Genomic DNA, 288,358 nt, shown 5'->3' with positions numbered 1-288,358 from the left:
GTACAGTACGACAGATAGACATCACTCCTCTAGGTTAAGCAAGAATTGCAGTGAAGCTATCTTCAGGAGGTGAAGGTTAAAATAAATACATGGGACTAGGAAGATAAGGCAACATAATGCCTTACTAGATATACTAAATACCTTTCAGGACATAGGCATGGGCAAGGACTTCATGTCCAAAACACCAAAAGCAATGGCAACAAAAGCCAAAATTGACAAATGGGATCTAATTAAACTAAAGAGCTTCTGCACAGCAAAAGAAATTACCATCAGAGTGAACAGGCAACCTACAAAATGGGAGAAAATTTTCGCAACCTACTCATCTGACAAAGGGCTAATATCCAGAATCTACAATGAACTCAAACAAATTTACAAGAAAAAAACAAACAACCCCATCAAAAAGTGGGCGAAGGACATGAACAGACACTTCTCAAAAGAAGACATTTATGCAGCCAAAAAACACATGAAAAAATGCTCATCATCACTAGCCATCAGAGAAATGCAAATCAAAACCACTATGAGATACCATCTCACACCAGTTAGAATGGCAATCATTAAAAAGTCAGGAAACAACAGGTGCTGGAGAGGATGTGGAGAAATAGGAACACTTTTACACTGTTGGTGGGACTGTAAACTAGTTCAACCATTGTGGAAGTCAGTGTGGCGATTCCTCAGGGATCTAGAACTAGAAATACCATTTGACCCAGCCATCCCATTACTGGGTATATACCCAAAGGACTATAAATCATGCTGCTATAAAGACACATGCACACGTATGTTTATTGTGGCATTATTCACAATAGCAAAGACTTGGAACCAACCCAAATGTCCAAGAATGATAGACTGGATTAAGAAAATGTGGCACATATACACCATGGAATACTATGCAGCCATAAAAAATGATGAGTTCATGTCCTTTGTAGGGACATGGATGAAATTGGAAATCATCATTCTCAGTAAACTATCGCAAGAACAAAAAACCAAACACCGCATATTCTCACTCATAGGTGGGAATTCAACAATGAGATCACATGGACACAGGAAGGGGAATATCACACTCTGGGGACTGTGGTGGGGTGGGGGGAGGGGGAAGGGATAGCATTGGGAGATATACCTAATGCTAGATGAGGAGTTAGTGGGTGCAGCACACCAGCATGACACATGTATACATATGTAACTAACCTGCACAATGTGCACATGTACCCTAAAACTTAAAGTATAATAAAAAAAAGATTAAAAAAAATAAAAAATAAAAAAAATAAAAAAAAAGAGGTTTTCTAGGATAAGAATTTCTGACCAAATATAGATAAGCTTCATGACAAGGAAAGAAAACAGAGAAATGAGGCCCATGTGGATGGGAGAAGGCATGGAGAGAGTTCCATTTGGTAAAATGAGGAGATTTGAACTTAGGAAGCAAAATTGCCTTTGGTTAGTTTAGAAGACTTTGAGTATGGGTAAGGTAGGTCAAATGAGCTGCAATAGAAGTGAGTGTACATGATTTATTTCTCTATTTTGTTTTATGATATGTATCCAGGATTTAGATCAGTGTGTGGCATGTGAGAAGCACTAAATATTTGTTAAAAGAGGAGATCAATTAATAAAGATGGATATATAAAGAGTACAATGAGCTATGAAAATGAAAGTCATTTGCTATCCAAACACCTAGTAGAGTGTCTGAGCATATATTATACTTAATATGGGTGGTTTTAATAACTAATATTTCATAATTTTGGCTAAAATTAGCCCTGTGACAATTGAAGCTCAGAGTTATCCATGAATATTTTGGAATATTTTTCAAAGAAGGGAAATATGTAAGGTTAATAAAAGCAGTACAGTTATAAGAACGATATTTTAACTTTGTTAAAAATTTCTCGGCCAGGCGCGGTGGCTCACGCCTGTAATCCCAGCACTTTGGGAGGCCGAGGCGGGTGGATCACGAGGTCAGGAGATCGAGACCATCTTGGCTAACACGGTGAAACCCCGTCTCTACTAAAAATACAAAAAAAAAAAAAAAAAAAATAAGCCGGGCGTGGTGGCGGGTGCCTGTAGTCCCAGCTACTTGGGAGGCTGAGGCAGGAGAATGGCGTGAACCCAGGAGGCGGAGCTTGCAGTGAGCCGAGATCGCGCCACTGCACTCCAGCCTGGGTGACAGAGCGAGACTCTGTCTCAAAAAAAAAAAAAAAAAAAAAAAAAAAAAAATTCTCACTTCCCATCTGTTCATATTATATTTCAGTGCTTTAGGGAAAAAACCTCTTTGACCTGAAGTTCAGAGCTAATACTCAAGTTAAAATAAAAGCTGTTCAGTACGAATCATAATGATGAAGGAGTAGAGAAGTTAGAGAACTATATTCTTGTGATTTAGTCACTTAACTAACTGTATTTTAAATGAAAGGAGGTTTTTTAAAGCAACTAAATATGAAAAAAAAAAACGTTTTGGGGGTGGTGGCTTCCATAAAAGTATAATCTAGTGAGCTGTGCCTATATTCCAGGCCCCTATTCTCAGTGGACTCCTGCGCCTTAATGTGCTTTCTGAGACATTTTTAAGTTCCCTTCTAGTGTTCTGGATCTGTGATTACAGACAAAATGGTATGAGCAAGTCTTCTCGTGTCCTGACTTGGACCCTTCAGGGTACTCTGGAAACCTCTACCTCACACCAGACTCTCTCTGCTTGTGGAGGTGACTAGATGTCCCTGGAAGTTCTGGGATCCAGAAATTGGTTTTTCCTGAAACATTGTAGTCAGGCTGGTTCCAGAAGTGTAGCTTAGCGGCAAACTGCTCCTGTTTTTCAATGTGGTACTTCTTTCCAAGTATTGCACATACGAATTTGTGGTGATATAAATTGTTTTTATAGGCAAGGGGCCCTATTTACTAGTATCTCTCTTATCTCTTCTAACCTGAAAGAAGAAAAATAAAAGGTAAAAGAATAGGAAAATGGTAAAGTGACAATATCTGAAAACAGATTTAACAATAATGAAATATTAGCAGTCCTATTATAAATTTACCTTACTATAAATGTAATTCTACTAAGGTAGAATTTAGGGGTAAAACTGCTGCATTTAAAATTCAGGTAATTAGATTAAAACAAAAATGAGGCATTTGAAGAGCCAAAACTAGGTTACATTTGGAAGCAATTAGAAAAAATCTGTTTAGACTGAGGGCAGAAAACATAGTTTCTCTGTATTTCCAAAGTACAGAACATTTGCTAGGTAAGAGTGGCTATGCTCTAGAAAATAAACAAATGTATGTTTGCAACCAATATTTATTGAACTAGGAGTACATAAAGGTTACTTAATAAGGCATCATGCCATGACTAAATGATTCTAGTGCTGTTAAATATTGCCTTGCACTTATTAAACATGTGATAAATATTTGTAACCTAAATGGAGCTTGTCTTCTGTTGGATTTTTATATTAATAATGCGTTAGATTTCTGTAAGAAGAAGATAGTAAATTCAAAGGTGTATGTGACAGTTCGAAGCACAAAAAGGAAACACAAGAAGGAAGATTTTTTGCACTAAGGCATTTATAATGTAATGTCATAGCATTGGGAATTGACCTTGTACTCCTTAAAATAATCCAATTAAGAGTTTTCAACTTTGAATGTGTCAATATGCAAATAGCATTTGGAAAATTATATATGAAACACGGAATCAAAGCAAATGTGAATTCTTCTGTGGAGAGGATCCAAACGTTGAAACTTTCCTCAAAGCCTTCTATGTAGTAGGTCCTAAGAAATATTTAGATTATGTTTTATATATACATTTCCCACATTTAGGGTTGCTTTATATTTTTGAAAACATTATAAATATTATAATTATTCCATGAAAATTCTGAGTAAAAACATTTTTATATAAAATATTGCCTTTAGCTTTCATAAGGCTAAAGACCGGATCGAGTTCTAATTCATATTTTCTTGTTTATATGTTATCTACAACTGGGAGAACTAAATATTTTGTGTGATAGGAGAGTTTCTAGAGCTTATCCTTCTGAATTAAATAGAAATATTGTAACTCTCAATTCAAAATATAAAAAAAAATGTAAGTGTTGGGGTATTGGCTTGACAGAAGATCATAATATGATTTTAGTATTATTTTTTCTCTGACAAAATGTAGCATTTACTGACACAATGGGAATATATTTAGTTTGGCTATGGGAGTAGTTAACATGGAGATATATTTAATTGAATAGGGTAGATTCTAAGTTTTCTTGAAGACTAGATTCACACTATTCACCATAATATATATTAAATTTAAAATATTCACTCATTAATAATTACATTTCTTCTTAGTAGATATTTCTTTTCTGGGAGATAGTGACTTCTGAGCCTTTCCACGGAAAATATAATTTTATGTTAAGCCTTGTGTGCTTAGGTATATTTGAAAATATGCTGAGTAGATTTAAATTTCAAGTTATTTTATAAAAATCTGGAAAATGCACAAATTTTACAGGATGGCCCGCTTCAGAGTAACTCTTATGTTTACAAATTGTGATATGATTATAAACAAACAAGACTGCATAAAAGTGATTTTTTGAAGAGTAGGAAAACACATATTCTACATCTTTGGAGGGTAGATTTTAAGTATTCTTCATCCGCTGAGTCAAAGTATTTATAACTGAATAGTCTCCCTTCTGTTCGTTTATTACTTTGGTTTAAACTGTTTTCAGGATGAAGGATATTGGAACCGAGGTTGATGATTTAAATTGGCAATTCCATGTTGACATTTGCCTACTAGCTCAATTCCACCACCAAAATGATTCACTGTTGTTTCTATAATAAATAATATAATTCTTATGAAAAAGATTGATTAAATTGATTTTCTTTTACTCTAACCACAAACATTGCTTCTACGTACTTTGTGCATTTTTAATTTTTATTATAATTTTATGCCTTTTAAATGGAGCTTCTGCCTAGGAAGAGTTAGCTCCTGGGATCTCTCCTGCTTATCTCATTTGCCTCCTTTTCTCTGAAATTGCACATGAAACATGCTCCAAAACACTCCCACTGAGACATATGAATTACCTGTCTACTTGTGGCTGGGAAAACTCACAGGGAAATGCACAATGAAGCTAAAACTCATGTTTTGCCAAAAATAAAAATTGGACAAATAGCAGGAATCCAGTAGTTTATTATACAAAAATATATATTTGGGTATGAATTTCATTAAACTAAATGAAACAATCCTTTCTGGATATATGATGCTATGGCTTGTTGCATTTAACATAGACAAATATTTAAGTAGTCCTTTTTCTTTTTTAAGTTTCTGTTTCTAATGGTAAAACGTTTCTTCAGAAGGTGAGGATACTTTTTCTAATCAGTGAGACAATGAAGATATAATCACTCCCGCACACCCAACTATCTCCTAAAAAACATGTTTATTATATAGACATATCAGATAAAAACACAGATGGTTTCTAAACTCTGCTTACTGCTTCCATGATATCATTCTTTTGATAGTTTGCTACTGATTTCCATATGTTCTCTTCTTTCTTATTCCAGAGATGATCTTTGGGGTCTAGTCAACAAAACCTTTTGAGGGAATAAAACTCCCTTGCTTGTTTTGTAAAAGAATAAAATCCTCTTCCCAAAATATATCTGAAGATAGCATCACTGTTAGTAGAGTCAAGATGAAATCAATTATTTAGAAAATAAACCAGTATTTTCCAAAGGGGGTGTATAAGATGATCCATTCAAGTTTATAACATGTAACAAAGGTGGTTTCATATTTATATTTTATTATTTTTAATTTTCTATTTTTTACACATTTTATAATATTTATACAAAATTATCATAGAAAAATACATAGAGGAAATACTGCTTTAAAGTGGTCAAAGATATTCCCCTAGAGCCTGACCACTTAGGTCTAAATCCTCCCTCCATCCCTTACTAAGTAAGGCAGTTTGGCAAAGTTACTTTTCTGTGCCTTATTTTTAAAGTAAGAATGGTAATAGTACCTGTAATTGCTTCATGGATAATGCAATGATTAAATGAGTTAATACTTATAAAGTATTAACTTATAAAGTAAATACTTACAACATTATATGGCTTGTTTAGCTAGTGTTAAATTATTATTACATATAACTTATAAATAAGTAGAGGCACATATATTGAGAATGTATATATTTAAAAACTTGTTAAAATAGCACACAATCAAAATATAAAAATCCTTAAAATATATGCATTTCTAATCCAGGAATACTAAGATGTCATGAAAATAGGTCTTAAAAGTAATGGCAATTTTCTAAATTGGTGGATAAGAAAACCCACAAGGTGATGCATAAAAAGGTCCTGTGATGAAAATGTTCTTCTTGCTGAAGCATATCACGACAAAAGCATTTCAATTGCTTAGAAAGACACACATAGGTTTGTTTCTGGCCAATAAATTTTTGTGAGATCTTGGACAAATTAGTTCAGCAATCTGAGAATCACTTTCTCATCTAATAAATTGCAATAGCAATATTTATTTTATAGAGTTAAATAATTTATTACATGTAAAATGCTGAGTGTATTGCTTGCCACAAAATCAATGCTAAATAAAAGAATCAGTTTAATTTCCTATCTCCAGTCACAGCATCTTAAATTCCTGTATTCCTTATATAATACAAATTTTTATTGGTGGAAATTCTGTTTATATGCTTTATTTTGAAATATTTATTAGCTAATCAGTTTATCTAAAGCATTCTACAAGCATAGAATAAGTACGTTGATGAGGGCATGGAGTAACTTAGAATGGAAGTATCAGTGTTTCTCATGGGCATTCTGAGCTTCAGCAAATTTCGTTTGTGTTGGCGGGCCTTACGAGGCTCAACTATGTCCTCTTAGTTCCATTAGTATCTCATGGGAGTTGTCAATGAGACTGTTTGACTGACATGCTTCCTTAGCTCAACTGTGACACCAACCGTTCCACTAACTGTCATGCTACACAACATAAAGGCAAGGAGAATGTCTAGGCCTATTTCCAACCTCTAAGAGTGAACTGGGAAGGGGGAAATTATACCTTCTCACTCCTAATCACACTGAACTTTGATCCATTTATGCCCTAAATCATATGGGATATTTCTGTATACTTGCTGGCTTTAGAAATCTCCAGAGCAGGACCAGGGACCAGTTTTATACTGTATAAAAGTATATTCCCTCCAGGTAAGACACTGATGTCCACATCAAGCTTTCCAAGAGAAAACAGCCCTTACCTAGAATGTTCTCAAAACTGTCACCTTCTCTACCCTACTGTCTCCTGTAGGTAAAGGCAATACTATACCAGTTGGGTTTCTCTTGAGCTTAGAAGCCTACTGGGCATCTCTCATCAATATCTGAGCCCCCTTGGAACATAGCATATGAGAATTTAATATTTTTTCTCAGTGACATGCTGTCAACCAAAATCTCAGGATGATTTGGCAATCTAGACGAATACATACACATATACATACATGTACTTTAATATGAAATTTACACCACTAGGGAGCCACATATGGCCTGGAGGAAAGGTCAGGGGACACAGAAAAAGAATAAGAAAATATTGACACATCACACTCCGGGGACTGTTGTGGGGGGGAGGGGGGAGGGATAGCATTAGGAGATATACCTAATGTTAAATGATGAGGTAATGGGTGCAGCACACCAACATGGCCCATGTATACATATGTAACAAACCTGCACATTGTGCACATGTACCCTAAAACTTAAAGTGTAATAATAGTAAAATTAAAAAAAAGAAAATATTGACACATGCTAAAATAAACTTCTTAAAATATATTTTTCCTACATTTGGCTTATAATACAATAGAGAATTCAAAAACATCAAGTTATTTATTCCTTATGAGATATTGATTTTGGCAGGGAGTTTGTTGCAGCAATTCAAAGATTAATGAGCTCTGATGTGGGCATATTGGGCTTAGGATGCTTCTGGGCAGCTGGGTGGCTGGACAACAATACATGGTCTACAGCTGGATCTGTGGATCTGGGTTCATGGGGAAGTTTGCAATAGTGATAATCATGCAGGTGAACAGGAAAGCCTTAAGTGGGAACGAGATCACAAAAAGAGTGTGCATGAAGTGATTAAAGGGTGAAGAACCCAAACTGGGACACTTCATCATTTAAAGAAGTGCAAAGAAAAAAGGAGCCTGCTGAGGAGCCTAAATGTGAGTGGCTGCAATATTATGAGTTATCACAGAATCATAAAGGAGGGTGTTTTAGTAGGTAGGAAGTAAATACTCGTGTCACAATCCCCAGAGTAAACATAATTGTACAGACTATATTGAAACGAGGACCAGGGAGTAATTTTTAATTTGGTAATACAGGGTTTCAAAAAAATAATGTTGAAGGAATCTATAGAGGAATGATTTAAGAATAAAGGGATGTAAAAATGTGGATACCAACATGTATAGATGCTGTTTATAACATTTGGGGACCTGGGACATTTATTAAGAATTATCTCTTAATCAAAGGCTTTACAGCAATATGCTTATATGCTAAAATATTTTTTCCATCTTTAGGCCCAAGTTCATTATTCGCTGCATCCTCAGCTCATTTTCTTGCTATCTTACTAATGCATTAGGTAGCTTAGATGAAGAAAGTGGTTCAGTAGCTTTGAGTAATATGATGAGAACTATTAGGCAAAATTGGAGCATGATTATTCTGAAGAAAAAAAGCCTGTGTTCACACATCATTTCATACATGGTCAAGAACATAGTTGATGATCAAGAAAAGTGTTGAGCTGATTCTGGGAGAAATGTGTTTTCAAAACCAAACCATCATATCTACTAAGGGCTAATATTGTATATTATTAATTATGTAGGTGAAGTCAGGGACATTTTTATTAACATGTTTTTTTTAAGCGAACCAAGACTTACACTTTACACATAAACTTTTTCATATCAACCTATGAGTGAAGTATAGTTTAGATTTTAGAGATGCAATGCCTTTAAAAAAAGACTTGGGTGGAGCCAAGATGGCCGAATAGGAACAGCTCCGGTCTACAGCTCCAAGCATGAGCGACGCAGAAGATGGGTGATTTCTGCATTTCCATCTGAGGTACCGGGTTCATCTCACTAGGGAGTGCCAGACAGTGGGTGCAGGACAGTGGGTGCAGTGTACCTTGCGCCAGCCAAAGCAGGGTGAGGCATTGCCTCACTTCGGAAGTGCAAGGGTTCAGGGAGTTCCCTTTACTAGTCAAAGAAAGGGGTGACAGACACCTGGAAAATCGGGTCACTCCCACCATAATAGGGCGCTTTTCCAAGGTGCTTAGAAAACGGCACACCAGGAGATTATATCCCGCACATGGCTGGGAGGGTCCTACTCCCACGGAGTCTCACCGATTGCTAGCACAGCAGTCTGAGATCAAACTGCAAGGTGGCAGCGAGGCTGGGGGAGGGGCGTGCACCATTGCCCAGGCTTGATTAGGTAAACAAAGCAGCTGGGAAGCTAGAACCGGGTGGAGCCCACCACAACTCAAGGAGGCCTGCCTGCCTCTATAGGCTCCACCTCTGGGGGCAGGGCACAGACAAACAAAAAGACAGCAGTAACCTCTGCAGACTTAAATGTCCCTGTCTGACAGCTTTGAAGAGAGTAGTGGTTCTCCCAGCACTCAGCTGGAGATCTGAGAATGGGCAGACTGCCTCCTCAAGTGGGTCCCTGACCCCCGAGCAGCCTAACTGGGAGGCACCCCCCAGCAGGGGCAGACTGACAACTCACACGGCCGGGTACTCCTCTGAGACAAAACTTCCAGAGGAACGATCAGGCAGCAGCATTTGTGGGTCACCAAAATCCGCTGTTCTACAGCCACCACTGTTCTGCAGTCACTGCTGCTGACACCCAGGCAAAAAGCGTCTGGAGTGGACCTCTAGCAAACTCCAACAGACCTGCAGCTGAGGGTCCTGTCTGTTAGAAGGAAAACTAACAAACAGAAAGGACATCCACACCAAAACCCATCTGTACATCACCATAATCAAAAACCAAAAGTAGGTAAAACCACAAAGATGGGGAAAAAACAGAGCAGAAAAACTAGAAACTCTAAAAAGCAGATCACCTCTCCTCCTCCGAAGGAACGCAGCTCCTCACCAGCAACGGAACAAAGCTGGATGGAGAATGACTTTGACGAGTTGAGTGTAGAAGGCTTCAGACGATCAAACAACTCCGAGCTACAGGAGGAAATTCAAACCAATAGCAAAGAAGTTAGAAACCTTGAAAAAAAGTTAGACGAATGGATAACTAGAATAACCAATGCAGAGAAGTCCTTAAAGGAGCTGACGGAGCTGAAAGCCAAGGCTCGAGAACTACGTGAAGACTGCAGAAGCCTCAGGAGCCGATGCGATCAACTGGAAGAAAGGTTATCAGTGATGGAAGACGAAATGAATGAAATGAAGCAAGAAAGAAAGTTTAGAGAAAAAAGAATAAAAAGGAATGAACAAAGCCTCCAAGAAATATGGGACTATGTGAAAAGACCAAATCTACGTCTGATTGGTGTACCTGAAAGTGATGGGGAGAATGGAACCAAGTTGGAAAACACTCTGCAGGATATTATCCAGGAGAACTTCCCCAATCTAGCAAGGCAGGCCAACATTCAGATTCAGGAAATACAGAGAACGCCACAAAGATACTCCTCGAGAAGAGCAACTCCAAGACACGTAACTGTCAGATTCACCAAAGTTGAAATGAAGGAAAAAATGTTAAGGGCAGCCAGAGAGAAAGGTCGGGTTACCCACAAAGGGAAGTCAATCAGACTAACAGTGGATCTCTTGGCAGAAACTCTGCAAGCCAGAAGAGAGTGCGGGCCAACATTCAACATTCTTAAAGAAAAGAATTTTCAACCCAGAATTTCATATCCAGCCAAACTAAGCTTCATAAGTGAAGGAGAAATAAAATGCTTTACAGACAAGCAAATGCTGAGAGATTTTGTCACCACCAGGCCTGCCCTAAAAGGGCTCCTGAAGGAAGCACTCAACATAGAAAGGAACAACCAGTACCAGCCACTGCAAAAACATGCCAAAATGTAGACCATCAAGACTAGGAAGAAACTGCATCAACTAACAAGCAAAATAACTAGCTAACATCATAATGACAGGACCAAATTCACACATAACAATATTACCTTTAAATGTAAATGGGCTAAATGCTCCAATTAAAAGACACAGACTGGCAAATTGGATAAAGAGTCAAGACCCATCAGTGTGCTGTATTCAGGAAATCCATCTCACAGGCAGAGACACACATAGGCTCAAAATAAAGGGATGGAGGAAGATCTACCAAGCAAATGGAAAACAAAAAAAGGCAGGGGTTGCAATCCTAGTCTCTGATAAAACAGACTTTAAACCAACAAAGATCAAAAGAGACAAAGAAGGCCACTGCATAATGGTAAAGGGATCAATTCAACAAGAAGAGCTAACTGTCCTAAATATATATGCACCCAATACAGGAGCACCCAGATTCATAAAGCAAGTCCTTAGTGACCTACAAAGAGACTTAGACTCCCACACAATAATAATGGGAGACTTTAACACCCCACTGTCAACATTAGACAGATCAATGAGACAGAAAGTTAATAAGAATACCCAGGAATTGAACTCAGCTCTGCACCAAGTGGACCTGATAGACATCTACAGAACTCTCCACCCCAATTCAACAGAATATACATTCTTATCAGCACCACACCACACCTATTCCAAAATTGACCACATAGTTGCAAGTAAAGCACTCCACAGCAAATGTAAAAGAATACAAATTATAACAAACTGTCTCTCAGAGCACAGTGCAATCAAACTAGAACTCAAGATTAAGAATCTCACCCAAAACCGATCAACTACATGGAAACTGAACAACCTGCTCCTGAATGACCGCTGGGTACATAACGAAATGAAGGCAGAAATAAAGATGTTCTTTGAAACCAATGAGAACAAAGACACAAGAGTCTCTGGGACACATTCAAAGCAGTGTGCAGAGGGAAATTTATAGCACTAAATGCCCACAAGAGAAAGCAGGAAAGATCCAAAATTGACACCCTAACATCACAATTAAAAGAACTAGAAAAGCAAGAGCAAACACATTCAAAAGCTAGCAGAAGGCAAGTAAGAAATAAAATCAGAGCAGAACTGAAGGAAATAGAGACACAAAAAACCTTCAAAAAATTAATGAATACAGGAGCTGGTTTTTTGAAAAGATCAACAAAATTGATAGACTGCTAGCAAGACTAATAAAGAAGAAAAGAGAGAAGAATCAAATAGATGTAATAAAAAATGATAAAGGGGATATCACCACCGATCCCACAGAAATACAAACTACCATCAGAGAATACTACAAACACCTCTATGCAAATAAACTAGAAAATCTAGAAGAAATGGATAAATTCCTGGACACATACATCCTTCCAAGACTAAGCCAGGAAGAAGTTGAATCTCTGAATAGACCAATAACAGGCTTTGAAATTGAGGCAATAATCAATAGCTTACCAACCAAAAAAAGTCCAGGACCAGATGGACTCACAGTCAAATTCTACCACAGGTACAAGGAGGAACTGGTACCATTCCTTCTGAAACTATTCCAATCAATAGAAAAAGAGGGAATCCTCCCTAACTCATTTTATGAGGCCAGCATCATTCTGATACCAAAGCCTGGCAGAGACACAACCAAAAAAGAGAGTTTTAGACCAATATCCCTGATGAACATTGATGCAAAAATCCTCAATAAAATACTGGCAAACTGAATCCAGCAGCACATCAAAAACCTTATCCACCATGATCAAGTGGGCTTCATCCCTGGGATTCAAGGCTGGTTCAACATTTGCAAATCAATAAATGTAATCCAGCATATAAACAGAACCAAAGACAAAAACCACATGATTATCTCAATAGATGCAGAAATGGCCTTTGACAAAATTCAACAACACTTCATGCTAAAAACTCTCAATAAATTAGGTATTGATGGGACGTATCTCAAAATAATAAGAGCTATCTATGACAAACCCATAGCCAATATCATACTGAATGGGCAAAAACTGGAAGCATTCCCTTTGAAAACTGGCACAAGAAAGGGATGCCCTCTCTCACCACCCCTATTCAACACAGTGTTGGAAGTTCTGGCCAGGGCAATTAGGCAGGAGAAGGAAATAAAGGGTATTCACTTAGGAAAAGAGGATGTCAAATTGTCCCTGTTTGCAGATGACATGATTGCATATCTAGAAAACCCCATTGTCTCAGCCCAAAATCTCCTTAAGCTGATAAGCAACTTCAGCAAAGTCTCAGGATACAAAATCAATGTACAAAAATCACAAGCATTCTTATACACCAATAACAGACAAACAGAGAGCCAAATCATGAGTGAACTGCCATTCACAATTGCTTCAAAGAGAATAAAATACCTGGGAATCCAACTTACAAGGGATGTGAAGGACCTCTTCAAGGAGAACTACAAACCACTGCTCAATGAAATAAAAGAGGATACAAACAAATGGAGGAACATTCCATGCTCATGGGTAGGAAGAATCAATATCATGAAAATGGCCATACTGCCCAAGGTAATTTACAGATTGAATGCCATCCCCATCTAGCCACCAATGACTTTCTTCACAGAATTGGAAAAAACTACTTTAAAGTTCATATGGAACCAAAAAAGAGCCCACATTGCCAAGTCAATCCTAAGCCAAAAGAACAAAGCTGGAGGCATCACGCTACCTGACTTCACACCATACTACAAGGCTACAGTAACCAAAACAGCATGGTACTGGTACCAAAACAGAGATATAGATCAATGGAACAGAACAGAGCCCTCAGAAATAAAGCCGGATATCTACAACTATCTGATCTTTGACAAACCTGACAAAAACAAGCAATGGGGAAAGGATTCCCTATTTAATAAATAGTGCTGGGAAAACTGGCTAGCCATATATAGAAAGCTGAAACTGGATCCCTTCCTTACATCTTATACAAAAATTAATTCAAGATTGATTAAAGACTTAAACGTTAGACCTAAAACCATAAAAACCCTAGAAGAAAACCTAGGCGATACCATTCAGGACATAGGCATGGGCAAGGACTTCATGTCTAAAACACCAAAAGCAATGGCAACAAAAGCCAAAATTGACAAATGGGATCTAATTAAACTAAAGAGCTTCTGCACAGGAAAAGAAACCACTACCAGATTGAACAGGCAATCTACAAAATGGGAGAAAATTTTCGCAACCTACTCATCTGACAAAGGGCTAATATCCAGAATCTACAATGAACTCAAACAAATTTACAAGAAAAAAACAAACAACCCCATCAAAAAGTGGGTGAAGGATATGAACAGACACTTCTCAAAAGAAGACATTTATGCAGCCAAAAAACACATGAAAAAATGCTCATCATCACTGGCCATCAGAGAAATGCAAATCAAAACCACTATGAGATACCATCTCACACCAGTTAGAATGGCAATCATTAAAAAGTCAGGAAACAACAGGTGCTGGAGAGGATGTGGAGAAATAGGAACACTTTTACACTGTTGGTGGGACTGTAAACTAGTTCAACCATTGTGGAAGTCAGTGTGGCGATTCCTCAGGGATCTAGAACTATAAATCCCAGCCATCCCATTACTAGGTGTATACCCAAAGGATTATAAATCATGCTGCTATAAAGACACATGCACACGTATGTTTATTGCGGCACTATTCACAATAGCAAAGACTTGGAACCAACCCAAATGTCCAACAACGATAGACTGGATTAAGAAAATGTGGCACATATACACCATGGAATACTATGCAGTCATAAAAAATGATGAGTTCATGTCCTTTGTAGGGACATGGATGAAGCTGGAAACCATCATTCTCAGCAAACTATTGCAAGGACAAAAAATCAAATGCCGCATGTTCTCACTCATAGGTGGGAATTGAACAATGAGAACACATGGACACAGGAAGGGGAACATCACACTCCGGGGCCTGTTGTGGGGTAGGGGGAGGGGCGAGGGATAGCATTAGGAGATATACCTAATGTTAAATGATGAGTTAATGGATGCAGCACACAAACATGGCACATGTACACATATGTAACAAACCTGCACATTGTGCACATGTACCCTAAAACTTAAAGTGTAATAATAATAAAAAAATTTAAAAGAAGGACTTTTTGTGTAAGAGATATCCAGTAAAAATAAGAAAAACACTTAAATATCTATACACATCTGTGAGTGGTGATAACATATTAACAATCATAATTATTCATTTAAAACTCAGGTTAAATCAAATTTTTCTCACTGTTAGTTAGCTAAGAACATGGAAGAAAGGCCAAAGGATATAGAAATACTTAGGCATCTCAAAGCCAGGAGGGTGAAAATTAAAGGACTTAGAGAAATAAGGGGTATGCTAGAAAGAGATAAGATTGCCTTCTGTGCTAAGCAGAGGAGTGCTTGCTTACATTCACCATCAAAATTTTAAGCCCCAGGCAATTCAGTCAATATATAAACTGAGTGCTGCAATTGAAAGTATATTAGTAACACAAAGGAGTGTCATTTAACAACCTATTTTCTGGATTGGATAATTTCTGAGCAAAGAATTAAGAGAATAACATTGATATAGAATAAAAGACATGATATAACAAGTAACAATCCCATAATACCATTTTAAGCATCTTTTGATTCCAAAAGAGAATGCACACACTCATGTAACTGTTAGAGGTACTCATTCAGTTATGATAATCCATCGACTGTGGTCACGAATGAATAAGCCCATGTAGGAGATGGAGATTGTGCTGTTCTTGAAGGTATAGCTTCACTTAAGACAGGATTTTCCTCCTCATTCTTCCTTATACATTTTTATATTATTCATGTCATTATCTCATTTTCTATTATGATATGGTCAGTATGCACCGACTCATCACGTGCCCCTAGACAGTTATTCTGCAAACTTTTTATATTGCTGAAATGGTCAAGGCTTTACAAACTGAAAGAGAAGGAGCCATTACTCCTTTCCTTGTATGAACTATGCACCTTTCATTACATAGAGACCTATAGATTCTCCATCACATAGCAAACGGGACGTCAGGAGATTTGCAGGTTTGGCTGGTTTTGCAAATGCTACTTGGTTCAGTTTGAAACAATCTCGCTCCCACCTGTTAAGATTTATGTTTTTTAAAAGTCCCTCTCAAGCCTACACAAATCTATTTCTTAAGTTAGAATTATCTTGGCTTCAATCAATAAGAGAACTCTATAACACAGTGCTGTTTAGAAGAGTATTAAATTTAGCTAAGTATTGGCCACTCTATAACACTTATTTCTTAACATTCAGATATTACAACATTGAGGACACTCTTCTCTTGGAAACTAGGAAAATGTCAGTGGTATGCTGCAGTCCCAAATTTCAGTTAGGACTCTCAGTGTGTCCCATTTAGTCTTCTTTAGTGTTTAGCCTTTTCTCTGATATTGGTTAGTAGTAATATGCATACTTAAATTATTTTAGTAGTAAGAGAACAAGCTGCTTGAAAGCAAGTGCAATTTTAATTTATTATGTTTATTACAATGTCTAGTTCAGAATCTTTTATAAATTTAAAATTAAATTAATTGTAGATGACAAGATTTCCAGAATTCAAATTTTTCTAGGATTATTTTTAACATAATTATTACCAGAAAATAATATCATTTTATTAGGAACAATTCATAGCTTTTTCATTATTCAGAATAGCGTTGAGGAAGAGAACTTATCTCAGAACCAATATATTCTTAAGAGAAAGCTGCATTCATATTGACAGGCCTCTCAATATCTAATATGTAAAAAAGAGAACTAGTACAAAATTTCAGTATTTTACATGAGACTTTACTATATGTAATATCGAGAAAATTCCAATTCCAAATGAGCTTTTATGGAAAATAAGTGTGGATTTAACAGACAGTGAAGGCTCTATGAAGAAATTCGTGATGCAGCTTTAGAAATTCACCAGCAGTAAATCACTGGAACTGGTTGAGTGCTCTATGATGAGGTGTGGAGAAAATACAGTGTGAAATAGCAGAGATATTGACAAGGATATAACTTAAAAGCAATAAGCACTTGATGATTGGAAAGTTTCCCATTCTCAAAAGGAGACTAGAAATCGCAGAAAAGTAGGCCACCGAGTTTAAATTAAGAAATGGAGTAGATAATCTAGTAAACTGACAATTCCTATAAAGTACAGTAATGTGCTGCGTAACAGTGTTTTGGTCAATGACAGATCACATATACAAAGGTGGTCCTGTAAGATAAATGGGGCTGAAAAATGTTATTGACTAGTGACAATATAGCCATTATGACATCACATTGAAACACATTACTCTCATGTTTGTGGTGATTCTGGTGTAAACAAACCTACGGTTCTGCCAGTTTTATAAAGGTGTAATACATACAATTAATTATATACAATACATGGTAATCATAATAGTCAACTATGTTACTGGTTTGTTTACCATACTATACTTTTATCATTATTTTAGAGTGCACTTCTTGTACTCACTAAAAAAAATTAACAGTAAAACAGCCGTAGTCAGGTCGTTTCAGAGGTATTCCAGAAGAAGGTTTCATTATCACAGAAGATGATAGCTCCATACTTGTTATTGTCCCTGGAGGCCTTCCAGTAGAACATGAGGTGGTGGAAGACAGTGATATTGATGTTTCTGACTTTATGTAGGCCTAGACTAGTGTGTGTGTATGTTTGTTGTTAACAAAAACGTCAAAAGAGTAAAAAATAAAACATTTAAAAATATTGTAAAAGTGTATAGGATAAGGATACAGAGAAAAAATGCTTTTGTGCAGCTATAAAATGTGTTTGTGTTTTAAGCTGTTACTACAAGAGTTAAAGAGTTAAAAAATCAAAAGTTTATAAGCAAAACTATTTACAATAAGCTAAGATTAATTTATTATTGAAAAAAGTAAACTTTTTTATGACTTTAGTGTAGCCCAAGTATGTAGTGTTAATAAAGCCTACAGTAGAGTACTTAACGTCACAAGCCTTCATATTCACTCACCACTCACTCACTGACTACCCAGAGCTACATCCAGCCCTGCAAGCTTCATTTCTGGTAAGTGCTCTAAAACATGGCTCAGGTATACCTTGCTTTTATCTTTATACTTCATTTTTACTGTATCATTCCTATGCATAGATAGTTTATGTTTATAAATACTTACCATTGTGTTACAATTGCCTACTTATTTTTTTTTTGAGGCAGAGTCTCACTCTGTCACTGAGGCTGGAGTGCAGTGACACCGTGTCAGCTCACTGCAACGTCCGTCTCCTAGGTTCAAGCAATTCTCCTGCCTCAGCCTCCCAAGTGTAGCTGGGATTACAAGCACCCACCGTGATGTCTGGCTAGTTTTTATATTTTTAGTAGAGACAGTGTTTCACCATGTTGGCCAGGCTGGTCTCGAACTCCTGACCTAAGGTGATCCACCCACCTCGGCCTCCCAAAGTGCTGGTATTACAGGAGTGAGCCACCATGGCAGGCTGCCTACAATATTCTGTATGGCAACACGCTGTGCAGATTTGTAGCCTAGGAGCAATAGGCTACACCATATTGCCTAGGTGTAGGCTATACCATTTAATCTGTGCTGATATGGTCTATGATGTATGATGTTGTACAGTGATGAAATGTCCTAAAGAAATATTTCTCAGATCATATGACCAGTCATGGTGATCGTTGTTCTGATAGATTTACCTGTAGAAGTACCACTACCATCAACAATGTACAGACGTTCCCCAACTGATGATGATTCCATTTAGAATTTTTTTACTTTAGGGTGGTGTGATAGTGATATGCATACAGTAGACAGTCATATGATACTCCTCTGCCATGCTGGGCAGCTCCCAGTCAGCCACTTGATCACAAGGATAAATTACTGGTAATCTACAGTGTACTGTGTTGCCAGATAATTTTGTTCAACTATGGACTAATGTAGTATTTGGAGTATATTAAATTTAGGCTAGGTTAAGCTATGATGTTTGATAGTTTAGGGGTGTTAAATACTTGTTCAACTTTTAATGGATTTATTGTGACATGATTCCATCATAAGTTGAGGAGCATCTGTATTACATTACAGTACTTTCTGGGTTGTAACATGTCCTCAAGCACCGTATTTTTTTTTAATGACCAAAACTACTCCAAAAAGTAAAAAGAGTAATTATTTCTCCCATCATATGTTCAAAGAAATTGGGCTCAGTGAACTTATCTGAATTTATTTCTGAAACCACATGATCAGTATGAGAAAAAAATAATTAAAAAAGAACTTCTGATTCTTCATTAAGTATTCTCTCCATAGAGATGAATCTACATGCTCCTTTACCTCATGGTGCAAATTTTCAAGCTGATTGACTGGGTTAAAAAAGGAGTCTAAGGCTATGAAACAATGTGGGGTTTTACCCCCGTGAAGCTATAATTGATGTGCTTGGGGACTGCACCTCAGTCCTGACTTCATTATTAAAATTCTCAACAAGGTACATTGATGCACTTTAATGAAATGAATATTTTTTCTGTTGAAATAGAGGGTAGGAGAGAAAGATCAAAAGTGTTAGTAGAAGTTAAAAAAAATCTAGGATAAATTTAGTGTATGAGAGCTGGAGCAGCAACAGATTCCCATATTGTGTCTGAATTTATGAGCTCCTAAAAGTGTGAAAAAGGCTTAGAAACTTCATAGATACCTCAATGCCCATGATCCACCCACTTTAGGGTGTGATTTGAAAAGCAAATAGTGTGTTGATGGCATTAAAAAAGGTATAAAAGACATTTTAATGACAGTGTAATCAAAGATTATACACCAGCTGTCACAACCAAGGCAACCATAGTAATTGGGGGTGACCAGAAGGCTTTCTAAAATAAGCTTCTTTTAAAGATTCATTTAAAACTGTCACCAAGGGACTGTTGACATTTTAATTTTTTTCTTTAGATTGGGAGTTATTTTATTTCTTTTTATCTTTTCTTTGTAGAGCATTATAGCTCGATGCATTATCAGTGTACTCTATAGTGAGTGATCAGATACAGATGCAAAGAAAAAAGGAAAATATTTGCAGAATAAACATTTTCATTATAATTAAGTCCATTTTGAAGGCAGACACTGAAATAATTTATTAATATGACAGTTTGCCTTAAATATTACAATAGAGGTAGTGTGTGCCTTCAACGTGAATATTTGTGTCATTAGTTTTGGTTTGCAACTTTTCTTGATACTTTGGGCCAATAATTATATGACCACAAAGCAAGTACTAGAATTTGTATCATTGTAATAATTCATAATGATGCTTTTTATGGTTTTCTCAATAAATTTGCCTAAAAATAAATTTGTATCATTGTAATAATTAATTCATAATGATGCTTTCTATGATTTTCTCAATAATTTTGCCTAAAAATAAGTTACCAATATACTTAATCTAAAAATTTATTATGCTGCTTTAAGCATTTGCATTTTGAATCTTTTCTCAAATCTTCACTGAAATTCCACAATAATAATTTTTCATTACGTTAGTAAATTACTTTGTATTTTACAAAATGTTTTCTACATATTTTGCTTTTGTTTTTCACAACAGCACAATAAGCAAGTGAGGACAAGCACTAATTAGCAGCCACATTTTATGGATGTGAAAATTGAGACTGATTTCAGATTAGATAATGAAGAAAAACGTGTATCTGAGACTTAACTGGTAATACAGCAATATTTGGTATTGTCAGTTTGTTAGGTTTAAGCCATTTTAATATGGAAGTAGTGGTACCTCATTGTGACTTTAATTTGCATTTCCCTAATGACTGATGAGTTGGAGTATCTTTTCAGCTACTTATTTACTATCTGTATATCTTCTTTGCTGAAGTATCTGTTTAAATCTTTTGTCCGTTTTTAAATTAGGTTGCTTTCTTACTGTTGAGTTTAGAGAGTTCCTTATGTAGCCTGCATACAAGTATTTTTGTGGGATATATAATTTGCACACATTTTCTCCCTGTGTGCAGCTTATCTTTTCAACTGATCAGAGGAACTTTTACAGAAGTTTTTAATTTTAATTAAAGCCTATTTGTCATCTTATGGATTGTGCTTTTAGTATTGCATTTAAAGAAAAAATTGTTTAATCCAGGGTTACAAAGATTTTTTTCTATGTTTTCTTTTACTATTTTTATCAATTTACACTTTAGATTCAAGTATATAACCCATTTTGAGGTATTTGTGAATAAAGTATGAGGTGTGGTTTGAGATTGATTTTTTATATACTGTTCAATATTTCAAGCACCATTTGTTGAAAAAGGTTTTTTTCTATTAAATTGGCTTTGTTTATTTTTGCAAAGCTCAAATGAGTGCATTTCTGTGTGTCTATTCTGAACTAACTTACATTCCATTTATTTAATGTGCTCATCCTTTCACCAACATCACACTGCTGGGATTACAGTAATTTTATATTAATTATTGAAATCAGGTAGTGTGGATTTTTCAACTTTGTTCTTTGTCAAAAAGGTTTAAAATATTCTGGTTTCTTTGTCTTTCAATGTATTTTAAAAATCAGCTTATTATCTAGAAAGATTATTGCTGAGATTTTCACTCAAATCAATCAATATAAGAGAAACAATATCATAACAATGTTGTTATCTTCACATCTACATACATAGTATACTTTTCTAGTGATTTAAGGTTTTGAATTTCTTCATGCATGTTTTGTAGTTTTGAGAATATAGATCTTGCACATATTTTGCCAGAATTATGCCTAAGTAGTTCTTGTTTTTTACAGCCCTTCCTTTTTTTTCTTATAATTTTGGTGAGATTTTACATTTTAATCAGTCAGCCTTTCTCTTATGGTAAAGCTGCTTGAAAGCTGTCAGAGGTCATGTTTCCTAACTGACTGAGGAAGCATAAAGCTGCTTTTCAGAGAAAAGCAGAGTAGAGAGAGATTAAGAGAAGCAGAACACAAGGAAAGATTAAGAAAATGTGTTAGTCTTGGAAGCACACAAGTCAATAAGGATCCATGACCAAAACACAGAGTTATTTACATTTGTTTTACAAAAATGTCACTTCTTGCTGAGCTATTTTGTCATCTACTGGAAAAAAAAAACAGTGGCATCCCATAGAAAGTATTCGCTTAAATATGCGTTTAGAACATGAAGCAGTCATTTTTCTCCAGTTCAGGCCTAGTACACCATGATCTCTAACATTGCACCTTAAGATTATGAAGCTTTCTTAGCCACTAAGGGACAGATATCACGAAGATACCAATGACCTTTTCTCTTGATCATTCTATCTAAAGAAGAAAGTTCCAAATAGCAATAATTGTAGAATGTAGTATAATATTTATGTGGGAAAGAAAACTCTCCATCTTTTATAACCATGCATTTATAAATGTAGGGATTGTATTTATATGATGTGTGTCTATAGCACTCTATTATAGCTCCCTGTAATATGTATATCCACACAATTGTTTCAAAGTTTGGATGAACAATAATAAATGTCAATACCTCGAGTCACTCCCAAGTTATGTTATTCCACCCACACTCACTCTACTTCAAAGAGATTGGAGCTGGATCCTAGACTTTTCTGTATCTTAAATTGAGTGTGACTAGGAGTAGATAAATTTCTAAACGAAAGAAAGCCCTACAGACTCTATCTTAAGTGTGGTTATCTGTTCATAGTTTAATGAGGAAATTATTTTTAGAAAATGTTGTTTATACTATAAATTATCGAATTCCATGAAGTATGATCTAGATTCCAAATATCAATGATAAAGGATTATATTTAAAAAGGAATGGAAAACTTGCTACAACCTTATAAATACTGGGCAACAAATGCAAGCAATGCAACTATGGATAAGTCAAACATTGTTTTCATTTCATATGATTCAATGGGAAGAACACATTACGTGAGATATAGTTTTGCCTATAAAAAATATTGACTAATCAAACATTTGGATAAAAATATTAGTTTACAGGAAATACAGCAAGGAGAGGTGCTTGCTAAATGACACCATAAGGATCCAATCAGCTAAATCTAGATTGTGAAAAATTCTATGCCCCAAAGACCAATTTATGTTTTTTACAAATAAATGGTATAAAAAAGTATAGAAGTATAAACTTCTAAAAGACTAAAAGTGACTTAAGAAACATCAATCAAATTCTTGGTCAACCTTTCCAGATCTTCATTTGAACAATCCTATCATAAAAGTACATGTTTGAGATCACTGTTGAAGTAACAAATAACATTAGGAGATTATTGTTAATTTGGTTTTGTGTGCTTATGTTATTGGAGTAATATTTTTAAAAAGTTCTCACTATTACAAATGCATACTGAAGCATTTATAGATGAAATAATATATATTTAATATTTACTTTATAGTACTCAGAAACAACCACACTAATAACCAACAAATATTGGGAAGACAACAAATGAAACAAGCCTATACAAATGTTGTAACTAATTGCATAGGCTAGATACCAGACACGCGTGAGTTTAATGTAGCAATCTCTCTCTTTTTGTGTATTTTTTAAAAATTCCTATGATAAATAAAAATTAATACAGAAAAAAGATCTAACAACACAGGAAAATATTGAAACTAAACACATATGTTAAAAAAATAGATTTTCAAGTCCATGAATAGTGTAACTAACCCCATGTAAAAAGTAACTTTATAAAACATTATACTTTATAAAAATATGTTTGTGAATATGGAACTACATATATTAAAATGATTTTCTCTGATACAATCACTTTGTGTTTCTATATATTTTAGAACTTTCATAACTTGAATGCATTTTATAATTGGAAAACATTTAAAATTATTTACAACTATATTAGTCAGTTATCCATTTTTACTTAGTCTTTGGGGAAGCATGCAATTCTTTGATTCCTGGGCTTTAAAATGGCCTACAATGATCTTCCTACCTTTGTCAAATCACCGTGGATAACATGTAACATCTTAACATGTTTATAACAAATTGAATTTGTATCAATTTAAATTATAACATTCTTATTCCTTACAATGCAGTCTACACTCATTTTAGGACACATTTATGTTGTTGTTGTTTTATACTTGGGTTGGGAATACATTACTCTCATAAACTTAAAGCTTCTCAAGTTGGGTATGATAAAAAATGAGCAAGAATTTATTATTATGACTAATTATTCTGTACCTAGATGCTAAATGAACCTTTTTTAGTTGTCTCAAACTTGGCTGAGGCCTGGGTCTGAAACAAAGGTTGTCAATTTATTATACATTCTAGGAAAAGTTGCCAAGGTCTCATTTGTGCAAAATGTATTAAGAGGGAACTGAAAAAACTGCACTTTGCTTCTAAGCATAATTTAAACTCCTACGAGGGGGAAACAGGTAGAGAAACCTCAAGAGTGAGAAATTCTTTGCACGGAGTTGTCTGAATGATGTGCATTTTCTCTCCTTTCCTTACCATTTACAGAGTGTTGGTGCTTTTCAAGAAGAGAGACCCTTTCCTTTTCCTTGTCCGAATATTGGATGAAGTCGAGAAATATTGGAGCCTCAGGGCTCTAAAAAGCAGAACATGGCAGGAGTCTGACCTGTATTTGCTGTAGTTTCTGGGGATTGGATTGCTGCTTGGCTCTCAACTAGAAACACCTCCAGAGATCCCTGAGTTTTCTGAAAGCAGATCATGCAGAGAGCACTCCAGGGGTTCAGGTAGAGGATTCCTGCATACCAGAGTGGACACTGGGAAGGAAATTGTGCTTACTCACCTTTGGCTAGTGTAGTAGGTTGAATAGGGCCACTCATCCAACTGTTTCTGTTCCCAAATGCATGCCAGAATGTGACTATTTGGAAATAAGTCTTTGCCGACCTAATTAGCTAGGGTGAGGTGATACTAGATTAGGGTGGTTCTAAATCCAATTACTAGTTGATGTGGTTTGGCTGTGCCCCTACGCAACTCTCACCTTTAATTGTATAATAATAATCCCCACGTGTTAAGGGTGGGACCAGGTGGAGGCAATTGAATCATGGGGGCAGTTTCCCCCAGCTATTCTCATGATAGTGAATGAGTTCTCACGAGATCTGATGGTTTTACAAGGCCCTTCCCCCTTTGCTTGGCATTCATTCTCTTTCCTGCTGCCCTGTGAAGTGGTGCCTTCTGCCGTGACAGTAAGTTTCCTGGGGCTTCTCCAACCATGTGAAACTATGAGTCAATTAAACCTTTTTTCTTTATAAGTTACCCAGTCTTGGGTATTTCTTCATAGCACTTTGAAAACAGACTAATACACCAGTGTTCTAGTAAGAGGAGAGTACACAGAGAAACTCACATAGAGGAAGGCCATGTGAAAATGGTAGCAGAGACTGGAATCATGCTACCACAAACCAAGGAATGCCCGGGAACACCAAAAGCTGGAAGAGGCAAGGAACACCAAGGATTTCAAGCAACCACCAGACGCTAGGAGAAATTGGGTAGGGATACCATCGGGATGGTTTCTCCCTGAGAGCCTCCAGAAAGAACCAGTTTCCTGACACCTTGATTTCACACTTCTGTCCTCCTAAACTGTGGGAGAATGGCAGTTCTAGGATATTAGCACAGCTAGAGTAATGAAACTTTATCATTCATATCAAATATTTTGTGAGAGTAAATGCCTTACAATAGCTTAAGCAGCCCTCAAAATCTGTCACCTAACTGTGTCTCTGACACTCTGGAGAAGCAAATTTGCAGTGTCTGGTATTTTAATGCTCTGTGATAGCCGCGAGGAGGGTGTTTTGAGATAGGTCGAGATCAGGCTGAGATCACTATTTTCCGTGATTGAGAAAGCTCCCATGGGACACTTGACTAAATGTTGACTTTGTGGTCAGTTTACTGCTCCTGACTTGAGGGCCATCCCCTCTTTCTGCTTTTTCCCCTACTTGTGCTGAGCTGGTACTCCCCATAATGCTATTTCTTCTGCACTGTATTCAGAACAATGCCGAGATGTAAAACAAATTACCCTTTTGGGAAAGTTGTTATAAAGAGAGATTAGTACACAGCCTTAACAACTCACCTGAATACACAACTGGAGGGTTGCTTTTAATGAGTACAATCTTTAAAAAGTCCTGTGAATGCTATGAAAATGTAGCATATAATTACTGTGTGTTTTGTTGTGCCCATATGTATAAGCTAGTGGATCTATTTATTATTGGGATAATTCTTGAACTTGGGATAATTCTCAGACTGCCCATAATATCCTCCTGTCTCTGTGTACTGTGGTGTGTGTGTTTCTGCAAACAGATGAAAAACACATAGATTTTCTAAGGCGTTTATTTTATACAGCAAACATCAGGGGAGACTCAGGAGTGTTTACCATAAGTCTTATACTGGTTGTAACTATAAAAGACTTTATAATTTGGAAAGAGCTTGCGTTAATATCTAACCTCATTATTTTTCTTATTTCTGTTAATGTCCATATCTGGTTGCAGTTACTATTATGAATATCTACATACAGTGGCTTGAATATTATAGGTCATTATACATTCCATTGAAATATTGTGAAATGGTTTTGTCAAGCCCCAAAACAATAAAATGAATGAGTTCATAAATTCTGTTTTTCTTTTTAAATTTTATTTTTAGATATTCCAAGTTAAGCTAGTGTAGAAATCCACAAGATGATCAAGAGTTGTATAGCTAGAGCATATATCAATGAAGTTCTGAAAACTTAGGAACAGTTCTTTCATACAGCTAACTTATGATAACATTACTGGTCTTTGTGGAATAATTAAACCTCAAAGCTAAAATATTCTCATATTTTCTAGTGAATGCAGTTTCATATAACCCGATTATTAAGCTTTTTTTTTTTTTTTTTTGAGGCGGAGTCTCGCTCTGTCACCCAGGCTGGAGTGCAGTGGCGCGATTTCGGCTCACTGCAAGCTCCGCCTCCTGGGTTCACGCCATTCTCCTGCCTCAGCCTCCCGAGTAGCTGGGACTACAGGCGCCCGCCACCACGCCCGGCTAATTTTTAGTATTTTTAGTAGAGACGGGGTTTCACCGTGTTAGCCAGGATGGTCTCGATTTCCTGACCTCGTGATCCACCCGCCTCGGCCTCCCAAAGTGCTGGGATTACAGGCGTGAGCCACCGCGCCCGGCCTATTAAGCTTTTTTATCTGAACCAACTGAAAGAAAGCTCTCATCAAATAATTCTGTAAATTAGATAGATGATAAATGCAAACATTGGTTGGGGCAGACAGTCTATCAAATATAATAAACTTGTAAAATATTTGCTATATTATAAATTCATAATTCTTTCATACTTGTGAATATATATTATCCTTTCAGAATAATATTGCTAAACAAAGAGCAGGACAAAATTTCTCAACAAACATTATTTATAATTGATCTATATTAGAATGTAATACATTGACAGAAAGAAAAAAGGGAAAATACTTATGTAGACTTTCTATCGGCGGGTTGAATATCATTCCTAAAGAAATAACTAATGAATTACTGAAACCAAATTTTTCCAAAGAGAATATATTCCAATTTTATGCAAATTCAAGAAATCAAATCAGGGAAAATACAAGCCAATTCACTTTATGAGGTTTATCAGCTCATTTAATTTTAATAACTACATCTTGAAAAAAATATTAAAAAGATAAATTCGAATCCAATCTCATAGATTAACTTGTTCAAGATTTTTGGAACACTGCTAAACACAGTAGTAAAATCCAGTATTATGTATTCGTATATAGAGTTCAGTTTATATATCGTAAGAGACATACTTTGTCATGGTTCCTGAGTATACCTACATGTTGAGTGTACCATAATAACAAGGCTTTTCTACTTCCCCTACAGTGAGGAATTTCTCTAGCTGCTCACACAGGCAAATAAGTTCAAGACAACTACAGCATCACTACTGTGTAACTGCACACTCCATGGGGCAGAATATCTAGCTCTTTTTTTATTATTTTTTATTTTTTTGTTTATTTTATTTTATTTTTTTGTTAAGCAGAAATAAATTTTATTCTTTTATTATTATTATTATACTTTAAGTTTTAGGGTACATGTGCACAATGTGCAGGTTTGTTACATATGTATACATGTGCCATGCTGGTGCGCTGCGCCCACTAACTCGTCATCTAGCATTAGGAATATCTCCCAGTGCTATCCCTCCCACCTCCCACCACCCCACAACAGTCCCCAGAGTGTGATGTTCCCCTTCCTGTGTCCATGTGTTCTCATTGTTCAATTCCCACCTATGAGTGAGAATATGCGGTGTTTGGTTTTTTGTTCTGCGATAGTTTGCTGAGAATGATGATTTCCAATTTCATCCATGTCCCTACAAAGGACATGAACTCATCATTTTTCATGGCTGCATAGTATTCCATGGTGTATATGTGCCACATTTTCTTAATTCAGTCTATCATTGTTGGACATTTGGGTTGGTTCCAAGTCTTTGCTGTTGTGAATAGTGCCGCAATAAACATATGTGTGCATGTGCCTTTGTAGCAGCATGATTTATAATCCTTTGGGTATATACCCAGTAATGGGATGGCTGGGTCAAATGGTATTTCTAGTTCTAGATCCCTGAGGAATCGCCACACTGACTTCTACAAATGGTTGAACTAGTTTACAGTCCCACCAACAGTGTACAAGTGTTCCTATTTCTCCACATCCTCTGCAGCACCTGTTGTTTCCTAACTTTTTAATGAGTGCCATTCTAACTGGTGTGAGATGGTATCTCATTGTGGTTTTGATTTGCATTTCTCTGATGGCCAGTGATGGTGAGCATTTTTTCATGTGTTTTTTGGCTGCATAAATGTCTTCTTTTGAGAAGTGTCTGTTCATGTCCTTTGCCCACTTTTTGATGGGGTTGTTTTTTTTTTTCTTGTAAATTTGTTTGAGTTCATTGTAGATTCTGGATACTAGCCCTTTGTCAGATGAGTAGGTTGCGAAAATTTTCTCCCATTTTGTAGATTGCCTGTTCAGTCTGGTGGTAGTTTCTTTTCCTGTGCAGAAGTTCTTTAGTATAATTAGATCCCATTTGTCAATTTTGGTGTTTGGTTTTTTGTTCTTGCGATAGTTTACTGAGAATGATTTCCAATTTCATCCATGTCCCTGCAAAGGACATGAACTCATCATTTTTTATGGCTGCATAGTATTCCATGGTGTATATGTGCCACATTTTCTTAATCCAGTCTATTATTGTTGGACATTTGGGTTGGTTCCAAGTCTTTGCTATTGTGAATAATGCCACAATAAACATATGTGTGCATGTGTCTTTATAGCAGCATGATTTATAGTCCTTTGGGTATATACCCAGTAATGGGATGGCTGGGTGAAATGGTATTTCCAGTTCCAGATCCCTGAGGAATCACCACACTGACTTCCACAATGGTTGAACTAGTTTACAGTCCCACCAACAGTGTAAAAGTGTTCCTATTTCTCCACATCCTCTCCAGCATCTGTTGTTCCCTGACTTTTTAATGATTGCCATTCTAACTGGTGTGAGATGGTATCTCATTGTGGTTTTGATTTACATTTCTCTGATGGCCAGTGATGATGAGCATTTTTTCATGTGTTTTTTGGCTGCATAAATGTCTTCTTTTGAGAAGTGTCTGTTCATGTCCTTCACCCACTTTTTGATGGGGTTGTTTGTTTTTTTTCTTGTAAATTTGTTTGAGTTCATTGTAGATTCTGGATATTAGCCCTTTGTCAGATGAGTAGGTTGCGAAAATTTTCTCCCATTTTGTAGGTTGCCTGTTCACTCTGATGGTAGTTTCTTTTGCTGTGCAGAAGATCTTTAGTTTAATTAGATCCCATTTGTCCATTTTGGCTTTTGTTGCCATTGCTTTTGGTGTTTTAGACATGAAGTCCTTGCCCATGCCTATGTCCTGAATGGTAATGCCTAGGTTTTCTTCTAGGGTTTTTATGGTTTTAGGTCTAACGTTTAAGTCTTTAATCCATCTTGAATTGATTTTTGTATAAGGTGTAAGGAAGGGATCCTGTTTCAGCTTTCTACATATGGCTAGCCAGTTTTCCCAGCACCATTTATTAAATAGGGAATCCTTCCCCCATTGCTTGTTTTTGTCAGGTTTGTCAAAGATCAGATAGTTGTAGATATGCGGCATTATTTCTGAGGGCTCTGTTCTGTTCCATTGATCTATATCTCCGTTTTGGTACCAGTACCATGCTGTTTTGGTTACTGTAGCCTTGTAGTATAGTTTGAAGTCAGCTAGTGTGATGCCTCCAGCTTTGTTCTTTTGGCTTAGGATTGACTTGGCGATGCGGGCTCTTTTTTGGTTCCATATGAACTTTAAAGTAGTTTTTTCCAATTCTGTGAAGAAAGTCATTGGTAGCTTGATGGGGATGGCATTGAATCTATAAATTACCTTGGGCAGTATGGCCATTTTCACGATATTGATTCTTCCTACCCATGAGCATGGAATGTTCTTTCGTTTGTTTGTATCCTCTTTTATTTCATTGAGCAGTGGTTTGTAGTTCTCCTTGAAGAGGTCCTTCACGTCCCTTGTAAGTTGGATTCCAAAGTATTTTATTCTCTTTGAAGCAATTGTGAATGGCAGTTCACTCATGATTTGGCTCTCTGTTTGTCTGTTATTGGTGTATAAGAATGCTTGTGATTTTTGTACATTGATTTTGTATCCTGAGACTTTGCTGAAGTTGCTTATCAGCTTAAGGAGATTTTGGGCTGAGACAATGGGGTTTTCTAGATATACAATCATGTCATCTGCAGACAGGGACAATTTGATTTCTTCTTTTCCTAATTGAATACCCTTCATTTCCTTCTGCTGCCTAATTGCCCTGGCCAGAACTTCCAACACTATGTTGAATAGGAGTGGTGAGAGAGGGCATCCCTGTCTTGTGCCAGTTTTCAAAGGGAATGCTTCCAGCTTTTGCCCATTCAATATGATATTGGCTGTGGGTTTGTCATAGATAGCTCTTATTATTTTGAGATATGTCCCATCAATAACTAATTTATTGAGAGTTTTTAGCATGAAGGGTTGTTGAATTTTGTCAAAGGCCTTTTCTGCATCTATTGAGATAATCATGTGGTTTTTGTCTTTGGTTCTGTTTATATGCTGGATTACATTTATTGATTTGCATATATTGAACCAGCCTTGCATCCCAGGGATGAAGCCCACTTGATCATGGTGGAGAAGCTTTTTGATGTGCTGCTGGATTCAGTTTGCCAGTATTTTATTGAGGATTTTTGCATCAATGTTCATCAAGGATATTGGTCTAAAATTCTCTTCTTTGGTTGTGTCTCTGCCCGGCTTTGGTATCAGGATGATGCTGGCCTCATAAAATGAGTTAGGGAGGATTCCCTCTTTTTCTATTGATTGGAATAATTTCAGAAGGAATGGTACCAGTTCCTCCTTGTACCTCTGGTAGAATTTGGCTGTGAATCCATCTGGTCCTGGACTCTTCTTGGTTGGTAAGCTATTGATTATTGCCACAATTTCAGCTCCCATTATTGGTCTATTCAGAGATTCAACTTCTTCCTGGTTTAGTCTTGGGAGAGTGTATGTGTCGAGGAATTTATCCATTTCTTCCAGATTTTCTAGTTTATTTGTGTAGAGGTGTTTGTAGTATTCACTGATGGTAGTTTGTATTTCTGTGGGATCGGTGGTGATATCCCCTTTATCATTTTTTATTGCATCTATTTGATTCTTCTCTCTTTTCTTCCTTATTCGTCTTGCTAGTGGTCTATCAATTTTATTGATCCTTTCAAAAACCAGCTCCTGGATTCATTAATTTTTTGAAGGGTTTTTTGTGTCTCTATTTCCTTCAATTCTGCTCTGATTTTATTTCTTACTTGCCTTCTGCTAGCTTTTGAATGTGTTTGTTCTTGCTTTTCTAGTTCTTTTAATTGTGATGTTAGAGTGTCAATTTTGGATCTTTCCTGCTTTCTCCTGTGGGCATTTAGTGCTATAAATTTCCCTCTACACACTGCTTTGAATGTGTCCCAGGGATTCTGGTACGTTGTGTCTTTGTTCTCGTTGGTTTCAAAGAACATCTTTATTTCTGCCTTCATTTCGTTATGTACCCAGTGGTCATTCAGGAGCAGGTTGTTCAGTTTCCATGTAGTTGAGTGGTTTTGAGTGAGTTTCTTAATCCTGAGTTCTAGTTTGATTGCACTGTGGTCTGAGAGATAGTTTGTTATAATTTCTGTTTTTTACATTTGCTGAGGAGAGCTTTATTTCCAAGTATGTGGTCAATTTTGGAATAGGTGTGGTGTGGTGCTGAAAAAAATGTATATTCTGTTGAATTGGGGTGGAGAGTTCTGTAGATGTCTATTAGGTCCGCTTGGTGCAGAGCTGAGTTCAATTCCTGGGTATCCTTGTTAACTTTCTGTCTCGTTGATCTGTCTAATGTTGACAGTGGGGTGTTAAAGTCTCCCATTATTATTGTGTGGGAGTCTAAGTCTCTTTGTGGGTCACTCAGGACTTGCTTTATGAATCTGGGTGCTCCTGTATTGGGTACATATATATTTAGGATAGTTAGCTCTTCTTGTTGAATTGATCCCTTTACCATTAAGTAATGGCCTTCTTTGTCTCTTTTGATCTTTGTTGGTTTAAAGTCTGTTTTATCAGGGACTAGGATTGCAACCCCTGCCTTTTTTTGTTTTCCATTTGCTTGGTAGATCTTCCTCCATCCTTTTATTTTGAGCTTATGTGTGTCTGCCTGTGAGATGGATTTCCTGAATACAGCACACTGATGGGTCTTGACTCTTTATCCAATTTGCCAGTCTGTGTCTTTTAGTTGAAGCATTTAGTCCATTTACATTTAAGGTGAATATTGTTATGTGTGAATTTGATCCTGTCATTATGATGTTAACTAGTTATTTTGCTCATTAGTTGATGCAGTTTCTTCCTAGTCTCGATGGTCTTTACATTTTGGCATGATTTTGCAGTGGCTGGTACCGGTTGTTCCTTTCTATGTTTAGCGCTTCCTTCAGGAGCTCTTTTAGGGCAAGCCTGGTGGTGACAAAATCTCTCAGCATTTGCTTGTCTGTAAAGTATTTTATTTCTCCTTCACTTATGAAGCTTAGTTTGGCTGGATATGAAATTCTGGGTTGAAAATTCTTTTCTTTAAGAATGTTGAATATTGGCCCCCACTCTCTTCTGGATTGTAGGGTTTCTGCTGAGAAATCCGCTGTTAGTCTGATGGGCTTCCCTTTGAGGGTAACCCGACCTTTCTCTCTGGCTGCCCTTAACATTTTTTCCTTCATTTCAACTTTGGTGAATCTGACAATTATGTGTCTTGGAGTTGTTCTTCTCGAGGATTATCTTTGTGGCATTCTCTGTATTTCTGTATTTCCTGAATCTGAATGTTGGCCTGCCTTGCTAGATTGGGGAAGTTCTCCTGGATAATATCCTGCAGAGTGTTTTCCAACTTGGTTCCATTCTCCCTGTCACTTTCAGGTACACCAATGAGACGTAGATTTGGTCTTTTCACATAGTCCCATATTTCTTGGAGGCTTTGCTCGTTTCTTTTTATTCTTTTTTCTCTAAATTTCCCTTCTCACTTCATTTCATTCACTTCATCTTCCATCACTGATAACCTTTCTTCCAGTTGATCGCATCAGCTCCTGAGGCTTCTGCATTCTTCACGTAGTTCTCGAGCCTTAGTTTTCAGCTCCATCAGCTCCTTTAAGCACTTCTCTGTATTGGTTATTCTAGTTATACATTCTTCTAAAGTTTTTTCAAAGTTTTCATCTTCTTTGCCTTTGGTTTGAATTTCTTCCCGTAGCTCGGAGTAATTTGATCATCTGGAGCCTTCTTCTCTCAGCTCATCAAAGTCATTCTCCATCCAGCTTTGTTCCGTTTCTGGTGAGGAACTGCATTCCTTTGGAGGAGGAGAGGCGCTCTGCTTTTTAGAGTTTCCAGTTTCTCTGCTCTGTTTTTTCCCCATCTTTGTGGTTTTATCTACTTTTGGTCTTTGATGATGGTGATGTACAGATGGGTTTTTGGTGTGGATGTCCTTTCTGTTTGTTAGTTTTCCTTCTGACAGACAGGACCCTCAGCTGCAGGTCTGTTGGAGTACCTGTGTGTGAGGTGTCAGTCTGCCCCTGCTGGGGGGTGCCTCCCAGTTAGGCTGCTCAGGGGTCAGGGGTCAGGGACCCACTTGAGGAGGCAGTCTGCCCATTCTCAGATCTCCAGCTGCGTGCTGGGAGAACCACTGCTCTCTTCAAAGCTGTCAGACAGGGACATTTAAGTCTGCAGAGGTTACTGCTGTCTTTTTGTTTGTCTGTGCCCTGCCCCCAGAGGTGGAGCCTACACAGGCAGGTAGGCCTACTTGAGCTGTGGTGGGCTCCACCCAGTTCGAGCCTCCCGGCTGGCTGCTTTGTTTACCTAATCAAGCCTGGGCAATGGCGCACGCCCCTCCCCCAGCCTCGCTGCCACCTTGCAGTTTGATCTCAGACTGCTGTGCTAGCAATCAGCAAGACTCCGTGGGGGTAGAACCCTCCCAGCCAGCTACGGGATATAATCTCTTGGTGCGCTGGTTTTTTAAGCCAGTTGGAAAAGCGCAGTATTCGGTTTGGAGTGACCCGATTTTCCAAGCGCCGTCTGTCACCCCTTTCTTTGACTAGGAAAGGGAACTCCCTGACCCCTCACGCTTCCCAAGTGAGGCAATGCCTCGCCCTGCTTTGGCTCGTGCACGGTGCTTGCACCCACTGACCTGCACCCACTGTGTGGCACTCCCTAGTGAGATGAACCCGGTACCTCAGATGGAAATGCAGAAATCACCCGTCTTCTGCGTCGCTCACGCTGGGAGCTGTAGACAGGAGCTGTTCCTATTCGGCCATCTTGGCTCCTCCCTCTTATTTTAATTTTTTTACTTTCTATAAGATTTGCTGTTTTACAAAAAAAGTCCAGGCCCTTACCCTTACCCTGCACTCTTGAACTGAGATGCAAACCCACTGCTTCCTTATCATTCATCTGGACCCCTCATGTCACCCAGTGGGACTTGGGAACAAAGAGGACCAGTGGAAATATCCAAATGCTCATAATATTAGCTCTGCCTTAAGAAATAAAGTCCTTTGGCTCTGACCCAAGATTATCATGCCTTCTACCATTGTACCTGAATCAGTATCAAAACAAGTAGGGTAACTGAGGTCCTTCAAAAATCTTGATAATATAATTATATAAATCTGATATTATACAATATTATACATATACACACATATATATTTATAATTAAATATATTTTAGGAAGATAGTAACACTCTCAATTTAATAAGTTCTGTCTACACATGGCATACACTTGTAATTCTACACCATTAGAAGAATCCCCATTAAAGTCAAAAGCAAGAGGAGCACACCTGCTATCAGTACTTCTAGTCAACATTACAGTGGAGGTCCTAGCTACTGTCATTGAATAAGAAAGAAAGAAAGTGGAATGTGTAAGAACCAAGAAGAAAAATGAATTATTTTTATTTAAGATAAGGTTAAAATAAATATCCAAGACAATTGCCTGAAAAAAAATGAGAGCATACATGCAAACAACAAAAAGCGTAGTTAAAAGATATTGTCTTCAAATGTAATACCAATATAGTATATATATATTTTTTCTCTGACTTTCAATAATTTCAGTTTACTGTGTGTGTGTGTATATATATATACTGTATATATATACTGTGTATATATAGTGTATATATATATACTGCATATATATACACTATATATAGTGTATATATATGCTCTTAGATAGAATTAGATGATAATGTAAAAAATCAATTCAATTAAGATTAATCTCCGAATTTGCTGAACTTTTACTAAAAATTTATTGATTTTAAAATAAATTTTTAACATGACTCTACGATAATATGAAGATTATAGGCCAAAAAAACCTAAAGAATCCTGAAGAGGTAGTCAAGTTTGGAATTCTTCCCATAATATATCAGTATTCATTATGGAAGTGTAATGCCTAATGTTAGCATAGGGTTGTAAGACTTTGATTAGCATAGGGTTGTAAGACTTTGATCAAGAGTCAAAGGAATGGAACATGAATAAACCATTATATGGGATGCCAATATATGATGGAGATAATATTTCTAGAAAAATTTGGCAAGAACGAATCATCTAATATTTTTTCAAGCATATTTTAACATGCAATAAGTTAATCTGCAAAATATTTAGAAGGAAAAAAAAACCTATACAATCTTAAGAATTTCTTGAAGCCCACAAAATTTTTATAAAACTTAAAGAATAATGTCAATGGGTTTGATTATACTAAAATAAAATAAATTATATCAAAAGACAATTGGAGAAATAGCAAACCTCTAGCTAGGTATAATACTCCTATATAAGTTCTTTGACATGTGTATGATTATTGAAAGGAAAGGAAAAATTAAAACATTGCCTGGTGGGATTTTAAGATAGGTATATTTATACCTATTACAACTACAACAGAATGGGTTGACGAAAAAGTGACAAATATTATGGTAAGTTACTTATATTTCCTTGAAGAGGAAAAACTTTAATTATTTTCACAGTATAATACTAGACTATAAAATAATAATGTACATCATATTTCCTAAGGTAAATACATGAACAATATCTACACACATACAAAACCCTGAATATAATGATGTAGGCAGGGTAAAACAAAAAAAAATGAAAAAATATATAGCAACAAATACTAATCAAAAGAAATCTATATTGACTAAATGTGTATATACTCATAAACATAGCAACAAATTACATAAAGCAAAAATTGATAGACTAGAAAGATGGACAAATCTACAATGCACAGATGTAAATCTAGTTGTATAATTGCAGACTTTGTCTTAAATTGACAAATAGTAAGTGTACAGAAATGTAGAACAATACCCTACCAACTGCATCTAATACATTTATAGAACACTCAACACTAAATGAACAGAATGTACATTCATTTCAAGTACACATGGAACACTTCCCAAAATAGAATATCTGATAGTCATAAAACAAAGTTAATCAAATGTAACTTTGTTTAAGATTATGCAAAGTAAGTTTTCTGACTATGTTAGAATCTAACTAGAAATCAATAACAAAAAATGTTTTAACTTCCCTTTGGAGAGCAATTTGAAAATACTAAAGTAACACACCTCATTGTCAAGCAATACCACTTCTTCACATGTACTTTAGAGAAACTTCTTCATGTGCTCACAAAGGGACATCTACAAAAATGCTTCTAATAGTGTTGTTCATCCCAGTAAACAATATGGGGCATCCTGAAGGACTCTCAGTTAATCAATCAAAAAAGCAATCAATAGTACATACAAGGTTATGTAATGGAGCACTGTGAATGATGTAGAGCTACACATATTAATAAAGATTTGTTTCTAAAAATAAATTATATATAATTTATAAAAAAATTATAAAATATGATATATAAAATATATATTCATCTTTTAAAGGTAGAAGAAATTAAATAAGCCTGGAAGATAAGACAGAGGTTATCTTTTGATGTAGGGGAGAGGCAGGAGATAAGGTTGATAGAAAAGATGCACAGAACATTTCAAATATAATTTAAAGTTTTCATTTCTAACGTATAGGTGAGTGTTGGGTTCAATTATTTATTATATGCTAGAGGACAAGTATGTTATATTTAAAGTTTAAATGCAATCATAGATTTAAAATGAAAGGTCAGTGATTTATGAAAAAAATGTTAAGTTGATGCCTACCTGTAAATTTTATATTTAAATGTTTAGGATAAAAATACAGAAGCCTGGTAAAAATTAAGAAGGATTTGAATACTGGCTTGGTAATACCAAGAATCAGTGAGGTTGTAGAGCAAGGAGAATGCTTGCATATTGATCTGGGAAGAATAAAGTCATCCATTTTGGAAGCTGTCTAGCAGTTCTTAATAAAGAACACTTCTGAGTATATTTTACAGAACATTCCGTCACTGTTCTATCAGGGCTGCAGGGTTGAAAGATAAAACAGGATTCCCAATTAAATTTGAATTGTAATAACCAACAATAATATATTTTTAGTATAAGTATATCCATATATTGCGTGGAACATACATTAAAATTTTATTTGTTGTTTATCTAAAATTCAAATTTAGCTGGGAGCCTTGTATTTTTTATTTACTAAAACTGACAAACCTAATAAGGGTTTGTGTACCTTATTAAGTTAGCAGTGAGTTGAAGGCAGTGTACATTTTATTTTTGAGGCTAGTGTTTCTCAAAGTGTCATACTTGAAGCAACAGCAGCAGTAGCATCACCTAGGAATGGGTAAGAAACACAAACTCCCAGAATTCATTCCAGATTTACTAAATCAGAAACTCTGGTTCTTGTGATGTGTACTTTGTGTTTTTACTAGTCCTCTGATGCTCACTAAAGTTTTGGAAAGGTTGGTTTATTCAAACAGACTAGTAAAATGTTTAAGGTATCATTATCACTTACCTGCATCACTGTCTCAGTAGTTCATTGCATCCATATTTGCTCAGCTCCAATCCCCCTTGTAGAGAGCAACTAGAACATGCTTTTAAAAATGTCAGATGGACTTACCTGTACAAACTCTTTTAAGGCTTCATATTGCCACTGTAATACAGGTATAATGTTTGTTACACTTACAGGAATTTTCTTAGTCTGGCTTCCTGCCTCATCTTGAACCACTGTGATTTTTATGCTCCTATATTTTGCTTTTGTTTCATTCCTTCAAGTGCTAAGTTCTTGAACTCTATGCTCTTATCAACCAACAGAAAAATATAGCTCTCTCCATCTGAAACGGTTTTCCTCCCATTTACTCTCTTGTTTTCCCTTATTAACTCTAACCTATACAGCAATTTCAGCTTATAATTGACTCTTTTGGAGAGACCTCTCCAGTCCGTAACAGTCTATAATCGTACTCTTTGAAAGGTAGTCTTTGGAGGGTAATATTAAACAATATGTATACAAATGTTTAGTATTACGTTTTATTCCTTTTACTTTATTAGTAACATGTTATAGAGATTTATGTTGCAGAAAGACAGATGCACTAACATATAATTCTATCTTGATGATCAACTCTTGCTTTTACCTGATTTAATAATGACACAAATTTTCATATAAAAGAAAGTAACAAGCATTGCATTTTACATTAATTATTAACATAAGAAGAACACTTTAATGGATAAAGTGATGCAATTTATCCATACATGACTCACTATTTAACTTTGAATCATCTTCTAGAGCTTGTCAAATATCTTCCTCTGAAAAACAGTAATATCCTTGAATTCATGGACATTTTATAAAAATTAATAAGTAATGCATGCAAAACTTTTTTTGGATGTAGGCAGTAATTAAATAAAAAATTATAGAACGATTTATCAGAAAGCACAGAAATAGATTAAAATAAAATTAATTCTATACTATGTTACAAATTATCAGTGAATCTTACCCAGCATAATTTTGAGAGACTCATAGCTCTACGTATTAATATCACTACTAACCACTACAAAATAGGACATTTGACATGTCTAAATCTTAGAATATCTGCTGAAATAGTAGGCATTAACATTAAGGCATTTAATATAAAGAACCTATGAATAAGTGATAGCATCTTTTAGTTTTTAATCCTGTGCTTAAATAGACTTCACTAATATTTTCTTTAAATAAAATCTAAGCAATATGTTCTTTATTCCTTAACATATTTGTATACTCTTTTTTTCAGGGGGCTAAGAAATAGAAAAATAAATCATTTGTTTCAGTAGAATTCTGACAGCATCTTCATTATTTTACAAAAAATGTAATTTTTGCCTTTGTGTTTCAGAAATGCTACCATGCTCTAAGCAAAGTCAATGATAGATGCATAATAATTTTTACATATATATGTATAATAAATTTTAAATACACATACAAACTGTCCAGATATGAGGTTATAAAGCATATCTATCTGCTCCATCTTTAAGTGGCCACTGTATGTTAGCTATGAAGGATAGGGTCGTTAAAATAGTAATTAGATGCTGCTAGGCATGAGCATATCATCTGATTAAGTCAGGAACAGTATCACACGCTGTGTATAGCAGTGCATAGGTGCAATTTATTTAGCCTTTCCCTCAAACAGCCCACTGGCACCTACCACATGCAGGCTTTAGTTTAGATGCACTAATTATCTGATCCATCATATTGAAATTCATGGTCTTATTTGAAGAGATGATGAGAAATTATTATTTAAGGGATATCAAAGTGATGGTAATTGTGCAAAATAATCGTTAGAGTCCATGTTTTGACAAGCGTATCCTTTTCATCATTATTATCTATTTACTTCATTGAGTTTATTTTTCTCTGTCAGTAGACATGTTAATTTTATTCAAAAAGGAAACTAAAGCTTTTGTCCAAGATTTTTTCAAAATTCAAATTCAGTACTATTGATGTGTCTTTGTAGCTTTACTGTGATATATATCTATATGTGTATATATATTTTTTTTGCAGAATGAGAGCAGAATATTAAGTAGGCCTTTTTATATCTGTGGTTCTTAATTCTAAATCTGCATCAGTTGTCCTATTTTCTAAAAATCTGGAGTTAACGCTGGTATTCAAAAAAGGCAATGGCTTAGGCAAAATAATTTTTGAAAGTGCATATTAAAAATAGGAACAATAAGACATAAAAGGAAATAGCATGGTCAAAGTCCATGAACCCACAGGAAATTATATGAGCCTGCTGCACAGGAAATGAATATTCTCATTATAATTTTCAACATCAGATTAAAATGTTATTAAGAGTGTTGCATTTGTACAGAAATAAGAAATTCCAGGGATGTTTAGATTTTGAAATGCCAAATCAATTATTTTGGCCATATTATACTCTCGTAGTTTCTGGAATTGATCACAACCAGTATAATCAATTATAAAAAACAAAAGAAATACCCCTGGTGTGAGACCTTTTTTCCTATCATATCAGATGGCTATTCAAATGAACTTGTGAAAAACCTATGTTGTCAAAATAATATATCTTAAAAAATCAGTAACATAGAAGTGCAAAAATGCATTAATAGATAGAACTGTTAAGCAAATAGTACAGGACAGGACAGTTAATAATCTAAAGCATAAAGTAATCAATTCCACATTCCTATCCAAGACTTCATATTCACTGAAGTAGAAGCATAAAGGTACAGGGGAAAGGAGAGCATGGCGTAGGGTAGACAGACTTTGTCAACCAGCCTTAGGACATATCTTTCAGTGGACAAGCATAAAGTAAATTTAACCTGGACCTGAGTATGCAGTTTTTACTTATTGTTTCTCAGTCAGAAGAGTGCCACGTTTCCGGAAAACTTCCAAAGACTCTTTGAATTGCCATACATATGCTCGCTTTCACACCTTGGAGAGGATGTGAAGAGTAAACATGGAGGAACTCATTTACCTAATGTCCCATGAAGATTTCAGGCCAGATTCTATTCTCCTGATTTTAATTCATAATACAGAAGTTAGGTTATTGTAAGAAGTTCAATTTATCTACATTCAGAAGACAAGAGTGTTGTATCACATTTGAATACTTATGGAGGTAATTTAAATGATATTTCTAAGAATTGATGTCTTTGTTTGCTAAATGGGAACAGTAAGAGTAATTTCTGAATCCAATTTTGGGGAAGATTAAATGAAAAATGTTTGATAAACTAGTAAGTGAAGTATAGTTTATATTTTTTCTTTATTATATTTAGTAGTATAAGCTTGAAACTTTATGTTTCACCACAATAAAAATAATTGCCATTTTAAGAATGCCGAAGAAAAGTTACTCACAGCTTCCCCTAGATAAATTTGATATGTGTGTAGTAGGGGCAAGATGTTAAATATTCCTATATTGTTATTAAAGAAGGAAATAATTGGGGCTATTTTTCTTCCAGTTTTCTAAATATTCCTGAGGACACATAGTTACCAGAAATTTGGAGCTCCCAAATTCACAACAAAATGAGTGTTGTTAAAATAACAGTAATTCCAAGTTTGATTTTTAGTTTCTACATTTTCCCCCAAATGTGAGAGTGCTTTAAATGGGGTTCCCATGGGCTATGTGGCATGTTTCCTATGCATTGGCTCTCACCATTAATAATTTTCCCTCTCCATCTAAATCAATGCTCCTGCATGTTCCCAGAGTATAAAGAAATGGTTTCCTATACACATCAATCATAGTTTGAAATAATTTAAATGAATATATCTCATTCTACCCATATTTGCTCGGAGCTTATTCTGCTCATTATTAGAAAAATAAGGCGAAAAAAAATTACCCCTATCAAATTTTGAATGTGCATTTCTTTCTCTTAAAAATCAATAAGAAAATACATTCTGATAACTGACAAAAGAGTCTTCAGCTAGCAAGTAATAACTTAATTTCTGTATAGCTTAAGGGGGGTTGCAAAGGGAGTGTGAGAAGTTCATTATTATCCAGCAGAAAAGAGGGAGCATGCTAAGAAGAAAGCAGCATCTTTCCTACTGGGATTTCTCTTGGACTACATGATTTGCATGAAGGGCGCCACATCAAACACAGTGGGTGCCCTTTTTCAAATATTAATGTGGAGCTTGTTTTAAGTTCTCTCTTGACTTTGTGCCACCTTCTATCAAAGGAACTTAAAAGTAGGTCTTGCGGGTGGAGGATAACTTTTTCAACTGTTTTAACACTTAGTAGAATTCTTTCTGCATTTGATCAGTGTGCTTCAAATTTGTAATAATTTGATATATATGCACATTCTTCTAGAGCTTATTTTTCATTAATAGTCTTTTTATGTTTTCTTTCTGTGTGGTGGGTTTAAATATCTTCAACCAAATGGATTTAAGAGATTGACAAGTAAACGACACGCTGAAGCAATAAATACAGGCACTGATAACTACTCGAATTTATTGTGTAGGGAGGATCCCTAGTTGCTGGTATTTTAAATGAACATTTTTAGCTTTTGAGTACAGACATTTAATCTCTTTCTTGCAATATTACAACAAATCAAATTTGAAAACGGTTATGGTGATGAGTCTGTCTGGGTGCAGATGTACATAAAATAGGGTATGGGTCATGGAATAAGATTGTTAAATTGATCCACAGTAAGTAAATCTGGATTTGTCTCTGTCGTCTAAGTGGGTCAAACAGTAATTTGATCTTACTATTGCTTGTTAAATAATTTAGTGCTGCAGCAGAATAGTTCACATTCAGACATGTTTTTGATTATTAATTTCAAGAATTAAAATTTGAAATATTTATAGCTGGATGTCATTTTTTGCATCCTTCCTAAAACACAAGATTGAAATAAGATTCAAATTAGGAAAGTACATCTTGAAATTTAAAATCTACATATGAGAACTGTTATCTTTGGAAGAAGATTATTTTATAACATACTTTTATTGAAAAATAATCATTAAAATGTTATGAATTTTATGTTCTTAGTGTCCACTATAAGATGTTATCCCACCTCTTTGGTTATGCTTTCTTCCTTCACCTTTCTCCAAACAATGTTACATTAGCATTAAAAAATGGCATATTTGTCTATACTGAAAATAGGCTTATTTCTTAAATATGTACCACATTGACAGGAGAAATAAAACTCAAGTAGTAAACAAAGCTGGTCTTAGATTTTATTCATAATAATAGATAATAATTAGGTATTCTTTCTAGGGATCCTGATGATGACTTTCTAGAATAAAATCTTTCTCTGTATTCATACTATAAAGAACTTTGTAGACAATTTATTTACAGATGGTGCTTTAAAAAATGAAAATTGTGTGCTATGAACTGAACTGCCCTGCCCAAATCCATACGTTGGAACTTTAAGCCCCAATGTGATAGTAGTTGAAGAAAGGGCCTTTGTCAGGTATTTAGTTTTAGATGAAGTCATAATGGTAGGGCCCTCATGATGGAGTTAGTGCCCTTATGGAGGGAAGAGACACAGGAGAGATTGTTCTCTCTCTTTTTGCTATGCGAAGACACAGCAAGAAGGCAGACACCTACAAGCCAGGAAGAGAGCCCTCACTAGAAACTGACCTTACTGGCACCATGATCTTGGACTTCCACCATTCAGACTGTTGAGAATATATTCTGTTATTTCAAGCCACCCAATTTCTGATATTTTGTTATGACAGCCCAAGCTAATGAATATACTGCTTGAACACACGTCTACCCATAAGCAATAAAACCACATTGAATAATATACTGTTTTATACTATGTGAAATATTTTTGACACTAAATGTCTGAGATAAATTATAAAAATAAAACATTAGATTAAAAATATCAGGGTATGAGCCCTGTTTTTTCTTCAGGTAATTTTTAACAGCAGAGAGGTTTATAATCATAGTCTCATATTGCTTCTAATATTAATCATATTAAATTATAATTTACCTCCCTTGTGTCTATAAATTATCTACAATAAGTCCTAATGCATTCAGTGTTAGAACCAAATATATATTTTCTTTCAAAATACTGTATATATATTTCAATTTCCATGCTTAATGTTTTCATTTTTTTATTGAACTATATTATCTCAATGATGCCTTAAATTAAAATGTATTACAGCAAAATACTATATGTAACATGTACACTTAAAAGGATAATTTTAAACCCTTGAACATACTGTAGAAGTTGAAGGATTTAACGTTGCTAATACCTTACATCTAGCCATGTACTACTTCTCTGCTATCCCATTCCCTAGTCTTCCCTTATACCCATACAGGAAAATACTATCTTGGGTTTTGTCTTCATCATTTCCTTGCTTTTAAAAATAGAAAATAACCATAGAAGTTATTTCACCCAAAGCTATACACTTTACTTTTTCTGCTTGTTTCTGAGTTTTATAAAACTTATAGTAATGAATTTAGTTTGTGATAGTCAGATGTCCACATTCTAATCACTGCAACCTGTGAATATGTTGAAAGCATGTAATTGTATATTCATTCAATGAAGCATTCTACTTCTAAGATATATTCATGGCTTTAAACAATTCCATTGTATGAATATTCGACTGTATTAGTTCAATCTCATATTGCTATAAAGAAATACCTGAGACTGGGTAAATCATAAAGAAAAGAGGTTTAATTGGCTCACAGTTCTGCAGGCTGTACAGGAAGCCTGATGCTGGCATCTTCTTGGCTTCTGGGGAGGCCTCAAGAAGCTTACAGTCATAGTGGAAGGCACTTTACATGGTGAAAGCAGGACCACACACATTTAAATGACCAGATCTCATGAGAACTCACTCACTAGACAGTACCAAGAGGATGGTAGTAAACAATTTATGGGACATTTGTCCCCATGAGCCAATCACCTCCCACTAGGTCCCAACTTCAACACTTACAAGACAACATGAGATCTGGGTGAGCCACAGTTCTGAACCGTATCAACTACAATTTGTTATTTTATTTTCCTGTCAATGCACATTTGTGATGTTTCTAAAAACCAAAGAAGTTTTGTTATATTTTTGTTTTGTTTTTCCCATTGAGAATAATGCTGCTAAGAATATTAAGAACAACATGTATCTGATGCCAGATGCTAATTCTTAAAAAATAAATGTAGGTTATATTCATAGAACAAGCCTTTTAGGTTAATGGTTTAAAAATTTTTTAAATTTACAGTATAAAGATAATTTTTTTCTGAATTCGTTGTACCATTTTTTTCCCATTAGCTCCCAATGACCTATATCTTCCCTAATATATGTTATTAACTTTTCTATAAAGGTTATTTATATATTATGGATTCTTTAGTTATTTGTGTGAAAATATCTTCTCTCAACATATGATTTATGGTTTTGCTCATTTTAGTGCCTTTTGATGTACAAAGTATTTCATTTTAATTTCAATTTGTCAACTTTTTCTATAATATTTACATTTTATTTTTCATGTGGATAATACATGTCCCTGTGTCATTTATGGAGTGGTCTCTTCCCTCAGTAATTTCAAATACAATCTCTGTTATTCAACTTTCTATTCATGGGGCAGTTTATTTCTTTACTCTGTTTTGTTCTACTCTCCAAAACCACATTGTGTTTATTTCAATAAGGCTAAAATGAGTCTAGGTATCTGTTAGTTCAAATCTTTCTTAGGACTCTCTTCGCCATTGTTAGCTCTGTGTTGTTCCACATACTATTAAGTGGTGAAATATATATATATATATATTTAGAAATGTACAATGATTATATATGTTTAATATATTAAAATAACATAAATATTACAGTATTTACCACCCAGATTAATACACAGAATAATTCAGAATCTTTGACAAACCCCTGCATGCCTCTTCCTCAATACATTCAGGAGAGATAAAGTCTCCTGAAATTTATGTTAAACATTTTCTTATTTTTCTTTTGTATTATATTATCTTTTTTTGTATATATGTGCCCAAATAACACACTGTATATGATCTTTTAGGACTTGCTTTTTTTGCATGTGAATTATATTTGTATCATTTGCATAGTTTGGTTTGTGTTTGGGTACATAAATACATTTGATTTTTATTTACTCTTACAGGTTATAAGTGTATTAAATGATTTAACGTTTCTTATAATTTTGATCATCTATGCATATGATTATATTATTTGCAAACCAGTTTTGATTCAGTTTTTTCTGTTCTAATTCTAATATTAGTATTTATCTCCAATTTAATTTGCTAATAAGGTGCCCCACCAAAAAAAAAAATGAATATAGGTAATGACAATTTAATCGAACTTAATTTTTAAAAGAGTTTCCATAATATTTTATTATAAGTATGTGTCTAGGTGAAGTGAAAATATATTCACACAAAAACATGTACATGAATAGTCATAGAAATCAAATATTCATAGTAGCCAAAATCTGAAAACAACTCAAATGTCTGTCAGCTAATGAATGGATAAATAAATGTGCAGTTATTGGTTCTGGTAATGCTTGTACAACTTTGCAAATACACTAAAAAACATGGAGTTGTACAATTTAAATGAATGAAATATATGGAATATAAATGATATCTCAGTAAACCTGTTCCCAGAAAACAAAAACAAACATAGTAAAGAAATGCAATTAGAAAAAATACACGTAAAATATCTGAAATAAGAAAAAATTTGATTTGGATTAGGTTTTTATGTTAGTAAATGGACAATGTCCTAAAATAATACAATGTAAATAAAATTTGAAAGCACTAATAGATGAAAAAACAATTACATGAATTATATTCTTTTACTGATTAATTTTATCAAATGTTCAATAAAATAAAAAATAATCTCAAGATACTTTGCATGTGTCCAGATAATGTTTTTAGAAAGGGGTAACTGCAATCAATAACTGCAATCCTATAGTAAGCTTATAGGATCATGACACCAAAATCCAGACAAGGATGGAAGAAACTGCATCACAAATCATTCTTACAGTAATAGATACAAATGTTTGAAATTTGTAATAGATACAAATGTTTTATATCTATACAAATGTTTTATATCTATACAAATATATTTGTAACAGATACAAATGTAATAGATACAAATGTTTTGAAACAAAAATTTAGCAAATTAAAAATAGCAATGTGTAAAAACATAACAGTGTCATACTGTGAAAAATTTAGACCTATTTCTGCGTAGCAGTAACAATTGAAAATTAGAACATCATCTAATGTAATTCATAATATTGACAGAAAAAGGAGAAAAAAAGGTTTATGATAATTGCAATATATTCAAAATACTTTTGACAAAATTCAATGCCATGTCAAGATTTTAAAATGTCTTTTAGCAAAATATGAATAAAAATATTTAAAACATTTCTTTCATATCAAGAACAAGGTAAGCATGTCTGACACCTCTTGTACTCATTATTTTCTTAAGTTCTCAGCCACTGAAATTAGAAGAGGAAATAATGAATAAAATTATAAATATTTAAAATAAATTGGAAATAAATAGGCCATACTATGCAGATAATGTGGTTGTTTACATGCATAATGTAATCTAAAAATTATGAGAAGTATTGAAGTTTACTGATATAGAAAAAAGTCAATATATAAAAATTATATTTCAAAATACTGACATTATAGATATGGATAATACAATTTCATAAGAATATATATAACACAATAACAAAATATAGATACCCAGCAAAAGATGTAACGATATATATGCAAGGCTTTGAATCATATTTTCAATTGGAGATATTGAAAATGACTTAATGGAGAAGTAAATGATGTATCATCTATTCAGTAGAGAGAAATAAAATAGGGAAAAAAGGAGAAGAGATGACTTCTGGAGGAATTTCCTTGAATAGTTGAGATAAGAAAGGATCAAAAATACAAGTTGAGAGACTATTTAGGTGAGAGCAGAAGAATAGCCAAATAATTCATCCATAATAACAAGATAGGCAGATTATAAGGGTAGCATGTAGGGTGGATGGTGGGTGAGGTACTGGGTGCCTGATATTGCTTTAGTTTTCTAAATAAAAGAGGAAGGAAAATCAAGAGTGATGATGGGGAGAAGGTTTAGAGGTTTGAGAAAGAAATATAAAATAATTGTGTAAAACAGTAGAAGGAAGAATAGAATATAGAAATGGTGATTAATAGCGATGAAATTAATGTGAGTAGAAAAATGTCTTTTTTTTTTTTCCTCAAGATGCATGGTTTTAGTCTGAGAGTAGTTAGGTTGAATAAGCTAGGGTTAGAATATTCCCAAGGGGGCCAGGCATGGTGGCTAATGCCTCTAACCCCAGCACTTTGGGAGGCTGAGGCAGGTGGATCACCTGAGGTCTGGAGTTCGAGACCAGCCTGGCCAACATGGTGAAACCTCGCCTCTAATAAAAATACAAAAATTAGCCAGGTGTGGTGGCAGGCGCCTTTAACCCCAGCCACTCGGGAGGCTGAGACAGGAGAATCGCTTGAACCTGGGAGGTGGAGGTTGCAGTGAGCCAAGATCGTGCCATTACACTGCAGCCTGGGTGACAGAGCAAGCGAGATTCCATCTCAAAAACGAAACAAAAGAATTATTGCCAAGGGCATATGGAATAAGGAAAATAATATAATTGGCAGCTTAACCAAGGGAGAACAGTTGATCCTCTCAAATCCGTGTGTCCTACATCCATGACTCAACCAACTACATATCAAAAATATTTTGAAAGACATAGTTGCACCTGTACTGAACATGTACAGACATTTTTCTTTGTCATTGTTCCCAAAACAACACAGTATAACAAATTAAATGGCATTTACATTATATTAGGTATAATAAATAATCTGGGGATGATTTAAAGTATATGGAAAGATGTATGTAGGTTATATTCAAATATTATCTTATTTTATACCAGGGACTTGAGCATTCATGGACTTTGGTATTCACAAGAGGTCCTGGAACCAATTTTCTGTAGATACAGAGGGATGACTCTATATGTAGTGATGAATCGTGACAGGAAATGTAGAATGTGGGTGACGGCCAATCAGGACAGATAGTGCGGAGGCATGAATTTTAGGGAGGAGAGAGCATCACTAGTCTGAAAGGATTGTAATGAGGAGAAAGGAGGGAAGTACCTAATGTTCAGGCTGGTGGAACAGAGATAAGAAAGTGAAATTTATCCATCACTTAAGAGATATACCTAATGCTAAATGATGAGTTAATGGGTGCAGCACACCAACATAGCACATGTATACATATGTAACAAACCTGCACATTGTGCACATGTACCCTAAAACTTAAAGTATAATAATAAAAATAAAATAAAATAAAAGAAGGTTGTAAGAAGGCAGTATCCTCAGCACAGTGTGGGTTTTCTTCAGTGTATGAAGGTAAAGGAGTGATCAACGTTGGAATTATGAAGGATGTAGATTGACCCTGTGTTTCCAAAAGTATGGTGGAATTATTTTATTTCAGGAGTTGCAGAGAGGTAGGAAATTGAGTCAAAACAGGATATAAAGGTTTCCAGTGATGAGATTCCAGGAGATGGGGGATGTGCCGAGAGTCTTTGGAATACTTTACTTTGGATTTGAAAAAGAATATAGGACATAATTAAGTTAGTTATAACTGTCTTAAAACTTAGGATCATGCTTTAAAAAAATTCTGTATTGTTTTTCTTGCTAATCAGCCTTACATTTTAAAAGCAGGTTTTAAGAATATTTTGTCCAGGATTTTAGACATTCTGTATTGAGAACGTTTTTAAGTATACCTCATTTATCTCAAGAATCCTAATGAGATATTTGTTTTAAAACTATTCAATAATAATTTTGGATGCTTTATTTCTTCCAGACAGTATGTCATCTGCTGTACCTAAATTTTAATGGATATAACCACCATCTGAATACTGAACTAATGCCCAGGCAGTAGTGTACTGTTTCTGATGGAATTTATATGCTCACTGACCTACCCTTTAATAGAAAGGGATGTTCAGTGACGAGTGTCCTGAAAATGTATAGTAACAATAATGTCTTGTGGTTACAGTTTCTTTTGTTGGTTTAATTCTTTTAATTGTGTAAGTTGTTTTTTATTGTTTAGTTTGGTAAGCCAGGAGTAAAAGAGTGACACTGGAACATGACACAATAACACAGGGAACAAGGAGACTCTATTACCATCTGTTAAAAATTATTTGGTCAGGAGGCATTTTTATTAGATTTTGGTGCTTCCTGTGGCATGAGCCACCCAGATATGAGAACAGAAGTTTCAATTTTATTAATGCATGTATGGATGGATGTGAGTGTATGTATGTGAAATCTGTGCATCTATTTTGAATCTTCTCTGGATAGAATGTCCGTTTTCATGAGGTAAAAGAGATAACAGCTTACTTAGGAGTTTTATCCAAGTGGTAAGTGGAAACTTTGAAGTTTTTATAAGTCAGTATTGTCTTATTTTCTACTTCATACTGACACTTACGTGACTCCTCTTGGCTTATTTGACTTTCTACTGGAAAACACTTTCTGAAGGCTACAAACATAGGAACTTTATCCACAGCCTGAAGCTGTGGATCTTGCCCTATTTATGGCATCTAATATATTTCTATGAGCCCTTCCTCCAGAATTCCTAAGAAAAGTCACTTTTATAGTTTATTTAGCCACACATTGATTACTCAAAAGCATTTTTTTTCCTAGCCACACAATAAGTAAAACTTACACATATAATATCTCATGATGTGGGTTCGTATATTTCCAGGAGAAAAACAAATTTAGTGTAGATGGATGCATACCAAACTGTTAATAGTCATTACCTCTGAAAGAAGGAATAATCAAAAAGGAGTGAGGGGACTCTTACATTGATTTATATTGTTTGACAATTTTATATGAAACATGAATTTTATAATTAAAAACTGAAAACATAATGCTTAAAAAACCCACACTAGATTTTCCATATTGAGAAACAGATTAGGAAACTTAAGAACAGAAACATAAATATATCTGGAGAAAGTCAAGCTTGAACACAGCTGAGTCATTTTGTGGAATGAAGTTATATAAAAACAAAAGGAGAGTCAACAATTCTGCTGCCACAAGGGAAGCCCAGAAATGAATGTAAGTTTATTTCAGGTACTTTAGTCAAGAAGGTAGGACTAGTTGATACTAGGGCACCCAATGTATTGTTTTAAGACCACACACACACACACACACACACACACACACACACACACGTTCACTTATTTGATCTTTGCGTATCTCAGAATCAACACCAGAGATTGATATTCATCTGAAAGTAATGCAGTAATTAAATATTCTTTCTTTATATTATTCTTCATTTATTTATTCTTGCCTACTTATTTGGATTTAGGTCCAACTTGAAACAAAGATGAAGAGAACCATAAAACTACTTTACTGACCCATAACAAACTATCCATCTTCAATCCACATTTCCCCCAGTTTTGTCAAACTGGAACACAAAATCACCATTCTGTTTATGAACTTCATTGGCTTTCAACACAAGAACGATTGCATTATGAGGCTAATTGACCTCATGGCCATTTAGAAAAGAAGTTCGATTTACAATACCAGAAGTTTCACCTATAAAGTAATAGACAATTTTAGTTTAGAAAAAGCAATGACATGTTTTGGGCAATCTGATTCAATTCAGCCAATTTTTAAAAACATATTACTCATGTGGAACTTCAAAATTATATTGCTTTGACTCATCTTGCCTACTATAAAAGTTTGTCTTAATTTTTGTAGTGAATATCATTATAATGATAGAGAACATGTCTTAAACTTGAATATTGTCTAATATCGGTCTTTTTTTTATCTTAGGCATATCTCAAAATTATAAATACAAATTTAAAACAAATATGCTGTATTAGTAAGCTTTCTGAATTTGAGTACTTCTCATAAAAAGCTATTTCTTAATATTATGTGATTATATATCTTAAGTCTGAAAGCAAAAGGTTAAATATGACTCTGCTGATCTAGTTTCTGTATAATATTGGATATTTTCCATGTTGATAATAATCTAACTAATGAAATTACATAGAAGAAAAGAATAAACCAACCATGCCTAGCAGTCCATATTTTAAAGTATTTTTGTAAACTAGATAAAGTAATTGATACCTTTGCTGGACTAAACAGTGACACCTTTAAGAAAAGCATAAAATGTATTTAAAAGATATACTTTTTATGAACACATTTTATAAACACATTTACCTCAATGGTTGACTGAAAAATAAAATGCAAGTCCCTTTGATCTTGAAGCCTTTGATTCTTAGGATTTAGGAAAAATGCTGTGTGATTTGTAGGAAATGAAAAAATTGATTTGGGCACAGAGAGGAAAAAAAATATACCAATACAGTAAAAAAAACTGTGTGTGTATATATATATATATATATAAAACATAATAATTCATTTATTAAACATATGGCAAAATGTTACACATAAAAGTAAACATGATCATCTCTAAGTAAACTCATTTTTTTCTCTATACATTCTCCAAAATTTCTAAAATAGATTTGGGAAAATAGTGACAGTGTAAATTTGTGAAGAAAACAAAGCAACAAAGTAAATTATTTCTTTGTCAGGAATACTTTTTTCAGAATCAAATGCTATTAGTTATACATATCCTTTCACATTTGAACTACCCATTATATAATTCATCCATGCACAGTATGATATATGACATTAATTTTATTACAGAAACTAATACCTTACCTATTTAGGTCCCCTCATATTTTTTATTTGCTTCCCTTAATGCTGGCTGAAGCATGCAAAAAACTAAAATTAAATATAACTTTTTTAAAACCACAAAGTTCCCTCACTACTATCTCCATGACACTGAAGGAGGATTTTTTGTTTAATCATCTTGAATGATATCAATTCTAACACCCTAGTAGTATGTCCCCTTTACCTCAGAGTTTTGAAATATATAACATAAGATCTGTGTCACCTAGATAACTTGCAGTTACTTTTCCAATCTAGATGTATATTCTTCCAGTCTGATCCTTTCATGATTTTGCAGTTCTATGTGGAAGAGCATGATGTGGCTGCAGTTACTCTGATTCTGCTATCCCCATTGACAAGTGTAGTCATGGATTGGCTTCACTTTTTATAGAAGCAGAAGTTCTTAAGGGGGATGTTAAACAGTAATGTGACATCCATTTTGAAAAAGTAAATTGAGGCCCGATAGCCAGCGATTGTGCTGACGGCTTCCTAATTGTCTATGAATTATTGTGGTGGTACCGGAAGCTCTCATGATGAAACAAACATGTGGAGTCTAAGAATATTGTTGCTAAAAGCTCAGTCTTGATCCTACTCCTACAGCTCATCTAAAAATTCCACAAATATTAATTACTTATATTAAATCATTTTCTGCTAAATGCAACTTTATTCCAGCCAGTAAACCCGACCCAGTTAGGACAACAAAACTACATAAAGGCCTAAATGACCCCCCGCCCACCACCATTGGAAACATATACATGCATTACTGAGTGTGAAAATCATACTCATTCTAGTGTGGGGATCCCCAGTTTCCCTGAATCATCCCTTAATGTATTAAGGCTTGTAGAACTCCAATTTATTGGCTTTACTCTTCTCTTCCTTTTCTGAGTCTTCTCCCTTGGCCATTTTTTTTTTTTTCATTTTATTTTGGGTGTGGAAGGGCTGCCAGAGAGCAATACCAGAGCAGCTTTTGTTAGTTTAGCAGCTGCCTATCTGTCCATCCATCCATCCATCCATCCATCCATCCACATGGTAAATTCTAAATATGGAGGAGAGCACACCAATTCCAATTTGAAATGTTACTATACATTGCAGTCCTGTGCAATAGGTACTAGCACCAATGTGAGTCTTCATTTTAAGGAAGAATTTGAATGTATTATATTGATTTATTTCAGTAAGTTGAGTACATAAACATTTGCCAGGACTTTTTCCTATGCCCAGTATAGGGGAGTCATTAAGGTATTCTAATTTGATTAAATCTGTGCTTTAAAGAGACCACTCTTACCCTAATGTGGAGAATTGATATAAGCTGGCAAGAACAGGAGATGGTAAGACCAGTTAAAGAGGTTATTGAAGCAATTCAGGTTAGAGAGGATCAGGACTTGAATTCATACAGTGGTTGTGGCATGAAGTGAGCTAGATGAAATCCCTGGATAGTAAAGAGGTAGAACCAGTAAGACTTTAGGTGTCATGAAGGATGTGGTGGGAATAGAATTGGTGAGGGAGAAGTCAAGGATTTTATCTAAGTAACTCCCTGAACAGCAGACTATATGGGTGGAGTACCACATCTGTGCTAAGAAAACACAAGGGTAGAATAAATTTTTAATCTCTTTGAGTGCTAGATAAATGTAGCACTAATTTTAAAAAAGTTTATAATAACTTTCAAATATATTTAAAAGCAGCTAGAATAGTATAGTAGTATTGTCTTTGGTAAATAGAAAATTTATTTCATCTTTTCCTCATTATTTTTCATTGTATTAATAAATATGTATTAAAACAAATGGTGAAATATCTTTTTGCATGCTTTAGTAAATAGCATGCATTTCTAAAACTAAGGACATTTATTTTTGTATAACCATAATGCCATTTTCATACCCAATTAAATGGATAATAATTCACTAAATTTATCTATTCTGCAGAGCATTATCATAAATTAGTGATTATTTTTATTCTTAACATTTTATTGAAGTAAATCAATCATATAAAGCAATGCGTAAATTCAAATTGTATGGTTCAGTGAATTATTAGAAACTCACCTCCATAGCCAAAACTCATATCAAGAAATAGTAAATTATCACCACTTTAGATCTTTATTTTTGCCTCTGTAAATTAATACTTGCTTCTATCTTTCTAAAGATGGCCATAATCTCAACTTCTAACACAGACTAGTCCTGCTTTATATTTTGTTTTATATAAATGAAATACAGGTTATATATTCATTTATATTTTTCGTTTGATGTTATGTTCATTATATTATTCCATGTCTGTATGCAGTTTTAGGTTATTCATTGTTAGAATACACTATGCCACTGTATAAACTTTATTCATTATACTGATAATAGCCATTTGATTTGTTTCTAATGTAGGGTTATTATGAATAATGCTGCTATGAATATTCTTATTGGTATCTTATGTTATATATACATATCCATTCTTAATATGTATTTAGTAGTAGTTATATGATTGGTCACAAAATATGTATATTCCACTTTAGTTCATAGTTAAAAATAGTTTCCAACTGTTATAAACAGTTTATAACACTTTACACTCATGCCAATAGCCTATAAGAGTTCTAGTTGCTCCATGTCCTTTCCAACATGTCTGCATCTTATTTTAATCATTCTGGTTGTTGTTTATTTTTTATTTTTTTTTAAATTTTTTTTTTATTATACTTTAAGTTTTAGGGTACATGTGCACATTGTGCAGGTTAGTTACATATGTATACATGTGCCATGCTGGTGCACTGCACCCACTAACTTGTCATCTAGCATTAGGTATATCTCCCAATGCTATCCCTCCCCCCTCCCCCCACCCAACAACAGTCCCCAGAGCGTGATATTCCCCTTCCTGTGTCCATGTGATCTCATTGTTGAATTCCCACCTATGAGTGAGAATATGCGGTGTTTGGTTTTTTGTTCTTGCGATAGTTTACTGAGAATGATGATTTCCAATTTCATCCATGTCCCTACAAAGGACATGAACTCATCATTTTTTATGGCTGCATAGTATTCCATGGTGTATATGTGCCACATTTTCTTAATCCAGTCTATTATTGTTGGACATTTGGGTTGGTTCCAAGTCTTTGCTATTGTGAATAATGCCACAATAAACATATGTGTGCATGTGTCTTTATAGCAGCATGATTTATAGTCCTTTGGGTATATACCCAGTAGTGGAATGGCTGGGTGAAATGGTATTTCCAGTTCCAGATCCCTGAGGAATCGCCACACTGACTTCCACAATGGTTGAACTAGTTTACAGTCCCACCAACAGTGTAAAAGTGTTCCTATTTCTCCATATCCTCTCCAGCACCTGTTGTTTCCTGACTTTTTAATGATTGCCATTCTAACTGGTGTGAGATGGTATCTCATTGTGGTTTTGATTTACATTTCTCTGATGGCCAGTGATGATGAGCATTTTTTCATGTGTTTTTTGGCTGCATAAATGTCTTCTTTTGAGAAGTGTCTGTTCATGTCCTTCACCCACTTTTTGATGGGGTTGTTTGTTTTTTTTCTTGTAAATTTGTTTGAGTTCATTGTAGATTCTGGATATTAGCCCTTTGTCAGATGAGTAGGTTGCGAAAATTTTCTCCCATTTTGTAGGTTGCCTGTTCACTCTGATGGTAGTTTCTTTTGCTGTGCAGAAGCTCTTTAGTTTAATTAGATCCCATTTGTCAATTTTGGCTTTTGTTGCCATTGCTTTTGGTGTTTTAGACATGAAGTCCTTGCCCGTGCCTATGTCCTGAATGGTAATGCCTAGGTTTTCTTCTAGGGTTTTTATGGTTTTAGGTCTAACGTTTAAGTCTTTAATCCATCTTGAATTGATTTTTGTATAAGGTGTAAGGAAGGGATCCAGTTTCAGCTTTCTACATATGGCTAGCCAGTTTTCCCAGCACCATTTATTAAATAGGGAATCCTTTCCCCATTGCTTGTTTTTGTCAGGTTTGTCAAAGACCAGATAGTTGTAGATATGTGGCATTATTTCTGAGGGCTCTGTTCTGTTCCATTGATCTATATCTCTGTTTTGGTACCAGTACCATGCTGTTTTGGTTACTGTAGCCTTGTAGTATAGTTTGAAGTCAGCTAGTGTGATGCCTCCAGCTTTGTTCTTTTGGCTTAGGATTGACTTGGCTATGTGGGCTCTTTTTTAGTTCCATATGAACTTTAAAGTAGTTTTTTCCAATTCTGTGAAGAAAGTCATTGGTAGCTTGATGGGGATGGCATTGAATCTATAAATTACCTTGGGCAGTATGGCCATTTTCACGATATTGATTCTTCCTACCCATGAGCATGGAATATTCTTCCATTTGTTTGTATCCTCTTTTATTTCATTGAGCAGTGGTTTGTAATTCTCCTTGAAGAGGTCCTTCGCGTCCCTTGTAAGTTGGATTCCTAAGTATTTTATTCTCTTTGAAGCAACTGTGAATGGCAGTTCACTCATGATTTGGCTCTCTGTTTGTCTGTTACTGGTGTATAAGAATGCTTGTGATTTTTGTACATTGGTTTTGTATCCTGAGACTTTGCTGAAGTTGCTTATCAGCTTAAGGAGATTTTGGGCTGAGACAATGGGGTTTTCTAGATATACAATCATGTCATCTGCAAACAGGGACAATTTGACTTCCACTTTTCCTAATTGTTACCCTTTATTTCCTTCTGCTGCCTAATTGCCTTGGCCAGAACTTCCAACATTATGTTGAATAGGAGTGGTGAGAGAGGGCATCCCTGTCTTGTGCCAGTTTTCAAAGGGAATGCTTCCAGTTTTTGCCCATTCAGTATGATATTGGCTGTGGGTTTGTCAGAGATAGCTCTTATTATTTTGAGATACGTCCCATCAATACCTAATTTATTGAGAGTTTTTAGCATGAAGAGTTGTTGAATTTTGTCAAAGGCCTTTTCTGCATCTATTGAGATAATCATGTGGTTTTTGTCTTTGGTTCTGTTTATATGCTGGGTTACATTTATTGATTTGCGTATATTGAACCAGGCTTGTATCCCAGGGATGAAGCCCACTTGATCATGGTGGAGAAGCTTTTTTATGTGCTGCTGGATTTAATTTGCCAGTATTTTATTGAGGATTTTTGCATCAATGTTCATCAAGGATATTGGTCTAAAATTCTCTTTTTTGGTTGTGTCTCTGCCAGGCTTTGGTATCAGGATGATGCTGGCCTCATAAAATGAGTTAGGGAGGATTCCCTCTTTTTCTATTGATTGGAATAGTTTCAGAAGGAATGGTACCAGTTCCTCCTTGTACCTCTAGTAGAATTTGGCTGTGAATCCATCTGGTCCTGGACTCTTTTTGGTTGGTAAGCTATTGGTTATTGCCACAATTTCAGCTCCTGTTATTGGTCTATTCAGAGATTCAACTTCTTACTGGTTTAGTCTTGGGAGAGTGTATGTGTCGAGGAATTTATCCATTTCTTCTAGATTTTCTAGTTTATTTGCGTAGAGGTGTTTGTAGTATTCTCTGATGGTAGTTTGTATTTCTGTGGGATCGGTGGTGATATCCCCTTTATCATTTTTTATTGCGTCTGTTTGATTGTTCTCTCTTTTTCTTTATTAGTCTTGCTAGCGGTCTATCAATTTTGTTGATCCTTTCAAAAAACCAGCTCCTGGATTCATTAATTTTTTGAAGGGTTTTTTGTGTCTCTATTTCCCTCAGTTCTGCTCTGATTTTAGTTATTTCTTGCCTTCTGCTAGCTTTTGAATGTGTTTGCTCTTGCTTTTCTAGTTCTTTTAATTGTGATGTTAGGGTGTCAATTTTGGATCTTTCCTGCTGTCTCTTGTGGGCATTTAGTGCTATAAATTTCCCTCTACACACTGCTTTGAATGTGTCCCAGAGATTCTGGTATGTTGTTTGTTTGTTCTCACTGGTTTCAAAGAACATCTTTATTTCTGCCTTCATTTCATTATGTACCCAGTAGTCATTCAGGAGCAGGTTGTTCAGTTTCCATATAGTTGAGTGGTTTTGAGTGAGTTTCTTAATCCTGAGTTCTAGTTTGATTGCACTGTGGTCTGAGAGACAGTTTGTTATAATTTCCGTTGTTTTACATTTGCTGAGGAGAGCTTTACTTCCCAGTATGTGGTCAATTTTGGAATAGGTGTGGTGTGGTGCTGAAAAGAATGTATATTCTGTTGATTTTGGGTGGAGAGTTCTGTAGATGTCTATTAGGTCCGCTTGGTGCAGAGCTGAGTTCAATTCCTGGGTATCCTTGTTAACTTTCTGTCTCGTTGATCTGTCTAATGTTGACAGTGGGGTGTTAAAGTCTCCCGTTATTACTGTGTGGGAGTCTAAGTCTCTTTGTAGGTCACTAAGGACTTGCTTTATGAATCTGGGTGCTCCTGTATTGGGTACGTATATATTTAGGATAGTTAGCTCTTCTTGTTGAATTGATCCCTTTACCATTATGTAATGGTCTTCTTTGTCTCTTTTGATCTTTGTTGGTTTAAAGTCTGTTTTATCAGAGACTAGGATTGCAACCCCTGCCTTTTTTTGTTTTCCATTTGCTTGGTAGATCTTCCTCCATCCTTTTATTTTGAGCCTATGTGTGTCTCTGCATGTGAGATGGGTTTCCTGAATACAGCACACTGATGGGTCTTGACTCTTTATCTAATTTGCCAGTCTGTGTCTTTTAATTGGAGCATTTAGCCCATTTACATTTAAAGTTAATATTGTTAAGTGTGAATTTGATCCTGTCATTATGATGTTAGCTGGTTATTTTGCTTGTTAGTTGGTGTAGTTTCTTCCTAGCCTCGATGGTCTTTACATTTTGGCATGATTTTGCAGCAGCTGATACCGGTTGTTCCTTTCCATGTTTAGCGCTTCCTTCTGGAGCTCTTTTAGGGCAGGCCTGGTGGTGACAAAATCTCTCAGCATTTGCTTGTCTGTAAAGTATTTTATTTCTTCTTCACTTATGAAGCTTAGTTTGGCTGGATATGAAATTCTGGGTTGAAAATTCTTTTCTTTAAGAATGTTGAATATTGGTCCCCACTGTCTTCTGGCTTGTAGAGTTTCTGCCAAGAGATCAGCTGTTAGTCTGATGGGCTTCCCTTTGTGGGTAACCCGACCTTTCTCTCTGGCTGCCCTTAACATTTTTTCCTTCATTTCAACTTTGGTGAATCTGACAATTATGTGTCTTGGAGTTGTTCTTCTCGAGGAGTATCTTTGAGGCATTCTCTGTATTTCCTGAATCTGAATGTTGGCCTGCCTTGCTAGATTGGGGAAGTTCTCCTGGATAATATCCTGCAGAGTGTTTTCCAACTTGGTTCCATTCTCCCTGTCACTTTCAGGTACACCAATCAGACGTAGATTTGGTCTTTTCACATAGTCCCATATTTCTTGGAGGCTTTGCTCATTTCTTTTTATTCTTTTTTCTCTAAACTTCCCTTCTTGCTTCATTTCATTCACTTCATCTTCCATCACCGATACCCTTTCTTCCAGTTGATCACATCGGCTCCTGAGGCTTCTGCATTCTTCACGTAGTTCTCGAGCCTTGGCTTTCAGCTCCATCAGCTCCTTTAAGCACTTCTCTGTATTGGTTATTCTAGTTATACAGTCTTCTAAAGTTTTTTCAAAGTTTTCAACTTCTTTGCCTTTGATTTGAATGTCCTCCCGTAGCTCAGAGTAATTTGATCGTCTGAAGCCTTCTTCTCTCAGCTTGTCAAAGTCATTCTCCATTCAGCTTTGTTCCGTTTCTGGTGAGGAACTGCATTCCTTTGGAGGAGGAGAGGCACTCTGCTTTTTAGAGTTTCTAGTTTTTCTGTTCTGTTTCTTCCCCATCTGTGTGGTTTTATCTACTTTTGCTCTTTGATGATGGTGATGTACAGATGTGTGGTGTGGATGTCCTTTCTGTTTGTTAGTTTTCCTTCTAACAGACAGGACCCTCAGCTGCAGGTCTGTTGGAGTTCGCTAGAGGTCCACTCCAGACCCTGTTTGCCTGGGTATCTGCAGTGGTGTCTGCAAAACCACGGATTTTCGTCATCCGCGAATGCTGCTGTCTGATCATTCCTCTGGAAGTTTTGTCTCAGAGGAGTACCCGGCCGTGTGAGGTGTCAGTGTGCCCCTGCTGGGGGTGCCTCCCAGTTAGGCTGCTCGGGGGTCAGGGATCCACTTGAGGAGGCAGTCTGCCCGTTGTCAGATCTCCAGCTGCGTGCTGGGACAACCACTGCTCTCTTCAAAGCTGTCAGACAGGGACATTTAAGTCTGCAGAGGTTAGTGCTGTCTTTTTGTTTGTCCGTGCCCTGCCCCCCAGAGGTGGAGCCTATAGAGGCAGGCAGGCCTCCTTGAGCTGTGGTGGGCTCCACCCAGTTGGAGCTTCCCAGCTGCTTTGTTTACCTAATCAATCCTGGGCAATGGCGGGCGCCCCTCCCCCAGCCTTGCTGCCGCCTTGCAGTTTGATCTCAGACTGCTGTGCTAGCAATCAGCGAGACTCCGTGGGGGTAGGACCCTCTGAGCCATGTGTGGGATATAATCTTGTGGTGCGCCGTTTTTTTAAGCAGGTCGGAAAAGCACAGTATTCAGGTGGGAGTGACCCGATTTTCCAGGTGCGTCTGTCACCCCTTTCTTTGACTCGGAAAGGGAACTCCCTGACCCCTTGCGCTTCCCAAGTGAGGCAATGCCTCGCCCTGCTTCGGCTCGCGCACGGTGCGCGCACCCACTGACCTGCGCCCACTGTCTGCCACTCCCAAGTGAGATGAACCCGGTACCTCAGATGGAAATGCAGAAATCACCGGTCTTCTGTGTCGCTCACGCTGGGAGCTCTAGACCGGAGCTGTTCCTATTCGGCCATCTTGGCTCCTCTCAGGTCTGGTTGTTGTTTAGTGGCATCTAGTTTTGCTTTTAATTTGAATTTTCTTGAACTTTAACAATGGTGAGAGTCTTTTCTGCAGATTTATTGGTAATTCGGGTTGTTTAAATAAAATTCCATTTAAAAATCAGTGTTGTGATTCTTCCCCTTCATTTATTTCCCAGATGATAAAATTCAGGCCAAGAGAAGCAAAGACAGCAAAGACTGACATAAAAAAGAAACAACAAAAACAACTCTTGTTAATGATGTGGAATTAATCTGAATTCTCCAAAAACCTGCCTCTTTTGGAGGTAAGTGGGGTTCTAGGTTTGAATCTCTTTTCTGCCACTTACCTGTGTAACCTTCAGTAAGACAATGCTCAAGCCTGTTCCCTTTTCTAGGAAATGAAATTAGGAAGGAATACCCCCATAAATAGTTGAAAGAAGAAAATGCCTTTGTCTTTTTCTTATGATTAATTATTCTTTGTCTTATGTTTATGAGACTTTTATCAGCTATACATGTTGCTAATATTTTTCACCCTTTTCACTCTTTTAGCAATCATAAAAATAGGCCGGGTTTGGTGGTTCACGCCTGTAATACCAGCAGTTTGGGAGGCCAAGACGGGTGGATCATGAGGTCAGGAGTTCAAGACCAGCCTGGCCAAGATGCTGAAACCCCGTCTCTACTAAGAATGCAAAAATTAGCCAGGCGTGTTGGCACGTGCCTGTAATCACAGCTACTCAGGAGGCTGAGGCAGGAGAATTGCCTGAGCCTGGGCGGCAGAGGTTGCAGTGAGCTGAAATCATGCCATTGCACACCAGCCTGGGCAACAGAGCAAGACTCTGTCTCAGGAAAAAATAAAAACTAAAAAATTATATATATATATGTTTAATAGTATATGTAGAAAGTTTTACTTTGCTGTTTAAAATTATGATTTGGGGATATAAGGTAGACATCAAGTTATAGTTTCCATATCCAGACAACAAATTAAACATCATTTATTAAAATTGATCAGTAATTTAGTTTTCACTAACGTCCTTACATAACATTGACACCTATGAAAGTGTGGCAATGTTATTTTACCTAAAAAGTATATGTCAGTATCTGGAATGGTGGGTTACATATTAAATTAAACACTATATGCTTGCTAATAAACCATATCTGAAAAATTTGACAACATATAGAACTATTCTTCATGTAATTTCAGTCATTTATTGAACATCTACTTGATATCAAGGCTACAGACTCTAAATACCTTGCCAGAATTACCAGAATCAACCTGGAACTTCATTAAAGAGAAACAGAAACATAATTTTTATGCTGCTTTCCTCTTCCCCAGTGTCACAAATACTCCACATGTACTACAATTTTCTGCTGAAACTCCAACTACTTTTTTGAATTTTAAGAAATGAAACTGCAAATTTAGAGATAGCATAAGATATATATATATATCTTATGTATGTATATATATATATAACATACACATACAACATATATACATACATATAACATACATATATACACACATATATCTTATGTATGTGTGTGTGTATATATATATGTGCCAAATCTATGTAAGCTAAGGATTTCATAATATGAAGTTTGAAGAGTAAGAGTCTAACCAAAAGGGACATGTTTTCTTTTCCTTTTTGATACAAATAGAATAATAAATGATAGGAAGAAAGAGAGAGAAGGAGAAAGGGAGAGAGAGAGAGAAGGAGAGAGAGAAGGGTCGAAAGAGAAAGAGGGAGAAAGGGAGAAAGGGAGGCAAAGAAGGGGGGAAAGGGGGGAAGGAAACTAAGTTCTCTAGGTAGGTGAAGTGTTTTATTACAGAATGCTACTTGAGACAGTCTGCAGTCTGTTTGATAACATTGGTGAAGTTTTCAGTGCTGTGTTTAGCAAGTAAAGAAATAGACACTCAAAATCTTAGTATATATGCCCAATATGCACTCTATTAAGAAAGATTGTAATAATGGTGATATTACACAGTGTCAATACACACACATACATACACACACGCACTCAGACTGGGATGGATGGGGTAAGAATTCCAATACAATCTTTAGTGAATTGTAACATTTAACTATAATGTGGTGAGCTACAATACAGTTAAGTGGTGGCTTAATGTGAAGAGCAAGATACTTGCCATTAAAATCACTTGGATTTTAACAATAATTTCATTTTTAGGGAAAATAATTGTGATTTTACTATTTCGTACAGTTACACAAATGGTCATCGGGAAATATCTGGAGATATGGCTATGTTCATTATCTAGATTTCACTGAACCAAACATACAATTGTATATTTCAATTATGTATAATTATGTGTTAATTATAGCTCAAAAGCTGCAGGGGAAAGCAATAAACCATATCTGAAAAATTTGACAACATATAGAACTATTTTTCATGTAATTTCGGTCCTTTATTGAACATCTACTTGATATAAAGACTAGAGACACTAAATAGCTTGCCAGAATCACCACAGAAATCAGAAATAGAGTATTTCTGCCTCTATGGAGAATATAGAACTGTGCTAGCTTTCTCAAAATGTATGTCCACAAATGGTGTCAATTCCATTCCATTAATCAGTTTCTTAAAATTCTTTAGTGGGAGTAAGTCAGAGTTCTAGAGTGTCGATATTTTTGTTGTTTGGGAATGTCTGTTTGCCTTAACTGATTGCAGTATATTTCAGGACTGACTTTTTTTTAATTTCTAGAATATGAAATTTTAATTCCTAGAATATGAAAACAGTTTTTAAACAAAATCTTAATATGCACAAGAAATAAAACAAAAGATATAATTGGATTATCTATGACAGTTTTCTAGCAATATTTGAAAAATCTGGAATCTGGCTTATCTTATTCAGTGTTATTCAGCTTGCCCCAGTTCCCTCTTACCTGCTTTCAGTTATCACCCTACCATTTAAGATCACAGGTGACATAAATAGGACTTGTGTATCAATATTTTTTGTTTTAGTTTTCAAATTCAATGGCCTAAAGTTCTGCAAATATAATGTTTTTGTTCCTTCTCAGGTAACTGGAAGCCATGTATATACTTTTCTAAAAATCATACATTTGGTCATTCTTTGATTGAATTCATAATCAAATAATATGTCTAATATCTTAGATAAAGACATTTGTTAAGTGCTTAGGACTTGAAGGATAAAGAGAATTGGACCTTTATAAGCATAAAAATGTATAGTTGATTTTTTTTGGTTGATGTTACATGGTCTGTTTTATAAACAAAAATTTTAAAATGACATTTTTGAAAAAGTGGGTAGGAATAAGTAGATAATTAAATCATGCTCACTTTTTTTCCCCAGGAATTTATAATCTAGAGAGGAAAATAGGCACCTGAGCAACATTTACAGGATAATGTAACAAATGCTCAAATGCAGATATGCATAGGTAGGTCCTATGTGGACACACAAGAGAACATAGTTCTCCCTGGTAATCAAAATGGCTTCACAGAGGAGACCATGGGTACAGAATTATATTTATGAAAGCTACCTGCAATGAGTTCATGGAGTCAGATCACTAAAAAGACTCCTAAAATCTTACATAATAATCTTAAAGGCAGGTTTAATAAAATAAAGATACAGTTCTAGTTACACACATGAAAGAAGGGCAGGCAAGCATGAGAGTTGAAGAGAATTTCAGGTGTAGTTCCTCTAAGTACTTTCTTAGGACAGACTTCCTCTCTTCATTATGAATCACCAATATATGTTCAAAGGGTCATGGTTTCAGGACAGTAAAGGCAGTAATTCGCTGCAGAGCCACTTATGCCCGCTGATGGAAGCAAGCCAGGTTGTTTAACCAATTATACCAAGTGTAAGACATCAATAAGCAAACCAACCCTGAGTACCACCACTGGAGTTTCTGACTTTTAAATAGAACTGTATAAATCATTAATTGTCGCACTCATTCTTATCTTGTTTAAAAGTTAGTACGAGACTTGCAGGTGTCCCCAGAAACAACAGAGATAAGCCTAGAGTTATCCCAGTTCAGCTGAAATCTATATTTTTACCACCGCTGAAAAAAACTATGATTTTCCTCATCTATTTCTCAAAAAAGTTACATGATATGTCAGGGAATACCTTAACATCAAATTGTCACTCAAATTTACGTTTTCCTAGATTACAATAAATATGAAATTATATTTAAAGTTAATTCAAATTAATTTTAAACCATGTCTTTTAAATTCTTCCTATTAAAACTGATATAGGCTTTTAGGGGTGACAGGAAACCAAAGTAGATGACAAATTGAGTCTTAAAAGCAATTAGTATTTCAGAAATAATTTGACCATGAATGACAGGGTAGTTAGAGATGAAGTAAACTGTCAAAAAACAAATACTAAAAGCAATGTATCTATAAGTCAAATATTTTAAGTAGTCATATTACACATTGTATTAGTCATCTTTAACATTATGTTCAAAGATGATTACTAGACAAACTAAATTTAGATAATGCAACAAAAAGCATTCAAATATCGACATTTTTGAAATGGAATTTTCACTTATGTTTAATAAGGTTATTCCCTAGGACCTGAAAAATACCAATGTGTGGGTTCCATTCCAAGAGATCCTTACTGGAGCTGGAATTATGCTAGGTATTGATATCCGTTTTAATTGATTTAGAATGCCACTGAATACTGGTAATTTTAGAGTTCTCCAAACATTCTAGTATGAAGACAAGGTTAATCTCTAGTCTACATGGTGGCAAAAACCCCTTTTTGAAAACAGTAGTGTTCAAAGTTGGCTGTGATTAAGTGTGATGTAGGAAATTATAAATTCTGATACCAGGGGTTCTGCCTACACTTATGTGTAATCTCTGGAAATAGTTGGGGAAAGGAGATTCCAATAATCTGTTTTTTAAAATATTTTATAAATGATTTTGACAAACAGATGAGTACCATTGCTTTGAAATACAAATTTTTACTTAATCCTAACATCTTTTCTGTATTATTTTATTAAAATCATGAGGAATATTTATTCGTTATATAACATGGTATAACTTCTTTGACTTATTTTATTTTATTTATTATTTTTATTATTTTTTTTGAGACGGAATTTTGCTCTTGTTGACCAGGCTGGAGTGCAATGGCGCGATCTCGGCTCACTGCAACATCTGCCCCCCGAGTTCAAGCGATTCTCCTGCCTCAGCCTCCAGAGTAGCTGGAATTATAGGCGCCCACCACCATGCCCAGCTAATTTTGTATTTTTAGTAGAGAGAGGGTTTCTCCATATTGGTCAGGCTGGTCTCGAACTCCCGACCTCAGGTGATCTGTCCACCTTAGTCTCCCAAAGTGCTGGGATTACAGGCATGAGCCACCATGCCTGGCATTTCTTTGATTCTTAAATTCTATTTATATTTTTAACTTTTGTATGATTGGAGTGTACATCGTACATATCTGCATGTGATTTCTCAAGGTAATTTATCAGAAAATATAGTTTTTACTGAAGTGGGGGTTGATTAAAGCAACATGGTTGATGGGCCTCTTATATTCAGCATGCAAAGGATTTAGTAACATGCAAATTGTTTAACAGTGATGTGTAGTTAAATTTCCCAGTAAAATTGATTATGGTACCCCAACTAGAAAGCAGCAAACAACTTTCTGAGGGGTGTTTTCCCTGTCATTTGGAGATATACATTTATTAAGTTGACATAAATAGAATTTCTGAATTGCATCAATATTATGAGTGGAGAACAATAACTCAAGTGAGAGAATAATAACAGTATTTACAGAGAGGCAGGGAGCATTTGAAAGCACACTAGAAATAGACACTGCATGTAGGGGATGGGGAAGTTTGTGGTTTATGTTTAACTCTGAATGGAGTGCTGTTCCTCTCTTTTCCTCTTATTACTTTCTATTTTTTAAAATTGTCTTCATCCTATTGATACTCCTTACCATCTTAATCCATTAAAACTCACGCATCTAGAGGAAAAAGCAAATGCAAAAAATGTACAGTGGATGTGGTAACTAATAAATGATCTTGATTAATTTTTATTTGGTGGCTAGTATTAGAGTTTTATTCCTCAAAACCTACTGCTTTAAACTTGCAAAATATAAAACTGCAAAAATTACCAAGACTTTACATTCATTTGTTTTGCAAATATTAATTGCACACTAGTTTGATGATATAATGGTTTTCTGACCTTGTAAATCTACAGATATAATGTCTACATTTGAGTAATATAACACCCACATTTATTGGTGTCAGTGTATAAAACTATGTTTGTAAACGTGTGCTTATGTAGTCAAATGTGCATATGAACACTCTTTTACATTCCTGAATTTTTTTCATTATGTTTAATGATAGATCTTCATATCATACTCCAATTGCTTTAGAAGCTATATTGACATAACTTTCATGGCAGACAGGTATGAGTTATATTCATGTAAAAAGCAATCCAACACAAGTTGCAAGGAAAGAGTGATTGGACATTTATTGAATGGTTGTGTGTGCCAGGTATCAGATGTTTTAATGCACAATGCACAGAATCTCACACTATCAGTCTTTAGGCCCTGTTGGTTCTTTCTACTAAATATATCTTGATTTTTTCTTTCTCTTCATAATACCACTTGTTTTTGAATGATTTCAAGTATAAAACATTAGCTCCTTGTTGAGATACTCCAATTACTTCCAAACTGCCTTTCCTGCCAAGAAGTTTTATTTTAACATTCTACCATCAATAGTTATCTTTCCCAATCACAGATTAAATGCATTTGTCTCTTGGAATCATAAATAGTTTGTCTTTGCAATAAATGAGATATAAGATTATTAATGACTTACATGCAAGCCTCATTTACCGCAACTTTTATCAATTCTTCTCCCACTTTTCTACCCTAAATGTACCCTATGATTAAATTAGTTACAAATTCTAGCATATGGGTGCCATTGTCTGTGAAATTCTATTCAACCAACTTCCTTGTCCTTCTCTCAAAACACCAGTTACCTTTAACAACTTCGACAACAGTCCAGACTGTGAGTTACATCCTTCTCAGTGTTCCCATAGCACTGAAGACATGGCAGTCAGCACCTATAAAGACTGTTGAGTCTTGATCCAATCAACATTATTTCTTCAAAAGAGAGCACAAATTTTATATTTCTCCAATTAAGTGTATTTCTCTGAAAGATAAAGTAGATTATGATATCAAAAAATCCTTGCATGAGATTTTACTGAGAGCAATTCAAGCTATTCTTTCCAGTTTTCTATCATCATAATCATATACAAGTCTCTAAATTACTATGAACCTTACTCACCTTATCTTTAAAATCATTGTAGTGAGATAATATAATGAAATATTAATCTGTTTTTTTTTCTGATCCTCTCTTATGTGTGGCCCTGCCGCTATCCAGGAAAAAACTTCCATTTAGTCAAGGAAGATTGAGATTGGCCAATTTATCCTTATTTTGTTCTACTTCCTACATATTTGAAAGAATTTCAAAACCATGGCATAGAAAAGAATTTTAAAAGGCAACTCTTCCATTTTGTAAGAGGGGAATTATGAAATAGAGAATATGTTTTGGGGCCAAAAGCACAGAAATAAAAATTTCAGGCATAAAATTTAAAACAGAATCCTTCACAACTTTCTTGTATGCTAGAGAATACATAAGGACTACCAGAGAGGTGATAAAATGAAAGTGATACACGTTGGTAGAATTACAAAAAGAAATGACCACATAAGGCTGCTAGCTAGGGACAGATTACACTGGGAAGTTAATGGAAGGTCCTGGAATCTTGATGATCAGAGATTATGAAACAAGTGCTCAATTGCATATCTATTTACTCTGAAAGGAAGCAAGACTCTCAATATTTTACTTCCAAATCTTACAAAATTCATACCCCAAAATAACAGTTTTTGTATGTATTCTATTTCCATTATTACAACCAAGTAAAACTAAGCTTGTGAGCAAGCTTTATAAATTGCAAAGTATAAATAATTTTTATGAAGATAAAAATATTGCTTAATTTCATATTGTTCCCTTCATCTATACTATATTTCCTGAATTTATTAAAATTTTAACAAGATAACTTTTTTACCTATAATACTTTATTAACCAAGAAGAAAGGTGAAGTCAATTTAGAAGATGGCAGAGCAAAAGAGGAGACCCACTTTTGTCTCTCATCCTTAGGTGAGTAGATTCATAAGTCAGTGTTCTCTTAAAGGAGTTGTGAGGTGATAAAAGAATTATTTTATATAATTTTGGTGCTTATGCTGGTCATGGGTCCCCACTAATTAGTTTATATGCTGTTTATTTAGCAGCTATTTTGATATATAATATCAAATAATTTGATGGTATATTATAAAGTCAACTTAGAAATGTCCATACATCTTCTTTGTTCTCTGTATACCTTGCTGTGCCCTTCAATTGCAATTCTCTCTTTACCCAGGTTCCTAAACAAATATCTTAGAAGTAAAGAGGATAAAAACATTTCCTTGGCTCAAGCTAAATCGAAACATAAAGTGACATAGAAATTTGACTATTATCATTTAAAAAGATCCATCTCGATAGCCAAACAATGTCAAAACAAACAAAATCAAATTTTCTAGACTGATTAAATAAAATGGATAGTTGTCTTATGCCCACTTCTTTTTCCTATCTATGTACACAAAGCTAATTCTAAATGACAGTGTTATGTGTAATCATCTCTGCAGTCTGCATACAACTTAAAGATGCTTATGTATTCTAAGAAATCTTAGTCCCAGATGAAAAATAGAAATGCATTTTTATGTGCATGTATTTTCCATTCTAATAAGTGACAACATTTGTTTCAGTTTTGAAATGATGGTTGTCCAATAGAAACCTGTCATTTAAAATAGCAAGAAGTCTTTTTGGCAACTGTTTGCTTAATCCCTAGCTTACTCCAGAGTCAGGGGAACAGAAAAAGAAGAAATGAAGTAGATTAGTGTTTTCTACTCCATTATATGACTCTATACAATTGGCTTTTCTTTTCTATTTAGCTCTCCTTTGTCTGTCCCCAGCCATCATATTGGCCCCAAGTTGGGTATAAATGGACTGGGGAGGGAGGTGGACAGTTTCAAAGACAAAATATGACCTATTTCTTATTATTTCTTACCAGAATTGAGTATGTCATCATGACATGAAACTGTTGCATGGTTATTGTTCTTGGGCAATTGGAGCAAGATTACTCCCTTACTAAGTATTAATAGAATACTAAACACTTAAATCATGGTCATCCTATGCCTAAGTCAAATGAATTTTGCCACTGCGCAATTATTAAAGTTGTGCAATTGTTAAAGTTTTCACTTTCTAGTCTTTGGCATTCTGGTTTCTTATTTTTTTCTTGTTTAAAAATTACATTAGAATTCTTCAAATCTCAAATGCAAATGCATGATTACTCTTCCAGCATGTTTCCATTAAAGATACTTTACAGGATGATCGATGCCATATTTCTAGCCTTATTTCCCAGAAACCTTCACTTACATATTGTGCTTCATAATTGACAACTCTGCATTCTCCTGACAGACCCAAAGAGCCCCTCTCCTGGGTCATTTGATCATGAGTCTTCCTGGATAATCTCGCTATGACCTACACAACTGGAGGCATTATGAACCCTAACCCCATTTTCGAGGGTAATTATATACATATCTCCTCTCTCCTACTATCATTTTCTTATTTTATGCCTTTGTCAACTCTTGCCTGGACGGTTCTGACACCAGCTTTGTAATATGCGGAATTACCACTTGTGCTGTTGTCTCTGTGTTTCATCACTATAAGAAATTTTACTTGTTACTCCTTGATTAAAATTCTCTACAAACTACAGAAAAATTGAAGTCTTCTTAGCATGGAATGAGGTCCTCATTAATTCATGCCATATTACTTATATAGTGTCATCTCCCAAAGGCCAGACTGGAAGTCTTCTACCTCATCAATCCTGAATTACTTGTATTTACACTTCATATGTCTTGCTTACCTCTATCTTCTGCCTAGTGCCTGCTGTCTTTATATCTGCAACTTAGAATGTTCTACTAAATTATAAAAATACAAATCTATGGTAGGCACAATTCTAAGATGGTCTCCAGTGTTACTGCCCCCTGTCTTCCCACCTGTTTATTGCATGGGACTTGAGAATATGATGGATTTTACTCCTATGCTTAGGTTTTTTGATATGGCACAGGTGACTTTAAGAGAAGGAGATTATCTTCAATGGGCAGAATCTAATTAGGTGAAACTTTAAGAGGCAGGATCTTCCTGGAAAAAGAAATATACAGCATGAGAGAAACTCAACATGAGGAAGATTCTTCTTTGATAACTTTGAAACTCGAGGGGATTATATGATAAGGAATGTGAGTGGCCTCTAGAAGCTCAGAGAAGCATGAAGATGATAGTTGGTAATTAAATGGAACCTCTGTCCTATAACTAATAAGTATTGAATTTAGTCAAACCACATGAGCTTAGAAAGAAAATCTCAAACCTTACGTGAGAACACAACCTAGCCAATACATTTGTGTTACTAATGTGAGATCCTGAGCAGAGAGCCCGTTAATTTGTGACTGGATTTCTAATCTAGAAATACTATAAGATAACAAATTAGTATGTCTTAAGCCACTAAATTTATATTAGTTTTATATACAGCAATAGAAAATGAATACAAATGTGAATGTGGTTTCTCGAGACATCTCTCCATTCCAAGAGTGGCTTAAGTGTTCACTTATTGCTCTCCTTTCAATTACCACTGCAATATCATAGTAAGTTATAGTTCATTTTTCCTCACACACAAAGAAATGGGCTGTAATTCCACCTAAGTGACTTTTTATGGGGCACACAGCATTTGTAATTAACTTGAATTGAATAATTCAATGAGGAGAGAAGGTATAACAGATGTTTTATGTACCTACAGACATAGATACACATAGAAATAATTTATTTTCTGGCATTTATTTCATCAAAAAGTTTACTACTGGTAGCAGTGAGTCTACTAAATTCTAATAGAATCCTCCAATAAATGGAACCATGGCTTCCAGAATAGCTGATTCTAGGACTGGGGTAGGGAACATGCAAGAGGATCTTGAAGTAAGTTGCCAAAATAAAGGAAGTGCTAAAAACACTATTTACAATAGCAAAGACACAGAATCAATCTAGGTGCCCATCAATGGTGTACTGGATTTTAAAAATGTGGTACTTATACCCCAAGGAATACTATACAGCCATAAAAAGAATGAAATCACATACTTTGCAGCAACATGGATGCTACTGAAGGCCATTATCCTAGTTGAATTAATCCAGGAACAGAAAACCAAATATCACATGTTCTCACTTATAAGTGAGTGTTATACATGGGGTACTCATGGACATAAATATGGCAAGAATAAACACTGAGGACTTCTATCAGTGGGGGAGAGAGGGAGAGAGAAAAGGGTTGAAAAACTATGGGTACTATGCTTACTATCTGGTTGACAGGATCATTTATATCTCAAACCTTAGCATCATGCAGTACACCCATGCAACTTACCTACCTATGTACTGGTTGAATCTAAAATAAATGTCGAAATTATATAAAGCTTTAAATACAAAAAAGAGGAAGTACTACAAACAAATACGGAAAATACAAACAAAGAAATTGATGGGTATATGTCAAAGGACACAAATACCAAATTAAAGAGCTCCCAGGGGCCTAAACTGGAACAATATGAGCAACACAATATATAAAGCAGTATTAGGTTATGCTCGGATTATTAAATAAACCACCATTATATATACTGCTGTAAATAAATGATTAAATAAATACATGGAAGAGATTAGATCAATTTTTCATGCAAAATTATTCCAAATATTTTATGTAGATACTCCACACTCCAGGAGTATTATAACTCTACCCCTTAACAGGAGGCTATGTGTAGTTACTTCCTTCCAAACAATATTGTATGGAAAGGCAGAGGAAAGAACAACTTTACAGTGAAGAAACCTGACAAACATTGCCTAAGCCAGTGGATCAGTGTCAACACCGATTGTGATAAATTATATTGAAAATATCTACTTTCAATATACGTTGTGATGAAAATGACACTTTACCTCTGGTTTTCTTCCCCAAAACACGTAACCCTAGTCTATACATGAGACAAACATCAGTTAACTCCCAATGGGCAAATCTACAAAATACCTAGCCAGTTCTCCTGAAAACTGTGAAGGTCATCAAAAATAAGAAAACTGAGACACTGACACACTCAAGAGAAACTTAAGATGACTACATATAGTTGGATCCTGGGAAAGAATAAGGACATTAGGTAACACTATGAAAATCTGAATAAAGTGTAGGCTTTAAGTAAACAATAATGCATCAATGTAGGCTGATTAGTTATGACAGATTTCTGACATCGGTATTAGATGTTCATTATAGGAGGATTTGGATTTGAAAGTATGGTGATTCTCTGTACTATCTTTGTAATTTTTCTAGAAAACCAAAATTATCCCAAAATTTTAAAAAACATGTTTAAAATTGATCTGAAAATCAAAGAGGGAATAACTATCATTTAATTATACAGGAAGGCATTGTAAATAGCTAGAAGGAATTTTTCAGCATATTAGATTCAACCTGTGGATTCTTCAATGCTTACAAGCTGTGGTTTAGAGATGACAAATGGGAGTACATTTTGTGCCAGAAATTTGGAAGCAACTTTTGCCAATATTTCGTTGATGTGTATTTAAATTTAGCTCAAAACTATTTGGATCAGATATATCTTAATTTTAATGTTTGTTTTACAAATAACACGAGAACTAGGCTATCTGCTTTCTATTGATGGAAAACCATTAATTTAAATGCTAATAACAGCCTAACAAGGTTAACACTTGTAATCCTTACAGTAACTGAACAAATCAAATGCAACAAATACACAATTTAAAATGAGCTTATCCTTTAGTTTATTTTAGAATATATATGCATGACCAATTTTATTAAAACTTATTTTAAATATAATCAACACAGCAATCCCTTTGACATTGAGAGGATTAATAATAATTAATAATAATTTGTAAAAAGGAGCACCCAGTTAGCTGGATCACCAGTTATTTTGAATTGTAATCCTGTAAAAACACAATAAAATTTGTTCCAACCTTCACCTTTTAGTACATCCAATTTCTATCTGTCCTCCTGTTATCATTCTTGGAGGATCAGTTTCATCTACTACCTGTCTACTGTACATAAACTGTAATACTCTTAGAGTGATGATGAACTAAATTGATACTCAGATGTGACAGAAGTCATCTATAATGTTCTTGAAAATATCCCACACATTAAATTATAAAATAAAGAGAAGAGCTTTGTTTCTGCCCCTGAAAGCAAGGATAAAATATTATAGATAACACTGAAACTGGTAGCGGACATACATTGTCAGTAATGTTAAATGAACATTTACAGTTTTGTATAGAGGAGCAAACCTATGCCACAAAATTTCTTCTCACTCTCCCAAGGTCATTGCTGTTCTGTAATATCTATAGTTGACATTGCCATTAACCCTTCCTTTTGTCTCTAACATATTGAGGTCATTCTGTATTCCTTACTCACCTCAAATCTCATGTCTTTGTTAGTCATTAAGTGCAGGTGATTATTTTTCTTATATGTGAGAATTTAAGAGAAACTGGGGTGCCACTGCAGGGTATTTTGACGAGTGTATTCAGGAACACAGGAGTATTCTAATCTTGTCTTGGCAGAATCACCAACCTGCCCCCACATACTCTAGGATGAAAATAAACATAAAAAAAAAGGAAATAAAAGATAGTTTTATATTGTTAGCTTGGCTTTTACTAGAAATGACACTCTGGTGAACTGAGCTAAAAACGTGTTTAGGCTTAGTGCAAAAGCTACAGTTGGGGAGTATAATTATTTCTGTGCCCTTTCATTCAGGCTGATACATTTTCTTCACAGTTACTCTCTCATGCACCTCTGATACCTCACAATTATCAACTCTCAAGCAGCAGGAATTGCTAGGGAATCCGTATGAAAACCACAAACTTAACCAGACACTATGATGTTGGATAGAAGAGGCTGATCACTGGTCTGCAGGTGAAAAACATCCCACTATGCTAGAAATGGGGGGACAACTAGCTGGAGCCCTAAAGTAGAATGATGTAATAAATCCCATGCCCTCTGTACCCGGTCTCTGCATCCTTATCTCATCGTGAGAATCCACAGACACATCTTATTTCATTCAATCTCATTAAACAAAACTTCATTTTCTTTTATAAACCTTCCAATCTACAAAGAGACTCCCTACGGGGATGATGGATTCTTGTGGAAGAAATTTCTGCCTCATCTCTTGATACACTACCATGTGCTCAAAGACCTGGTATCCTGGAATCTGCATTAGATAGCACAACAGTGGTGTATGCCTAACTGCAAATTTGGAAATAAAAAGTTATGTTTTATATTAGGCAAATTCTGACAACTTCTAGCTTAATTTAGTGGGTGGGGTTTTGAGTAGGAAGAGTTGGCCTCTCCTTGACCATATTCTTAAATTTTCAGGTCATACTCCTGAATACAATCACAAAACTAATTGATGTGTTGGTAAACCTTTTCTCATTAGATCAGAGTCATTCTGTTCTATGCCCAGTAAACCTTGTCTACCTGTGGACATAGACTACTAGTTTTATGCTTGGCTATCCTGACAGTGTATGTCATTTACTTGGTAGCTTTAAACTGGGTATCCTCTTTTATTATTAATTCTTAAGTTCTATGAATTTTATTTTTTTTAATTTGTGTGTGTGTGCGTGTGTGTGTGCTCGAGGTTACATGTACAGGATGTGCAGGTTTCTTACATAGGTAAGCATATGCCATGGTGGATTGCTGCACCTATCAGCCCATCACCAAGGTACTAAGCCCAGCATGCATTAGCTCTTCTCCCTAATCCTCTTCCCACCACCAGCCTCCCCCAACAGGCACCAGTGTGTGTTGTTCTCCTCCCTGTGTCCATGTGTTCTCGTTGTTCAGCTCCCATTTATAAGTGAGAACATGCGGTGTTTGGTTTTCTGTTCCTGCGTTAGTTTGCTGAGGTTGGTGGCTTCCAGCTCCATCCATGTCCCTGCAAAGAACATGATCTTTTTCCTTTTTATGGCTGCATAGCATTCTATGGTGTATATGTACCATATTTTCTTTATCCAGTCTATCATTGACAGGCATTTGGGTTGATTCCATGTCTTTAAGATTGTGAATAGAGCTGCAGTGAACATATGTGTGCATGTATCTTTATAACAGAATGATTTATATTCCTTTGGGTATATATACAGTAATGAGATTGCTAGGTCAAATGGTATTTCTGGTTCTAAATCTTTGAGGAAGCACTACACTGTCTTCCACAATGGTTTAACTAATTTACATTCCCACCAACAGTGTAAAAGTGTTCTGATTTCTCTGAAACCTCGCCAGCATGTGTTGTTTCTTAACTTTTTAATAATTGCCATTCTGATTGGTGTGAGATGGTATCTCGTTGTGGTTTTGATTTTCATTTCTTTAATGATCAGTGATGTTAAGGTTTTCTCATATCCTTCTTGGCCACATGTATGTCCTTTTTTGAGAAGTTTCTGTTCATATCCTTTACTCACTTTTTTTTCTTGTAAATTTGTTGACGCTCCTTGCTTAAGACCTTTGTCAGATGGGTAGATTGCAAAAATTTTCTCCCATTCTTTGGTTGTCTGTCTGCTCTGATGATAGTTTCTTTTGCTGTGCAGAAGCTCTTCAGTTTAATTGGATCCCATCTGTCAATTTTGCTTTTGTTGCAATTGCTTTTAGTTATTTCTTTTATTATTATTATTATTATTATTATTATTTAAGTTTTAGGGTACATGTGTACAACGTGCAGGTTTGTTACATATATATACATGTGCCATGTTGGTGTGCTGCATCCATTAACTCGTCATTTAACATTAGGTATATCTCCTAATACTATCCCCCTTCCCCCCACCCCACAACAAGCCCCAGTGTGTGATGTTCCCCTTCCTGTGTCCATGTGTTCTCATTGTTCAATTCCCATCTATGAGTGAGAACATGCGGTGTTTGGTTTTTTGTCCTTGCGATAGTTTGCTGAGAATGATGGTTTCAAGCTTCATCCATGTCCCTACAAAGGACATGAACTCATCATTTTTTATGGCTGCATAGTATTCCATGGTGTATATGTGCCACATTTTCTTAATCCAGTCTATTATTGTTGTACATTTGGGTTGGTTCCAAGTCTTTGCTATTGTAAATAGTGCGGCAATAAACATATGTGTGCATGTGCCTTTATAGCAGCATGATTTATAATCCTTTGGGTATATACCCAGTAATGGGATGGCTGGGTCAAATGGTATTTCTAGTTCTAGACCCCTGAGGAATCGCCACACTGACTTCCACAATGGTTGAACTAGTTTACAGTCCCACCAACAGTGTAAAAGTGTTCCTATTTCTCCACATCCTTTCCAGCAACTGTTGTTTCCTGACTTCTTAATGGCTGCCATTCTAACTGGTGTGAGATGGTATCTCATTGTGGTTTTGATTTACATTTCTCTGATGGCCAGTGATGATGAGCATTTTTTCATGTGTCTGTTGGCTGCATAAATGTCTTCTTCTGAGAAGTGTCTGTTCATATCCTTCGCCCACTTGTTGATGGGGTTGGTTGTTTTTTTCTTGTAAATTTGTTTGAGTTCATTGTAGATTCTGGATATTAGCCCTTTGTCAGATGAGTAGATTGCAAAAATTTTCTCCCGTTTTGTAGGTTGCCTGTTCACTCTGATGGTAGTTTCTTTGCTGTGCAGAAGCTCTTTAGTTTAATTAGATCCCATTTGTCAATTTTGTCTTTTGTTGCCATTGCTTTTGGTGTTTTAGACATGAAGTCCTTGCCCATGCCTATGTCCTGAATGGTATTGCCTAAGTTTTCTTCTAGGGTTTTTATGGTTTTAGGTCTAACATGTAAGTCTTTAATCCATCTTGAATTGATTTTTGTATAAGGTGTAAGGAAGGGATCAAGTTTCAGCTTTCTATATATGGCTAGCCAGTTTTCCCAGCACTATTTATTAAATAGGGAATCCTTTCCCCATTTCTTGTTTTTGTCAGGTTTGTCAAAGATCAGATAGTTGTAGATATGTGGCATTATTTCTGAGGGCTCTGTTCTGTTCCATTGGTCTATATCTCTATTTTGGTACCAGTATCATGCTGTTTTGGTTACTGTAGCCTTGTAGCATGGTTTGAAGTCAGGTAGCGTGATGCCTCCAGCTTTGTTCTTTTGGCTTAGGATTGACTTGGCAATGTGGGCTCTTTTTTGGTTCCATATGAAGTTTAAAATAGTTTTTTTTTCCAATTCTGTGAAGAAAGTCATTGGTGGCTTGATGGGGATGGCACTGAATCTATAAATTACCTTGGGCAATATGGCCATTTTCATGATACTGATTCTTCCTACCCATGAGCATGGAATATTCTTCCATTTGTTTGTATCCTCTTTTATTTCATTGAGTAGTGGTTTGTAGTTCTCCTTGAAGAGGTCCTTCACATCCCTTGTAAGTTGGATTCCAAAGTATTTTATTCTCTTTGAAGCAATTGTGAATGGGAGTTCACTCATGATTTGGGTCTCTGTTTGTCTTCCTTCCTTAGCTCATATCATAAATGTTTTTATTCTCTAGGCTTCCAGTCTTTATCTTCTTCCCATGCATGCTTCAGATTTTCCGAATCAGTCATACATATGGTGTAAAAATAAGTGAATAATTGATAACAATTAAAAACAAGCCATTAACAAACTACCAACTTACCAACTATCATCTTATGTGATGAAATCTTTATTCCAAAAGTGATGCCTTTATTCCACAAGAGCCTGCTCTGAAGTACAACAGTCTGTTGGGCATTTCCAGCTGGATATCAAGTACCTCAAAAGCAACATGACCAAACTGAACTCGATACTTACATTCCTGGTTTCCCTTTTACCTTCTAATCAGTTCATCTTGCTATATCCTATGCCATATTAAATAGTTATGTCATCATCTAATCCAAAATATCAGAGCCATCATAAAATTATCCTAAAGAACATCCAACAAATAACCAGAATTAGCTAAGTTTAGCTTCTTAACCCCTTTTCTCTTGATCTACAATTTCTAAATTTAGTTCTTTATCATGATCCTAATATAAACTATATAATACTTTGTTATCTGGCTCTTTATTATACTTCTAGAGTTGAGATTCTTCACTCTTTGGTTCACCTTATATTTTTGTTAAATATATTATTTTCTGTTTTTCTAAATATGCCATATTCTCATTCATCCATGTTGCTGGAAATGCTATTTATTTTGCATAGAATATCATTCCCCGGGTCCCACTTTTTATTGCCTATCAGAGTTCAAATCATGTCACAATTTTCATAAGTGTGTCAGATTATTGTTATAGCTAGATAACTTCCCTCCAGTCTCTGACATCATGAAACAAAATATTCTCTAGTACTTTAATATTTATATTACTTTCTAATGTAGAATCTCTCCACCAAACTGTGAGAACTGTAATTCATACTGTTAATATTTTTCTTGTAAATTATATATTAATAAATGTCAAACATACTTTAAACATTAATAGACAGATTGTCTTATGCAAGCTACAATGCCCTCCAAAGTTTAATGGTGGCTACAAAAGTTGAACAAGTTAAAGTGAAGTTAAAATAAGAAGATAATATATATATAAATGGAGAAATAAATTAGTCTACTCAATAGAACACAATTACAAACTGGAATAAAATTAAAAGGACCAGTGAATATGTTGCCTTACATGGCAAAAAGGACTTTGTAGACACGATTGAATTAAGGATTTTGAGATGGTGAGATTGTCCTGGATCATTTTGGTGGACTCAATGTAAGCACAAGGTCCTTATAATGATATAGGGAAGGAGGACAGTCAGAAAATTGAAATTTGGAGATGGATATAGGACTAAGAGAGATGCATCTGTGATTTTGAAGATGGAGGAAGGTGCTATGAGCCAGTGAGTGGAGGTTGCCTCTAGATACTGGGAAAGACAAAACAAAACAAAAAAAGAACAAGAATAAAAGAACAGGCCAGATCATCCAGAAGGAATACAGACATATCAACATCTAGAAATATGTTTCAGACTTCTAACCTGCAGAAATCTAAAATAATATATTTGCATTGTTTTAAGCCATTAAGTTTGTGGTAATGTGTTACAAAAGCAATAAGAAATTAATATCTCATATGCTCCACAATGATATAAATAATATCAGAAGTATTAGTAAATTGTATAGAATTTAAGAAGTAGGCACTGATAACATTGTTAATGTGGTTCAGTATAATGTTCTGGTGAAAGGAAGAAAATAATTGAGAATGATAATTTGAGAATTTCTTATGATCACCTTCAAGAATATAAAGTCAAAAATGAAAAGAAAGTATGATCTGTAGGAAATATAAACATAGCCTATAACAAGGAGAGAGAGTCAAATAGAGTTTATTATGAAAATTTACAGGCCAAGCACAGTGGCTCATGCCTGTAATCCCAGCTCTTTGGGAGGCCTAGGCAGGTGGATCGCTTAAGTCCAGGAGTTTGAGATCAGCCTGGGTAACATGGCAGAAGACCATGTCTACAAAATTTAGATGGAAGTGGTGGTGTGCTTATGGCCGCATCTACTCGGGAGGCTGAAGTGGGAGGATCCCTTGAGCCCAGGAGGTGGAGGTTGCAGTGACCTGTGATAGTGCCACTGCACTCCAGACTGGGCGACAGAGTGAGACCCTGTCTAAAATAATAATATGAAATCAAGAAAATTCAGAAATTTGCAATTTAGCTAAGATTAAAACAGATTACATTGGACTAGAATAGTTGTATAACAAAAGTGCATGTGTGTGTATGTGTGCATGTGTGTGTGTAATTACATATGTTATCGTCCAATGCCATTTCTTGAAATATCATAGATTGTATTTCAGTGTAGCTTGGCATAAAAAGCATAAAGAACATTTAAAAAACTTGGCTTTGAAATTGTGTAGATCTCAGTTTCCTGGTACATTAAGATCTCAGTTTTTTGTACATTAAAAAGTATGTTTATACTATGCTGTGGTCTGTTAAGTCTGCAATAGTATTATGTCTAAAAAATTGTACATACCTGTTAAAAATTCTACATTGCTAAAAAATACTAATGGTCATTTGAATCTTCAGTGCATCATCTCTTTTCATTAGCGAAGAGTCCTGCCTTGATGTTGATGGTTGCTGAATGATCAGGGTAATTGTTGATGAAAGTTGGGGTGGCTGTAAACAATTTCCTAAAATAAGACAACAATTAACTTTGCTATATCAATTGACTCTTCCTTTCATGAAAGAGAAAGGTTTCTTTGAAGCATAAGATGCTGTTTGTTAGCATTTTACCCACAGAACTTCTTTCAAAATTGGGGTCAATCCTCTCAAATTTTGCTGCTGGTTTATCAACTAAGTTTATGTAATATTATATATGTTTCGTTGTCATTTGAACAGTGTTCACAGCGTCTTCACCAGGAGTTCACTCCATTTCAAGAAACCACTTTATCTGCTCATGCATAGGAAGCAACTCCTTGCCTATTCAAGTTTTATCGTAAGATTGTAGCAAATCACTCATATCTTCAGGCTCTACATCTAATTATAGTTCTTTAGCTATTTTCACTACATGGGCAGATATTTCCTACACTAAGTCTTGGACCACTCAGTCACCCATGAGGGTTGGAATATATGTTTTCCAAATTCTTGTTAATGTTGATATCTTGACCTCTTCCCAAAAACAAGGAATGTTCTTAATGGCATGTAGAGTAGCAAATCATTTCCAGAAAGTTTTCAATTTACTTTTCCCAAATCCATCAGAAGGATCACTATCTATGGAAGCTAATAGATTTACCAAATATATTTCTTAAATAATAAGACTTATAAGTTAAACATTTTTTCCTGATCCATAGGCTACAGAATGGAGGTTGTGTTATCATGCATGTGAGCAGCTCTAATTGCCTTGCACATCTCCATAAGAGATCTTCAAATGACCAGGTGCATTGTCAATGAGCAATAACATTTCAAAAGATTTTATTTTTTTTTCTGAGCAGTAGGTCTCAACATTTGGGCTTAAAATATAAAATAAAGCATGCTTTAAACAGACTTTTTACTTCCCATTTCTAGAGAATTTTTCCATTTCTTTCCATTTCTAGAGCACAGGCAGAGTGAATTCATCATGATTCCTAAAGGCCCTAGAATTTTCTGGATCATAAATGAGAATGTATTTCAGCTTAAAGTCACCAGCTGCATTAGCCCCTAAGAAGACAGTCAGCATGTACTTTGAAGCTTTGAAGCCAGGCACTGACTTCTCCTCTCTAGCTATAAAAGTCCTAGACAGCATCCTCTTCCAACAGAAGACTTTTTCATCTACATGGAAAGTATGAATTTTTAGTGTAACAACCTTTATCAGTGACCTTAGCTAGATCTTACAGGTAACTTGCTGCAGTGTTTCCATCAGCACTTGTTTCTTCACCTTGTACTTCTGTGTTATGGAGACAGCTTCTTTCCTTAAGCCTTATGCACCAATTTCTCCTAGCTTCCAACTTTTATTCTTCGGCTTACTTACCTCTCTCAGCCTTCGCAGAATTGAAGAGTGTTAGGGCCTTGCTTTGGATTAGTCTTTGGTTTATGGGAATGTGGCTTGTTTGATCTTCTAACCAGAACACTAAAACTTTCTCCATATCAGCAATAAAGTGGATTCACTTTCTTATCATACATGTGTTCACTGAAGTGGCACTTTATATTTCCTTCAAGATGTTTTTCTTCACATTCACAACTTCATTGTTTGGCAAAAGAGGCCTGGCTTTTGACCTGTCATAGCGTTCACCATACGTTCCTCACTAAGCTTAAACATTTCTAGCTTTTTATTTAAAACAAGACACACATGATTCATCCTTTTACTTGATCACTTAGAGTCTGTTGTAAGGTTCCTAATTGGCCTCAGTTCAATATTATTGTGTCTTAGGGAACAGGGAACCCTGAGGAGAGGTAGAGAGATGGGGGAATGGCTGGTCGGTGGAGCAGTCAGACAAACACATTTATTTATTACTTTGCTGTCTCATATGGACACAGTTCTTGGGTCACCAATAAAATAAAACTAGTAACCTCAAAGATTGCTGATCACAGATCACTATAATAGACATCACAATAACAAAAAATACCAATATGTTACACAGAGACACAAAGTTAACACATCTTTCTGGAAAAAAATGATTCCAATAAACCTGCTTGATACAGGGTTGCCACAAACCCTCAGTTTGTAAAAAACACAGTATCTGCAAAGCACAATAAAACATGGCGTTATTGTACTTCATAGACCAGTCTCCTCATTCATCTATTCAGAGAAAAGACGTGTTCCACTGTATACAAACTACAAAAAATCTTAACACTTTGTCTCTGTTGTTTCTATCATCTTGAAGGCAAATTTGCAAGCATGTTTGTGTTCTGAACAAAAACTGTCCCCGCGGTTTAGCCAGAGACATATGGGAGCCAGATTGTACCTGTCAAAAGTCAGTCTTGAGAAAGCATTGGTGTGGGAGAATGTATTAATGTTCTCGATTGTTAATGTTTGCTTCATGACCTTCCCATTAGCATATATGTGTGCCTCTACTTACTGGTACATTCATCCATCTCTCTAATGGCTCTGCCTCTGTAGCTGCTGTTAACACCAGTTATTCATCATTACAAGTAGAATATGTTCTATTCCTAACATGGCCTTCATTTCAACTGAATATAGTATGAAAAAGTTATACATTCAGACAAATTTCTCATGTTCATATTCTACATGGTTTAATACTACTGCAAATTTGAGATTTAGAAACATGGACTTCTTTCCCCTTTGGAGTTTGAGTGAAAAGGTCTTTTCTGAGCTAAAATGTAAAATGAGATTGAAAACAAATTTACTTCGAATGACAAGTTATTAAACGTTTAAATACATTACTATATATTTCAAATCAATACTTGCTACACTTTGATAGTATTCAAAATTTAATTCATATATTATATTTAAGTTTTATTTTTAAGAAAATATAATCAATCTTATGGAAGTTCTCTTTACACTATTGATCTGATTCTTTTTTCCATCTATTCTGTACATTTTTACTTTATTAGAATGAGGTATCTTTTTCTTACACGTAAACACTTTCATACTATTTCTCATGCTGAGAGCTTTATTATATGAAACTTTATATTCAGTTTCTTAATTATTTATGTGTGATACCTGTTTTCAACAAGTCCAAGGTGACTAATTTGAGATGCCTAAAAATACATATATTTATTTTGTTAAAACAAATACAACTGATTGATTTCAGGAAAAACTTCTTTTGGGAGTATATTAAAATAAGAATTAGTAAAAGCATATAAAAACAAAATTTGGAGAAAATGATTGCAATGTTGTTGAAATTGCAAGCAAGAAGTTAGTATCTGTAAACAAATGTGAAAGTATGAGTTTGCATGGACTTTTTTCAGATTCAAGTAATGAATGCTTATGAATGGCCTAATATTCAAAGTGTGCAAACATGATTAAAGAAATAGATTTGAAAGTTTCACTCCTGAAATTTAATTAGTCATAAGTTTATGTCCGGCCACAGCTAATTATACTCTGGATTTGAAGCATACTGAGAGCTCTGTATCATTGTATAAACGGGGATTTCGGTAAGAATTTAAATCTGAGTGGGTCAGAGGCATAATTTAATGTAACTTTGACCAGTATGTAAGGGAATCAAGTGTGTTAGTGAAGCATGGGAGCAGGACATTTTAGGTCTAAGTAACATGAAAGTTCAAGTGGCTGGTATTGCATTGTTTCTAGATCAATAATTTGCTTAGGGCAGGATCTTATTCCATTGGGTTGATACAAGGATAGTTTATAGTGTTGGGTCCAGCTTCCAGAAGGCAGATGGCAAAGTAAACTGGACTGCAGCAGACTTACAAACCATCTTTGGGAGCAGGGCATATTGAAAAAAAAAAAAATGAAGTTTACTTGCAGTAGTACGGCCAGAGTTAAGTGACCACAGAAGACCAGAAAGGCACATGCCTAGGGTTCATCTTATATATACTCAAAATCTGACCAAATCTCTATCCTCTCAGATAGTGGTCTTGCATTCCCTGATGCTGAGAGACTGAGTCTATATATTGAAGACTTCATTTCACCAGCAGGTGCAAATGTTCTACATTTCAAAGCCATCTGTGTTTTTTAAGTGATTGAGGCCAAGAGTAATCCATATTTAGTTGTTTTGACAATTTAAGGTTTATGTTATTCTTTGACTTTATCAATGTACTAATGTACATATTTTATATGCTGTACCATGTATATCTGTGAATAAAAAAAATACATGTCACTGTCGTTCAGTTGTTTTTCTTTCATTACTGCCTCCACCCAAAGGAAATTTTTAGATTTTTTGGATTACTGTCACTGCTAGGTGCCTTTTTAGGATTTGGTTTTATTAAATACTACCACATTTCATTAAATTTTAGTACCACAGAGATGCTGTATATCTATTTATGTACTGTGGTCATTTTGGAACAACAAATTATTATCTATCATTTTTCCACTCCCCTAAAAGAATCAATGTTTACCCCCTTGTGGATAAATTAGAGGTTAAAATATCATCCCAGTAGAATACATGTAATAACTTAAAATTATTAAAAAGTTAGTTTTTAAAACATTTTTCAGTTTGGTGGCTTGTATATATGGCACTTTGTTTAGCATCAACAAAATTTATTTGGAAATATACAAATATGGCAAAAATGAAAGTTAATAAATTTTATTTTATTTTTTTTCCTTCTATTCAACTCCTGTGTTCCTAAGATCTGCTGAGGTTCTTACATAAATATTCATAAGATTAATATAGACTAATAGACTAATTCTGACTCTCCAGGTTTCACCTCAGTAATTTTCCCCTCTCCTATGTCATTGATCACCACTGATTCATTTTCAGCAAAGGAACATACGGACATAGCTCCTATCTTAATGTGTTTGCCATTGACCAAGCTTCTGGTTTAGCTACTGACCCATTTGTTCCCCATCCTTGAGAGAAATCTCCTTGAGAAACAGGCCTATACTATTTCTCTCTGTCCATTCATTATTCCTATTGTCTACTAAATCCACCCCATGTTACCTTCTACATACTCCTCCACAAAGCAGGTCTTGTCAAGAATACAGATACCACTTACATTGAAAAATCCAGTGGCTGAACTTCAGTTCAAATCTTATTTGGCTTATTCTTTCCTACTTACTGGCCACTCATTCTCATTCTCCTTTGTTGGATTCTGAAATAAAGGACCAAGAGCTAAGACTTCGATGATATTATCTTCCTCATACACACTCCTAGCAAATTCATTAAATCTCCTCTGGGAGTGATATGGACTTCTTGGATATTTAATACACATAGCTTATTTAACACATCCAAAGCAAACCTGGTATTTCCTGCACCAAAATAGAAAAGCTGTTTCTACTACAAACTCCTCATTTCTATAAACAACACTTCCAACTTATCAGCCTCTCAATTCATAAAATTTGAAGTGATAATTATGAATATTTTACACTGAGTTAACATATATGAGATAATTGTCAGTGTGGTATGGTGTGGACACATCCTGACCTAGGGGTAGCTTTCATAAGACTGTAGTCCTCTCTGATTTCAAAATAAAGATTTAAGTGTAAATAAAGTTTTGGATCTAATTATTGACCACCTTTTAAGACAGTTTACTAACAAGCTTACATTAGAGTAATCTGAACATGTAAAAGAAGTGAAAAATATGTTAGTAAAATACAGGCAGAGCTCAAGGAATGACATAAACTAAGTATCTCCACATTGATAGTTATTTATATTAAGAAAAGACCAAGAAAATATTTGAAACACTTGAAACCAAGAAATGTTTCTAACTGGAAATATTTCCAAAAATTCTAACAGAATAGAAAATACAAATAATTTATATACATATGAATAGATGTTTAGCAACCAGGGAGACACAAATTAAAACACAATGATATGCCATTTTATACACACCGGATTAGTAAAACATGGATGCTTGATATTAAGTACTGACGAAGATACTGGACAGTAAAAACAACCATTAAAAAAGGAATGAATTAATGGCATTTGGAGCAACTTAGATCAGACTGGAGACTATTTTTCTTAGTGAAGTAACTCAGGAATGAAAAACCAAACATTGTATGTTTTCACTCATAAGTGAGAGCTAAGCTATGAGGATACAAAGGCATAAGAATGACACAATGAACTTTGGGGACTTGGGAAAGGGTGGGAAGGGGGTGAGGGATAAAAGACTACAAATCGAGTGCAGTGGATACTGCTGTGGTGATGGGTGCACCAAAATCTCACAAATCCCCACTAAAGAACTTACTCAGGTAACCAAATACCACCTGTTCCCCAATAATCTATGGAAATAAAAAAAATTGCAAAAAAATTTACAAAAATAAACACTGCTGAGGAGATAAGGACAATTGGTCCTGTTAGGTCACATGTTCTTTTCTGGGTAAATTGTATTTAGTCTCTTTTGTTTCATCCATGTGGATATTTATAGGAGAAGAAGCAAAAATTAAAGAATATAAAGGATAATAGGTACTTAAAAATGGTGGTTTATTACAATTCTACCATAACCTACTTTCATTATCATTCATTAGATTTGGTGTTTTTAAAACACATATTTTTATCTTTTAATTTACTAATACATTTTATTTGATTCTCATATAAGATGTAAGTTGCAATGTCGTTCACTGAGATGATACAGAATTTTTATGAGTAAAATTGCCAAAATAAGACTCCATTGTTTTATGGTTTATCAGTAATTAAACTATTTACTTTCAGGCAGAAGACAAGCACTAGAGTTAGATGTCTAAGTGTTGTATGAAAAAAATCATTTTGCAAATGTAGAATAATATCTGTTCTGTAAATGAAACCTTTGCCAATCCTATAAATGACTTTGTGTTCATTGTTAAGAATCTGTAATTTTATAACTTTACAAATTTAAAGTTTACTGGAAATCAGATTTAAAAGTGTATGTATAATTCTTATACATTCATTTCAAAATTTAATCTGACATTGTTCATTTCATATTTTGACAAGTAGTATGAATAATATCAGTATTGAAATTACCCTAGTATGACTCTTAAAATGTAATGTAAGTAAAAAATTTTAAACACAAATTTATTGACAGGAATTATAATCCTCAGTTTGGGAATTTATACTAAAAAGTATACTAAGACTTAAAATTCGTTACGGAAACAAAGCACACTTAAAAGGCAGTGCAGTGTATTGGTTAAGACATGGACCTTGGAGTTTGAATTGGAATGCTGGTTCCAGCACTAACTTTGTGACAATGGACATTTACTTAGCTTCATGTAAATTGTTTCTACAAATCTAATATGTGGTTGTTCACAGTACTTTCCTCATATAAGCTTTTTGACGATTAAATTCATCAATCATATATAAAATACTTAGAACAGTGCCTAACACCTAAGTGCCAAGTAAGTGTGTTCAATTGTTATTATTGAGCCGTTAAACAACAAAAACCTAGTAAATCATTTTGAGCAAACTATATATTTTCTCTCATTTTTCTTCTTACAGTATTCCAGCATAGAAATCAAAGTTATAAAGAAAGTAAATGACTTTCTCAAGGAATCTCAGTTAGTTGGAAACAGAGCTGCGGTGAGAACTAGGAACTCTATATATGTTACATGCTGCTAACGGTTCCTACTCAAAAAATAAATCCTACCCAAGTTAGCCAAGGCACTAAGTTCATATATAATTACAAATCTATCATTGGTCACATGCATATTCTTGGCACTGCACCTATTTTTGCCTCTCTCTTACCTTCTATTTACTATTTTAAACTCTTACAACAATACTTCAAGATAAAAATTATTAACTAAACTTGAAGAAAAGATATAAGGATGTTAAATTGTATACCTAACATTATCCAAATAATAAACCACAGAACAGGGATTCAAACCAAAGACTGTCTTTGCCTAAAATGCAATTTCTTTTCCCACTAAACTATTGTTTGTGAGTTTTATACAAAGTAGATTAAAGCAGAATATAACTTTACAGTGGTTTTTTTTTTGATACGTTAAACTCTACCGTCAAGTCCTTCCCAAACTTAATAGGTTTTAAGATAATTTGATATTTTACTTTGTTCTAGGCTATATAGTGCTAGGTCAAGAACTAGTCCATGCGGTATTCAAGGCTAGACTCCCAACTGCATAGATTCCTGTCAATTAACACTTTCCAGGAGTCTTTAGATAGTCTGACATGGCTATTGCCTGTGCAATGTACTGCAAAATTATTGAGTAAAATATTTTAAAACACAGATTATAATTTATTAAGTATTTGCTAGCTGGATGGGATGGTGAAAGAGATCGGTTTAATAGGTTGGGTTCTTCTCATTCGTGCTGGTTTATAAACTTTGCTTGTATACTTGTTTTAACCATCCATGGATGCTTAATGGCTCTTTCTATCAAGTCTACCTGAAGGTTAACCTAATGTCTATATTAGGTCAATAGATTCTGTAACATAAATCTATGCAGATGGGCTATTAAATGATATCAAAATTACTCAAGCAAGTGATAATGGTCATTTATTTTTTACTTTAATTCCTTTAGAATATGAGGAAGATCTTTAAAGTGTATATAAAAATGTTAATAAAGCTGATATCAAGGTGCTATTGCATTATTTTATCTTTTATTCCAAGTCAGAAAAAATATAGCTAATTACACCATAGGTATATAAAATATTGGAAATGAAGCTTTTCTCTTGGTGTAATAAAACTTTTAAAAAAGCAGAGTTGGCTCTCTGCACCATTTGTCTTTAATTCATGCTATACATTTATTGAGGAATACATGTGTGAATGTATGTGTGTGTGCATACATATATATATGTATATATATATATATATATATAATCATTGAACAAAGAATCCTGTTATTACAAATCACAAGTCTTGTCTCAGCCTAACAATCTGGTAATGTGGCAAGCAGATATTAAGCATTAAAATGTAGTTCTATAGAAGTACACTTATTAATACACTAAGAAAGGTAAACTAAAAAATTTCTTAAAGTTCTGTTATATGTAGGCACTATGTTATACAAATAAAGTGAAATGATTCAGACAAAACATCCACACATGGTAGGGAGAAATGAACACAAAAATTAGTGTTCTAACAGTGTTACACATGTGACGTTTTAGAAAAGATATCAGAAAGGTTTGGATATCAACTTGATGGACTAGGAAGGAAAATGGAAGACTGAAAAAAAATTCTCATTCCCTACATGATGAATTCCAAGCTAACTGACCTGGCATGCCATGTCCTTGAAAAACAGGACTATGCTTACTTCCACTTCCAGCTTCTGTCAATCCTTTGTATTAACCCTCACGTTTATATACAGAAAAATAACATGCCTGAGGTTCCATAACATACCCTCAATCTTCATACCCCTACCCTGCACATGTGTTTTCATCACGTGCTTGCATTTGCAATTTCCTTGATTGCCCCTACTCCTCACATGTTTTCTTAGAATTGTATCGCCATTTTAAGTCACTTTATTTTAGATTTTTTTTTGACCTTATTTAGTTCCCCCTACAAAGTCTGAGTGGCAGCCATTTGGCTCTTATAAAATCTAATGCATATCTGTGATTCTGTCCATGTTCCTTGTATTAAGATTCTTTGTTATCCATACTAACAAATACAGTAAATTTTTGGGACACAAAAATTACATCTTATTTTTTAATTCTAGTACCTAGCACAATTTGGGGTTATATAATATATAATACACAGGATTAGTATACCCGACAAAAGTTTCCACATGAAATTGAGATGACAGAGCCTCCAGAGTAGCTGGGATTATAGGCTCCCAACACTATGCCAGGTTAATTTTATATTTTCAGTAGAGATGGAGTTTCACCATGTTGGTCAAACTGGTCTCAAACTCCTGACCTCAAGTGATTTGCTCGCTTCAGCTTCCCCAAAGTGCTGAGACAGGTGTGAGCCACCGTACCCGGCTAAGACCTGAATTTTTAATTGTCCACTGAACAGCATCATTGCACAGATTCACAGGCATATCACTTCATCTTCAGATCTTCTACTCCATCTGAATAATGATTTCAGCTAATGCCATATTTATTTTCACTTTAACAAATATTTATTGATAAAGTAGATTTTATATTTCACTGTGCCAGACATTCAGTATTGTCCAGTAAACAAAATAGTCATAATATCTGCACTTGAGGAAATAGTCAAACTGTGTAGCCAAGAATAATGTGAATCCTCTTAGATCCCTTCTCATCATTTAACTTTCCACTCAATCACTAGGTTACTAGATCCTTTTGAATCTGCTTCTCAATATTACATCCCTCAAATTTGTCCCTTTTCTCTATTTGCACAACCACCTTGGATTGAACTCATAGACTTTTCTCACTTAAACAAGCCTCTTAATATTATTTGCTCTGTTTTGCACTCACTATATATGTTCCACCCTATTTTTTATAAACAGACTTAATCATATCTCTGTTGTGCTTAGCACCTTTATCTTGCCTTCTTCTATCCCAACAAAACACCTATTTTTCAAGGTTTCAACACGACTCTGTATGACTCAGGGGAAGAAACTCTAGTTGAGTTTCTGAGGCTGATGCTGATTGGTATATGATTATCTAAACCAATCATAGTAATCTCTTTTTCCATAGCTACTAGTTATGTTATGGATAGGCATGTGACTCAGTTCTGGCAAATGAGAGACTTTGGGTGTCTTTTGAAGGGTTTCTTGGAAAAATTTCTTACTCTTAGGAAAGATTAATGGGAAGATATGATACATCTTGATGCAATGCCTGGAACGTCTGTACCCATTTTGCTATGTGTGACCTTGAAAAATAAGCCAAAATAATTTCAGTGAATCTTAACTAATTTCCCGAAGTTTTCATCCTTGTATGCCACCTTGACTTTGCAAAATTAACATTGTGAAAGTCCAATTAGTCGGGATTTCTCATATTTGCATCTTTATACATGCCAGATAAGGCCTTCCATGATGTTCTCGTGATTTTCAACCTTAACTCTTGTACCCCCTTACTTTTTGAACTATTGTTTCAACTAAATTGGTTGAAACACCAAGACATGCATATGGTTCACCTGGGATCTTTTAGAAAGCAGATTTTGATTCAGTAGTTTTGGAGTAGGGTCTGGGGTTCTGCGTTGTAGTTTATACTATGCTGCTGATCTATGAATCAGTCTTTGAGTAAATATGTACTAGATTCCCTGTAAGTACTCTTTTTAGACCACCGGGCTTGGAGAAGACAAAACCAGCACTGAAGCTGTGCATATTATGAGGCATATTTTCTGACCCTTGTCTTGTTAATCACTTCTTTCTAAAGCACTAGTTCCTTTGAAATCAGATAAATTCTCTAGTAAAATAAAATAAATGGCCAACACATTATTAACACTCAGAATCAGAATGTGTGCATATATATATCAGAATACACACACGTGCACATGTACTTAAATGATGGTATTTCCTTCTTAATGCCATATCCTCTTATTTGCTCTGAAAGTTTCCTTTGAGTTAACTCAAAAAACTGTCTAGATTAGAAATTTGAATATGTGATAATTTTAGAAAGAACTCCTTAACAAGGAGTTCCAGAAAATGATTAAAGCTATATTAATTACTGGACACTAGTTTCCTGCAGTTAAGAACAGTCGATTACCTAGAGTAATTTAAAAAAATACCTACTGTTATTAGCATAAAACGTTGTTTTCCAAATTACTGGTAAAAATTGTCTAGATTTTATAATTTTCCTCTATTTACTAGTTTCCAGGGTTCTCGATTACACTGGAGCTAGAAAAACTTGAAATTCTGCTGATAATTGGTGTCTTCATGGTTCTGACATTTGAAACATTTAAACCACGATGAAGTTTCTTCTGTCTTTTATTTGCACTTTTCTCTTACATGAGAAAATATAATTACAGACAAAACATCAAGAAGATCATACATGGCAATTGTTATTCAAATCAAGATGTAAGTAATGCAAACAGTAGTGAATATTTAATAATTCATTTCTAGAGTAACTATAAAAGAAAAAATAACATAAAATATAATAAGAATGTTAGTATTTTTAACTGGAGACAAGAGTTCTAGGAGTCTTCCAACCTATTTATTTTCTACTTCTTTGACAAAAAGAAGAAATATTTAGTTTGATAAATTTTTCCAAACATTTGTTGACTAGGGCTTATTTTTTATAAAGAAGTCTAATTTTAGTTATAAAGAAAAATCTTTGTAGGTGAGTGTAGTTGTTTTCTCCAATTAAATTTAAATTCAAATACTACATCCTTAAGAACACAATCATGGGAGAAGTCGTTTCAGGCTTAAATTTCTGTTCAACTTTCCTGCTCACAGTATAATAAATTAACCTAGGCAAATTCTCTTTGTAAAATGTCCTTTTTACTAGAAATATCCAGAGATCTAATATTCATAATCATTTGTGAGTTTGAATATTATATTTTTTATTAAACTATGGCAAGATTGTTTTAAAATTATTATATGTAATGGGTTATAAGTGATAAAAATTGCTGGAAAAATTATTAAACTATTCAAGAAATTTAATGAATAAGATTAGATATTAAAATAATAATCATCATAGAAATAATAACTGATGTATTTACTGCATGCCAAACTATTAGAGTCCTCACATTATGTTTGGCATTTTTATTTTCTCCCTTCTATTCTATTAAACCTTACAATAAATTTACCTGGGCAATTCTTCTAAAATTCTCTTCTTCCAGAAAACATCCAGAGGTCAAATATTCATAGTTATATATGACTTTGTATAGTATGCCACCTTGGAACAAGAAGATGTATGATTTTTTGTTAATTATTATGTCCTTTCCATTATGATTCAATTATGAAATATTGGTTCCTAATTATTGTAGGACATGAATTCAAGAAATATTTGTGGCTCCTTCAAAGATAATTAACTTATACAGGGATTTAAATGAATAATGTTAACAATTAAAATAATTTTAATTTTAATAATAACAGTAATAATAAAATAATGATAATAATAGGAATGTTCATTATGTGCTGTACTAACAAGTTTGGTGTCATGACTAAACCATGTCTTTCTTCATTCTATTTGGCCACACAGCTATTTTTTTTCTCTATAATACAGGGAGTTTCATGAAGCCACAACTTTACTTAAAATGGTTAAAGGTTTAGTTTATTTCTTCAGGTTCAGGTGTCTTTTTCTCCCTTTCGTTGCTATAGAAAGAAAATTGGGCTCCATTGTGATTTTTATAGCATTTTTGTAAGACTGTTTATTTTCTTGTATTTTAAACGTCCCCAGAGGCAGCATGCTCCATATCTGTAAATTTAAATGTAGGTGTAGTTATTTAGAAATAAATAAGAAAATAAATAAAATATGTAGGATTGATGCAAGTAGATATACAGCAAAGAACAACACATTTTGATTGTTGACTAGAAAACATGGGAAATTTTGTCATCTTCAATTTACCTTGCTTCATTCTGACCAAAACTTTCTCCACACAATGATGTATAGAATGGAGATGTGGTTTGTGGAATGGTTGAGATTTTTTCCTTTTGTGTGTGTGTGTGTGTGTGTGTGTGTGCACGCGTGTTTTCTCCTGAAGCTGGATGTAAGCATAGATGCCATTCAGTTAGAACACTGACTACAAGTTGAACGCAAAGGGTCCTGACCTCAATGAAACAGTTACTTGTGGTGAGGCAGTGTCTGCAAATAACATCTGTTAGACTAAATGCCTAGTGCATGAGATGGGGAAAAGGCACCTTCACACAAAAACGTAATATCCAGATTAGGTGCCTGCTCCTTATTGAGTTTAGTAAAGAAAAGTTCTATTTGCTCTCAGCCCTCAGAATTACACAATGCATTCTCCTATCTCCAAAAATCAGCCTTGGATAGAAAAGGTACAATTTTAGAAGTGGGAAGAGTGCTAATATGTGAAAGGATTTATTTCAAATTTTTCTACACAAGGCATTTTTCTCTCAAATACTTTCAGATTCTAAGGCATTTCTTGACAATATGTATATTTTTAATTGTAATTGATCCTGATATATAAATGTTAGAACTAGAAAAATGGAAATATCTATCAAGTAATAAATTTTACTAAATCTGCCACAATGATAATGCAAAATTTAAAGTTCAGGCTGAAGACTATATTCTTCTTAAACATTTCCATCAGCTTTTAAAATATGGGAGTGCCATCAAATTATATTTGACACTGTAAGTAAAGCAAAAGGTGTACAGGGCTACTGTGTTTCATTATGTTGATATGGAAATTGAAGCTCATATAAACCAAAAGTCAGATTCAGGAGTATTTCACTCATGCAAATCTGCCTTTAGAAATCACTTCTATCTGAAGATGCAAGCAAAGATTTAAGAATAGTTATATAGGTGAAAATATACATTAATAAATTGATAGAAATTTATTGAGCACCTACTATGTCCAAGTAGTAGTGTACAGTATTTCTGGTGCTGACTGAGGTAGCATTTACAAAAAAAAAGGTTTAAAACAATAAATCTATTCAAATATTACACTCAAATGGCTTACATTCAAGTCAGAAAGATTTTAAGTCTTCAATGGTATGACTTCCAGAGGAGGGACTATGCTTATGCTAATTGCCTCCCTGGATTGCTTTCTCTTCATACTAACTTACTTATAATAACTAACATCCAATATGCAAAATAAATTCAGACTTGAACCATGACAAGAGAAAGTTATATCTCTAAGTCCACTGTTATAATATTTATCTTATTACTGTGTACTTATCTTATTACTCCAAAATTTATAAAGACTACAAGAGCAAAAACTTTAGTGGTATTGTTGACAGTTGGATTCTTACACAATGTAAAAAAGCAGGTGATCAGTATATATTAATATATGAATACAATTATAAATTAATATATAAATATGACTTTATACATTATTTCTTATTATAATTGCTTTTTGTGTGCATATGCTATTGATAATTTTTTACTATTCTTAAAGGGGAGAGGTCTGTGTCATACATATCTCTGTATTTCTTACATGCTTGTACAGTGATTTTTACATAGTAAATATTTAATATATTTTGTTCTAATTTTTTATAATCAGGGAGATCTAACAGAGTGAATTTAGGTAGGAATCTAAACTAGAAAATTACTGCAATAAACAAAAGACCATAGGCATTTGCTTACATATACCCATATTGTAAATTTAAAATTATTTCTTATGGGGTTTAAACTACATATCATCCATCCTAGTATACTTTGAATATAATGAAATGACTGAATTTCTAAATTTCTGTGGCTAAAGTAGTACCTTAGTCCCTTTACACTGCTATAATGGAATACCACAGTCTGGTTAATTTATTAAAAGAAACAGAAATTTATTTGACTCACAGTTCTGGAGGCTAGGAAGTCTAAGTGCATGACACTGGCATCTGGTGAGGGCCTTTGTACGGCATCATCTCATGACAAAAGGTAGAAAGGCAAGAGAGGGCAAGAGCAAGAGGAAACAAGACAGGGCTGAACTCATTTTTAAAACTAACCCACTCCTGCAATAACAGCATTAATCCATTCATAAGGGCAGAGCACTCTTGAGCTAATCACCTCTTATTAAGCCCCACCTACCAACATTGTTGCATTGGAAATTAAGCTTACAACACATAAATTTTGGGGCACTCTTTCAAACCATAGCAGTTAGGTAAGATAAAACTAAATTATCTGCCTATGCATTGTAATTTTTGTGTTTATCATCATGACATAATTTTTCATTTCTAATATATCAGTCTAAGGAGATATGCTTTACATCCTGGCAAAAACTAGATGACACTGTTCCTGCACTGATAGTCATAATATTTTGTTTTTGATATCTAGTGACTCAAAGCCTAAATTTCTATGCTTCTCTTATCCTCTTTTACAGTGGAAAACAGGTGATTCTTCCATGTTTATACATAATGCCTAGCTAGTGCTCTGAATTGAGGATAAAGACACTAGTTCAACTCCCCTTTTTTGTGATCTATTGCACTTAGAGGAAGCTGGTATGTTTCTATATAATCAACTCAACAGTATATGAGCCATTTATTTTACATTGGCGTGGTTTGGTAAAGCCCTAGCTTAAGTTTCTTTGCTTTTGCTTTCCTGTTTTACTTCTTTATAATTGAAAATGAACATGAGCTAAATGTGATATATACAATTCCAAATGTAGAATAAAATCAATCCATGGAGTTATAAGTAACTTTACATATTATATAGCATGCAATCAATATAGTATATTGGAAGAGTATTAATAATTTTATGTTAGACCCCATCTTCATTTTTCTCATCACATAATATCTACATTTCTTTTTGATACTTCTGTTTCTGTTTTTTCTTCATTCTCTTATATGATTCATAAGAATTTTAATCTTTTAAGATACCTCATCTTGATGTGGACAATTACTGTTGATTTTCCTGCATTTTAATAGCTCGTCTACTGTATTTGACTTGTGATTAGAAAAATATCCTTTTCTTACAGTTGGAAAACACGTGGAGTCCATGTCATTACCAACTTTGACTTAAACCTGTGTTTTTTTATAGATATCAAATAAAAGCAATATCTAGGAAAACAGTTTCTCTTTCAGAAAAAAATATAATTTTTGAGGGGTTTTAGTGATAGAAATCATTCAAATAAAAAATATAGTGTCATCCTGCTAGGAATAGTAAACCTTTACCAGAAATAAAATCTGAGTTATAAGAATCATCTAGCAACTCTCCATCATCCTGTGGCTGGGCTATAAAACATGTAGCTGCTAGAAATAAACAAGGAAACTTCTTTTCAGGACTTTGACATTTAATTCTATTTGAGGCTTGTTAAAGGTCATTCAATTTCTTTGCTTGCATTTTGCTTTCATTATCTTGCAAGCTACTTGGTGAATTAATTCATTTAATACTGTGATGATGAAAATTGATTTGTATCAGATCGTCTCATTCTGTAGATAACTTGCTAATTTCAGAAACATTTCATTGTTATTTGTAATGATGAAGAGGGGTATGGAAAAGATTTATGAGAAATAGAAGATCAAAGAAATCGGACATTCTAAAAAGACATCATTTTTCTGAATATATATTTTTAAATGACCATACTTGTATATTTTATAACAGCAAATGGGAAAAGAAAATGAGTGTGATAAAAAGCTGTTTATTAAAAATGAAGAGCAAGAACTAAAAGTTTAAACACTACCAGAAACATCATACTCAGACCCAAATAAAAATATCAGGATAGGGCTCGAGGCAAGATGGCCAAATAGGAAAAGATCCAGTCTGCAGCTCCCGGGGAGACTAATGCACAAGGCAGGTGATTTCTGCATTTCCAATTGAGGTACCCTGCTCATCTCATTGGGACTGGTTAGACAGTGGGTGCAGCCTACGGAGGATGAGCAGAAGCAGGGTGGGGTGTTGCTTCACCTGGGAAGCTCAAGGGGTCCAGAAAATCCTTCCCCTAGCCAAAGGAAGCCTTGAGGGACCCTGCCATGAGGGACAGTGCTATCTGGCCCAGATACTACACTTTTCCCTTGGTCTTTGCAACCCACAGATCAGGAGATTCCCTCGGGTATCTACACCACAAGGGCCCTGGGTTTCAAGCACAAAACTGGGAGGCTGTTTGGGCAGACAACTAGCTAGCTGTAGGAGTTTTATTTCATAATCCAGTGGCACCTGGAACCCAAGTGAAAGAGAACCATTCACTCCCCTGGAAAGGGGACAGAGGCCAGGGAGCCAAGTGGTCTTGCTCAGCAGATGCCACCCCCACGGAGCCCAGCAAGCTAAGATCCACTGGCTTGGAATTCTCTCTGCCAGCACAGCAGTCTGAAGTCCACCTGGGGCACTCCAGCTTGGTGGAGGGAGGGGCATCCACCATTACTGAGGCTTGAGTAGGTGGTTTTCCCCTCACAGTGTAAACAAAGCAACCAGGAAGTTCAAACTGGGCAGGGTTCACCACAGCTCAGCAAAGTCTATGTAGCCAGACTGCCTCTCTAGATTCCTCGTCTCTGGGCAGGGCATCTATGAAAGAAAGCATCAGCCCCAGTCAGGGGCTCATAGATAAAACTCCCATCTCCCTGGGACAGAGTACCTTGTGGAATGAGGCGGCTGTGGGCACAGCTTCAGCAGACATACACGTTCGTGCTTGCCAGCTCTGAAGAGAGCAGTAAATCTCCCAGCACAGTGCTCGAGCTCTGCTAAGGGACAGACTGCCTCCTCAAGTGGGTCCCTGACCCCTGTGCCTTCTGAGAGGGAGACATTTCCCAGGAAAGGTCCACAGACACCTCATATAGGAGAGCTCCAGCTGGCATCTGGTGGGTGCCCCTCTGGGACGAAGCTTCCAGAGGAAGGAGAAGGCAGCAATCTTTGCTGTTCTGCAGCCTTCAATGTTGATACCCAGGCAAACAGGGTCTGGAGTGAACCCCCAGCAAACTCCAGCAGACCTGCAGTAGAGGGGCCTGACTGTTAGAAGGAAAACTAACAAACAGAAAGCAATAGCATCAATATCAACAAAAAGGATGACCACCCAAAAACTCCATCCGAAGATCACCAACAGCAAACACCAAAGGTAGGTAAATCCACAAAGATGAGGAAAAAATGGTGCAAAAACGCTGAAAATTCCAAAAACCAGAATGCCTCTTCTGCTCCAAAGTATCACAACTCCTCACCAGCAAGGGAGCAAAACTGGATGGAGCATAGGATTGATGAATTGACAGAAGTAGGCTTCAGAAAGTGGGTAATAACATACTCCTCCAAGCTAAAACAGCATGTTCTAGCCCAATGCAAGGAAGCTAAGAACCTTGATAAAAGGTTAGAGGAATTGCTAACTAGAATAACCAGTTTAGAGGGGAACATAAATGACCTGATGGAGCTGAAAAACAGCACAAGAACTTCGTGAAGCATACACAAGTATCAATGGCCAAATCGATCAAGCAGAAGAAAGAATATCAGAGATTGAAGATCAACCTAATGAAATAAAGCAAGAAGACAAGATTAGAGAAAAAAGAATGAAAAGGAATGAACAAAGCCTCCAAGAATATGGGATTATGTGAAAAGACCAAACCTATGTTTGACTGGTGTACCTGAAAGTGACAGGGAGAATGGAACCAGGTTGGAAAATATTCTTCAGGATATTATCCAGGAGAACTTCCCCAACCTAGCAAGACAGGCAAACATTCAAATTCAGGAAATACAGAGAACACCACAAAGATACTTTTCGGGAAGAGCAACCCCAAGACACATTATCTTCAGATTTACCAAGGTTGAAATGAAGGAAAACATGTTAAGAGCAGCCAGAGAGAAAGGTTGGGTTACCCACAAAGGGAAGCCCATCAGACTAACAGCAGATCTCTCTGCAGTAACCCTACAAGCAAGAAGAGAGTGGGGGCTAATATTCAACATTCTTAAAGAAAATGAATTTTCAACCCAGGATTTCATATTTAGCCAAACTAAGCTATATAAATGAAGGAGAAATAAAATCCTTTACAGACAAGCAAATGCTGAGAGATTTTTGTCACCACCAGGCCTGCCTTACAAGACTCCTGAAGGAAGTGCTAAATATGGAAAGGAAAAATTGGTACCAGCACTGTAAAAACAATCCACTAGGAAGAAACTGCATCAACCAATGGGCAAAATAACCAGCTAGCATCGTAATGACAGGATCAAGCTCACACGTAACAATATTTACCTTAAATGTAAACAGGCTAAATGCCCCAATTAAAAGACACAGACTGGTAAATTGGATAGAGTCAAGACCCATGACCATGCTGCAATCAGGAGACCTATCTCACATCAAAGACATACAAATGCTCAAAATAAAGGGATGGGGGAAGATAAACCAAGCAAATGGAAAGCAAAAAAGGCAGGGTTTGCAATCCTTGTCTCTGATAAAACAGACTTTAAAGCAACAAAGATTAAAAAAGACAAAGAAGGACATTAAATAATGGTAAAGGGATCAATGCAACAAGAAGAGCTAACCATTCTAAATATATATGCACCCAATACAGAAACACACAGATTCATAAAACAAGTTCTTAGATACCTACAAAGAGACTTAGACTCCCACACAGTAATAGTGAGAGACTTAAACACCCCACTGTCAATATTAGATCACAAGACAGAAAATTAACAAGGTTATTTGGGGCTTTAACTCAGCTCCAGACCAAGTGGACCTAATAGACATCTGCAAAACTCTCCACCTCAAATCAACATTCTTCTCAGCACCACATAGCACTTATTCTAAAATCGACCACATAATTGGAAGTAAGACTCCTTAGCAAATGCAAAAGAATGGAAATCACCACAAACAGTCTCTCAGAGCACAGTGCAATCAAATTAGAACTCAAGACTAAGAGATTCAAAACCACACAACTACATGGAGACTGAACAACCTGTTCCTGAATGACTACTGGGTAAATAATGAAATTAAGGCTGAAATAAGTAAGTTCTTTGAAACCAATGAGAACAAAGACACAGCATATAAAAATCCCTGGGACACAGCAAAAGCAGTGTTTAGAAGGAAATTTATAACACTAAATGCCCACAGGAGAAAGCAGAGAAGATCTAAAATCGACACCCTAACATCACAATTAAAAGAACTAGAGAAGCAAGAGCAAACAAATTCAAAAGCTAGCAGAAGACAAGAAATAAGATCAGAGCAAAACTGAAGGACAAAGAAACACACACACACACACAAAAACCTTCAAAAAATCAATGAATCCGGGAGCTGGCTTTTTGAACAGATTAACAAAATAGATAGACTGCTAGCCAGGCTAATAAAAAAGAGATTAGAATCAAATAGTCATAATAAAAAATGATAAAGGGGAGATCACCACTGATCCCACAGAAATACAAACTACCATCAGAGAATACCATAAACATCTCTATGCAAATAAACTAGAAAATCTAGAAGGAATAAATAAATTCCTGGACCCATACACCCTCTCAAGACTAAACCAGGAAGAAGTTGAATCCCTGAATAGACCAATAACAAGTTCTGAAATTGAGGCAGTAATTAAAAGCCAACCAACCAAAAGCCCAGGACCAGATTAAATTCGGATTAACAACCGAATTTTACCAGAGGTACAAAAAGGACCTGGTACCATTCCTTCTGAAAATATTCCAAACAATAAAAAAAGACAGACTCCTCCCTAACTAATTTTATGATGCCAGCATCATCCTGATACCAAAACCTGGCAGAGACACAACAACAACAACAAAATTTCAGGCCAATATCCCTGATGAACATCAGTGTGAAAATCCTCAGTAAAATACTGGCAAACCAAATCCAGCAACACATTTAAAAGCTTATCTACCATGATCAAGTTGGCTTCACCCCTGGAATGCAAAGCTGGTTCAACATATGCAAATCAATAAACATAATCCATCACATAAACAGTACCAATGACAAAAACCACATGATTATCTCAATAGATGCAGAAAAGGCCTTCAACAAAATTCAATACCCCTTCATGCTAAAAACTCTCAATAAACTAGGTATTGATGGAACATGTCTCAAAATAATAAGATCTATTTATGGCAATCCCACAGGCAATATCATACTGAATGGGCAAAAGCTGGAAGCATTCCCTTTGAAAACTGGCACAAGACAAGGATGCCCTCTCTCACCACTCCTATTGGAACATAGTATTGGAAGTTCTGTCCAGGACAGTCAAGCAAGAGAAAGAAATAAAGTGTATTCAAACAGGAAGAGAGGAAGTCAAATTGTCTCTGTTGCAGATGATTGATTGTATACTTAGAAAACCCCATTGTCTCAGCTTCAAATCTCCTTAACCTGATAAGCAACTTCAGGAAAGTCTCAGGACACAAAATCAATGTGCAAAAATCACAAGCATTCCTATACACTAAAAATAGACAAACAACCAAATCATGAGGAAACTCCCATTCACAATTGCTACAAAGAGAATATCTAGGAATACAATTATAAAAGATGTGAAGGACTGCTTCAAGGAGAACTACAAACCACTGCTCAAGCAAATAAGAGAGGACACAAACAAACGGAAAAACATTCCATGCTCATGGATAGGAAGAATCAATATCTTGAAAATGGCCATACTGCCCAAAGTAATTTATAGATTCAATACTATCCCCATCAAGCTACCATTGACTTTTTTCACAGAATTAGAATAAAACTACTTTAAATTTCATATGGAACCCAAAAAGAGCCCATATAGCCAAGACAATCCTAAGCAAAAAGAACAAAGCTGGAGGCATCATGCTACCTGACTTCAAACTATACTACAAGGCTACAGTAACCAAAACAGCATGGTACTGGTACCAAAACAGATATATAGACTAATGGAACAGAACAGAGGCCTCAGAAATAACACCACACATCTACAGCCTTCTGATCTTTGACAAACCTGACAAAAACAAGCTATGGGGAAAGGATTCCCTATTTAATAAATGGTATTGAGAAAACTGGCCAGCCATATGGAGAACAGTGAAACTGGATGCCTTCCTTACACCTTATACAAAAACTAACTCAAGATGGATTAAATACTTAAACGTAAGACCTAAAACCATAAAAACCATAGAAGAAAACCTAGGCAATACCATTCAGGACATAGGCATGGGAAAAGACTTCATGACTAAAACACCAAAAGCAATTGCAACAAAAGCCAAAATTGACAAATGGGATCCAATGAAACTAAAGAGCTTCTGTACAGCAAAAGAAACTATCATCAGAGTGAATAGGCAACCTATAGAATGGGAGAAAAATTTTGCAATCTATCCATCTGACAAAGGGCTAATATCCAGAATCTACAAGGAACTTAAATTTACAAGAAAAAACACAAATTTCATCAAAAAGTAGGCAAAGGATATGAACAGACACTTTTCAAAAGAAGGCATTTATGTGGCCAACAAACATATGAAAAAAAGTTCATCATCACTGATCATTAGAGAAATGCAAATCAAAACCACAAAAGTACATCTCACGCCAGTTAGAATGGTGATCATTAGAAAGTCAGGAAACAACAGATGCTGGCGACGATATGGAGAAATGGGAACGCTTTTACACTGTTGGTGGAAGTGTAAATTAGTTCAACTATTGTGGAAGACAGTGTTGGGATTCCTCAGGGATCTACAAGCAGAAATACCATTTGACCCAGCAATCCCATTACTGGGTATATACCAAAAGGATTATAAATCATTCTTCTATGAAGACACATGCACACATTTATTGCAGCACTATTCACAACACGTTTATTGCAGCACTATTCACAATAGCAAAGACTTGGAATAAACCCAAATGCCCATCAGTGTTAGACTGGATAAAGAAGATGTGACACATATACATCATGGAATACTATGCAGCCATAAAAAAGAATGAATTAATGTCCTTTGCAGGGACATGGATAAAGCTGGAAACCATCATTCTCAGCAAACTAACACAGGAACAGAAAACCAAACACCACATGTTCTCACTCATAAGTGGGAGTTGAACAATGAGAACATATGGGCACAGGGAGGGAAACATCACACATGGGACCTGTCAGTGGGTGGGGGGCAAGGGGAGGGAGAGCATTAGGAGAAATACCTAATGTGGATGATGGGTTGATGGGTGCAGCAAGTCACCATGGCACATGTATATCTATGTAACAAACCTGCACATTCTGCATATTCATCTCAGAACTTAAACTATAATAATAAAAAAAAATCAGGATAGATCTAAAATATTTGTTAAAGCTGAGAGCGGCTATAGCAAACATAAAGGAGGAAAAATTATCTTTACAAACCTTATAGTTACAAAGGCAAATAAAAGAGGAGTGTAAAATTGATAAGAGAATAGAATGAGTATGATTAGATCAATTCTATTAAAACCTATGAAAGACAATAAATGATTCAATAGAAGTAATCTGCATCCTGGTTTGTTCAGTAATCCACTGGACGTCTTTGTCAAAATCTTTTGACAAGCTAATTAAAAGCAGACAGTTATGCAGCATTTGCTGTTTACCTTTGTGAAATGAATCAACTCATCTTCAAGTTTCTATATTCATATTTTTTCCACTGACCTGTCATTGTGACCTTTATGGTACAATATTATGAATAAACTGCATATTTATAATGACAGACTCAGAGTCACAATAAAAATAAAATCTCCCGAAAAGATTTTTTAACCAGTGTTTAACTCAATGACATAAGTGTTCACTGAACATTGAATTTGTCTGGGATTTTGTACAGAGTTTTAGAGGCACACAAATGAAAAGTCACTGTCCTTGAGGACCTCATGACATACCAAATATTCTAAAACCTATTGTTAGAAATTTTCAATATTATATTGCTCTTTAAATATTTCTTATGAGTTATTGGGATATATTTGTCTCAAGATATAGGATATATATTAACGGGATACATTTGTCTAAATTTGTGTTTCTTTTACAATATTAAATTCCTCATAGCAATATATATTCTCAACCAACTAACCCCAAAAAGGTTACTGAAATAAGAAAATAATTTTTTTAAAAAGGTTGATTTTGTTTTGTTGCTGCTTTTAATACACATTTTGGAATAATACTGCAGTGGTTTTATAGGATAAGCTGATGCCTTGAGGCAAATATAGTTTATATATTCCCTAGTGGCTGACAAGTGGAAACTGGAATGAACTACTCTTTATATCAATATCATCCTTCAGGATCATTTTTGCTTTAACAAACTCCTCCTACCTAAAGATTCAAAGTAGGTCAACTTTTCTTCTAGTAATCCATCTCAGACTCCAGCTCACAACTAGGCCAAGAAGCTTGACCAGGCCAGCTGTTGCCCCCATACTGCAGGTTTTGAAAAATCATATTGCAGGATTTTCAGTACTTTGGAAAAAAAATCCTGAATGAACACAGTATGAACAGAATGGGCTATCATACTCTGACTAATGTGCTAGAAAATGTTTCTTCAAGCAGATATAGGAGCATCAAAAACAACTTATTTTAAAAAATCTTTGAATACTTTAAATCTAGTGCGAATCAATGCAAATAGCATTGCTGTTAAAGTCGAGTGATGTTGCTGTGTTCTTGGCATTGATTCTTCAGTATAAATATAAAAAACAAGCCAAAATATCATTACTACAACTTCAATGTCCTTTTGTTTTGCTTTTGCTATAATAGACTACAAAATAGCACTTACTATATACCAGTCTCAATTCTAAGCACTTTACAAAGATTAACTCATTGGATTCCCCTTAAAAGCCATATGAGGCAGATACAGCTATTTCCACTTTGCAGATTAAGAAATTGAAGCATCACTAGGTGAAGTAATATGTTCAAGTTACAACTTAATAAGGGGTAGAGCTGAGGTTCCAAACTAGGCGGTTTGTCTACGTATTCTTAACTCTTAACCAAACACATTGAAGCTTTTGATGCAAGTTTATATTGAGATAACTTTGTTTTGATTTACTTTTAATCTAGTCAAAATAATAAATGCATTTAGACCTACAAAATAATAATAACTAGAAGCCTTCTGCTCACTAAAACACCCCAATTCCTACTGATGCAAAGCACCCACTTTAATTTTCTTTTTTATGTATTTTGCCTATATAATTCTAAACATAAAAAAACCATACTGTTCTTTCTTGATTTTTAAGTGCACAATATTTTCTACCTGCTGTAGAGATGAGTCTGTGCTTTTACGCCATGGACACACATGTACATTGACTCTTGCCATCTCACTAATTGTACTTTATCATTTTTCATTAAATCAGTATTCATAGTGACATCATACTATGTAAATCTTATGCCTGGTTAAAACCACAGAGATCACATATTCATTCCTGTACAACTTTTAATTTTCCCTGAAGTTGCTAATTGCCTCATTACATTTTTTACATTTCTGGGTACGTACCATTAATTCATTCCCAAGTATCCTGACAACTGTAAATTTTTTTTGCAATATATTAAAACCCACAGTTAATCTATCAAGTACTTTTATTTCCTATCTATGAAGACCTCTTTCTTGGAGTCCCGTGCCTTCCTCTAACCATCTGAACTAGAGGCCTTTCACTATGATTCTGGGCAGCTGTCTCCCATCTGGTCTAGGATTGGTCATTGTTCCTTATGGACATTTTCAGTAAATTTCCCAGTTTGCACCATCACTTTGCAGCCCAGCTTCAAGAGGATGCAGTGTTACCAAATACCCAGTCTTTCTAAGAATAATAATGTAAGCAATTAATGACAGCCTTGATTCTATCTCACATGCATATACTCCCATTCTCATAAACATAGGTTTCAAATTTCTATATTCTACCAAATAGATAATTTACATATATATTATTTAGTGTATATATATAAAGTATATATATACTTAATATATTAATACATGTATGTATATATATGTGTGTACACACACAGCCAAACCTCACATACACACACACTCACACACACATAGATTGTGTGTGTGAAGGAGAAACCGTATGATCCTGATAGACCTCTTAGTGGAGAAGATGGAGCTGACAGTCTGAGACCAAGTGGCTAGAGTTCACTGAAGACAGTAACAGAGAGAAAGGAGTTACACAGAAGTGCAAGATCAATACAAAAATCAAACATATTTCTATATACCACCAACAATTAAACAAAAATTGAGAATAGAACAATACATGCACATATCCACTCCCACCATCCTACCAATGTAATATATAATATATATATCATGCCTAATAACATATCATTTATAAAATCAAAAATATATAATACATATCTAATAACATAAAAATATAGATAAATCTAGAAGAATCATTAAAAATCAGTACGCTGAAATCTACCAAAATAAAAAAGACCTAAATAAATCGGTTAATCCTGTTGATAGGAGAGTCATTATTTTTAAGATATCAAGTCTCATAAATTGTTCAATATATTCACTATATATTCTAAATTAAAGCTTTTTTTGTTTCAGTTTTGGTAGAAATTGACAGGATGATAATAAATTTAATACAGAAATGCAAATAGTCTAGAATAGTAAAATCGTTGAAAAACAACAGTGTTGAAAGGCTAACAATACTTGATTTTAAGATTTATTATAAAGCTACAAGTAATAAAAACATAGATTTGACAAAATATAGACACAAAGTTAAATGGAACAGAATAAAGAGTACATAAATGCGCCGGGTGCAGTGGCTCACGCCTGTAATCCCAGCACTTTGGGAGGCCGAGGCGGGCGGATCACGAGGTCAGAAGATCCAGACCATCCTGGCTAACACGGTGAAACCCCGTCTTTACTAAAAACACAAAAAATTAGCCGGGCGTGGTGGCCGGGGCCTGTAGTCCCAGCTACTAGGGAGGCTGAGGCAAGAGAATGGCGTGAACCAGGGAGGCGGAGGTTGAAGTGAGCCAAGATCGTGCAACTGCACTTCAGCCTGGGCGAAAGAGAGAGACTTTGTCTCAAAAAACAAAAAACAAAACAAACAAAAAAGAGTATATAAATAAACCAACACATATATAAGCAACTAATTTTTGATAAAGCTACAAAGGTAATCAGTGGGAAGAGATAAATATTTTCAATATTTGTTGCTAGTAAATTAAAATATACATATGCAAAAATTTAACTTTTGTTCATACCTTCCACCAAATAAAATATTCAAAATAGATCACAGACCTAAAGGTTAAACATAAAAATATAAGAATTATGAAAGATAAAATAAGAGACTTATGTTAACGAATTCTTGGGAGAGACATCATAAAAGAATAAATTAATAGAATGGACCTCACAAAAAACTTTTGGTTTTGAGAAACTGTTAAGAAAACAAAAAGATAAGCCACAGGCTGGGAGAGAGTATTTGCATCATATATCTGTTAAAATAAATTTATGCGCTATATATATTGAGAATATATATGCATATTAATATTCCATATAAGACAAACAGATAAATGATATGCAAATTAATAGCTATAGGGAAATAAATAGACCTTTCAAAACACAATAATAAAACAAGCCATTCAATTAAGCAAAATTGGGAAGTGTTTTGAGCCAACAGTTAACAAAAGGACATATGGAAGGCAAATAAGCACGTGAAATAATTTTTGTCATCAGTCATTAGAAAAATGCAAATTAAAATCACAACGGTATACTCATATACTTATTATAATGTGTAAAATTTAAAAGGCTGATTATACCAAGTGTTGTCAAAGATGGGGAAAAACTTGTGCTCTTATATTCTACTGATGATAAAAAAAGTGATACAATCACTTTGAAAAACAGTTTGTCATTTTCTTAAATTGTTAAACATTTACCAGCCAAATCACTCAGCATTTCATTCCTAGATCTCTATTCAAGGGAAATGAAAGCATGTGTCCATACCAAGACTCATACATTTGTTCATAGCTGTTTAATTTATAAAATTCCAAATTTGGTAACAATTGAACTATTCATCAGTCAACGGATAAGCTGTGGTAAATTCATATGCTGGAATACTACTCAATAAAAGAATGAACTATCAACAAAGCAATAACATGGTTGAGTCTCAGAATAATTATGCTGAATGCAAAAACCCAAGTGAGAACAAATATATTTATGATTTGATTTACATAAATTTCTAGAAAATGTAAATTAATCTAGCGACAGAAAGAAAGTTAGTTATTGCCTGAATTGGGCAAGGAGTATTGAGAACAGGAAGTGAGGGGGAAAGGAATCACAGACACAAGGAACATTTTGGGTGGTCTATAAATTTACCGGACTGTGATAATGATTCTTAATTGTACAGATGTCAAAACATTTCAAATTGTACACATAGTAATAAATAAGTCAATACAAATTAAGGGAAAAAAGCCTTTGCTTTCCTGCTTTCTTGTCTTTAGAAACAATATGGCTTTTTCAATTTCTTCATTTTAGTGTGTGGTTTCTTTAAATTTTAAATTTTGTTTTTCTGTTTTGTATGGGGAGGTGAAACTGACTTCAGATAAATATGCATATATATTAAGGCATGTTTAACCAGAAGAAACATTTATTTTCAGTTTCTAGTTTATTTTATTTTAAGCTAAGCTTCCATTAAATAATAAGAATAATGTTAAATTTTATTTAGCAAAAGTTTTGAAATTACAAGGTAGTCAATTTTCATGGTCTCAGCAACAACTGGCATACTATACCCTATCTCTTAGTAAGAAATGCTGTGTAGCACAATGGAAACATTGAATGAGTAATTGCTGGCTCATAGCCTATAAATTACTTTTTACCATACCTTCAAAACTTGTGGGCATGGTAGGAGGTGGGATTATGAAAGAGTACTGTAGATTACAAAGTGTTATACAAATGAAGGTGACCCTCTTTCTCGGCCAACTGAAGAAAAGTTATGAATCAGAACTGGTTGTTATAGTCAGATTCAGGGATAACGGTCTATATAACTAATAGTACAAGGATTCCTGGAGAAAAGGCTTATTTTATAATTGTGTCCTTAGAAGATATTTGACAGAAGCAGAAAGGGGTCCTGGACATCACCTGGCCCTAACTCCTCCAGATGTACAAACAGAACAATGCTAAAATCCCGCAAGCTGTTATTTGTCTATGACACCAAGTTACACAAAATTACCAGATTCCTATCAGGAGGCTATGGACTGCTTATTCAGTCTGATTTTACTACACCCAAGACCTTTGTTATCTAGAAAGAACTTAGTGGTTAAAAATCCTAACTTTGGAACCAAACTGCCTCTGTTTGCATCCTTCCTCCTCCACTTATTAGACATACACGTACTTTAAGATGATAATATTCACACAAATTTACTTCTCTTTCTTCAGATATGTGATTGTATTGCTCTTGCCTCTGAAAGTTGGTATGACCCTGTCACATACTTTGACTGAGGAAATGTGAACAGAACATGTATCATTTCTGGGAAGAAGCTTTAAGATCTAGTGCATGATTTGTCATGTCTTTTTGCTTTTAACCAATTGACAGGGAAAGCTGGTGTCAAAATGAAAAGTTGTTCAGCTTGGGTCCCTGAGCAACAATATTGACCATCAACTCCTATAAACTCACTAACACATAGTCTTAGTAGTCTAACCTGTAGTAGTCTAAAATGCAGTCTTGGTGAGGAATGAACTTTTGTTTTGTGAAGACCCTTGAAATTTGTGTGTTTATTGTAGCTTAATCTTACTTATCCCTAACAATATTGTGTGCAACCTTAGAAAGTTGCTTAACCTGTTAGCCCCTCACTTTCCTCAGGTGTAAAATGGGAATAATAATAGCATTTTCTCCAAGGCGTTTTATGTGAATTAAATAAGAACATGTAAAGTTCTAAGAATATAAAAAACACATAGTAATTATTAGTACTAATAAATTATTATCAGTACCTCCCTGGAAAAAAATGAATAACCCAGTAATTCTTATTCATATTAAGCTACTATTTAATGAATTCTAACTATAAGCTTGTTGATAGAGTGATTATTTTCTATAAAATATAAAAAGTAATCCTCGTGACCATGTTATAAAATTTTATAAGCATTATATCAGGTACATATTTTCTATAAATGAGTACTGAGAAATGTTTGTGTGGCTTTGTTAATGACAGCAAATGTCCTCTTTCTTTTCAATTTCAGCTAATGTGTTAATTTTTACATTTTCATTAGGAGGACTTAACTGATTATCAAAACATACGAAAGTAGATTAGCGTTCTCAACACCATAAGATTTGATTTTTATATTGGTTAGGTTTATTCTGACTGCTCTAACAAATTGGCCCAAACATGTGTAATGGCTTCCATATAATAAGATTTTACTTCTTCATATAATATCAGCTGTATTTATATATCAGTGATGAATCTCTCCTGCTTATAGTCATTCATGAACCCATGTAGACACAGACTTTGTCATCTTCAAGAGTCCAGGTTCCCTTGCAGCTTGTTTCCATTGCAGCACTCTAACTGGAAACAGAGAAAAAGGCATAAAAAAGCCTACACAGGAGGTTTTATGTACCAGATTTAGAAGTCAAATACATCATTTTGCTCGTACTGTGTTAGATATGATTTAGTTAATCACACATAAAGAGAAACTTAGAACAGTTTTTTAAACAATACGCCCAGAAAAAGAGGCAAACATAAATTTTTGTGGAGCATGTAGCAGTTTCTGCATAAGTTCTTTAGATCCTGAGCTCTTCTGTAATTAACAGAAATATTCACTCAAGGTACTGCCTAATAATTTTAACATATTTATTTCAACATTTTCATCTTGTTAATGTTCCTTCACTTTTATTCATTCTCATTTTGCTCCTCACAACAACCCTCTGAAGGATAAGAGAGGTGCTATTATTATTCTCCACTTAAAGCTGAAAAGAAATTGAAATAAGGGTTAAGAGTCCCTGGGTCAAATGGAGCAGAACTACTTAATACGGAAATAAAGTGGCTCTGGTTAAAAGAAATAAAGTAAAGCTTGATTGCCAAGCCTGCAGAGAGGCCTTAGACTAGATCTTATTTTAATAAGTCTTAATTCTTAAGAACATTTTAAGATGTATATCTTTACTTCATGATAAACTTAAACTATTTATTTCTACTTTTTTCTTTAAGAAAAAAAGATTATATAAGATTGATGTGTTATACATATAAAATTACTATACTTTAAAAAATGTGTGCACATGTACAATCTGACACAGTCTTTTGTTACCCTCATCTCCAAAGGTCAACTCATCCTATGCGAATGAAATGGGAAGGGAATTGGAATTTAATGAGCAGGTGTATATGTATGAAGCAATCTGCTAGTTTTCTGCATATATTATCTCACTTAAAGAAAGCTTCAGGACAGCAATATTATCTAAATTTTACACATGTGAGCCCTGAAGCTAGAAAAATTAATGTTTCCTGTGAATCATAAAGTCAGATTGAAATGATAGAAGATTACATTTTCCTGAAATAGTGGTGGGAGAGAACTATGGGAATTATCATGGAAACTGTGAAGGTAATTTTCTAGAATAGTTATGACAGAAATGATGGGAGAAATTTACATAAATCTATACCAGTCACAGTCACAAATATCGCCCTTAGCAGAACTAAATGTTGATATTTGAAACATTTAAAAAGCTCCATTGTGTTGATGGCTTGAGAAGTCAAATGACAAAATCTCACTTTGACCTAACTCTACTATTAAAAATAAACTGTAAGAGAATGGAGAAGTTAAAGATTTCTTTTTTTAGTAACTTGTGTTTTTTACCCCTTCTAGTCCAACTGGGAGAGTCTTGTGCCAAGAAATTCATGTATCTCAAGTACACAAACTGACACCTTGGCAAAGGAATGAGTAATTCTTCAGTTAATGGGTAGAAAGCTCCTGGATGCAGAATGCCAAATAGCAGACCTAGAGTACATTCCAATTGCTTGTCTTTTATTCACATATGTTTTGAGCAATCCATTACATTTGTAAGAGAAACAACTAATCTGTGTTATTATTGTTGCTGTCACCTTGGAATTCCAAGATGAGAACCTACAATTTAGAATTCTCTTTCACTGTGGCATGTAAAAGCCATGTGATGTTGATCAAGCCATTCTCTTTTTGAGCATCAGTTTACTCACCTGATAAACTGAGAGAATAATACCTACCTTGCAAGTCAAGAACATTAGAAATATAAAAATATTAGAAACAGTTTTTAGCAAATACTAAATGCCCATCATATACTTATAGTTGATATTGTTATCTTTGAGATGATAGTGAGGATGATGACATTTGGCCTTCAAGCCAACTCTGTTAATAATACTAAGATATCTTCCCAGTGGTTATTTTCATTTTAGGCATAATAATATTTAATATTAACTTACATTGACTAAAACCTTTACATTGGGGATGACATTTTCAAACACATCATCTCATTTAATCCTCAAAATAATCTTCCTTGTGTAGAAAAGGGAGAATATAGTAGTTCCCATTTTAGAAATGAAGGGAATCTAAATACTGGTGTCTCCTGGCTAACATGACTCTTATCCAATGCTACTTCTATTGTACCTCAAGATTTCCTTGAGAAACAATTTTTAGTACTGAACACAAACATGACATTGAGCATAAAACTGATTCACCAAATTCAGTTATTTGATTCAGAAACGCAAGTCACTACTCTCTATTTATCCAAAGCAGGATACAAAATACATGTGGCACAAAAGTATCACTAAATAATTTCCCCAGATAGATTTGATGCTGAAGTGCCTTTGCTCTCACCTAGGATGACTTGAACAAAGGACCTAATGAGGCTTCTGTATCTTGGAGCCAGGAAGAAGTGAGAGCAAGCTCAGATATTGCCCTTGCCCTCAGAGAGCAAAGAGTATAATCCCAGAGAAAAATGACAGAATGACCATTTAAAAATAGAGCACAGTAAGTGCTTTGATGTGGGTACAAAGCAGGGCTAGGAAGCTGCATGACCAGCGTGCTGGCATGGGGGGTAGCAGGAATAGAATAACTGGATACCAAAGAGTCACCACCTGGTAATTAAACATGCTTTTGATGTATGGTTGGTTGGTTGATTGGTTAAATCAAAAACACACAAGAGGAGTCAGTTTTTCTATGCTACATATTCTGTAGAACAGTAGCATTCTTTATGTACAGAATAACAGATAGAGGGATACAGGCCTCTCTGAGAGACACATGATTGTACATGGCAACCTGGCCCAAACATTTTAAGAACATGGAACTGCAGAACTAGAAAATGCCTGTGATACAGACATCCTCAGAGTCTTCATGCTAACAGGCTCTCAGACCACCTGTGGAGTCTTTCTTAGGGTGACTCAAGCAGAAAGGCAGAGCCCTGGAGCACAAAGCCTTAGAAATGCTCAATACTTTAGAGTTAAGGGTGGGAAGTAATCTTCAACTTTGAAAATTAACTGATAATGACTAGGCCAAATTTTAGGGCCAAAGTCAATGATTTAGAGTTTAGGGGAGAAAATTCAGCCTGAGAAGGGGAAGCTAGAAATTCCTATGTTGGCAACAACCAGGGAAAACACTTGGCCTGGATTCATCCAGTATCTGGGTGTGTGCTTCAATTCCATGCTCCATGACTTGAGGAATAGGCATGGAATACAGAAACTGTTATGCTATCATGATTAAGTTGAATGAAAAATAAAGCCTTTTGAGCTTGTACATGGTTCATGAATCAAATGCTTGAAGTTGCAGATTAAGCAGAGAATAGAAACATCACCAAAAAGACCAGTAGATGAGAAAACACATCCATCTGATAAATAAGTCGACCTAATTTAGTAAGAATTATGATTTTTCACATTAGCCTGAGGCTACTGCTGTTTTTTTTTCTTCTAGGATCCTTATTATGTTGTTTCTTGAGGTAAAGGCCAAAGAGAAGCACCATTCCAAAGATCTGAATTCATTTTCATCAACTCTTTAATCTACATAGTAATCCTATGAGGCTTACCTCACAACAATAAAGTATTATTACTATGCTCTGCTATGAGTTTTTAACAAATACAGAAGATTTATATAGGCAAAGTGGCATCCGGTAAATGATGGCAGCAGAACTAGGTTTTTATCTTCCAGATGTTTCTAACTCCATTTCCCATGCCCTCTCTCTCCCTGCTTTTCTCTTTCCCTCTTTTCTTCTTCAATAAGTTTTTTGTACCAGTGTTTTTTCTCAATGAAAAATAATATATGCAAATTTATAGTAAAAATAAAGTATATTTTTGAAAAAAGCATTGAACACATGTAGATAGTTATTATTAATATTTTGATGTACTTCCATCACTTTACAAGAGTATATGTTGAGTATACATGTAGACTCAAGAGTACAAAAATGTCATCGTAAATGCATACAAATTTGGAAATCTGCTTTTTTAAATAATATAGTTAAAATATTGTCCATGTAATTACATATTTCAGTTTTAAGAATATTTTTATAAAAATGATATTTTCTCATTAAAATTTTATATAGCAGAACGATATAAACAAGTCAAAAAGGTCAAAAATCTCTTAAATCTTTCATCAGAAATGAACACTGTTAAGATTTTAATAAATAGCGTTTAACTTTCTATGTATATACAGAAAGTGTGTATATATAATTGTTAATGTGTGTGCGTGTGTATATATATAGACATATATATGTGTGTATATATATGTATATATGTATACATGTATATATATGTATACATCAGGTTTTATACCCTATATGCCTTTTGAGCTTCTACATTGCGCATGAATCAAATGCTTAAAGTTGTGGAAGATTAAGGAAGAGAATGGAAACGTCACCAAAAAGACCAGCAGATGAGAAAACACATTGATCAGAGAAGTAGATAAGTGAATCTAATGTAGTAAGAATTATGATTTTTCACATTAGCCTGAGGCCACTGCTCTTATTTTCCCCTAGGATCCTTGTTATGTTGTTTCTCAAAAACATGTGTATGTGTGTCTGTGTATGTGTATGAGATTATATGCATAGGATCATGTTTATTATTTTCCAAACTCTGATTTTTTTTCAACAATATAGTTTGAATATCTTCCTATATAATCATTTTAAAAAATAATTAAAGTAAGGAGAAAAAAAGACAACACATGTGAACTATTTTAATATTGAATGTAGTGGAGTGAATTTCTGGTTTTAAAGCCAGATTATATGGGATCAAATCTTGTCTCCCTGTGTGATGTTGGGTAAGCAGGTTTTCCTCTCTGTTTTTCAGGTTTCTCATGTGTAAAAGAGGGATAGTTACAGGACTAACGTCAAAGGCTTTTTGTGAAGATTAAATATGTCATTTTCTGCAAAGCTTGTAAAAGAGTACCTTGCAAGGTCATAATACTGTGAGTGCTAAATAAATGTTAGCTGCTATTATTGTCGTAATTGTTGTTTTAGTGTATGTCATGACATATAGTTGTCATATTGTTAAACAATGCTAATTAATGCCATTTAGGTGTTTACTTTTTTAATGTATACTTTACATAGTATCACAAAGAACTGTTTTTATGCCCCTCAGAAAAAATGAGATGCTAACAAATAAGTCTTTTATAAGCGACAGTCATTTGTAATAGCTGGAGAGATTCAATGTAACAAAAGGCAAAAGGCCAGGGGTAATCAATGAAGTCCGCTTTGTGTGTTTTACAAGATCCTCATGAGAAAGAAGCTTAGGCCAGTGGTGATTAGTTTCAACTCGTCTAGATTGAATTTCTGAAAGGATGTAGAAAACCCTGAATGTGGCTTTCTGACATCTCAACTTCCAACCATGTAATCCTGAAACTCTGAAAATTACCTTTTATAATAACTTTTGTAATGCTTTTAGCAATTCATGTCACGTGGATCAAACAGGGTTCTGAATATAATTTCTAACTGTGCCACTGGCCCTATCTTCTTTTTTCACAATTTATGAAAATATGACCATACGTCACACATGCACAAGTTCATAGCAAGTAAGGGAATGGTGATCAGACTGTCAACCAAAGCTTTCCTGTTCTGTAAAACGTAAGAGAACTAGAATCCAGGCCTGGGTGGGACCTATCACAATGTATTTTTGTGTCTTCTTTACTTCTTATACTTCTTTATTTCCTTGGGTAAATTCCTGCTTGTGAATTGTTGGGTAGAGGATTATGTACAATTCATGTGGTGATATAATTGTTAAGCTGTACAGAATGAACAAATTTGTATTCCCATGAACAGTTCATGGGAGAAGGACTTCCATAATGAGGCATGGGGCTAGGTTAGTGTTCCACACTTCCAATGGTACATATTCCCGCATCAGGGAGGGTTCCAAAGCCATCACCACATGGAACTCACTGTCAATATATTGGTCCAGGCCCTGATCCACTCTCACCCAAAACCTTCTCAAAAGTCTCCAAATGTGCCTCTCTGAGACCACTCTGACACCGCTTCAATTTACCCTTTCTTGTTGTTACACAACAAAAACACAGATAGTAACAATTTTACAGCAAGAAAATAATTGTCTTAAATTTTGTCCTAAGTGTTGTCTGATAAACAAAATGTCCAATTATATTATCTCTAAAAAATCCTTAAAGAAAAATAATTACCTGGGAGTAACTGGAACTTAACGCTACCTAAAAGACAACTGAAGGATGCACATTTATCATAAGGTAACACTCAAGACTGTACCTTAAATCCTGCTACACTGGTTAGTGCAGTTGTAATTATGAAAATTGCACCCTGTTTTGTTTTATTGATTAATATTTTTGGCTTAGACCCATATATGCATGCCTTTTATAATTTGTATACCAAAGCAAATTCTTCTGTGATAAAAAGTGCAATACAATATCCAAAGCTTGTGAGTTCAAATTTGTGTTTAGTCTTCTGGGAGCAATACAGTCAGTTTAAATATATACTTCAAAAGATATAGTGAAAACTATATGCATTTGGTACAAAAAAAATGATACTTAGAATCTTTTTTATTGTTTCTAAGGAGACTTTGCCTCTTGAATTTTTTTCTGGAGCACTGACTATTGTAGTAAAAGACCAGAGCCTCTCCGCTTAGAAGGAAACGTGCCTGCCCTTATCCTTTTATCTTTACATCTTCAGAGAGACAGAAGGAATAATGGTAAGGTCCAGTAAAAAACCAGTAAGGAGTGACATAAGTCTGCTGCAATGGACTTTATGTCCTGGAGTTCAAAGCAGTCTATAGCTCCCTAAAATTATTGCCTCTCTAACCAGAAATATAATTTATATTCAGGAATTAAATAAATGGTACTCATGTCAGTATATTAAGTTATTTTGCCACAGACTGCATCTCCCTCTCAAAATCTGTGACATCTGTAAACAGTTGATGTACATTAAGGGAAAATTTTTTTTTTGTTGTTTTGTTTGTTTATAAATATAAAAAATTCTATATAATTACAAGAAAAATATTGACATATAATTTAGAATTATCTAGTAATACAGCACCATTTACTATTTCCAAATCTCTCTCTCTCTCTCTCTCACACACACACACACACACACACACACACTCACTCACACCTGGTCCCAAGCCCTATCTAGTAGCTGAATACAGCCCTGCAGCAGCTTCTGACTCTGAGATAGAGTCTGAACCAAAATAGAGTAGATAAAACAGGCTGTGTGATTAGTCCCACGGCTCAGTACTGATTTAGTATCAGCACTGCACCTGTTCTGTCAGCTTTTGTGTTGTGTCACTGGTCTTTTTGCCTGTGTTGATATAACTATTTTGTATTGCCTTTTTAAACACAATTTAGGTCCCTTTTCATGAGATAATTATATTTTTCTACACCTTTAAGTTTCTGAATAAAATTCTCTTGAGGGCTTTTGTCTTTCAAACAAAATAATTATATATATAGCTATTTCTATTTCTTCAAGTAATGCCAGAACCCATGCAGTTATGGTAGATACAATACTGTGATATAATCACAACATCAAAATTGAGACATGGTTGTTTAAGAGATAAATAGAATTGTAATCTAAAACTTGCTATTATTTCCCTTAGGTGGGAGGTGCTAGAAAGCTGCAAATAAGGTATATATATTTTACTATTAGCTCTAGGCCATGCCAATAGCTGGCAATACAGTATCTGTGATCATTTTAGAGTTTATTCTTCAGATATTTTCAGTCACTAATATATGATCCTTGTAGTGATATGGCTAACATTGACCATACAGACAAGATAATACTATTGCTTTGTACAGTCATAAATTCATACCCATGATAAACATAGACTGCCAAAATTTGCCTGTCATTAAATGATTCAATTTCTTTGGCTTCTTCGTGCCTGTTCTTTTGACAAGCATGAAAATATTTGCTTGTTTTCTCTGAGGATTTTCAGTGTCTCTTTACTGATAAAATAGCCATATACTGAAATGTCACAATCAGAGTTGTTCTATGAGTTCCAAATTCATCCTTTTCCCTGTTTTTATATTAACTTTCCTCCGAAATACCTTTGAGTGCATCAAAAGTTCAGCTCAATTTTTTCAAATTTTTTCAAAATTCCATTTTTAACCTGAAAACTTGTGTTTCATCCCTTATAAATGCATCTCTGCCAGCAAAGTTTTAAATAATGTAGAGTAAATCAAATTGTTATATCACATGCAATTAAATTGATAAACAGTTCAAACTAAGTGATGTAGTACTCTCACACTACATTATAGAATTAGAAGTGGAATATACTATGACAGACAACACTATGTGGAGTAGTTGAAAGAAGGGACTCTGGGATGAATGTTGCTGATGTTGGCAGAATTTCTCTCTTTTTTTTTCTATTTCTTTTTTTTTTAATTATACTTTAAGTTTTAGGGTACATGTGCACAATGTGCACGTCAGTTACATATGTATGTGCCATGCTGGTGTGCTGCACCCATTAACTCATCATTTAGCATTAGGTATATCTCCTAATGCTATCCCTCCCCTCTCCCCCACCCCACAACAGTCCCCAGAGTATGATGTTCCCCTTCCTGTCCATGCGTTCTCATTGTTCAATTCCCATCTATGAGTGAGAACACGCGGTGTTTGGTTTTTTGTCCTTGCGATAGTTTACTGAGAATGATGATTTCCAATTTCATCCATGTCCCTACAAAGGACATGAACTCATCATTTTTTATGGCTGCATAGTATTCCATGGTGTATACGTGCCACATTTTCTTAATCCAGTCTATAATTGGTGGACATTTGGGTTGCTTCCAAGTCTTTGCTATTGTGAATAGTGCCGCAATAAACATACATGTGCATGTGTCTTTATAGCAGCAAGATTTATAGTCCTTTGGGTATATACCCAGTAATGGGATGGCTGGGTCAAATGGTATTTCCAGTTCTAGATCCCTGAGGAATCGCCACACTGACTTCCACAATGGTTGAACTAGTTTACAGTCCCACCAACAGTGTAAAAGTGTTCCTATTTCTCCACATCCTCTCCAGCATCTGTTGTTCCCTGACTTTTTAATGATTGCCATTCTAACTGGTGTGAGATGGTATCTCATTGTGGTTTTGATTTACATTTCTCTGATGGCCAGTGATGATGAGCATTTTTTCATGTGTCTTTTGGCTGCATGAATGTCTTCTTTTGAGAAGTGTCTGTTCATATCCTTTGCTCACTTTTTGATGGGGTTGTTTGTTTTTTTCTTGTAAATTTGTTTGAGTTCATTGTAGATTCTGGATATTAGGCCTTTGTCAGATGAGTAGGTTGCAAAAATTTTCTCCCATTTTGTAGGTTGCCTGTTCACTCTGATGGTAGTTTCTTTTGCTGTGCAGAAGCTCTGTAGTTTAATTAGATCCCATTGGTCAATTTTGGCTTTTGTTGCCATTGCTTTGGGTGTTTTAGATGTGAAGTCCTTGCCCATGCCTATGTCCTGAATGGTAATGCCTAGGTTTTCTTCTAGGGTTTTTATGGTTTTAGGTCTAACATGTAAGTCTTTAATCCATCTTGAATTAATTTTTGTGTAAGGTGTAAGGAAGGGATCCAGTTTCAGCTTTCTACATGTGGCTAGCAAGTTTTCCTAGCACCATTTATTAAATAGGGAATCCTTTCCCCATTGCTTGTTTTTCTCAGGTTTGTCAAAGATCAGATAGTTGTAGGTATGCGGCGTTATTTCTGAGGGCTCTGTTCTGTTCCATTGATCTATATCTCTGTTTTGGTACCAGTACCATGCTGTTTTGGTTACTGTAGCCTTGTAGTGTAGTTTGAAGTCAGGTAGCATGATGCCTCCAGCTTTGTTCTTTTGGCTTAGGATGGACTTGGCGATGCGCGCTCTTTTTTGGTTCCACATGAACTTTAAAGTAGTTTTTTCCAATTCTGTGAAGAAAGTCATTGGTAGCTTGATGAGGATGGCATTGAATCTATAAATTACCTTTGGCATTATGGCCATTTTCATGATATTGATTCTTCCTACCCATGAGCATGGAATGTTCTTCCATTTGTTTGTATCCTCTTTTATTTCCTTGAGCAGTGGTTTGTAGTTCTCCTTGAAGAGGTCCTTCACATCCCTTGTAAGTTGGATTCCAAAGTATTTTATTCTCTTTGAAGCAATTGTGAATGGGAGTTCACTCATGATTTGGCTCTCTGTTTGTCTGTTATTGGTGTATAAGAATGCTTGTGATTTTTGTACGTTGATTTTGTATCCTGAGACTTTGCTGAAGTTGCTTATCAGCTTAAGGAGATTTTGGGCTGAGATAATGGGGTTTTCCAAATATATAATCATGTCATCTGCAAACAGGGACAATTTGACTTCCTCTTTTCCTAATTGAATACCCTTTATTTCCTTCTGCTGCCTAATTGCCCTGGCCAGAACTTCCAACACTATGTTGAATAGGAGTGGTGAGAGAGGGCATCCCTGTCTTGTGCCAGTTTTCAAAGGGAATGCTTCCAGTTTTTGCCCATGCAGTATGATATTGGCTATGGGTTTGTCATGGATAGCTCTTATTATTTTGAGATATGTCCCATCAATACCTAATTTATTGAGAGTTTTTAGCATGAAGGATTGTTGAATTTTGTCAAAGGCCTTTTCTGCATCTATTGAGATAATCATGTGGTTTTTGTCTTTGGTTCTGTTTATATGCTGGATTACATTTATTGATTTGCATATATTGAACCAGCCTTGCATCCCAGGGATGAAGCCCACTTGATCATGGTGGATAAGCTTTTTGATGTGCTGCTGGATTCAGTTTGCCAGTATTTTATTGAGGATTTTTGCATCAATGTTCATCAAGGATATTGGTCTAAAATTCTCTTTTTTGGTTGTGTCTCTGCCCGGCTTTGGTATCAGGATGATGCTGGCCTCATAAAATGAGTTAGGGAGGATTCCCTCTTTTTCTATTGATTGGAATAGTTTCAGAAGGAATGGTACCAGTTCCTCCTTGTACCTCTGGTAGAATTTGGCTGTGAATCCATCTGGTCCTGGACTCTTTTTGGTTGATAAGCTATTGATTATTGCCACAATTTCAGCTCCTGTTATTGGTCTATTCAGAGATTCAACTTCTTCCTGGTTTAGTCTTGGGAGAGTGTATGTGTCGAGGAATTTATCCATTTCTTCTAGATTTTCTAGTTTATTTGCATAGAGGTGTTTGTAGTATTCTCTGATGGTAGTTTGTATTTTTGTGGGATCTGTGGGATCGGTGGTGATATCCCCTCTATCATTTTTTATTGCGTCTGTTTGATTGTTCTCTCTTTTTCTTTATTAGTCTTGCTAGTGGTCTATCAATTTTGTTGATCCTTTCAAAAAACCAGCTCCTGGATTCATTAATTTTTTGAAGGGTTTTTTGTGTCTCTATTGCCTTCAGTTCTGCTCTGATTTTAGTTATTTCTTGCCTTCTGCTAGCTTTTGAATGTGTTTGCTCTTGCTTTTCTAGTTCTTTTAATTGTGATGTTAGGGTGTCAATTTTGGATCTTTCCTGCTTTCTCTTGTGGGCATTTAGTGCTATAAATTTCCCTCTACACACCGCTTTGAATGTGTCCCAGAGATTCTGGTATGTTGTGTGTTTGTTCTCGCTGGTTTCAAAGAACATCTTTATTTCTGCCTTCATTTCATTATGTACCCAGTAGTCATTCAGGAGCAGGTTGTTCAGTTTCCATGTAGTTGAGTGGTTTTGAGTGAGTTTCTTAATCCTGAGTTCTAGTTTGATTGCACTGTGGTCTGAGAGACAGTTTGTTATAATTTCTGTTCTTTTACATTTGCTGAGGAGAGCTTTACTTCCCAGTATGTGGTCAATTTTGGAATAGGTGTGATGTGGTGCTGAAAAAAATGTATATTCTGTTGATTTGGGGTGGAGAGTACTGTAGATATCTATTAGGTCTGCTTGGTGCAGAGCTGAGTTCAATTCCTGGGTATCCTTGTTAACTTTCTGTCTCGTTGATCGGTCTAATGTTGACAGTGGGGTGTTAAAGTCTCCCATTATTATTGTGTGGGAGTCTAAGTCTCTTTGTAGGTCACTCAGGACTTGCTTTATGAATCTGGGTGCTCCTGTATCGGATACATATATATTTAGGATAGTTAGCTCTTCTTGTTGAATTGATCCCTTTACCACTATGTAATGGCATTCTTTGTCTCTTTTGATGTTGTTGGTTTAAAGTCTGTTTTATCAGAGACTAGGATTGCAACCCCTGCCTTTTTTTGTTTTCCAGTTGCTTGGTAGATCCTCCTCCATCCTTTTATTTTGAGCCTATGTGTGTCTCTGCATGTGAGATGGGTTTCCTGAATTCAGCACACTGATGGGTCTTGACTCTTTATCTAATTTGCCAGTCTGTATCTTTTAATTGGAGCATTTAGCCCATTTACATTTAAAGTGAATATTATGTGTGAATTTGATCCTGTCATTATGATGTTAGCTGGTTATTTTGCTCGTTAGTTGGTGCAGTTTCTTCCTAGTCTCGATGGTCTTTACATTTTGGCATGATTTTGCAGCAGCTGGTACCGGTTGTTCCTTTGCATGTTTAGCACTTCCTTCAGGAGCTCTTTTAGGGCAGGCCTGGTGGTGACAAAATCTCTCAGCATTTGCTTGTCTGTAAAGTATTTTATTTCTCCTTCACTTATGAAGCTTAGTTTGGCTGGATATGAAATTCTGGGTTGAAATTCTTTTCTTTAAGAATGTTGAATATTGGTCCCCACTCTCTTCTGGCTTGTAGAGTTTCTGCTGAGAGATCCGCTGTTAGTCTGATGGGTTCCCTTTGTGGGTAACCCAACCTTTCTCTCTGGCTGCCCTTAACATTTTTTCCTTCATTTCAACTTTGGTGAATCTGACAATTATGTGTCTTGGAGTTGCTCTTCTCGAGGAGTATCTTTGTGGCGTTCTCTGTATTTCCTGAATCTGAATGTTGGCCTGCCTTGCTAGATTGGGGAAGTTCTCCTGGATAATATCCTGCAGCGTGTTTTCCAGCTTGGTTCCATTCTCCCCGTCACTTTCAGGTACACCAATCAGATGTAGATTTGGTCTTTTCACATAGTCCCATATTTCTTGGAGACTTTGTTCATTTCTTTTTATTCTTTTTTCTCTAAACTTCCCTTCTTGCTTCATTTCATTCATTTCATCTTCCATCACTGATACCCTTTCTTCCAGTTGATCGCATTGGCTCCTGAGGCTTCTGCATTCTTCACGTAGTTCTCGAGCCTTGGCTTTCAGCTCCATCAGCTCCTTTAAGCACTTCTCTGTATTGGTTATTCTAGTTATACATTCGTCTAAATTTTTTTCAAAGTTTTCAACTTCTTTGCCTTTGGTTTGAGTTTCCTCCTGTAGCTCCGAGTAGTTTGATCATCTGAAGACTTCTTCTCTCAACTCGTCAAAGTCATTCTCCGTCCAGCTTTGTTCCTGTGCTGGTGAGGAACTGCGTTCCATTGGAGGAGGAGAGGCGCTCTGCTTTTTAGAGTATCCAGTTTTTCTGCTCTGTTTTTTCCCCGTCTTTGTGGTTTTATCTACTTTTGGTCTTTGATGATGGTGATGTACAGATGGGTTTTTGGTGTGGATGTCCTTTCTATTTGTTAGTTTTCCTTCTAACAGACAGGACCCTCAGCTGCAGGTCTGTTGGAGTTTGCTAGAGGTCCACTCCAGACCCTGTTTGCCTGGGTATCTGCAGCTGTGTCTGCAGAACCACGGATTTTCGTCATCCGCGAATGCTGCGGTCTGATCGTTCCTCTGGAAGTTTTGTCTCAGAGGAGTACCCGGCCGTGTGAGTTGTCAGTCTGCCCCTACTGGGGGGTGCCTCCCAGTTAGGCTGCTCGGGGGTCAGGGGTCAGGGACCCACTTGAGGAGGCAGTCTGCCCGTTCTCAGATCTCCAGCTGCATGCTGGGAGAACCACTGCTCTCTTCAAAGCTGTCAGACAGGGACATTTAAGTCTGCAGAGGTTACTGCTGTCTTTTTGTTTGTCTGTGCCTTGCCCCCAGAGGTGGAGCCTACAGAGGCAGGCAGGCCTCCTTGAGCTGTGGTGGGCTCCACCCCGTTGGAGCTTCCTGGCTGCTTTGTTTACCTAAGCAAGCCTGGGCAATGGCGGGCGCCCCTCCCCCAGCCTCGCTGCCACCTTGTAGTTTGATCTCAGACTGCTGTGCTAGCAATCAGTGAGACTCCGTGGGCACAGGACCCTCTAAGCCATGTGTGGGATATAATCTCCTGGTGTGCCGTTTCCTAAGCCTGTCGGAAAAGCGCAGTATTCAGGTGGGAGTGACCCGATTTTCCAGGTGCCATCTGTCACCCCTTTCCTTGACCAGGAAAGGGAACTCCCTGACACCTTGTGCTTCCTGAGTGAGGCAATGCCTCGCCCTGCTTCGGCTGGCACAAGGCGCGCTGCACCCACTGTCCTGCACCCACTCTCTGGCACTCCCTAGTGAGATGAATCCGGTACCTCAGATGGAAATGCAGAAATCACCCGTCTTCTGTGTCGCTCACTCTGGGAGCTGTAGACCGGAGCTGCTCCTATTCGGCCATCTTGGCTCCTCCCAGAATTTCTCTTTGCGTCTTAGTATCTCGATGATAACAACCATGCCTAACTCATATTGTATGCTAAGGATTAAATGAGTTAATATGTGTTAAGAAGAGCAATAGCTTACATGTAGAGCCATAAATTAAACTATCATTTTTAACAGTTTTCAAGACTTAAAATTACAATTTGTCTTTTCCATACTTAAAGAAAATGCAGAAGCTCTTCCTTCACTACTTCCTTTTTCTCAGAAACCTCTTTAGTAGATTGAAATGTGATGTACACTTTCCCAGACTATATACACCAAATAAGGTTCCTCTGTAACCAGACATATTACAGATTTAATTTTTAAACATTAGTATTATTGGAAAAAGCATAGTTATGATTACTGAATGTTGTTATCAGTATTAACCTCAGGTATATCATCCCAGAGAAGAGATACATTTCCTACAAAACAAGCAAAGCAAAAACAGTTGAATAGATTATGATGAACTTATGGAATTTATGGAAAGTAGAAAAGCAATCTAAAATAACAAATTTCAAATTTTTAGAAAATTGGAAGGCAAGTACGTCCAAGTTGTTGTATGATAAAAACAATAAATATAGGATAAATAAAATCACAATGCTTAGGCAAATATTTCAGAAAAAAGTTCAAGTTGAAGTTTGAAGAATGGGCAGAGTTTCACCTCTAAGTGCCTGCAAATCCAACTCATACCCAAGAAAGATATAGAAACGTATTAGTTTAAGTAACTAAAAACTTTAGAAATTGGTTTGGCTTAAGAAAAGGATTGAAAAAGCTGCTAAACACTGTCATCCAGCCCAGGTACTTTAATGTACCAATCCTGTTTTCCCTAGACCTGGCTTCATTCTAAGGGTAGCTTTACTTAAGTTCCTGACATAGTTCCCAGAATATTTCATGGCTAGATACAGCAAAAAGGAAGCATTTTTTTGTTGTTGTTATCGCATTATTCCCAACATAATGAAGAGCTTAAAATTACTCCTATGTTTCTGACTTAAGCAATTGTTTGGCTGTATTGTATTGCCAAATAGATAAAAATCATATAAGAGAAAAATTAATTCATGGGAGACAGTTCTCCATGAGTCTTCCATTTCTGTACATCCTCCGAGAAAGGCACTGATGACCCTTTCTTTTGGACTATCTTTTCAAGGATGTGTATGTAGTGAATAGGATTGGAAGATAAAATTAGTGTCTTTCTGTAGAACAAAAATCAGGTTGTACTAGATGCTTATCTCTCTCATACCCCAGTTCCAGTCCACCAGAAAGTATGTTAAATCTACCTTAGAGGCATATCCAGAGTTTAACAACTTCTTCATGTATCTATGATTGATTCTGCACCATCATCTTTTGCCTTCATTAATGAAACCAACTCTAAACTAGTTTTTCTTCTTCTACCTTACTTCGTTACCTCCATTTACGACATAAAATGAGATCGATCCTTTAAAAAACATAATTTAGGCCAGGCGCAGTGGCTCACACCTGTAATCCCAGCACTTTGGGAGGCCGAGGCAGGCAGATCACTATGTCAGGAGATCGAGACCATCCTGGCTAATACGATGAAACCCCGTCTCTACTATAAATACAAAAAAAGAAAAAAAAAATAGCCGGGCATGGTGGCGGACCCCTGTAGTCCCAGCTAACTGGAGGCTGAGGCAGGAGAATGGCGTGAACCCAGGAGGCGGAGCTTGCAGTTAGCCTGGGCAACAGAGCAAGACTCCGTCTCAACAAAAAAAAAAAAAAACAAACAAAACAAACAACAACAACAACAAAAGTCATAATTTAAATCTTTCACTCAAAACTATCCAAATGGCATGCCATTTCAATGAGCAAATTCCAAAGCCTCTATTGTGGTCTAAAAGGCCTGACATAATGGATTAGCCTCCCATTCTCATTACCTCTCTGACTTTATCTCTTACTGTTCTTCTCCCTGCTTATACAGCTCCAGCCATGCTGGCTTACATGCTCATCCTAAAATGTGCATGGCATACTTCTTAATTTAGGATATTACATTTCCTGTTTCTTCTTCCCAAGGCATCCCCCAACTATCCCTATGGCTGCCTCTCTTGCCATTTTCATGTGTTTGCTCTTAGATTACCTTTTCTCTTTTTAAAAATTGTTATATGTATTATATATATACACACACAGAGGAGAGGACCTCATTCTGTCACTCAGGCTAGAGTGCAGCGGCATGATTACAGCTCACTGGAGTCCTGGAGCCTCAACCTTCCTGGGCTCAAGCTAACTTCCCACCTCAGCCTCCCACATAGCTAGAACTACAGGTGCATGCCGCCACATCCGTGTATTACCTTTTCAATGAGGCAAACTCCTGATCATCTCATTTATACTTAAATTGTCGCTTGTCTTCCTCCTAAGCCCTTATTCTTTTTCACCTCCATTTTTTTCTCATTTCCACATTACTAGTCACTTTCTAACATCCTACCATATAATTTACGATATATAGAGAATCTTTATTCTTCTGCTATAATTTAAGGTCAAGAAATAAACAAATTTTTGTCTATTTTTAAATTGATATTTTCAACCACCTAGAACAGTGTTTTGCATGCAAAGTCAGTGCTCAATAAATATTAGGTTAATGAATTATGAATTCAACTCTTTAAAATTTTCTGTGGAAGAAGGCAATACATACTTATATACATATATAATTGCTGATTATAATTGTTCCATTTCCATGCTTTTCTTAATAGAAGTACATTTGAACAATGTTAACAATGCTCCCAGTGGGACCGAAGACTTCCTAGTAGGATTTTAGTTTTGAATATATTATTGGTCATAGCCTAGGCATATTAGGGTCCCAGACAGGAGTAGTCTTTGTTCAAAAAACGGTGTTGGGACTGATTAGCAATGCTTTCTCACTAAAGAAAGAAAATATAGGTCCCATGTGGAATTTACATTAAATGTGTCTTCAATGTTTGCTACACATTTTTGTGTTCTTCTTAGGAAAATATTTAGTAAGTTTCAGGTTACAGATTTTTATTTTTCTCTTAAATAACCTTTCCCAAATTTTGATTGTGTAATGCTATCAGAGTGTTTTATCTACTTTAACCACACAGATTCTAGCACAAATTTGGGAAGTATAATTATTTAGATCAGAAAAAGCACAAGTGACCTGATTAAGGTATTAAACATTAAGGAAATACAGAAACATGAGATCTATGTGTCATTGCCCCATTAAGATTGGATAATACAGGAACTAAACACATAGCAGTGAAGACATTAAGTTAAATGTTATTATTTTACAAAGCAGAAGTTAAATTAATGAACTTTAGAACTAATACATCATGTATGATATATGTTGTTCATGTCTTAATTGAAGAATCTTAAATCTAGGGTTCAAAAGAAGCAAGCAAATTTTTAAAAGCCTATTAACTTTATAGTATAAGTGTATACGTTTAGACACTAATGATATTAATCATATAGAATGCAATCCAAAATAATATTATCAAAACAGAATTATTGCAAATAACACAATTCTTAATTCTTGAATGTCTGAAATAAAAAAATGTTTAGAATAAAATTCTTTGTTGTTTAATTACTAAATTTTTAAGTTCTGAATGGAGAATTTCAAAATGCGCACATTAAATACATTTCATAATTGTGCTGAGGTGAGGATATTACTATTCTGGAAATTAATAACAAAAATGATACTTTAGAGAAATAATCTTTTAGAAAATAGAATAAGATTTGATGGGAAAAGAAGAGACAAGTAGAGAAATGGAGAACATAATAGAGAGTCTTAAAATGACCCATATATAGTTAACTAAATGAGTAAAGGCAATTCAATGGGAAATGGATAGTCTTTTCAATAAATGGTGCTGGAACAGTTGAACATATACACGCGAAAAAAAAGGAATCTAGTTACAGACCTTACACCTTTCACAGAAATTAATGAATTTAATTAATTTAAATTCATTAACTTAAAATGAATCATAGACCAAAATGTAAAAGATAAGGCTATAAAACTTCTATAAGATAACACAGAAAATCTAGGTCACCTTGATGATGATGTTTTAGGGACTATAAAGGCATAATCTATGGAAAAAATAAATGATAAATAGGACTTTGTTGAAATTAAAAATTTATGCTCTGTGAAAAACTCTGTCAAGAGAATGATAAAAAAAAAACCCACAAACTGGCAGAAAATATTTGTGACAGACATATCTGATAAACAACTGTCAGCCAAAATATACAAAGAACTTTTAAAACTTAATAAGAAAATGAACAACCCAATTTAAAAAATGAGTAAAATACCTAAACAAACAGCTTACCAAGGATGATATATGGATCACAAATAAGCATGTGAAAAGATATTCAATATCATACATCATTTGAGAATTAAAAATTAAAACAAGTTTCCACTACACACAGATTAGAATGGCTAAGATCCAGATCACTGACAACACCAAATCTTGACTAGGATGTGGAGCAATGGGAAGTCTCTTTAAATTGTTGATGGAACACAGCATAGTATGGTACAGCCACTTTAGTAGATAGTTTAGCAATTGCTTACCAAACTAAACACACTCTTACCATACAATCCAGTAGTTGTGCTTCTTGGTATTTACACAAATGATTTGAAAACTTACATCCCACACTAACGTGCACTTGGGTATTTATAGCCGCTTTATTCATAATTGCCAAAATTTGAAAGCCACCAAGAGGTACTTCAGTGGGTGAATGGATAAACTATGGTACATCCAAATTAATATAATATTTAGTGCTAAAAAGAAAAAAAAGTTGTCCACAATCACTGCATCAATATGTCAAATTCAAATACACACTCATTTGTATATACATAATACCTTGTTTAGATCAAAATGTTATTCTTAAAAAAATAGCTTATAACAAGAAAAATAGAAAATAAAAAATACAATTTAACAAAGCTTCATAAGAATAACTGGGAATGTCAGGCATGGTAGTACACCCTGTAGTCCCAGCTACTCAGGAGGCTGAGGAGGGAAGAAAACTTGAGCCCAGGGATTTGAGGCTTCAGTGAGCCATGATCATACCTGTGAATAGCCACTGCACTTTAGCCTGGATCTCTTTTGTGAAATCCCATTTAAAAAGAAACTGAGGAAATAAAGTTATTTCCATTTACTTCTCATCTCTAAAAACACCTTGACTACTCTGTATTATTTGGAACTCAATTTAGACAAAGTGCCTCTGTCAAGATTGTATGGTGTACTGGGAATACTATAAAAAGACAAAATTCTCTATGGTTTCAGATGCTAAACTAGCAGAGCCAGTAAAAGAGGAGAATCTGACGTAATCAAGGCTTAATCGTGTAACACAATCATTACAAGCAGTGGGATGAGGAAAGAGAGGTCATAAGGGGAAATAGGGGGGTCTAGTGAGTTTCATAGCATAGGTGCTATGCTTTGGGTATGGTTGGTTTGTTCCCACGAAATCTCCTGCTGAAATTTAATCCCCAATGTGGTGGTGTTGGAAGGTAGGGCCTAGTGGGTGGTGTTTGGGGTAAGGGGGCAGATTCTTCATGAAGAGATTAATGCCCTCCTTCATGGGCGAGTTCTTATTCAGTGTCCACAAGAGCTGTTTGTTAAAGAGTCCAGCATCTCCTCTCTCTCACTTCCTCTTTTCACCATGTGATCTCTGCCTGCACATGTTGACTCATCTTTGCTGCTACAATGAGTGGAAGCAGCTGGAGGTCCTCGCAAGATACAGATGCTCAGTACTGAGATTGTTGTGGAGGTAACATTTAAAGATAGCAGATTTTGCAATCTATCCATCTGATAAAGGGCTACTATCCAGAATCTACAAGGAACTTAAACAAATTCACAAGAAAAAAAAAAACAACCCCATAAAAAAGTGGGCAAAGAATATGAAGAGACACTTCTCAAAAGAAGTGGCCAAAAACATATGAAAAAACGCTCAGCATTACTGGTCATTAGAGAAATGCAAGTCAAAACCACAATGAGAAACCATCTCACGCCAGTTAGAATGGCGATCATTAAAAAGTCAGGAAACAACAGATGCTGGAGAGGATGTGGAGGAATAGGAATGCTTTTACACTGTTGGTGGGAGTGTAAATTAGTTCAACCATTGTGGAAGACAGTGTCAAGATTCCTCAAGGATCTAGAACCAGAAATACCATTTGACCCAGCAATCCCATTACTGGGTATAAACCCAAAGGATTATAAATCATTCTGCTGTAAGGACACATGCACACATATGTTTATTGCAACACTATTCACAATAGCAAAGAGTTTGAACCAATCCAAATGCCCATCAATGATAGACTGGATAAAGAAAATGTGGCACATATACACCATGGAATACTATGCAGCCATAAAAGATAATGAGTTCTTGTCCCTTGCAGGGACATGGATGAAGCTGGAAACCATCATTCTCAGCAAATTAACACAGGAACAGAAAACCAAACACCACATGTTCTCACTCATAAGTGGGAGTTGTACAATGAGAATACATGGACACAGGGAGGGGAACATCACATACCGGGACCTGTCTAGGGGTCGGGGGCTAGGGGAGGTAGAGCATTAGGACAAATACCTAATGTAGATGATGGGTTGATGGGTGCAGCAAACCACCATGGCATGTGTATACCTATGTAACACACCTACACGCTCTGCACATGTATCCCAGAACTTAAAGTATAATAATAAAAAAACCCTACAAATAACATAAAATTTAATAAACCACAGGGAAAATAGCAGTTAGGCTCATGAGGATGGAAGAAAAATGCCCTCTTTCTAACACAAAAGTGCAAAGTGAAACAGCAAGTGATGATCTAGAAGCTGCAGTAAATTATCCAGAAGATCCATTTAAAAATCATTGATGAAAATAGCTATACTAAAAAATAGATTTTTGTTTGTGTAAATGAAACAGCTTTCTATTGGAAGAAGACACCATCTAGAACTTTCATAACTGGAGAGGAGAAGTTCGTACCTGGCTTCAAAGCTTCAAAGGACTGACAGGCTAACTCTCTTATTAGGGACTAATGCAGGTGATGACTTTAAGTTGAAGTCAATCCTCATTTACCATCCAGAAAATCCTAAAGCCCTTAAAAATTATGCGAATTTGCTCTGCCCATTCTCTAGAAATTGAACAACAAATCCCAGATGACATTTGTGTATAGCATGTCTTACTGAATATTTTAAGCCCACTGTGGACACCCACTACTTGGAAAAAAGACTCCTTTTGAAATATAACTGTTATTGACAATGAACCTGGTCACTTATGCCTTCTGAAGGTGATGTACAAAGAGATTAACATTGTTTCCATGCTTGCTAACACAACATTCATTATACTGACCATGGATCAAGGAGTAATTTCAACTTTCAAGTCTTACTGTTTAAGAAATATATTTTGTAAGGCTGTATCTGTTTCCTCTGATGAATCTGGGCAAAGTAAATTAAAAATCTTCTATAAAGGAGTCACCATTCTAGATGTCTTTAACAGCATGTGTGATTCATGAAAGGAAGTCAGAATATCAACGTTACTCAGAATTTGGAAGAAATTAGTTCTAACTCTCATAAATGAAGGGTTCAAGACTTCAGTGGAGAAAGTAACTGGAGATGTGGTAGAAATAGCAACAGAACAAGATCCTGAAGACATGACTGAATTGCTACAATCTCATGGTAAAACTTGAATAAAGAGTTGCTTCCTATGGATGAACAAGTTAAGTAATTTCTTGACATGAAATCTACTGGAGAAGATGCTGTGAACATTGTTGATAAGACAACAAAGGATTTAAAATATTACATAAATTTAGTTGATAAAGCAGCTGCAAGACTTGAGAGGATTGATTCCAATTTTAAAAGAAGTTCTACTACGGATAAAATGCTATCAAACAGCATCACATGCTACAGAGAAATCTTTTATGAAAGGAAGAGTCAATTGCTACAGCAAACTTCATTGTCTCTCATTTTAAGAAATTGTCACAGCCACCCCAACCTTCAACAACCATAGCCCTGATCAGTCAGAAGCTATCAATATCAAGGCAGGTCTCTTCCTCGGCACAACGTTGTGACTCAATCTAAGCTCAGATAATTGTGAATATTTTTTAGCAATTAAGAATTTTTAAAATTTGGGTATAGAGATTTTGTTCATAGACATAACGATACAAACATAACCTTTATATGCAGTGGGAAACCCCCCAAAAAGTTTAAATTGCTGTATTGCAATATTTGCTTAATTGGGGTGCTCAGGAACTGAACTCAAAATATTTTCTTGATATACCTGCATGTGCTTATATATAGAGGTTATAGGTGGGTCTGAAATTAAGCTGTTTAAGAAACTTTAGGAAATTAATTATTAAGCTTAGAATATTTGCATTCCATCTTCATTAAGATATTGACGTTTCTTAAATTTAATTATCTTCATAAGTATATTTAATTTGTCCTAATATTTTTTGCTAAAATATTTAATACACATGTACATATGCAAGTACACCTTGATAAAATCCAATGAAAATAGTAGAGGCAGGTTTTTATATCTGAAATACGGTCATTGTGCCTGAAGGCAAATGGCACCTAACACATTACTTATCACTATATAAATACTTGTTAATAACCACAGTTGTAAAAATAATTTGTCTGAAATCTAAGACAGGCTTACAACTTGTTTGATGGGGGTGACCCACATTTCAGGCGTGCATGACATCAGGGAATAATTTCTATTAGGGAGACGGATCAAGATAATTCATTAGTGCTTAGTGACTTAAGAAGTATATTTGCATCTGTGGAGTGTGTAGGCATAAAAGTTTTTTTTCTAATGAATTATTATTAAAGTTGATTTATATAATATGTCTAGAAAACACAAAAGTGAATCGACTGATGATTTTGTTGTATTAGTACCTATCTAAAGATCTAACATGAAATGACATAATCCAAGAGCAGGTTTAACATTTTGGTTGTAATTAGTATTGTATATTGATGTACCTAAAATATTGAAAAAGAACATCAGAGTGAAAATGCAGAATATCTGTCAACAAAGAGATTCAACTCAGGAATATATTGCAATCATATAAAGTATAATTTTGCAGTGAGAATAAGTTAAACAATAAAAATGTAAAACTTCCTAAAGAATCAATCAAAAGAGAGTTAGAGAACAGTTAACCAATTAAAAGTATTACAACCCCAAGACCAAGACATAGTAAAGCAACCTAAAAAATAATATAAAATAATTGTTTAAAATTATTAAGATGATAAAAACGAAACCAAAAGCAAATGTGAATAACGAACACACAAATACAAATAACATATACACACATGCTAAATTGAAAAGGAACTATGTCACAATCCTAAATATAAATAACTCACTGATATAAAGCATTAACCTATGGATTAATGAGAATATTAGATACAGAAGATGAAAATTGGTAAAGAGAGAAATCTGAAGAAATTATGCCAAATGCAATTTATAGAAAAAAGTCAAGGGTTGCTCAAGAAACAAAGGGTAAAGTAAAAATGTCCTATATATCTAATAGGTCATCGGTTGATTCAATAATTTATTGATATATTCATATATCTGTACATGTATACATTAAAATTTGTTTATAGTCCTTAAAAAATTTTTAGAGTTTGGAGAGATATTATTTTCCTCAATCATGGACGAATGTGAGAAGTAAAAATAATGTTATACTTGAGGAATTTTTGAGACAGACTTTAAAGAAAAAGTAAAACTCCCTTAGTAGCTTTGAAAAATACTATAGTAAATTTTATTTTGTGTTTGGGTTCTAAATCATCAAATTAAGAAGATTCTTTAGTTTATGTTGTTTTTGTTTTGAGTGGCAATCTTGAGGTTTGTGCTGGAATTGACACAGGAGGGCTCATGATTTTAAGTAGTGTAATAGAATCAGAATCACTGCAAGAGCAGAGAGAAAATTTCTAATCCTGAAACTAAATGAGCAAGGCTAAGGTAAAAATGGAAAACCAAGAAATAGTTCATAGTAGAGAACATTGGGAGCAGGCATGGAGTTGGGGAAAAGCGAGGTCAGAAGGGTGGAGTGGTTAATGACTTACTCTATGAACTGCAATCATGTTTCAGGGAATTATTTCCACATGGTACCTTGCAATTTCCTAGTATACCGATGAATATTGACTTCAAGTAGGCTATGTATTTTTGAATGAATACATAGCACCTTACTATCTTATATAAACACATAAAGACCAAACATAATTTTAAGAAATAAATTTACTAGTGATTATTGATCACTACATGTTGCCTAGTAGATGGTGCTGAATAAAATATTTATGCAGTTTAAAACACAGCTTCTCTTAATTCTAGAAAAAATAGAGTTAATTATTAATCTTATGAGGAAAAGAATGCAAGATCTGGCAATAAAAGAGTAATTACAAATATATATGTGTACATGTGTATCACAGAACAAAAGTAAACATAATAAATTTACTTCAACATAAAGGATTATATATATAAATATACACATGTAAAACTATCAGAATTTCATGACATTAAGTTATAATATTCGAGGCTTTGAAGCTAGTCTATTATTCTGGTCAGCCTGAGGAGCAAAAAGAAACAATAAAATGTATGAGAAAATAGAAAAACATGTTTCATTTAATATTTCAAAAATTGATAAATAAGCCTATAGATTTTATTTTTTGTACATTAATGGACAGCAATATATGTTAAATATGGCTTGCAATTTTAATAAACTAGTTGCAATGTAATTACATTTGATTTCAAGTGTTTCTACTGAACAAGTAATATACTAACCAATCTGTGCCATAACTGTGCATCTTTCCTTCCGTGCTTATAATAGTTACAGTTGTTAAGTCATGAAAATATCTAGTTGCAGCAGAATGTTAAAGTTGATTGGGCCTTAAAGAACATTTTCAATCTTAGCAGCTTAAATGTGAAAGAACCAAATATCTAAGAGTTTGAGTTATTTTCCCAAGATGACCTGTCTAGTTAGAAGCTGATTTGGTTATATTCAAAAATAAGTCAAGTTGAGCTGGGCGCGGTGGCTCACACCTGTAATCCCAGCACTTTGGGAGGCCGAGGTGGGCGGATCACGAGGTCAGGATTTCAAGATCAGCCAGGCCAACATGGTGAAACCCGTCTCTACTAAAAATACAAAAATTAGCCGGGCATGATGGCACGCACCTGTAATCCCAGCTACTCAGGAGGCTGAGGCAGGAGAATCACTTGAACCTGGGAGGTGGAGGTTGCAGTGAGCCGAGGTAACCCCACTGCACTCCAGCCTGGGCAACAAAGTGAGACTCCATCTCAAATAATAATAATAATAACAAGAAGAAGAAGTAGAATTGAAACAGAGTTAGTTATACACAGCCTCAAGGAAATGCAATATTTATACCAGTGAGGATAAAATTAGAATATTTTCACCTCACTGTGTTCTTTAAAAATTTCATCTGCTTCTGCATTTTCACAAATCTTTAAAACATGTTTCATTTGGTTCAAAATTTGACATTAAATAAAAAGAAAAATTTAAGATTGTCTCTGTTAATTCCCAATAGAAAAGAACATCATTATTCTTCAATATTGCTAAAAATGGAGATCCCATAAGGCAAATAGATACTGGGTGCTCTACAAATTCTTCACAAAACAAAGCATCATTTTTACTTGAGTTAACTGATATCTTTTTATAGTTTTTTGGTGTTTATTCTAAAATAATTTCCACATTTTATTTTTTTCAGACCCTAATATACACAAAACTCTTATAGCGTAAGTATATGAGTGAGATTTTAAACTAGAAACATTTAATTACATTGAATTTGGTTTGATCTCGGATTTACTTTTATTCTCTTATTTTTGGTCAAAAGTCAGCAACATTTGTAAATTGACTATAAATTCCCTTACAGTTACAAATATGATGTCAAACATTGAGATAAAAAGTGAAAAATTGAAAAGATTTTCATGTATGTTTGTGGATTTAGCTTGATAAAAATACTTGCTGGCTCAGAAATAATTTTAAAAGTTAATCTATTAGCACAAGATCTAGAAATATTGCTCTTGCCTGTTCATAAAGATAGATTGCTTTGGTTTTTAAAGGATTGGTCTTAAAGTGATGTAACTCATCCCTTAAATGGGAATATTGTTGTTTATCTCAAATAATTTGTGTAGGGATAAAATGACTATATATAAAGTGCATAACCACATGTCTGGTATCTGCTAGGCAACTATTCCATGTTTGCTTCCTCTCTTTAATTATTCAAGTTTCTCTTACAACCTCTACTTATAGAAATACTGTTATTCTTAAATAACATCTTAGAAGTTCTAATTCTTCCTGGTGGAGTGAATCACATCTCCCTGTAACTAGTCTCAACAACTGACTTTTGCCTTTTTCATATTATTTTCATTTTCTTCAATATTAAATTCAGTTATGTCTGTCTACCTCTCACGAGTAATTGCACCTAGAGTGCTTTGTCTGTTACAGAATTTATCCCTGTAACACTAAGTACACTCACACTTGTTCTCTGAGTTAAAATAATTAAACATTGTAAAAAAAATTAAACCTGAGAAGGAAGGATGCTATGCTTTTTCTACTTAATGTTATATATATGAATAGCTAGACATGTTAAGTTTTGTTTGTTTATTTTATCAATACATAGCTAGATTATATGTCTTTGTGTTGTCAAATCATCATCTTATTGGCTTTTTGTTTTAATTTTTTATTTCAATAAGTTTTGGGGTACAAGTGGTTTTTTGTTACATAGATGAATTACATAGTGGTGAATTCTGTGTTTTTTTTAGTGCACCAATTACCCGAGTAGTGTACATTGTACCTAGTGTGTAGTTTTTTATTCTTGCCCCTCCTTCTGAATCTCTAAAGTCCATTATATTACTCTATGTCTTTACATATTCATAGCTTAGCTCCTACTTGTTTTTTCTTTTCTTTTTTTTTTTTTTTTTTTTTTGAGGCAGAGTTTTGCTCTTGTTGCCTAGGATGGAGTGCAATGGTGTGATCTCGGCTCACTGCAACCTCCGCCTCCTGGGTTCAAGCGATTCTCCTGCCTCAGCTTCCTGAGTAGCTGGGATTACAAGCATGAGCCACCACACCTGGCTAATTTTGTATTTTTAGTAGAGACGGGCTTTCCCTATGTTGCTCAGTCTGGTCTTGAACTCCCAACCTCAGGTGATCTGCCGGCCTTGGCCTCCTAAAGTGCTGGGATTACAGGCATGAGCCACCACGCCCAACCTTAGCTCCCACTTAAAGTCAGAACTTAGAGTTTTTGTTTTTCCACTCCTGTTACTTCACATAGAATAATTACTTCCAGCTCCATCCAACTTGCATCAAAAGACATGTTGTTCCTTTTAATAGCTAAGTTGCATTCCATGATGTATATATATCACATTTTAAAAATCTATTCATTAGTTAATGGACACTTAGGTTGGTTCCACATCTTTGCAACTGTGAGTTGTGCCACTATAAACATATCTGTGTGAGTGTCTTTTTTTATACATTGACTTCTTTTCCACTGGGTAGATATCCAGTAGTGGGATTACTGGATCAAATGGTAGATCTACTTTTAGCTTTTGAAGGAATCTCCATACTGCTTTCCTTAGAGGTTATACTAATGTACATTCACACCAGCAGTGTATAAGAGTTCTCTTTTCACCACATTCATAACATCATCTATTGTTTTTTGACTTTTTAATAATGGCCATTCTTTCATGAGTAAGGTGGTATCTCATTGTTGTTTTCATTTTCATTTCCCTGAGGATTAGAGACGTTGAGCATTTTTTCATATGTTTGTTGACCGTGTGAGATCTTCTTTTGAGAAATGTCTATTTATGTCCTTTGTCAACTTTTTTAATGGAAATATTTGGTTTTTTCTTGGTGATTTGTTTGACTTCCTTATAGATTGCAGATACTAGTCCTCTGTCAAGTGTGTAGTTTGCAAATATTTTCTTCCACTAGGTAGATTGTCTGTTTCCTCTGTTGATGATTTATTTTGCTGTGCAGAAGCTTTTTAGTTTAATTTGGTCCCATTTATCTATTTTTGTTTTTGTTGCATTTGCTTTTGGGGTCTTATTCATGAATTACTTGTCTAAGCTGATGTCTAGAAGAGTATTTCCAATGTTGTCTTCTAGAATTTTTGTGGTTTCAGGTCTTATATTGAAGTATTTAATCCTTCTTGACTGGATTTTTGTATATAGTGAGAGATGGGAATCAGTTTCATTTTTTCTACATGTTGCTTGCCAAATTTCCTAGAACCGTGTACTAAATAGGATGTCCATTCCCCAATTTATGTTTTAGCAGGCTTTGTTGAAGATCAGTTGAATGTATATATTTGGCCTTATTTCTCATTTCTCTATTCTGTTCCATTGACCTATGTGTATACTTTTATATAATAGCCATGCTGTTTTGGTAACTACAGCTTTCTAATATAATTTGAAGTATAGTAATGTGATGCCTTCAGATTTGTTCTTTTGCTTAGTTTTGCTTTGTCTGTGTGGGTTCTTTTTTGGTTCCATATGAATTTCAGAATTGTTTTTACTAGTTCTGTTAAGAATGATGGTGGTATTTTGATGAGAATTGCATTACATTTATGTATTGCTTTTGGCAATATGGTCATTTTCACAATATTGATTCTCCTCATCCATGAACATGGTATGTGTTTCCATTTGTTTGTGTTGTCTGTAATTTCTTTCAGCAGTGCTTTGTAGTTTTCCTTGTAGAGGTCTTTCACCTCTTTGGTTAAGCATAGTTCTAATTTTTTTTGCAGCTAATGTAAAAGGTGTTGAGTTCTTGATTTGATTATCAGGTTGGTCACTATTGGTGTATAGCAGGGCTACTGATTTGTGTACATTTTTTTTATCCTGAAACTTTACTGAATGCACTTATCAATTCCAGGAGATTTACAGGTGAGTCTTTAGTTTTCTAGGAGTACAATCATATCATCTGCAAGCAGCAATAGTTTGACTTTCTCTTTTCCAATTTGAATGTCCTTTCTTTCTCTTGCCTAATTGCCCTGGTTAGTATTTACAGAACGATGTTAAATAGGAGTGGTGAAAGTGGACATCCTTTTCTTCTTTCTGTTCTCAAGGGGAATACTTTAACTTTTCCCCATTCAGTGTGATGTTGGCTGTGGGTTTGTCATACATAGCTTTTATTCTTTTGAGGTTGGTCTCTTCTGTGCCTAGTTTTTGACAATTTTCATCATAAAGGGGTGCTGGATCTTGTTGAATGCTTTATCTGTATCTATTGAGATGATCATATGGTTTTTGTTTTTAATTGTTTATGTGGTGTATCACATTTATTGAGTTGCGTATGTTGAACCATTCATGCATCCCTGGAATGAAATCCACTTCATTATGATGATTTATCTTTTTGATGTGTTGTTGGATTCAGTTGGCTAATATTTTGTTGAGTATTTTTGCATCTATGTTCATCAGGGAACTTGGTTGTAGTTTTTTGTTGTTGTTGTTGTGTCCTTTCCTGGTTTTGATATCAGGGAGATACTAGATTTATAGAATGACTTAGGAAGATTCCTTCTTTCTCAATCTGTTGAAATCATTTCAGCAGAATTGGTGCCAATTCTTCTTTGAATGTCTGGTAGATTTCCACTGGACCTGGACTTTTTTGTTTGCAATTTTTAAATTACTGATTCAATCTTGCTGCTTGTTTTTGGTCTATTCAAGTTTTCTATTTCTTCCTGATTTAATCTAGCAGGCTTGTATGTTTCCAGGAGTTTGTCCATTTCCTCTAGGTTTTCTAGTTTGTGTGCATAAAGGTGCTCATAGTAGTCTTGAATGATCTTTTTTATTTCTGTGGTGTTGGTTGTAATGTCTCAAATTTTGTTTCTAATTGAGCTTATTTGCATCTTCTCTCTTGTTTTTTATTAATCTAGATAATGGTCTATCGATTTTAATTTTTCAGAGAACCAGCTTTTTGTTTCATTGATCTTTTGTATTTTGTTGTTGTTGTTGTTGTTGTTTGAATTTCATTTAGTTCTGCTTTGATCTTTATTTCTTTTCTTCTTCCAGCTTTAGATTTAGTTTGTTCTTGTTTCTCTGATTCCTTGTGCAGTGACATTAGGTTGTCAGTCTGTGCTCTTTCAGACTTTTTGATGTAGGCATTTATTACTAGAAACTTTCCTCTTAGCACTGCTTTTGTTGTATCCAGAGATTTTCATAATTTGTCTCATTATTATCACTCAATTCAAATAATTTTTAACTTTCATCTTGATTTCATTGTTAACCTAGATATCATTCAGGAGCAGATTATTAATTTCTATGTGTTGGTAGTGTTTTGGGGTTCCTTTTTGGATTTTATTTCTAGTTTTATTCTGCTGTACTCTGAGAAGTTGCTTAATATGATTTCAGTTTTTTCAAATTTATGAGACTTGTTTTGTGGCCTATCATATGATCTGTCTTGAAGAATGTTTCATGTGCTGATGTGAAGAATGTATAGACTGCAGATTTTGGGTAGAATGTTCTGTAAATATCCATTTAGTCAATTCATTCTAGTATGTCATGTAAGTCCATTGTTTCTCTCTTGGCTTTTTGTCTCAAAGATCTGTATAGTGCTGCCAGTGGATATTGAAATCTCCTGCTATTGTTGTTTTGCTCTCTATCTCATTCTGAGTAGTAATTATTTTATGAATCTAGGGGCTCCAGTGTTTAGTGCATATAAATTTAGGATTGTAATGGTTTCTTGTTTAATTGATCCTTTTGTTACTATACAGTGACCATCTTTGTTTTTTTTTATTGTTTTTATCTTGAAGTCTGTTTTGTCTGACATAACAATAGCTACTCCTGCTCACTTTTGGTTTCCGTTTATTTGGACTGCATGTTCCACCCATTTACCTTACTTTTATCTGAATTATTCCATGTTAGGTGTGTCTCTTGAAGACAATAGATATTTGGATTGTGAACTTCTTATCCATTATGGCATTTTGAATCTTTTTAGTGGAGCAATTAGGCCATTTACATTCAATGTTAATATTGAGATGTGAGGTAAAGTTCATCACGTTAATTGTTATCTAGTTTTTTTTTTCCTTGTTATTGTTTTATAGGCGCTGTGAGTTTTAAGCTTTCAAGAGGTTTTTTTTTTATTATTTTTTTTTATTATACTTTAAGTTTTAGGGTACATGTGCACATTGTGCAGGTTAGTTACATATGTATACATGTGCCATGCTGGTGCGCTGCACCCACTAACTCGTCATCTAGCATTAGGTATATCTCCCAATGCTATCCCTCCCCCCTCCCCCCACCCCACAACAGTCCCCAGAGTGTGATATTCCCCTTCCTGTGTCCATGTGATCTCATTGTTCAATTCCCACCTATGAGTGAGAATATGCGGTGTTTGGTTTTTTGTTCTTGCGATAGTTTACTGAGAATGATGGTTACCAATTTCATCCATGTCCCTACAAAGGACATGAACTCATCATTTTTTATGGCTGCATAGTATTCCATGGTGTATATGTGCCACATTTTCTTAATCCAGTCTATCATTGTTGGACATTTGTGTTGGTTCCAAGTCTTTGCTATTGTGAAATGCAAATCAAAACCACTATGAGATATCATCTCACACCAGTTAGAATGGCAATCATTAAAAAGTCAGGAAACAACAGGTGCTGGAGAAGATGTGGAGAAATAGGAACACTTTTACACTGTTGGTGGGACTGTAAACTAGTTCAGCCATTGTGGAAGTCAGTGTGGCGATTCCTCAGGGATCTAGAACTAGAAATACCATTTGACCCAGCCATCCCATTACTGGGTATATACCCAAAGGACTATAAATCATGCTGCTATAAAGACACATGCACACGTATGTTTATTGCGGCATTATTCAAGAGGTTTTATGTTGATGCATATTGGGCTTCTGTTTCAAGGCTTAGAACTCCTTTTTGCATTTCATGTAGTGCTGGTTTGGTAGTGACAAATCCCTTCAGGATTTGTTTTTCTGAAAATCACTATTTCTTCTTCTTTTCTGTAATAAAACAATTCCTGGCTGACAGTTGCTCTGTTTAAGGAGGTTGAAGATAGGCTAACAATGCCTTCTGGCTTGTAAAGTTTCTGTTGAGAAGTCTGCTGTTATTCTGATAGGATTTCCTTCATAGGCTATCTGATGCTTTTGTCTTACAGCTCTTAGAATTTTTTCCTTCATGTTGGCTTTAGATAGCATAATGACTATATGCCTTGGTGAAGATCTTTTTGCAATGAATTTCCCAGGAGTTCTTTGAGCTTCTTGGATTTGGATATCTAGATCTCTAGCCAGGCTATGAAAGTTTTCCTCAATTATTCCTTCAAATAAGTTTTTCAGACATCATTTTCTCTTCCTCCTCAGGAACACAAATTATTCTTAGATTTGGCCATTTTGCATAATATCATATTTCTTGGAGACTTTGCTTATTTCTTTTTATTATTTTTTCTTTATTTTTGTCTGATTGGGTTAACTCAAAAGCCTTGTCTTCAAGCTCTGAAATTATTTCTTCTACTTATTCTAGTCTACTGTTACAACTTCCCACTGCATTTTGTAATAACCTCAGTATGCCTTTTATTTCCAGAAGTATTTATTGTTTTTCTTGATGATATCTATCTCTCTAGAAAATTTTTCATTCATATCCTGAACTGCTTTTTAAATTTCTTTATGATACTTTTTACCTTTCTCTGATATTTCCTTGAGTAGCTTAATAATCAAACTTTTGAACTCTTTATCTGGTATTAGATTTTATCTTGGTCTGGGCTCACTGCTGCAGAGCCAGTGTGACTTTTGGGAGTATTATTGCACCCTGTTTAGTCATATTACCAGAGTTATTTTTCTGGTTCATTTTCATTTTGATAGAATAGTGCTTTTCATTGTTCTTGAATTTATGTTTGATTTGACTGTGTTCTTTTATTGCTTATAATAAATTATAGTCTAATTCAGCTCTTGGTGCTTTCAGGGATGAAGGCTCTGTAAGAGTTTTTTGGTTATAGACAGTCTGAACAATAGTTTTCTCATATATTGGTTGTAGTAGCAATGTGTTCAGTGTGTAAATAAGTCCACTATCTCCTACGGGGTTGAAATTATAGAGGTCTATTAAGGCTTATCTCTTTCTCCTGTGGAGTGCAATTTATTTATTTATTTTTCTCCAGTATTTTATTTAATAGTTTGATGGCTCAGGCTTTAGGCCAATAGGCGAGGTGTCTCTGGGTAGGAACAGGTTGTGGCTAAAGCAGGTGGATAAAGTCCCAGCCTTGACAAAAGTGGTTGGAGAAACTCTCAGTGAGTCACACTGGGGTCTTAGAAGGAGAAAGGGTTGGAGCCACATCAGCTCCCCTGCCAGGTCAGCAGGAATGTTATCCACCTCTCAGACATGCTTCTGTCCCAGTGCTCCAGCTATTCAGATCAGACAGGCACCTCTTCTCATCTGTAGGAATGTTGATGTTCCAAATAAAGAGGAATTGTGACTCTGTCTCTCATGCTATCCTGGACCTGGAGTGTGCTCCTCCTTTGTGGATGCAGTGGCTCTGATATGTTCCAGAAAGGTGATCTATAGTTGTGCCCATGCTGAGCTCTCATGGGAGAAGCCCAAAATGTGCCTACAGTGGTAGACAAGGGAGGAAAGACTTCCTCTTCTCCAAGACCTTTCACAAGCACCAGGGCTGTACAAGTCTGTTGGAATACAGTGGAAAATTTTCCCTGCTGAGCCCAGCATTTCAACTGTGCTTAAGGAAGCTTTCCACCAACCAGCAGAAGGATCTGGTGCTCAAGGCCTGACAACCAGATTCTATTATCCCATAGGGTGTTCCCTTGATGTGGTGCACTTCTCCTTTCCCTATCACTAGGAGTCCCTGGAAGCCAGACTACTGTGAGTGTTGTGCCTCTGGGTCTGGCTGCTCAGTGAGGTTGTCACACTCCATGCTGGTGTTAGGGAATATCTGCAAGGAATCCAGTGATGTGACCTATCCTCAAGTTTCCCAAAAGTGGGTAGCTGCACCAGCTCTAGTGGAAGTGGCAGGGGATTGTCAGAGACTCTGTGAAGTTCCTTGGTTATTGATAGCCTTAGTGTTTTGGCTTTCTTAAACACCAGTTATAGTGGTAATGAACTAGTCATATGGACAGACTCAGGACCTCTTGGTTAGCCAGAGAGGTATAAGTAGTGGTAATAACTGAGATCATGCAGCTGTTTTCTTCTTCCTGGTTGCAGTGTTGTTCTACCAGGAGATACCATAATGGACTGTGTTGGTTGGCCTCCAGCCAGGAGATGGTGCTTGCAAAAGAGCACCAGCTGTGTACTAGCAGTGGGATTTTCACTTGCCTTATGTTACTAGATGGGGACGGGGTGGGGGCGGTTACTCTGATTTATCAGGCAATGGGCAGGGCCATGTAGCTCCCAAGAGATTCTGTCCTTTGTGTAAGCTACCAAGGTGGGTGGTGGGGCAAAGCCAAGAAGGAGCTGGGTAGGGCAGGTTTATACTCTGAGTCTATGTGTGCAGGTCAAGCAGCAGCCCTTGTGGGTTTAGAGGGATGGGAGTAGGTAGGTCTCATGCCACTGGGTTGATATTCTAGAGGGGAGCATTGTTGCCTCTACTGCACAGAATTTGTTCAGGAAGTTGGTGTAGCAGGTGGTGATAAGCCCCACAGAGTTCCCACACACTTGGAGAGGCACACCCACTCCCACGGATTTCCATTGGCAGCAGAGAGATGAGTTCGCGTCACCCTGTAATTAGAATTCCCCACTTTCAGGACTCATAAGCTTTCCCCATGGAGATAGCAACCATGGCTTTCAAGTCATGCCCGTCTCTGTTCCCTGAAAAGCCTGGCACTTGGCTCCTACTCACAACTCCTGCACTCATGGCTCATGAACCCGTGGCTCCTGCACTCACAGCCTGCTTTTCACTCTCCCCTGCACTGGCCCTGGCCACGGGATTTTGTCACCACCAAAGGTTACATCTGGAAACCCCGTTGGGAGCTTCTTTCAACTTGTGACCACTGCCTGAACTTTTTGGCTGTCCTCCACGAGGTCTTCTGTGAGCAACAGTAAGTAATGGCTGCCCTTGGTCCATACTGGGATCTGGGAGTGAATTCAAGGGTCTTCCTGCCGCTGCTTCTTCTTTTATATTCCATGAACTTCCCCAAGTTATTTCCTGCTTTGTGTGAGGTTAAGGCCTTACCCTGTGCCCTGGGCTTTCAGGCTCCCCGGGGTGGGGATGTGTATCCCAGAGGCAAACTCTCCCTCTCTCACACTCTGGGTACTCGCAGCCCTTTGTCTGACTCATAGTGTAGGCTGCAGGCTCCTGCTTCCTTCTGGGATCCATAGATTTCTTCGGTTTTCCTGCTTAGTTCCTGCATCGTTTCTGGAAAAATGTTCACAGTGTGAATCTCTATACATTATTCTGTGCTTCTAAACAGGAGACGTATGCTAGCAATGCCTCTAATCCCATATCCAAAAAAATGTCATTTAACAAAGATGTTTGTAATTATTTGTGTATGTTTACATTGAATTTATTCCTCAAGTTTGCATCTACAGTATCAAAATATTTTTCTCAATTTATCTGCTTTGCATAAAATCTTATTTGTTTTTATAGTGATTTCTTTCAAAGCGTTAAATTTAATTTGAATAGCATAGCCAATATCTTGCTAATACACTGAAGTTCAATTCTAGGTCAATTCTGGGTATAACTTCCAGTACAAGTACAGGCTAGTATTGCTGTTAAGAGACTAAGGAGAAAATTCTCCTTTGGATTATGTGTAATAATGACTAGGACCATGTGTTGTGATACTTCTAAGAAAAGGCATCCAATATGCTTCACATTAAAAAGTAAATTCTCCCAGTTTCACATATTATATCTGAACTTTTCACTTGAATATTATTGCACATGAAGTGACAGGGAAAAAGAGACATTTGATTATATTTTAATTGTAGGTCATTGATATTATAAAATGTAATTAATAACAAAAAACAGATAGAAAAAAATAGAAGCTCCAGATATAAATAATTAATGTAGAAATATTTGGTTTACAATACAGGAAAGTATAAGAGAGCTTTAGACCTAGTCTCAATATCTATTTCATAATATTTTCATGTATAATTTAGTATTTGTTTGTTTAGATGGAAGATGTTTTCCTTCAATTATACCAGATTCTTCACTTCTGTAAGTGTTACATGTCATTTGTTATGAGCTGTATGAATATAGAGTTTAATACAAGCTGAAATGTTCCAAAAGAAAGTAAATAAATAATTGTTATTTGTAACAAATTTATTATACAGTTGCAACTTTATCTCTTCAAAAAGTTAAATGTAGTGTTTTAAAATTAAATACCCCAGATGAAAAGGCCATCCTAAATTATGAACCTGTGTTTTGCCATTATTCTTCCAGCAAAATATATATATATATATATATATATATATATATATATATATTTGTTTGTAATCAGGGACAGTTATTCAAGTGACTTTTTTGGGAAAAGCAATAAGATCTGAACTAGTCTAAGCAGTCTTTAAGAATAATTAGTGAATTTTCTTCATGGTATAATTCTATAACACCTGCTGTCTTATTCAGGTCTGTTTCCCCTCCAAAATTAATGTTGAAACTTAATCCCCAATGCAGCAGTATTATGTACAACATTTATAAGACTATTAGGCCATGAGAACTCCACCCTTATAAATGAATTAGTGCTGAATAAAAGATCTCAAGCTCGTGAACTTACCCCTTCTGTCCCTTCTGCCATGTGATGACACATATTTTGCCCCTGCGGAGGATATAGTGACAAGGTGCCATCTTGGAAGCAAAGACTGAGCCCTCAGTAGACACCAACCTTGCTGGGGCCTTAATCTTGGACTACTCAGCCTCTGTAATTGATAAACAACAGAAAAATTTTCTGATAAAAGAAGTAAATTTCTGATGTTAATAAGTTACTCAGTCTGTAGTATTTTGTTAGAGCAATACAAATGAACTAAGACAATACCCAAGATGGATTAATCTGGGAAATGTTCATAGCAACAAAAAAGGAAAAGCACAGTTTCTCCACACATCTACATTATTTATCCATATCAATATCTCATCACTTAATAGATTGCCTTTCAAAGACAAAAAAAATTACTCAAGTGCCTGTTACAAAATTAACCTTTATTTTTTCAACTTCTTGACATTCCAAAACTTACTATATTATCCCACTATACCTCAAAAAAATCGAAAGTACAGTTTTTACCAGAATGATCTACCAAGGAAAAACTGTAGAGTAATAATATGGTAGGGAGTATTAACAGTCATAAATTATACTCACAAACTTAAGACAACTTTTTAACTACAGACTTTAAAAACATGTTCTCACTCATAAGTGGGAGTTGAACAATGAGAACACATGGACACAGGGAGGGGAGCATCACACTCTGGGGCCTGTAGGGGGCTGGGTGAGGGATAGCAGTAGGAGAAATACTTAATGTAGATGACGGGTTGATGGGTGCAGCAAACCACAATGGCACGTGTATACCTATGTAACAAACCTGCCTGTTCTGCACATGTATCCCAGAACTTGAAGTATATTAAAAATTCTAAAACAAAGTTAGTGATAGAAAACGTTGTCAACATTTCATAGTTGGTTGCTTTAATCTGTTTACCCTTATGCTTCAGATGCTCTTATAAAGCTGTCTTTCCTTCTTTATTTTTTTTAAAAAAGGGTTTTTTTGGCCTATACATCATAGATGTCTCATTTCAATGTTTTCCTCCTTCTAACTGATGATTCTATTTAAATTTCTCTGGCATTTGAACTGAGATTTTAAAAGATATTAAACATGCATATGTATACATGTATAATACCTCTATATTAAATTCATATGTATGTAAACATAAGATTTCTAATTTTATTTCATTTCATATAGGTACCTATATACAAAGAATAAATTATGAGACAAAAGGAAATGTTTTACATTAAAACAACATTTTTATTACATAAAAAAATGGCTGACATATTAAATGCACTTATTTATAGTTATTTCAGATAAAAACTAAAAAAAATAAAATTGTGTTTAAACATTGTCATCCTTGTTGGGTAAATCAAATACCATAAAGATTTAGATATAGAAAATGCCAATTTGTTGAATAAAATCTTAAAGCATTTTAAGAAATCTATATTTTAATTTCATATCAAGAGTATATATAATGACTATTGATAATCACTAGTTGTAGGATGTCATTTTCAAATAGTTTGGTATTGGACATCCCATATAAATTTGACTTGTTATACAAAAGCACAAGTAATTTTTTCACACTTAAGTTCTCTCTAATACATGTAATTCAAGGTATAGTTTATTTTTAACGTTTGTATAGCAAAACTATGAAGTATTGCAGTAACATGTTCACCATATTATCTTGTATGCTTGGGTTTATCAGTCATTTTAAATTAGCGTATTTTCCATATGTTACATAATATTCATATACTGCTTTAATTATTCTAAAGAGAGAAAAGCATTTCAACATGAAAGGTTTGTTGTTGTTGCTGTTGTTGTTGTTGTTTTAAGACTCCACTCTCATTTACTGTCTCACTGGAAAGACCTGAATGCCAGTTTAAAGAACTTCTTCCTCTGTCTTCATATTTTGTAACTCCAGCATATGTTCCTTTTAAGGTCTTGCAGGGAGTATTGATCATTGTTTGGAGTGGTTTTGTGTTGAGCTACACAACACCCAACTAGCATTCTAGTCTGTTAAACAAAGAGTTTAGTGGATAACGATATTCTGGACAAAATGAAGAAAGCTACAAATATCCAAGCTATCTAGACCATAATTTAAACCTCAGTATTTTATTTTAAAGTGCTATCATTTTATGAACATGAATGACATCATTGACTGCGTTTCTTAATATAAGCCTCAAGTTTCGTATTATTTTCTATCAGTAAATAAAATAAAAAGCCTAATTTTGCATTAATCTATGCATTCATCCCAATCTATGTAATTGGGATGAAGGGTTGCCAAGGGATTTGGTCACTCATCATGCAAACTTACATGTAAATCTTTGATATAAACAATCCCAAACAAAGTTCATGATTATTTTCCCCAAAATAGAATAAATTTCCTAGTGTGTGAATCACCACACCTACTATGGCTAAAAACAGTTTAAATGTTCTTTTAGCTATTTTGAGAAATTTATGCCATATGAACAGTATTTTTTTTTAAAAAAAATCCCTGTTATTTGTATTATTATCCCTAGTGTTAAAGTGCATTTATTCATAGTCTTTGGATTATACTTGCCATTTGAAGTAAAACGTGTGTGTTACCACCCACCTCCAACCACCCCTGCAAAAATATGGATTCTGGCAAGCTAATAAGAACAAACTGATACCTCAGATACACATAGCTGTAGGTGGGCTGAGATCTACCAATCTGTGACATACGCCACTTACAGTCAGCTGACAAAGGTTGTGTAGGTTGAAATAATATGTGCAAAGCAAAATAAAACAAAAAATGTTTTGTTTCTAACTTTATGAGATTAGCATATTTCACCCCCTTTAATTATTTGATTATTTTGCTAAATAAAGATAAAATACACTTTGGTAGTGTGCCCAAAATTATTTTTTGTAAAATTTCACCAAACAAATAAAACTGCTACAAATTTAGCACCCAAATTACAATTATTTTACTTATTTACAAATAATAAGGTATTCTTTAGAGGGGTTAAGATTTTCTCCATCTGTTCCTGTTTTTTTGTTTGTTTGTTTGTTTTGGTTATGGTTTATTTTTTTGAAACATTACTATTACGAGCTTTTGAAATTTTGCAATAGCATGTTTTAACTATATAAGAATCTCCTTATTTCATGGCACTGGTTCAGGCATTTCACGTTCCTACCAGGATGGTTTTATTTTGACTGTGATAACCTGAAGTTTATCAATTAATTATAAAGTCCTTCTGATTATAAGAAGTTTATTGTTTTAAAGAAAACCTCAATACATAATAAGACATTAACCATTTTTTGTTATGTATAACAAATAAACCTTTCTAAGCCATATTATGTAGCTTCAGTTCAAATATTTTATTTCCATCTTATTAATTTTCAAGAAATGAATGTTCAATCAAATGGCACGTCTCAATTTTTATTTATGTGATAAAATATATGTTAAATAACATTGATTATTTTAATGCACATTTATGAGATAAAAATGTTTCTCATTTTTTCATAAAAATGTTATGATACAAGAGTAATCTTAAAATGTGAGAATCTAGAACTAATGCCTGTACATAGTTTTTCTGGGCCAAGAAATTGTAAAAGAATTTACTTCTCTCTGGCACTCTAAAGCACTATGAATATCCTAGTTCAGATCCAATTTATGTAATTCAACTTTATTGAGGTGTAATTATGCAGTCAATGAAATGAATATATTTTAAATGTTCAATTTGATTATTTTAATAAATATATATCACCATGTGAATGGTAACCACAACAATCAAGATATAAACTCTTTCTAGCACCACAGGAAGTTGCCCCATGACGCTTCGCTGTCAGCCACTCTCCATCTCCCCTAATATATACCTCCAGCCAACAATGAGCTATTTTCTGGCGAGATAGATTAGGTTTACCTATTTTAAAATTTCACGTAACTATGTGTCTGGTCTTGGTGTCTGCTTTATGACCTAGCATTTTAAAATGCATTTTGTTCACCTTTTTATGTATTTTGCATGTATAATACATTATGTGTGTGTTAGTGGATATTTATTATGTGTATTAATAATTTGGTAATTATAATTATAGTTACCAAAATTAAAAATAATAATTATTATTATAATTATAATTTTTTTTTTTTGAGACAGAGTTTCACTCTTGTTGCCCAGGCTGGAGTGCAATGGTGCGATCTCGGCTCACCTCAACCTCTGCCTCCCGGGTTCAAGCAATTCTCCCGCCTCAGTCTCCCGAGTAGCTGGGATTATAGACTACTCAATTACCACCACACCCAGCTAATTTTGTATTTTTAGTAGAGATGAGGGTTTCTCCATGTTGGTCAGGCTCGTCTTGAACTCCTGACTTCAGGTGATCCACCTGCCTTTGTCTCCCAAAGTGCTGGGATTACAGGTGTGAGCCACCGTGTCTGGCCAAATATTATCAAATATTACTTAATTGTATGAATACAGGGCAATCTGTTTATCCACTCATTTTCTAGTAAACTTTCATTCCCATTTTTTATTTATTGTGAGTAAAACTATTGGGAATATGACTTATGTACAGGTTTCTGTGTAGACATATGCTTCCTGGGTTGTTTTGTTGTTTTTTTTTTTTTTTTGAATCACTACCTAGGATTGAAATTGCTGGTTATACAATAAGTTTATATTTGATATATTTTAAGAATGCAAAGCCTTTTAAGAGTGTGTGTACCATTTGTATTCTTTCAGCAACATAAGAATGTTCCTCCAGTTTCTCTCCATCCTCATGATATTGTTTGTCTTTTTACTTAACTCATTTTGGTGGGTCTGTAGTGAATATTTTGTGTGGATGATTTTCATTTTGCTGATGACTAATGATTGTAAGTAAGTTATCATGTAATTATAAGACATATGTATAAATTTGTATTCAGGAATTATCCATTTATATCTAGTATACATTTTAATAGATGTTTATCTAATCTAGCTGTAAAATTTATTTTATACCTTCTTGCTATGGATGAAATGTTTGTATCAACCCCAAAATTTCATAATGAGGGTTCAAAATTTCAATGAGGGTTTTGATGTTTAAATGAGGTCATGAGGGCTGAGTTTACATATTGAGAGTAGCGTGTGATATATTTTGGCTGTACCCCCACCCAAATCAGATCTTGAATTGTAGTTCCCATAATCCCCATGCGTTGTGGGAGGGAACTTGAGGGAGATGTTTAGATTATGGGGGCAGTTTCTCCATACTGTTCTCATGATAGTGAGTGAGTTCTCATGAGATCTGATGGTTTTATAAGGAGCTTTTTCCCATTTTGTTTTGCAATTCTCTTTCCTGCCACCATGTGAAGAAGGAAGTGACTGTTTCCCCTTTTTCCATGATTGTAATTTTCCTGAGGCCTTCCCAGCCCTGCAGAGTCAATCAAGCCTCTTTTCTTTATAAATTACCCAGTCTCAGGTATATCCTTATAGCAGTGTGAGAACAATCTAAAACAGTAAATTGGTACCACAGAGAGTGGGCATTGTTGTAAGGATACCCAAAAATGTGGAAGCAACTTTGGAACTGCGTAACAGGCAGAGGTTGGAACAGTTTGGAGGGCTCAGAAAAAGACAGAAACATGTGAGCAAGTTTGGAACTTCCTAGAGACTTGGATGGCTCAGAAGACAGGAAGATGTGGGAAAGTTTAGAACTTCCTAGAGACTTGCTGAATGGCTTTGACCAATGTGCTGATACTGGTATGAACAGTGAAGTCCAGGCTGAGGTAGTCTCAGATGGAGATGAGGAACTTGTTGAGAACTAAAGCAAGGTGACTGTTGCTATGCAAATCAACTGGTGGCATTTTTCCCCTGCCCTAGAGAACCGTGGAACTTTGAACTTGAAAGAGATGGTTTAGGGTATCTGGTAGAAGAAATTTATAAGTGGCAAAGTGTTCAACAGGAAGCAGAGCATAAATGCTTGCAAAGTTTGCAGCCTGACATTGTGATAGAAAAGAAAAGCCCATTTTCTGGGGATAAATTCAAGCTGGCTACAGAAATTTGCAAAGGTTATGTGGAGCCAAATATTATTCACCAAGACAATGGGGGAAATGTCTCCAGGGCATGTCATAGACCTTCACGGCAGCCCCACCCATCACAGGCCTAGAGGACTAGGAGGAAAAAATGGTTTTCTGGGCCAGGCCCAAGACCTTGCTGCTTTGTGCAGTCTCAGGACTTGGTGCCCTGGATTCCAGACTTGGCTAAAATGGGCCAATAGACAGCCAAGGCCATTGCTTCAGAGGGTGCAAGCCCCAAGCCTTGGGAGGTTTCACATGGTGTTGGGCCTGTGGGTGCAAAGAAGTCAAGAATTGAGGTTGAGGAACCTCCACCTAGATTTCATAGAATGTATGGAAGCTCCTAGATCTCCAGGCAGAATTTTGCTGCAGGGATGGGACCCTCATGGAGAACCTCTGCTAGGGCAGTACAGGGCAGAAATGTGGGGTTACAGCCCCCACACAAGGTACTGCATAGTGGAGGTACTGCATAGTGGAGCTGTAAGAAGAGAACCACAGTCTTCCATACCCCAGAATGGTAGATACACACAGAGTTTGCACTGTGCACCTGGAAAAGCTGCCATGAAAGCAGCTGGGAAGGTGGCTGTACCCTTCAAAGCCACAGGGGCAGAGCTGCCCAAGGCTGTGGAAACCCACCTCTTGCATCAGTGTTACCTGAATTTAAGACATGGAGTCAAAGGCGATCACTTTGGAACTTTAAGGTTAAAGACTGCCCTATTGGATTTGAGACTTGCATGGAGCAGTAGTCTCTTTGCTTTGGCCAATTTCTTCCACTTGGAATTGGTGTATTTACCCATTGACTGTACCCCCATTATAACCTGGAAGTAACGAGCTTGCTTTTGATTTTACAGGCTCATAGGCAGAAGGAACTTGCCTTGTCTCAGATGACACTATGGACTTGGACTTTTGAGTTAATCCTGAAATGAGTTAAGACTTTGGGAAACTGTTGGGAAGGCATGATTGTGTTTTGAAATGTGAGGACGTGTGATTTAGGAGGGGCCAGGAACAGAAAGGTATGATTTGGCTGTGCCCCCACCCAAATCTCATCTTGAACTATAGTTCCCATAATTCCCACATGTTGTGGGAGGGATCTTGTGGGAGATAATTGAATCATGGGGGCGGTTATCCCCATGCTGCTATTCTCATCATAGTAAGCAGGTACTCATGGTTTCATAAGAGACTTTTCCCTATTTTGCTCTGTACTTCTTCCTGCCACCATTTGAAGAAGGACTTGTTCACCTCCACCATAATTGTAATCTCATGAGGCCTTCCCAGCTCTATGGAAATGTGAGTCAATTAATCCTTTTTTCCTTTATAAATTACCCAGTCTTAGGTACGTCCTTAAAGCAGCGTGAGAACAGACTAAGACAATCCTTATAAGAAACGAAGAGAGACCAAAGCTCTCTTGCTCTGCTCATGCACAGGGAAGAAGATCATGTCAGCGAACAAGGCCAGGAAGAGGGTCCTCATCAAGGGCCAATCTGCTGACACCCTAATGTCAGATTTCCAGCCTCTAGGACTGTGAAAAATGCCTGTTGTTTAATTAAGCCTCCTAATCTTTGGCATTTTGTTATGGCAGCTGCAGCTAACCTAAGTCACTTCCAGATTACAAATATTTGTCTTTATACATTCTAGATTTATAGTCCTTTACACTGTGCACATTTTTGCCTGTCTGTGATATCCATTTGTATCTTCTTAACAATGTCCTGCAAGGACCAAATTTTCTTTGCTTTAATTTTTTTTGAAATCCAATTTATTTTTAAAATATAATTAGTGGGATTTTTTTGTGGCTTAACAAATAGATATTTATCTTATCCAAGTTCGTAAATCTCTCTTTCATATTCTAAATATTTCATAATTTCAGCTTTTACATTTAAATGTATGCTATAATAAATGATATTCTTTTAATTTATCAATTATTTCTAGTATATAGAAATATAATTAGTTTTTCAAATGTAAACAATTTCTTGTGATCTTGGTATATTTATTCATTAGTTATAGTAGTTTCAGCTAGATTCCTTCAATTTTACCTGACTATCATACTTTATGTGAATAAAAAAAGCTTTGTTTTTTCTTATCCAGACTGAAGCTTTCATTTAATTTTTGTGGCATGTTCACTGAATAGACCACATAGTAAATGTTGATTCAGAGTGCTGAGAATGGATATTTCCGTTTGATGTTAGGTAAGAAGTTTTCTGCCTTTCAATATTGAGAAGATTGATGCTTTTTCTTCTGGTTCACTAAGAGATTTTATTGTGATGGGAATTGTTACAGTTTGGATGTAGTTTGCCTCTCCCAAAACTTAAATTGAAGTTTTATCCCCATGTTGGCTGTGTGGAAATGTAGGGCCTAGTGGGAGGTATTTGGGTCATGGGGGAAAATCCTTCATGAATAAATTAATGTGTTCCCTCAGGAGTTAATGAGTTCTTGCCATCCTGGAATCGGATTAATTACCACAAGAGTGGGTTGTTAAAAAGAGTCTGGCTTCCTTGGTTTCTATCTCTTTCGTTCTCTCTCACCATGTGATCTCTTTGTACACATCCTCTCCCCTTCCTCTTTCTGTGATGAATTAAAGCAACACGAGGCACTCACCAGATGCAGCCACCCAATCTTGGACTTGTCAGTCACCAGAATTATAAACCAAATAAACCTATTTTCTTTGCAAATTACTCAGTCTCAAGAGTTCTACACAAAATTAATTGAGACAGAGATTAAATTTTGTTAAATGATACTTTTGCATGAATTGAGATAAAATAATGTTTTTTGATTATTCTATTAATTTAGTGCATTTTATTGGTTAATCATTAGATATTAAGTTTGTTTTTCTAAAAATAAGCATAAATTGAATATAATATGTATTTTATATATTATATGTATTTCAAAATTTGATTCACTAAAATTTTCTTAAAGAGTTTTTCTTCTCTAACCATGTTACTTTTTTATTTCAAATGATTCAAGGATTTTCTAAAATATTTTATGTTATTGATTTCTAATATAACTTTGCTGTGGAAAAAAAACAACAACATGCTCTTTGCATATTAATCCCCTTAATGAGTCTTGATTTCACCAGCATAGTCACTATCTTAGGGCAGGTACAATTTATACTTGGCAAAAAATTTCTATTCTATCATTATTTTGCAGAGTGTTTTGACTTTTTAAAAATTTTTAAAGGTGAATTTCATTTTTTTTACTTCTATTTTCAGATCAGGTGTACATGTGCAGGTTTTTTACATAGGTAAACTCATGTCACAGGAGATTGTTGTACAGGTTATTTTGTCACCCAGGTATTAAACCTAGTAACCATTAGTTATTTTTCCTGATCCTCTCCCTCCTCCCACCCTTCACCCTCCAATAGGCCCCAGTGTCTGTTGTTCCCTTCTAAATGTCTGTGTGTTCTCATCATTTAGTTCCCACTTATAATTGAGAACATGCAGTATTTGGTTTTACGTTCCTGTGTTATTTTGCTAACCATTATAGCCTCCAGCTCTCCTCATGTTCCTGAAAAGGACATGATCTCATTTTATATGGCTGCATAGTAGTCCCTGGTGCATATGTACTACAATTTCTTTATCCAGTCTACCACTGATGGGCATTTAGGTTGATTCCATGTCTTTGCTATAGAAAATACTGCTGCCATGAACGTACACGTGCATGTTTCTTTATGATAGAATGATTTACATTTCTTTGGGCATATATTCAATAATGGGATTGCTAAGTTGAATGGCAGTTCTGTTTTTAGGTCTTTGAGGAATTTTCACACGGTTTTCAACAAAACAGTGAACCAATTTACAGTCCCACCAACAGTGTATAAGTGTTCCTTTTTCTCCACAACCTCAACAGCACCTATTATTTTTTGACGTCTTAATAATAGCCATTCTGATGTGTGAAATATTATCTCATTGTGGTTTTGATTTGCATTTCTCTAATGACTGGTGATGTTGAGCTTTTTCTTTCATATGTATGTTGGCCACTTGTATGTCTTCTTTTGAAAAGTATCTGTTCGTATGCTTTGCCCACTATTTAAGGGAGTTGTTTGTTTTTCTTCTAAATTTGTTTAAGTTCCTTATAGATGCTGGATATTAGACCTTTTTCAGATGTGTAATTTGCAAAACTTTCCTCTATTTTCTAGAGGAAAGTTTCCTCTATTTTCCTATTTTCTAGGTTGTCTGTTTACTCTATTGATAATTTCGTTTGCTGTACAGAAGCTCTTTAGTTTAACTAGATCCCATTTGTCAATTTTTGCTTTTGTTGCAATTGCTTTTGGCATCTTCATCATTCAATCTTTGCCTGTTTCTATGTTCAGAATGGTATTGCCTAGGTTGTCTTCCAGGGTTTTTATAGTTTGGATTTTACATTTAAGTTTTTAATTCATCTTCAGTTGATTTTTATATTTTATAAGGAAAGAGTCCAGTTACAGTCTTCTATAGAGGGTTAGCCAGTTCTCCCAGCGCCATTTATTGAATAGAAAGTTTTTTCTCTTTTGCTTGTTTTTATCAGCTTTGTCAAAGTTCAGACAGTTGTAGGTGTGTGGCCTCATTTCTGGGCTCTATTCTGTTCCATTAGGCTATGTGTCTGTCTTTGTACCAGTACCATGTTGTTTTAGTCACTGTAGCCCTGTAGTTTAGTTTAAGGTCAGGTAATGTGACGCCTCCAGCTTTGTTATTTTTCTTCAGGATTGCTTGGCTATTTGGGCTCTTTTTTGTTTCCATATAAATTTTAAAATAGGTTTTTCTAGTTCTGTGAAGAACGTCATTCATTATTTAATAGAAATAGCATTGAATCTATAAATCACTTTGGGCAGTATAGTCATTTTCACAATATTGATTCTTCCTATCCATGACCATGAAATGTTTTCTCATTTATTTTTTTCTTCTCTGATTTCTTCAAGCAGTGGTTTTTAGTTCTTGTAGAGATCTTTAGCCTCCATGGTTAGGTGTATTTCTTGGTACTCTATTCTTTTTGTGGCAATTTGTGAATGGGATTGTATTCCTGATTTGGCTTTCAGCTTGACTGTTGTTGGTATACAGGAATATCAGTAATATTTGTACATTGATTTTGTATCCTGAGACTTTGCTGAAGTTGTTTATCAGCTTAAGGAGCTTTTGGGCCAAGACTATGGGGGTTTTCTATATATAGAATCATGTTGTCTCAAAACAGGGAAAATTTGAGTTTCTCTTTTTATATTTGGATGCCATTTCTTTTTCTTCCTCTTGCCTGATTGCTGTCCAGAGCTTCCATTACTGTATTGGATAGGACTGGTGAGAAAGGGCATCCTTGTGTTGTGCATAGAGGTGTTCATAATATTCTACAATGGCATGCTGTATTTCTGAGGGGTCAGTTTAATGTCCTCATTGTTATGTCTAATTGTGTTTATGTATTTTGATCTTCTGTCTTTTCTTTATTAGTCTAGCTAGTGGTCTGTTTTATTTATTTATTTTTTTCAAAAAATCAACTCCTGAATTCATTGAAGTTTTGAATGATTTCTTGTGTCTCAGTCTCTTTCAGTTCAGCTCTGATTTTGGTTATTTCTTGTCTTCTGCTAACTTTAGGATTGGTTTGCTCTTCGTCCTCTAGGTTTTTTAGTTGTGGTATTAGGTTATTGAATTGAGAACTTTCTAACATTTTGATACAGGCATTTAGTGCTATAAATTTCCCTCTTAACACTGCCTTAGCTGTGTCCCAGAGATTCTGGCATGTTGTATCTTTGTTCCCATTAGTTTCAAAGAACTTCTTGATTCCTGTCTTAATTGTTATGATTTCATTTCTTTTACATTTGCTGAGGAGTGTTTTATGCCGAATTATGTGATTGATTTTGGAGTATGTGCCATGTGATGATGAGAAGAAAGATATTTCATTGGTTTTGGGTGGAGGATTCTATAGATGTCTATCAGATCCATTTTATCCAGTGCTGAGTTCAGGTCCTGGATATCTTTATTAATTTTCTACCTCAATGATCTGTCTAATATTATCAGTAGTATGTTGAAGTCTGTCACTGTCATTGAGTGGAAGGCTAAGTCTCTTTGAAGGTATCTAAGAATTTGCTTTATGAAATTGGATGCTCCTGTGTTGGGTACATGTATGCTTAGGATAGTTAGGACTTGTTTTTGAATTTAATCCTTTACCAATATGTCATGCCCTTCTATGTATTTTTTATCTTTGTTGTTATAAAGTATGTTTTGTCTGCAATTGTGTTTGCAACTCCTGCTTTTTTCTGCTTTCCATTTACTTTGCACATTTTTCTCTATCACTTTATTTTGAACATATGGGTGTCATTGCCCACAACAGCAGCAGTGGCAGCATAACGAGTGCATGCTCATTAGCTGTGGCAGGATGCTAGCAGGTGCTGGGGTGAGGCAGCATGGTTGGGGTGGCATGGGATACCCACTGGTAACTGTGCAGGTAGTTGCACTGGTGGTGATATTAGCATGGGGTTGGGGCACTGGCAGGTGCAGCCAGAGTGTTTTTAAAATGTAAATTCATTAATTTGGTTGATACTGTTGTCAATTATTTATGAAAGAGAAATACTGAAATTTCTAGATATAATAATACATTTGTCTATTTCTGTTCATAGTTCTGTCAGTTTTGTTTCATATATTTTGAGCATTGATGTTAAATATATATATATTTGGGATTGTTTTGTTTTTTCAATTAAAATATTTATTTTGATATGCCCTCTTTATCTCTTATAATATTCTTCACACCAGTCTTTATTCTCATAAAAATATAGCTATTCCAACTTTCTTAAGATATTTATATAATTATGATTCATATATGAGTATACTTGCACTATGTATTTTTAATGTTTTGGCTGTCTGTTTCTTTATAGTTCGTGTGCATCCACTGGAAATGCCTACAGTTATATTTTACTTTTTTTTAATCTACTCGAATCATCTCAGGGAGGGTGTATTGCTTTTTTATTGAAATGTTTTAGACCACTTACATAAAATGTAATTATCAATATGACTAAGTTTAAATATACTATCTTGTTATTATTTTTTTTTAAGTTGTCCCATGCATTCTCTTCTAGTTGCCCTTGGTTTCTTCATTCGGGCAGTTTCTATTACTTTGTGTAGTTCTAGATTCTTCTACTGTCACGTTCTTTTGGTCCCAATAATTTATTTTACTATTTCTTAAATGCAGGTTCATGGCTATGAGTATATCGTGCTGTTTTTTTCTGAAAAGGGCTCTATTTGGCATTAACTTTTGAGGGTGATTTTTATTCAATACGAAATTTCATTTGACAGTTGTATGTGTTTTTGCATTTAAAGATGTCGATATAATTTTGGCTTCGTTTTTTAAAACGAGAAATCAGAACTCATTTCATTATTTTTAAATTTTTTGGTTTTTTTTCTGCATGTTTTTAGTATTTTCTCCTCCCTAGGGTTTCAACAATTTGATCTGATGTAATTTGGTACAGTTTTCTTTCTCTTTATTTCATGTATCTCATTTAGCCATTTGGATCTTGCGTTTACGGTTTATATCAATTTGAAAATTTTTCAAACATTCAAACATTCCTGATTCTCCTCCTGGGAATACAGTTATGCACATCTTAGACCACTGATCCACAGTTCATCAAAACTCTGCTTACTCTGTTATTTTTAGAAAAAAATTATTTCAGTTTAGTGTTTATCACTATCTTCAAGTTCACAATTGTTTTTACTGTAAGAATGTGTGTGTAAGTTGATGTTAAATTCTTTTTTTACTGTAAAAATGTGTAAGTGTGTAAGTTGCTGTTAAAGCCATTTAGTAGTTTATTTTATTTTATTTTTTAACTTTTAGTTTCAAGGGTACATGTGCAGGTTTGTTGTATAGGTAAATTGTGTGTTGCCAGCGGTTGGTATAGACTATTTTCTCACCCAGGTAATAAGCATGGTGCTCAATAGGTAGGTTTTAGATCCTCATGCCTCTCCCACACTCCACACTCAAATATGCCCTAGTGTCTATTGCTCTCTTCTTTGTGTATGTTTTCCATGTCTAATTTCTTCTCTTTTTCTCGATATCTTTTAGTTTTCTTTACATTTTTTCATGTTTTCTTCAGATCTTTCAACATTTAAAGTCAGTATTCTAAAGTCTCTCTTATCTTTAGGTCTGTTTCCATTGACTGGTGTTTTTCCACGTATGGGTAATATTTCCTTTTTCACCCATGTTTTCTCTCTTTGCTTTTCACTTTCTTTTTCACTTTAGCATTTGATTAAATGATGAGAATTGTGATTGTTACATTGTTAAGTGTTTTTTACAGATTACTTACCCACTATATAGACTTTGAAATGGACAGAAAGTTACATTTATCCTCTTGCAATCACAAATAACACTGAAATAAACATGCATATACATATTTCCTTATGACTCACTGAAGATGTATTTGGAAAATATTACTAGAAGTATTATTTCTGGGTTATAAGTATTTGTATTTTCAATTTGTCTAAGTAGTACCATATTGCTCTCTGGAATGGTTCCCTTAATACTCTCTCATTAGCGATGCTACCAGTTCATCTTCCTCCTCAACATTTTATGTATGTATTTATTAATTGACAACTAAAAATGGTACATGTTTCTGAAGTACATGATGTTTTAATATATGTATATACTCCAGAATATTTAAATGATGCCAATTAACATAAGTATTACTTCACATACTTATTTGTGTTTGCCTGGTAAATATATGTAGAATCTAGTCTTGTAAGTTTTCAAGTAAACAATATATTATTATTAACTATTGTCACCATGATATATAACTCTTTACCTATTCATTCTAACTGAAATTTTGTTTCATTTGGTCAACATCTTCCCAATTTCCCCATCCACAAACCTACCTCTGGTAACTGTCATTTCACTCTTTGCTTCTTTCTATGAGTTCAGTTTTCTAAATATTCCACATATAAGTGAGATCATGCAGTATTTATCTTCTTGTGTCTAGATTATTTCACTTAATATAATGCATTCTAGATTCATCCATGTTGTGGCAAATGACAGGATTTCCTTCCTTTTTAAGACCGAATGGTATTCCATTGTGTATATATGCCAGATTTTATTATTTATTCCTGAGGTACTGAAAACATACATTGAATCAATATATTGGCTATTGTAAAGAATACTGCAGTAAACATGAGAGTACAAATGTCTCTTCAACATACTGACTTCATATCCTTTGAATATACCCAGTAGTAAGATTGCTGGATCATATGGTAATTTTATTTAGTATTTTTTTGTGGGATCTCCATACTGTTTTCCATAAGGGCTGTTCTAATTTACATTTCTATCAACAATGTCCAGTAGTTCTATTTTCTCCACATCTTCACCAATAGTTATTTTTCATCTTTTTGATAACCACAATTTTAATAGGTGTGCGGTAATATCTCAATGTGGTTTTAACTTGCATTTCTCTGATAATTAGTGATACTGAGTGTTTTTTTAATATACTTATTGCCCATTTATATGTGTTCCTTTGAGAAATGTCTATTCAGGCCCTTAGCTCATTTTTTAATCAGGTTATTTGTTTTCTTGATATTCAGTTGTTTAAATTATTTATAAATGTTAGATATTAGCCCCTTATCAGATATATGGTTTGCAAATATTTTCTCCTATTTTGAAGATTGTTTCTTCACTGTTTTGAACGTTCCCTTTGCTGTGTAGATGCATTTAGTTTGATGTGATCCCATTTGTTAATATGTGCTTTTCTTGCCTATGCTTTTGCATATATATATATACACACACATATATAAATCATTGCCCAGACTAATGTCATGAAGTATTTCCTCTGTTTTCTTCCAGTAGTTTTATAGTTTAAGTCTTACATTTAAGTCTTTATTCCATTGTTAATTGATATTTTTATATGGAATGATACTAGGATCTAATTAGTGTCTTCTGTATGTGGATATCCTGTTTTCCTAGCACTGTTTATTGAAAAGATTTCTTTTCCTCATTGAGTGTGTTTCACAACTTTGTTGAAAATCAGTTGGCTATAAGTGTGTAGACTTATTACTGGGCCTTCCACCCTGTTCCAATCGTCTATGTGTCTATCATTATGCCAGTAGCATGTTGTTTTGATTCCTAAAGTTTTACAGTAGGTTTTGAAGTTAGGTGATATCATGCTTTATTCTGTTCGTTTGAGATTACTTGGACTATTTAGGTTGTGTTGTGGCTCCATATGAATTTTAGAATTTTTTCCTGTTGCTGAGAAAACTGGCATTGGAATTTTGTTTAGGTGTTGGATTGAAATTTCTAATTGCTCTGAGTAGTATGGGTAATTTACGTAGTTAACTTTAGCTACATAATTAACAATATGAATTCTTCCAATCCTTGAACATGGGAGGCTTTTCCATTTATTTGTGTCTTCATTTTTATAATCAATGTTTCATAGCTTACAGTGTACAGATCTTTCACCTCCTTGATTAAATTTATTCCTGATTATTTTGGGGTTTTTTAGCTATTGTACACGAGATATTACTTGATTTACTTTTCAGACAGTTATTTGTCAGTATATAGAAATATGACTGATTTTTGTATGTTGATTTTATATTCTTCAACTTTACTGAGTATCTGAGTTTGGGTTTTATTGGTAGAGTCTTTAGGGTGTTTTATATGTAAAATGATGTCATCTGCAAACAGATAATTTTAGTTCTCCCTTTCAATTTGGATGGCTTTTATTTGTTTCTCTTTTCTAATTGCTCTAGCAAGGACTTCCAGTATCGTGTGAATAGAAATGGCAAGAGTGGACATTCTTGTCTTGCTCATCATCTTAGAGGAAAACCTTTTTAATTTTTAACCAGAGTACATAAGCTGTGGTTCTGTTATATAGGACTTTTATTGTGTTAAGGTAAAGTCCTTCTATACCGAATTTGTTGATAGTTTTTATTGTGAAAGGATATTGACTTTTTTGAATGCCTCTTTTGCATTTATTAAGATGATCATATGACTTTTGTCCTTCATTCTGTTAATGTGGTATATCACCTTGATTAATTTACATAGGTTGAACCATTCTTGCATCCCAGGGAAAAATCCCACTTGATCATAATGAATAATCTTTTAATGTGAATATAATTCAGTTTGCTAGTATTTTGTTGAAGATTTTTGCATCTATGTTTATCAAGGTTATTATCCTGTAATTTTATTTTCATTTAATGTCCTTGTCTGACTTTTGTAGCAGGGTAATTCCAAAATTGTGAAATGAATTTGGAAGTATTACCTCCATTTTAATATTTTGGAAAAGTTTAATAAAAATTTATATTAATTCTTTTTTAAAGGTTTGGTAGAATTCAGCAGATAAGCTATAAATTTCTGGGCTTTTCATTGATGAGTGACTTTTTCTTACTGATCCAACCTCTTCACTCATTATTGGTTTCTTCAGATTTTCTATTTCTTCCTGATTTATTTTTGGTACATTGAATGGTCTAGTAATTCATTTGTTCTAATATCTATTTGTTGGAGAATAATTATTAATAGTAGTCTTGTGATTTTTATATTTCTGTAGTATCAGTTAGAATGCTTTCTCTTTCATTTCAATTTGTCTTCTCTCTGTTTTTCTTAGTAAATCCAGTTATAAGTTTGTCAGTTTTGTTTATATTTTCAAAACTGTTAGTTTTATTGAGTTTTTCTACTTTTTGTAATCACTATTTCATTTATTTCTGCTCTGATCTTTTTTCTTTTTTCTATTATCTTTAGGCTTAGTTTGTTCTTCTTTTCCTATTTTCTTGTGATATAATGTTAGGTTGTTTATTTGAGATCTTTTTTCTTTTTAAATATTGGTGTTTATTGCTATAAACTTGCTTCTTAGAACTGCTTTGGTGTATTCCATAGTTTGGTAGTCAACATTTTATTTTTTATTATGTAGCTATGTAATTTTGGCCATTATAACATATATCTAATGATATTTTGTTGATTGAATATTCATTTCTATCATTGCCAATGACTTTGAATATCTCTTTCTTACTGGGTATCTTAACTTATTAGATGAAGTCTTCTCTAAATATTCTATATATATATATATATATATATATATATATATTTATATTTCTTTTCCTTTGATTCGTAGGTGTACATAGGATCAGTAAGCAGTGTGAGCCCATATCTAGAAGTATCCAAGCACCTGCAAAAGTACCTAGTAGTGGAAAGTACCTAGTATATCATGTTACTGGCCAGCTTGGTTATGTCTCCAATTTGAGAAGTGACTTGGGACTAGAAAAAAGAGGTGAAAACACATTGGCCAAAAGTAATCCTATAAACAATAAATTTTATTTTATATTAAAATGCTTTATCGATACACAATTTTTGAACATACTTTTGAGTACATGTAATATTTGGTTACATGAATAAACTGAGTAATAATCAAGTCAGGGCATTTGGGGTGTCCATTATCTAAAGTATTTATCATTTCTGTGTTTTGGGAACATTTTCAGTCTTCTCTTCTGGCTACTTTGAAAGATACATTATATTGTTGTTATCCAGATTCACCTGCTATTAGACTTTAGCACTTATTTCTTCTTCTAATTGTATGTTTCTACCCACTAACCTCTCTTTTTCAACCCCTCAACCACATACCCTTCCCACTTCATAAGATCAACTTTGCTAGCTCCAACATGTGAGTGAGAAGATGTATTTTTCTTTCTTGGCTTGGATTTTTTCAACTTAAGATAATGACCATCAGTCCCATCTACGTTAATGGAAACGATATGGTTTCATTCTTTTTTATGGCCAACTTGTATTCTGTTGTGTATACATACAATGTTTTCTTTACCCATTCATCCATTGATAGAAACTTAGGTTGATTCTCTGTCTTTAATATTGTAAGTAATTCTTCAATAAACATGCAAGTGGAAGCATCCCCTTTATATACTGATTTCCTTTACTTTGGGTAAATACCCAATAATAATATTGCTTTTAATATATAGTAATAGTAATATTACCTTTAATTTTTTGAGAAATCTCCATACTATTTCCTATAGTGGCTATACTTCTTGAAATTGCCACCAACAGTATATAAGAGTTCCTTCTTTTCTGCATTCTTGTGAGCATCTGTTATTTTTTATCATTTTACTAATAGCCATTCTAACTCAGGTAAGAAAATTTCTCAATATGGCCTTGATTTGTATTGCCCTAATTATTAGTGATGGCAAGCATTTTTAAAAAATATACCCCTTGGCCCTTTGTATGCCTTCTTTTGAAAAATGTCTATTCATATTCTTTTTCCACTTTTAGTGGAATTATTTGCCTGTTTTTGTTGTTGGATTATTTCAGTTCCATGTATATTCTGGATATTATTCTAGAATATGAAGAAAATAAGGATTTAAGAAAGTAAATTTATTTTCATTATTTGTATATTTTGTACATGTTGAAAAACTCTTGAAACTTAAACTTAACTTCCACTATAAATCTCATGATCTTAATACCAATACACTCTACTGCTCTTTCTTTTTTCTTTTTTGCCTTTTTTTATTCTGATACCCTACACGAAAACTCTGATACAAATGTAATGATCTCAGTGTGTCATGCTTTGTTGCCTCCCATTACTATACTTAGAGTCATGTCAAGTTTTTCTCTCTCCTTTTTTTCCTTTCCCAACACCAATGTCCTACCTTCTATTCCAGGTATGTAAAAATCCTTTCTGCAATTCAAGGCCCAAATCAATACCACTCTCCTATAAAGATTTTTCACTGTTTAAATGATTTGTATACATTTATAAGAATTATTGTATTTTATTTAGGCTGTTGATTTATTTTTATCACATTTTATTTTGTTTTTTTTTTATATTTTTAGGAGGTATGTTTTTATTCATCTCTCTCCACATTGGACCATAAGTTGCTAAGAGCAAGAACTGTTGGTAATTCCTTGGCTTGTATAAGTCAGTAATGAATGAATAACTTATGACTATATTATTAACTGATATAATAAATACCCTACTTGTCAATGCTCAGATTTTTCTGTGATTATAAAGACCTATTTAGCTATTTTTGTAAAGGCCAGTTTTTAATTATCTAGTCTGTCAACAAGCTAATATTACGGTTTCCTTGGGAGAAAGTGAGTCATTAGGGATGAGCTAATACAAACTTATTTAGCTGATACTAGATTAATCATCCTAAATTTGTTAATCTGCCTACAATTTGGTTTCAGCATCCAGAAAAGCATACAATTTACAACTTGGAGCTTTTCTTTTGTATGTGTAAAATGAGGGCTTTGACAATCAAGCAACACTAAAGCAGAAAAGTTATAAAATCCAAACTTATTTCTTACTTCTGTTTTTGGCCACAATAGAAGAAATAGTTCTTGCATTGTCCTCCCATAATAAAACACAGAAAAAATATCAGAAACAACTGTTTTTAGATACTAGACAACCAACCGTGCCAAAGAGGCAGATATCAGAGTTTAGGAGGCTCAGCAGCTGGAACTTGTGAATCAGATTACTGCACAAGAGAAAGCTACACAAAGAGCTCCAGGAATCTGAATGGGGTAATCTCAAGTCTTTCAGCAAATACTCAGCTGCATATGCATAGGATAAGAATTCGCAAGACCTGGCAAATAATAATTTCTGGAGAAAAACAACAACTAGTAAGATTTAAACTGAAAACCTTCCAAAATTCAAACGAGTGTAAGATGCATAAGTTCCAACCAACCACATCAGAGAGGATTAACTGAACAACTATGGCTTTCACTAGGCTCCCAGAAGGGTCACCTCTGGTAGTAAAGCTTAAGTAACCCAAGAGTAAAGACCTGCCCTAACAAAACTTAAAGTATCAATCTAATTCCCAAGTAGCTTAACTTCCTCCAAAACCAAAACTCATTTCACCTTAATTTATTTGGGAGTGCGGTGGTGCAATCATAGCTCACTGCAGTTTCAAAGTCCTTGGCTCAAGGGATCTTCCCATGTCAACCTCCTATGTAGCTAGCATTACAGGCACCCAGCAGACAGGTTCTTGTTTTGTTGCCCAGGCTAGTCTTGAACTCCTGACCTCAAGAGATCCTCCTGCCACTGCCTTTTGATCACTGGAATTACAGGTGTGAGCCGCTATGTCCTACCATCAATCAACTTTAAACAATGCTACTCTTAGAAGCATTAGCTTAAAATTTACCTAAAACTACAAGTAGATTTTAAAAAAATCATAGTACTCAGTGAATCAAATATAATAAACAGGTAAGTTTGTAACATAATACAAAAGTATATTAATTATAAGAACAAACCAAAACAAACAACCAAAAATGATTGTGTAGAATGATTGTCTCTAGCAGGGTAAAGGGTGGGTAGGGAAAATAATAAAGTATGTGAATGAAACAAAATAAATGAAATAAGAGAATGTATTTGCAGAGACCATGGAAATAATGTGACATTCACTAATGAGTATGATTGACGCAACCCTCCCCTAATGAAGTAAAAAATAAATGGCTTGATAATATCATATTTGGAAGAGGATCTTTTAGCTAAGTTCCATAAAACCAAAACAAAGCACATGCTGAACATTTTTTAATTTAATTAATCTAAAACATCAATGTGTTTCACTTCCTTTGCATATGGACTTGCTTTAAATTTACCTGAATAATCCGAACAGTTGCTCCAGTTTGTCATGATTTAATTTCCACTTACTGGCTGACATATTCCTCAGAAGATATTTTTCTCATCAGTTAAGTGGCCACGTGTAAAACTCCATAGTCTATCTAGATGAGGAAGAAGAAATCAGAGGAAGAAAATAAAAGAGAAAATGCAAAATAATAGAAAGATGAGAGATGAAGAAAGTAGTTGAGGGAAGATGAAGCAGTAAACAGGTTGTTAGCCTGACAACCTGGGAATTGCAAACCCTTCCCTTTTAGCGTTGACTTTTTCCATTTGTTGCTCTCTCTTCATTCTGTAAGAAAATATTTTGTTTTACTAATAGTATCTTCACCGAATTGTAAACCTTACTTTGTTTTCACCAGATTAAATCTTGTAGAGGAGTTTTATTCAATCTAGCTAGATGGTGAAGAATGGACGTAGGCAAGTAGGAGGTAGTTTCGCTATGTTCCTCCATACCTCAGGTCAGGTCTCATCTTCTCTTCCTCTACACATTTCTATCAGCAGAAACACAATTGCTGATTTCAGAAATCCAAAGGATCCATATGTGCCACCTTGGAAAAACTGATAATAAATGTCACTACTACAGATAAATTTGATATAGTAAATAAGTTAACATATGGACAGAGAAAAAGCAGTTAAGGAAAAAATAGAGGTGAAGAGAAACAAATATAGTTAATCTGGTGCCAAACTGTCCAAATGCTATTGGATTTGGAGGCACAAAAGAGGACAAGATGTAATTTTCACAAATATATAATATATATAAATATATAATATATAATATATAAATATATAAAAATATATAATATATAAATATATGATATATAAATATATGATATATAAATATATGGTATATAAATATATGGTATATAAATATATGATATGATATATAAATATATAATATATAAGTATATGATACATAAATATATAATAATATAAAAATATATAATATAAATACATATAAAATATATATTATAATCACATATATATATATCCCCTAGTTTTTTATTTTATTATAACATTATAATACATTTATATTTATTTAGAAACAAAAATGTAGTAACATATTATACACAAAAGCAGGCTTTGTGAAAGGGAAGAGATCTGATAGGCCTAGAGAAGGTGGTGAAGGCAAGAGACTAAGAATAACAAAACAAAACCAAGAGCCTAATAGCCTTTTCTTTCTTTCTTTGATTATAAATATGGGAATGTTTAGTTTACATGTATAAATATATTTGATTCATACAAATACGTATTTGGTTATATATATTACATAATAGTGTGTATAATATTACACTCACTTTTTAAATAATGCCTGCAGTTTCTTTTTCTTTCTCCCTCTGCTTTTAATAAATGGTTCCTCCAGCAGCTGCCCTCCCTGTGAGTTCTGCACCAACCACCACTGATAATTGCTCCTGTTAAGCATAATGTTTTCACAGCTGCAAGCAGGATTTTTAAATAGCAAAGGTGCATTGAAGCCATCCTCAGCAATTAATAAATATAATAATAACAATATTTGCACTTGTGACTTTTTACTCTGAGCAGATGAAAGCACTTCACAAATAAACATGTGTTATTAGCCTAATTTTTTACAGATGGAGAGGAAAAATCCACTAGATTTAGGTTAAGGCCACCTAAATGACTTTGCCCAAGATTGCCCAACAAATCAGTTGCATGACCTTGAATACAACCAGGACTCCACTCAGGGCTTTCTCCAAAGGCCCTGCTTTGCTTTGTAAAAATCCAGCACCTATTAGCGTTTGAACTTTAAATGAGCACCATTTAATGCATTCATTTGTAATAACATTTGCCATAAAAATCATTGTGTAGGTTCTGATGTCCATTAATTTTTTTTCCATAAAAAGACAAACATTACATTTCAGAAAGATTTTACAGAAAAAAAAGGACATTAAATCAAAACCTGAACACTAGATTTATCCTCTCCAGAGGCTTGCCAGTGACATCCAGTTGTGCAAAGGAGAAACAGTGGACAAAAGAGAAGTGCTCAGTGCTGGCCTGGACAGCTTGCAGAGGATAGAAAGCATGAAGAGCCAGGGTGTTTGTTCAAGAGATGTGTTCCTAGCCAACTCCCTAAGCTCCTGAGCCTTTTTTGTTTGTTAACACAGAGAGATTAGATACTTATAACATTATATCACATATTCACACACAGTGCCCAAAGGCTAACTTGTCTACTGGTTAATAAAGTGTGCTCCACTTTCAACTAATCTATAAATTCTGTATGTTTCATGCAAAAACGTGAATTTCATGCTACGTAATTATATCCGTAATTCTGTGTTGTTTAAAAGACTGCAAAAGTAATTTTTAATTCCTCATCTTAATCTTCACAAACATATATGCCCTTTGGTTCGAACATTTTGACAAAGCCTCTGACCCTAACACAGAGGGTTGTTGCCTACTGGGACAGTCTCCCACTAGTCTTCTCCCTGCCAATATGGTAACATTAAATCAAAATCTATTAAGATTTTAATAATTGCATTTGTTGATTTTTAAAGTTTAGATAAATCTACCTACTCATAATTATATTTTAAGTCATTATTTTAAATTAAAAACAGTACATACGAGGCTTAAATATCAGAATAGTTTTGTACTAAACTGAAATGTAGCTGCTTCCTAGCAGGATTATACAAAGGACACTTTCCAAAAACCTATACATTATTTCTTTTAAGAGTTAAGAACAACTGAAACACAGGTGGATGCTATATTTTTTTTCCAAGAAGAATTTTTCTGACCCTAAATACACTTCCAAAATAAAACAAAAGTTAGATAATTATGAAAAAGGCATAAATTTATATAAATATATGTGTATATATATGTGTATATATGTGTATATGTGTGTGTGTATATATATATATATATATGCTATAATAGGACAGTATCTGATACCTGCAAAATCCTGCCCTATATTACAGAAAAATATTCTGTAAGAACACAGAAGAACAAATTATAACTTCTTTTATAGGATGCTGTAAATTATAAAGCTCTAATAATGTATATCATATTTAAGTCCTGTAACAATCCTGCACAATAAAATTTATAATGTTCTTTAAAAGATCTCCTTTTGCTTTTTTGTTAACTGATATTTTAATTCAAGAAAATAAATATGCTTAGGTTAAGAAAATATTAAATAATAATGACATACATAAAACCAAATGTATAAGATTAATCTTCACAATCCTTCAGTTTTACGCTAAGTTAAACAAATTAACAAAACACATATATTCCTATAAACTATACATATATTTACATATGCATCTTATTATTGCCATTGTATAGATAATGAAAACTTATGCATACTCTCTAAAAACTTTATTCAAAATTTATAATAGAACTTTGTGGACTTCATAGACTGATACAAGTAGATATATCTTGTTCTGCTAAAAATCTGCTTAATATCTATGCAATTCCCTCAATTGCTAGATATTTCTTCTTTTTTCAGGTGTGCTTCAATTTTAAGTAATGTTTCAAAGACTAATGAACATCGACTACTACATACTTTCTTGAATATATCTCCATAAAATAGTTAAGGTGTAATTAATGTGACAGAAACTGTATCAAATTTAGAATGTAATAGATATTACCAAATTTTCATCCCATAGTTTCTATGAATTTATAATCACTCTAAGTTTATAAGAGTATTCAGACAAATGTATTTTTATTGGATTAAATAAGTATTACATACAACTCAAAATAATATGGCTAGAAACCTCTAATATTGTGTCTAAAAAACTGTATAGTGAAATAACTATAAACACATTGAGACACTCCCCAAACTAGGCTGTCAGACAATTTAATTGCTGAGTGAAAGTATCAACATTAATTAAAGACATATGGATGAACCAAGATTGAAAAAAAGAATGCATCTAGGCTTCAACTCTTGGCCTAACATGGCCATGTTTTTAAAACAGACTATATAAAAAAGGCAAAACAAGAATTAGGCATTCCTCTTCACTAACTGATTTCTGAAACTCAGGGCATGTAAAACTCAGAAAACTGGACAACACTCAACATGTATTTTTGTATTGTGTTTTTTGGTCTCCATGAGCCATCACTACTTTTTGGATAGCAACATTTGAAATCCTTTCAGAGTGAGTGAATAAATCACAGAATATATTTGTGCAGAAACAGAGGGCCAGGGAGGAAGTTCAAAGAAAGAATGGGGTAAAAACTATTCTTTCTATTGTTGGTGGTATAGTTTCTCAGATATGTATTGGAGGAAAGGTTGAAGATAAAAGCAATGCTAGTTAATTGTGCTTGCTAGAGGACCCTGGTTTTCACATTATTTGCAACTTTTAGAGAGATAAGTAATAAGGAAGGCTGATGAAAGCCTAAAGAAATTTAAAAAGTGTTACTGGGAACATGTCATATCAACTTGCTCTGTAAGTCAACATGAAAAAGAGATTTTAAAAAAATTGTCAAAAATCATACTGACAATGGGAAACAAATACATATCAATAAAATAAGAGGACATATTACCTTTTGAGGGGGAGAAAAGCTATCCTGAAAAATAGATGAGAAAGGGAATAACACATCCGACTACTCCTGAAATAAAGATCTAATTCAGGATCCCAGCTTCCTAACTTTCAGAAAAATATTTGGCACTTTCATGAGCATGAAAAAAAGTTACCTTCATGAAATATGAACAGAAGAAGAAAATATCATTTAGAAAAAACAGTTAAAAATGAAAGACAGTGTGAAATGGAAATAGAATGAAATTAAAAGAAAATAAAATAATACAGGAAAAATAAAATAAAACATAGTAGTGTAATTAATATCTACTAAATTGTGGTAGCATAATGAAATATGTAAATCCCCAAATGAAAAGCCAAACTTACATTAAAGAAAATTAATAAGGTAAAAAAAATTTGCGAAACACTCACAAAATGCAAATGCAAATGCTAGAGTTGAAAAAAATCATGGAGGACATTTTATATGTGTATTTCAGATAATGAATATACAATTGTTATTATTATTATTTTTTGAGACAGAATCTCACCCTGTTGCCCAGGCTGGAGTGCAATGGCATCAGCATGGCTCACTGCTGCCTCAACCTGTGGCTCAGGTGATCCTCCCACCTTAGCCTCCCTAGTAGCTGTGACTACAGGCATGCGTCACCATGTCCATCTAATTTTTTGTATTTTTTGTAGATACGGGCTTTTACCATGTCACCCAGGCTGGTGTTGAACTCCTAGACTCAAGCAATCCACCCTCATCATTCTCCTGAAATGCTGAGATTACAGGCATAAGCCACTGCACCCAGCCTACAAGTAATTTTTACTTGATATTCTTGAAGATTAGACTAGGGCAAACAAAAGAAATGCAACAAAGTAAGAGTAGAAAAATAAACTGAAGAAACCTCAAATGATATTTTAAAAGAAAATACATACATTAATGCACACCACAACTGTATTATAAGAATAAAGAAAAATCTTGTTGAATTATATATATGTATATACAAAAACTTTAGCAAATGCAAATGTAAGTAGACAGAAAAAATAGTAATATTACACATGTATGTACTTCTCAATCTCTAGCAGATCAACTGGGAAAAACATATATAAAGATATACTTAATGGTATGAAAATATGTTTGATTTATTGGATAAAGTACATAAATTTTTATTTCTTTTTTATTTACATATATTTAGTATATAATTTTCTTGTCTTTGAGTTTTTATATCTTATTTTTTCTGCTTAATTATAATTAACATACAGAAAAGTACACAGGTCTCAAGTATAGAGTTTAATGAGTTGTGACTTATGCCCATAGAACTGATACCAATATTAAGATTTAAAAAATTTTATCACCTCAGAAAATTCTCTCGTGTCCCTTCCTATTTAACATACTCTCCAATAGGCAAACAATTTCCTATCTCTTTTATTAACCTAGCTTAGTTTTTGCCTGTTCTGGAACTTCATCTTAATCATATTAGAAGGTAAAGACTGTTTGTCTAAGCTCAGCACAATTTTTGTGAGATTCAACCTTTTGTTGCATAAAATCATTGTTTTTTCCTTTTAACTACTGAAAGTATTCAATGTTGTGACTTTTTTACAATCTATCCAATCCTTTTATAATAAACTATTTCCATTTTTTGATTACTATTAAGAAATTGAGAAAGCTTCTATGCAGATGATTTTAGAGGCTATAATATGTTTTTATTTCACTTGTATAAATACATGAGTAGAACTAATTCATAAGGTAGATGTATCTTTATAAGAAACTGTCAAATAATTTTACCGAGTGGTTATGTAAGTTTACACTTTCACCAGTCAATAGAAGAGGAGTTGGTATGCTACAAATCCTTGCCAACATTTGGAGTTTCTGTGCTTTTAATTATAGCTTTTCTGGTGGGTATGTAGTGGTAATTCATTATGCTAAAATTTGCATTTTTCCTAATGAGTATTGTCAAGCACTTCCTTATATGTTCATTGGCCATGTGCCTATTTTCCTTTTAGAAGTGTGTTAATAATTTTAATTTGGTTATTTGTATTTTATTTATAACATAATGTAAATATATTTATATGCTTTAGATAATGTAAGAATATTATAAATATATAAAATATATAATACATTTTTATTTATATGTAAATATATTTTAATCAGAATAAATACTTTAATGTAAGAATATTTTATATATTTATAATATAATACATAATTATATATTTATATAATATAAATAAATATAAAAGAAATATAAATGTATATAATATTCTTACATTATCTAAATATATATTGTAATCATTTATAAGTAAATTATATTTATTTATATATTTTTTATAATCATTTATAGTAATTATTATTTTATTATCATAATTTACTGTAATACTACTCAACATTGTATTGCTAGTGCAATAAGATGGTAATAGAAAAAATAAACAACATAAAGATGAGAATGAAAGTGAAACTGTCTTTATTGTACGTATTGTATGTATTATATTGCATACCTACAATAAAGACAGATAAATAAAAATATTGTAGGTGCAAACCTTAAGAGACCTAGAAAAAAAGTTTTTAGGCAGAGTTATTTTAGCAAGTAAATTTACCAAGGTCACTGGATTCAAGATAATACACAAATGCCATTTGTAATTCAGTATACTTGGATCTGCCATAATAACTTAAAAATAGAATGCTGAAGAATACATTTAGTGACATGTGTTTAAGCAGGGACATACAAAGCATTGCAATGATTGATTTAAGAAAATATAGATGAAGGAGATGTTTTGTTAATGGATTGTTAATGAATTAAAATACTTGAAATAGTTAAGTTGTAACTCTGTTCAATTGATTTGTGATTGAAATCAATATTCTAGTTTTTATAAGTAACAGGCTAATTTAAATTTTTTAATGAAAAGACAAATAATTTAAAATATTTAAAACAGCCTTAAAAATGAACAAGATGGGCAAATGTGATGGTTTAATTCCATTAAAATTTAAAGATTGCTTAACCAAATGGTGCTGAATAACTGTATGTGTATCTGTAAAGAAAACTAGTTGGGTCTTGGATTTTTATTGTTACTTCTTAATCCCTTCTGAGAGTGGTTGAAGTTGTTTGTATATCAACATTTAATTACTAATATTGGGTTAGGGTATACCATTTTATAATTTGTTGTGTAATTGACTTCCTTTTTTTTTAGTTTATCTGTTCCCCCTTTCTTGTTCTATATTTTGAAGGAATTTATTAGAATTTCCAAAGAAAAAATGCGTTTTTTCGCATATGCTTAATTTGGTATCTTGTATTTTATTTAAGAATTGGCTTTTTGGCAGGGTGTGGTGGCTCAGGCCTGTAATTTAAATTAGCCTGTGGCACTTCCTGAGGCCGAGGTGGGGGATCATGAGGTCAGGGGATCGAGACCATCCTGGCTAACATGGTGAAACCCCGTCTCTACTAAAAATACAAAAAAAAATTAGCCCGGCGTGGTGGCGGGCACCTGTAGTCGCAGCTACGTGGGAGGCTGAGGCAGGAGAATGACGTGAACCAGGGAGGCAGAGCTTGCAGTGAGCAGAGATGGCTCCATTGCACTCCAGCCTGTGCAGCAGAGGGAGACTCCCTCTCAAAAAAAAAAAAAAGAATTGACTTTTTTCCGTAAGTGAGAATTACAAACCTCACCATTATACCTTCTTTTTAGAAAACAATTATGAAAATCAACAAGTCAGTTGATTTTGCAGTATAGAAAACTTTAATCTTTTTTAAATAAAGAATTTATCTTTTTTTTTTTAAATAAACGTAGGGACTAGAATAATGGCTTTTTTTTTTTTTTTTTTGCCAAACACATTTTGTGATGTGCTAATTTGTAATTCTTTGATTTTTGCTATTGTGATGGTAACTTTTGTGGGTCAGCTTGGCTCAGATAAGGGAAGCCCAAATACCTCGTCAAACCCTTTTTCTGGACATGTCCGTGAGGATGTTTCTGTAAGACATTAGCATGTGAATTTGTACACTGAGTAAAGATCACCCTTACCAATGTGGGCAGCACCCCCTATTCACTGAAAGCCTGAACAAGAACAAAATGTGGAGGAAGGAAACATTTACTCCCTTTGCTTGAGCTGGGCCATCCAATTTGTGGAACATTGGTGCTGCTGACTCCTGTTCCTTTAAACTCAAAATAGGACTTACACCATTGTCTGTCCTGGTTATCTCATACACCACCAGCTTTCAGGAGTTTCCAGCTTTCACAGGGCCGATGCTGGAACATCGCAGCTTCTGTAATTGTGTAAGGCTGGTCACTTATAATACTGTCATGCACTGCATAAGGATGTTTTGGTCAAGGACAGATTGAATTTATGATTTGGGTCCCATAAGATTATGATGAAGCAGAAAATTTTCTATTGCCTGTTGACTTTGTAGCCATCATGACTTCTGAGGGCAATGCAATACTCACCCGTTTGTGGTGATGCTGGTGTAAACAAACCCCCTGTGCTGCCAGTCAAATAAAAGTATAACAGGTACAATTATGCACAGTATATAATACATGGTGATGATAATAAACAACTATGTTACTGGTTTATGTATTTACTTTACTTTTTATTATTTTAGAGTGTACTCTGTCTACTTATTTAAGAAAAAAATGTTAACTTTAAAACAGTCTCAGGCAGGTCATTTAGGAAGTATTCCAGAAAAAGGCATTGTTCTCCTAGGAGGTGACAGCTCCATACTTGTTATTGCCCTTGAAGACCTTCCAGTGGGACAAAATATGGCAATAAAAGACTGATATTGATTATCTGGACACTGTGTAAGCCGAGGCCAATGTGTGTGTTGGTGTCTTCGTTTTTAATAGAAAAGTAAAACAACCCAAAGTCTTTAAATAGGAAAAGCTTATAGAATAAGAAAGAAAATATTTTTGGTACGTTGTACATTTGTGTTTTTAGTGAATTATTACAGTCAAAAAGCTGAAAAATAAAAAGTTGATTAAAAGTTACAGAAAGTTAAGATTAATTTATTATCAAAGAAAGAAAATTTTAAAAATAAATTTAGTATAGGCTAAGTGTACAATGTTAACAATTCTACATTTGTATACAGTCATGTCCTAGGCCTTCACCTTCACTCACCACTCACTCACTGACTCAGCCAGACCAACTTCCAGTCCTGCAAGGTCCATTCATGGTAAGTGCCCTCTGCAAGTGCACCATTTTTTATCTTTTATGTCATATTTTTTTACCTTTTCAATGCTTAGCTATATTTATATACACAACTATTTACCATTGTGTTATAATTGCCTATAGCATTCAGTATAGTAACATGCTATACAGGTTTGTAGCCTAAAAGTAATAGGCTATGACATATAGCCTAGGTGTGCAGTAGGTTATACTCTCTAGGTTTGTGTAAGTAGACTCAGTGATGTTTGCATAATGATGAAATCAACTAAGGACACATTTCTTAGAATGTATTATTGTTAAGTCACACATGACTGTAAATATCTTTCTGTGTATCTCTATATCTATCTATCTATCTATCATCTATATCTATCTATCTATCTATCTATCTATCTATCTATCTATCTATCTATCTATCTATCTATCTATTTATCTGTATTTTATTGGCTCTGTTTCTCTGGAGAACCCTGACTAATACAATGATTTTGGCAGCTTTTATCAGGATTAGGTGTGCTTCATAATTAAGTAGCTATCGATTGTTTTCTAAGTTCTATCTGTATACAGATATATAGATATATATCTTTATATTTAGTAGATATTACCCTCATTTATAAAATTATAAACTAAAACTCAGAAAGGTTAGATGATTTCCAAGGTCATGCACCTAGTAAAGAATGATGTCAGAGTTTGACTCCAGACCATATTATTTCTAAGACATATTTATAAAACAATATATAGCATTATATATTCACAGACATTGCTTTTATGGAGCTTACACTCTCTGTAGCAAAATAATCATTTATAAAACAATTTGATACAAAAAATTGATATTATTAAGTAATTAAAGTAGACAGAAATGTAATATTAACTAATGTTCATTTAGGTTTCTTATTTATATTTGAAATTATCAAAAGCCAACTTGGAAATTTTGAATCATTCTCTAACTTCTTTGGAGAATGAATTGGAAACATTTTCCAACTTCAGATGCAAATGTGTCAAACAAAGGACTAAGTCATTAATTGAAAATAGAATTATTGACTCACTTTTAAACTTTGGAATAAATTTCTAGTATATAAATTTAGTTATTTTTGAGGTTATTAATAGTACAATCACATATATGTCATACAAAAGTTCCCTCAACATATTTCATCACATTTTTTATATAACTTAGAATTGTTCTGTCTAAAAAATATTACTTTACATTTTATTTTTTATTTTCTGTAGTAGCTCTTAACCACTATTCACCGCTTCTATAGTTTATTATTCTAATTGAGAAGATGTGAAATGATGTACCTCAACCACCTGAGTTGTAAAACTACCACATCGTTTATCTTGGGAAATGGGATCTCTGTTCCAGGACTTTCCATTTTCATATTTAGAGAAAGCTTATATAACTGGGGTGAATTTGTGGAAAAATATGTGAAACGAACAAGTAGATGAGATGTTCCTTTCCTCTAAACCATTGAACACGCATTTCTTATTGAGAAATGTAAATTATCATCTCTCTGTGAAGTATATTTGAGGAAAGGGCATTCAGCAGTAAGTGGAAAATGCAGTTCTCTGGCAGTAGCTATACGAGCCACTTTTAACGTATTGGGGGAGGGAGGAGTACATAATGTGATTTTCTTGCTGTGAATTATATTCTCCACTATAAATTCACAGAGGAATTTCATGAAGTAGACAACTTTACTAGTGCCTATCTACATTCAGGAAACATTTGAATTCTGTTAAGTAATTTGTTTAAAAATATGGATTGATTGGTTTATAGATGGTTGATTAATGAAATATTGTCTATGTGCTATGCCTGAGGTCTACAATTCTGAATGTATATTTAAGTGAAGAAAATATCTTTTCTTTTTATTTCTGGAGATTCTTTTCTTGTAAGTGGAAAGAATGATCTATATTTGTTCAGACCTGGAAAAGAAGTGAAACAATTTTTCAAGGTAGATGTAAGTAAAAGAGAATTTTTAAACTAGTTCCTAGATTTAGTGCATGCAGTGGAAGTCATGAAAATACAGGGAGATCTTGAATTAGAATGATATTCTCTAAAAGGCCCCCATTCTCATTAACGGGTTAAAAAAAAACAAGAAGACACCAATGAGTATAAAGTAATTGGTACTTTATAGAGATATAACATTTATGTGCTTAATATAAGATTATTTTTATATATTATACATTATTAATTCATAATTTAAAATATTTTGAAGAAAAAGTTCTTGTCTTAATTTTGTTATTCAGCAATATTTACATTTTAGTATCTAAGTAACACATTTAGCGAGGCATTGTCCTGAGTGACTGAAAATATTAACACATTTAAAATTCATAACAGCTCTGAGAGAGATATTACTATTACCACTACTTTCAATTGAGAAATTTAGGAAACCCTGGTAAGGAACTTTCCAAAGGTCTTACAACTAGGAAGAAGTGCACTTGGAATTTGAATTTAAGAAGCTATACTTGAGTCCGTTTTCTGTTGTTTGGTTTGGTATAGTGCATTCCCATGCATCTTTCACCCAGTTTCAACAATTAGAAATATTTGTCTGATTTTTTCCAACTATATCCCCCACCATATGCTTGCTTCGTATCTTTGTGTGTGTCTGAGTGTGTGTATGTGTGTGTGTGCGCGTGCAGTAGTAGTAGTAGATTAAAGCAAATCTCAGAAATATCCTTTCAATATTAACACTAGTATTATTTCTAACAGATAAACTTTCTTTATATACACAACCTTAATTTAGTAACCCCAATCAACACAATAATAATTTCTTAATATTATCTAATAATACGTATTTGATATTCTAATGTCACTGTTTCAAATATATATTTTAATTGTTGGTTGTGTTAATTAAGATCAGTCAAAATTCATACATTGCATTTGGTTGATATGTCTATATTTTTTTCTGTAGGGCATCCAATTTTCTTCTCTGTTTTTTCAGGTGACTTATTTATTGAATACATGGGCTAACTTGTCCTATAGAATGTCCCAACCTCACATTTGATAAGTTGTGCCAAATACAGTGGGTTGTGTTACAGGATATTAACATTAAGTTTAGGAAACCCTAGTTGCTCATAATGGACAGTAATGACAATAACCTATTGCTTTGGAGGAAGACATTATTTTCACTATAAGAGACACAAAGTGTTTCTCTACTTTACTCTTGAGGGAGATACTCTATCTTTCAAGGTTGTCTTTTATATAAATATCATTGAAAACATAGCCTAGAACAAAAGAACCATCACTGTCTTATTCAAAATACATGCAGAAAAATGAAAGACCTGTGCAGAATTTTCTCTTCACAATATCCACCCTTCATTTTTGCAATGTCTTGAATTCTGGTGAATTTTGCCACAGTGCTACTTCATCAGCAACTCTGATTAATCTGACCTACAGAAACTAGGCCAAATCTGTACAATTATCTCATACAACATTTAATTAAGGCCATTCTAAATAAGATTCCAAGCAGCCTAAAGAGTACAACCTTAAGTATTGACCACAAATATGTCATCTAAGGTACCAGACACAGCTAAACAACAACAACAACAAAAAATGCGTTTTAACTTAGAAAGCCTGCTGTCATTCTCTATAAGTTTTAGTATTGGCATTTCCACTTTTCTGGAGACATTAATCCAAGCACAGCAAGATGATTTAGTGATTGCACTGACTCTACCTTGGACTATGAGAAGCAAGTCTCGGGCAATCATTCATAACAACCATGACCAGTGAGTTCAGGCAGAACTGAATGCCTTCCAGGGCCAATTCAGTATAATTGATCACTTTGGTTAAAGTCAGTGATAAATTTAGTACTATGGTTTCTAATCTATTGACTCATGTTGTAGAGATAACAGTCTTCAAGGAATACATAAATAATGAACATATTTTCCTTTTAGGAAGTATCTCTGAGTAATCTAGGCAGTCTCATTTTGAAAAAAGATAGTCACAGTCATCCAGTTTAGTGTTTTATAAAACATTACAAAGTATCTAACATCTACCCCTAAGATGTAAATGACTATATTTTTGGGAAGGGACAAATTGATTCATTTTTACCAGACAAAAAGCACAATTCCAGAGACATGTATGATTTCCCAGGATAGGAATTCTTGGCCAAAATTTTGGGGTCTCAAAAATGCAAATAGTATTCATTAGGAGGGGGCAGAGATTGACAGTGCTTCCAATGTAGTCTCCAAGATAACTAATATGCTTTCCAGGTTTGATTTTAATAATTGATCAAATTCACTTTTGAAGGACATGTTCAAGTCACCAGCAGGATGGTGTCTGTCTGTCTCAAAGAATGACTGACTATAAGGAGGTGGGTGGAAAAGGTGTCCAAAGATATTGACAGGTGTTTAGGGTTGCAGGTGAAGGAGCTAGGGTCATCTCCTCTGTTTTAATAGTTCACCAGTAAAGTAAAGATAATTGTAATAATATTTTGATTGGAGCAATCTGTCAAAATCTGGTAGATCTGACAGCCAGATAAATTAAAACTGCTTGCAATTGTTTGGGAAAGCGATATTAAGAGGGGGTTCATTTATGAGGATGAAGGTGATTATAAAAGACAAGTGTACTTAGCATTTCTCCCTCACCTTTACTCTTAGTGTTTACATTATTGCCTTCCCAAGCGATGAGAGGGTTGTTTCTTCTCTCCTATCGCAAAACAAGTATGTCCCTTTGTAGTAGATACAACTTCCCCTGTTTTCCAATCATACCTTACGAGCAAGCAGATCTTTCTCCAGAACGATCAGGAGATTTTGAAAATAATTGAAATTATTTGAACTGAAATTGAAGGAGAAAAAAATTATAAACATATAACATAGCATCTCAGAGTTTTAAGAAAATAACACACTAGTAACATATGCATGATTGGTATTTCAGAAAGAGAAAAGAGAAAGGATACAATAAACACTGAAGAAATAATAGCCAACACATTTGCAGATTTAATGACTGGCATCAACCACAGAAACAAGAACCTCATGGAAGAAAGCAAGAAAAATAGGAAAATAAACCGCAAGAAAAATATCTAGAAATTCATTTTTGAACGGCTAAAAACTAGACACAAATAGAAAAATTAGACACAGCTAGAGTACCTGCAGAGAAACAACAAAAATCATTAAAGATCTTTTTCAGAAATCATTTAGGTGAGAAGACAATACAATTACATCATAAAGTGCTGTTAAGGGAAAGAAATCTTCAGTATGTAATTCTATAACCAGGTAAACTAGTATTTAAAAAAATGATAAAGGGTGATGTCAGCAAACCGAGCGTGGAAGAGATTGCTAGAATTTGTTTCCACCATAAAAATGTCAGTGAACTGGCAAAAAAAAAAAAAAAGATCAATTCTATTTTTTTCAAAAATCTGGATATAAAGCAAAAGCTTGGAACAACTCGGAATACGTATTCAAAACAGTGATAACAACGATTTAAGTAAGAACAGTGAACAGTTTTATGGGGGTTTAAACTGCCGCTACATGTTTCCTGGAATCAAACTGTCCACACTCATGGTAAAAACTAGCAGCCTGGCAGCCACTACAGAAATGAATACCATTTAAAACTCCTTGAAAGTCTCATTTCCAAAGAATTGTCATTGCTTAACCTGTCTTGTGGTTTCATAGAAGACCCTCACTTGCAGAGAGTGCATTTATCTGACCTGCCTCGGAGCTCACTCAGGACAAACAGCCTTTTCTCAGAGTGTTTGTGAAAATTATCAGCAGCAAATGTTTAACACTGTAGCTGCTTAGGATTCTGATTACCTTTGTGGAAAACAAATGGTGAAAACCTGCAGGAAAGAGCTAGTGAATGAGATATCCACAGAGATCTTTGAAAAGCTCTGTATGTTCCTGTGAATCTAGAATCCTGTATGACATTGTGCATGCCCAGGGTTTGCACACACCCTGGAAAGACCTGATAATGTCCAAAGCGTGTAGCTGTGGCTTAGCTTAATATGCCGCACAAGCAAAAAGTGAAGGATGATACAGAGTTGTAAACTGCTTGCTTGTACAGTGAGGGCATACCTCAGAACACATTCAAGTCATCTCAGCAAAAATCAGAAGATATCTTGTTTGAAGCATTTAAGGAAATCTCTGTATAATCATTAGCTGGACACTAAACCCACCAAGCAGAGACTTCAATGGACACACATGACAAGGGAAAGAGACTTTACAAAATTAGTTTAGAAAAGTGACTCAGCAAACAAACAACTGCTAGTACAATAAACAGTAACCACTACAAACGCTGGGGAGAGAGTAGAAGCTGATTTCCACAGCTGTCAAGTTACATAATTTAAAACATTCAGTTTTCAACAACAAAATAATATTAGGAGGTATACAAATAGTATGACCAATACATGAGGACAAGAGTAGTCAATATAAACAATTAATGAGGAAGGTGACACTGGACTTAAGAGACAAAGACTTCATATCAGCTATTTTAAATGTATTTGAAAAACTAAACTATGCAGGAAAGAGTGAAAACAGTGTCTCACAAAATAGTGAATATCTATAAAGAATCAGAAGCCGTTTTTAAAAAGATCTAAATAGAATGTCTGGGGTTGAATATTACAATAACTGAAATAAAAACTAACTAGAGGAGCTCAAGAGCAGAACTAAGCAGAGAGAGAGTCAGCAAACTTGACTATAGGACTATAGAAATTATCTACTCTAAGGAACAAACAGGAAAATGAACAAAAGAGAAGGAGCATGTCGTCAGGATAAACCATATATCAGGCCATTAAAACAAGGCTCCAAAAATTTAAAAAGGCTCATCACCCTTTTCATCATTATCATAATGGTTTAAGAAAGTTTGTTCTCCAACCACAATGGAAGGAAGTTAGACATCAATAACAGAAGGAAATTTGAGAATTTCACAGACACACAAAAATTTAAAAACACACCATTATGTAGTGAGTCATTCTCTGGATGATTTATGTAACAAACTTATACCTGCCGAATAACTGAATATTATTCTTTTTCATTGTTTTCTTTTAGATTCATCAGTGTACAAAATGCAGTAAATATGCTAATATCATCAGTTGTTACCTTAAATACTTTGATAGAATTATTTTAAATATAATCAATTAATTAATGTGGACTTTGCTAGGAAATTGGATTACTTATTAAAATCTATATATCCTTATTGAATATTTGATCAACTTAGAAATAATGCTGTCAATATCAATATTCGAAGCAAGTTTTTAATGTTGTATTCAAAATTTTTCACTGCTACGGAAAATTAGATCCATTTATACTTATGGCATGGAAATAAATGAAAACATGTAATTCTTCTTATTTAGACAGCACCAATACAATGATTTGAAGTTGGCAGACTTTTACAGCATAGGAACAGGACACCTCCAACTTTATTAAAAATTTATTTTGACTAAGTTGTTTCAAAGTACAAGAAATACCACGAGTAGTAGTTTCAAAATTTCTATTTTAGAGGGAGTTGGTGATAGGGTAAAATGAAAAGATGTTAGTTGTAGAGTACAGACTTCAGTTATAAGATGAATAAATTCCAGAAACCTAATGCACAGTATGATAATTATAGTTAATAATAAGTAAAAGTATTGTAAACTCGAAATTTGCTAAGAGAGTAAAGCTTGTGTTTTTGCTATAGAAAAGTAACTCTGTAAGGTGACAAATATATTAATTAACTTGTTTGTGTAATCATTTAATAATAATATGTATATCAAAACCTCATGTTTTAAATCTTAAATATATACAATTTTTATTTGCAATGCAGAGAACTGTTTTTATGAACTCATCTATGGTGCTGGGGTACACTAAGCTAAGTAGATACGGTTTTATTCAGATACTGAAAATTGCATTTCTGTGTGTTGGGATTTGTGCTCTGAGCTCTCCAGTATTAATGGAGGCAGGAATCATGCCTGTAAAAATATTCCTATGTTGTAGAAAATAAGAAATGCACTGTCCTAGAACAGAGCCACTCGAACTGGTATTCTTCCTTGTAATATGTTATAGCAGCTAAAAGTCAGTCACTATGCTTCTCCAAAGTGGGAAACAAGTAAGTAATTTTGGAGAGAAATAAATGGAAGGAAAATAGTCTTAGAAAAGCTGCACCTGTTTACTGTAGCTTAGCTGTAGGTAATTCCACAAAATAAATGCATTCAGCATTGTGAATAAACTGTGAAGTGATTTTTTAAAAAATATTCCCTTTAATTGTAACTGGCACTTGTGAGCTTAATACTGGAGGCAGCTGAAAAGTGATATAAGTGTTAGTTAGCTATAGCAATGTAGGACTCCAATACAGGTGACTGGTTATGGTTTAATAATCCTAAAAAGGACACGTACGTAAACCAAATGTTTAATTTCACATACTGAACATCAAAGATACTTTTTTCCCTCCTTCTCACAGTAAAACTACTTTTAACACAGTCTGGAAATTGGTTTACAGACGTTTCTTATAGCCAAAGACATGAGAACAGAAATTCCGGCCATGTGACTGCCTAAAGCTGTAGCCCTTGGCCTGCCATAGATGATTAAAAAGGTTCTATATAGAAAGAGTCAAGACTTTTTTGGTCTGTGTTTCTAAGCAAGTGTGGTTTGGAACAGTTTAAACAGAGAGAGACCTATATTCTTGGAAACCTTGACTATTTTTTTACTTTCTTGTTCTTTCCAGCTGGATGGAACCTCTGCTTTTTTTCCAAATCAGGTGCCTGTCTAGAAGAAAGCCAAATTTTTAGAAATTAGATGAAAATAACACTTGTTATTTTATATTTTCAAATGTAAAATAGCCACTGAAAGGCAAGGGCAACTTAGGTTAAAAAAAAAATGTGTAAGTTGGCTTGAAATTGCAGGGAGGAGTTAAAAGTATAGATATGTTGTAAATCATATGGTAAAACTGTCACATCCTACCGAAAGCCACACATGTTTTCTTTAACAGAGAAGTCACTCCTTTCATTCAAAGAGTATGTCCCTGTAGCTAGTCACATTCATTTAGTTTAGTGTTCAACAGCTTGCCAAAGCAAGAGTCTTTGCAGGCTTAAGTGTATTCATATGTTCATAAAAATGACACACTCATTAGCAACTAGAGACCAAAGAAAGTTTGTATTATAGCCACTCCTCCCCCATAAAAAACTTACAAATAATGAATAGCAGTTGAAGTGTTTTTCTTTTATTTTGTTTTTTAAAGTCTAACTTTATTGATCATGGGTTTATATTTAAACCCTTACATAGTACGGGAGGACATGGAGACAAACTTCCCCATTCTCGATCCATTTTCTGTTTGAACTTGAGCAAATTATTTAATCTCTGTCTCATTTTATTAATCTGTAAAATTTAGAAATAATAATACATAATTTATGAGGTTATTTAGGATTAAATAAAATATGTATCTGAAGTTTTACGACAAAGCTTGGTATGCAGAACCACACCTGATATGCAGTAGGCACTCAGCAAAGGCACTCAAGCAAGGTTATTTGTTGTTACTATCATCACAATTTATCCTTATGACAAACCTATGAATAGGCAATCTTACTGGCAATTTAAACATGAAAAAATTGAGAATTGGAAATGCCATGCTATTTTCTTAATTGCATTCAGAGATTCTAAATGGTAGAGCAAGGTAAACTGGATCTCAAGATAGGTATCTCCAAGTAAAAAGCTGACAAATCTGCACTTCTCTCCAGCTTGTCAAATTACATTCAACACAAATACATTGAGAATGAGGTATGTGTCAGGTCCTGTGCTTAGATCCAGGCAACTGAAGATGAATAAGGCATGATCCATCATGTAACAAGATCAAATTTTTCACAGACACTCACATGTTAAAATGAATCATTTATATGTTAAAACCCTCACTAGAAAAGTGAAGTAAAGGTAAAAGCATCACCTCAGTGTGGCAGTGTGGAGTGTTGTCTGAGGACCTGGAAGATAAGCACAAAATACTCACCATCCTCAATCAGGCTGGCATAAATAGAATCTATTTCTTTAGTCAGACACATTTTTTTTTTCTTAATTGAAATCCCTAAAAGCAGAGTCCAGTCTAGTAACTTACCTATAGTAAGTGTTTTTTGTTTGTTTGTTCTTATTCTTTTAAGTAACTGGAAATCTTTTATACTCAGACCTACAGTTTTGGATATCCATGTAAAATTTACTATTTCTGATATGGTTTGGCTGTGTCCTCACCCAAATCTGATTGTGAACTGCAGTTCCCATAATCCCCACATGTTGTGGGAGGGACTCCGTGGGAGGTAATTGAGTCATGGAGCCAGTTACTCTCATGCTGCTGCTGTTCTCGTGATAGTGAGTTCTCACCAGATCTGACAGTTTTATAAGGGGCTTTTCCCCCTTTTGCTCAGCACTTCCTGATGTGTTATGTGAAGAAGAATGTGTTGGCTTCCCTTTCCAACATGATTATAAGTTTCCTAAGTCCTCCCCAGCCATGCTGAACTGTGAGTTAATTAAACCTCTTTCTTTTATGAATTACCCAGTCTCAAGTATGTCTTTATTAGCAGCATGAATACAGTAAATTGGGTAGTAGGGTTCTGCTGTAAAGATACCCAAAAATGTGGAAGCAACTTTGGAACTGGGTAACAGGCAGAGGTTGTAACAATTTGGAGGATTCAGAAAATGATACAAAAATGTGGGAAAGTTTGGAACTTACTAGAGACTTGGAGGGCTCAGAAGACCCAAAGATGTGGGAAAGTTTGGAACTTCATAGAGACTTGTCAAATGGGTTTGACCAAAATGCTGATAATGATATGCACAATTAAGTCCAGGCTGAGGTGGTTTCAGATGGAGGTGAGGAACTTGTTGGGAACTGGAGCAAAGGTCACTCTTGCCATGCAAAGAGACTGGCAGCATTTTTCCCCTGCCTTAGAGATTTGTAGAACTTTGAGCTTGAGAGAGATAATTTAGGGTATCTGGCAGAAGAAATTTCTAAGCAGCAAAGCATTGAAGAAAAAACAGAGCACAAAAGTTTGGAAAATTTGCAGCCTGAAAATGCAATAGAAAATAAAAACCCATTTTTCTGAGGAGAAATTCAAGCTGGCTGCAGAAATTTACATAAGTAACAAGAAGCCAAATGTTAATCACCAGGACAATGGGGAAAATGTCTCCAGAGCATGTCACAGATCTTCACAGCAGCCCCTTCCATCACAGGCCTGAAGGCCTGAAAGGGAAAAATGGTTTCCTGGGCTGGGTCCAAAGGTCCCCTATTGTATGCAGCCTCAGGGCATGGTGCCTTGAGTTCCAGTTGCTTTAGCTCCAGCTGTGTCTCAAAGGGGCCAACATACAGCTCAGGCTCTTGCTTCAGAGGGTACAAGCTCCAAGCCTTGGCAGCTTACATGTGGTGTTGGCCTTGTGGGTGCACAGAGGTCAACAACTGAGGTTTGAGAGGTTTCAGAGGATGTATGAAAATACTTGGATGTCTAGGCAGAAGTTTGCAACAGGAGTGGAAACCTCATAGAGAACCTCTGCTAAGACAGTGCAGAGGGGAAATATGGGGTTGGAGCCCCCACACAGAATCCCCACTATGGCACTGCATACTGTGAGAAAAGGGCCACTGTCCTACAGACCGCAGAATGGTAGATTCACCAACAGCTTGCACTATGTACCTGGAAAAGCCACAGGCACTCAATGCCAGCCCATTAAAGCATCTGGGAGGGGAGTTATATGCTGCAAAGCCACAGGGGCAGGGCTGCCCAAGGCTGTATGAGCCCACCTCTTTCATCAGTCTGCCTTGGATGTGAGACATGGAGTCAAAGGAGATCACTTTGGAATTTTAAAGTTTAATGACTACCCTATTGGATTTCAGACATACATGGGGTCTTTAGCCCCTTTGTTTTGGTCAATTTCTCCCATTTGGAATGAACGTATTTACTGAATGCCTGTTCCCTCATTGTATCTAGGAAGTAACTAATTGGCTTTTGATTTTATAGGCTCATAGGCTGAAGGGACTTGCCTTGTCTCAGATGAGACTTTGGACTTGAACTTTTGTGTTTGTTAATGCTGGAATGAGTTAAAACTTTGGGCAACTGTTGGGAAGGCATGAATGTGTTTTGAAGTGTGAGGACATGACATTTGGAGAGGGCAGGGACAGAATAATATGGTTTGGCTGTGTCCCACCCAAATCTCATCTTGAATTGTAGTTCCCATAATCCCCACATGTTGTGGGAGGGACTTGCTGGGAGGTAATTGAATCATGGGGGGCAGTTACCTCCATGCTGCTGTTCTCATAACAGTGAGTGAGTTCTCACGAGATCTGATGATTTTAAAGGGACTTTTCCCCCTTTTGCTTAGGACTCCTTATTGCTGCTGCCATGGGAAGAAGGATGTGTTCGCTTCTCCACTACCGTGGTTGTAAATTTTCTGAAACCTCCACAGCCATGCTGAACTGTGAGTCAGTTAAACCTCTTTCCTTTATAAATTATCCAGTCTTGGGTATTTCTTTGTTAGCAGCATGAGAACAGACTATTACAATTTCCTTCTAAATCACTGACTGAATATCAAGTCATTATGATATTTGTATTACTGAAAACTTTCAGATATATTTAAGGAAGCTTATTCAACTGTATCTTAAATCCAGTTATTTATAATAGGAATAGTCAAGGTGCTATGCAGAGTTTGGTTTTCTTATTTTAATTGCTTTAAGATTTAGAAGAAAAAATATTGAGATTTTTACAAAAATATCTATTGATTACTTTTTCAGATAAAATTAGGAATTTTTCAATTACTTAACAGTAAACATCAGTATAATTGATAGGTTTTGTTACATAACTCTACTTTTTACTTTAACAGTATTATAACCTAATTAATTACATTTAATCTTCATGTAAACTTCTTTAAAAATCACAAAAATTGAGGTTTATAGTCATTTGGGAAAGAATGTTTTATTTTATTTTTTTCTGAAAATATTAACAGCTCTAATGGCTAATATTTATACACTTTTACCTGTGATCCCTTATTTAACTGTTTAGCAAATCTGAACTGAAGTATTTCAAGTCTAGACCCTACACCCAATTCATTACATCTAGCAATTCTGCTTGGGATGTTGACCAAAAAAAAGCCTTACAGGCAGGAATGATGAGATGATTTTGCTCAGAATAGCTCTCTCAGCATTTCTCCCACCTGAATCTGAGCCACTGTGTGATCAGCTACTGAGGCTATTAGGGATCCTGGCACTTGGCATTTTTCTACCTGTTTCCATTTTATACACATTGCATTTTCTGCCTGCAATATAGTAACAAGTAATTATAAATTAAAAGCAGCATATATTTCTTCATTTTTCATAAGCAGTGCAGTATTTTTAAATAACTTCAAACGACCTTATTACACTCTGTTGATTTTTAGTGAAAGATACTTTGTTTTCAACATATTTAATACTACAGTATACCAAACACAAGATGGAGTGTGACTACTGCGAAGAGTTGGCCTTTGGTTTCAAACAGCAGTTGAGTGCTCACAAAAGCATTATCCATAATTCATCGTTTCTCTTTGTTTAATTTTTTAAATCTTTTACTTATTTATTATCTAACAAAGTTTGTATCAATAGCCTACAGGATGATTTTCAATGAGATTTTTTTAGGCAAGAATGAAGTAAATGCAAAACAGAAGTTATCTTTCTTTACGCCTCAGGAAAAATGCTTATTCAACTCGATGAATCAAAGTGTATCTGTAAATACTCAAAATTAAAATGGCCTTGGAAATTTTATAAATTAGAGAAGAGTATTACAAATTTAGAAAAGCTCAGAGAATAATGGAGACCAAATTAGTAAATACTTAAATAGTATTATTTTGGTAATTTGTTAGATCTTTGAGATTTCGATGTTTGGTGTTTCAGGTTGAAGGCAACATTTAAACAATTTCCAAAATTCTAATTTATTAAATCAAAGAATAAGGAATATTAAGATAGGAAATTACAATCACAATTGATATTCAATTCATACTCAGTAAATTGCTTATTCTAAATGTTCTATGTTTTATTGTCATCATATTATTATGAAAATATATGACATACATAGAAAAATGAAATAATTTTATAATAGACATTAGTATATATTAACCACTTTGATTAAAAATTGTTAATATTGTATAACATGGTGACTATAGTTAATATATTGTATTATTGAAAATCAGATAGTATTTAGTATTTTGATAGAAAATATATAAGTATGTGAAGTAATGCATATGCTAACTAGCTTGATTACATTATTTCACAAAGTATAAATATTTCAAAGAATGTTGTACAAAAAAATTTAAGTTTACAATCATTGCTTTATGTTTTTATTTTTATTTATTTATTTATTTATTTTGTGACGTTGTCTTGCTCTGTAACCCAGGCTGGAGTGCAGTGGCGCCATCTTGGTTCACTGCAAGCTCAGCCTCCCAGGTTCACGCCATTCTCCTGCCTCAGCCTCCCTAGTAGCTGGGACTACAGTTGCCCGCCACCACGCCTGGCTAGTTTTTTGTATTTTTAGTAGAGACGGGGTTTCACTGTGTTGGCCAGGAAGGTCTCGATCTCCTGACCTCGTGATCTGCCCGCCTCTGCCTCCCAAAGTGCTGGGATTACAGGTGTGAGCCACCGTGCCTGGCCCATTGCTTTATTTTTGTTAATATTTAATATATTTTTCGGAACCTTTTAATGGTTAGAAATCTTATATTTTACCTATGTATAAATCAGTATACATTTCTTAAACAAGACATACTCATAAAAATGCAGTTGTAGGCCAGGCGCGGTGGCTCACGCCCGTAATCCCAGCACTTTGGAAAGCCAAGGTGGGCGGATCACTTGGGGTCAGGAGTTCGAGACCAGCCTGGCCAACATGGTGAAATCCCCTCTCCACTAAAAATACAAAACTTAGATGGACGTGGTGGCGGTTGCCTATAATCCCAGCTACTCAAGAGGCTGAGGCAGAAGAATTGCTTGAACCCGGGAGGCGGAGGTTGCAATGAGCTGAGATCACACCACTGCACTCCAGCTTGGGCAACAGAGCGAGATTCTGTAAAAATAAATAAATAAATAAATAAATAAATAAAATGCAGTACTAATATCTTACCTAAAACATAATAGTATTTCCCTAATATATAATATCCAGTTAATATTAAAAATTATCCAAATGTCTGCCAATACACTTTTAAATCTATTTTATTTTCAACCATGATTCAAAAACTTTTATAGATTGCATTTATGTACTTTTAGTCTTTTTAAAATCAATATTATATGCCTATTTTTTATTCTTTCCAAAAACACATTTTTAAATATAGTAAATCTGTTTTTGTTAGAATTTCCTACATACTGGGTTTGCCTAATTTTTTCCTCCTGCTTTCATTTAAGCTTTTCCTCAAACACTGTATTACCTCTAAATGAGAAATTAGACCTAAATGTCTGATAAGATTCAGGTTAAATATTTTTCGGAAATATGACACAGGCAATGCTAGGTATTTTGAATTGCTTTCCATCAGTTGGCATCCAATATCAGGTTTTCCCCAAAATAAATGAGGCTAACTTTTATCTCTTTTTTTCAGATGATTACAAACCACGTCTCTCTATTATAAAGATATGTTTTCTTCCTTTTGTAATTAGCAAGAAATATGTGAGATAATACTTTTGGCACCAGGCAAATATTGGATGCCCAATAATCTTTCACTCACTATTTTTATTTTTTTCCTTACAATAATGAGTAGTTACTGACTCAACAACTTAATAACAAATGATTTTTTAATTGTATCATTCTTTCCATAATTTTAGCTGGCCTTCTCCAAAAAAAAAAATTAGCTTTTGATTACCAACAGGAGGTACACTATAGTACTTCCTTAAATTTTATCATTTATGCTTAATATGGCCTCTTTAATGAGTTCAAGATAGAAACTCATTAGAGTTGGGGTAATATTGGTGGCAAATGAGTTATTTTTATACTTACCCCTGTCTTTTTAAAATGTCAACATGGACCTACACATGTTCATTAATTGAATATTTTAAAATTTATTTCAGTCATTTTTTCATTTTGATGCCCAAATTGTGGAAATGTATTTGGTAAAGCAAAAGAATACTATATGAAAATAGAAAATACACCTGTAAAAAAAGTATGACTATTTTGGTTTTTACTTCAGAATATATAATTTACTTACCAGATAATATCTTGGTTCATAAAAATATTTATATTATTTCTCCTTGTGTTGCCTTGTAATACATAAACTAATCTCATCAAAGTAGATGCTATTGAAAAATTCAAGAGACACAATCATTTAGCTAGAAATTAAATCATCAGACATTGTTTGACTTACTCTACAGCATTACAATAGCTATCATTATAATCTCCATCCAATACTTAGTATATTACAACTCAGAAATTGACTTCCTCTCATACTTAAATATATGTATTTATGCTACTAAATATGTTTTAATCTTTCTTATGCCAATGTCAGTTAAACACAGAAGAGCATTATCATTTTTGCATTTAATTGCTTTGCATTTTATTGCATGTTCTATCTTATAGATCTAAGCAGTAATATGTATTAGAAAGGCTACAAATTGAACACTTCTCCACATAAATCTTGTTGAGTTTAAAATGGTTTAAAAAATTAATTTTTTTCCTGCATTCTAACCTATGGAATTCAATAAAGGCAGAAACTGCTTCCATTAAAAAGTAGAAATAAACATAAACACGATATAATTATTTTTAAAATCTGCAAAAATTATAAATACAATGCAAATTCTTAAGTAATGTATTACTATCATAACATCCAAAAGAAGCACTAACTCAGTGTTTTTAGAAGTGGGCCATCTTGCATAGCTCTGTTCTATCTTGGCACATGGCTAGATCTAGCTTGGTAAGTTTTATGGAACAGAAAACTGAGGAAGGAAACTGTGGGGACAATAGGGGTATCATATGATGGGAGAAAATTAAGCCTGACATTCAGAATATAATAACCAGCACCTAAGGTAATAGAACCCAGGTAGCAGCCACAGATTTAAATAGGTATTGTGGAATTTAACAACTAGCAAGAAATGAGTAGGTTGTACTAATAGGGATTATAAAACCTGAATACATTTAGAAATTCATGCAGCTAGGCAGAAAGTCAGTTGACATTATGGAAATCTGCTTTATGTAAATGGGCAGAAGCCACGAGGATGAATTCAATATGACTCTAATTTACCAAGAGAATGTCACAAACTTAATAGACTCTTTGGCTTACATGGACAAAGGTACTGGCAAGCTACTAAAAGATTAAATGTCAAACATAGGAAACAGAAATAAAATAGTAAATACAATTAGATTATAAGGCAGGCCTTAGATTTGGGAAACAGGATGAACATCCTTTAATTTTAAATTAAAAAAAAAACGCACACATCAAAGCTAGTCTAGATGCAAGGAATGACTTAATAGGCAGTCTGAACACTGAGATGGAATTCCTTAATTGTGTCCAGACCAAGACTGATGGGGCCTAAAGTGAGATGATTCAATGATGTGAACTTACAGGGAAAACATGTAGAATCCCAGAATAGACAGAGCTTGATGGACTAAGGACAAAAATGGATTTCAGATGCTTTAAATTTAAAACTAACATTGGTTATAATTTTAAAGTTATACAATAGGAAAAAAATTTAAATAGAGAAGATCCTATATTCTAAAATATACATTAAATCATACACATATTTAGATAATTGCAATCTTTTATTTTCAAAGTAATGTTCAGACACTTGTTCTGGTCTCATATGACTGAAATGGTTAATGTTTAAATATTTACAGTTTATTGAATGAAATTTATATCTTAAGATTTCCTTTTATTTGTGCATTTACTATAATGCAGTGTAGCACTCACTCTCTAGCCATAAAAACACTTCCTTCATCCCATTTTCTTACTAAAATGTGCTGCTTTTTCCCTGAGATGCATTCTAAAATAGGTAGCAATTGAATTTTTATTGTTTTTTTAGCATTTTAGTTCCATATCTTTTTAAGGGGAAACAACGGCCCAGCTAATCACTCTGGATCAACTTCATACTTAAACCTAGATAATTGGACACTTTTTTCCATGTAACATTTCAATATTTGAAATAATTTCTTTGAAAGCATAAAAAAAATTCAGGAATTCTTTTTAAACTTGAGTAAAACAGGCATTATTATTTAGTGTGGTACATTTAACACAGGATAATGTATATGAGATTTACACCATCATTTTAATAGCACATTGTTTAATTAGTTTCAATCCTATTAATTGAAAAAATGTTGTGGCAGATTGTCTGGTGACAGTTTATTTTTCCTGATTATACTTTTAGTAATATTTTATTGATTGCATAGAAAACAGTTTCATCTCTGTAATAACAGATCTCAAGGCAAGAAATATTTCATAAATGTGCTGAAACTATTACCTTTGCTAGCCTTTTAGAGCCAAAATTCTGAGTTTGTTTTAAAGTTTTTTTAAACTTTCCCATGTGATAGGAAAACAAATACTGATAATTTTCTGCATACTCAATGGAAATTTTTTTAAAAATTAAAAAAATACAGGTGTTAAATTTAGGGAGCAACATATCTATCAAGATTTAGAGTACAGCTGGCTCTCTGCATCTCAGGTTCCATATCTGCAGATTCAACCAGCTGTGGATAAAAAATTAGTTGAGAAAAAATTAACAATACAACAGAAAAAATACTATGAATAAAAACACACGGTATAACAACTTTTTACATAACGTTTTCATTGTTTTAGGTATTGTAAGTAATCTAGAGATGATTTAAAACATATAGGAGGATGAGCATAGTTAGTGTGCAAATATCATGCCATTTTATGTCAGCAACTTGAATATCCTCTGATTTCGGTATCTGCAGGCATGTTGGAACCAGTCCCCCTTACAAGCACAGGGATGACTGTAATGAATGTAATGAAATGCATCTCATTTTATAGTTTACTTTAGTATTGTGTACCATGTTTTAGTTCAGTATTTGGAAATATGTTGGAGCCTTTTAAGTGAATCTGCTTTAACAAATAGTACCAGTTTTCCCTTGATCAAACTTCGTCTTCTTGGTGATGGCTAATCTTGTGTTTCTCATACTAGCTCTGCTTCTCAAAGACCTAGTTTTAGATTAATAAAATGATACTCTTTGAAAATGCAAAATCTTGTAATAAGAATTACATTAATCCCCTTTTTCTAGATTATGGACTCAGTATATTACTTATTGATGTTTGCTTATCTCTCTCATCCCTTTTCTGTATTGTAATTGTGTGTTCTCAACTTTTGGACATATCTGTCTTAAACATTTATTTTATTTATGTTTAAGACTGAGTAGGCAAATTGTGTAGTGGGAAAATAATTTCCACTGGAGATACGCATGGCATAGGTTTCAGAATTACTGGATAACTAATATTAATGAAGTCCATTTTTTTTTAGTTATTTTGTACCAGAAAAGAATATTTATATCTTTGAAAACAATGGTCTTTTAGCTCTCTACGTTCAGGCTCAACCACCTGTGTAGGCCATGGTCAAACTATGTGCAAGTTTTTAAAATATCAAACAAATTTCCTGTAAGTTTTAATGAGAGAGAGAGAGAGAGTAATTGCATGCTTTCATTTTCTACTAGAAAATTATGTCATACAGAACATCTTATGTTCACCATCTGCTCTCTTAAAAAATCTTCTCTTGACCTACAACTTCATACAATTATTTATGTCCTATTTGTAGGAAAAAATGTCTGTATGCACTATCTCCAAATTCCTCTTCTCCAGTTTTCTATTAATTTCATTTCAGTTGAGATTTCTGTTCCCAAATTGCAAAGAAGTTTGTATTCTCAGGGTCTTATTAATAAAGATTATTTCTCCTAATCCAGGATTAGTTTTTAATTCTCATTAGCCACTAACATTTGATTCCAATGATTATTCTCTTTTTCCTAAAATCATCCAGTGACCCCCCCTCACCGGCTCTCCAGCTGCCTCAGTTCAGCCTGTTTTGCTTCTTTCTCATGATCTTTCTGAGCACTAGGGTCAGCATTACCCAGATCTCAATTTCTGACATCCTTTCTTCTGTACATACTCTATTTCCTTAAAGGATGCCAAGTCTCATGTCTTTACATGCCACCTCTGTGCTAATAACCCCATAATTTTTATCTCTAACTTGAAGGTTTGCCTAAACATCTTTTTCTATGGCCAACTGCTTACTTGATTATCCCCTTGGACATACTAAAGGCACTTCAAATGTAATATGTTCTAGAACAAACTCTTATTTACCCTCTTCGTACTTGGCCCTAAATGGCAATGCCATTCTTCCTGTTGCTTAGGACAAAAAATTTGAAGACATCATTATCTATCATCATTCTGTCATATAACAAATCTAACTCATCTGTAAAAGCTAGCATGTCTTTATTCAATATACATCTCAAATCAATGGCTATTCACTGCCCCACAACTATCATTCAAAATATAATCAGATATTCTATCTTACCTAAACAATAACTAAAGCCTTATAATTGGTATTTCTACTCCCGTTTCTAATTTTCAAATCCCTATATGGCACTGAGAACAATTGTATATAAATATGTCAGATTAAGTCACTCTTCCATTGCATATTATGTTATTGCTAGCATCTTATTCAAAATAGTACCTTAAATCAAACATTCTTAATGTGGCCTAAAAAGTATTACATATTCTAGCCCCTATTAGTCACATAATTTTTCCCTTCTTCTATACCCTTTTCATCTGTTCCAACCCCACTTGACTCCTTGCAGAACAGCCTGGGCTTGAAATCATTTTCTCCAAGATAATTATCAGTCCAGACACTTATTTAATTCATGTATCTCAGAAATCAAGAGAGGCATTTACTGTCCACTTTGTGTAAAAAAGCCAGTGCCACCAACGTGTGACTATTTATCATTTCTGAATTTATTTTTTTTCTACAGGATCTGTCAACAGAGCTAAAAATTTTACCTAGAGTTATGATATACTTGGAAGATTTCTTTTTTCTAATCAAAATTCTCTTTTGAGAATCAAACTGGAACTCAAAATTCCCTTTTGAGCTCTGATTCTAACAATAGAGCTACAAAGTGAGAACAGGACCTGTATTTTTGCATGAAAGAGCATTAATTGCTTAGGATTAAAGACTTCCACTGGTAGTTTGGGATACTTTTCATGATATGCTAACAAGAACTATCAGGGTTGAGGGCCAATTTAACTTTCTTCCTATCTCTGAAGTAATTGACATAGGGCATGTTTATGAGAGAAGGCAAAGAGTCAGTCTCATCTCTGTCTAGGATAGGCCAAACCTGTGGTCCTGGTAAATCACGGTTTGTGCAGCAAAATGACTTCACAATATCAAAGCTCTTTATAAAATCCAAACAGTTACTGAGTTTTGCATGATTGACATTCTGCATGATTAAGTGCTTACTTTTATTAGATTAGTTTTGTGGGTATTTTTTTAAGGAATGTGCAATATTATGTGTTGACTGAATGGAATGGAAGTGATGCAACATTTTAACAATAAAGGCCTACAGAGAATAAGTACATGGTAGAAGAGAAAAAGGAGGGTCACATTAGGCTCATTTAACAGTGTTCCACTCAAGCATGTTCCACTTCCCCTCAGGGCATGGTTATAAAGATGGTCCCTGCTGAGTTTATGTCTACACATCACTTGCTATATCTAGAGGGAGAGACAATTAATGGTTTTACATACCCCTTGCTGTGCTCAGAATCATATGTCTTCTCAATCAAATGATACAGATAATTAGTAATTCTAATAAAGACTCAAGCTTGACAAATTTTACAGAATTGATTTTAATTTGTTTTTAGCTTTTTAAAAAAATTCCCAAAGTTTTAAGGCAAACTTTATCAATATATACTTAAGTAGACTAATAAACTTCGCTTTGGTATTGTATACAGATCTTAACAATTGATTCGGGGCAGATGTCTAATTCTCTCCTCTTCATAATCATATATTAGATATTTTCTAGAGCTTAAATTTTGCTTCTAGTTTTTTCACCTACGAAATAGAGATGTTTTATTAATAGAGTAATGATTCATTATCAAATAAAACAAGATAGATGTGAGTTTTGTAGCTTTGGTTTTATGTCTCCAAACTCTTGGTTTATATTTGAATTAAATGACAATTATGTAAAATTTAGTTTGTCAATTAGTATTCATTTTCATTAATGTATATATCGAGAAAAAGAGTGAGAATGCAAATTTACATTAATCCTGAACTCTCTCAGAATGTAAGGCACCTTTTTAAGAAGAGGTCATGTACAAATTAAAAATTATTTAGCTAGCAATATTTTATTTCATGAAATATAAGAGAATTTTTTCAATGAGTGATGAAAAGATTCCTGATTGAGTAAATTTTAGAACCATAAATAATTGCCTTAGATAATTTAGTACCAATTAAAATTTGTGAAAGTTTAAGAATCCCTGCAATATGTAGATTTACGTTTGTTTAAATCAGCATGTTCAACAATATTTTATTAAGACATATGTTAAAATATCCATTTATACTATAAACAATAGCTCTTCAGCAGGACATAGATTAGGAAACAGGGGTAAAGCTATGATCAATTTTTTTAAAATTTCCTAAATAGAATGCTATGGAAATTATCAGTTTAATAATTCAGTCCTGAAATTTAAGTGCAAAATAAACCAGGTTTGTCAAAATTGACTGGTTATATTTGTGCCTAGAAATCCATGGAAGCATCCACCTGCAAATACATGCTTTTGATTTCTAACAAAATTAAGAAATGTTTAGATGCTTTTCTAGATTTCTTCACTAAATATAATTTTGTATAAAAATAAGAAGGCATGAGAAGTAAAGACAAAATCAAGTAATGCCTTTAAAATTAATAACAAACAATTATTCTAATAACAACTTTTAAAATGCAGTTTAGAATTGAGTGGCAGAGACTGATATGAAATGCTAAGAAATAGCTGAGAAAAAAAGAAGCAAGAATAGTAGATGGTAGTGACAATCACAAAAATTGACAAAGCAACTAATATACTAAGATATAACGAGAAAAAGAGAATGGCACTAAAAGAAAACAGTCTTCTGAAATGAAGAAGGGAGATCAATTATTCTTTAATTTAAATATTTTGATAATTTTAAATCCTCAGTTGACAGTTATTGTCTCAGGACTTTCTCTTTTTGTTGCTTTTAGAATCAGCCACAGCTTCTCTCATGATAGATATATCTTCAAAATGTAAATAATTTTGTAATTGCTTTATTATTAGACATAAACCTCTTAATTGTTAAAAAAAACTCAAAAATAGCTAAAGATAAAAATGTAAAAATCTGTGTTCCTGTCACCAGCCACAGATATTTGTGTTAGCATCTAACATGTATCTAGTAAATTTTTCTAATTATTCTTAATCTGCATAGATATATATTTTTGTATAAAAGTATATTTTATATCTATACACTTAAAATAGGATTAATTTGTCTTGTATAATTTTTTTATGTAAAATTTGCTTTGCCCATTTTTACACGTCAAAGCAAATGGATCAGTGGCATGTTTTTGTTTTACAGATATAAATATATTTAATCCATCATGGTTGTCTTAAAATTTTCTGCTTCCATAAACAATGTTATAATTAATACCATCATAAAAATATGGCATAGCATTATTAAATTATTCATATGGGTAAATAATTGGTAATGTTATGCATATTTTACATAACTGTATACATATTTGTTAACTTTATCCAGAAATTTTTACAAGGTTTCTGCTTGCAGTCTGTTGGATTATCTGTTTCTTCATAACTTCCTCAACGAGACTTTCATATATACTCTCTCTGTATATATCTTTATATATATACACATACACCCTGAAAATATTTTATGTTATCTGTTAAACTTTGGGTCAGATTTTATTGTTGAGTTAATATTTTCATAATGATTTGTAAGAATTTTATAAATGATGAACATAATCCTCTCTTTATCACATATAATACGAATGTTTCCTATTTTTCTTGCTTGTTCTTTCAGTTTTAATTCAGATTCTCTGTCCAAAAGCTCATTAATTTTTACATCCTTAAATTATCAACTAATTTTTCTGTGATAATTGCTTTGGTGTTATGTTTAAAATGGCTTTCTTGCGTTCCTAAATTAGACACAAAATCAGATGTAATAAAACTTGATGTTAAACAAAACAGTTATTTATAACAGAAGACATCATGAACTAAGACAAGTTGTAATAGAAGGGAACATTTTCTGCAGTGTGTATAACAGATGAAGATTAATTGTAATGTAAGTTTTTTAAAATTTTAGGAAAAATTAGTAATACAAAACATTTTTCTAAAAATATTAAAATTTTTGACAGGTAAATAGCACATCAAAAACACAAATGGCTGGTATAAATATACCCAATATAAGCCATGCTAATATTTGCCAATATATCATTATTCATTCATCAGATTAGGGAAAAAATAAAATATTGGTAATATTCCATGTTAAATAAGAAATTTTTGAATTTATTTGGTAGAAGTTTAAATTAAAAGAAAAAATAAAGTATAAAAAATGTGATTACACATACAAAAATTCTAACGGTAAATTCTTAAATTTGACTAAAATAAGCAATTTGTAGCTATATTTTATTGCAGGAAAATACTTGCATATAGGCAAAACTATGTAGTTGCATATAGTCATTCTGGCATTAGTTGTGATAATTATATACTTATATACATGCATATATAAACACATGAGGAGAGAGAGGTAGAGTGCTAGAATGTTCTTCATATTTATGAAATTTGATTTCAAATGAGATAACTCAAAAAACATTAAAGAAAGAGGAGCATAGTCTAAAATGCAAATAAAATATCCGGAGACAGTCCTGGCTTTTGTCAGTGAGAGATTCAGGGGTTCCAGCAATATAATCAAATCATATGATTACTTTTTCGTAAATATTTTTTCATATAATATATGTAAAAGAGGGAGCTCTTTTAGATGTATTATCATTTCTATTGGTTCCAGGTTGCCTCTCAGTTATTATTTATATAATATAAAAGAAGACATTTATGCAGCCAAAAAACATACGAAAAAAAGATCATCATCACTGGTCATTAGAGAAATGTAAATCAAAACCACAATGAGATACCATCTCATGCCAGTTAGAATGGTGATCATTAAAAAGTCAGGAAACAACAGATGCTGGAGAGGATGTGGAGAAATAGGAACACTTTTACATTGTTGTTGGGAGTGTAAATTAGTTCAATCAATGTGGAAGACAGTGTGGTGATTCCTCAAGGATCTAGAACCAGAAATACCGTTTGACCCAGAAATCCCATATTGTTAACTTTAGGCACTATTTTGTGTAGCAGATCTCTAGAACGCATACGTCTTGCATAACAAAAATCTTATACTCATTAAGCAACAATTTCCCCATTTATCCATACCCCTAGCCTCTAGCAACCATCATTTTATTTTCTGCTTCTATAGTTTAACAATTTTCGATGCCTCATATAAGTAGAATCATGTAGTATTTGTTCTGTGACTGATTTACTTCACTAAGCATAATGTCCCGAAGGTTCATTCATGTTGTCACAAATGGCAGAATTTCTTTTTATTTTTTTATTTTTAATATTTATTTATTTAGAGGCAGAGTTTTGCTCTTGTTGCCCAGGCTGGAGTGCAATGGCGCGATCTCGGCTCACTGCAACGTCTGCCTCCCGGGTTCAAGCAATTCTCCTGCCTCAGCCTCCTGAGTAGCTGAGATTACAGGTGCCTGCCACAACATCCGGCTAATTTTTGTATTTTTAGTAGACACAGGGATACACCATATTGGCCAGGCTGGTCTCAAACTCCTGACCTCAGGTGATCTGCCCACCTGGGCCTCCCAAAGTTCTGGAGTTACAGCTGTGAGCCACCATGCCCAGCCCAGAATTTCTTTTTATTAAGGTTGAATAATATCCCATTCTATGTCTATAGCACATTTTCTTTGTCCATTAGTCTGTTGATAGACATTTGGGTTGTTACCAAATCTTGGCTATTGTGAATACAGCTGTAATAAACATGGAAATGCAGATATATTATACAGATCCTTAATTTATTTAAGGGACCTCCATACTATTTTCCATGGTGGCTATTTCATTCTACATTCCAAGGAACAATATATAATGTTTCAAATTTCCCCACATCTTTGCCAATACCTTTTTTTAAAAATAATGGTCGTTATAAGAAATGTGAGGTAATATGTCATTGTGATTTTGACCTGTACTTTTCTGATGATTAGTGATGCTGAGCATATTATATATTGTATATGTTCCTTCAATACCTAGTTTATTGAGAGTTTTTAACATGAAGGAATGTTGATGTTTATTGAAGGTCTTTTCTGCATCTATTGAGATAATCATGTGGTTTTTGTCTTTAGTTCTGTTTATGTGATAAATTATATTTATTGATCTGCATATGTTGAAACAGCCTTGCATCCCAGTGATGAAGCCGACTTGATCATGGTAAACATTCTGATGTGCTGCTGGATTCGGTTTATTAGTATTTTCTTTAGGATTTTTGCATCAATGTTTATTGGGGATATTGAACTGAAGTTTTTTTTTTATTGTTATATTTCTGCCAGGTTTTGATATCAGGATGATGCTGACCTTACAAAATGAGTTAGGAAGGAGTCCCTCCTTTTCTATGGTTTGAAATAGCTTCAGAAGAAATGATACCAAATCGTCTTTGTACCTCTGGTAGGATTCATCTGTGAATCCATCTGTCTTCGGCTTTTTTTGGTTGGTAGGGTATTTATGACTGTTTCAATTTCAGAATTCGTTATTGGTCTATCAGGGATTCAACTTCTTCCTGGTTCAGTCTTAGCAGAGTGTATGTGTCCAGAAATGTATTAATTTCTTCTAGATTTTCTAGTTTATTTGCATAGTGATGTTTATAGTATTCTCTGATTGTTTTTTGTATTTCTGTGGGGTCAGTGGTGATACCCCCTTTATCATTTTCCATTGTGCCTATTTTATCCTTCTCTCTTTTCTTCTTTATTATTCTCACTAGTGGTCCATCTATTTTACTAATTCTTTCAAAAAATCAGCTCCTGGATTCATTGATTTTTTTTGAAGGGTTTTTCATGTCTCTGTCTCCTTCAGTTCTGCTCCAATAGTGGTTATTTATTGCCATCTGCTAGCTTTGGGGTTTGTTTGCTCTTGGTTGTAAGTTCTTTCAGTTGTGATATTAAAATGCTGATTTGAGATCTTTCTAACCTTTTAATGTGGGCACTTAGTGCTATAAATTTCCCTCTTAACACTGCTTTAGCTGTGTCCCAGAAATTCTGGTACATTGTTTGTTTGGTTTTATTGGTTTCAAATAACTTCTTGATTTCTGCCTTAATTTCATTATTTACCCAGGAGTCATTCAGGAGCAACTTGTTCAATTATTATGAAGTTGTGTGGTTTTGAATGAGTTTCTTAACCTTGAGTTCTTATTTGATAGTGCTGTGGTCTGAGGGACTGTTATAATTTCAGTTCTTTTGCATTTGCTGAGGAGTGTTTTACTTCCAATTATGTGATCAATTTTAGAGTAAGTACCATGTGGCACTGAGAACAGTGTATATTCTGCTGTTTTGGGGTGGAAAGTTCTGTAGATATTTATCAGGTCTATTTGACCCAGAGTTGAGTTCAAGTCCTTAAAATCATTGTTAATATTTTGTTTCAATGATCTGTCTAATATTGACAGTGGGGGGTTAAAGTCTCCCACTATTATTGTGTGGGAGTCTAAGTCTCTTTGTAAGTCTCTAAGAGCTTGTTTTATGAAACTGGGTGCATATATAATATAATTAGGATAGTTAGCTCTTGTTGAATTGAACACTTTACCATTAGGTAATGCCTTCTTTGTCTTTTTGATCTTTGTTGGTTTAAAATCTGTTTTGTCAAAAACTAGGATTGCAACCCTGGCTTTTTTCTGCTTTCCATTTCCGTGGTAAATTTTCCTCCATCCCTTTGTTTTGAGCCTATGTGTGTCTTTGCGCATGAGATGTGTCTCTTGAATACAGCATACCAATAAGTCTTGTCTTTTTATCCAACTTGCCATTCTGTGTCTTTTGATTGGGACATTTAGCCCATTTACATTAAGGTTAATATTATTATGTGTGAATTTGATCCAGTCATCATGATGCTGGCTGGTTATTTTGCAGTTGTTAACGTAGTTGCTTCATGGTGTCCTTGGTCTGTATACTTCAATGTGTTTTTGATAGTAATGGTTTTTTATAGTAATTGTAGCTGGTAATGGTTTTTGCATTCCATATTTAGTGTTTCCTTCAGGAAGCAGGCCTGAGGGTGACAAATTCCCTGAGCATTTGCTTGTTGGAAAAGGATTTTATTTCTTATTTGTTTATGAAGCTTAGTTTGGCCAAATATGAAATTCTGGGCTAGAAATTTTTTGCCTTAAGAATGTTGAATACTGGCCCCCAATGTCTTCTGGCTTGTAGGGTTTCTTTTAGAGGTCCACTGTTAGTCTGATGGGCTTTCCTTTGTAGGTGACCTGGCCTTTTTCTTTGGCCATCCTTAACATTAGTTCCTTCATTTTGACTTTGCAGAATTTGATGATTATGTGTCGTGGGGTGGATCTTCTCATGGAGTGTCTCTGGATTTCCTGAATTTGAATGTTGACCTGTCTTGCTGGGTTGGGGAAATTCTGCTAAATAATATCTTGAAGTATGTTTTTCAACTTTGTTCTATTCTCCCATCTCTTTCTGTTACCCCAGTCGGTTCTAAGTTCAGTCTTTATAATCCCATAGTTCTTGGAGGTTTTGTTCATTCTTTTGTAATTTTATTTTATTTTTCTCTAACCTTGTCTGCCTGTCTTATTTCAGCAAGATAGTTTTCAAGCTCTGAGATTTTTTTCTCTGCTTGGTCTATTGTCTATTGATGTTTGTGTTTGCATGGTACATTTCTCATGCTGTGTTTTTTAGTTCCGCCAGGTCATTTATGTTCCCCTGTAAACTGGTTATTCTGGTTAACAGCTTCTGTAATGTTTTATTATGGTTCTTAGCTTCTTCTCATTGGCTCAGAACATGGTCCTTTAGCTCAGCTAAGTTTGTTTTTATCCACCTTCCGAAGTCTACTTCTGTTGAGTCATCCATCTCAGCCTCAGCCCAGTTCTATGCCTTTGCTGGAGAGGTGTTGTGATCATTTGGAGGAGAAGAGACACTCTAGCTTTTTGAGTTTTGAATGTTTTTTCACTAATTCTTTCTCATCTTCATGGGTTTTCCTAATTTTGATCTTTGAGGCTGCTGACCTTTGGATAAGGTATCTGTAGGGTGTTTTCAGTTGATGTTGTTGTTGCTTTCTGTTTGTTTGTTTGTTTGTGTTTAACAGTCAAGCCCCTCTTCTGTAGGGCTGCTGTGGTCTACTGGGGGACCACTCCAGACCCAATTTACCTGGGTCCCTCCTGCACCTGGAAGTATCACCATTGGAGGCTTCAGAACAGCAAAGACAGCTGTCTGCTCCTTCCTCTGGGAGCTCCATCCCAGAAGGGCACTGAGCTGATGCTGGCTGGGATGCTCCTGTGTGAGATGTCTGGTTGGATGTCTCACCCAGTCAGGTGGCATGGGATAAGGGACCTGCTTAAAGAAGCAGTCTGGTTGCCCCTTGGCTGAGGAGGTTTGGCTACACTGGGGAGAATATACTGATATGGACTGCCAGCAGGCAAGAAAGACTAGGTCCACTGAACACAAAACCATGGCTACCGCTCCCCCAGGGGCTCCTTCACATGGATATCAGAGTTCTGTCTGAAAACCTCTTGCTGGAGTTGCTACAATTCCTGCAGGGAGTCTTCACCCAGTGAGGAGGGATGGATCTGGGTCCCACCTAAAGAAGCAGTCTGGCCATGATCTGCCACAGCCACTGTGCTGCGCTGTGGGAAATTCCTCTGGATCCAAACTGCCCAGTCTCCTTCCACCAGCCATGGAAAACAGCTGACTGGAGTCACAGTGATGGCAGCCACCCTACCCTCAGGAACTCTGTCGTCTTAGGCAGTGTCCAGCTTGCTGCTGCTGGCCACAATGCAAGCAGGTAGCACAGCTCTGCTTCAGACTCAAGACCCTGGTGAGGTGGTCACATGAGGAGGTCTCCTGATCTGCAGGATGCACAGATCCATGAAAAAGACATAGTTTCCTGGCAGGGTAGCAGTCACTCACCGCCTCCCTTCGCTGGGTGTGGGAGCTCCCCTTATCCCATGAGGCTCCCAGGTTATTGCTCTACCCTGCTTTTCCTCACTCTGCATGTGTTGCACCCACTGCCTAGTCAGTCCAAGTGAGAGAACCTGTATACCTGGGATGATGGAGCAGGATTCACTCACCGTTTTCAATCTTCTCAGTGGGAAGTACACATCAGCCGTCTTGGCTCCTCACCACTGACTTTACTATTTTCCAAAATATTAGTAGGTTTCTCAAGGTCATTTATCTAATAATTTTGATTTTCTACTAAATATAATGGTGACACTCTTAATATTATAAATAATTTTCATATGATGATTTTGTTTTGAAATTTAGAATCTCATTATCTATTCTGATTCCAAAACACAATTTTGATGTTTTAAAAGCTCTAATATTAAATTTATATTAAATCATGTAATATTTAGAATTTTGAAGCTCCAACCCCAACCCTCAAAACTCATCAATACTCTGTTCTGATACAATTAGATTTATACATTATTTTAAGAAAATTGGTTTCATTATAAAATTGACTACTTAATGTCCATAATAATGGACTTTCTCTCCATTTTAAAAATTACTGCTTTTATGGCTCTTAATTAGTTTCATAATTTTCTTACAGTGTTAATGTCCCAGGGCATTTTATATTTTTTGAAGTTATTGTGAATGCAACACTACTTCTACTACCATGTAATTATTACCGGAATATAGGGTAGCTATTGATGATTTTACTCTTCTTGCAATATCAGCTTAGTGTTTGTGTATTACATTTAAAAATTTTATGAAATACACTCTGCTTACCCTAATGTCGTCCACTTACAGTTATTTTTAATGCATTCTATTTTAGTATATTCATAGAGTTGTACAACCGTTATTAGTATTTAAATACATGTGACTCACTTCTTTCACTTAGTGAAATGTTTTCAAAGCTCATCTATGATGTGGCATTGATCATTACTTTATTATTTTATTGCCAAATAATATTCTGTATGTCATATTTTGTTTATTCACTTTTCAGGTGATGGCCATTTGAGCTGTCTTTCTTTTTGCTATTATGAGGTTAGAGGGACCTTGAGTTGAGTATTATATTAACCATGAATTTTATTTTCCATATTCTGATGCTTTGACATTTGGGGCCTTGTTAACCCTGAAGTTTGCCCCTCATAGGGTTTGCCAATTTCTTGAGATATTAAACAACTGACCCATGAGCATGCTTTTCAATATAAACCAATTAATCTGGAGCCCACACCCCAACCCCTTCCTAATGGAGCTCTCACATTCCAGGCCATGATCCATCTGCCCTAATTGCCCCAAGACCAGGTACCAGAAAAAAAGAGAGTGAGACCTTATGCCCTGGAACCTGCTGGTATTATTCAAAGTCACCAACACTAAGACTGCTGACCAGACCTTGCCTGTTCCTTCCTGCATTTGTTTGTTCTTACACTGCTAATAAAGACATACCCAGGACTGGGTAATTTATAAAAGAAAGAAGTTTAATTAACTCACAGTTCCAAATGGCTGGGGAGGCTTCACATCATGGCAGAAAGTGAAGGGAAAGCAAGACACATCTTACATGGCAGCAAGCAAGAGAGCATGTGCAGAGGAACTCCCCTTTATAAAACCATCATATCTGGTGAGACTTACTCACTTTCGCAAGAACAGCATGGGAAAAACCCACCCCCGTTATTCAATTACCTTCCACCGGGTCCCTCTCACAACACATGGAGATTATTACAATTCAAGGTGAGACTTGGGTGGGGGGACACAGAGCCAAACTATATAATTCACTCCTGGCCCCTTCCAAATCCCATGTCATGTCCTCACATTTCAAAACCAATTATGCCTTCCCAACAGTCCCCCAAAGTCTTAACTGATTTCAGCATTAACTCAAAAGTCCGTAGTCCAAAGTCTCATCTGAGACAAGGCAAGTGTATTAGTTTTTTCTCTTGCTGCAAATAAAGACATACTTGAGACTGGATAATTTATAAATGAAAGAGGTTTAGTTGACTCACAGTTTCACATGGCTGGGGATGCCTCACAATCACGGTTGTAAATGAAGGGGAAGCAAGACACATCTTAGAAGGCAGCTGGCAAGAGAGAGCTTGTGAAGGGGATCTCCCATTGATAAAACTATCAGGTCATCTGAGACTTATTCACTACCATGAGAACAGTAGGGGAAAAACCATGCCAATAATTCAATTATCTCCACCTGGCCCCGCCTTTGACAGCCAGGGATTATTATAATACTGGGTGACATTTGGGTGGAGACACAGCCAAACCATATCATTCCACCCCTGGCCCCTCCCAAATTTCATGTCCTCACATTTCAAAACCAATGGTGCCTTCACAACAGTCTCCTAAAGTCTTAACTCATTTCAGCATTAACTCAAACGTCCACAGTTCAAAGTCTCATCTGAGACAAGGCAAGTCCCTTCTGCCTATGAGCCTATAAAGTCAGAAGCAAGTTACTTACTTCCTAGATACAATGGACGTGCAGGCATTGGGTAAATACACCTATTCCAAATGGGAGAAATTGGCCAAAACAAAGGGGCTACAGTCCCCTTACAAGTCCAAAATCTAGTGAGACAGTCAGATCTTAAAGCTCTAAAATGATCTTCTTTGACTCCATGTCTCACATCCAGGTCATGCTGATGCAAGAGGTAAATTCCAATGGTCTTGGGCAGCTCTATCCCTGTGGTTTTTCAAGGTACAGCCTCTCTCCCAGCTGCCTTCATGGGCTGGCATTGAGTGTCTGGAGCTTTTCCAGGCACGTGGTATAAGCTGTCAGTGAATCTACCATTCTGGGGGCTGGAGGAAGGTAACCCTCTTTTCACAGCTCCACTAGGCGGTGCCCCAGTGAGGACTCTGTGTGAGGGCTCACACCTCACATTTCCCTTTTGCACTGCTCTAGGAGAGGTTCCCCATGAGAGCCATGCCTCTGCAGCAAACTTTTGCGTGGACATTCAGGCATTTCCATACATCCTCTGAAATCTCGGTGGAGGTTCCCAAACCTCAATTCTTGGATTAGATGCACCTGTAGGCTCAACACCATGTGCAAACTGCCAAGGCTTGGGGCTTACACCCTCTGAAGCCATGGCCTGAGCTGTACTTTGGCCCCTTTAGCCAAGTTTGGAGCAGCTGGGATTCAGGGCCAGGAAACCATGTTTTCCTGCTAAGCCTCAGGGCCTGTAATGGGAGGGGCTACTGTGAAGGTGTCTGACATGCCCCAGAGACATTTTCCCCATTGTCTGGGAGAATAGCATTTGGCTCCTTGTTAGTTATGCAAATTTAGGCAGTGGGCTTGAATATCTCCCCAGAAAATGGGCTTTTCCTTTTTTACTGCATTGTCAGGCTGCAAATTTTTTGAACTTTTGGGCTCTGCTTCCTCTTGAACCCTTCACTGCTTAGAAATTTCTTCTGCCAGACTCCCTAAATCATTCTCTCTCAAGTTCAAAGTTCCGTAAATCTCTAGGGCAGAAGCAAAATGCCACCAATCTCTTTGCTAAAACATAGCAAGAGTCACCTCTGCTCCAGGTTCCCACAAGGTCCTCATCTTCCTCTGAGACCCTCTCAGCCTGGACTTCATTGTCCATATGATATGGACAATTATTGTTATTATTAATAATTAGTATTAGCATTTTGGTCAAAACCATTTAACAAAGCTCTAGGAAGTTCCAAATTTTCCCACATTTTCCTGTCTTCTTCTGAGCTGTCCAAACTGTTTCAACCTCTGCTTATTACCCAGTTTCAAAGTCACTTCTACATTTTCGGGTATCTTTACAGCAGCACCCCACTCTACTGGTACCAAATTACCTTATTAGTTTGTTCTCACACTACCATTAAAGACATACCCAGGACTGGGTAATTTATAAAGGAAAGAGGTTTAATTGACTCACAGTTCTAACAGTTCTACATGGCTGGGGAGGTCTCCCAATTATGGCAGAAAGCAAAGTGGAAGAAAAGTCACATCTTACATGGCAGCAGGCAAGAGAGAATGTGCAGGGGAACTCCCCTTTATACAACTATCTGATCTCATGAGACTTATTCATTATCAAAAGAACAGCATGGGAAAAACCCACCCCCATGATTCAGGTACCTTTCACTGGTTCTCTCCCATGACATGTGAAGATTATTACAATTCAAGGTGAGATTTGAGTGGGGACACAGAGCTATACCCTATCACTTCCCAAGGAAACCACACAAAGGTTTTTGCACGCAGTTCCTTCCTTCTCACTCTCTCCCTCCAGCCTCTTGACTGACCCCATGCTTCCCTGCATGGACCCCTGGGATGTAGCGTGCCCCTTCTTGGGAACTGTGAGTGACAAACTATCTTTTCAATGGCAATCATCTCATGATCTGCTAGTCTTATTATACATCAGGTTTTCTATTAATACACTATATTTTAAATCAAGTATGTAATTTCTCTTGGCTCAGTTAGGCTCTGGTAAAATAGTTTCTATTGAAGGCAAGTCTCGTTAAGGAGAACAGGATGGTCTTGGTATATTTCAGAATAGTTACATTTTCCCTACACTGCTAAAAGCATGCAGGGATTTTTCTTCAATCTTTATTATGAACCTGGCAGAGCTCCTAATGGTAAAACTCATGAAGTGTGGACATCACTATAAGACTGGACACCCTGGCATGTTAAACTATCAAACTTATTGGAGTTTTCCTACCATGGTACTATTTCCAGCAGTCCTTTCTGTTCCTGTGCTTCTGCTGAAGTAAGCTGTAATTCTGTGTATCTGCCTGTGGTCTCTAAAATTTGGAGGCCTTAGATTTGCTCTCTAATCTCATTACTCTGACAAATTTAAAATGGGTTGTTTATTTTCTGTTTGTTCAATGTTTTATTTATTGTGAGGGTGAGTGATGACTTCCAAGCTCCTTACACAGTGGGATAGAAACCAAAAGTTCAATGTTTTAATTTATAGTCTCAAAGATTACCTGATTCTATAATTTTCTTTTTTTTCTAACTTTACATCAAAACTATATTTTTATGGTTTTGTTATTTACAAAAATAAGTAACCTTCTCATATAGCTCTATGCTAAGTAACGCTAATTATTCAACTGTTACTAAAAAGAATAATTTTTATGACAAAGATAGTACACTAAAATGACCATAAGTATGCAGAAAACTAGAATGAATAATGATGTATAAATACAAAGCATGATTTAAAAATTACCCTCAATGATATTATATTTGTGTTTTAACAGGCCTTTGAGAAATACCTAATTTTATGTAATAAAAAGTGAGTTACACTATTTAATTTCTTATAATTTTTTCCATAGAGAATATAAGATATCTTTATGCCTATTGCAGTCCAATGATACAATTCTTCCCTCTCACATGAACATATCATTAAACAAATATTTTATCTGACATTCAGAGTATAGTGAGGTAAATTTCCAATAGTTGGCATCAGTTTAGGCCCATGAAACATTTCTCAAGCCCCAAAGAAACTTGCACTAGTGCTTATTAAAAAGTATGGTGTCTCTAGGTGTTTACAGCACTTCCACAGTGGTAAGTTATTCATAACTCTAGTGCTTATTATGAACAGACAACCAAGACATCACTTATGAATAAAACAATTTTCTGGTTGATGTAACTGAAATTTATTTGTTGAACTATCTTCAAACAGGCTGTATGCAAGTACTCAGAAATACCATCAGAGTTCTTGATTTTATTTCTCTGTATCTTATATTAGTCTGTCTTTTCTCTTTGCATACTGGTTTCATGCTCTTCTGCAAATACATTCTTCCAAAGTGATGAGAGACATGACTGTTCCTAGACCCACATTACATTGTTAACATCAAAAAACAGGATAGATAGTATTTGTTTTTCAGGTGCCAGGGTGGGTGGGGAGAAGTTGGAATCATGTTTCTTACTTCTTTTCTTTATAGAAATTGCCCCCATCGAGAGACAGTGCACTCTTTTTGGCCAGGCTGGCTCACTTGCCCATCCCTCTGTGATGACTGTAGCAAACTGTGACTGTCAGTCATCTCAGAGCAATATGGACCTGCTGGGTAGTTCCCAAATGAAAGATTCATGCCATGGTGGCCAGAGCAACACAGAACCTCTAAAATGAATGAAGAAAAATGTGAAATCATTTCCACTGAATTGTCCTCCATATGTCATTGCTATTTTTTGGGTTAGATTTATTTGTTACCTGAGGAGAAATGTAGCAATTCAAACAATGTTATTACTGTCAATATATAATGAACAGATAAGCTACATGGAAAAACAAAAAGAAATACATATTTTTTCATATACATTTTCAAATTGCAAGATTGACATTCTGAAAGATAGGCATGACCATCAAAAGTGAAATAAATTATTTTTAATCTGCCACCTACTGCTATTTAGCCTTGCTAAAAATAACTACTTAAAAATTACCTTCAATTTGTAATTTTGATAATTCTAATATTTTTGTGCAGATGATAGTAATATATTAAATACTTAAAACAAATGCACCATTTTTTATTTTCTAGGTTATGTTTATTAGGATTTGAGGTATTCTCAAAATAATAAAATGATTTTAAATTAATGAAAGAAACATGATTTTGCCAATTTTTAGACAAAACAGTATGTGAAATATTGTAATGTAAAATTTGTTGTTTTTCTCCATTATAGCCATTAATTAAAACTATTAAGTAATTTTTGTCATAGGCTCTAAGGTTTGCAGAAGCAGGGAGAAGGTAAAAGTGTCTGAAACACTATGTCACAAAACTTTATATTCTCGATATTTCATTACAACATAAAAACATTCAAAAATATTTATATATTTCATGCTTAAAAATTTAATAATAATTAACAGGGTACTTTTTTTTGATTAGATAAACCAGTATCTCCTTTGTCTAATTTTAGATTAAAAAAATCAAAATGGAAGTTAAGTAATTTGCCCCTGTTTAAATTATGTTGACAAATTTGAGGGCAAGAAGATGGGTTTTAAATTTTTCCCAAATAATATGTGGATGATTACATTTTAGGACTTGACAAGGATTATACAATCTAAAGTTTATCTTCTTCCCAAAACGATTCTGTGAAAAATGAGACTGGTATTTGTTGTTCCCTCATTGTCAGAGAGTTATAAAAATGGGTTGCATTAAATCAGATTGATTTACTCTTTTGACCATGCTCAATTAGACCAGAAACATAAATATTTCCAAAGTTAGAAGTTATTGACATTCATACGAATTATTGTGCTATCTACCCATTAATGTGATAGCTATAACAGGCTATTCTAAAACACCCATTGAACTTGCATTTAGCCTGATTGAAATTGAGATTATACTTAAGATCTCTTGACTTGTTCTGAGTATAATATTGTATTTCAATGGTTTTCTTTTAAAAATTAAAGTGAAATCTTAGTGTAATTCTTAGATAATAAAAAATTTGGACTTTTTTATCCATTTCTGGGATGGAATCTCTAAATCTTTGACATTCCCCAGGTTTATTAGTGTGTTTGCTATTTGTTATGGGCCTCTAGGATCACACCTGAGTTCATGCTAATGAGGGGACTCTGATGAGCCTGGAGATAGTTTTAGAATGGGGACAGGCTATATGCAAAAGACCAAACATGTGATTAGAGATTGGGAGTTTTGAGTCTTATGGTATCAGCTCAACCTACTGAGAGGAAATAAGGGATAGAGATTGTGTTCAATCATGTGGCCAATGAATTGAACAATCCATCTATATAATAAAACATAATTAATACTTGATTGTACTGCCTGGTTGCTGATATGCAGTGAAATGCCAGGAGGGTGATGTGTTCTGACTCCACTCAGAGAGGACATGAAAATGTGGCCTTTAAGACCCTCCCAGGCCTTTCCCTATGGGTTTTTCTTTTGGCTAGTCTTGATTTGCCTGCTTTATAACAAAACTGTAATTGTAAGTATCATGCTTTTCGAAGATTTATGACTCATTCTAGTAAATTATGGAACCTGAGAGGGTCATGGGAACTCCTGAAATTACAGCCATTTGGTCAGAAATGTGTGTGGCCTAGGAACTTCTAAGCTTGCAGCAACTGTCTTATCTAAGGGCAGTCTTGTGGGAGATTGTGCCCTAAACTGGTGAAGTTTGACCTAACTCCAAGTAGTTACTGTCAGAATAGCATTGCTGTAATATAAGATATTTAAAGTATAAACTACTTAATAAAAATGAATTATTTAACATTTTGGTAGCCATAAATATAAGAGATAAAAAATCTATAATCACAGTAGGATTTATTCCTAAAATAAAATATTTTATATATCTGAAATATGTGATATCAATTTTTTTAAAAATATGTGATCAATTTTTAAAAAATGTCATTGCTTAATAATAAAGGCATTATAAATAATATATTTCATCAAACTGTCTTAGTCTTCTCAGGCTAACAAAAATACCTTAAAAAGGGCAATTTACAGTTAAATATTAAATATATAGTTACATATTATATATAATACATTATATATTTTAATATATATTATACATAATATATAATCTAGTATATATATAATATTTTATATATATATATATACACACACACTAGATTTTTCTTGGTCTCACCATCACTTCTGGCCACTGCTGCTGGTATCAAGGAAAGATATAAATTTGAAATACAAAATGATATGTATATAAAATGATATATATAACATATATTATGTATACATATAATATATAATATAATACATATTATACATATATAATATATTATGTATACATATAATATATGATCTATTATGTATACATATAATATATGATCTATTATGTATACATATTTTATATATATATATATATATATATTTCCTTGATACTAGCAACTGTAGCCAGAAGCGATGGTGAGACCGAGAAAAATCTAGTCTATCAATCCAAACTTACCTATGTGATCTGGTGTTAAAAACAGAAACTCAAAGTTTATAAAGTGTTGGTGATGGCATTCTGGAGTCTGTTCATCTCATAATGTATCCATATGCCTTATTGTTGGCATTATGTTACATGGTTCCAACAATATAAAATTGAACCCTTCCCTCAGCCCAGTATAGTTGAATTGATTATATGTTCAAGGGATGTAGTTTGTCCGCAGGCCACTTTGATAAATATCTAGCATGTTTCTTGAATTGGGAAGTAAATCTTTCATTGTCTCTTTTCTCATGTATGTATAATGGTCCATAGGGATAGATAAATGGTTATATACTAGGCAGGAAAGATTGATAATAAATCTGAGCACATTTGACAACTTTATAAATTTATTTTTTAAAATGTATTTCTTAAACCTTTTTAGAACAGTAAGTTTCATGAACTATATAAAGCGTTAGACATACAAAAATTTGTCTTTCAGAAATTTTCAACTCAGAGCTACAAATAGAAGTGTAAAAAAATAAATGCAATAAAGTTGACAAGTTCTATAATTGAGATAGGCTGGTATAAAGAAAAGAAATTCTGCTTCTGCAGTTTCAAGCAAATATTTAACACAAGTTTTTACTAAATTTAGGAAAATAAATTAACTATTCAGAACCACTATGCCTTTATTTATTGATGTGTATAAGAAGACATAATTCTTAGATTGTCAGGTTGTTTTTTATCTTTTATAATTGAAATACTCTATATCAATTATACAGCTCATTTAAAAAATAAATTTTAGCTATCATTATTTTGTGCTTTGAATTCCTCTAGTAAAATATATTAGAACATGTTAAAAGGATACTCAAGGGAAATCATAGTGAGAAAATAATATTTAAGTTGAATTTTATGATTAGCAAGTTCTTGCTTAGACAATTTGTGGGTGATATTTATGACAGAACAAAGTTAGCAATAATATTTACATCATAAGTGAAGATGAAACAAAGATTTCAGTAGTGAAAGTTCTTTTTGCTTTCAGGGAATGGTGTGGTTAAAGCCTAGAGAAATGAAAGAGTGCATAGGGTTTCAAGACAAGGATAACATCTCTTCTATGGTGCTCTAAGATATTATACTTTAATAGCTGCAGTCGTCCCATCGTATGGTATGTATTCACTTATCATTCTCCCACTTCTTGAAGCAGACATTGCCCACTTTATCTTAGTGAATCCACAGCCACTTTAATAAATACATGTTCCACAACATGGGCTGGCAAACCATAGCCCTTTTTATTGAAATAAAGTTTTATTGGAACACAGCCATGCCAATTTATTTATATTGCCTACAGATGATTTCACACCTATAACAGCAGAGTTGAGTATTTGCAACAGAGACCTTATTTCTCACATAACCTAAAATATTTACTATTTTGCGATTTACATTTTTTTAAAAAATGCCAACTCCTGTTTACAACATTCGGGAGGATAATGTAATAGAATGAAGGGAGAGAGTATATACTGGGTGACTGTGTCAGTAAACCAAGCAGGAGATGGAGGATTGGACTAGGGAAGTAAGCATGAAATAGTGAGGAAGAAGAAGAAATAATTAGGCCTCCCTGAGCCCAGGACACTGACTTTAAATTACACACAATATTGACACTAAAAACAGTCACAGAAAAATGCTAGCAATAAAGACTTTTGAGTTGTTCTTGCTCTCTTTGTTTTATGTCAATGACACAAGTTAACAGAGTACTCAAAAAATTTTGTGAAGTATTTAGAACAAAATTATACTTCTTATAGAGCAGTGGTCCTATTAGTACATTTTTTGTTGGTATTTTTTTAAATTTTAATTTTTTTAAATTTTATTATTAGTAGGTATGTCATTTTTCTACTCTACTGGACATTTTTTAATGTAATGACCACTATCCTTTTTCCCCACAAGAGAAAGCCAACCTTTAAAGGATTTCTGTAACAAAAATAATATCTCCATTTGACAATGTGAATGACCTACTTTTTTTCCTTCCTTAGTGTCAGAATAGCTCTTTTCTTTGATGAAGAAAGAAGACTCATTTATTAATTACTAAGCTCCTAAAAGCATACATAGAGAAAATTGTGGTATACTTAGATTTTCAGATTTGTTTATTCACTCACACTAAATATATTAGTATATATCTTAGGTATTATATTTGGATATTCTTGGTATCTTCAGATGAATTTCTATGCAAGGAGGAAATTTTGTTAGTTGCTCTTACATGGTTCTCTTGTCACACATGTCTGGAGAGAAAGTATAATTTTTCACTCTGTTTAAGAATTGTTTGCCTCAGATTCAAGACACTTCCCACTTAGTCAGCATTCCCTTCCTAAAAGGGATAATCCTAATAGTAGTTGGCTAAATAATACTCACATTCTGCAGTTTTCTTCCATCACTTCTCTTACCCAATCTTTCCAACTACCCAAATTCTCAGAATTCTTTGAGTCGCAGATAAAGCTCATGCTTTAAATAATGATCTCTAGGTTACTAGAGTTCACATTAAATTCTTTTTCCACTGAAATCTTGAGTACTTATTTTATGACCTATTATTGTTATTGCACCCTACATTTTAATGTCACTTTTTTTCCATTGTGAATTGTTTTGTATCACTTCCAATGTCCTTTGCTTTCTATGTTTATTTCCCCTTTCTCCAAACACATTACAAGGTCTTTAAATGTAAAGGACCTTGTAGAAAAGTTAGTCTGTATCTCTACCATTTTTATCTATGAGTAATAATTTCTCCATGTCAATTTGCTATATTCCTATTATTTTAAATAATTACATTGCTTTGGGATATTTTTGGTGGGAAATATAATGCTACATCTCAGTTCTGGAACAGCTTTTATTCCTCAGTCAGAAAAAAAAATGAAGAAATGATTGACTTTTTGTCAGGATGAAGGCATGTAGTATAGTCAGTATATTTATTATTTATGTTAATATTTGAGGAAAAAAAAAACAGCTTTTTTTTTTTTTTTTTTTTTTTTTTTGGAGATGGAGTCTCACTCTGTTGCCCAGGCTGGAGTGCAGTGGTGTGGTCTCGGCTCACTGCAACCTCCACCTCCTGGGTTCAAGCAATTCTCTTGCCTCAGCCTCCAGAGTAGCTGGGATTACAGGTGTCAGCCACCACACCAAGCTAATAATATATCTCTTAATTACATACATACATTCTCACCTTCTAGGATCTGTAAAGAATTAAAAGTGATGGCAGGCATGGTGGCTTACACCTGTAATCCCAGCACTTTGGGAGTCCAAGTCGGGTGAATCACCTAAGGTCAGGAGTTCGAGACCAGCCTGGCCAACATGGTGAAACCCTGTCTCTACTAAAAAATACAGAAATTAGCTGGACATGGTGGCAGGTGCCTGTAATCCCAGCTACTCAAGAGGCCAAGGCAGGAGAATTGCTTGAACCCAGGAGGCAGAGGTGGCAGTGAGCTGAGATCCTGCCACTATACTCCAGCCTGGGCAACAAGAGCAAAACTCCATCTCAATAATAATAATTAAAAATAAGAAAACTACAGTACATGCTATGGATTACCTTGCATATATTAAGTGCTCAATAAATGCTAACTCTACTACTGCCTGCCCATTTTCTGGAACAAAATTCTCATTCTCATTTTGAAAGTGTTCAATTTAAGCAGTATAAAATAGGATGTTTTGCATGACACAATTATAATAAATTTTTCCAATAAAAGTATGTTTTATTTTTGGTTTCTTAAGCCTTTTTAGCTTCCTTCTATACTTATGAGTAATGTGTACATAATAATTTCAAAATACAGTGTAAGGTACAAACTGTTTTTTTGAGGATATACAAATAATGATACCTTTCTTCAGGCTTCATAGGCAATGAATTATGTTTAAAATATGATTGCATAATTGGCATTTACATTTGTTTACATGTACAAACTGCCTATTCATTTCATCCAGAAGTAGTATCTCTATGATTCTCACACTGAAAAATGGCCAGTTTCAACAGTACTTGAGGTGGACACTGTGATGTTATTTCTAGATATATGCCCTTATGATTGAGATATTTATCCTCCCAGTTTCTGGATAACTGTCACATATATTCCTCAGCTGTCAGCCTATTTGAAGTTTTGCCTTGGTTAAAGGAACTGCGTTGCTCAAGGTCACAGATTCTTCAACAGGCATTTCTCATAATAGCCGATCAATGTGAAGCTATTAAGAGATAGTTAAGAGATAGTCCCCTCATCCTATCTGGGAGAAAATCCGAAGGTTCGTTACAAGTCTAGAGCTCCTATTGGTTTAGCTGAGGCCTTGGTTAGGACTGCATGGTGGCTCAACTTCCCTCTCTTCTCAATACTGCTTGCTTCCTTCCCTGCATAGTGTTAATCCCAAGAGCACTTCCTCCTGAACATCCCACATGGTAATGTATGTCATTCCTGAAGAATTCAGACAGTGAAAGTACTAATTAAATTGTGCATAATCTTTTTAAGACAAAAGATTTTCCTAATTTGGAGACTTCTACCTTTATAAGCACACAAGTAATATTCTGTGACAATACCATTTTTCTACTTAAACTGGATTTTAAAATCAAAAGTATGAGAAGAAGATATAACATCACTATTTGTTTCTCAGTTTTTAATGCAATAATCACATTTGTTTGAATTGAGAAACAACAGCAGTATTTTATTTTTATGTAAAAATAATGGAAAGAAATTGAATCAAAATTCAGTAATCACATTTGTTTGAATTGAGAAACAACAAAAGTATTTTATTTTTATGTAAAAATAATGGAAAGAAATTGAATCAACCTATATATTAAGTTCACTAGATAGTGAATGAAAAAAGTAGCCAGGAATTTAAAAGATTATCTGGAAGTAAAACCATGAGAGAAAGCTGTGACAAGTGACAACAACAAAGGAAACAAAGACAAGAAGAAAAAATGGGAGAGAGGAAGAAAGAAAAGGAAGAAGGGTGAAAGAAAGGAAGGGGGAGAGAAATAAACAACAAAAAGAAACCCTCCAGAGTAGGATGACCAAATAGAAGCTTACACCTTTGTTCCCCCAATAGGGACACCAAATTTTATCAACTAACTACGCACAAAAACCACCATCACAAGGACCAAAAAGTAGGCGAGCAATCATAGTACATAGTTTTAACTCGATATCACTGAAAGAGACATTGAAGAAAGCAGAAAAGAAAGTCTTGAATTGCTGACACCATTCTGCCACCATCCCGCCACCATCCCTTGCAGTGGCCACATGGTGTAAAGGATCTGTGCATTTCTGAGGAGAGTACAACAATTGTGAGGTTATTCATTGAACTGTGATGCCTTGTCATAGCAGAAAGCAGAGCTGGACTGTACTCAGCTGACCCCTGCCCAGAAAGGGAACATCTGGAATGGCCTTAGCTAGCAAGGAATGGTCCATCCCAGTGGACAGAGCCTGAGTTCCAGCAAACATCACCACCATGGCTGAAGTCCACTGGGGCTCCAAGTGAACTTGAGGGGCAGTATAGACCATGAGGACTGAAATTCCTGGGCAAGTCCTAGTGCTGAGTTGGATTCAGAGCCAGTAGACTGAGGTAGGCATGCAACCTACTGAGACACCAGCTGGGGTAGCTAAGGGAGGGTTTGTGCTACCCTTCCCCTACCAATGGCAGTGGTCCTATAGTGTTGAGAAATCTGTGTGCTTGGGAAAGGGAGAAAGCAGTGACTGATGGACTTTACATTGAACTCAGTGTTGCCCTGTCATGGTGGAGATATGCCAGGATTTACCATCTGCCCACTAAAGAGTACCTGGGCCCTAAATAACCAACAGTGATACCCAGGTAATATGCCATGGCATTGGGCTCTGAAATGTGCTTGCTTCAGGTGTGACCCAGCACGTTCCCAGCTGTGGTGACTATGGTGAAAGCCTCCTGTTTGAGAAAGCAGAGGGAAAAGTCAATGGGGCTCTGTCTGTACCTTATGTATCACCTCAGCCAAATGATGTAGAGCACTAAGCAGGCTCTTGGGGTCCTTGAGTCCTGGCCTGGACTGTTGGACAGCATTTTTGGACCTGTTCTGAGCCAGAGGGGAGCCCACTGCCCTGAAGAGTGAGTCCCAGGCCTGACAGCATTCATCACAAGCTAGCTGAAGAGTCCCTGGGCTTTAAGTGAATATTAATGGTGGTTTGGCAGAACCCCCATAGGCTGGTGGTAGTGGTGGGCACAGGAAGAGGCTCTTCTGCCTGTGGAAAGGGGAGAGAAGAGGGGGAGAGATTCTGTCTTGTGGTTTGAGTGCCAGCTTAGCCACAGTAGAATAGAACATAAGGTAATTTTCTATGTTTTTTATTTCAATCCCTGGTTCCCAGGCAACATATCTGGACCTACCTGGGGCCTGGGAGAACTCATTGCCCTGAAGGGAAGAACAAAAACCTGGCTAACTTTGCACCTGCTAATTGTAGAGCCCTAGGGCCTTGAGTGAACTTAGATAGTAGCCAGGTAATTGTTAGAGTAGGCCTTGGGTGATACCAAGTGCTATGCTGACTTCAGGTCTGAACTAGCACAGTTCTGGTGGTGGTGGCCACAGGAGTGTTTGTGTCTCTCCACCCCCAATTCCAGGAAACACGTCACAGAGAAAGAGACTCTGCTGGGGAGAAAGTAAGGGAAAAGAACAAAAGTCTCTGAATGGTAATCAAAAGACTTCTAGATTTTATCTAAGATCACCAAAGTAGTACTTCTATGAGTCTGCAAGAACCACAGCATTATTGGGTTTCAGGCCCAAGTCCTTTCAAATAACTGGAAAGCCTTCCCAAGAAGGATGGGCACAAGGAAGCCCAGACTGCAAAGACTACAATAAACGCCTAACTCTTCAATGCCTAGACACTGACAAATATTTACGAACATCAAGACCATCCAGGAAACATCATCTCACCAAATCAACTAAATAAGGAATCTGGGACTAATCCTGGAGAAACAGATATATTTAACCTTTCAGACAAAGAATTCAAAGTAGACCCAAAGAAATTCAATATAACACAGAGAAGAATTTCAGAATTCTAGCAGATAAATATACCAAAGAGACTGAAATCAGTAAAAAGAATCAAGCAGAAATTTTAGGGTTGAAAAATGCAATTGATATACTAAAGAATGCATGTCTCTTAAAAGCAGGATTGATCAAGTAGAAGAAAGAATTAGTGAGCTTGAAGACAGGCTACTTGGAAATACACAGTCAGAGTAGATAAAAGAAAAAATAATAAAAAAGAATGAAGCATGCCTATAGGATCTACAAAATAGCCTCAAAAGGCACAAATCTCAGTTGTGTTCCTTTTTCCTCTATGTTTATATAATCAGTGTTGTCATTAGTGTAAGATATTGAGTTATAAGATAGTATTTGCAAGTCTTAGTATAAACTCAAATCACAAAATATACAACAGGTACACAAAAGAGACAAAAAGCAGAAAGTTAAATCATACAACCAGAGAAAATCTCCTTCACTAAAAGGAAGACGGGAAAGAAAGAAAAAAAGAGAAGAAAACAAAACAGTCAGAAAACAAATAACAAAATGGCAGGAGTAAATGTTTGCTTATGACTAGTAACATTGAATGTAAACGGACTAAACTATCCAAACAAAAGACATAGAAAAGCTGAATGAATAAAAGAGTACGACCCAGTGATCTGTTGCCTACAAGGAACACATTCACCTGTAAAGATACACATGAACTGAAAATAAAAACAGAAGGAAAAAGACATTTCATGCCAGTGGAAACCAAAAAGAGCAGGAGTAACTATATCAGACAAAACAGATTTCAAGACAAAACTTTAAGAACAGACAAAGAAGGTCATTGTATAATGATAAAGGGATCAATTCAACAAGAGGACATAACAATAGTAAATATATATGCATCCAGCACTGGGAGTATATACAGCAAATATTATTAGAGCTAAAGAGAGAAATAGATCTCTATACAATAGCAGCTAGAGCTAGACACTTTAACATCCACTTTGAGCATTGGAAAGATCTTCCAGACAGAAAATCAACAAGAAAAATAAGTCAGACATAATCTGCACTATAGACCAAATTGACCTAACAGGTATTTACAGAACATTTTATCCAATGGCTGCCAAATACACATTTTTTTCTCCTCAGCACATGAATTGTTCTCAAGGATGGATCATATGTTAGGTCACAAAACAAGTCTTATTCAAAAATTGAAATAATATCTAGCATTTTCTCCAACCACAATGGAATAAAACTAGAAATTTTAGAAACTATATAAACACATGAAAATTTTAAAGATATGCTCCCAATATCCAGTGGTTCAATGAAGAAATTAAGAAGAAAATTTAAAAATTCCTTGAAACAAATGATAATGGAAACACAACATAATAAAACCTATGGAAACAGTGAAAGCAATATTAAGAGGAAAATTTATAACTATAAGTGCTTACATAAAAAAAAAGAAAAATATCAACTACATAACCTAATGTTGTGTCTTAAAGAACTAGGAAAGCAACAGCAAACCAAACCCAAAATTAGTAAAATAAAACAAATAATAAAGATTGAAGCAGAAATAAATGAATTTGAAATAAAGAAAACAATACAAAAGATCAATGAAAGAGGAAATTGGTTTGTTGAAAAGATAAATGAACAAACCTTCAGCTAGACTAAGAAAAAAAGGAGACAGGACCCAAATAAATAAAATCAGAGATGAAAACAGAGACATTACAATTGATAACACAGAAATGTAAGGGATCATTAGTGGCTACTATTAGCAACTGCATTCCAAAAAGTTAGAAAATTTAGAGGAAATGGATAAATTCCTAGAGACATACAACTTAGCTAAGATTGAAACCTGAAGAAATCTAAAACCCAAACAGACCGTAACAGGTAGTGAGATCAAATCCATAATAAGAAATCTTCTAGTAAAGAAAAGCCTGAGACCAAATGGCTCCATGCTTAATTTTTTGAGACAGAGTCTTGTGTACTCAAGCTATAGTAGTTGGGACTACAGGCATATGCCACCACACCTGGCTAATTTTTATTTTTATTGAAGACAGAGATTCACCATGTTGGCCAGGCTGGTCCCCAACTCCTGGCTTCAAGTGATCCACTGGCCTTAGCCTCCAAAGTGCTGAGATTATAGGTGTGAGCCACTGCACCCAGCCAAAAGTTGGTACTTTCTTAAATAATGAAGTTATATCCCTATATTTCTAAATCATGAATTATATTTAGAACAATTCCAAATGTATTACATACTATAATGTAGAAAATAAAATGTGGGGTCATGACCTTATATGTAACACACACATGAGACAGAGAGAGAGAGAGAAACCATAAAGCAAAAATAAGTATGTTGCCTACGTAAAAATAAAAATAAAGATATTTGAGTAATAGTGTCATACAAATAAAATCAATACCTGTAAAACATACTTTTAAAATGATCTTTATATAAAGAGATACTCTATTTCACCAATAATAAGGAAAGTCAAATTTTGACCATTAAATTGATAAAATTAGAATTTATTTATTTATTTATTATTTAGAGATGAGTTCTTATTATATTGCTCAGGTTGGCCTCAAACTCCCGGGCTCAAGTGATCCCTCTTGCCACCATCTCCCAAAGTGCCAGGATTACATGTGTGAGCTACCACGTTCTGCCTTGATAGAATTTAAAATGATAAAATGTATATATCAATTACCTGATTAATGTGTCAGTAGGCCAAAACATGCCATATGATGCCTTTCCACTATAAATGAACTCTGCCAGGCGATATTTCCCATATTAAATAGCAGAGCACAAGGTATAGAAAATTGTCCTTTATTTTGAGGGCATGTACATGTACATGTACATGAATCCCCTTTCCTCAGATGATTTACGGAGGTGTCAAACCTCTACATGTTATGGGATATATCTCTTACCTTCACAGGAATATTGCTTGTCTATTAATTTCTGTTTTGCTGTTTTATGAATATAATATCTTTAATTTATAGACTAATGTGGTGGTTTACGATTGATTGGAGGAGATTATTAAAATCTTTACAGCTGGGCATGGTGGCTCACACTTACAATTCCAGCACTTTGGGACGTCAAGACAAGAGGATTGCTTGAGCCCAGCAATTCCAGACCAGCCTGAGCAATATAATGAGACCCCAATCTCTACAAAAAAATTAAAAGATTAGCCAGGAATGGTAGTGTATGGCAGTGGTCCCAGCTACTAACGAGGCTGAGATGTGAGAATTGCTTGAGCCCAGGAGGACAACGCTGCAGTGAGCTCTGATTGTGCAACTGCACTCCAGCCTGGGCAACAGAGTGAGATCTTTTCTCAAAAATATATACATTAAAATAATAAATAAACTAATAAAACAGTTTAAATAACTGCACAAAATTTAAGAAGTCACGTAATCTGGAGGGAAAAAATGGGAAAGACAAATTAATGTCCCTGATAGGTGAAAACAATCTACATATTTCTATAATATTTTTATTTAATGAGACAGATAAATTATTGGGCAACAGCTGGATACCAGTTGCCTTTACTATCCCAGCACCATTACCAATGAGTGTTATTCTCCATTTTCTTAGTTGCAAGCAATAAAAAGTGATCTGTAATTGAATAAAAAATAAATTATTTGAAAGATGGAAAGGTCTCAGAAATACTGGTACAATTGAAGAACCAGGATATAGAAACAAACAAGAGAAAAGAAGGCCATGCCTCCCAAGCCACAGGCAAGAATAACATTACAGCAACCAGTAGAACACTAGATGTAACCTATCCATAAAAAAGCCACAGGACACTACCCTTGCTCACAAGGTTACTTCTGTGTATAGAGACTGTATAACACTGCTACCACTTCTGTCAACACTGCATTTCTTCACTCTTTTGGTTTTTGTTAACCTTAGCTTCCAACTCAAAATTCAGAGGAGGTACATTTAACTTCCCAAGCCAAGGTCACTCCTGTGTTTTCATTGTATGGGAGACTTGAGCCATGAATATCAGATATTTGGGTTTTTGTAGTGTGAGACAAAATCTGTCATCCACTAAGTTCATCAAATATAAAAAGAGGTTTTTGATATTGGACAAAAGAAATAAATAATAATGCATCTATTATAATTAAGTAACATTTTAAAAGATAGTAGGAAGAAAGGTATTCCAGAAAGAGAAAGAGCATAGAAACTTACCAAATTTTGAGACATAAATGTAAGGCATATTTGAGATATCTGATAGAGTACTTTAGATATTCATCATGTTATATTAAGTATATTGAGTATATATTGCTTATATATTGAGTATATACCACGTATTGTGAAATAAGGCAAGAATAACTCATTAGTTCCAAACTTAGGCTGGTCTTGAATAGCAATAAAAATGTGTTTATCTGTAATTGTAGAAATTTGTTTATTTGTAATTAAATCTTGTTTGAAAGTACAAAACAGCCACACAGGAGAGAAGGGTAATGGCCCAAGTGTTATTAACAGAGAAACAGGCTAAAATTGCTGGGCAGGTATCAAAAAACTGCTGATAAAATCACTGTAATTAATAGAAAATAATTTAGTAATGTGGCCTTATATATTAATGAACCATAGTTTATTAAACCCTGCCTCAGCCTCTTGAGTAGGTGGGATTTATAGGCATGCACCACCATGCTCAGCAAGCACAATTTTATGACACTCTTCATGTGACTACTCATTTCCTATATTACTTTTGAAGATCAAGAAAAAGTATACACAGTCTCTAGAACATAGACATTGGAGAAATAACTTAGAAAACTCTCTAGTCCTCCCTTTCCTTCAGTATGTACTACATAACATGTTAGCTGTAATCATGAAATTTAAAGTTTTAGTTTGAGTTGTTTGACAAAATGCCCACTATACTGTAGAGAAATAGACATAATATACAAAGATAATATAACAAGGCCTTTAAGTGACTGAATATGATAAATTATTTGTTAAAATGTAGTCTTTTGCTTAAAATGCAATCTTTATTATTGTTGATTAAACAATGTCACATATGATATATTCGTTTGTTTCTTTTTTCTTAATTGAGAAATACAAGGAAAATCATGACCTCATTGCAATAAGTATAGAGTTGAAATTGATGACATCATCCAAATTGGAAATCTCTTTGAAATCAGGAAGTAATTTTATAGATTTCATTACATGGAAGCTTTTACCGTGTGCATTGTCAAAAGTAAGAGCATTTAACTCAGCTTCTCTTAAGGCCAATGAACTGTTTTATTTAAATGGGAAATTAGAATTATAAAGCATATTCAAATACTTCAATTTTGCAGTATCACTCTATGTGTACAAAAAATATGTTTGGTAATTCTAGTAACATTGTAAGTTATCAATGATATACAGCAATAAGTAAAATTAATTTCTATGCTTTATAATTACTTTAAATGACTACTACGCAAAATAATTTATATATAAATTTATGAAGGAATTACTTTCCCACAAAAGCCTGTTAGCTAGTAGCCAATTTGTCAATATTTGCAAGTTGAAACATTTTACAGAAATGTGTAAAATTCTTGTTTTTTTTTTTCATTCAAAGAATGTAAAGATCAGAAAAACTGGGCTGAGATTCTCACACACAGAAATGTGCATTAAAGCACTGAAGTTGAATGACAGCATAGGGAGGACATTCTGTTTGTTATACTCTGAGTCACACCCCACTCCAACCCAACCCTGACACTAAGTATCAATTGCCATTTATTAACTGTTTGTCCTGTTTAGCTTCAGCCCAACCTAGTTGTCCCTGTAGGCACATTTGTCTTTGATCCAGGTATTGCTGGATGAAGTGTGTAGTAAGGATTGGCTCAGCGGCTGCAATAGCACACTGGCTCTGGTTTTGAAGAATTTGCTCCTATCAGATAGAAAGTATTTTCAGTAGAAGATATGAGAGTTGTCCAGAAAGAGAGATTTAAGCCTTTGGAAGTGAATAAAGGAAAAGCACTATCCCTGATGATCTGGTGAAGAATGAAGCTGAATGCTTCTAAGGTACTCCAAGCTGTGCATGAAATGCTCCAAATGACCAGGAGGATGGCATTGTTAGGTGCTATGAATAAGAGCCCTCCAGAATCTTCCTTATCAATTTACCTTTAAACAGTTCCTTCTTTCTTGCCTCAGCAGGAAGTGTCAATTCTGGTATTTTTAGAAATTCTTTCTTCCCTTGAATGATTACCCCAACAGGATCTTTTGAAAAAATAGTACATTTAAAAGTTTTATGTAATTACAACCTTAGGTCCACTAGCATTGAGAAGAGCTTTGTAGTTAGAATGCCTTGCTGTTTGCACAGAAAAACCCTGTGGTTCACTGCTTGTCTGATACTTCAATTATTTGACTGTAATCACATAGTAAAGCAGATATTGATTTCCTAGGTATTCAAATTACACCCTTAAATGCGAGCACCAGTAAAAAGATTTTTTATCCCTTAAAATGATATACAATTTAGCAATATGGGCTTGTGCTCATTGTAAGGGCATATGTTCTTGTATTTTTTAAAGTTATCTTATAAAACTCCATCATAGGGATAATTTCTTCGACATATTCAGACTTTTTCTTGTAGGAGGTGTTCTTTTCATTGGCGCATAAAAGTAAACGTACATTATAATTAGAAGAGTGGGACATTTGTGAAAGTAAACAGTTATTTTTTTCTCTCTTACAATATAAGCAGTCCATATATATTAATTTTTTGTGTGTGATTTGTAAAAGGTGTGTGATTATAGAGTCTCCAGGCACATATGAAATATAAAAATAGTTAGTATCGACCAATAAATAGAAGCTTATCTTCCTCAATTGTGTTATTGAACTATTTTCTTTCTCAATATGTCATGGAAATATCAGGGAAAAATATTTAATGCTCTTCTTAGTTGAAAATGATCAAGTATATTAATTAGACTTCATCAGTACTGTGTAAATATTCCTTTAAACAATACATTACTGGCAACAAAAAATTCTGACCAGCCATTAACAAATTTGGCCTTTTTTCGTTTCCAACATAGAAATCATAATTCTTTACTATGAAGCTGAAGCACAGAAATGATGTCGAAGCTACAAAAGGAAACATTTTCTAATCATTCTCCTAGGTTTGGATAGTTAGTTTGAGTGAAAACACACAAGCTATGCCATGGGATAATGAGACATAGACATATAAGACAAATAAGTGAGAACATGAAAAAAAAATAGTGGACCGTTTTTCTTGTCTGTTAAGAGTTTTGGTTGAATCCTTGGCACATTTAAATTACTGTCTTGTCCAGAAAAGATAGTCTTCTACTTTTTTGTCCTCCCTCAAGTAAAAGAAACACTGTTTGAGATCTGCAAGTATTAATTAAGACATCATCTTACTTACTCTAATGTAATATTTTTAAAGGGTAAGAGTATATTTGGAGTTGAACATTCAATGATTAAATTTTCTATGTCCGTTTTTTGGGGTTTCTTAAGGATTTGTCCAATTCATCAGAATTATTCACTTAAAAATATAATCACCATCTTCATCTTGACATGATTTCTAATGTATTTTCATTCATTACATAATAATGGAAATAAGGATCATGTTTTTATTTTATTTCTGTATCTTTCATTAAACATTTTATACATAATATAATTAAGATGACTTTAAGTAATAGTTTACACTATTTATTAGGATACTGAATATAAAATTGAATATATAAATCTTGACTTTATCAAAAAAGTTTATTTGACATATCTTTGCCAAAGAGATTTGTTGGATATCATATAGCCTGTCAGGTAAAAATGTTGTATTAGCATCTGTCATTTGAGGGTTTTCTAATTACCTGAAGCTATGAATTATAAACATTTACATAGAATACTAATTCTAAGCAAGTATTGAGAAATAATTCTATAATTGGTTTTATCTTGTTTTTTTTCTTAATTTTTAAACTATTGAGAACATCAAGAAAATTATAATAAACCCAATGCACATGTGTTTACAGCCTGGGTGTATACAATGTAAACATATGACCTTCATACACAGACATACAGATCAAGTGTACAATGAAGTTAGAGTAGTATCTTATTGATCAAGCCTGATTATAACTCAGTCTATCCATCTTTTTCATTCATGCACATTTTAATTTTAAAAGGAAAGAATATTTTAAATAGAGTGGCCAAAATTTCTCAGTAAATTGTTGTGCAATCGACAAACGAGTTTTTAAAAGTAATTGTTATATAAAACCATAAGTTGGGTGCAGTGGCTCATGTCTGTAATCCCAGCACTTTGGGAGGCCAAGGCGGTGGGTGGATCACCTGAGGTCACGAGTTCGAGACCAACCTGATCAACATGGAGAAACCCCGTCTCTACTAAAAATACAAAATTAGCCGGGCGACTTGGTGCGTGCCTATAGTCCCAGCTACTCGGGAGGCTGAGGCAGGAGAATCGTTTGAACCAGGGAGGCGGAGGTTGCAGTGAGCCGAGATTGCACCATTGCACTCCAGCCTGGGTAACAAGAGCGAAACTCTCTCAAAAAAAATAAAAAGATGTGCTCAAGCAATAACCCCTGCTTTGTGCAAATGTAATCAAGTTAAGATGAAGTCACACTGGCTTAGGGTGGACCCTAAATACAATGTCACTGGTGTCTTTGTAAGAAGAGAGGACATAAAGGCACAGGAGAACAGGAGAAACAAACAAGGAGAATACCATGTGGGGACAGTGGCAGAGATCAGAGTGATGAGTCTATGAGCAAAGGAACGCCAGGAGTGCAGGCAAAAAATCCTCAAGATGGAAGAGGCCAGGCACGATCTTCCTCTAGAGCCTGACCTTGCTGATGCCTTTATTTTGGAATTCTAATCTCCAGAACTGTGACAGAATAAATGTCTGTGCTTTAAGCCATCCAATTTGTGGTACTTTGTTTTCTTAGTCCTGGGAAACTGATGTAATTGGTCATATTTCATTGCTATAAGTTATTTGAAACTCATAAAATAAATTAATGTTGCTTACATTGTGCCAGGTGTTTTCAGATAGATACATTATAATTTTCTTTGGTAATTTATTTATGAATATACAATTATGTATATGAGATACATTGGTATTGATCTAATGAGTTGTATATAAATTTCCATATATTAGCTCATTTAATTTTCATAACTTCTGAGGTATGTTGACCTAAAGGAAGAAGCTGAGGCACAAAATACAATTTTAAAGAGTTTATTTGGGCCAACGTGAGGACAGCTGCCTGGGAAACATTTGTATGTTACCTTGGGAAGTGCTCTGTTTGACCTCGGTTATTGTCAGGTTTTTAAAGGCAAAAATGAATAAAAGGAGTGGGCTGATACAAAATCATCAGGAATTCTCATTGGTTTACAGAAATGACATTGACTAGTGATTTCTATCCATTGTTAAGCTGTAGGATGAGAGTCGTGGTGTCCAGCATGTGACATTGTTAGGTTAATTTATAGCGACTTGTGTCATCAGTCAGTCTAGAGTCACATGGCAAGCAGGTTCAAGAGATATCATTTAGTTCAAGGAGGGCAGTGGGATATAAGTGCTGTCTTTTTCCAATGCCTCTCTGGGCCTGATAGTTTAAATGGGGCTCATATTCCTCAGATTAAAAGTTTCTTTCTCAGGTACATACTTATGCTACTTTTATTTTACAGTTGAGTTAATTGAGGCACAGAGATGATAAACAAATGTGTCTATAGCCTTACAGCCAAAATATCAGAACACAGGTTAAGATCTGCTTATAATAATAAAGAAGAAAGGAAACAAATTTCTATTATCGTTTCAGCAAGGAACATAGATACACAAAACTGATGTAGTCATACTGGATCCCTGCCTCTAAGAGTCTGGAAGTTAAAATTTCAATTTAAAACTCCTTGACCTATGTTTTCTTTTTATCCATGAATAAGAGATTTACAATTCTCTATTCTTCCATGTTTCTTCTTCAATAGATAGGAAAGTCTCATGATAAACCCAAGATTGATACAACGGTCACGCCACTCATGATCTTCCAAGCTGAGGTAGCTGTACATACCCCTGAAAAGTACCATTGATACTGTCACTCGCTTTATTTCCTTTAGCTAACACAGGAGTATCAAAAATAATCTTGAATTGTTTATTTTCTCTTAGCTCCTCAGTGTCGTTAACACGATAACCAGAACTTAGAGCAGTACCTCGTTTAAATAAATCTACATTTCCTATTTATTTCCTTAGAACTTGTTTATTGTGTGTTATTGTTACCTACTAGGATATATTTGAATAAAGAAGATAGAACTGCTAATAATCCTCTCTCTCCCCACATTGATATGCATGAATTATATAAAAAAATGATTTGTCTAGTCTACCATATATGGATGCTGATCACATCAATAACCTTGGCAGCAAGATTTTGGGAATACCTAGATCCATCTGGGGATTGTTAAGATTAATTGAGTTCTACATTCAATATGGGCATGCACTCATATTGTGATCATTATTATCTGCTCAGTGCTTAACACAGTGCTTGGCAGATGACTGGCACAAACCTGGCACTTAGTACACTTTGGTGAATGAACAGATTTGATAAGTCAAAAGGCGCTACAAACTTACAAGAAGTAAGATGCCCAATGAGATTCTCAAGAGTTGATGGGAAAAACTGCAAGCTGGAAGAATCTATCCCATGAGTAGGGTTACCCTCACTCCTCTATCTTTGTAATCCTCTCTAATTATGGATATGGATAGCTATGTGTTTATAGTAAGAGAAACAACCTGAAAAGAAATAGAAAAAAATGGGTATAATATGGAAAAAGGCTTACTCTCTGTCTAAAACCTTTGTTAAATCTATTGAATGTGAAGTCTTGCATGGTCTATATCAGTTCCATGTTGCTCATGTTAAACAGATTGTTAAAAATCTGCATGACTATTAAATTCTATTCTCCTTAGGTGAACTCTCAAATTCAAAAAAAAAAAAAAAAAATCACAGGAAAGGCCAAGTGTGGGCAAATGACCAACTCTACCATCCAAAATGTAAATTCATGACATCTCAAGCATAGTTCAGATAAACTATTGACTTCAGTAATCTAAGGCAAATCAGATTACCCACTCAGAAAGGAAATCACTGTGACAGGAAACACAGGCAGATCAGCTTTAGGGATTAAATTAAGCAGGTCATCAGCTTGACAGCAACTTGAGTTGCCTGTGCCCAGGAAATGGAGCCCTGGCTCCCCATATGGAGACTGAAGCCCTGACTTCAAAAGGGCATCAGTTCACTTTGAGAAATTATGTAGAATAACTTTCTGCCTCTGGAAATATGAGTGTTGGGCAAAAAGATATGATGTAATAAATTTTAGGCTGTCATGTTGGAAAAACAATTTAAAAAATTTTTCTAAACCAGGAAACAAAATGAGCAAAAATCTGACTAATCAATCTCTTTTTCTAAATTACTATTATCTTTAAAGACCAATATATCCTTCTATTTTAAGTTTAATAGTTATGTCATAATAGACTTAAGAAAATCCATACATATTTCATTCAAAGTTTTATTTTTCTTTCAAATTTATTTTTATAGCGTTCCAAAATATTTAATTCCCTCTGGTGTTCAATTAGTGATTTACTTAGAAGGCATGCTGTGCAGACAAAGCAAGTTGTATTACAATTTCCACTTCTCTCCAATCAATTTTAAAACCTGAGACAGCCGAAAATTCATCAATCATAATGTTGGAATTATTTTTCAGGCTTACATAGGCACATAAGGATATTATTATGGATGTTAGAAACATTTCCCTTAGGTAAAAAAGCTGATGCAAATCATTGGATTGCTGTATTTTAAGATAGAGCTTAACAAGGACAAAAGTCTCAAAAATAGAAATATTTATTTTACTTTTTGTAAAAATTCTTATTAAACTACTTTATTATATAGCCTTATGTATTAGACTACTAAATATAAATTAAATGAATATGTTAATTATGAATATGTCTATAAATAAGAGTGTACATGAGTGTTGTTGGTACTACCCTTAGGAAGAGAATAGGGAAGTAACTCTTGGACAGATTTCCTAACACTAAAGTGCCTTTTTTATGAAGGGTCATCATCCATTTGTCATGTTCTTGCTTTATATGCTCTCCCAGTGCCTCCTGAATTGGTTGTAGAATGTGGGACATTAAGCCCCTCTCTCTAGCTGATCGAAAAATGAGTGAACAACGAATCCAAGCTGGATTTATCAGTTTATTTTAATAAGAAATTTATATTCAAGTAATATAATCTATGATGAAAATTTAAGTGAAAGTTATATGAAACTATTTGAAATACAAGAAAATCCATCAGCGAAAAGAGATAAGAAGGAAATCAACCCAGAGGAGCAGAGACAAGCAAAGATAACTTGCCCTCAGTAAAGTGAGCAAGGCTTCTGATAACCCTAATATCTCAGGTTCTTTTTTTTCTTTCTTTCTTTTTTTTTTTTTTTTTGAGACGGTGTCTTGCTCTGTCACCCACGCTAGACTGTAGAGGTGTGATCTCAGCTCACTGCAACCTCCGCTTTCTGGGTTCAAGCGATTCTCCTGTCTAAGACTCCCAAGTAGCTGGGATTACAGGCATGTGCCACCACACCCGGCTAATTTTTGTATTTTTAGTAGAGTCGGGATTTCATGATGTTGTCCAGGCTGGTCTCGAGCCCCTGATCTCAGGTGATCCGCCTGCCTTGGCCTCCCAAAGTGCTGGGATTACAGGTGCGAGCCACCGCGCCCTGCAGAGAGTTTTAGATTTTCTTACTGTATCTGTGTTCTGCGAAATATGTTTTTCACCTCCCCTTTAATTTCTTCTTTTTTTTTTTCTTAAGTGGTTTCATGTAAGAAAATGAATCCTGGGTTGGGCATGTGGCTCATGCCTATAATCCCAGTACTTTGGGAGGCCAAGATAGGCAGATCGCCTGAACCTAGGAGTTGAGGACCAGCTTGGGCAACATGGCAAAACCTCATCTTTACAAAAAATACAAAAATTCGCTTGGTGTGGTGGCACATGCCTGTAGTACCAGCTCTTCAGGAGTCTGAGGTGGGAGGATCGCTTGGCCCTTGGAAGTTGAGGCTGCAGAGAGCCAAGGTTTTGCCACTGCACTACACCCTGGGTGATAGAGTAAGACCCTGTCTCAAAAAACATACCAAAAAAAAAAAAGTAAACAAAACAAATGAATCCTGAATAAATATTAACTCTCCTAAATTTTTGATCAATTAATTTAAAAAACTGTTCATATATTTTTGCTAAATTTCTTGATCTCATAAAATAATGTGGTTTAGGATTATTGCTATCTTTCTTGATTAGAATTCCCAAGGGGATACAGAAATTGTTGATTGGTTATAAAATCCCATTAAGAGTGGGGCATGAGTGTCTAGGCCTGTAATCACCTGTTGCTAAGAGATCCAGACCTGTTCCAGTTCATAATCTGTAAGATCAGATACAAAGTTTTCATGTTATAAAACACATGCCACTAAAATAATTCTCCCTTGTTTTTATTTAAACAGTTTTGGGAATTCTTCTTGCTTCCAAACAGAGGTGAGCTAAGACAAAAGACAAAGTATTGATTCCTGTTTCTCTCATAATTAGCTACATAATGTTCAAAATTTATTCTTAAACACAGTTTTGTTTTTGTTTTTAATAAAATAGAGCTATCCGGTTGTGTTATGATTAAATGAGTTATTGTACACAAAGTTTATGGCATAGTATCTGGTACTTACGAATACTAACAATAACATAGCTGTTAATATTGTTACTCACTTTGAAGCAGGCACAGGCTGAAAGAGAGGCACACACTGAAAAAGTAAGCATAAAAGAATACTTCTGTAGAAAGAATCAATACTACCTCACGAATGAGGATCATATACCTGCAGGTTTTTAGTCCACGAGTAGAATTTTAACAAAATCTTAGGAAAGGAATTTCAAGCTGAAAAAATTATATGAGCAAATGCCTGGGAACTATAACACAGATCATATGTGTCTTAGTCAGTTTGGACTGATGTAACCAAGTACCGCAGACTGGAAGGCATATAAACTGCTAAAATTTATTTCTCACAATTCTGGAGGCTGGAAGTTCAAGACCAGAGTGGCAGTATATGGTTGAGTTCAGGTGAGGGCCATCTTCTGGATTACAGATCGTCTACTTCTCATTGTGTTATAACATGGTTGTAAGAGCAGAGAGAGCTGAAGTAAAACTCTGTTGTGTCTTTTTTTAAGGGCCCTAATCCACAGGCATGACCTAATCATTCCCCAAAGGCCCCATCCCTAATATAATCGCTATGGGAGTTAGGATTTCGACATGAATTTTGTGGAGGTGGTCGGGGGGGACACAAACAGTAATTCTGCACCTTTTGTTAGCTAAGCAGTTAAGCATTTGACACAGCAGAACATAATGATATGACTGGATGAGGTTTGGTTCAATTTTGCTGGCTTCCTTTTAGGGCTGATTTTTCTATGAAAAGTTTGGTTTCCTTGTTTCCTATCTCTCTAACAACTCATTTTCATCAATAATATCTTCTCTGTCTTCTATCCTGAGCACTCAAATACATCATTTAAGAAAAATGTTTTCCATTTCTTTGGCCTGGAAATGCTTGTGTCCTAGGCTTAACAATTTTACAGAACTGCCTTTCAAGCTACCTATCTCCTCTCACTTCTCTTCTTTCTCTAAAAGGTAGTTTACACTCACTGTCTTCAATTTTATTTTTGTTGTTTGTTTGTATACCCTCATTGTTGAATCATTTCTAATCTGGTTTCCACTTCCCCTAAAAGGCTGCATGATGCAAAGAACAGACCACAGGTTTGGAAATTAGACACAACTGCTTTTATACCCTGCAGTTATTAGATAAATTATCATGGAAAGACTAAGCCTCACTTTCCTCATCTGTGAACAGTCACTGATAATTAAGTTCTTTGCAGTTTTAGTGTAAGAATGAGAGGACCTAATCTATCTAATATACCTAGCACAGTGGCTGACAGAAAGTCCTAGACACGTATATATTCCTTCTATTTAATTTCTTTTTCCCACGGTATTCGGTCACTGTTGCTTAGATCCTATCCTATCTGACTCTCTGCCTTGTCAGTCCTCTTCAAACACTTTCCTCCCAGGTTTTACTGTATCTGTCGTCTCCTTTTATCCTTTACTACCTCTCCGTTCTTACTCTTCAGACTCCACTCTGTAGTCTTCTATTCTATACATATTTTTGTCTTTTATCAAACTTAGCCAGTGCAACATATTAAACTGTTATCTCTATATTAATGTCTCCCAAATTTATAGTTATTTAGAATTGTAACAACTCTGAACTCTATCCTAGGTATTGGTCCACGGTATCCAACATACGAATAACTGAATTAATTAGCAACCTCTTACAAATACATACACACGTTGTGCACACTCTGGCTCTTTCTTCTTCTTTTATCCTTAATCACTATCTGACCTAGCTATCTGTTATCATTTTCATGTCATTTTCATCTTCCCATGCTGTGATGAACAGAATAGTGGCTCCTAAAGATGTCCGTGTCCTTATTTCCAGAACCTATGAATATGTTGTCTTACATGACAAAGGGACTTTGAGGATAGATTTTATTAAGGACCTTGAGATGTAAATATTATACTGAATTTTCCAGCCAGGTCTAATGTAATCACAAGGGCTGGATCCTCAGAGTTGGAGAGAAGAGACTATGACAGAATCAGAGGCTGAATTTATGTGCTTTGAAGACAGAGGAAGGGGCCATGAACCAAACAATTCAGAAAATCTTTAGAAGGTGGAAAAGGCAAGAAAATGGACTCTCCTCTACAACTTCCAGAAGGAATAAAGCAATGACAGTGCTTTGACTGTAACCTATAAAGTGTATTTTGGTCTTCTGACATCCATAACTGTAAGACAATAAATTTAAGTCACTCAGTTTATAGTAATGTCTTCTGCATTAGGAATTAATACACACCCACCTATAGAGATACCAAGACATTTTAAATTGTCTTCTATTATGTGTCTTGTATTTTCTTTTACATACTACCATAAGACTGCTTTATTGGAAGACTTCATTTTTTAGAATGTACTGCCTCCGCTCCATCATTAAGCCCCATCAAGGTGTCAGTTGTGCTGCCACCAGTTTATCAAAAACATTTGTATTGTGATCGATACCTTTTCTAGTATTTTCTCAGAGCACTTCTCAAAGTGTGGTATGCATGCAACTAATGACATGTTAAGATCATTGAGTTTTTTTTCAGACTATGTTAATTTTTCTAGTTATGTATTTATGGTTTTGAAACTGGAAAGGTTCCCTTGTCTCTCTCGCAGGGCGTGCGACGCGGGTGTAGCTCACTTCTTCAGTGCCCCGCTGCTCAAACCTCTAGGGGAGCATACAGACTGGCAGGCTGTGGGGCTCCGACCCCATGGCAGTGTCTAGGGGTGAATGTTTACAACTGAAGCCCCAGTGGGCATGTGTTACAGGGGGCTCTTTTAGTTTAGCCATCCATAGGTGGCTTGTGGTTAGTCAGCTCAATTAGACCCCTGCCTTAGAGAAAGGACAGAGGGCTTTCTGTATTAGGTACCAGAAGAATCAGATCACATGTGGGCTTGGAGAATGAGTGCAAGGTTTTGTTGAGTGGAAGTAGCTCTCAGCAAATGGGGGAGCCAGAAGGAAGATGGTTTTCCCCTGCAGTCCCTGGGCTCTCCTCTGACTGCTCCAGCCGAATTCCACCTCCTTCCACAGGTCAATGGCCTGCCTGAGTCTGTTGTGTGTTCTTCTGCTGGCCTGCTCCCCTTGACCTGCTCTTGATGTCCAGCCGCTTGTGTGTCCGCCTGCCAGGGTCTTGGGGTTTTTATAGGCACAGGATGGGGGCATGGTAGGCCAGGGTGGTCTTTAGAAATGCAACATCTGGGTGCTAAGGCAGATGTTGCACAGGAGTGCCTGTCCTCACCTAGGTCCATGGGCCCAGGCCCAGGGATGGAACTCTCACCAGGGACCCACGCTTTTCCTCCCAGCACTTCCCTGACCTGCTTTCCGTATCAGTTTCACATAGTGGTCCATACAACAAAAACATTATGTCTGTGATTTAATAGATGTTCACAGGAAAAAAAATCTAAAAATAAAAAAACTGCTTAATTAGACAAAGAAAAGCTATATTCAGATAAGGCAAAAATTGCAAAGAATTTAGGAAAATGTCACAGATTCAGAAAATGTAGAATAAAAAATTAAATTCAAATTGCTTACCGTTAACTCAGCTACACGAGGCAATATAATATTGAAGTACAAATGAGGTGATCCTCCCAAACTATAAAGATTTTGACTTTTAAAAATGATAATCTTTTGTGAATACCCAGGCTATTGGAAATTATTGACATTTTTGAGCAATGATAAAATTATCCAGAATTAAAAATAAATAAAATAATTACTAAAATAGAAATTTACTATTATAAGACTTGAGGTAGCTTTCTAGATTTTTAGCATTTTAAATTTTAATACATAAATAGTGATTGCTAATTATTCACAACAAGTACAAAGTAAATTCCTGGGGAGTACAAATATCCTGAGCCCTACTCTGGGCCTATTGAAGGTGAAAGTGAGGGCAAGTGCCTCTATTTGTAACAAGTTCCCCAGGTGCATTGTTGTAATAGGGGAAGTTTGAAATACTGGACTGGAGGAATATTCAAAGAAAGACCCATTACTACTCTATAAAGTGTATCTAGTATGTAGATACATATCTCAAAAAAGCACTTTCCTTAATAGTCATACAAACATTGAAGAAAAATAGAAGCTTTTCTAAATTTGATACTTTTAAGACAGTGACAGGAGAAGTCCTTCATATTTACTTTTCCATTCCTCAAACCAAAGTTATGATTTCTCTCAAAGGCAAGAAACCTGGGCAAAACATTTTGCAAGTTGGTAGAGAGAACTTTTTATCAATCTTGTTTGTCACATTGTATTTATTTGTTAATAATTATATGATATAGTAAATATGACTCAAGACCAATGATGTGTCACATCACCTCCAATGAATGTTTTAATACACAAGATTATTGACTAAGTGTTCAAAAGTTGTAAAGGTATTTGAAAAAGGCACTGTACTTTCCTGTTTTAAAAAAGAAAAAGTGGCAAACATTTTATTCCAACTGCATTGCATTTTGAAACTTTTATTTTTACTTTTTTAAATAAAGCAATACTGTCTCCCTTTGTTATAATAAAATTATAAGTTTAGAATTAGAAATGCATTTTCTATATACGTAATTTTACACAGATTATGTTTCTAATGTTTTCTAGGGTATACCATACAAGATTATAGATCTTATATCATCAGTAAAATATTCAGTGTAAAAAAATTATTAAATAACACATCTAAATAAAAACAAATATCTGACTATAAATAAGATGTTTACCTTTATCATGAATGCTGGTACTTATGGTGAAGCAATTTTACTTAGCATACTAGTCTCCACAGTAATTTATTGAAAAAGCTGAGGATTCATTTTTAAGAGAATACCAGAACCATCCTATTATCATAATTTTAACTGCTCCCACTTAAAAATTTAAGAAAAGGTAACAAAACTGTTTTTCCCTAATCTGTGTCTTTCCTTTCCTTTCACTTTTCTTCCTTTCCCTTCCTTGCTTCCTCTCTCCCTTCCTTCCTTTCTCTTTCTTTAATTTTTGTGTTGTTTTGGTTTTCTATTATAATGAAAAATGTATGTGTTTTAACCAACAGAAAAGAGTTCTGCTCTTCGCCAGCTGTATACATTTTGAAAAATATATATAATATCTCTCAGAACCAGACTTCTCATATTTTAAACAAAGAAATAATGACTCCCCTTAGAATTATTATAAAAATTAAATGAGATAGTGGCCTAGTATTTGTTTTTTTTTTTTGGTACATGATATCTTCTCAGTAAATTCATTACTTATTGATGGTTCTTCCCTGTTTCTAATCCTGAGATAGTCTTTTCTTTCTACTTGTGGTTTTTCTGCATACCAAACTGATATTAGCTGCATTTCACTAATGTTCTTACAAATGCAGAAATTTGGACACCCTAGTAAAAACAGTAAATGCTTTGAAATTGCTTTTATCGTAAGAAATTACTTTCCAAAGACTACTCCAGGGTCCTGTATAATTAAAAAAAAAAACTTCTTAGAAAATCTTCATGCCTATTTGTAAACCCACATCTTCACAATTTTTAAATTTATTAGTGTGGGATATAAGCATGCTAACAAATGAAATACTCTTTAAGGCTGTGGCTCGTTAGCGAACAAAGTGACCAGTGATCCAAGAACTGATATTATGTGATGTTTTAGCGCCTTCTAGTCATCCTTTAGGTGAAGTAGATATTCCCACCTTAAGATTATAGCAATGGCTAAACACATGACAACTGTCACTAGACAGATAAGATCCACGGAAGTTTATGAGTCATGCACACCCTCTCCCTAGGGGAAAAAGACACTGCATTCCACACAGGGGTTGCAATCTATAACAGACGGAACAGCTAGGGGCTGTGGGGGCAGACCCACAAGAAGGTAGAGTGTCTTCTTGTCCTGGAGGGACAATGTGGTGGGCTTGTTTGAATCATTTTGTGGGCTGGCAGAGAACTGCAAGCTGCTCAGGGATAAGCAGGAGCTTCACCTGATCCATTTTATAAGGTGGTTTGTTTGGCTAGAGGACCTAATTTGTAGGAGCAGAGAGAAAACTTTAAAACTAGTGATTAAGCCATTTGAGGCTCATGATTTCACCAGTCCAAGCAGCACAAAATATTAGACCTTAGTTGTAAGCATTACACCAATGAAACCAAAAGCCCAGGAATGAATATAGTGAATTTCCATCAAGCCAAGGGTCTAAAACAGGGTTGTGTAACTCAGATCATCAGAATGACCACCTCCAATCTACATAAGCATGGAGAGGAGATACCTCCTGGGATGTAAAGCTGAAATCTACTTATGTAATTGATATTGCTAGATTCAATCCACCCCAATTAAAATTTTGAGTACAATTACTTTGAGTTTTTAAAATACTGGAAATTCTTTATTGTTTGATAAAAATTATTTTAAACTCAAAATATGTTATAAACTTTTACATTTCTAACTCATTCTCACATGTAAAAAAGTAGTCTTACTAGTTTGAGAATAACTATTTCAAAATTATCATTTTGTTCACTTGTTCCTTCTGTTACTAGAAAATTAACAAGGGCTTTTAGTAAGTTCCCATCAATCAAATTAGCATTTTAAATAGATTATTTAAATGAAAAAGATCATTTTTTTTTCTTGTTTCAAAAGATGATTTAGATGTACCTCTAGTGATTTGGGGTTAGTTTCAACCTCTTTGTACTTTCTCTTTCCAAAAACATATGCTAATAAGTTCCCAGCAATATTGTGAAGATAAACTGAAAAGCACTTTGCATAAATGAAATGGTATATAAATGCAAATTAATAGCACTAATGTATGTTATAATTATATATGGAATCTTCCAATGTGAAATACTGTCTTAAGATATATGCCCCAGGGAAAGATAAGAATGAAAGAGTTCACAAAAGGACACATAAGATGGTTAAAGTAGAATGAAACTTACTCATACGCAAAAGGAAGGCAGGGAAGCTAAGATTATTTAGCCTGGAAATGTGAAGAGATAGAGTGAATATAATTGAGTTATTTAAGATTGTGAAGGGTGTAGTAAAAATTGATAAGATCCTTTTTATGTGCTATTTCATAATACAAGAAGGAAGGATCACTCAAAACTAATGGAAGGTTAATTTAAAAGGAACAAAAGGAAATGCTTAATCTTCGCATAGTGTAAAGTCAAACCACGTAATTCAATACTTTAGGAGATTATAGATTAAAATACAGAGACCACATTTTAAAAATAGAAAAAAATGAACATTTTGTAGACAAAGCAATTTTCCATATTGAATGGAGGAGAATGTAAGGCCAATGAAAATAGATGATGATCATTAGTATTTGTAATATGGTTATTTCATCTCTCAATTTAAGTGTAGAATTAGCCATGGACCAAGGAGACTGCTGAATTTTTAGTATTCTTGATTCACTTATAATTGTATTTTCAAGGAGGAAAGCAGTGAACCTATGGATGTGTCCACACCTCCTCATTGCTATGCTCCATATTTATTCCACATTCTTTTGTTCTCTTACTAATAACCTGGATTTCTTTTATTAATTTACAATCTTATCTGTGTAAAAAACTTATGTAGCCAATAAATCATTAAAACACTGCTACATAATCATATACTGTATATTAAAGTTTGAATTTTCCAAACTTATTTTATATTGAAGAGCTGTGGGAATGAATTCAGCAAGCAGAAATTCTGATCTTATAATATTCAATATTTTGTGCTGTTTTAATGATAAATATTAATACTGTAGTAATTTCAATATGAACATTTGGAAGAGAAGAATGCATTTCAGTCATGCACACAATTTAATAGAAAATAAATTTATCAGAAAAAATGTTTCCATTTAAATGTTTGAGGATGTTAAAATGTGGGGAGTTCTAAGTAAATGTAAAAGCTGAAAATAAAAATGGTCTTTCTAGATACAAACAATAAAGACACATTATTATTATTATATCACTATTTAAAAAGCTTAAAACAAGTTAATATCATTTTTATCAATGACTATTTCTTCTAAAAATGTTTTGAAAATGAAAGTTGGTTAAAATTTGAGGGGGAAAAGTATAATTTTACTAGAACAAATATTTCCTTTAAGAAAAATTAATAAACAGCCACATTGACTATTGTTTTTCCTACTTGAGAAGCTTACCAAACCAGGATAAGTCTATTTTTATTTAATTCTCAGCTTCTTTTCAGGGCAGTCTCCCAGTGTTAGAGAATTATAAGTTCCAGGAACAATCCAATATACCTGTTACAGCTGAAACTTAATTTCATTTTAACAGCTCAAAATGTAGCACTAAGGACTTTGCTTAAATAGGGATTGAACAAATCCTCTATTGGGCAGATATTTTAGGACTTCTAAATTAAGAAAATTCAAAGCACAGAGTCTGATAGCAATGACTTTATGTTACATATTTTAACAAAATGAGGACTGTGAAGCCAAGAAATGAGGAATATGAAGAAAAGCTGGATGCACAGCTGTTATGTCTTAATTATGAGAAATGTGAAAAGAAAGATAAAGTGAGAGAAGTGGTATGCAATATGGAAAGAGGGGTGGAAGTTGTTTTATTTTGTTTTGTTGTTTGTTGAGTTGTTTGTAAGCAATAAGTACACATTTTAATTACTATTATATATGGTAATTTTTTTCTAATTAGAAAAAATTCAGCCTCATAGGAAAAATTTTTTAAAGTATGCCTATATAACCCATTTCCCAAGATTAAACAATTTGCTAGTGTAGTTTAAGGAAGCCTTAAGCTGTGAATATGTGCTTCAATTATATAGCTAAATTTTAATATAATGAGGTTATAAAACAAATTTAAGTTTCCCAAAGCACTCCCTTACGTATTGAAACCTAATTGCCCGCCCAGTGAAATCCATAATACCCTCATACCATGATTTATATGCCAACTTATGGCTGCTTCTGTCTTGCAACAATTAGAATATTATGCAAATACATCAACAATACTGTTATAATTTATACTTAGAAATTATTTTTATTTAAGCGATTTTCATTATGATCGTTTTCTTTTTTAGAATATTATTATGGAGTCTAGAGAAAATTCAAAGTATTCAATTAATGATTTCTTAAAATAGGCCATGTTAAATACATATTTATTTGGTAGAATAAATCAACTTTTACATTTATTTGTCATAGCCATTGTTCTTTAATTAGATACTCATATTGCAAAAATAATGTATAAAGATATTTCTGGGTAAATTATTTCCATCCATCAAACTTAGAAAGAGCATCTACAAACAGAGTTTTGAAGAGCAATAGTTACTGTTCACTTTCCCAAAGAAGCTTCCATTAATTTCGTATTTTACATGTCTTTATTTGAATTAGGAAGCAATGTTAATACAAATATGGAGCATGTAGAAAGAGACCTTTGGTGGAGATTTTATGGTTCCCTGAGACTATGAAGATAAGTTAAAGTGACACATCAATATCAACTGCTATTTATAATGAGGGAATCACTAGCAATTATAAACATAATTAAGCAGCAATTGACTAGTCAGATATCCTGGAGCTGAAGTTTTTTTCTGATATTACAAATAGAAAGTTTTTGAATTGCTAAGGTTCTTCTTGGTAATATAAGAGTTTCTCTTCTTAAAGAAAAGAGGTAAAAACTAATATTGAAGAAAAATTGCACTGGACATAAACAGACAAGGAAGACTTTATTCAAGACTATTACAATATGGAAGAAAGACTGAACTCAACTCTGTTGAAACAAAAAGCAAGAAAAGTGAGCCGGTGGAAAAGTACTGAAGGACATTATAGGGAAGCATGGTGTATGTGATGAGGCCATTTGTGTGTGCTAATTGGTGCCTGTGGACATTAGGCCCCTACCCTCTCACAGAAACTGGGAGATGGTGACACTCTGTTCTTTGATGGCTATATTTCAAAGAGATGGCTCTGTTTCTTGAAACAGATATTCCTGGGTTGTAGGAGGCAGGGAGAAGATTTACATCTCAAAAGGACAGAGAAAGAATTTATAATTCTAAGTTTTCTAAACTAAACACTCCAAGAACAGGGAGGTTAGGGACCTACAGTGAGGGAGAAACCTGTCTAAAGTTTAGTAGAGGTGAGGAAGATGAATAGACCATCTTGGTCACAAACAAATCTATTAGTTTCTTGTATCTCAGCAAATAAGGAAGAAGAGATGAATAAAGGAGTCTAGAAAAATAAGTAGCTATTGCAACTGAAGTACTGCAACAGCATGTAAAGTGTTAGTAGGTTTTTAAGGTTTTAATCCAAGTTCTGTAAGCTTTCTGGGTCACAGGTAATCTTGGAGAATGCACTCTAGCAAACTCAGTTCTCATACTGTATCTAACAGGCAAGAAAACCAAATTCCCCTGCAGAATAAGAATTAGGAGAATATGAAAATCTATTGATATCTGTTTAGCCCATTAAAATATTATTGAGCATGTCAAAATATTATTGAATTTTTTCTTAAAAATATTTCACATAAATATTTTCTTAAAATATTTGTTACTTTGGTGAAACAATATTCTCAAAAACAAATATTTTAAAGTAGTTTTGTAAAATATTATTGATTGTATTATTATTGATTTCATTAGGATCACCAAAGATCATCGCTAAAATTTTACTTCCTTGTACCTCTCCAGACCCAATAAATCAGAATCTGAGAATGTAATTCAGGAATTTGTTGAGCTACCTGGGCAAATATTTGAAGAATACAGAAAATAATTTTTAGAAATAATTGAAATAGGTATGTAAAATGAAATCAACGAATAAGAAAAAGTATGTCAAAGGAATGTGTATATTAATTCTAGTACTATACTAGTACATAATGATATATACACATATATAGTACTATGTTAGAGTATTGAGGAATATTATTAATTATGTTTTTTAAAAGTTAAATTTATTTCAGTTCAACAAATATATCTTGCGTGTCTACTATGCTCAGGCAATATGCCTCATACTAGTAATGCAACAAGTAATAAAATAAATAAGTTAATATGATTCTTTTTTTCAAACTGTTCATAAAATTATTAGGCTACAGCATTTGTATTTCTAAGCATAATTTTAACAAAATATATTTGCATACGCCAGATTTGATTCTTCTGACAGCTTTGAAATTGCTACAACTTAATTTTCCCCCTTAAATATTCAAAACCTGGTTAGTAGAAACAACAGAGGAGGTGATCGATTATATCTGTTTCTATAAGTTTTTATGCAGACAGTTGTGATCCTTTGGATCATATGTTGAAATATGATTTATGGTAATATATAGATTTGGCAAAAACCATAATGAAGAGCAGTTGTGAAACATTGTCTTTGGCATGTAGTAAATATCTACCATAAGTAATGTGATCAGAATACTCAACAACAGACACTATGAAATACTGTACTGATTTTTTTGACTGGATTGGATAAGAGACTCAAATGAGCAAAAATTAACATTATCCTACAACACTGAATGAGGATGGAAAGTTTAATCAAGCTCAACATAAAGAAATATCCAAATGAGTTGTTCTTCAGGTAGTATTTGCTAAATGAGAAAAAAACAGATTCGTCGTAGGAAAGCGAGTGGGATTTTCCTTTTTTTTTTTTTTTTACTTTTTTTTATCACTAAAACCCTAAGAAAGCAAAAGTAGAACTTAAAAAGTGACATTTCAGGCATTTTTATAAAAATTATTTAGGAAATAATATGCCCACCATAGTGAAAGAATGGCGCAGGGATTCTGAGAAATAAAAGCAGTTTAGTGGGGATTAATTATAAATGAATGTGAGAAACAGATTTTGCTTTTTTTCTGCTAATTCTAGGTTGCCGTGTAATTCTATGATCCTATACAGAAATTTGGGAAGAAGCATAGGGAAAATTGAGCCTCTTTAAAAGTTCAAAGATAGGTTTAAATAATTAGTTGACTAAATTAAATTAAACCAATGTATGAAGTAAATTCATAGCATTAAGTAATGCTATGAGGCTTATTTATAAGAATGTCACAGTGAAAAATAGTTTTGTACAAAGTAATTTTTCCTCCCTTATAAATATTTATTTACTTTGGTGAAACAATTTCTTAAACACAAATATTTTAAAGTAGTTTTGCAAAACTGAGCAGATAATTGTTTTACTTGTACCAATAATTAAGAATGTTTTTATATTTACAGAAATAATTCTATAAAAGCAATATAAAAATTATAAGTAATTATTTTATTTTACATAAATAATTATTTGATTACTGAAGCATGATATATGTATGCTCTTCTGTTAGTTTGCATAACTATAAATGTGGCAGTGGATCATAAAATTAACCAGTAACTTTTTAAAAATACAACAGTATTTTGTATGTTTAACTTTATGCCTACTTATAGCTGTTTGTTTTCACATTGTGTCTAGGCAATTTCATTGCTATAAAATTATTGCTAATTTAAAAAAATTCCTTACGAGTAAATAAAATAAGGTTTAGTTATATTTAATTATCAAACAATGGAGTTCATGTGATAAATTAACAACAAATCTACCAGTTAGTGGATAATCACTATTAGCTTTTGAGAGTCTTCCAATCCACAATCTATGTGTTTTAAATATTCATATCAGAGAACTCTTTGTAGAATAAGACCCAATTACATATAAATAGGACATCGAATATATAATATGATCTAAGGTATATATGCATGTATAATTTTTAATAAAAATATTAGTTTGTAAATTTTTTATTTCTTTCATAATTAAGTATGTGCATTAGTCAGGGTTCTCTAGAGGGACAGAATTAATAGGATAGATGAATATATAAAGGGGAGCTTATTAAGGAGTATTAACACACATGATCACAAGGTGAGGTCTCACAATAGGCCATCTGCAAACTGAGGAGCAAGGAATTCATTCTGAGTCCCAAAGCTGAAGAACCTGGAGTCCGATGTTCGAGGGCAGGAAGCATCCAGCACACAAGGAAGATATAGGCTTGGAGGCTAAGCCAGTCTAATATTTCCACGTTCTTTTGCCTGCTTTTATTCTAGCCACGCTGGCAGCTGATTAGATTGTGCCCACCCAGATTGAGGGTGAGTCTGCCTTTCCCAGTCCACTGACTCAAATGTTAATCTCCTTTGGCAACACCCTCACAGACACGCCCAGGAACAACACTTTGCTTCCTTCAATCCAATCAAGTTGACAGTCAATATTTACCGTCACAATATGCTTTCTCAATATTATTTGATGGAAATCAATAAGATCAATGAATTTAAATGAAAAAAAGCTTTTGAAAAATTAATCATCATCATCTTAAAACTCACAGAAATAAAAAGGAAATATCTGTATATACACGTATATGTATGTCAAAGTGGAATTTCCAAAGTTACTTTGAGAAAGTAACTTTGCCTTTATTAATGTGTATATACATGTATGTATGTTTGTATATATTAAAATTTACATTTGTATGCTTGTATGTAACAGGATTACCAGAGATCAACCCAGTAATATGTCTTACCACATTTTTAAAAATCTCTTTATACCTGTCTTCAAATCACCACGTGTTAAGGCCAAATGCCCAGTTTGCATGTATAACAACAAGTATGCTACATTTAATGTTAACATAGGGCTTGTATTTATTGGGCAATTATATAATGACATAAAAGAGTGGGAACTCAAAACCTCAGATGTACAGTAAGCATAAATTTTAAAAGATTTTAGAAAATTAACTTGCCATGTTTGAAAAGATACTGTCATGTAACGTAAGAATAAATACTTTTTTAAGAAAAAAAATCATGTTCATGCACCTGATCAAATAGTTTGCAGTGGAGAAAAGATTTGAAGAAATTACACCCCAATCTCATATTATATTATTTTCACTTGAAAGTGGTTTTTAAAAAAGCAGAATTTAAAAAATTTTAAAGAGACAGTACTAAGGTACTGACAGATGCAGAGTTACCCAAACTTTCATTCATTCTGGTGGAAATGTAAAATGGTACGGTTATTTGGGAAAAGAGTGGGAACAATTTCTTATAAAGTTTAACTGGTATCAAACATATGATTTAAAATGTGAAAAATTTTGTTGACACAAGAAACTTTATGCACATATTCACAGTAGCTCAATGTATAATTGACAAAAATTGGAAAAAGAGTCTTTCAACTGGTAATTAGATAACAAACTCAGGTATACTCATGAAATATGAAAAGGAAAAAACTATCATAGTGTTAGTATATATAATAGCATAGATGAACCTACAAGACAATATACATGAAAGAATCCAGACCCAAAGGCTACATACTAAATGATTCCATTTATATGAAGAAGATCAGTAGTGGTCTGTGTTGGGAATGCGGGAGGCAACACAAGTGAATTTCTTTAAATAGTTAAACTGTTCTATATCTTGATTGTTATGACAGACATATTCTTTAATGTACTCGTCCAAATTTATAGAATTGTATAGCAAAATGGTGAATTTTAGTGAAGGAGAGGTTAGATAGATAGATAGATAGATAGATAGATAGATAGATAGATAGAAGGTAGATAGACTGAAAAGAAAGCAGAATTTTAAGACTATAATTGAACATACTCTCCTTCCTTATTCACAAAATCCACAATGAAAATTACATTGTTCTTGAGAATAAACGTCTAAATGAATGTTAATATTGTAACATAAAAGAATGGATTCAGGTATTTGAGAAGAGAAAGTGCAATTTCCATTTAGGTATAATAGATAATGTAACTTGGAAAAAGTAACTCTGCCTTTATTAAAATTGCTTAACATAAAATACAAGCTAATTGAAATTAATAATTCTTACCATCAGTGTTTGGAAAGATTCATATAACTTTGTACGCCTGGCAAATAGCAGAAACTCATAAAACATTTATTTTGTAAATATTTTGATACTTACTATATTACTGTGGTTTGTAGTAATAATAAACTATTTTTTAAGGTAGATGCCAAAGTGAAGATACCAACATTAGCCAAAATCAAATTCCCTTTTTATAAAGGACAAGAAATAATTCCAAATGAACATTTGCACTTATTAGTACTTCATAGTATAAGCTCTAATAGTCTTCTCATTGTAGACAGAAAATATTCTAAAATAACTTTATAGATATATATGTGATATATATTATGATGTTTAAATACCCATGTAGACTTCAATAGATTTCGTTTAATGCAACAACCGATATCAATTAATCTACAATATTAAATTCTTCTATAGTAAAAGAGCTGTTGTGTTATTGATTCATTTTGCTTTTACTATGTTTTATCTACTACCTCTTTATTACTACTTTATAAGTATTTTTTGCCAATTTTTATCTAAAGACAGGAAAAACAGCTTTTGTTAAAGAATCTGAAAACATACATAAAGTGCATCTACTTATTATTTATCATTTGTCTCTAAAAATTAACTCCCTGAATGACATTTATAATATTGCAAGCAGAGATAATAATATCCGTTCTTGTTTAAAAATTCAGTGTATTCCTAACTTTTCTGTTGAAAATGTTGTCACAAACTAAACCTTTCTGATGCTTTGTCATTTAAGACGTATAATTTGAGAAATCCAAGATAACTGGAAATATCAAGATAGTGATTTACTTTATTTCACATAAAGGGATCATTGAAGTAGAAGTGCAACGATGTTACGAAAGTTCCATGGACGTCAGAGATCCAGGATCTTCTTGTTTCCTCACCACCATCATCAACTTCTCTGTCTTTTTTGGTGAGCGGTTTCCATCTTCTGTATCAAATTACTATTTCAAAGGGATAGAAAGATTATTTATGAAGGAAAAATAAAAATATACACACACGCAATTCCCTGTTTTGAGAATACCTTTTAAATAGCTCTTCTAGAAGCTCCACCCAGCAAGTCTTCCTTTGGTTACTTTGGTTACCCTAACTGCAAGGAAACCTGTAAAATATTATTTATGAACCGTGTTAAAATCAGTTTCTTATTAGCCACAATTACCCCTCCCAAAGGGGGACAACCACAGGATCTTATCCACTTACTCTGTAAAACCTATAGACTTTTATAGGCTATATATTTGTGCTGGGTAGACTTAACCTCCTATTTGTAACCCATAAAGTAAAATTCAGTCTTGCTTGGGTCCAGGAAGTTGACGCTGCAGTGAGCCTTGTTCACACCCTGCACTCTAGCCTAGGCAACAGAGCAAGATCCTGTCTCAAAAACGAGCAAACAAAAATTGATGTTTTATCTTCTCATAATATACTAATTCCATAATGGAAAAAGAAGAACCAGAAAATCTCTCTGAGTTAGTAAAGTATAGAATGAAAAGTAGTGCATTGTATTCACTAGATCATAGCTATACCCAATCTTGTTTTTACAGAAATTGACACAAATGATGCTAACTTGGTTTTCATTTAGCACGGCACATAATTGATACTTAAAAAGCAAATCTGTCACAAAATTCATGCTCAATTAATACATACTTGAAGAATGAATAAACAAAGTATGTATCTAAGTAGGAAGAAATATTAGTTTTTGTGTGTATTTGATGCGACAAGAGAAGACAAATTTAGGTTTCAATTGCATACCAGCTAAACATTGAGACTTCAAAAATCAATAAAATAAAAGACTTGTGATAATTAAACATTTATTATAAATGATCATTTTTATGACTTTTAGAAACATGATAAGTTAGAATTTTAGGCTGAAGATTTCCCTGATGGTATAAAAAGTTTCATGAAGTAGGTTAGGAGACAAGAGGCTGAGAGCAAAAGAAATAAAAAAATCAATCGTATAGTCTTTAAAATATACATATGATTTTTATCATTGTTAATAATAATATTATTAGTCATTTGATTTATATAGTTACAATATATTGTAAATATTTTTATACTCAAAATATTAAGCAATTTCTAATCTGACATAGAAATACTCTTTAATCCATTAATTATTAATGATTAATACACTATTAATTCTATCCACCATGGTTCTCTCTTATATAATTACTGTACAGTATGAACTCTAGCCTATTGTACATGCTCTAATAAATATTATCATTTAGTAGTCTTCTTATAATATTCATAGTGTACTTAAGCTTTCTTTATATATATATATATTTGGATCTCTTAGTTCTCCCCTTATCTTATTCTTATTTTAGCAAGAAGGGAAGGGAAATTGAGATAGTCATCATCTGTCCTTTTCTAAGTTGACAATCATTATCTACTAAATAATTTATAGTTTTCTGCAAAGTGTTTAGTTTTGTTAATTTTCTGAATCTCATTAAAATTTCTATATCATTTCTTCCTGGCTGTTACCCCTGGATGCTTCCTTTATTTCATAAAGGCATTTCTCTCTTCTTTTAGTATTGGTATGGGGAAAAAAATGATAACCCCTAATAGGTGTGTGTGAGGAATGTATGAATACATGTGACTGTGTCTATGTGTTTATGCATCTGTGAGTGAGAGAGAATGGAAAAGAGACAGAGATACCTTTCAACATTCCAATCTTGGCATAATTTTTTATTTCTTAAAGTATATGTTCTCCAAAACTTAGGCCTTGAAAATGTTTGCTAAAACTACTTAACATCTCAGTATAAGCAAATAACAAACCAAAATTCCAAATCTCATTGAAGTAAAGTTTTATTCTAGATTAAACAGCTGTAATATTTATTAATTATATTGCCTTATATATTGCTATGGGTAATTTGATTCCACAGCTTCTCAAAATGGAGTAAAAATATGACGATTTATATATTGTTTTTAAGAAAAACATATTTGCAAGTTGTAGATTGTTTTAAACGTAATCAATAGAAAGTCTAGTCATGTGTTAAAACAAAAATATATCACAATAAACAGAATATCTTGTAAATATAAATCCTCAAAGCAAGAATCACTTCAATGTTATTCTTTAAAATATGTCCAATTATAGAAGTAGTTGAAACTTAAGCAGCAGAATTGAAAACAAAGACAAAGTATTATTTTTCAATGCATTAATCTAATCTATATAACAATGATAAATATAAAAAATCAGAAAGGGGATTAAATTCCCCTTATTTTAAATTATTGGAAAGCATATATGTTGGCTATAATTTAGAATTTCAATATTATCATGATTTTCAACGTTTTTAAAATAGCTTGAAAGCTGAATATTTTACAGAAATGGTTAGGGCTCAGATTGATATGATTATAGATATCTATATTTTACAATTGAGGAAAGTGAAAAAAACTGTGTGATTTGAAATTGTTTGCATGCAGATATCTACTTCAAAGATGTATGTTAATGCTTGTAGGATGATATTATGCATCAGTCAATTCAGAGACACCACGTTATGTATTTGAACAATTCAGACACTGAGGGTCTTGAGTGTTGAAGCTCCAAATTCAAATAGTCAAGTGCTCACAGTGTTATAAACATTTACTCAACTGAACTGATTTGAGAATTAGAGTTTTTCACTTGATGTACATCCAATGAGAGGATGTAGAATCTTATTCTTCAAATTATGTTTTATCATCTTAAGATAAAGTCAGTACTAGGATTCTATTTGTTAATGTTGTGTGCTCCAGGATAAACATGTCAATTTCTTTAGGTGTTGCTTAACTAATATATTAACAAGAATTAGCATTATCCTGCTGCTCCCATTGATATATGCTTCAGTTTATCAATTTTAATTGTCAGTATTGTCCCCTAAAACCAGGTATCATACTTGAGGTGCTAGGAGTGTTTTCAGCTGGAAGTCACCTTAAATATCAATGAAGTTGAATTTACTATTGTCTATCACTATCACTGGGACACTGTAATATGTTACTTTATCCAATGGTCACTTATTTGGAAGCCTCAAATATTCACAGGAGGGAAAAAAAAGGAAAAAAAAAAAACCACAAAACAGAATGTCTCTCTAAGCATGTCGGGGCAGCCAGGAATCCTGGCAGTCAGTCAGAGCAGATGGTGTAGACCAGGCTTTGGCAGAGTCAGATCCCTACACAGTTGGGTTTCAAGAAAGTAGAGATGGACTAAACACAAGTCAAGCACTGGCTGGCCAAGTAAATATATCAGAATTAACACAGACAAGAGGAGCATCAAGGGTAGTTCTATATGAGCTGCTATTGGTGCTTTCTTCCATTTCACAATAATTCTTTGAACTCAAGGCAAGAACAGCTTAATTCCTACACCCTTTGGAGCTGTCTTTAAAGGGGCCTTAATGTGTTCAAGTGGAGTTGAATTCTATTCCTGAGAGAGAGACAGTAAGTTTAGCTGTGCAGGCATTTATCCTCACTTTTTCATTCAATTAAGGTAGCCCCAGAAGTGAGCTTAAGATTTGAGGCTATAATATTACTTTTATGTGCTCTGATAATGTAAATACGACAAAACACCAAGTGCAATTCTAATGTTTAAAATTGACTGAAGACATAATGATCTGTTTAAAACTAGAAGGAAGACCGGCTGAGTTGGATTTATCATGAGGGGGTAAATAAAGATGCAGTTCTTATGGATTCATAAAGTATTTGCGAGAGTAATTTTGTTTATATGAGATTTTCTTCTTTACTGCATTAAGAATCTATAATTCTCATGTTAGATTCTACTACTGTTGTTACCATGGCAGCAACAATATACTACTATAGGGGACTCTCTGCTATATTCAAGGAGAGCAAGCATTAACAAACAGATGAATATCCAAGTCTGAAATTGTGGTTTTGTTCTGTGTCACTAAATAAGTTCCACTGGGGAAAAGAAGTAAAGATAAATATCTGTCTTGTCAGCAAGATTGACTGGAACTTCTTAGTGGTCCTAGAGATTTGGACTAGATTTTGACAGTATTCTTATTATCGACAAAGTGTCATATAAAATGTCCCCATTAGTCAAAATAGACCTTATATAGTGTGGGCAATGTGAGTCAATTAAACACTCAATTAATTTAGACAACTCATATGTTCATTTATTATTTTATTCCAGTAAACGCTTGTATTAACTTAGAATATAATATACATCATGCGCTGTTTGTGAAATGTTGAAAATAGCAGTGAATCAGATAGCTAATTCTTTAAATATTCTTCTATTCTAAGAAGTAAAAAAACTCAACAAAACCAAAGATAAACAAATAAACAAGACTGATTTTAAATAAGACAAAAATGCTTGAACAAGCGAAGGGGGAGAAAGTTTGTAAGGTGGTAAACTTGGAGTTGAGACATAAGCAATGAGGGGCAATTCAAAAGCATAATTAATTGCTCTCTCGGTAAATAACAGATGATACATTGCAAATGACTGAGGTGGTCTATTGGCTGTTGGGAACAGAAAAAATATGTGGACTTGTATCTCTTAAAACTTCCACTAGGTGATTGATTAATTTTATTACATTCTTAAACTTTTTTTAAAAAAAGCTAACACTTTTTAATCTCATTTGTTTTTTCTTATTGTTACAGTACCATTTAAGATTTCCTGTTATAAACAGAAATATGTCATTGGAATCTTTAGCATTGTATTCAGAACCTATTTATTCTTTAATACAGTTGTATCTAAATAGTATAAATAACAACTAAATTTTATATCATAATATTATCTATAAAACAAACAAGATAGAGAAGATCTAGAAAAACCGTGCTATTTTTTCCAGAAAATAAGTGGTTGAAAATTATAATTTCTAGATGATTTCCAGTTAAAATGTAATTTTCTCTCAAAATGCAATAGTTTTTTTTAGATTATTTTTATATCAACCTTTCTTAATTAGAGCTAGAAGACAAACATTATTTTTGTATGAGAACATGTAAAAAATAATAACTGGCTAATAAATCAATAAGTGTATGGTAGATAAATATAGAAAGGTTTGAATTTTATTTTTAATAATTAATAAGGAGGTATATTTATACTTGTTAATACAAATGGTAATTTTGCATAGCTTCTAAATGGCAATTGGATTTATCTTCACCACGAATATAAAATACTTTCTTTAGAAGTATACTCAATAAATGACAAAATCGAATTGATCAAAAAGTAAATATTGTTTTTGGCTGTGTTAATTTTGGTTGTTCTAAGTAGGAAAGCAATTTGATCATGTGGCTAATTTGTTCAATTTTGCATGAAATTGGCCAACGAGGTAGATAATACATCCCAATTTGGAGGAATACTAATTGGTGCTGTACTTACATTCAGACATAGCTTATCTTTACATATGTATTGCAAAAAAAAACTAATTTCAAAGAAAATGGAAACAATTGCCCAAAACATCATATTCAGAGCTTTTTATTGTGTCTGAAATGTATTAATACACATAATTCATGAAAAAGTCGAATGCGTCCTCTATACCCCTACTTCTATGTATAGTTTTGACTTAACCATGTTGCTTTTAGAAAAAAACTTTTATATATTAAAATGAAATACATTTGAAGAATATTAGAAAACATTAAGTATATATTCTATAGTATTTTCTCATGACTGAGTTTCCTCTTCTTTTTCATGAATGATTGTAACTTTTATCTGACGCATCATAATCCATAATCATCATGGAAATCGTCACTTATGCCAGCATCCCACTGCTTGTATTCAATTTGAAAACAGTATGTGAAAGTTTGTCAAATTCATGTGTTTTCAGCATGCTACTTTGTCATCGTTTTTCAGGTTAAAAAGCCACCACATCTACGGCTGCAGTTTTCCCAGCAGAAAACAGGTGTGTATTGATTAGATCGTCAGCAGGGAAACAACAGTTTTGTCTCTTCCTTACCATGTTCATTATAATGTAAAGTAGCAGCTAAAATATGGCATCAAGCTGATATGTAGTGAACTGGAGGTAAAGTTTCCAGGTGTTTGGGAAGTTTTCAGTGTGAATTGGCACAAAGGTTTGATTTTCCTCATTTAATGGCAGCATTTTGCGCATTGCCTATTTTAGGAGCGTCTACATTTTTTACAAGTATTCCATTCTCTCTGTCTCCCTCTCTCTCTCACACACTTTGTCTTTTTTCTCTCATATATATGAGATATATATATATGTGTGTGTGTGTGTGTAAATATGTCGTGTGTGTGTGTGTATATATATATATACGATAGCTGGAAAGCTGCCTGCTAACCTGTTAGCAGTAGTTGGAGGAGGCGCATGGCATTATAGCTAATCTTATCCTCTATATATTTATTTTTATTTACAATTTTTCTCCACCAAACATATTTCATTTATAAATTTTAAAAGTAAATTAATAGAAATATAAGACTTCTAAACATAGACACTTAAGATGCATGCTAAAGTTAATAGGGTTATATCTAGGTTGAAGAAAATATTATTTTTAATTAGTTTGTACCATTCTTTATTTAGAATATGTAATGCATCTTAGGATTGTCAACTAAAATAGATTTTTCCAATGAGAAAAAATATTATTTCAGAACTGCCATTTTACATAAAAGGACTATAGGTTTTGATCAATTGCCAGAAAAATTAATTTTCTGGAAAAAGGTTAATTTGGAAGATAATAAATTAGAAATTTGCTTCATTAAAATATATTGTATATTAGAACTTAAATAAATATTTTATATGTAGCAAAATAAATTTTTGAAATGTATGAACCTCCATCAATAGAATAAAGAGGGATGATTACATGAAAGAGTGAAGAATTAAAGAAAGACGGGTAATCTGACCCTAAATTATCACGCTACGGTTCTATTGTGATTTTCAGTATTTTTTTAAAAAGATCAAATATCCTTTTAGATGACTACAGATGACTTTTTTGTGTGTCTTAGAGATATCATAATTTATTAAAACAATAATATAGCTGAAAAAAATCTTGGACATTATTCCTTGTCGCTCAGCTTGTATTTCTCGAGTTTCTGCTAAGTGGTAGGCACGGGGTTTCCTCTGTGAATGTAAAGAATAAAGAAACAGCAAGCAAATGAATGTGTTTTCTCCCCGCAAGTCATGAACAGACTAAAGACAAAAATTGACAAGTGTAATCCCAAAACTGAGTATTAATGATTTTATGAAGGTAAGCATAAAATGATACAGAAACACACAGAAAAAACTCTAACTCTCTCTTTGAATTGCCCCAGATTTTTTATCCTGGCTATTAACTTAGTCCTGACTTACGGCTGCCAAAGTTCTTCAAACCAGTTTCTATTTAATGTATCAAAAATGTTCTCTCTATATTAATAAACCTTTAACATGTAGGCCTACCATAAAGCCTGATAAATATATTATTTTATAAATTTTAGTTTATAAAGTTTAGTTTATTGACAGGCCTCCTGGTAGCAACAGCAGTAGTAATAGTAGCAGCAGAAATAGCAACAATAATGTGTCATGCATTGGAGCCACTGAGTCTCAGATATGCCCTGGCTATATATCCAGGCATCACCTCATCTGATTTTCATACAAACATCTGCAGTAACAGGGAAGTGGAAACTGAAGCTCAAAGAGGGTCAGAATCATATTCTAGTATCAAATCAAATAACCACTCTGATATTTTTTTTCCAAAGCCTAAGGCAATTTTTATTATACTGATGCTTATATTACATAATGTTTTGAAGTATGAAAATTGCTTTAATATAAATTATTCCACTAGTTTCTTACAGATATTTTGAGAAGGCAATAGGAGCAATATTTTTTAAGTCAGGCTTAAGTTATGAAATTCACATAGTAAATTTTGCCATTTTTATGTGTATATTCTCTGAGTTCTGAAACAAGGCATGTCATACAAATATAATTTAAATCAAGTTCCATAATATTTCCTTCACCCCAAAAGTTCCTTTATATTCCTTTATGATCAATCTCCACGTCCACCCCAAGTCCCTGCCTAGCAACCACTAATCTGTTTTCTGTCATAATTATAATTTTACAGAAAATCACATAGAGTCATTTAGTATGTAGTATTTTAGATTTCTGAAAAGAAAAAAGGAAAGGGAAGGGGGAAAGGGAAAGGGAAAGAGAAAGAGAAAGACAGGTCTTGCTATGTTTGAGACCAGGCTGGTTTCAAACTCCTGAGCTCAAGTGATCCTCCCACCTTGGTCTCCTAAAGTCTGGGATTGCACGTGTGTGCCACTGCACCCAGCCTATAGCCTTCTTTAGTCTGGTTTATTTCACATAACAATGCATCTGTATTTGATCTGTGTTGTGCCATGTATCACTTGTTCCTTCTTTTATATCACTGAATAGCATTCTATTACATGGATAGTTGTAGTAAATGTTGCTCATCTATTCACCAGACTGGGAGTTGATGTATTTCCAGTTTTTTTTTTTTCAATTATGACTAAGTTTTCTATAAACATATGTATAGTTTTGTGTTTGGCCATTTACTATTATTTCTGTTCACTACCTAGGAGGAAGATTAATGGCTTGGGATACATTAATATTTGCTTAACTTACCAATAAACTATTGAATCATTTTCCAAAGTGGCTACATCATTTTTCAACCCCGGTAGCCATGTATGTGGATTCCATTTGTTCTGCATCCCCTCCACCACTTGAAACTGCCAGATTTTTAAGAAGTTTAGTTGTTTTTGTAGGTATGTAAAGATAATCTGCATTTAGCTAAGAGCTAATAATGTTGAGCATATTTTCAAATTTTATTTTACACTCATATATCTGTTATAAAATTTTAATTCAAATCTTTTGTCCCTTTTTTTACTTTTTATTTTTGAATAGAATTAGATCTATAAATCCATTTTCAAGATAGTACAATTCCCATACAAACTGCCCCAGATTTCCCAATTATTAACATCTTGCATTAGTAAGATATACTTATTACAATTAGTGAAACAATGTTGATATAGTATTATTATTAGCTAAATCCATATTTTATGCAGATTTGCTTAGTTTTTACCTACCATCACTTTTTTGTTTCAGTATCACATACAGGATATCACATTATATTTAAACTGTCATTTTCCTAGTGAAGAGTTTCTTGACTATGAAAGTTTCTCAGACTTTTCTTGTTTTTTATAACCTTAAGAGTTTTGAGGATTAATAGATATTTTGTAGAATGCTTCTCAACTGGGATTTGTCTGATGTTTTTCCTATGATTAGACTAAGAGTTATGGGATTTGGGGAGGAAGAACGTGAAGGTAAAATGTCATTCTCATTACACCATATTAATGGTGCATACCATCAACATGTTTTATCACAATTGATCCTAACCGTGATCACGTTACTGAGTTAATGTCCTTTTCTCTTTTTCCATAACTGGAAGAAAGTCACTATTTAGAGTCCGAGCTTGAGAAGTGAGAAGTTATGTCCCCTAAGCTTGAGGACAGAGAATCTATGTATATTATTTGCTTTTTTTTTTTTTTTTTGGTGCAGAAGTTTTTGTTTCTTCCCTCTTATCAATGCATGCATTCATTCATTCATTTATTCAATCCTTTATTTCGAAATGGACTCATGAATCTTTATTTTACTCTTTGGATTATAATAAAATATTGCTTTAATGGCCATTCGGAGCTCTTGAGAATGATTCCTGTTTCCTGTTGACATACTCCCATTAACGAGGGGTTTGTTTTGTGCATTTTTTTTAGTACTTTCTTACTTTCTGGCACCATAAGACAATCTATTTTCATCTTTAATATTTCTTGCCCCAGTGTTAGAATCAGCCACTTCTCCAAGAAACCCTGGTTCCATTTATGTAGAATGGTCAAAGTAATGAATATCCAGATGCATTAAATATGACTGAGGCATTCATTCTAGGCTTTTTTAACAAACAGAGCAAGAAGAAACGTGTGGTAATTGACACATGTATATACATGTATCTGTATATATTTCTATGTGTAACCATATATATATATATATGTATATATAATTAATTATGAGTTCATACCAGTGTCCTCAATTTTCATCCATTTCCACAAGGATCATTCTGGGCCTCCCTTATCCATCTGTAACCTTCCAGTCCAACACTGAGAAACTTGTCTCCCATTATTCAATACCAATTTGCTTAATTACTCAAGTCAGTATACATAAAGAGAGGTTTCAGAATTGTTTGCCTGTAGTCCATGGGAAAGAATTTTATTAGCTAAAATATAATACTGATTTATAGTTTTTTGCCTTTAGTTTTAATAGTTATACATATTTCCAAAATTACATGTCAATACTCCCTGCAACAGTGAATGTATTCTATGTATTTATAATGCAGTTAGAATCTTTGTTATAGTAGGATTCTGTCCTGACATCCTCTGAACATCTAATTTTTTTTTCCAATTTGCACACACTGAGATCTTTGTGATGTAAATTTCTATGGGTTTTGATACAAGTCTTATGTATCCATAATTACACTATCATATGGAAATGATTGATTTGTCCTAAAATATCCCATGTATTTCACCTATTTAACCCATTCACTGCTGCTTTAATTTATGTTAATCACTGATCTCTATAAGACCCTATAGAGTCTCTATAAGTGTGCCTATTCCAGAGAAATGGAATGTAGCCTTTTCTGATTGGATTCTTTCCCTTTTCAACACACATTTAAGATCCATACATGCCTTTGCATGGCTTGATAGCACACTTCTATATTGCTGAATAGCATTCCATTTTATGATGCACCACAGTTTGTTTATCCATTCACCTATGGAAAGATATCTTGATTGCTTCCAGTTTGGGGTACCTGCAAACAAAGATGGTATAAACATTCATGTGCAGGTTTCTGTGTGGACATAAGTTTTCAGATCATTTCGGTAAATGTCAAGGAGCACATTTGCTGAATTGTTTGATAAGATAATGTTTAGCTTTGTAAAAAATCGCCAAACTGTCTTCGAAGGTGGTTGTACCACTTGACATTCTGATTAACAATGAATGAGAATTCCCATTGCTTAGTATCTTTAAGAACATTTGGGAATGTCAGTATTTTTTTTTAATTTTGTAATTCTAGTAGAACTTTCATGGTATCTCGTTTTAATTTGTACTGCCCTAATGACATATAACATTGAGAATGTTTTCATATGCTTATTTTTCATCTGTATATCTTATTTGGCAAGGTGTCTGCTCAGGTTCATCCCTTTTTCATTTTTCTTAATTGGGTTGTTGCCTTTTTATTGAATTCAAGGAGGTTTTATATATTTTTACACAAAACCCTTTATAACTAAAAAGATTTATCATATGTGTCTTTTGCAAATATTTCTCCCAGTCCGTGGCAATTCTCTAAATCCTCTTTACAGTTTCCTTAGCAGAACCTAAAGTTTTAAATTTAATAGAAACCAATCTACACATTTCTCTTACATGAGTCACACTTTGGTTGTTCTATCATCACCCAGTCATTACCAAAGTTGGGTAAATTTTCTCCTATGCTTTTGACATTTAAGTCTATAATACATTTTTATTTTAATTTTATTAAAGGTTTGAAGTCTTGTCTGGGTTTTTTGGGTTTTTTTTGTTTGTTTTTTGTTTTTTGTTGTTGTTGTTGTTTTTTGGCATATGGATGTCCAATTGTTACAGCACCATTTATTAAGGAGGGCTATCCTTTCTGTATTGAACTGCCTTTGTGCCATTGTAAAAAATCAATTTACTGTATTTGTGTAGGTCTATTTCTGAATTATCTATTCTGTTTCATTGATCTATGTGTCTATTCTTTAACTAATTCTAACCTTACTTGAATTACTGTAGCTTTATAGTAACTCCTTAAGTCATGTATTTTTAAGTTCTCAAATTTCCTTTTTCTTCGATATTAGGTTGGCTATTCTAAATCTTTGCCTTCCATCCAAATTTTAGTATTAGCTTGCTAGTTTCTACAAAACAGCTTCCCAAGTTTTGAGTTGGCAATGCATTGAATCTACAGATCAACTTGGAAAGAACTAACATCTTAAACATATTGAGTCTTCCAGTTAATGATTATGACACATCTTTCCATTTATTTATAACTTCTTTTATTGTTTTCATCAGTGTTTTATAATTTTCTTCATAGAGATACAGTATATGTGTTGTTAGACTAACACCCAAGTATTTATTTCTTGTTTTTGTCTTTGATTGGGGTACAGCTGTAAATTATATTATATTTAATTTCAAATATCATGTGCTCATTGCTGGTGAATAGGAAGGCTATTAACTTTCATATATTGACCTTGTATCCCCCTATCTTGCTATATATTTTTTTCTTTATTTCATTTTATTTTTTATTTTTTAAATAGAGACAGGGTCTCGCCATGTTACCCCAGGCTGGTCTTGAACTCCTGGCCTCAAGCTATCCATTAACAGATAATTCTTTTGAGAAGTGTCTGCTCATGTCTCAACCTCCCAACATGTAGGGATTATAGCAGTGAGCTACCATGCCCCACCAATCTCACTATGTTTATCGACCAATTTCAGGAGTTGTTATGTAGATTCTTTAGTAGTTTCTACATAGTCATATTTTTCAATAAACTTGTCTTTAGACCTGTGTTATCAAATTTGTGCACATAGATTTATTTGTAGTCATCATAACTACCCTTTAAATGTCAATGTGAACAATAGTAATGTCCCCTTTTTCATTTATAATCTTGGTAGTTTGCATCTTCTCCTTATAATTTTGGTTAGTCTGGCTAGAGGTTTACTAATTTTATTAATCTTAAAAACCAGCTTTAGTTTTCATTGCTTTATTCCTATTATTGGCCTATTTTCAATTTCTATTTCTGTTCTAAATTTTATTGTTTCTTCTGCTTGCATTTACCTTAAATTACTCTTATTCCTGTAATTTACAAAGGTGAAAACTTGATTACATATTTTTTTTTCAACTTTTATTTTAGAGTCAGGGGTACATGTGCAGGTTTGTTACACAGGTATATTGTGTGATGCTGCAGTTTGGGGTACAAATTATCCTGAGCATAGTACCCAACAATTAGCTTTCCAACCCTTGTCCTCCTCCCTCCCTTACCCCTTTAGTAGCCCCTAGGTTCTATTGTTGCATCTTTATGTTCATGAGTACCCCATATCTCTTTCCCACTTGTAAGTGAGAGCATGTGGTATGTGTTTTTCTGTTTCTGCATTACTTTGTTTAGGATAATGGCCTCCAGCTCCATCCACATTGCTGCAAGGTCATGATTTCATTATTTTTTATTGCTGCATAATATTCCATGGTATATATGCATCATATTTTCTTTATCTAGTTCACTGTGGGCACCTAGGTTGATTCTATGACTTTGCTATTGTGAATAATGCTGTGATGAACATGCGAGTGCATGTATCTTTTTGGTAAAAGAATTTGTTTTCTTTTGGATATAAACCTAGTAATGCGGTTGGTGGGTCAAATAGTAGTTCTGTTTCATGTTCTCTGAGAAATATCCACACTGCTTTCCATAGTGGCTGAACTAATTTACGTTCCCACCAACAGTGTACAAGTGTTCCCTTTTGTCTGCAGCATCTGTTATTCTTTGACTTTTTGATAATAGCCATTCTGACTTGTGTGGAGATAGTATCTCATTGTGGTTTTCATTTGCATTTCTCTGTTTCTCTGATGATCAGTGATAATAAGCATTTTAATGTGCTTGTTGGCTGCTTGTATCTTCTTTTGAGAAGTGTCTGTTCATGTCTTTTGCCTACTTTTTAGTGGGGTTATTTGTTTTTTGCTTATTCAATTGTTGAAGTTCCTTGTAAATTCTGGATATTACACATTTGTCAGATGCATAGTTTGCAAATATTTTTCCCTATTCTGTAGGTTGTCTGTTTACTCTTTTAATAGTATTTTGTTGTTGTTGTTGTTGTTGTCTGTAGTGGAGGTGGTGTTTTTTTTTTTTTCTTTTCTTTTTTTTCTTTCTGTGCACTAGCTTATCAGTTTAATGGTCAGTTTTTTGTTTTTGTTGCGATTGCCTTTGAGAACTTACTAAGAAATTATTTCCCAAGTTCCATGTCCAGAATAGTGTTTCTTGGGTTTTCTTCTAGGATTATTGTAGTTTGAAGTCATATATTTATATCTTTAATCCATCTTTAGTTAATTTTTGTATATGGTGAAAAGGTAGGGGTCCAATTTCATTCTGCACAGGCTCACTAGCTATCTCAGCACCATTTTTTGAATAGGAAGTCCTACCCTATGGATTATTTTTGTTGACCTTGTCAGAGATTAGATGTCTGTGAATGTGTGGGTTTATTTCTGGGTTCTACATTTTGTTTCATTTGTCTATGTGTCTATTTTGTACAAGTACAATTCTGTTTTTGTTACCTAGTTTTATAGTTTGTTTGAAGTTGGGGAATGTTGTGCCTCTGGTTTTGTTGTTTTTTGCTAAGGATTGCTTTAGCTATTTAGGCCTTTTTTGTTCCATATGAATTTCAGAATAGTTGTTTTTTTTGTTTGTTTTGTTTGTTTTTTTTTTTGTTTTTGTTTTTTGTTTCCAATTCTGTTTTGGTTACCTAGCCTTATAGTTTGTTTGAAATTGGAGAATGTGATGCTTCTGGTTTTGTTGTCTTTTGCTAAGGATTGCTTTGGCTATTCAGGCCTTTTTTGTTTCGTATGAATTTCAGAATAGTTTTTTTTTTTTTCAATTCTGGGAAAAACAATGTTAGTGGTTTGATAGGAATAGCACTGAATCTGTAGATGGCTTTGGGCAGTTTAGCCATTTAACAACATTGACTCTTCCAATACATGAGCATGGAATGCTTTTTCATTTGTTTGTGTCATGTATGATTTCCTTTACCAGGGTTTTGTAGTTCTCCTTATAGAGATTTTTTTGCCTTCTTGGTTAGATGTATTCCCACACATTTTATTTTTGTGAGTGGCTATTGTAAATGGGTTTGTGTTCTTGATTTGGCTGTCAGCTTGAATGCTCTTGGTATATAGAAATGCTACTGATTTTTGTATCTTATATCTGAAACTTTGCTCAAGTCATTGATCACTTCCAGGAGTCTTTTTGTGGAGTCCTTACGGGTTTCTACGTATAGAATCTTATCATCCACTAGAGGAAATACTTTGCTTTTTTTTCTTTTCCTGTTTGAATGCCTTTTGTTTCTTTATCTTGCCTGATTGCTCTGGCTAGCACTTCCAGTACTATGTTGAATTGAAGTGGTGAGAGTGACATTCTTGTCTTGTTCCAGTTCTCAAGGGGAATGTTTCCAGTTTTTGTCCATTCAGTATGATTTTGGCTTTGGCTTTCTCAGAGGTGGCTATAATTTTGAGGTTTGTTCCTTCACTATTTAGTTTCTTGAGTTTTTTTTTTTATCATGAAGGGATATTGAATTTCATCAAAAGCTTTTTCACATCTATTGAGATAATCACATGGTTTTTGTTTTAATTCTACATATGTGTTGAATTACATTTACTGATTCGTGTATGTTGAACCAATCTTGCATCTGATGAATGAAGACTACTGGATCACGGTGAATTAAATTTTTGATGTACTATTGAATTCAGGTTGTTAATATTTTGTTGAGGATATTTGTGTCTACATTCATCAGGGATATCTGCCTGTAGTTTTCTTCTTTCACTGTGTCTTTGCTAGGTTTTGTTATCAGGGTAATGTTGGCCACATAAAACAAATTAGGGAGGACTCCCACCTCCTCAATTTTTTGGAATAGTTTCAGTGGAAGGATTACCAGGTCTTCTATGTATGTCTGGTACAATTCAAGTGTCACTCCCTCTGTTACAAATATTTTTTGTTAGGTTCTTTATTACGGATTTTGTTTTGAAACTTGATATTAGTCTGTTTGGTGTTTCAGTTTCTTCCTGCTTCAATCTTGGAAGACTGTGAGTTTTAGGGATTTATTCACTACTTCTAGAATTTCTAGTTTTTATACATAGGGGTTTCCATAACAGTGTCTGAGGATCATTTGTATTTCTGTAGGATCAGTTATAATGTCTCCTTTGTCATTTATGGCAAATTGTGATTATTTGGATCTTCTCCCTCTTTTTTTTTTTTTTTTGTTAATCTAGCTAAGTGTCTATTGATCTTAGTTATCCTTCTATAGAACTAACTTTTGTGAATGTGCTCCCAGCCTTCAATGTAAGACTGCCATTTCTCTAAAATTTCTAACTTCTCAAAAAACAAACAACAACAACAACAGCAAAAAACTAACTTTTGGTTTCATTGATTATTGGGTTATAGATTTTAGATCTTTCCTTTTTTTCTAATATAGTCTTTAGTGCAATAAATTTCCCTCTAAGTGGTGCTTTTGCCATACTTCACAATTGTTCAAAAGGTATATTGCAAATAGTTTCTAAGATCTCTTAAGATAACTAATTTGAATTATGTATTATTTAGAAGTATCTTGTTTAATTTCTAAATTTGGAAGTTTTTTTCAATGACGTTTCTATTACTGATTTTTAGTTTAGTTCCATTTGGTCTGAAAACATATTTTTATGCTTCATATTCTTTTTAATTAAATTTTGTTTTACAAACCACATTGTTGATATCCTGTGTTCCATGTAAGCTTGAAAAGAATGTGTGTTTTTTGTTGTTGAATACAGTATTCTACAAATGTAAATTAGAACAAGTTGATTGCTAATGCTGTTCATGTGATTTATATGCTTACTATCTTTTGCTATTATTGATCTATTAATTATTTTCAGAGGGATGTTGAAATCATCACCTATAAAGGTAGATTTATCTAATTTACCTTTCAGTCTTATGTTGTTTTACTCATATATTTGATGCTCTGTTACAAGTGCATCTAAATTATTGCTTGTTGTATCATCTTGGAGAATTGATTCTTTTATCATTATGTAATGCCTCTTCTTATCCCAAGCAGTTTTCCTCGTTCAGAAGTCTGCTTTGTCTTAACCTAATATAGCTACTCCTGCTTACTGTTATTAATGTTAGCATGATATATCTTTTTTGTTTTTTTATATTTGCTTTTAACTTATTAGTATCATTATATTTAAAATGTGTTTCTTATGGATAACATATACTTAGGTGTAATTTTTAATCCATTCCAACCATCTTTTAATTAATGTATTGAGACAACTCATATTTAACAGTGATTATTTGTAAAAATTTTATTAATAGCTTCCATGTTTGCAACTGATTTCTACTGGTGGCTTTCATTCTTCTTTTTTCTTTATTCCCCTGACCTTCTTGCCTTATCTTGTTTTCATTTATAATGTAATGATATTCATTTTAGCTCTTCTTTTAGCATCTTAATTATATTTTTAAAAATATTGTTTTCCATGGTCGACCCAAAGTTTTCAGTATATATTTTAACTAATCCCCATCTGCTGTCAATTGACACCATATATCACATGTACTACAAGTAGCTTTAACAATGTATTCCCAATTATTTCTTAAAGTAACTTGTGTCATTGCTATTATTCATTTGATTTATCTGTAGGCTACAATTAAATACTTTCTTGCTAACATTCATTTAATCAAACAGTTATTATTTAGATCAATTAAAACTGAAAGAAATAAAAGTTTACATTTTTCCTTTATGTATTTTTTTTCAAATCTCTTCATTTCTCTATGTAGAATCAAGTTTGTGACCTATATAATCTTCTGTATGCCTGAAGCTTGTTTAATATTTCCTGCAAGACAGGTGTACTAGTGATAATTTCCCTCAGTTTTCATTTATCTGAGAAAATCTTTATTTGTTCTTCATTTTGAAGGATAATTTTGCCTGATGTGGAATTCTAGACTGGCCATGTTTTTCTTTCACCTCTTTAAATGTTTCACTATATACTATACCTACTCCTCTCATTTCTGATGAAAAGGTCATTGTAATTCTTATTCTTATGTCTCCACAAGCAAGGTAATCTGTTTTGTTCTGTTCTTCCCTCTGATTTCTTTAAGATTTTTTCTTGTCTTTGGTTTTCTGCAGTTTGAATATGGTGTGTGTGTGTGTGTGTGTGTTAATTATTCACCTCAGCCTTCTGAATCTGTGTTTATTGTCTGTTATTCACTTGGGAAAGGTTTGCCTATTATTACTTCACATATTTTTTCTGCTTCATTATCTCTCTCTTTTTCTGGTATTACAATTACAAATACATTATACATCTTGAAATTATCCTACAGTTCTTAGATGTTCTGTTTAGTTTTTTCTCTTTGCATTTTATTTTTTGAAGTTTCTATAAACCTATGTTCAAACTCACTACTTTTTCCTCAAGTGTATCCAGTCTACTGGTAAGTTCACCAAAGTCATTTTTTATTCCTGTTACAGTACTTAATTTCTATTACTTCATTTAGATTTCTTCTTATAGTCTGCATCTGTCTCCTTAACCATCTGTTCTTTCATGTTGTATGTTTTTTCCATTATATCCCTAAATGTATTAATCATAGTTATTTCAAATTCACCATTTAAAGATTTCAATATCATTGTCATATCTGAATCTGAATATGGTGGCTTTAGCTCTTCAGACAGAGGAGATTTTGATTCTTTATTTTGCCTTTCCATTTTTTTGTAGTTTTATTTTGTTGTTGTTGAAATCCTAAAAGTTTATCCCAGTAATAGAAACTCAAATAACCTAATACTTTCTTGCTTACATTTCTGTAAACAAATAGTTATTATTTAGATTAAAAATAAGAAAAATAAAAGATTACATATTGTCGTTATGTATTTTTTCTTCAATTGTCTTTTTTTTCTACAATTCCTTTTTTTCTTTATGTAGAATCAAGTTTTGGGCATTTAGGTGCTATAATAATAGACAAAAAATGATATTAATAATAGACAAAAACTTTACAAAATGAGTAACAGGCAGATTAATAAAATACGAATCCAGAAGGCTGAGATGAATAACACTCTTTTACACACGCACACATACACACACATACACATACACACACACACAAAATTAGGTTATGTGTTTAGTGTGGGAATTTGTGTTAATATGACTAAAAATTGACTATCTTTAATGTTTGTTGTAGCTATATGTGCCATTTTCTTCAAATTCCTCTAGTGTCCTTGTTTCTGTTCTTTCTTGACCTTAATCTTACTTAAGTACTTTTCTTGCAGCCTGTATCTACATCTCTTTCAGCTGTAACCCACTGTTATAGTAGATACTCAATGGCATGATAGTAAGGTGTGAGGAAGAAAAAAAGTTCTACAATGGTAAGATTAAATTTACTCTCTTAATGGTCTGTGTCTCTAGGCTGTGACCTTTGCAAGCATCTTTTAATTTCTTCCCTTGGTTGCAGCATTCCCAATCCATTTTCCTGAGGCCCTGACCCCTGTTGATTATGTATACTCTTCTCCCCTTAGGGAAACCATGAAAGTCAGAAAGGACTGAAGTGGAAGAAATGATCTGCAAGCTGAGATAAATCTCAGGAAATATGTTTCTCCTTGGAGAGTAGGCCTTTTATTAGAGAAAAATCTCTGAAAACTAATGATTACTGATCCCCTTCTCCTGCCAGAGCCATGAGGACATCTTTCTCAAATCTTCACCTTGGGAGCAAGGTGGGGTTACTGGAGGAAGAGCCCACAAAAATGTGCACCCCCTTGTAAGGCAGGTTCACATTCACTTTGTAGTGGTTGCCAACTTGTCTGAGTGTGGTGAGACTGAACACACTCACATGCAACAAGTGACTTGAAGTAAATTTATTTTTGACAAATAGACATCAAGAGACAACAAAAACCTAGGATCATTGAAAACCAGTTTCCCCAAGGCTTAGAAAGCCACCTGGGGCAGACAGGGTCTCCATGGCATGTGCCCCATTTATACCACAGATGGGAAACTCCAAAAAAGCCCTGGTACATACTGTCCCTTTTTTTAGATTTTAATTTCATTTTATTTCTTCCTAACGAAATTTATTTAACAATTCCTTTCATGTAGGCCTGTTGAGAAGAAATTATTTGTTTTTGTATAGCCACATAAGTCTTTATTCTGTCCTCCTTTTTGAAATATATTTTTATTCCATATAGAATTCTATGTAGTCTTTTTTTCTCCTTTTAGTACCCTAAAAGAATGTATTTTCTTGCTTGATTGTTTACAATGAGCAATCTACTATCAATCTTATCTTTTTCTTCTCCTTGTATGTAATGTGTCTTTTTTCTGTCTGTCTTTAAGATTTTTCCTTTATCATTGGTTTTGAATGATTTGAGGATAATGTGCTTAAGTGTCATTTTATTCAGGATTTTTGTACTTGAGCTTTGCTGAACATCCTAGATTTGTGGATTTATAGTACTTTCATATTTGAAAGACAGTCATTATTTCTTCATATTTTTTCTGGCCTCCTTTTGGTGACTTCAATTACATGTATATTATTAGCACTTATAAAGTTGTTTCATAGCTGTTTCTCTTTGTTATTTTTATTTTATGTTGTACTTTTAATAATTCCTATTACTATGTCTTCAAATTAGCTAATGTTTTCTTTTTGCAATGTTTAAACTGATGTTAATTGAATCTAGTGTATATTTCCTTGCATATATTGTACTTTCATCCCTAGAAGTTATATTTGCACCTTTCTACACTGTATGCTTCTACGGAACTCTGAAAATAAGAAAAATTTTAATGTCCTACTAGTACCTTTGACAATTCAGGATCAGTTTTGTTTTTTTTTTTTTTTCAATTTCCATAGGTTGTTGGGGAACAGGTGGTGTTTGGTTACATGAGTAAGTTCTTTAGTGGGGATTTGTGAGATTTTGGTGCACCCATCACCTAAGCAGTATACATAGCACCCTATTTGTAATCTTTCATCTGTCACCCCCTTTCCATTCTTTCTGCCTGAGACCTCAAAGTCCATTGTGTCAGTCTTATGCCTTTGCATCCTCATAGCTTAGCTCCCACGTATAAGTGAGAACATACGATGTTTGGTTTTCCATTCCTGAGTTACTTCACTTGACTGATTTTTTTTCCTATTCATGGATTCATTTTATCAGCATTTGTGCATGTCTTGTAATATTTTATTGGATGACATGCATTGTAAATTTTACAAATTGGGTGCAAATATTTATATTCCTGTAAATATTGTTCAGTGTTGTTTTGTGGTGTAGTTATGTTACTTGGTGATACTCTAATCCCTTCATGAAAACATGAATGGTTGATATGATTTGGCTGTGTCCCCAACCAAATCTCATCAGGAATTCACACATGTTGTGCGAGGAACCCGGTGGAAGGTAATTGAATCATGCGGACAGGTCTTTCCCATGCTGTACTCATGATAGCTAATAAGTCTCATGAGATCTCATGGTATTTTAAGGGAGAGTTTCCCTGCACAAGAGCTCTCTTTTTCCTGCTGCCATCCATGTAAGATGTGACTTGCTCTTCCATGCCTTCCACCATGATTGCATGGCCTCCTCAGTGATGTGGAACGGTGAGTCCAATTAAATCTCTTTGTTTTGCAAATTGCCCAGTTTTGGGTATGTATTTCTTAGCAGCATGAAAATGAAATAATACAGTAAATTGGTAACAGTAGAGTGGGGTGTTGCTGAAAAGATACCTGAAAATGTGGAAGCAACTTTGGAACTGGTAACAGGCAGAGATGGGAGCACTTCAGAGGGCTCAGAAGAAGAAAGGAAAATGTGGGAAAATTTGGAACTTCCTAGAGACTTATTGAATGGCTTTGACAAAAATGATGATAGTGATATGAACTTGTTGGGAATTGGAGCAAAGGTGACTCTTGCTATATTTTAGCAAAGAGACTGGTGGCATTTTGCCTCTGCCTGTAGATTTGTGGAATTTTGCACTTGAGAGAGATGATTTGGGGAATCTGGTGGAAGAAATTTCTAAGCAGCAAAGCATTCAAGAGGTCACTTGGGTGCTGTTGAAGGCATTCAGTTTTATAAGGGAAGGAGAGCATAAAAGTTCAGAAAATTTGCAGCCTCACTATTGTGAGAGAAAAGAAAATCCCATTTTCTGAGAGGAAATTCAAGTTCCCTGCAGAAATTTGCATAAGTAACAAGAAGCTGAATGTTAATCCCCAAGACAATGGGGTAAACGTCTCCAAGATATGGCAGCAATCTTCCTGGCAGCCCCTCCCATCACAGGCCTGGAGGCCTAGGAGGAAAACATGGTTTCGTGGGCCAGGCCCAGAGTCCCCATGCTATGTGCAGTCTCAGGACTTGGTGCCCTGCGTCCCAGCTGCTTAAGCCTTGACTAAAAGGGGCCAAGGTGCAGCTCAGGCTGTGGCTTCAGACAGTGCAAGCCCCAAGCTTTGGCACCTTCCAAGTGGTGTTGAGCCTTCAGGTGCACAGAAGTCAAGAATTGAGGTTTGGGAACCTATGCCTAGATTTCAGAGGATGTATGGAAATGCCTGGATGTTCAGGCAGACATTTACTGCAGAGGTGGGACTCTCATGGAGAATCTCTGCTAGGGCATATGGAAAGGAAATGTGGGGTTAGAGTCCCCACACAGAGTCCCTACTTGGGCACCCCCTAGTGGAGCTGTGAGAAGAGGGCCACCGTTCTCCAGACTCCAGAATGGTAGATCCACTGACAGCTTTCACCTTTTGCCTGGAAAAGCTGCAGACACTCACTGTCAGCCAGTGAAAGCAGCTGGGAAGGAGGCTGTAACCTGCAAAGTCACAAGGGCAGAGCTGCCCAAGACCATGGAAACCCACCTCTTGTATGAGTATGACCTGAATGTGAGACATGGAGTAAAGGAGATCATTTTGAAGCTTTAAGATTTGACTGCCCTGCTTGATTTCAGACTTGCATGGGGCCTGTAGCCCCTTTGTTTTGGCCAATTTCTCTTATTTAGAACAACTATATTTACCAAATGCCTCTACCCCCATTGTATCTATGAATTAACTAACTTGCTTTTGATTTTACAGGCTCATAGGTGGAGGGGAAGTTGCATATTCTCAGATGAGACTTTGGACTGTAGAATTTTGAGTTAATGCTGAAATGAGTTAAGACATTGGGGGACTGCTTGGAAGGTGCGATTGGTTTTGAAATGTGAGGACATGAGATTTGGGAGGTGCCAGGGGTGGAATGATATAGTTTGGCTGTGTCCTCATCCAAATATCATCTTGAATTCCCACATATTGTGGGAGGAACACAGTGGAAGGTAATTGAATTATGAGGGCAGGTCTTTCCCTGTTGGTCTTGTGATAGGGAATAAGACTCATGAGATCACACTGTATTACAAGGGGTAGTTTCCCTGCACAAGCTCTCTCTTTTTGTCTGCTGCCATCCATGTAAGATGTGACTTGCTCCTCCTTGCCTTCCACCATGATTGCGAGGCCTCCTCAGCCACACGGAACTGTGAGTCCAATTTAACCTCCTTCTATTGTAAGTTGCCCAGTTTCATGTATATTTGTATCAGTAGCATGAAAACGGACTAATATAATAGTCTTTTAAGGTTCATCAGTGTTAGGTTAGTGTTTAGTATAGGGTTAAATATTTCCTAGTACTGAATCAAGACGTTTCTGTGTACTCCATACTTGCTCCAGGAATTTTGAGATATTCCACCCTGCCTGGTGGGAATAGGCACTATTTCCTCCCCTTTGTCAGTGTCAGACTCTGTTTTCCTAAATTTTTCAGATGGTTATTTCCCTGGCCTTGGGTAGTTCCATCAATGTACTCACTAATTAGCATTCTTCTAATCACTCGAGAGGACCCCTCTGAAGATTTCTGGAATTCCTTCTCTGCAAAGCTGTCTACCCTCTGGTGCTATGCCTTTCTTTATTTGTTTGTGCATTTGTTTTTTTTTTGTTTTTGTGTTTGTTTTTGTTTTGCCTCTTAGATATCTCTGAACTAATTGAAACTGTGGATTATTGGCTTTTATAACTTTCTGAATACTCTCAGACATTACTTCAAATATTTCTTCTGACCTATTTTATTCTTCTATCTTTCTAAGATTCTAATCACAGATATTAGATTGATATTCTGCTATATTGTCTGGATGATTATGATAATGACTAGTGATTATTTTTACTCTTTGATTTCTCCTTGGGTTTCAGTTTGGATAATATCTATGGACCTGTCTTCAAATTCAGTGATTCACTTTTCAGCTGCATTGTTACTGCTTGTAATCTATAAAAGGAATTTCTCATACACATCTTCTGTATTGTTCCTGTCACTCCATTCTTTACCATATTAAATAAAGTTATTTTAACCTTCCTGTGTGATAGTTGCAATATGTGAGTCATAAATATTATATTTAAAATGAATATTATATATTTAGTATTCCTAGTATATCTTATATGAAAAATTATATAAACAACCCAGTATCTTATGAGCTCTTTATGTTCTAAAATAGCACTGTCCGGTAGAGTTTCTGCAACAATGAAAATGTTTAGCTTGGTAGCAACTAGCCACTTGCAGCTAGACAGTGTGTAAGTAGCTAGTGAGACTAAGGAACTGAATTATAAATTTTGCATAATTTTTAATAAATTTATGTAGCCATATATTGCTGATGGCTACCAGAATTGTACCAGTACAATTCTAGGGTTTATCAAATCTTAGGACAGTCTTATTATTTTTGATTTAAAAAACACTATAATTTAACACAAATTACTCCCCCATACACTAGGATACATATAATAAAAATGCTATACAATTCTTAATAAATCTATCGGGTGAAAGGTCACATACAGATGTACGTACAACTTAGAGTTTACCAATCACAGCCAATAATTTTTCATGTGCCTAACTAAAAACATTAATGACTACCAACAAACTGTTTATTCTGAATCAATAAAGGTAGATTGGTAAAAAAATGTTCAGATAATCAAGTACTTTAGTTACCTATATTTTTATGAAATAAGTCCCTGAAGGATTATGGGGCTTCTTCCATATAATAAAATATGTGTAAATTTAACAAAATATGAAAATTTGAAAAAAGAGAAAAACCTATTTTACCACTACATTCAATTTTGACATATTTGTAAATAATATCATTCTCCAGTACAGAGAGATCAAAATTGGGAATTAGAAATGGGCATCTTGGCTTATTCTATACTTCTCTTGACATCAACTCTTGAATGGCATTTTCCTCTTGTGTAAATTGGAGACAATGATTTACCTCATGCTATTGCTAAGAGTAAAATGAGTTATGAATACTTCAATGACTATGACTCCTTTTTGTTTTGTTTTGGTCAGAACAATCCCCAGGAATCTGACATTACAACTCAATATAAATATTGACAACAATGAGGCCGGGCGCTGTGGATCACACCTGTAATCCCAACACTTTGGGAGGCTAGGGCAGATTACAAGGTCAGGAGTTTGAGACCAGCCTGGCCAATATGGAGAAACCCCGTCTCTACTAAAAATACAAAAATTAGCTGGGAGTGGTGGCGGGTGCCTGTAATCCCAGCTACTAGGGAGGCTGAGGCAGGAGAATTGCTTGAATCTGGGAGGCAGAGGTTGCAGTGAGCTGCACACCAGCATAGGTTACAGAGCATGACTCTGTCTTGAAAAAAAAGTATTGACAACATTGAATATTTACTTTTATTTGTGTATATTATGTGCATAGTACAAAATATTATATATGCCTTTTAATTACAAAAGCTCACATCTATATGACATTACCTCTAACATTGGTGACCAAGTCTCATTTAAGTTGCTTCTCTTATTAATCATTTATAGCCAGAAAATGTAGGATATGTGATAGTAAGATGCAATTCAGATCTTCATGAACTGAATCTATTTGTCAGTTTGCAGATTTGTCCCATTCACCCCCTACTGTTCCCCTGCATTATTTCAACTAGATGAGATGGTGTACAAACTGCTGATAATTTAGCAAGCTGATAATGGATGCATACCATTTTAACATTACAGCAGGGAGTCCTCGCCTTGCCTTTTCAGTTCACAGCATTGTTGCACAATGTAACACCAATTAACACTTAAGTGATAGAGTTTCAGTTTCTAGGTAAAATCTGAAAATCTTTCTTTCATGCCTCTGTACTGGAGCCTGCATAGTTATGATATTTAATCAGCTGAAAGCCCAGGGCATGCACTTGTAGTTGTGTTATTATTTATAATTGAATGCAGCACTGGTGCTGTGGCAAACCTTACTGGCGTCATTTGTGTAAGGTTTAATGGTTTCTGTTACTGCTCCTAGCTCCTCACTCACCAGGCTATTCTGCTATAATGTGGCAGAGTATTTTAAAAGACTTGATTGTGACTGAAGTCAATGGAGGGGAGGAGAAACAGTAGTGAAAGCTGACACAGAATAATTAATTTCCAAAATAAGCATAATTCTCCAATCCTAATTTTCACCCAATATGATATTATGGCTCAGAAACGATAAAAGTAATAAACCAAATATCTGCTTTGAAGTTTAAAGAGGTTTTAACATCTCATCTAATCACACACACACACACACACACACACACACACACAAATATGCAAATGCAGAAAGTAAGATTTTACAAATCATATTCTGGACAGCTGGTTTTTGAAACTCATATGTGCTAAGTTCTTGACTATAGCCACAACAGTGACTATAACTGGATACACACACATGCATACACACACACAAATATGGGAATGCAGAAAGTAATGTTTTATAAATCGTATTCCAGAAAGCTGGTTTTTGAAACTCGTATGTGCTAAGTTCTTGACTATAGCCACAACAGTGACTGTAACTGGACTGCTTCTAGCATGGAGATTGGCATTACTCTTATGACAATGTGTATTTTGTATGATAATAGTATTACAATATAATAGTATCCCAAATAGAGCTGCACAAGTTTCCCTCAATCAATGCACATTAAGTACTTACACAATTATATCTTTATGGGAACACTATAAGATAATTTTTATTAGACGAAAATAATGGGCTACGACTGAGGTAAATTTCACAATTATAATAACTGCATGTGTTTTGTCACTTCTTCCAGTATCTTTTCCTCTAATTTTCATTCTCACATTCTCATTCTGTTTTCCAAATGTGCATCTGATTGTCTCATTTATTTATTGATTTTTCCAACAACACGCACTTCACTAAGCTATAACCAATATTTTGAGGATGATGCTTTGAACAGGATAACTTGAAATTTATTTAAGCAAATTCCATAGCTAAAAATCCTGCCTCCATAGAGTTCACATTTCCCTGTAAATATCCTTTTGAGACATGCTATCATTCTCCTGTCCAACTTCATGCCAATGAAACAAAGACTCACTAAACTAGAACCAAAATGATTTCCCTACGTATTCCACGTGCAGTGTCCTTGAGCTGGAAAAATCTATGGCCAAAAGAAAACCTAACCTTCTCTCTTTTCTGCTTGCTGACTTCTCCCTGCGTTTCGACACTCAAAGCTACTGTAAGAGACTATGGTTTTTACTACTGCACTAGTCCTTCTATGAAGGAAAAGCTGCTTCAAGAGCGGCTGCTGTTTATACATCTGAGTAGTGATTTGGGAAATACAGTAATATAGCTGAGTTTGCTCCATCTGTAATTTTAAATACCACATAAACAGCAATAGTAACAAACACCTATAATATAGATGTGAGGATTAAATGATTTTGCACATGGAATAACCCATTCATGTTTCCTGGCATATTGCAGATAGTTTTAAATATTTGTTTTTTTCTTTTATTACTTCTACCAGCTAGAGAACAACAATACGTGATACTCTAAATATTCTACCATATTTTATGATCTACAAATTAATGGCATTAGAAAGGAAATAATATTAGGAAATCACTGGATGGGGATTTAAATGATATGGAGTTGAAATTCAGATATGCTACAATTAGCAGACTTCCAGTTTCCACAATTCTCAGGGGTTAAGAGTAGATGAGCTAATAATTGAAGGATTATTTTATAATTTTAGAGAGAATTAATTGCAAAGTAGTTTACTCTTCTTAAAGCACTAAGAATTATATGATACAAATATTAGCTTTTAATTTATTTAAGCGATTAAATATATTTCCCTGTGAATTAATATGATATTAAATCTAATCTAAGATGTTTATAATTATATGCAGTGCTTTATCCCTACCTTCATCATGAATGATGAATTAACAAGAAGCTAACTTTGTTTTCACTAACTTGAAATTTCAGGATGGGCATAAAAAATGAAATATATTTGAACTGAACTAAGTAATTATGACTAACTGATGTTATTTGTCATTATATGTGTGATTGACCAATACCTACTATCATTGTGTTTAAGTACGACAGCCAATTACAGAATATAATTCTAAAAAGTAAAAGAAAAAAATGATATTGCGCATATTTGATTGGGTAAAGAAAGCTACATGTGGAGGCTTAAGTTCATTGGGGCAGATAAGTGCAATCATGCCTTATGCTCAGTAAGTTGAGACCCGAAATTGCCTGGTGAACAGTATTAATAGTGACCACTTTATGATATTTTTAAAAATGTTTTCAAAAAATTTTAACACAATTTATTTTCCACAGTAAAAAAATAATGTTAATAATGGCTGTCTTATATGCTTTGGGCTAGTTGCCTATTCTTAAAATTCTTTAGAATAATTGACATTATTTCATATAATACAATTCTGATCGTTTTGTAATATATTCATTTTGGGAATGTTATTATTTAGATAATGTTTTAATTTAAAAAAATATTGTTTTATTAAGAAAATTACATAGTTATATCATTAAAAACTATTTCTATACATTTGTAAAGATTAAAGATTGTTCATGGCCTACTGTAATCTTACCATACTGATTTAATTAACCATGATTTACTTTTCTAACATTATTGACATTTTTCCTATCTTAAAAAAGAATAACTTTCTGTTATATGAGTCAAAATTCTACTCCAATTATTTAAATATACTTTAAATAATAGAATACTTATTGACCGTGAGATGGTTAATGGCAATGGTTCTCAGCTGGTTTAGGGGAGAAGGTAGAATTTTTCCCCCAAGGCACATTTGGTAAAATCTGCAGACATTTTTTTTATTATTTTAACTGGGGAAGGGTGCTACTTGTTTCTGATAAGGGCGAGGAGGGTTGCTAAATGTCCTGCAATACACAGAATGGCTTTGGGTTAAAAGATAAAGCAATAGATGTTGAAATATCCAGAGAACAACTACAAAGAAACAGTCACCATCTTGAGGGGCGTGGAGGGAAAAGGGGGAAATAGATACTCATGTTCATTAAAGCTAGAATCTTGGATAAGTACTAGTGAAGTTATTGTCACAGAGGTATGCAATGATTGTCAGGGATAAATATGATAACATGCAGGGAGCAGGGAAGAAATATCTTAGTTTCTCTCCCCTCCTTTAAATTGCCCATGCTTTCATTATCCAAACCCAACCAAAGCTAGTTGTCAAGGGAGCCTTGGGTGCTCAGGGTTCTTGGGCTGAGGGCAACATAGAAAAGGGTGGAGAATGAAGCTAGAATGGTGGCAAATAGAGAAAAACAGCAGACCTATCTACTTTAGTTTGAGTTTTCATCATGCTATCTGGGTTGACTTGGTCTCCTTTAAAAAAATTGCAAAAAGGGAATTTTGATAAAATGGTTTTCCTTTTTATCTTTAGGATATTGTGTTCCCACCGATATACTAAAAAACAAATGAGAAATTTGAGAAATTCAAAACTTATATTAGAGCCTAATCTTCTCTTTCTTTTCATAAAAAATACTTTACATGAAAATTTCACAGTTCAAGATATTTGAAACAGTTGTTTCCATTCATATTTTTGTTTAATGTATATTTCTCAGATAAAAATGTTCTCAACTAATGGCTTATAACAATTAAACCTGTGTGGGAGCCTAAGTTTTGAGAAACTTGCAAAATGTTATTACCTTATAATCTAACTATATTAAAAATCTACATTATAGAGAGCTGATTTCAGTGTTTCTTTTTTGCTCTTAAAACTGGACCCCTAACTGGGGATTAAATTAAAATAAGTCTTTTCATATATGGCTCCCACTGGAATGTAAATTACAATTTTAAGATTGCTGGTTCTCATGGCCTGTCTTTGCAATTTTTCTATTACAGCTTCTAATTTTAGTATACACTATTAGTGTGTTTTGGATATAATGAGAAAAGGGTGGCCGAAATGGAATAAGATTTAAAAGGTAAATCACATAGGTCAGATGAGCTTCTGTCTGCAGGCTGATTGGATGTACTTTCCAGCAAAGACACTTATGGAGCTTGTCTTTTACTATTCAAACTATACAAGCGAAATGTTTTGCTTTTGGTTTTGTTTTTCTGTTTTCAAGGGAGGCTTTCAGCTTGGAGATTGAACAAATAAACAAAACAAGAAGTATTGAGGCTGGAAAGAGATCTAGCTCTTTTTTATGTTTTGATTAATTTCTTGCTTTAGCTCCATTTCACATTGGTATCTCAATAGTCTTAAATGTGGACTATAGCAAAGCTCCTTAAAGTGTGAGCCGCAAAAGAGAAGCGGTATCACCTAGGACACTGTTACAAAGGAAAGGTCATGGACACCACCTCAGACATTCTGAATCAGAGAGTGTCTCAGGGTAGGATCCAGGAGTCAGCATTTTAAGAAGGCTTCCAGATGATGCTGATGTAGGCCAAAGCTTGAAAAGCACTATACTAGAAGACTTATTTAAAACCAGAAGAAGTTCTTTAAAATGATATTAAAATGTATAATTCTTGAACACATCGCAGAGATCTATAGTTATTTTCATTTTAAGTTTTCAAAAGTCAAATATACAATAAACATATTTGAAAATTGTTGACTAGTTATGCTTATTTTTAAAATATTACATTTTTGTCACTAAAAAGTTTATGACGAGACTTGCATGCTATTTCAGATTCGTCCCCAAATTGGCCCTTTCTGGAAATAATATAGGATGGTCAAACATAAAAATGATGATGTAACTGAAAAATGACTTTGGAAAGAAATGATTTGAGGTCATTATACTCCCAATTCTTCTAATGAGATTGATATGAAGTTATCAAAAATCTAAGCTTTACATTAGGTGATTTTTAAGAAGAATTATCAGCCTTCATTAAAATTATTTTATTGGTGTAGAATATCAACTTGTTTGCAATTCCCACACAGGGAATAAAAAATAATCTGTTAACACAGATAAAGTGGTATAATTTCTACATATAAAATTAGATTGCCACAAATATCAAAGTAAAAAATAACCCCAGAAATAAAAAATTTTGAAGTCAATATAAAAAATAAAATTCATGGTGAGTTTTTAATATACTCCAAGACAAAAGGATAAAGTCTCTGCCCTTAAGGAACATTTCAGCCTATTTAATAATAGAGACATTGAGTTTCTATATTACTAGTCCAGTCTATAGTCCATAATATTCAGGTTTATTCTAATTCTTACTGTGAAATTATATGGACAAATTGCTAAACTACCCAGGCTTTAGTTTTATCATCTGTAACAAGGGAAAAATAATAGTGCCTAATTTATAGGGTTAGTATTAATGCTAATCTATATAATGCATGTAAAGCATTTCAGAGTATCTGGCTCTGCAAAATAAACAATAACCATCACTAGTTCAAATTTCGAGAAATAAGTGAATAGATGGCTTTAGTTATTTTGTTCTCAACTATTTTATTTCTTCATCCAATACTTGTGTAATGTTTCTTTGTGGCCACAAACAGGTTAATAATCACACATATTTGCAACTAATCCAATGGCACTTCACAGGAGACCATGCAAAAAATGTTTAGAACACTTTTTCACACACACACACAATTTGCAAAGCACTTACACATTAAACAAGCCATTTTAGATTCACTTTTCCTGATCCTATATATCTTTTCAAAAAGATAGCCTTTGCAATGCTATGTTCTAAACATGTTTCAGCACTTTCCCCATCTTCACTACTGTTAACACTATCAGATGGTCTCTCTTTTCAGTTTAGTAACTTCTTGATGTCTATTCTCCTTCTTACCACTCTATTGACATGTCCATTTAAGAGCAAAAGTTCTGTATCCTTAAGGAAAGCAAATCGTGGCAGGAACTAGGCATTCTAGGCAGTCTCACTAGAAAGACACATAAATGAGAAAGATGTGAAGAGAGTCATATCAATATAATTGATTTTGAAGAAAAAGAGGTGTTTAAGATGGCCCTATTAGCATGTCACAGTTATAATTAATGACTATCAAGTTCAGGTGAATAGTCTTCACTTAATTGTGTATTGAATGAAGAAATGAGTTAGTAGACAACACATATCACATTATTTTGCTTTTCCTCCAAAATGGTACATTTCAAATTATCCACTCTGAATGAACAAGAGGAAGAGAAGAAGAAAGACGAGTACTGGTTTAACATATTTCAGCTAGAAATCAAGAAGCCCACATAATCATCTGGACACATGTCATTGGAAACTAGAATGTGGCAACATGAGCAGTGAAAAAATGAGCATTACAAAATGGTTATATTTTTAATTTCCATAGTCATAGGCAAAGGTTAATTACTAATTACTACTGGGAGTTAAATAATTTCATTTTAATATATATCATTTTCAAATTCTATTTACCACTCTATCCTTGGCATCTAGCAGGGTGCGGGAAAAGGACAGGGGCTCAATCAGGTGATTTTTCAAAGATCAGAGGACAAAAGGTCTATATAAGTAAGTGCGTGTATCTCTCACAGGAAACAAGCCAAGCTATTAGATTAGACCAAAGAATAATTTCAGTGGAATTCTATTCCTAGGACCGGCCTCCACTGAGTGGCTCCACTGGGCTGTTTTATCACAGAATAAGAAGTTATTAAGACAAGTCACTTAAAACCTAT

Source organism: Gorilla gorilla, chromosome 5 (genome assembly GCF_029281585.2).
Source record: "Gorilla gorilla gorilla isolate KB3781 chromosome 5, NHGRI_mGorGor1-v2.1_pri, whole genome shotgun sequence".
Classification (NCBI taxonomy): domain Eukaryota; kingdom Metazoa; phylum Chordata; class Mammalia; order Primates; family Hominidae; genus Gorilla; species Gorilla gorilla.
This window is presented reverse-complemented; position numbering follows the sequence as displayed.